This window comes from Narcine bancroftii, chromosome 1 (assembly GCF_036971445.1).
Source record: "Narcine bancroftii isolate sNarBan1 chromosome 1, sNarBan1.hap1, whole genome shotgun sequence".
NCBI classification, from domain to species: Eukaryota; Metazoa; Chordata; class Chondrichthyes; order Torpediniformes; family Narcinidae; genus Narcine; species Narcine bancroftii.
In genome coordinates this window covers 9,858,668-10,117,530 of record NC_091469.1, presented here as the reverse complement: position 1 = coordinate 10,117,530, position 258,863 = coordinate 9,858,668, and the positions used below count along the sequence as shown (strand labels likewise).

Here is a 258,863-nt window from a genome sequence, read left to right as displayed (position 1 = left end):
AGAGGACATGGGTTGAGGCTGAAAGGTGAAATGTTTCAGGGGAAATATCTTCACTCAGAGAGCAGTGGGAGTGGAATGAGCTGCCAGTGGAGTTTGACATTTAAGAGAAGTTTGAATAGATGTATGGGATGTGTATGGAGGTTATCATTTGGATGCAGGTCAATGGGAACAAGTGGATGGGCCAAAGGGTCCCATGGTTTTATTTCTTCTCATAGACAGTGCTAAAAATTTTAGAACTTCTCTCTCAAAAACAGGCTACTGAACAAATCTTTTACCTGAGTTCTCTCTGATAAACAAGTTAACGCATCACAGGGGTCTGGGAGTGGTCATAAAGTGCAACTTCCTGCTTGAAAGCTAGCTGGCAACTGATTGCAACAGCCTCTTATGAGCAGCCGGTTCCCTAGAATGAGGGGGGAAGCTCATTGAAACCTGTTTAATACTGAAAGGCCAGGATAGAAGGAGAGTATATTTCATATGGTGTGAGAGTCTGGGAGCAGAAGGCACAGCCTCTTGAATGAATATGAGGAAGAATTTTTTTTCCTAGAGGTGAATCTGTGGAATTCATTGCCATAGAGACCTATGGAGGTCAAGTTATTTGATATAATTAAGACAGAGGTAGATACGTTCTCGATTAGGAAGGCAATCAAGTGTTTTAAGGAAAGGCAGGAGAATAGAGTTGAAAAGGATAGTAACTCCTTTTACTAAATCTAGATTCATTATGGAATGGTTAACTCCTGGTGTGATATTGTAGACTCTATGGACAAATGGTCTAATTCGACTCCTATATCTTATAGTCGTGTAATCCCATTCCTTCCACAGTGAAACTGATAAACCCCTCCTCACCAGTCATGATTGACAGCTGATTAGGTGACAATCCCAAGCACACTAGTTATCAAAGCTGTCGTAAGGTCTGAATATTTGTGAAACTTTTAAAAATACTCCAGCTAAAAATAGGTAAAAGGTCAAACCATCTCAAACCCTCTTGACCATCTCTGTCATGGAGATTGTTGAAGGGCCAGGAATTTATCTTTAAAAAACTCAAAAACTAGAAAGAAATTAAAACCAATTCATTCATATTCATTCATATTCATTCAATCATCTGGGTCATATTTGAAATTATCCTTCCTCCTAGTTATTTCTTCTCATTTGAAATCAAAGGTTTTACACCTGTTCAACCCCAAACAGGTTTAGGGGGAGATACCCAGCAGTTGTTCACAGCCCCCTGCTGGACTTGACGAGGAATCCAGTGTCGAGCTCCTAAAAGTAGCGGTCAGTCATTGGTATATTTGAGGCCTTTGATCCAGTGCCCTGAACTTTCAGTTGGTTAAGTCAGTAAAAGCCCTGAGTTTTGAGCCAGACTTCCAGCATTTTAAGAGGAAAATACCAGTCATTGTATTCTTGCAGGGCAACGATCTCAGTGGATGGGTGAAATTAAAATAAGAATCAGACAAAATCAAATTAGATTCAACTAAACAATATTAAATTAAATAGGCATAATCCAGTCATTTACTGGCCGAGTGGAATGATTAAGAGCAGAGGATTTTAGACCAACTCCTTTTATTTACTTTACTGACTCATGACATGAAGGGCCAGCCCATCACCCCATGATCAGCCTCTAAAGACCTTTTTTCCCCTCTTGATCGTAGTGCCTAAATAATAATTGCCATGTTAGTTAATTCAAACAATTGAATTAAGTATTTTATAATGCAGCATTTGTTTCTGTGAAATTGGGGGAAAAGAATACCTTGAATTTCAGAGATGAAATCAAGGGGTTGATGTTATTGTACAGCTTATTTAGATTCACTGGGATGGAATGGTTTACCAGTCAAGTTTGTTGTGAAGTCGCTCTGGAGGAAGTCAACTTTAATGAATTCATATCAAAACACACTCGCCAGCTTTTAAATGGAAATGTGAACCCATTTATTCATTTGTATGTGTTGCTAAATTACTTCCTCCATACCAATGGTTGCTTTCAATATTCAACAAAGAGTATTTTCTAGTTCAGTGAGGTTATACACTCACTGTCAGTCAAATGAGAAAAAAAGATTATTCTGACAGATAGAATCAGAAATTAATGTGGCTCAAAGAACAAGTTGTCAAAATCAACTCTTCAGCTGGGAGATCTGCGGTGGGCCTTGGCTTTTACTGAAATGCATCATTTCCATAGAATAAATCTCAATTTAGTTGCTGGATTTCTATTGCTTTTCCACACGTTTGTGGTCTTCCACCTTTGACTTTTGGTTGGCAGTTTTTTTATATTGTTCTTGTACTTCCTCTCAAGGGAAGGTCAGGATTTAATTGCACAGTCAGATGCTGCCTTCATTATAAGGCTGTTACTCTCTGGAATTCAGCTCTTTCCCCAGTGCTTGCACCCAGGCTGTGAGGAGATTGGTGACTGCAAGGGGAAAGCCAAAGTTGAACACTGGGAGGAAAATCAATGGAGTGAAACTTCTGCTTGAATGCATTGGTGAATGTGCCTTCCATCATATTGCTGATAACAAGAATGGAGTAACGCAGCAGTAATTACAGTAGTACCTTCATATATCTTTTTCTTTGGCTTGGCTTCGCAGACGAAGATTTATGGAGGGGGTAAAAGTCCACGTCAGCTGCAGGCTCGTTTGTGGCTGACAAGTCCGATGCGGGACAGGCAGACACAGGCAGGGGAAATTTGGTTGGTTGGGGTTGGGTGTTGGGTTTTTCCTCCTTTGCCTTTGTCAGTGAGGTGGGCTCTGCGGTCTTCTTCAAAGGAGGTTGCTGCCCGCCAAACTGTGAGGCGCCAAGATGCACGGTTTGAGGCGATATCAGCCCACTGGTGGTGGTCAATGTGGCAAGTACCAAGAGATTTCTTTAGGCAGTCCTTGTACCTTTTCTTTGGTGCACTTCTGTCACGGTGGCCAGTGGAGAGCTCGCCATATAACACGACCTTCATATTATATATATATATATACTGCATTTTGTGGGCAAGGCATACCCGAGTAAATGTCCGTATTGTCAGGATGATGGTGTTGATGAAGGTGAGTTGATGGTTGTTTATTGCCATATGTATCCTTACTGCATACTGACGCACTGAAATTCTTACATGCTGCAGCTACACTAGTACGTAAAATACACCAATAATCAGTTAGTATAAATTCAATTACCACATGAGAAAATCAAATGACAATAAGTATGGAGTCACATGAGAGTCTTTGGCTCCTGCAATCTGGAACAAGACACAATCACCAGGAGAAAATCAGCAGGCTGTGCAGCATCAGTGGGAGAGAAAGAGTGCTTTAACATTTCAGGTTGGTTTCCTTCATCACAAGCCTTTAAGGCATGGTTAGCATAACTGGGCAGCATAGTTAGTGTACCAGTTAGTGCAATGCTATTATAGCGCCATCAATCCAGGTTCGAATCTGACTGTCTATAAGGAGTTTGTACCTTATCCCCGTGACTGCATGGGTTTCCACCAGGTGCTCTGGCTTCCTCCCACACTTCAAAAGTTGTACAGGGATTTTTTAGGTTAATTGGTGTAGTTGGGTTGTGCATGCTCTTGGACTGGAAGGTCTTGTTCCCCGTACTCCATGGCTAAATTATAGCCCTGATTTCCCACAATGTTGGCCACACCTTTTGTCCCACTCAAGTAAATCACAAAAATCTGTCGATACCCATGGCTGAAATAAAAACACAAAATGCTGAAGAAGTTCAACAGGTCAAGCAGTGTCCTTTATGTAGCAAAGGTGAAGATATATAACCGATGTTTGGGGCTTGAACCCTTCATCAAGCTATAAGAAAATGCCGGCAAGAGTCCAAACAAAAGCATGGGGGTGGGGGTGGGAAAGGTAGGAGATGATAGGTGGAGAAAGGAGGGAAGGGACAGCAGCAATGAGAGGGAGGTGGGATGGCTGTTTGGGTAGAAGAACTGGAAAGACAGGAAAGGTGAGCAGATTTAGTAAAGTCGATGTAATTCCATCTGCCTGGAAAGTGCCTAGATGGAAAATAAGGTGTCGTTCCTCCAATTTGCAGGTGGTCTATATGGGAGTGTGACTCGGAATTGAAATGGTTGGCCACAGCGGGAGGTCGCTGTTGTTGCACATGGAGTGGAGGTGGTGAGCAAAGTGATCTCCAAAGAATGCACCAGATGCAGTAAATCACTACTCTGGATGTACGAGTGAAGTGTCGCTTCACATGAAAGGCCTGTTTGGGGTCCTGGACCGTGGTGAGGGAGGAGGGGTGGGTGCAAGTGTTGCACCTCTTGTGGGCACAGGGGAAGGTGCCAGGGGTGCAATGGGTGGGGGAGGGATAAGTGCATGATGGAATTGTGGAAGGAGCGGTCCCTGCAGAAGGCCAAGAGGGGAAGAGAAGGAAAAATGCGTCTGGAGGTGGGATCCTGTAGTAAGTGCCAGAAATTCCTGACAATAATTTTTTGGATGTGGAGGCTGGTGAGGTGATAGGTGAGGATGTGGGGGATTCTGTTTATTATGTCTGGGGGCCAAGGGGGCCAGTAGATGAACTGGAAATGGAGGAGATGCAGGTGAGGGCTGGGTTGATGGTGGTGGAGGGGAAGCCATATATGTGGAAGAAAGCAGGCATTTAAGAAGCTCTGGACTAGAAGACTTCATCTTAGGAACAGATGTGGTGCAGATGGAGAAATTCAAAGAAGGGATGGAATCCTTGCAGGGGATAGGGTGTGAGGAAGTGTAGTCAAAGTTCTTGTGGGAGTTAGAGGTTTGTAGTATATGTCGGTGGAAAGCTTGTCTTCCAAGATGGAGACAAAAGGCATCCAGGAAGGGGAGAGTGTAATTGGAGATAGACCAGGTGAGTTTGAGATCGGATTGGAAGTTGGTTGTGAAGTGGATGAAGATGACAAGCTCATCATGGGTGCATAGGCAGCCCCGATGTAGTCATTGATATTCTGGAAGAAGAGTGGAGGGGTCTTACCTGTGTTGGTTTTCAGCATGGATTCCTCCACAAAGCCCACAAACAGGCAGGTGTAGCTGGGACCCATGTGGATACTCATGGCTTCTCCTTTAATTTTGAGGCAGTGGGATGTTAAAGGATGTTATTTAGAGTGAGGACAAGTTCTGTCAGGCAGAGGAATGTGGTGGTAAAGGGTGACTGGTTGGGTCATTGATCCAGGAAGAAGCTAACTGCTTTCAGACCTTCTGTGTGAGGGATAGAAGTATTAAGGGATTGGACATCCATCAAGAAGATGAGGCAGTCCAATTCAGGGAATCTAATGTTATTTAGGAGATGGAGGGCATGTGAGATGTTGGATGTTGGTGGGGAGGGATTGGACCAGGGGAGAAAAGATAGAGTCAAGGTACTATGAAACCAGTTCGGTGGGGCAGCAGGAGGCGGAAACAATAGGTCTGCCCAGATGGTTGGGTTTGTGTATCTTGGGTAGAAGATAGAAATAGGCAATGTGGAGGTGAGAGAGAATGAGGTTAGTGGCCATAGAGGGGAGGTGACCAAAGGTGATGAGGTTGGTGATGGTTTTGGAGACAGTGGCTTGATATGTAGTTGTGGGGTCCTATGGGAGGAGCCGATAGGAAGAGGTATCTGAGAGCTGTCAACTGGCCTCGACAAGGTGGAGGTCAGTGTGCCAGATCACAACTGCCCCACCCTTGTCTGCGGGCATGATGATGAGGTTGGGATTGTTGCAGAGAGATTGGAGGGCAGAATGTTCTGAGGAGGTGAGCATGGAATACGAGGGGGGAGGGGCGGTTAAGTTGAGATGGCTGATGTCTCAATGGCAGTTGGGAACATAAAGGTCCAGAGCAGGCAGCTGGTCAGGATGTGGAGGCCAGGAAGAGGAAGGATGTTTGAAGCGGGTGAAAGGGTCTTGTGTCACGGTAATGGAAGTGGCCCGGAGGCAGAGATGACAGAAGGTGGGGGCGGATGGGGACGAGGGTGAAGCCTTGGGCTTTTCTTCCACTGATGCAGCTCGACCTGTTGAGCTCCTCAAGCAGAATATTTGTTGCTTCAAATAATTATTAAAAAAAGATAAATAAATATTCACAGTTGCATAAAAATGTGATCAAAATCAGAATTTATTGTCAAGAACATGTCACAACATTTGTTGTTTGGCAGCAGCATCACAGAACAAAGATCATATAAACCATCTGACACAATAAATAAAAATAATGGAAGAAAGATAAAGTTAAAGTAAGGCAGAGTCTTTGGTTCATTATGCATACGGGAACCTGATGGCAGAGGGGAAGAAGGCGTCTTTGTGTGGCTGAGTGCTCTTCAGGCTCCTGGGCCTTTTCCCTGATGGTAGCACAATGAAGAGGGCATGACCTAGGTGGTGGGGTCCTGAAGGATAGAGGCTGCTTTCTTAAGGCACTGCCTCATGTAGATGCTCTTAATAGAGTGAGGTCTGGTGCCCATTATGTCGCAGGCTGAGTTAACAACCCTCGAGTTTTTTTCTTGTCCTGAGCATTGGCATCTCAATACCTCCTTCTGGATGCAACCAGCCAGAATGCTCTCCACCGTACACATGTCTTTGATGGCTTACTGAATATCCCCAAACTCCTCACTAGTGAGCCTCCTTTGTGATTGCATCAACATGGAGGCTCCAGGACAGATACTTGGAGATGTTGACACAAAGGAATTTGAAGTTCTTGACCCTCTCCACTGTTGAACACTGGTTTGTGTTCTCCTGATTTCTCCATGAAGTCCACAATCATCTCCTTGCTTTTCCTAACGTTGAATGTAAGGTTGTTGGTGTGACATCATTCAACGAGCTGATCTATCTCCCTCTTGTCCGCTTTGTCATTGTCATCTGCCAACAACCATGGTATCATAGGCAGATTTATGGATAGCATTTGAGTTGTGCCTAGCCACATAGTCGTGGATGCAGAATATGTAGAACAGAGGGTGAAGCATGTATCCTTGAAGTGGGTCTGTGTTGATCGCCAGTGAGGAGGATGTGTTGTTTCCAACTTGTACTGATTGTGGTTTTCTGTTGAGTAAGTTAAGGATTCAGTTTAAGAGAGGTGTATTGAGGCCCAGTGTTTGGAGCTTCTGGATCAGCACTAAGGAAATAATGGCATTGAATGTTGAGTTGTACTTGAGGAAAAGCAGCTGTTTACATGAGTTGCTGTTTTCGAGGTGATCTAGAGCTGAGTGGAGAGCTAGCGATATTGTTTCTGATGTGGAGTGATCGTAACGATAGGTGAATTGCAATGAGTCTAGTCCAGTGGTTCTCAACCTTTATCTTTCTACTCACATACCACTTTAAGTATTCCCTATACCATCGGTGCTCTGTGATTAGTAAGGGATTGCTTAAGGGGGTATGTGAGTGGGAAGGGAAGGTTGAGAATCACTGCCCTAGACCTAATTTTTACTGAAATATTTTGCATGAGAAAAATTGTGATTGGCCCATTTCCTTTGAAGTTCTGAAACCATGCACAAAATGAGTCAATTAGGTACAATTAAAACAGTGGTTTTCCAACATTTCTTTTCACCCATATACCACATAACACAATCCCTTACTAATCACAGAGCACCTATGGCATATGGAATATTTAAAGTAGTATGTGAGTGGAAAGAAAATGGTTGAGAACCACTGGTCTAGTCCTTTTCTTAAGTATTTATTAATTCTGGTCATGTGGCCTGCTGCAGGGGGCAACCTCTGTACCTGCAGGAGTGTAAGAGGACAGGAGAACACCTGACAGGCAGTCAATCAGTCGGCCTGAATGGATCAAGCCCCACCCGGTCGGGATATAAGCGTGAGCCGGCCTCCCGAGGCCTCACTCAGAGTTGCTGCAGTCACAGTCAGCCTGGCTCTGTGGAAGTCTTTGTGGATTGAAGCCTGTTGTACAGTCTTTATCTTTGTGTGTGTCTGATTCTGGCTAACAGTGCACCACAGGCCGTGACCAGCCTCTCAAAGCATTTCATCACAGTAGATGTTAGAGCCATTGAGGCAGCTGACTCTGCTCTTCTTGGACACCGGGATGATTGATGCCTTTCCGACTGCAGCAGCGAGAGATTGAACATATGAAAAGTGAACTCTCTGGCTAGTTGGTTGGCACAGATTTTCAGTGCCTTGCCAGGTACACTATCATGGCCTGATGCATTGTGAGGGTTCACCCTTGTGAATGATGCTCTGACATGGGCTTCAGAGACAGATATTACAGAGTCCTCACCTTTTGCAGGGATTCTCATAAGCACTGTTGAGTTCTCCTCCTCAAAGCGGACATGAAGGTGCTCAGCTCATCGGGTAATGAATTCCCCCAGAATGATTGGGAAGGCATCAAAGTGTGCAGTCCTTTGATGTTACAAAACTGCAGGGAGCTCTTTGGTGGTCTTGTGGCAGTGTTCTGAAGAGGGTGACGCAGGGAAAAGTAGAGTGTTGAGTTAGTCAGCCATTGGAAAATAAAATTTCTTGACCCTTGAGATATTGTAAGCTACGTTTCAGTAGCTTGATTAGAAATACTATCAGAATCAGAATCAGAATTTATTGTCACAAACAAGTCACAAAATTTGTTTTTTTGTGGCAACATTATTGTGAAAATATTGCAATAAATTACATTTCAAAAATAAATAAATTGTACAAGAAAATAGAATAAAGTGAAGTAGTGTCTTGTTCATTTCCATTCGGAAATCTGATGGCAGAGGTCACTGGTTGTTCGCCTTCAGGCTCCTTTTTCCTGATGGTTCTTGGCCAATGGTCAGGCCAGCATCCAGTAACTATTTAGTTTCTCTGATTGAACACCCCCAAGATTGTCATACTTCAATCTTGTGTTTAGTCTTCATGTGTTGGGATTTGCTATCATTGAGCTTCACAAGGCCTCTTCTTACCATTGTTTGTTTCATTTTCCTTCAAAGGATGTGGACTTCTCAGACAAGGCCAGCATTTAATCATCCATCCCCTGAGACGGTGGGGGGAGGGGGGGATGGTTAACTGTTTTCTTGAACCATTGCAGTTCTCTGAGGTGTGGATATACTGTTAGGGAGGGAAATATACCAAGCAATGCTGAAGGGGAAGCGATTTATTTCCAAGTCAGAATGGTGCGTGGCTTGGAGGGACCTTCCAGGTTGCTTTTGCTGCCTTTGGAATCTTGGTGATTAACTACCATGATTAATTACTGGAGGTGCAGGATTAAAGAGTTTTGAAATGATCTGTTATTTAGTTGTTTAAATTAATTTGTCACACTGTATCTAGAATATTTATTATACCCAATTCAGTGAGATGGGTTCTTCTGTCGTTAACATTTGTACAACCATAAGTAGAGCACAATTTAGAGATCATAGAATTACAATTAAAAGATGAATCAATTAGTTCCAATTCCAGTCAAGGGCAGCATGATACCACTGTTATGGGGTTCATTCAGGAACCTAATGGTTGCAGAGAAGGAATGGTCTTTAGTCCATAGGATCATGCTTTCACACTTTTGAGCCTTTCCCCTGATGGAAGTGAGTGTGTCCGGGGTGTGATGGGCTTTTCAGTATGTTGGCTACCTTTCCTGGGCAGCGGGAGATGTAGATGGTATCCATGGAGGGAGGAAAGTTTACATGATGCTGTGAGCTGCATTCATAACCTTTTCTATCTTCTTCTGATCTTGAGCAGAACAGCTTCCATCCCACTTTGTGATTCATCCAGCATGTCTGTTTTTCATGCAACTCAATCCTGATGATTTCTATCCTATATCAATCTATCTTCATCTTCCTGATCCTCTGAGTACAGAATCAAAATCCTTTGCAGTCTTTTGTAAATAACATGGTAGTCAATTTTCACTTCGTAACATTTCAGAAACAACAGTGAAATAAGTGTCAAAATAATCTGTTTTAGGGTAACAAGTGGTTTGGGTGGTGAAGAAGACATATGGCTTATTTGGCTCTTTAGGTTGGTGCTTAGATAATCAGAGTTGAGATATTATGCTGCAACTTTACAGAATATCGTTTCATTCATACTTGGAGCATTGTGTGTAGGTCTGGTCGCCTCACTGTAGCAAGGATGCAGTTGTGCTGGAGAGAGCGCAGACGAGATTCGCCAGGACATTGCCTGGTTTGGAGAACTTTAGCTATGGGGAGAGAATGGTCAGGTTAGGGTTGTTTCCTGTGGAGCGCAGGAGGCTGAGGGGTGTCCTGATAGATGTGTATAGGGTTACAAGAGGCATAGATAGGGTAGACAAAATCATTTTCCCATGGAAGGGGAGTCATAACAATAGGCCACAGGTTTATGGTGAAGTGAAGGAGATTTAAGTGGGACCTGAGGAGAATGAGCTTGGTGCATGGAACTCACTGCCAGATCTAATTATTATATTTAAAAAAGCATTTATACAGACACTTTATTACAAAATAAAACTGGAAATAATAAGATGTGTCAGAAGGACTCTGAGACGATAATTATAGGAGATTTTTAACATGAAAGTAGATTGTGAAAATCAGGTCAGTACGGGACCTCAGGAGAGAGAGTTTGTTGGATGTCTACAGGATGGCTTTTTGGAGCAGCTTGTTGATGAGCCCACCAGGGGAATTGGCTATTCTAGACTGGGTGATGTGTAATGAACTAGAGGTGATAAGAGAACTTAAAGTAAAGGAACCCTCAGGAGGCAGTGATAACAAAATGATTGAGTTCACTTTGAAATTTGAAAAAGAGAGGCTAAAGTTCAGTGTGCAAGTATCACAATGGAGTAAAGGAAATTGCATTCACTTGAGAGAAGAACTGGCCAAAGTCAATTGGAAAAGGGCACTCATGGGGAAGGCAGCAGATCAGCAATGGCTGGAGTTTCTGCGAGAAATGAGGAAAGTGCAGGACGTTTCGTTGGCTTGGCATCTTGGATGCAGATTAATGGAGGGGTAATGTCCATGTCAGCTGCAGGCTCATTTGTGGCTGACAAGTCCGATGAGGGACAGGCAGACACAGTTGCAGCGGTTGCAAGGGAAAATTGGTTGGTTGGGGTTGGGTGTTAGGTTTTTCCTCCTTGTCTTTTGTCAGTGAGGTGGGCTCTGTGGTCTTCTTCAAAGGAGGTTGCAGCCCGCCGAACTGTGAGGCACAAAGATGCACGGTTTGAGGCGATATCAGCCCACTGGCGTTGGTCAATGTGGCAGGCACCAAGAGCTTTCTTTAGGCAGTCCTTGTACCTCTTCTTTGGTGCACCTCTGTCTCGGTGGCCAGTGGAGAGCTCGCCATATAACACGATCTTGGGAAGGCGATGGTCCTCCATTCTGGAGACGTGACCTACCCAGCGTAGTTGGATCTTCAGCAGCATGGATTCGATGCTGTCGGCCTCTGCCATCATGAGTACTTCGATCTTGGTGATGAAGTCGCTCCAATGAATGTTGAGGATGGAGCAGAGACAACGCCGGTGGAAGCGTTCTAGGAGCCGTAGGTGATGCCGGTAGAGGACCCATGATTCGGAGCCGAACAGGAGTGTGGGTATGACAACAGCTCTGTATATGCTAATCTTTGTGAGGTTTTTCAGTTGGTTGTTTTTTCCAGACTCTTTTGTGTAGTCTTCCAAAGGTGCTATTTACCTTGGCGAGTCTGTTGTCTATTTCGTTGTCGAGATGGAAGAGGTACAAGGACTGCCTAAAGAAATCTCTTGGTGCCTGCCACATTGACCACCGCCAGTGGGCTGATATCGCCTCAAACCGTGCATCTTGGATCACTTGCAAGTGTGAAAGGGGCTTTAGTGAACTATTACAGTATAATCTTAGGGGAAAGGGGAAAAAAACATGTCTGTGTATATTTTAATTTGTACATAAGTGTGGCTGCCTGGTCCGGGCACAGGGAAGGTAGCGGCGGCCCCGGCCCCGGTCTGGGCAGAGGGTAGGTGGCGGAGGCCCCAGTCTGGGCAGAAGCGAAGGGGAGGCGGTGGCCCCGGCCCCGGCAGAGCGAAGCAGGCAGAGGCCACGGTCCGGGCAGAAAGAAGGAGGCGGCGGCCCTGGTCTGGATGTTGTACCAACCTATATATTTTTTAAGAGAAAGTGTAAAACCCACCCTACCCCATAAGCCTCTATTTTACTTTCATCCATGTGCCTATCTAAGAGTATCTTAAATGCCACCCTGGCAAGGAATTCCAGGCACCCACACTCCCTGCATAAAAACAAACTTACCCCTGATCTCACCCCTAAACTTCCATCCCTTAACTTTGTACAAATATCCTCTGGTGTTTGTTATTCCTGCCCTGGCAAAAAGGTGCTGATTGTGTACCCTATCTAATAATCTTGTAGACCTCTATTAAGTTTCCTCTCATCTTTGGTTTTACCAACCAAAGAAAAAAGTACCAGCTCTGCTAATCTTTTGTTTTCCAATCCAGGCAACATCCTGGTAAATCTCCTCTTCACCCTCTCCACAGCTTCCACATCCTTACTATAATGAGGTAACCAGAACTGAACACAATACTTTAAGTGTGGTCTTACCAGAGATTTGTAGAATTGTAACATGACCTCTCTGCTCCTGAACTTAATCCCTCATTAATGAAGCCCATCATCCCATAGGCCTTCTTAACTATCCTATCAACCTCTGCAGTGACCTTGAGGGATGTATGAGTTAGAAGCCCAAGGCCCATCTATATATCCAACCTCTTAAGTAACTGACCATTAACCCTGTACTCAGCCTTCTGGTTTGTCCTTCCAAAATGCATCACGTCACAGTTATCTGTATTGAACTCCATCTGCCACTTTTCTGCCCAACTCTGCATCCTTTCAATATCCTCTTGCAACCTTTGACAACCTTCAGGTCCATCCACAACTCCCCCTAGCTTCTGCAAACTTACTGACCCATCCTTCCGCCACTTCATCCAGGTCATTTATAAAAATCACAAAGAGCAGGGGTCTCAGTAAGAGATCCCTGCGGCACTCCACTAGTCTCCAACCTCCATGCAGAATACTTCTCTTCCACTACTACTCTCTGGTTTCTTTCATCAAGGCAATTTTGTATCTACATAGCCAAGGTTCCACGGATCCCATGCCTCTGACTCTCTGGATGAGTGTGTTGTGGGGTACCTTATCAAATACCTTGCTAAAATCCATGTAGACCACATCTATTACTCTACCCTCATCAATTTCTTTTGTTACTTCCTTAAAAAAAAATTAGGCTTGTGAGGCATGACCTTCCCTTCACAAAGTCATGCTGACAATCTTTGAGTAGAATGTACTTCTCCAAAAGCTCATAGATCCTATCCTTAAGAATCCTCTCCAATAGTTTGTCCATTACTGATGTAAGACCACCCATCTATAATTCTCAGGATTCATCCTATTGTCTTTTGTAAACAAGGGGACCGCATCTGCTATTCTCCAATCCTCTGGCACCTTCTCTGTGGCCAAATAGGATTCAAGGATCATAGTTGCTGCCCCAGCTATCTTTTCTCTCACTTCCCGCAGCAACCTGGGGTATATTGTGTCTGGCCATGGGGACTTATCAATCTTGATGCTTTTAAGAAGATCCAAGACTTCCTCTTCCTTAATCTTCTCATTTTATGTCGAATAAAGCCTGTTGAACAGATTTTATGTTTTGTGTGCTTGCTTCTGTTCGATAGCTCACCACAGGGTCCAAATCCATGAATCCCTCGAGGCTGCTGCACAAGTTAATAGTTTGGTTAAGAAAGTGCATAGTGTTCATTAGGGGATTGAGTTCAAGAGCTGTGAGGTAATGCTGCAGCTCTATAAAACTCTGATGAGACCAAACTTGCTCTATTGCGTTCAGTTCTGGTCACTTCATTGTAGGAAGGAAGTGGAAGTTTTGGAGAGGTTTCAGAGTAGATTTATCAGGATGTTGTCTGGATTGGAGAATATGCCATATGAAGCAAGGCTGACAGAGCTAGGGTTTACTTCTAGTAGCAATGAAGAATGAGAGGTGACTTAACAGATTATTAGTGCTGAGATAGGGCAGACAACCAGTACATTTTTTCTTGGGGAAACAATAGTAAATCTTAGTAATATCTGCATAAGTTGAAGGGAGGCAAGTTTAGGGGAGGTGTCAGGTAAGTTTTCTACATAGAAAGTGGTGGGTTCCTGGAATGCATTGCCAGGGGTGGTGGTGGTGGCTGCTACTCACTGGGCTAAGGGCTTGTTTCTGTGCTGTACGTTTCTGGTAACACAATGATGGAGAAAATAAACTTATTTTCATAAGAAATAGGAGCAAGAGGAGGCCATCCGGCCTATTGAGCCTGTTCCACCTTTCAATGAGATCATGGCTGTTCTAAGAATAGGCTCATCTCCATCGACCTGCCTTTCCCTCAGATCCATTAATTCCTCTGCTATGTAAAAATCTATCTAACCTTGTCTTAAATATATTCACTGAGGTCGCTTCCACTGCTTCAATGGGCAGTGAATTCCATAGATTCACCAGCCTCTGGATTTCTATCTTAAATCTACAACCCTGGATCTTAAAGCTATGTCCCCTAGTTCTATTCTTCCCCATCAATGGGAACAACTTACCTATCTCTATCTTGTATGTGCCTTTCATAATTTTATACATGGATGTAAGACAAAAATAGAGAGGTATGGGAAGGATTAGATTGATATGTAGTCAAATTTACATAGTTCAGCACAATATTCTGGATGAAAGGACTGTATTGTGTGGTAATGTTCTACAAATATGTGAATTCATAACAAATGGAAACAGAGAGCATTTAAAAAAAATGTTTTGTCAAGTCCCAGATCACCGAGGCCATTGATACTCTGTTTGGATATTGATCTTCTCATTGTTGGGCTTTAATTGATCATGACTGTAGTTTTCTTATCAAATTTTACCCTGTCTGCATCTGTGGGTCAGCAGTGAATACCTGCAGAAGCTCTCAGTGGAATGACTAGAAAGGTGAGCTCAAACCAATTGTCATGGGCTTCAAAATTATCACTAATCACCCATTGTCTACAGCAGCTTAGATTATTTTAGCACATGTTGCTACTGAATGCTTCAGATAATCAACAAATTACATATGGAGCTATGGATACACATGGTTCATATTTAATTTTGCAATAAATATTTTAAGCAGGTTATTTGAGATAGGAATTTGATTTTGCTTGTGATATAAATGACTGCACTTTTCTCCTCTGTTTATTTCTTTGGCTTGGCTTCGCGGACGAAGATTTATGGAGGGGGTAAAAAGTCCACGTCAGCTGCAGGCTCGTTTGTGGCTGACCAGTCCGATGCGGGACAGGCAGACACGATTGCAGCGGTTGCAAGGGAAAATTGGTTGGTTGGGGTTGGGTGTTGGGTTTTTCCTCCTTTGCCTTTTGTCAGTGAGGTGGGCTCTGCGGTCTTCTTCAAAGGAGGCTGCTGCCCGCCAAACTGTGAGGCGCCAAGATGCACGGTTTGAGGCGTTATCAGCCCACTGGCGGTGGTCAATGTGGCAGGCACCAAGAGATTTCTTTAGGCAGTCCTTGTACCTTTTCTTTGGTGCACCTCTGTCACGGTGGCCAGTGGAGAGCTCGCCATATAATACGATCTTGGGAAGGCGATGGTCCTCCATTCTGGAGACGTGACCCATCCAGCGCAGCTGGATCTTCAGCAGCGTGGACTCGATGCTGTCGACCTCTGCCATCTCGAGTACCTCGACGTTAGGGGTGTGAGCGCTCCAATGGATGTTGAGGATGGAGCGGAGACAACGCTGGTGGAAGCGTTCTAGGAGCCGTAGGTGGTGCCGGTAGAGGACCCATGATTCGGAGCCGAACAGGAGTGTGGGTATGACAACGGCTCTGTATACGCTTATCTTTGTGAGGTTTTTCAGTTGGTTGTTTTTCCAGACTCTTTTGTGTAGTCTTCCAAAGGCGCTATTTGCCTTGGCGAGTCTGTTGTCTATCTCATTGTCGATCCTTGCATCTGATGAAATGGTGCAGCCGAGATAGGTAAACTGGTTGACCGTTTTGAGTTTTGTGTGCCCGATGGAGATGTGGGGGGGCTGGTAGTCATGGTGGGGAGCTGGCTGATGGAGGACCTCAGTTTTAAATAACATTTCAGTGATAGAAAATGGCCATTCTTGGAAGATTTTATTTCACAAGGTACAAAGTGAAGAGAGGAAAGTTTAGGGGAGACATCAGGTGTAGTTTTTCCTCACAGAGAGTTGTGGGTGCCTGGAATGCATTGCCAGGGGTGGTGGTGGAGGCTGAAACATTAAGGGTATTTAAGAAACTCTTAGACAGGCAAATGGATGAAATAAAAAAAAGGAGGGTTACAAAGTAGCAAGGGTTCAGATATTTTTGTGGGAATATATGTCAATGCAACATTGAGGGCCGAAAGGACTGCACCATACTGTCATGTTCGATGTTCTCTGTCCTTACAGTTTTGTTTTCAAGCCTTTGGATTGTAATGGTATCAGTGGAATTTGCTTAATCTGGGCCTTGAATTCTTCATGCTTTCGATATCTTAGTCACACAGCTCAGGCTGTTAGTTTGAAAGCTTGGTGATAAGGATAGGAAGTAGTCAGTCTCCCTGGAAGCTATTCTGTCATTAAAAAGAACTCTCTTGACATATCACCCAATGACAAGTTAAATATAGAAGAGGATTACAGAGCCATTGTTTTCAGTCATGTCAAGTCAGATTATATACTTGAAATGGAATGTCACCTGACCTTTTGGTGAATTGTCCATCTCTGAGTCTATTTAAATGTTCGAGAATTGTTCTCTTATTGACAATCTGTTCTGCTTCGGGCAAGTTAAGTAGGTAGAAAATGCATGCAGTTTACAAAAGAAGAGGTGCATTTGAAGAGAAGGTGCCACCTGGCAAACAGTCAGTGCTGAAACCATTATTTTTCCTGCCTCAGTTTGCCTTGACCTCAGGCCAAATTGGACAGTGCGTGACACAGAAACACTCAAGGATTTCTTATGTTGAAGTGGAAATTCTTGATGCTCAGACAAAGAAGCAGATTTGTGTCCTAGAAAAGGTAAGCAATGATAAGGGCATTCCCTCACAGGTCTGTGAATGAGTCTGTGTGGTCAGGATTAATGTTTGTTAACGATGAATGATGTTCAATCAGAACAGCTGTGGGGGTGTAAAAGTCCAACAGGGGATGTCAGAGATCAGTTGACAAGTAGGAGAGATCATCTCAAGTTTGTTTATTATCACACATATTAAGATGCAGCGATAGATTTATTTTGTAAGCAGACCAGCAGACATCTCATACAGAGCACAATATTTAAGACACAGAACAAACCTGCAGTTACAGTGAGAGCAGTTGGTGCAGAGCAAAGATAGTGTAACTTTTATTGTTTTAGTGTTTATTCAGGTCTGGGGGAAAGAAATAGTTCTTGAGTTTGGTGGTGCATCATTTCACATGTAAACCTTCTTCCTGAGAGGAGAGTGGGTGAAGAGAGTGTGGCGATGGTGGGATGAAGTTTTTAGTATACCAGCTGCTTTTCCAAGGCAGTGGGAGTTATAGATGGAGTGGTTGGAGAGGAGGGGTTTGATGGCCAGAGCCACATTCACAACCATCTGCAATTTTTTTTTTGGGGGGGGGTCTCAGGTGGAGCAGGTCTAATCCCATGCAGTGAAGCATACAGACATGATGCTTTCAATGGTGCCCCTAAGGTCTTTGAAGGATGCAGGTGACATAGCAAATTTCCTCAGGCTTCTTTCACCATTGCATCAATGTGTTTGGACCATGACAAATCAATGGAGATGCCTACCCATCGGAGATTCATAGCCATTGGAACTTAAAGCTGGTTACTTTCTCCACCTCAGCACCATGGATGGGAATCTTCCCTATTATGGAAGTCTATGACTCATTCTTTGGTCTTGCTGACTCTGAGGGAGAGGTTGTCTTGGCACCAAGTCACAAGTCCGTTCTGTACTCTGTCTCGTTGTTGAAGATCCTGTCTGGAAATCATTTGATGAAGGAATGATGAATAGAATTTTGCTCTTTCTATTAAAAATTGCCTAAGTTTAAGAAAAAAAAGTATAATCACTTGGTACAATATTGACCAGCAGCAAACAATTTCATCATCAATGGATGGATGTGTAACTCCACTTCATATAACTTGTCACTTCGGTTTCATACCCCAATCTGCAGAGGAGTTGAACCTGATCTTCAATTATTCATCATCCTGTAGTATCTGGACTTCCCAAAGTGCATTCTTCCTCTGCAGACTCTGTTCACCCCTTTATGTTGCCTCATGGGGAGAAGAGGTCAGCGAGAAGAGAATGGAGGTTGTATGATTAATCACTCTATAGATGACACCATAATTGGAGGGACATGGGACAGTGAAGAAGGTTCTCTTAGGTTCAACCTCAACTAGGAAATGGCTGATGGAATTTTAACCAATACATGTACAAAGCAATATGTATAGCGCTGCATTGTAAATCCAGAAAAAGATTAATAGTCAGTGATAGTGAGGTACAAGATGAATAAGAGATAGGATTAAATAGATATGATTTGAGCATACATTCCTGTTAATGAGCTTGAGTTGGTTATGGAAAGCATGGTCTGAAAGTTCGCTGATGAGACAAAACTTAGAGTAACAAAGATTCTGGAGAATATCTACATAATTCAGGGAACCATTAACAAACTGACGAAATAGGTGGAGAGGGATGACAACACAACTTTAATATTAATGAGTACCCAATGACATTTGTGGGAGGAAAATAAAGAAAAGAGTCATGACAACTAAATAAAATAGCAACAGAACTGAAGAATTCGAGGTTAAAAACAGAAATCTTTGAAGGTGTTGGAACAGTTGATAATGTTAAAATTGTGCACAAGATTCACTTTCGAAAATATCCATTGAATGTAAAAAAGTGAAGACGTCAACTTTTTATAAAATGTCAATTATTCTAAAGATAATATATTGAGATATTTCTGAACTTGCACTACAAGAATGATGCCATGTTTTATTTGGAAATGGCACAAGGTATGAGATGTGTTACAATTGTGGACAGACTTAATAAGATTGGGTTTTAATTGAAGTGTTTAAAACTACAAGAGGACTGAACAGAAAAAATGGACTGTTTCCAGTGACATAAGGATTAATAATCAGAGAACATATTTTATGGGTGTTAGAAGTGATATGGGTGATGAGAAGGAAGCATGGGAGTGGAACTCTACTCCTTCTACACTCCAGTTTGGCACAACATCATCTATATATTCTGTGATGTTACCACCATTGTTGGTCGAATAACTGGAAACAATGTTTCATAATACAGGACGGAGATTGAGAAACTGATTGGGTGGTTCCACAACAAGTGTTAGCAAGACCAAAGAGCTGATTGTGAATTTTAGGAAAGAGAGGTTGAAGAATCATGAACCGGTCTTCATTGACAGGATGGCAGCTCAGAGGGTTAGTACTTTCAAGTTCTTGGGAGTCCACATATTGAAGGATCTCTCTTGAAGCTAGCACATCAAGGCAACTGTGAAGAATGCAGACCAATGCCTCCACCTTCTAAGAAATATGAAGAGAAATGGCATATCTTGCTTTCAGAAATGCACTGTGGGAAGTATACTGAATGGTTACATCATGAATTGGAAAGCAGAAGGTTGCAGAAAGTGGGAAACCTAACCATTCATTACAGGCACCAATCTCTGTCCATTGAAGATGTCTATAGGCACTTTCAAGCAGGGAAAGCACCAATCTGTAAAGGCTCTCAGCTAAAGATGTACCTTCCTGAATGTGCCATGGCCAGCTCAAGGCACCAATTCCAACCCTTCTTGGGGGAAGGATAATTGGCAGAGCTGACCTGAATCTACAGCTGCTGCAAGTGAGCTGATGATGGCAGGGGCTGCGGGCGGGAGCCGGCAGGGCAGCAGGATCTGTCAGCGGGGACCATCGGGACAGCAGCAACTCTCAGGGCAGTGGGAGCCATCAGCGGTGGTTGGCGGGGCTGTGGGGACCATCAGGGCAGCAAGAGCCATCAACAGGGGCCTGTTGGTTAGCGGGAACCATTGGGGCAGCAGAAGCCATTGGGGCAGCTGGGGTGGGCTGAGACAGCCAAATCAGGCTGCTTCAGCCTTCGAGACTGCTCTATGTGGTTCAAAATGTGGCAGAACAATGGCCATCTTCCCTACCCATAATCCCCCACGCAGCTGCAACTGTTCTGGGAACCACAGAGACGTTCCAACTGCATGCAGGATTATGGGTAGGGAAGATGGCCATTGTTCGGCTACGTTTTTATGATGGGTGAAGCTACAGCACTTGTCACCCCGCCTCCAGAGGGTGCCTCGAGGCACCTTTGGATATGAATGGGATGCTGGAGCAGCCTTTTGGGGCTGCTGTCTGAAAGGTAAGTTTTAAGTTTGCAATCCGCTCTTGTAGCCGGCCTCCAGGTGGAGGCCTGATATGAAATGGTCTTATGTGAGATGCTGCCTCAAGAAGATGGTCAACATCATAACCGATCCCCATCACCCTGGTCACAGCCTCTTCTCACTGCCTCCGACAGGCAGAAGGTGCAGAAACCTGAAGACCAGCACTTCTAGGTTCAAGAACAGCTATCAGGCTCCAGAGATTCTTCTTACTACCCTAACCCTAACCATACATTGTACCCTATCTTTAATCATAATCTACTCTGGGACCACCAAAAGATCATTCTGCATTACTGAGGTGTTACATTTTTCTTGCACTAACTGGAACCGTGAGTATTTATTTATCTATCATTATATGTTCAGTATTTCTTTTTTGGTAATGTAACTGTTACAATTATTTTGGTGTAACTTACATACCCAAGTGGCTGAAGTAAGTCTGTGACAATAAAATCACATTGACTTTGAACACAGTGAGATGTGGACAAATTGGTGCAAAAGGTAATATTTGCAGTGCTCTGGGAAAAGGTTGGAAAAGGAAGACTAATTGCAGAATTTGCTCCGATTTCTAGTTTTTCTTCATTGTATTCTGCTTTTAGCTGCTAGTTGTATAAGAAATGAAACACGGAAACATTGTAAGCATGTATTTTTCTTCTTTACATGATCAAGGTGACTACACTCCAAAAATGTTTATTTCGTTATTTCCACTTTGGGACGTGTTGAAATTTCTAAAGGCACTTTATAATCCAAGGCTTTTTTTTTAAATGATTTTTGACATCAACAATTAGCATGTGCCACAGAGATAAAACTTGAGAATGTTCCGAACCCTCATCAGGTCAGGCAGTATCTGTGGAAAGAGAAACACCCTCAAAGTTTCAGGTCAAAGGCCCTTGAGAAATAGGAGCAGACTTCCTACTGAGAAAGTGACTTCCTGAATCCGAAGGTTGGGGGCTAGTGTAATATAAGCATTTCTCAGGGATAGGATCCTGAGAGCTGTCCAGAATCAAATTTATTTGCAAGGTGGAAATGAGCAATTCCTCAGCCAAGAAAAGCAAAAGCAAGCCACAGAAATAACAAGAGAAGTTTATGCATTTGCAACCAGTCACCATAGATTTGGTTATAAAAGAGCGGAGTAACATGAGACACTTTGTTTCAACCAAATCACAGCGCAAACAATTGGATGTTTGCCTGTGAAATGTACAGAGGACACTACTTTGAGAAGGGGAACTATAAACTTCTTTTGAGTAACTGGCAAGGATCATGGGAACCAGGCGTTAGAAGCAGGATTCGAGAGGGTGCTGAGGGCGACAAAGTGCTTCTGAAGGGCCTTGGGTGCTGAAAGCTTCCTGGTTGTATTGGAGATTTTCACCTGGGGCTAAGGTGGCCTTTCACTTTTGAGGCTGCATTGGAGTTGAATCCATGGCTACATAAGTGTCCCTGAAGGAATTGTCTTTTGTTTCGCTTTCTCCTATTATTATGGGACTGGGCAATGCTGACGACAACTTTTTGCCTTATGGCTCACAGAAGTTGAAGCATATCATGTAAAATTATGTGACAATAAAAGGAATCTTATGCAGTAAGGGGAAGAGTGACCAGAAGATGTGGGAGCAGAATTAGGTAATTCAGCCTATTTGTCTGCCATCCAAATTGTGGCTCATTTGGAATCATTTTCCACAGGGTAGATAATAAAGATGGGATGCAGTTTGACTCTTGGAGCATGGCGTGAAATTGCTGGTCACTCCATTGACAGATGTGGAGGCTTTAGAATGAGAACAGATGTTGCCTGGATGAGAGGACATGAGCTACGAGGAGAGGTTGGACAAACTTGGATTCCACTTACTGAAGAGCGTGGGCTCAATATACTCCATTTGAAAACAAAATTTCACATCCATTGCTCTTTGATAATGGGATCAGCATTGAAAGGGCGACCAGAAAAAGTAGCTCAACGGAACATCCTAATTTTAATGATGTTTTACTCACCAGAGGTTTTAAAAAATGGTTATTGTACTGGCAATCACATATTGCCATATTCCTGAAACAGACGGTGGGATTAAACCACATCCCTGTGAAAACCTACATTCCAGATTTAGCTGTACCTTGAGTAAATAAATCTTCTGTAGCTTCTTAAATTGCTAAATCATCTTGCCGTCCTACTACAGTCACAAAGCTGATGTCCACACAACAGTGAGGAAAATTGATCAGCTATATACAATTCACCAAAAACCTGGAGAAATCCTGTCCAGTTTATAACTGCCCAAGTCACCAATAGTGCTGTCAAGAACCAATTACTCTCTAAGAACCAAATCACCAATGCTCAGGGAATTTTGCCAGCACCAATCCTATTACCATTGAAAAAGTTGGAAACCTTCCATTTTATTTCCTCCTCTGGTCACTGGTGGAGTCAAGAAGTGAAACCTTGGGTCACATCCCTTGCAGCTGAAACAGAAACCTTTATTCCAACTTTCTGTTTTCTGCATGGCAGCCGGTTCTCAATCCATGATTCATTACTGAATGTTTCCAGCGTTTTCTATTTTTACATTCTCATTCCCTGCCTACTTACATATTCATAAACCCAGGAGGAGCAGTTAAATGTATGAGATAAGAAAAAAAAGTAAGTTGGAACTGCAGTCTGATGCTGATAAGGCTTTGATGGGCTGGTGCCTTTGGCAACATGCAGTCAGATCAGTGCTCAGTGACAGACGAACAGCAAATCATTTCAAAGGAAATCCAGGAAGATATAAACTGAGTAATGAATTGCAGCTGACTATACTAAAAGGTTTTTGCAACTCCATTTTCCTAAAAAATAGTCACGGTTCATGTATCAATCTTTCATGCAAGTGGAAAATTTAATCAGCAAATGAATAGAATGAGCGAATAAAGCAGTCAATGTCTTGTCATGAGCTGTGTAACGTTCTAAATTTAGCATGAGTGTTGCAGAGATGTAGTCAAGGTCCTGAATGGAGATATTAATTGTATCACATCATTCGGTGTTCTATTAATATAATATGCTTTCTCTTGGCTGAATGAGGAATGGGAGGTTGCACACTGATATGTCCAGAGAACTAAGCAGAGGCAAGATATGGGCTAATGACATGGCTGCCTTGAAAGCAAGGAACAAGTAATTGAGCTGATTGGTCTGCTTGGGTCTCAGCAGCTCAGACGCAGGGCAGGAGCAGACCGCAAAGTAAAGGAGGAAGGACCCTGTCTGTAAAGTAAACCAAGAATTTCATTGCAACCACTGAAAATGTTGAAGCCTTTTCTTTTCTTTTAGTGCAACAGTTTTTCATTTTCTTTCGCTTGGCTTCGCGGACGAAGATTTATGGAGGGGTAATGTCCACGTCTGCTGCAGGCTCGTTGGTGGCTGACAAGTCCGATGTGGGACAGGCAGGCACAGTTGCAGCAGTTGCAAGGGAAAATTGGTGGGTTGGGGTTGGGTGTTGGGTTTTTCCCTCCTTTGTCATTTGTCAGTGAGGTGGGCTCTGCGATCTTCTTAAAAAGAGGTTGCTGCCCGCCGAACTGTGAGGCGCCAAGATGCACGGTTGGAGGTGATATTAGCCCACTGACGGTGGTCAATGTGGCAAGCACCAAGAGATTTCTTTAAGCAGTCCTTGTACCTCTTCTTTGGTGCACTTCTGTCTCAGTGGCCAGTGGAGAGCTCGCCATATAACATGATCTTGGGAAGGCATTGGTCCACCATTCTGGAGACGTGACCCCCCAGCGCAGTTGGGACTTCAGCAGCATGGATTCGATGCTTTCGGATTCTGCCAGCTCGAGTACTTCGATGTTGGTGATGAAGTCATTCCAATGAATGTTGAGGATGGAGCGGAGATAACGCCGGTGGAAGAGTTCTAGGAGCCGAAGATGATGTCGGTAGAGGACCCATGATTCGGAGCCGAACAGGAGTGTGGGTATGACAACGGCTCTGTATACGCTAATCTTTGTGAGGTTTTTCAGTTGGTTGTTTTTTCCAGACTCTTTTGTGTAGTCTTTCAAAGGCGCTATTTGCCTTGGCGAGTCTGTTGTCTATCTCGTTGTCGAGATGGAAGAGGTACAAGGACTGCCTAAAGAAAGCTCTTGGTGCCTGCCACATTGACCACCGCCAGTGGGCTGATATCGCCTCAAACCGTGCATCTTGGATCACTTGCAAGTGTGAAAGGGGCTTTAGTGAACTATTACAGTACAATCTTGGGTGGAAGGGAAAAAAAATGTCTGTGTATATTTTAATTTGTACATAAGTATGGCTGCCTGGTCCGGGCACAGGGAAGGCAGCGGCTGCCCCGGCCCCAGTCTGGGCAGAGGGTAGGCGGCGGAGGCCCCAGTCTGGGCAGAAGCAAGGGGGAGTCGGTGGCCCCGGCCCCGGCAGAGGGAAGCAGGCAGAGGCCCCGGTCCGGGCAGAGGGTAGGTGGCGGCAGACCCGATCTGTGCAAAAGTGAGGGGGAGGTGGCGGCCCCGGCCTCGGTAGAGTGAAGCAGGGGGAGTCCCCGGTCCGGGCAGAAGTGAGGGGGAGGCGGTGGCCCCAGCCTCGGCAGAGTGACACAGGCGGTAGCCCCGAGAAGCAGGCGGAGGCCAACAGGTTGGATTGCAGGACAAGTAGATACATAGCAAATAGAACCTGAAACACTACAGCGCAGTATAAGCACTTCGGCCCTCGATGTTGTACCAACCTATATATTCTTTAAGAGAATATAATCCTCTATTTTACTTTCATCCATGTGCCTATCTAAGAGTATCTTAAATGCCACTAATGTTTCAGCCTCCACAACCACCCTGGCAAGGAATTCCAGGCACCCACACTCCCTGCATATAAAAAAAAACACCCCTGATCTCACCCATCCCTTAACTATGTACAAATATCCTCTGGTGTTTGTTATTCCTGCCCTGGGAAAAAGGTGCTGACTGTGTACCCTATCTAATAATCTTGTAGACCTCTATTAAGTTTCCTCTCATCTTTGCATTCTAGGAGCCAATTGCAACAATTAGATGGTTTGCAAAGCACAGTGTTGGTAGGGAAGTCAGAGATGAAGGTAGTGTGACCGTGACACTCTCAATTGTTGGTGAGCAGTTTGAATCTCCTCCACAATCACACCAATGTCCATTTGGTCAGTCCTTAAATCAGCCAATGCCTTTTTATTTTGTATTCAGGGTTGTTTTTCTGCGGCCTTGTGGCAAGGTGTTAGTCAAAGTTGGAATGACTCAATGCTAAACATGCAAGGTACATTGAAGACTGAAAGGACTGATCCATTTTCACCCCCCCCACTCCGCCTCAGAAAAAACACATCTTCATCATTTTTGCAGCAGACATTTCCAATTCTCTTACGCTGATTGTGGCTCAGAGTTCACACTCTCTAGAGTCCCATTTCAGAACATTCTCTAGACCAGATATTCTCAAAGGAGGTCACAACACATATAAGGGGGCTGTGGACTGAAATCATGATTTTTATGTAGTCAGTAGGAGAGAACCCCGGAGCCGAACAGGAGTGTGGGTATGACAACGGCTCTGTATACGCTTATCTTTGTGAGGTTTTTCAGTTGGTTGTTTTTCCAGACTCTTTTGTGTAGTCTTCCAAAGGCGCTATTTGCCTTGGCGAGTCTGTTGTCTATCTCATTGTCGATCCTTGCATCTGATGAAATGGTGCAGCCGAGATAGGTAAACTGGTTGACCGTTTTGAGTTTTGTGTGCCCGATGGAGATGTGGGGGGGCTGGTAGTCATGGTGGGGAGCTGGCTGATGGAGGACCTCAGTTTTCTTCAGGCTGACTTCCAGGCCAAACATTTTGGCAGTTTCCGCAAAGCAGGACGTCAAGCGCTGAAGAGCTGGCTCTGATAAGCGTATACAGAGCCGTTGTCATACCCACACTCCTGTTCGGCTCCGAATCATGGGTCCTCTACCGGCACCACCTACGGCTCCTAGAACGCTTCCACCAGCGTTGTCTCCGCTCCATCCTCAACATCCATTGGAGCGCTCACACCCCTAACGTCGAGGTACTCGAGATGGCAGAGGTCGACAGCATCGAGTCCACGCTGCTGAAGATCCAGCTGCGCTGGATGGGTCACGTCTCCAGAATGGAGGACCATCGCCTTCCCAAGATCGTATTATATGGCGAGCTCTCCACTGGCCACCGTGACAGAGGTGCACCAAAGAAAAGGTACAAGGACTGCCTAAAGAAATCTCTTGGTGCCTGCCACATTGACCACCGCCAGTGGGCTGATAACGCCTCAAACCGTGCATCTTGGCGCCTCACAGTTTGGCGGGCAGCAGCCTCCTTTGAAGAAGACCGCAGAGCCCACCTCACTGACAAAAGGCAAAGGAGGAAAAACCCAACACCCAACCCCAACCAACCAATTTTCCCTTGCAACCGCTGCAATCGTGCCTGCCTGTCCCGCATCGGACTGGTCAGCCACAAACGAGCCTGCAGCTGACGTGGACTTTTTACCCCCTCCATAAATCTTCGTCCGCGAAGCCAAGCCAAAGAAAAAGGAGAGAACCCCAACCCCAACCAACCAATTTTCCCTTGCAACCGCTGCAATCGTGTCTGCCTGTCCCGCATCGGACTTGTCAGCCACAAACGAGCCTGCAGCTGACGTGGACTTCTTACCCCCTCCATAAATCTTCGTCCGCGAAGCCAAGCCAAAGAAAGAACAGGAGAGAAGTATGGAAGAAACTAATTAAACGGCTGCTTCTCAAGTGAGGGGACCCATAAACTTTGAGAAGAGTCATAAGGGGGCCATAGCCAATCACAAAGGTTGAGAATGGCTGCTTTGCGCTAACATGCCAGTGCTGAGGAATGGTTTTATGTCAGATGAGTAAACATTACAGGTGCATAAAAAAACATCCTAAAATATGATTTATATTCTCCCTGTAACTGGCTAACTTTTAACGCTCAAAATTAATGTTCAATCAACAACACTTTCATTTGTTTCAACCCTCGCTTGTCCAAACAATGGCTTCAACCAACACTTGAGAATCTTTCTTTATTGACATTTATTTTTTATATTTTTAAGTACTTTGGCAGAAGACAGTGTTGAGGTGAAAGTGCTGTAGAAGGACAATTTCACATCCATTGCATTTTGTTAATAGGACCAGCATTGAAAAGACATCAGAAGAAAGAGCTCATCCAAACATCCTAATGTTATTGATATTGCTTTACTCATCAGAGATTTTTAAAAATTGGTTTATTGCACCAGCAATCACATATTGCCACATTACTCTCAAAATCCTCACAATTAATAGACTGTGGGTTTAGACCACATCACCGTGAAAACTTCAACTCCAGATCTAAGTGTAACTTGAGTATGTAAATCTTTTGTGGCTCCTTAAATTGCTAAATCATCTTGCCGTCCCGCTACAGTCACAAAGATGGCATCCATGCAGCAGAGGAGGGAAATTGGCCAGCTCTCTACAATTTACCATAAAGATGGAGAAAATCTGTCCAGTTTATAACTCTCCAAGTCACCAGGAGTGCGAGAAAGAACCAATTACATTCAAGAACCAAATTCCCAATGGTCAGTGTGAGTTTTGCCAGGACCAATCGACTCCAGACCACAACATTGTCTTGACAAAGGAGCTGAACATCCCAGAGATGAGATGAGAGTGACTACTTTTCAAATGCAAGTTTACATTTATTTCAGCGTGTGCTGAGGTGCAGTGTAAAAAAAATGTTTATGTTCTATCCAGGAAGCCCATCAAGTACAGTGGAGTGGAGAGTAGAGCTTCTGCAGAGTAAGGGCAACATTATGGTACCATTGTGAGATTCCTCCAGTGGTCTGATCTGTCGGCTGCTTATCTGAGGCAGCTGGAGGTGTTGGTGTTGATTCAGGGGACAGAGGTTTGTGTGATGGTCTATCCAGACCGTGTTCACTCAGCAATCTCTTGACCAAAGTTTGCCTCCAGGAACCCCAGTGAATTTGAAGGGGTATATATTTCAAATCTATTCAGATCTCAAAGTAAGATGGTCCCAGAACATTATTTCAGGAATTTCTTTGGGGCAGCTACTGTGTTTCTATCAGATATTCAGAAGTGAATTCTGCACCCCACTCCCATACTCACACATTTGTCTATGGGCTCATGTACTATTCCACCAAGACCATTCATAAATTGGAGAAACAGCACTTGATTTTCCGTCTGGGCACTTTCCAAATGGATGGCTTTGACATCAACTTCTCAGGTTTCTGCTAACCTACTCTCCATTCTCCCTCCCTTTCCTTTCCTTAGCTCTCGACCCCTTCCCTCTCTATTCACTAAGCCTTCCTCCTCCTCATGCCTTCTGCTGGGCCCTCGCTCCTTTAGCCCCTATTACCTCCTGCCTTTGGAGCCATGCTCCTCCCCTGGCTCCCCCACCATCTTGTTTGGACGCCTGCCGACATTTTACATACCTTGACGAAGGGCTCAAGCCTCAGGAAATGGACTGGTCTGTGCCTGCTGGCAACAGCACAACATTCTAGCAATGGCTGATAAACGGCAGGGACCCCACTGAACCAAATTTCTCACGTGTTGCTGTCCACCAGGAGATGGCAATGTAGCACCATTTATGCTCCCTTCTCATTGGCGTGTGGGTGACATTCTTCTTCGTATTAATAAAATAAGGTAATTTTAAGAAGGTTATAAACATTACACTCTTTTCAGAATTATCTTCAATTAGGCCACATTTATTTACGTAAATAGTTTATAGCTCCTTAAATTGCCAAATCATTTGCTTGCTCAACTTTGACCACTAGAATTCTGACAACCTCATCGAAACCATATGTTGGTTTGCATAATGTAAAAGGCACTTTCTTGATGCCACACATTTAACTTCTTTGTTTTATTAATATCAGCAGAAACCATGAGGCTGAATTCTCCCTGGTTAAAGTAGTTTCCTTATTTCGCACCATTCTCCTTGAAGCATCAATTTATCAATGCTTATTCAAATCCATGGTTTTTGCATTTCTTTTTTCTATTGTTGCTCTCCGTGATAACTATTGCGTGAAAATCTTTAACAATGCCAAAACATTATAAAATACACAACCCTACCAGAAAATTAGAAGAGGTGTATAAAGGCAGATTTTACTGCTTTCAGTGTATTTGTTTCAACTCTATTTTTCCCTTCAGTGGAAGTGCTACCATGTTGCCGTCATGAGGGATGACTGTCCAGAATATCAAGCAACAGGTTTGCACTCATTTATCTGACTCAGGTAATGGTGCATCAAAGAAAGTGCACTGTCCATCCGAGGTTTACAGTGGAGCAGGGTTTGGGCAGGTGGCCATGAGTGTACAGGACTGGGCACAGCCTTGTGGGGCCCTAGTGTTGAAGCTGATCCTGGAGAAATGCTGTCACCAGTCCTCACTGATAGTGGCCTGTGGGATAGGAAGTCATGGATCCAACTTCAGATAGGATGCTGAGGCCAAGGCCATGGAATTGAGGTACGAGTTTATTTGGTACTATTGTGTTGATGTCTTGTTCAGATGTTCTGATTCTGAGCGTTGGGCCAGAAAGAAGGCCTGTTTTCTTGGTCTGTGAACTAGAGTGAGTCAAGGCTGGATTTAATGTGAGCCATGACAAACCTCTCAGAGCACTTAATGGTGGCTGCCAGAGCCACTGGTCAGTAACCTGTCAACCTCATTTCTCCCATTGAAATGGATGTGATAAGTAACATCAGTAAAAGTAGGAGAAATGGAAGTCTTATTCCGGGGGTGGGGGGGGGGGGGAAGGAGGAAAAAACACTGTTGAGAAGACATAATAAAATAACTGGAGGGAAAAACTGAAACAAATGTTGGGTCAACCTGGAGTTTTTCTGCAAACCACCTCGATGACAGAATATTACCGTGAAAATTTGTCAATTTACTTCCGATATCACATCAATGAATATTGAGGGCTCACTCAATCCCATTGAAATCAAGAAACTGAGAAATATTGACATTCTGTTTAAAAGATCTTGGATAATATCACAGGAGTTGTCTGCTCACAATGAGCTCAACTGCAGATCTAGATAAACCTGATGTTATTAAAAGTGGTAGAAGTCCCTCATACTGAAAACTGAGGGTATTAACACATTAAAAAGTATTGATAATGTCAGTCATCATAGAATTAATGTTAGAATACCAGACATTACAGGTCTTCAGCCCACGATGCTATGCCAATCTATGTCATCCTTCCCTACCTCATACCCATAATCCTCTATTTTTTCTTACATCTACGGTATATCTCTAAATGTCTTTTGAATGTCCCTATGGCACCAGGCTCCACTACCACCCCATCAATGCATTCCAGCCACCCACCACTCTCTGAGTAAAAAATTTACTTCTGACGCCTCCCCGAAACTTTCCTCCACTCACCTTAAATCGATATCCTCTAGCATTTGCTGTGGTTGCCCAAGTTATTCGTTGCTGTGATTATTTACCATGCTTCTAGGGCAATTATTCTCAATCTTCAGCAATGGTTGTGATTTCTATAACTTAGGGTGCAGAAAAGGTGCCAAACTTTACAAAAAGGTCTGAATCATTCTGATTAATTTGGTCTTTTCTCTGTGGTATAAACCAATGACCTATCCCTGCTCTGAAGAAATCTGTGAGAAAACAAATGATTAAGTTAATTGAAAAGATGTAGAAAAGCCATTTCTTGATTGAAGAGAGAGATTTAAGCATTTTTTTTAATGGAAATGGCTTGTCAAAATAGATTATACATATTTTGGATCAGTTTATTCCCATTAGCAGGATTAGGATGGTGCATTTTTCCCTCTGGCTGAAGAATAGATGTCATATTTCTCATAAGACTAGAGACCAGTCAGTTCATTGAGTTAATCCAGAGCAATCCCATCAATCCCATTCTTCCAAATATTTTCCAGTGATCTGTTCTCTCTCACACACTTGTCAACTCCCTTCAGATTCTTCAGCCACCACTTACAATCAGGAGCAAATTACAGGTTCTGATCTACCTCAGTTTCCCTAGCACCATATATCCCAAAGAATGAATGGAATTGTCATGAAAACCCATAACTCAAAATGGAAAAAAAAATAGTTTCATATATGTATGAATACAAAGGCACAAAAGAAAGAGTAAAAGCATAACAAAATAAATTCTGATCAGAAAGGGGGCTGAAAACAAAGATTCCCAGTCCTCCATACAGTTTAATGTTGCTGGAAATATTCTTTTCCTTTTAATGGAAGATGAGGAGGAGGGTTTTGATTTTGTAAACGCATTTCTTAAGCGTAGATCAATCGCATTATCGATGAGTCACAGCAGCATAGCTCAAAATCAAGCTATTTTAGAACCTTACTGCTATAACACAGTTTTGAAAATTGATGTCAAAGAGATGACAGCATTCCATATTGCATCTAAATCCAAGATTTTTTTTTAATAACCATAATCAGCTGGAACACTGATGACAGAAGCTGGAGTTTATTGATCTTGGTGTCACTACAAAATTGTTTAGACCATGAATTGATCCCTGGGTCAGAGTTATCAAGGATCAATAACTTATTATTGAATGCATTAAAATTTTAGTTGCCATTATTAGATGCAGCATTGAAAGTACTTCAGTAAATACTGGCTTTCTTTTTCTGAATGCTTTATTTTAAAATTTTAAAACTACAGTTACATCTAATTCTAATAAAATTCAAAAATATATGTGGCCAAACGAAAAAGATCATCAATTGTATATATAATGCAACTTTACAGTTGTGAAACCAAGAATCATCACCAGAATGGATTAAGAGCTCAGGTCTTCAAACCAACAATTTGCACGTATGGGCTCCACACTTTAAGAAAGAAATGATATTTATCCCCTAAATTATATGTTATCTTTTTCAAGAGGGATACAAGATTTCATTTCAGTATTCCATCTTTGCATTCCCAACACCAAATCAGATTTCCACGTAATGGCAGAACATTTCTTAGATACAACTAAATTTAAATGTAAAAATTCAACTTGATACATAATTAATTTTAATTTTAAACTAATCATTTTAATATCTCCTAATAAAAAAACAACATTGGGTCAAACAGGAGTTTAACTTTTAATATTTTTTCCAAGAATAATTCAACTTGTATCCAGAAGGTCTTAATTTTAGGACAAGTCAAATGAAGGAAAGAACCTATCTCTTTACCATGTCTAAAACATAAATCTGAAGATATTAAATTACATCATTTTAGTTTTTGAGAGTTTAAATATAATTGATGCAAAAAATTATATTGTATTAGTCCAAACCTTAAATTAATAACCTTAGTTATATTATCTTTACATAAATTCCTCCAATCATTTTCATCTATCTTTCTAATTAAATCAGTTTCCCATTTTAATCTTGATTTATGAATATTTGGTTTACACATTTTACTTTATAATAATTTATACATCTCATAAATAAACTTATATATAACTCCTTTATTAAGCAAATAATTCTAAAGCAGAGTGTCTAGGTAATTTTAAACTATAGCCCAACTTTTCAGTTAAAAAAGCGTTTTCTTGATGATAACAAAAAATGGTATTATTAGGAGTCTCATATTTTTCCTTAATTTGATTAAAAGAAATATATTTTGCCACTTCAAAACAATCCTCCATCTTTTTAATCCCCAATTGATTCCATATCTTTAAAAACTGATTTTTAATAATAAAAGGAAAAGTTTATTCTGATATAGTGGTGTTTTAGATAAAATCATACCTTTTCCACCTATCTCATAATCAATTTTATTCCATAATTCAATTAAATGTTTCAATATCGGTGGGTCTCTATCAACTAACAATTTTGAATTCCATTTATAAATAAATTCTTGCTCATGTATCTCATCAATTTTAACTAATTCTACATTTGCCCATATTGAAGACATATTTAAATTGAAATTCCACTAATAAATTTCAATTGAGCAGCTTTATAATAATTCTGAAAACGTGGAAGTTGTAGACCACCTAATTCAAATTTCCAGGTTAATTTTTCCAAAGATACTCTAACCATTTTACTTTCCCATAAAAATTTCCTAACAATTAAGTTAAGATCTTTTAAAAAAAAATTGAGGTATTTGACAAGGAATAGATTGAAAAAGATATTGAATAACATATTAATAACTCCAGATATTAAAGTTAAAAGTAAATCATTCCACCTATTTAAATCTTCTTTTATTTTATAACCCACTCATTGCCAGAATATTTTTCAAAACCTATTATAACAGTAACACCTTAAGAAAAATAAAGATTTATTAAAACCAGAATGTTATAGACCCATGACTTTATTGAATGTGGATTATAAAATTGCAGCTAAAGTTTTGGCGAATAGATTGAATGAGTATTTACCAGAGTTAGTTCATTTAGATCAATCTGGATTTGTTAAAAAGAGATAATCTGCTGATAACATTGCTAAATTAATGAGTTTAATCCATGCAATTCAGAAGAAATTAGATTTACCCTTAATTTTATCATTAGATGCTGAAAAGGCTTTTGACAGATTAGAATAAATTATTTAAAGTTTTAGAAAAATTTCAGTTTGAACCAACATTTATTAATTGGATTAAGACTTTATATAAATTCCTTTGGCTAGAGTAGTTACCAATGGACAAATTTCTTCTCCTTTTTCCTTAACCAAATCTGCTTGACAGGGTTGTTTTCTTTGTCACCAATATTATTTGTTTTGGCAATTGAACCATTGGGACAATCAATAAGACAAGATGTTAGTATTAAAGGAATTAGAGTTAATAGTGAGGAATTTAAGATCAGTATGTTTACTGATGATGTTTTAATTTACATAACAGATATCTTCATTATACAAGAAACTACAAGATTGTAGAAATATCTGGTTTTAAAATTAATTGGGGAAAAAAGTGAAGTTATGCCATGAGTTGAGAGGGATTATGATCGATGTAAACAAATTGCTCAATTTAAATGGACACAAAATCCAATTAAGTATTTTGGTATTAAAATTGGTAAACACTTTTTGTATAAATTAAATTATTAACCTTTACTTAAATACTGGCTGTCTGATTAAAAATGTGGCCAAGGTGTTGTGCTGTTCCTTGAGGAGATGAGAGAGATTGAATACAGGATAGATCTTTATGGTCCCTTAAAGTGGAGCTACAGATCTCAGTCTCCGAAGTCAGAAGATTGATTTGTAATTTATTTCATACCTGCAGGAACGATTAAGTGCAAAAATTGAAAAGCTTCTAATGCAAACATCCTCAGTGATATAAAAGTACCCCTTTATAAACCATCATTACAGAGAATGTATTAACAGAGTTAACTTAAATGGTATGGATCACAGTCATAAAGTTCACAGTTTTGACTTGTGGCATTGCAGCTCACATCACTGGGTGGGGGGTGGGGTGGGGGGGGGGAGACTGTCTTTATGAGATCTTCACATTCTCCCATGGAGACTCCGGTTTCCTCCTACATCCAAAACACATGCGGGTTGGATGTCTGATTGGCCGCTGTAAATTGTTCCAGTGTGTGACTGAATGGTTAAAGTTGATGGGAATGTAGAATTTATGCGGCATTAGTGTACGTGGGCGGTTGATGGTCAACAGCAGCTCTCTGGGCCGAAGTACCTGGCCTTGCCCTATATCGTGAGGGTGGCACGGTTGGTATAGCAGCTAATGCATTGCTCTTACATTGCCAGTGATTGGGACTGGGGTTCAAATCCTGCACTGCCTGTAAGGAGTTTTGCACGTTCTTCCTGCGTCTGCTTGTGTTTTCCCTGGGGGCTCCAGTTTCCTCCCACTGTTCAACACACACTGGGGATGTTAATTGGGTTCAGATTGAGCAACATGGACCTATGGACCAAAATGGTTGGTTACCATGCCTTATGTCTATAAAATCATGAGAAGAAAGTTTTTCCTCAGACCAGCAGAATCAGTAACCTAGGGTCAAAATTGGGGGTATGAGGGGGGTGTGGGGTGGGGGGGTTAAGAGATTTAACATGAACCTGAGGGTAATTTTTTTTCATATCAGCTGATGGACGAATGCAACAGGAGGTGGTTGAGACGAGTTATTGCCATGTTTAAAAAAAAATGGTTGGATGCATGGATAGGATGAATTTAGAAGGATACTCACCAAACACAGGCAGGTGAGACACATGTGGGTGGGACATTTTAGTTGGTGGAGGCAATTTGAGTTGAATTTCCATGTTCTATGACTCTCTCTTTCTATGATTGAAAAAAATGATATAGAATCCTTCATAATTCAGTCCTCTTTAGAAGTGGAAAACAAAGAATAAACTAATCTTACCTTACAGAGATAAGGATCAAATACTTTGAGAACAAAAATTATTTCAATTGAATATTTGGGAATAATTTGAAGGCAATAAAGATTCACTAATTAAGGTATAGTGCAAAAAAGGTGAAGATGTCTGTGAGACCAAATGATGAGAAGATGTGAGTCAAAATTTTTGGTTTGGTACAGGAAGAAAAATGGGTCTTTGATGAAGTGGGCTATTGAAAAGGTTGAAGATTTTGAGTGCCCTCATAGACTCAGGTATTTGAAGAAAGTGATAAGTAATTCTACTACCGTTCTGGTTATACAATTCCAAAACCAATTTATCCTGTCATGAACATGACAGTAACATTTGTATGAGGCTTGAAACCATGTCTTGCCAAGTTAAACACATTTTTTTGTCCTTTTAGCATTTTTTATTCTACATTCCGGTTACTGATAATTGTCTGAATATATTAAATGGACTCTTTTTGTTTTGTTCATTTGCCAGAAAAAGGCCATTGGTGACAAGTAAAACTTTTGTTACCAGAGAGTGTAGAAATATAGATTGGTTAAGTAAGTGTGCAAGAGTCTAGCAGATAGAGTACAAAATAAGGAAATGTGAGGTCATCTGCTTGGGAATGAAAACCTGTATATTGGACTACTATTTAGAAGATGAAAGATGGTAACAAATTTGTACAGAGAGTGTCGGGAGTGATTGTACAGGAATCACGAAAGGTTGGCCTGGAGATGCATCAAGTCAAAACGGTTAGCCCAATGCTATTATAGCACCAGCACCCCAGGTTCCAATCTGTCACTGCCTTTAAGGAGTTTGTCCATTCTTCCTATGTCTGCATGGGTTTCTTCTGGCGCTCTGGTTTCCTCTTATGATCCAAAGATGTATGAGGTTAGTAGGTTAATTGGGCACACGGGTGTATTTGGGTGGCATGGGCACGTGGGGTAGAAGGGCCCATTAACGTGCTGGATCTCTAAATTAAAAAAAAATGTAAGAAGTCAAATGGGATGTTCACCTTCATTGCTGGAATGATCGAATTTAAGAGGAAGAAGGCTCTACTGCACCTGTACAGGGTATTGATGAGGCCACACCTGGAGTACACCATGCAGTTCTGGTCTCCTTACTTGAGAAAGGATATACTGGCTCTGGAGGCCATGCTGAGGAGATTCACCAGGTCGATTCCAGAGATGAGGAGATATTGAATAGCCAGGGACTAACCTCATTTAAGTTTAGATGGATAAGAGGTGACCTTATAGAGAATTATATAAGAAATAGATAAGATAGAAAGAGGGTAGTTATTTCCACTGGCAGGTGAGACCAGAATTAGGGGACATAGTCCCAAGATTTGAGGGAGTAGATATATTTCAGAGATGAGAAGGAACTGCTTCTCCCAGATCACAGTAAATCTGTGGAGTTTGCTGCCCATTGAAGCAGTAGAGGCAGCCTCATTGAAGGTACTTAAGACACAGTTAGATAGATTTTGAATAGTAGGGGAATTGAGAGATACAGAGAAAAGGCAGGTAGGTGGAAATGAGTCAATACCTAGATCAGTGATGATCTTATTAAGTGGGAGAGCAGATTCAACAGGCCAGAGGACTGACTCCTGCTCCAAGTTCTTATGTTCTCTACTTACTCAAGAAGATATGGTGATCCACCATCTTAATTTGCTATTATCTTCAGGCAAAGGTGTCCTGTTTGTTGGGATTTCCAGGATTTTAACCCTGCATACATAAAAAAAAATATTTTTTGTAGCCAGAACAGAACTGGAGGGCACTTAGAGAAAATCCAGAAGATGACAGCATTCCCATGTACCAATTATTTCTGATCTTCATGGGATACAGTGGTTGTCAAGTACTTTGGGAGGGTAACTGCAGGACATATAGTAAATGGTGCACACCACAACATCTGTGCCCCAACTTTGGGGGCAATGTTTAGATTTCAATGGTGTCAAGCTTCTTGGATGCTATTGGAGTAGTTTTATATCTATGTATCTCCAATCCACACAACTGGAATATATTATACAGAGTTGTGCAAAAGACTTACAGGTGTGAAGATGTATCATTTGCTACAGTATACCCAGTCTCTGACTTGCTTTAGTAACCATATATTTTATGTGGTTGGCCCAGCTGAATTTCCAATCGATGATGTCAATGAAGATGTTAATTGTGGAAGACTCGGCCATAGAAAACCATCGATTATCAAGGCAATGTGGCATATTGTTACTTGCCCCTTGTTAGCAGTGGTCTGAATGTTGCCAGGTCACTCTACAGTTAGACATGGGCTGTCTTATTTGTTGGCAAGCATAATAGAGAATGAATATTGGAAAGGCACGTACCCTCATTGCATCCAAATCAAATATTCTACATATAAAAGTTATCACGGTGAAATTAATTTTGAACAGAAACACCCCCATGTTTATTGACTGAGGTCCAGACAGCATTTATAATGCAAAGTGGTGAATAATCTCTCATGCTGTGGTAATTACTTTGGTATTTTTTTAATGACTAAAATGATACATCTGGTATCAGTGCAGATTGATAAAGAAAAGCTCATCCGTTCATCGCTGATCATGAGTATTATTAAACAGTGCATTATTAATTAATGGTGCATGCAAAACAAGAACAACTCATAAATGTGATTAATTTTGATGGGTTTGGCTGAACTGGGCAGGACGATTAATGATAAATAGTCCACCGATCTTTGTGCACTTATTCTCACTAATGAGGCAACTGTTCAGTAAATTTCACAAGTAGAAATAAAAAGTCTCAAAGATAGCACTCAATTGTTTTGCATCCAAGGAGAATGTTTATTGCTTACTTTTTATGATCACCTATTACATCTTCCTAGAACAATGGGTATTGAAAGTTTCATTACAAATCTTTTGTTCAAGATTCTTAGGGATGGGATTGACGAGCATTTGGCAAACCAAAATCTGATTAAAAATAGTCAGCATGGCTCTTTGAGGGGTAAGTTGTGCCTCATGAGCCTAAATATGTAATTTGGGGAGGATCAAATGAAATTCATGAAGTTAGGGTGGTGGATGCTATGCATATTAATTTTAATGAGGTGTTTGATATCATTTCCCATAGCCAACGCATCCTGTGGGCAGGAGACCCATGGGTTCTGAATTGGCTTGCCCACAGAAGGAAGAGGGTGGTAGTAGATGGAGAATATTCTGCCTGAAGGTTGATGACCAGTGGTGTTCCACAGGGATCTATTCTGGGACCTCTGCTCTGTGATTTTTAACAATGATTTGAATGGAGGAGGGGGTGAGTAAGTATGCCTGCAGTGAAGTCCAGAGCTTCTGTAAGAAGTTTGTGCCTTCTCTTCATGTCTGCATGGGTTTCCTCCAGGTACTCCCGTTCCCTCCCACCATTCAAGTATGTGCAAGGTTTGTAGGTGAATTGGTGAATTTGGAGGGACATGGGCTTGTGGGCCCACAAGGGCCTGTTAAAGTAGTACATGTTTGGAAAAAAATTGGAACATTGAGTTTAATCTGGAAAAGTATGAAATTATACATTTGGGAAGGTTGAACTTGAAGATGGAGTACGTGGATAACGTCAGGATTCTTAGTGTGGAGGAACTTGGGGTATAATTCATATAAACCTGAAGCTTGCCATGCTCGCTGATAGGCTAGTTAAGATGGCGTATGGTGTGCTGGCCTTTGTTGGTTCAACAGCCATAAGGTAATGTCATAGTCCTATAAAACTCTGATTAGGCAACACTGAGAGTGTTGTGTTCAGTTCTGGTCATTGCATGAGAGGAAGGATATGGAAACTTGAGAAAGGGTGCAGAAGAGATTTGCCTGGATTAGGGAACATGCCTTTAGAAGCAAGATTTACTAAGTTGGGGCTTTTTTCTTTAGAACAACAGAGGGAGAGGAAACTTAATAGAAATATAGAAGATAATGAGAGGCATAGATGGAGTGAGGAGCTACCATCTTTTTTTACAGGATGACAATGTCCATTACCAGAGAACATCTGCTTAAGATTTGTAGTGGAACATTCTGAGGTGATATCAAAGGTAGGCCATTTTTGCAGAGGATGGTAGACACCTTGAGTGCATTGCTGGGGGTGGTGTTGGAGGCCGGTACAATGGAGACATTTAAAAACCCTTAGGCAAATGGATGTAAGAAAAATAATGAGTTTTTGGTGTGATTTCGGGAAGGAGAGGAATGTTGTGGAGCAGGATTATATTGATCAGCACAACATCATGTAGTGTGTTCTGGGTTCTATGTTGAATGTTCTAGGTTCTGTGTGTTTGTGTGTTGCTCATCAAAGTGATTTAATTCCCATACATCTTTTTAAAAAGATAACACAAAATTAGAGGTGCAGTGGACAGAGAGGAAAGCTTTCAATCCTTTCAGAGGGATCTTGACCAGGTGGACAAATGGGCTGCAAATGGCAACTGGAAATTAATGCAGACAAATGTGAGATGTTGCACTTTGGAAGGACAAATCAAGTTAGGACAAACACACTATATGGAAGGGCACTGAGGAGTGTGGTAGAACAGGGGGGATCTGGGAATACAGATATATAATTCCCTGAACGTCATCTCACAAGTAGAAAGGGTCATAAATGAGAGCTTTTGCCACTTTGGGCTTCATGAATCAAAGTGTGGAGTATGGTAGTTCAGATGTTATGGTGAAGTTGTTTCAGAGATTGGTGAGGCCAAATGTGCAATATTGTGTGCAGTTTTGGTCACTAACTACAGGAGAGATATCAATAAGATTGAAAGAGTGCAGAGAGGATTTGCAAGCTTGTTGCATGGACTTGAAGAACTGAGTTAAAGGGGAAGGTTAAACAAGTTAAGATTTTATTCCCTGGAGCTTCGGAGAACAAAGGGAGATTTGAAGAGCTATGCCAGATTATGATGGATATGGTAAATGCAAGCAGGCTTTTCTTAGATGAGATTAAAAATGGAGGAAATGGATTAAGGGTGTGTAGAGCGCATCGGAAGAATCGAAGGCTTGTTGATCCAAACCAAGGCTTTTATTAACTAGAAAAGTGGAGCGTATCACATGTAGGTCAACCAGTTCAGAATGACCTGGTCTGGCTAGGAGCAACCCTTTAAGACCTGCCAGTAGGTGTGGCTTTGCTCTCAGCCAATCACAATCATCCTACATTATATATGATACATACACATTGGTGATAGAATCTGTACTATCACATTAAACCCTTCTTTGAGAATTGACCCTGGGGTGGATGGAGGGCTGTAAAAAAAAAAGGGTCCAGTGGAGGTTAGGGGCTGTACTGGTCAGGGGGCCTGAACATCTGACGTGACCACCGTGGCACCGGGATTGGGGTTGCCGGAGTCATGTTGTCGGCAGGCCCAGAGGGTGCGGCCACTGCTTCGCTCAATTCTCCAACAGCGTTGTCGACGGTCTGGCCTGAGCTGATGGGATGGTGCTGGTCCCTCTGTTCGAGCACATGACCTGGGGGAGAAGGATTTGGGGGAGGTTGCGTTGGAAGCACTCCTGGGCCTGATCCGGCTTGGGCTGAGTCCCTTACCGAGACTGTGTTCTTCCGCCCATCTGGGTACTCAATGTAGGCATAATGCGGGTTCGCATGGAGCAGAGTCACTCGGTCAACCAAGGGATCATTCTTTGAGTACCGGATGTGGCATCGCAGGAAGACCAGCCCAGGAACTGTAAGCCACACCAGTATGGTTGTTCCCAAGTCAGATTTCCTCGGGAAAGAGAACATTCTTTTATGGGGTGTGGCATTGATCGCGATGCATAGGAGGGAGCAGATTGAGTGAAGGGCACAAGTGAGCACGTCCTGCCAGCGAGAGGAGGGGAGACCTTTGGACCACATGGCAAGCATAACCGCTTTCCAGACAGTGGCATTCTCTCTTTCGACCTGCCCATTACCACTTGGGTTATAGCTGGTTGTCCTGCTTAAAGCAATACCATGCTCCAGAAGGTAATGCCGCAGCTCCGCGCTCATAAATGAGGACCCCCTGTCACTGTGGATGTAATTGGGGTACCCGAAGATGGGGAAGATGCTGTGCAGGGCCTCTATGACTGAAGAGGCAGTCATGTCCGAGCAGGACACAGCGAACGGGAAGCGGGAGTACTCATTGATGTTCGTAAGGATGTAGGTATTATGGTTGGTCGACGGTAGGGGCCCCTTGAAGTCCAAGCTGAGACACTCAAAGGGCTGGATGACGTTGGTGTTCTCTGGACAGAAGAAGTGGGGCTTGCACTCAGCGCACAACGGGCAGGCTCGAGTCATGGAGCGAATCTCCTCAACAGTGTAGGGCAGGTTGCGAGCTTTGACAAAGTGCACGAACCTTGTGTCCCCTGGATGACAAAGCTCCTCATGGAGTCTCTGCAGCCTGTCCAGTTGTATGTTGGTGCAAGTCCTCCTGGAGAGCGCTTCTGGTGAGTCGTTGAGTTTACCTGCCGATACAGTACGTCATAATTAAAGGTGGAGAGTTCGATTCTCCACCTGGCGATTTTGTCATTCTTGATCTTATCTCGCTGGGTATTGCTAAACTTGAAGGAGACCGCGCGTTGGTCAGTCATTATTGTAAAGTGCCTGCCAGTGAGGTAGTGTCTCCAACGACGTACTGCTTCGACTATGGCCTGGGCCTCCTTCTCGACAGAGGAGTGTCGGCTTTCAGAACCCTGGAGGGTTCTGGAGAAGAAGGCTACTGGCTGGCCGGACTGGTTCAAAGTGGCTGCCAGTGCAAAGTCAGACCCGTCGCTCTTGACTTGTAATGGGATGGCCTCGTCAATGGCGTGCAACGTTGCAGCAGCGATGTCTGATTTGATGCGGTTGACAGGGGGACAGGGCTTCGGTTGACAGGGGGAAGGAGGCAGTCTTGATGAGTGGCCGTGCCTTGTCGGCATGGTGTGGAACCCATTGGGCATAGTAGGAGAAGAAGCCCAGGCAGTGTCTGAGTGTCTTCTGGGTGTGGGGGGAGGGGGATGTCTATGAGGGGACACATGCAGTCAGGGTCTGGCATTACCACCCCGTTCTCTAACACGCAACCTAGAATTGCGAGCCGCGTGGTCTGGAAGACACACTTGTCAAAATTTTAGGTCAAGTTCAGCAGAGTTGCAGTCTGAAAAAATTTCTCAAGGTTGGCATCATGATCCGCAGATGGTGACATTTTCCAGACATGGGAAAATAGCTGTTAGCCCATTCTGGTCCACCATCTGGTCCATTTCCTGCTGGAAGACTGCGACACCATTCATGACCCCAAAGTGTACCCTGAGTAATTGATACAGCCGCCCATTCACTTCAAAGGCCATGAAAGGTCGGTCTTCTCGGCGCAACGGGAGCTGGTGATAGGCCGAGCTAAGTCAATGGTGGAGAACACGCGGTATTGGGCGATCTGATTCACCACATCCATGATCTGTGGGAGGGGGTACACATCCAGAAGCGTGAAGCGGTTGATTGTCGGCTGTAGTCAATCACCATCCGTGGCTTCTCCCCGTTTTTAACAACCACCACCTGGGCCCTCCAGGGACTTGAGCTAGGTTCGATAATGCCCTTGTCCAGCAGTCTGCCACCTTGTTTTTGATGAATTTCCTGTCTTCATAACTATATTGCTGGCTTTTGGTGGCCACAGGCTTCCAGCCAGGGATGAGGTTTCAAAGAGCACTGGCGGAGCAACTTGGAGGGTGGAGAGGCTACAGGTGAGACCCTGGGGTGTGGGAGTGGATGGCTCAGGCTGTTGCTGGCAGGAGGCTTCCGGGGTGGAGTGGTTACAGACAGACCTACAGGCCCCTCAAAGTGTAGAAAAACGGTTCGTAACTGGCACAGAAAAATCAGTCCCAGCAATACAGGGGGGCACAATTGGGGAAGGACTAATAGTTTGAAGTCTGTGAACGTGATGCCCTGGACTTTCAGGGTCACCACGCCTTACCCCTTTACCCCGGTCGAGTGCGATCTGGTCGCCTATGAAATCCTCTGGGCAGTGGGGAGTAATGCCAGTCCGCAATGGCGGGCCAGATTTGGGTGGATAAAACTGTCAGTTGACCCTGAGTCAAATAAGCAATTGGTAAGGTGTCCATGCACTTTAATCAGTTCCATTGCTTTTGTGAGGGGATGGGGGCAGTCCTGATCTAGGGTTACTGATGCAGTGACTTGTAATATAGACACTGGAGTCCTGTGATGATGTCACGCAACGTGTAGGTGGTGACGTCACAGAAACAGTCGGGCCGGAGCAGTCAGCGTTGAGGAGTTGGTGCTGCTGCTTGCAGCCTGCTGGGGGTGTCAGCCAGCCAACAGTAAGTGCTGGGGGTCGCTGCTTGCTGTCGGCGGTGGGGCGGTCAGTTGGGAGGTCGTCGGCAGTCGCGGCAGTGGGTACCGGATTAGTAGCGTCAGTCACAGCAGCGTGTCCCTGGTCACCATCGTCAGTAGCAGCGGTGGGTACCAGGTTGGTAGCGTCGGTCACGGCAGCAGGTACCTGGTCAGCTGCCTCGGTGGTTGCGTGTCCTTGGTCGGCAGCGGCGGCGAGTCCCTGGTCGCCAGCATCAGTAGCGGTGGCGGTGGGCTCAGCGGTGAAGGCGGCAGCATGCTCAGCAGTGATGGTGGCGGTGGGCTAAGCGGTGATGGCGGCGGTGGTTCCCTGGTCAGCAGCGGTGGTGGTCGTTGAAGTCAGGGCTGGGGCCTGGTCGGATGTTGCTTCATGAGGGAGGGTGAAACAGGCCAAAATCATTGCAGTGAGGGTGGGTTGTACCTTCCGTTCTTGGCGTCTGCCCCGTGACGTCTGGCGCTGCCGTGCAGTGGAGCCCTCGGGGATGCCATAGTCATCAATATTAGTAGTCAATGGCTGTCTTCTATCACTGCAGGGTCAGAGAGTTGTAAGTATATTTCGAAGCACCTCACCCAGTGCTTAAAGTCATTCGAGGCTGTAGCTGACTGTGGGTTGATGTTGAGGCGTTCCAGCTGTAGCATACGCTCCATCTCTTTAAAACTCTCTAATTAATAAAATTGTAGAATGTGTTGGAAGAATCAAAGACTTGTTGTTCCAAACCAAGGCTTTTATTAACTGGAAGACTGGAGCGTATCACATGTAGGTCGACCAGTCCAGAATGACCTGGTCTGGCTAGGAGCAACCCTTTCAGCTCTGCCAGTAGGTGTGGCTATGCTGTCAGCCAATCACAATCATTCTACACTACAATCTACACATATACACATTGGTGATAGAATCTGTACTATCAGAGGGTTAAAGGGGAAAAGTTTAAAGGAAACATGTGTGGAAACTTCACACAGAGCATGGAACGAGCTGTTAATTTTGACATTTAAGAAAAATTTGGACAGGTACATGGATGGGAGATACATGGATGGGAGGGCTATGGAGGGATTTTGTGTAGGTTCAGGTCAGTGGGACGAGGCAGAATAACAGTTCAGCACAGACCAGATGGACTGGAGAGCCACTATCTTTGCTGTGTTGTTCTACGGTTCTTTTTTTCTTTGGCTTGGCTTCGCGGACGAAGATTTATGGAGGGGGTAAAAAAGTCCACGTCAGCTGCAGGCTCGTTTGTGGCTGACCAGTCCGATGCGGGACAGGCAGACACGATTGCAGCGGTTGCAAGGGAAAATTGGTTGGTTGGGGTTGGGTGTTGGGTTTTTCCTCCTTTGCCTTTTGTCAGTGAGGTGGGCTCTGCGGTCTTCTTCAAAGGAGGCTGCTGCCCGCCAAACTGTGAGGCGCCAAGATGCACGGTTTGAGGCGTTATCAGCCCACTGGCGGTGGTCAATGTGGTTCGGTTCTAATAGCTGTTCAAATATCGAAGCTCATGAAGAATCCATTTTTTATTTCATTTGATGAAAAATATTCTTTCACACATTTCCTTAAGAATTTTGTGAGATGTTTATTTGATGGAAATTAATCAGGATCCATAGAGAACTTAGAATTATCCTCTCCAACGGTTTTTAAATTGCTATGTGTTACTCACATTCAATGTGAAGGGAGAATTAATAGTCAATTAAAAAGAGCTATTAAAATTGACTAATTAATTATTTTGTTTCAGTTTGCAATTATAATATGTCATTTAACCTTTGCTTAGATCAGAAGGAAAGCCTTCCTTCCAAAGAGGAGAGTCCCATCACTCCTCTCCCTTTGGTTACATCTGGTCTCTCCTTATCCAATCAGATTCCAGCACTGACTACCTTTGTCTCTAACCACCCCTCCCCCCCTCCACATTTTTCATGTTTCTCCACCTGACCCATTAGTTTTTCTTATCCCTCTCTCCCTTTGTTCAGCATCTGTCAATGCTCTGCCTCTGTCTGCTATGTTTCACCTCTGTCTGGTTCATTAATCGTAAGAAGGACCACTGTCCATCCTTCTTTCCCCTGGCTCAATGGAGTGTTCCAGCTCAAAACATCAACCATTCTTTTTCTCCCACTGATTCTGCTCATCCCACTGAGTTCGTTCAGCAGATGGTATTTGGCTTCTGAGTTTGAAACCAGGAAGCTGCTGATACAGTGGCCAAGGGTGTTCTCATGCTATAAAGCCTCAAAAGTTAAATAAATGGGACCCAACAGTATCTGACAGATGTTTTCTCTGTAAGAAGGAAACGGGAACAACAGTACGTGCAATTTGGGCATGTGAAAGTGGAAAAGTTTTGGGAAGATCTAAATCAGGTATTAAATAAAATCACAAAAAGCAACATAGCAAAAAATCCAGAGATCTTTCTTCTAAGTAATATAAGAAGTAAAGAACTTGGGTTCGATTTGGATAGAGCACAAAAAAGATTTATTACGATAGCCTTAGCTGTAGCAAAAAAATGTATTATGTCAACCTGCAAATTAGAAGATAGCCTGAGAATACAGCAATGGTACATAGAATGAATCAATGTATTCCATTGGAAAAAATAACATATAATTTAAGAAATAACATCACAGTATTCGAACAAATTTGGGAACCGTACATGGAACACAACAGAGAAGTCCTACCGCAGACCTCCACCCTCTAAAATGACAGAAGGAAAAGAAGACGAAATGAACTGACCCAGTGTGTAAAAGTAGAAGACACAAATATCTTGTTTATTTTCATTGTGTGATGACATTGTTTAATGGGTTTAATGTATCATATATGTTGAACGTTGAGTGAGTGGGGAGGGGGGGGGGTAAAGGAGGAAGGGAAGGGAGGGGGAAGAAGGGGAGAAAATGACACTGTGTATATTTAAGAGGGAAATGTTCGTGTGTATTTTGGTCAGTATGGTTCATAGTGTGAAAAATAAAAAATAAATTTAAAAAATGCTGGAATCAAGATATTTTATTAAGGTTGGGGGGCAAGGAAAGAGGAGGAAAAGTTAAGAAATTTGAAGACATCAGATCATGAAAATATATAAATACAAATAGGAGTGTGCTTCAGACGTTGAGTCAGTATAGGTTGGAGGATGGAAAGGGCAGAAGCTTCAAGTTGAACTTTGTAGATGGTGAAGTTAAAAAATGATTGAACATGAAGTAAAATATGGGATAGATGCTTGCTGGTTGGGATGAACATTGTGCAAGAGGGAGATGAAGATTTAGCTGGGAGCATTGTTTCCTTACCTGAGGTAGATTTCTGAATTGTACAGTGGGTGACTGTACTTTATATAGGATCACCAACTAGTTGCTAGTCTCATGGGCAGGCTTGCTTTCAATTGTTGATCCTAAGGGTTCATTCTTACTGAGGAGCCACATGGAACAACCCGTGACTCCAATTACAATGAAGACCTGTTGTCTGACGGGACAGGGAGATCAGATGGGGGGGGGGGTGTGTTGATTGTGGAGGCAGAATGAGGGGGATAGACACCCCAGGGTTGTGCTCCTTCTACCGTGAAGGGACTAACCTCTCTGAGGCTTCCTCTATTTTCAGTTGCCAGCAGATTGCCTAAGTTCTGGGAAACACAGATCTTTGGAGAAAGACCTACAAATCATGGATTCCCAATCTGAGTTGCATATTCCTTGTTCAAACCTAGGAACCTTCCGTGAAAAATCTAGATGTCTGGAGATTGTGACTCAGGATTTGTCTTGGTCCACTTCGTCAAGCAAACCCACCTCATCCAGGCAACCCAGCATTTCAGTATTTTAAGGGGAAGGTGGTGAAAGCCATTCTAGTTAACTTGATTACTAGTGTTTATTTCCAGAGACATGGAGCATTGTGTTCAGTTCTGGTTCTCTCATTATTGGAAGGATATAAATGCTTTGGAAATGATGCAGAGGAGAATTACTAGGATCTTGGCTGGATTGGAAAACATAACATATGAAGCAATGTTGAAAGCTAGGGCTTTTCTCTTTGGAGTGACGAAGGATGAAATGTGACTTTATAGAGGTATACAAGATTATGAGAGGGTTAGATATGGTGGAAAGCCAGCACCTTTTTCCTGGGGCAACAATAGCAAATACCAGAGGATGTGATAGAGTAGACTGGATGGCCTGATGGGCCTACTTCTGCTCCCATATCTTGTGATCTATTTAAGGCAGGTTGAGGAAAGTTTAGGGGAGACATCAGAAGTAAGTTTTTTTCACACAGAGTGGTGAGTGCCTCGAATATATTGCCAGGGGTAGTGATGGAGGTTGATACAAGAGGGACTTTCAAAAGACTCTTAGACAGGCACATGGAATGTAAGAAAAATAAAGGGTTACTGGTGTGAGGAAGGGAAGTGTTCAATTGTTGTGAAGTGGGTTTACAACATTGTTGGCTAAAGGTCCTTTTCTATGCTATAATCTACATCTAAGACCAACATTCCAAACATTCAATGGAGTCTCAAGCCATCTCATTCATTGTTGCCTCTTTTTTTCCTATTTATATAAAGATGATTGAAAAGAAGTTTGAATCAATCAGCTTTCTCACAGTAAACTTGAGGGATGGTGCTAATCTTTCCAAATTAAGTTACAGTTGAGAGCTCAGAGGGAGGTGATGGCCTCAACTCCACTGAAGCTGCTCTTGGTCAGTCAACACTCAAGCTGCACAAGGCAATCAACCTTTTTGCAGCTCTGGTTTACAGGCTGAAACAAAGAGCGAACCCTTTACAGAAATACCAAACACTAACTCTCAACTTTGTGCTTTTCAGATGCTTCCTTCTTTTACCATTGCTGACGTGAAGCAGAAGTTTTATAAAAGATGTAAGTCACACTCAGAATTTTTGGATTATTCATAGTGATATAATGCATAAGTTTGGACATTCCCCTGGATAGTTTGATTCATAATCTAGCAGGTGCTCAATGATAAACTGTTAAGTTGACATCTGATTTCATAATAAGCCAATGTGACATTATTCCGGTGGAGAGATTGCAATAAAAAGAGAGCAGATTCAATGAATGTAGTTCCACTGTTCCACTTGTAGAAAGTGATAAGCTATCAATAGAAGATAGACCCCAAGGATTTGAAAGTGGCATCTTTACCCAAAGACTGCCAAGATTGTGAAACTAACTATTGCAGAAGGTTGTGGAGGTGCTATCAGTCAGGTAGGTCAGGATCAATCAACACCTGACTCCAGTCTACTAATGGTCTCTTGTGATGACATGTATTGCTCAGGAAACTGAAACAATCTTTAAATCAGAGAAAGTAAACAGGTCTCTACCTCTTCATAAAATATCTTTCAACACATATACAGATGTCTCTGCCAAAGAATGCAAGCCACATTCAAGACAACCAATCAACAATCAGCTCAAATGGCTCATTTCAAGTCATTTATCAAGTTCAAATTTATTATTACGTGACTGTTCTTATACAACTAGATCATGGTGCACAAACATTGCTCACACAGTGCATAATAATTACATACATACAGAAAAGTGTAATACAAAATAAGCATAAATATTCCAGAATAATTTACTCAATTTCATTAGAAAGCGTTCCAAGGTTACAGAATAACATGCAGAAAGAAGCTATTTCCCAGCCTGGCAGGGCTGATTTTGATACTCCTAAATCTCCTTCTTGATGGTAGAAGGACAAAGGTCCTTTGTGATGGTTTATTTACAAGAACCCACCATGCAATCTTTAAATAAGCATTAACCTCTTATTCAGATCCCTGAGAATGGATACAATATTGTACCTACTTTAAATACCTCACCAGAATGGTGAAATATCACTAATTGGAATACAGGCATGTAAAGCATATGTTATGTTGGTTATGGGGAACTTCAATATGAAGGTAGACTGGGAAAATCAAATTGCCAATAGATTTTTAAATGTATTGTTATGTGCCCAGAGAATCCCAAAACCCAGCAGCATTAGATATTCACCAAGACAAATTGTTACTTAAACAAAAGTGGCTTTTAATTATCTTTAAACATGAAAACAAAATCACACTTTAACTTATCACTATTGACTTAACTAATCTAACTTAACCCCCTTCTAATTCTAAGCGTACGTGTATGTAATGCAATGTAAGTTCAGAAAAGTTCTTTGATTCACAGTCCAATCTCACTTCTCATTCCTCCAAGTTCACTGGTTGCAGGCAATTATTATACTGTGCACAAAATTTAACATTTATAAAATTCTCTAGGCTTTGGTGCTTGAAAGGTAAATGCTTACTGCTTGTTGGTTTTCGGAGAGAGATTTGTTGTTCACTGGACACCCACAACTGATTACTTTTTAATCAGCCACTTCAGTGTCTTGCTGAAGAAAGTTTCCCCCTCAGGGTTCTCCAGATGATAACCACTTTCTTTCAGGTCACCACAGAGTTCCTTTTTGTTTCCCTTATTTTTTTAAACTTTATTTAAAACTTCTAAAAACAACATAAAATCAATACCAACAAAAAAAAGTTTTTATACAATACAAATAATAGTAAACCCCCCTCCCTCACCCCCCCCCCAGCCAGCCCCCTCAAGGGGAGCCAAAAAAAAACATAAAACATATACAATATTTTAAGATATTTCCAAACCCATATATTCTAAATAAGATGACCACATTTTAACAAAAAAATAATAATGATCGTGTATGTTATATGTTATTTTCTCCTTATAAATACAAGATCTCAATTCATTATACCAACGACCTATATTAATCTCTACATTGTCTTTCCAAGTAATTGCTATGCATTTTCATGCCACAGATAACGCCAAACGTATCTGAAACGTATTCAAACCCAAGCCAGTCAAAGAAACCATATAACCCAACAAAATAATCTCGGGATCTAATGGTAATTTAATTTTAAATAATTTCTCCAAAACCAGCCTAACTTTTTTCCCAAAATGATTGTACCCTGTTGCAGGACCAAAATGTTCCAGTATTTAACCCACATCTAAAACAAAGATCCGAATTACTAAATCCGTATTTTTTCAATTTCTCAGGAGTCAAATATAACTGATGCAAAAAATTATAATTAACCAAACCATATCTTACATTAGTCAATTTAGTTACCCCCTTCATGACACATAACCTCCCAATCCTCTTGAGGTATAACATAAGTTAAATCACTTTCCCATTTATTTCTAGATTCCTCCAAATTTGGTTTATCCATAGTTTCCTGTAACAATCGATAGATATCTGAAATAAAACCTCTCTTTGGTATAAAGGAAATCAAAGATTCAAATTTGGTTAACTCAGGTAAACTCATCTCTTTACCATAATTATCCCTTATCAAAGCTCTAAATTGGTAATACACAAATAAAAAATTTGACGGTATACCAAATTTCTCCATCAGTTGATTAAAAGAAAGAAACTGACCCTCTTCAAAACAATCCTGAATCACTTTTATACCCTGAGAATACCATTTCTTTAAATACCTATTAAACATTGAAAAAGGAATAAGCTTATTTTGATATAACAGAGTTCGAATTGATAATTTACCCTTTATTCCTTTAACATAATTTCTTTTAACCCATATCTCTAATAAATGTTTTAATACCAGCATATCATATCCCTGCAATAAATTCAAATTCCATTTATGTATAAACTGATGAACATCAAATTCAGAAATACAGGCTAACTCCACCTTGGCCCAACTTGGAGGCTGATTAATGTACATCATTTTATTAACAAACTTCAACTGCGCAGCTTCATAATAATTTTGAAAATGAGGAACTGAAGTCCACCTAATTCATATTTCCATGTTAATTTTTGTAAAGCTGCTCAAGCTAGTTTTCCCTTCCATAAAAATTTCCTCACCACCTTATTCAAATCCTGAAAAAAACCCTTTGAAAGTAAACATGGAATCTTGTTCAAGTGCGATAATTACAGTGATTTCAAAGAAAGATAGAGACCCATTGGATGTAGCTTCATACCAACCAATTTTTTAATTAAATGTGGATTATAAAATAGTGGCTAAAGTATTGGCAAATAGACTTGCTAAATATTTACCTCAGTTGGTACATACAGATCAAACGGGTTTTATTAAGAATAGATATGCATCTGACAATATTCTTTGATTGATAATGCTGATCAATGCATCGAGATAACATCCCAACCAACTAATGCTGGTTGCACTTGATGCGGAAAAAGCATTTGATAGGGTTGAATGAAATTTTTTGTTTAAGGTGCTGGAGAAGTTTAATTTCAGCCCTCTTTTTACTGGTTGGGTTAAGGCATTGTATAAAAATCCGATTGCTAGGGTGGTGACGAATGGTCAAACTTCTTTGCCATTTAAATTATTGCGATCAATTCATCAAGGTTGTCCATTATCACCAGCCTTGTTTGCATTGGTCATTGAACCATTAGCTCAGGCAATTTGACAGAATGACAAGATTAGGGATAAGAATTTCAGATGATGAATATAAGATTAATTTATTTGCTGATGATATATTGATTTATTTGACACATCCAGAACATTCTTTGAAATATTTACAAGAATGTTTATTTCAATTTGGGGAGTTATCTGGGTATAAGGTGAATTGGGATAAGAGTGAAATATTGCCAATTTTGGAGGGAGATTATGAAGAGTGTAAAAATATTATAAAATTAAGATAGTCTGATCAAATTAAATATTTAGGGGTAACGGTGAAGGCAAATTATCAATCTTTATATAAATTAAATTATGTTCCTTTTTTGTAAAAGATTAAAATGGATTTGATTAAATGGAAGGATCTTTTTTTTTGTTTCACTTATTTCAAGTGAAACATTAGATAGCCAGTCCTCTCCTCTTGCATAAACCACAAGGGATTTGACCAGACTGAACTAAGCACTCACAACCCATCTTCGAAATGCGGTTTTCCACAAGCTTGCCAGCTTGTCCTGTTCCGTCCCAGCTGCTGCTGCTGACTGTAAAACTGCAGAACTGATTTCTCTCTCTCTCTCTCTCTTTCTCTCTCTCTCTCTCTCTCTCTCTCTCTCACACACACACACACACACACACACACACACACACACACACACTTTCTTTCTCTCACTTTCTTTCTCTTTCCCTCTCTCAGAGAGAGAGTCTGTTTGACTCTCTCTGCTTGCCAAACCACATGACCTTCATAGAACAGCAAGTTCCACTGCAGACAGTTTGGGGCTCTGACAAGTTATTTCAACTGCTGCCTTTTTGAAAACAACAATCCATTAGTGAAGACTTTTGGGCACTCTCCAAATCTTTTGCAAAGGCTCCTGGCCCCAACATGTCTAGCATTAGCAGAGCTCCAGTATTTTAAATAAGATCTGTTTTAAAGTGTTTGTATGTGACCTACCCAAAAATCTACGCCAATTTATCTCCCAAAAACATATATATATATATATATATATATATACACAATACAAACAGAACATAATCTGTCACAGTACCAACTCCTTACAGACAGTGATGGATTTGAACCCATGTCCAGATTGCTGGCACGGTAACAGTGTTGCGCTAACCATTACACCAACCATGCTGCCCTAAGGAAGGAATTTGTAGAGCATCATGTGGAAAAGCCCAGAAGGGAAAAGGAAATATTGGATTTGGAGCTGTGAAATGAACCAAATTTGTTTGACAAGGAAAACAAACGCTTTGGAAGCAGTGATCTCAATGCACAATTTATTCTGCAGTTGGAAGGGCAGAGCTAAAATCAAGTGTGTCAATATCGTAGCTGAGTAAAATTAAATAAGGAGGCATGAGAAAAGAACTGGCTAAAGTTGACTGGAAGAAGAGTCGAGCAAGGAAGATGGTAGAGCAGCGATGGCAGGAGTTTCTGGGAGTAATTTGGAAGGCGTAGAATCATTTCAACCCAAAGAAGAAGAAGTATTGAGAAGGGAAATCCAAGACAAAATTTCTTTCAAAGTTATAAAGAGCAAATCAGGCAGCTGGAAAACAATTCAAGAAGTGATAATAGGGAAGAAAGTGAACAAAGCGCATAGATATTTGCATGTCTTCACTGTAGAAAGCAATAACATGCTAGAAGATCAAGAGAGACAGGTGGCAAAGAGTGGGTACTGGGATGCTGAAAGGTTTGAAGGTGAATAAGTCACCTAGACTAGACAAATTACACTTCAGAGTTCTGAAAGAGGGAACTGAATAGTTTGTGAATGCACTAGCCATGATCTTTCAGGAATTGCTAATCAAGAATGGTTCCAGAGGGCTTGAAAATTGTAAATTTCACTCCACACTTTAACAAGGGAGAGAGGCAAAAGTGAAGAAATTATAGACTGGTTGACCTGTTCAGTGGTGCCAAGAGCCTAGAGTCCATTATTAAGGACAAAGTTTTAGAGTACTTGAAAATACAGTATAAAATTGTTCAAAGTCAGCATGGTTTTTGAGGAGAAATCTCACCTGACAAATCTGTTGAAAGTTTTCATAACATGGAGCATAAAAATAGTACATACAGACCCCAACCCATGATGTTGTGCTGGCCAATATAGATCTACTCCACATCAATCCTTCTCAAAATCACAGCCCATAACTCCCATTTTTCTTACATCCATGTACCTCTCTCAAGGTCTTTTGAACATTCCCCATTGAACCAGCCTCCACCACCACCCCTGCCACCCCTTTGATTATACAAAGGCACTCACCTGCCTTTGTATAAAAACCTTATCTCTGATGTCTCCCCTCAAATGTCCTCCACTCACCTTAAACAGATGTCTTCTGATATTTGCTATTGTCACCCTGGGGAAAAGGTGCTGGCTGTCCACCCTATCTATGCCCTTCATAATCTTGTAAACCACAATTAAATCATCTCTCATCCTTCACTGCTCCAAAGAGTGAAAAGTCTGAGCTTGGTTAACCTTGATTCAAAGGCATTTTCTCCAATTCACCCATCTTCCTGGTAAATCTCTTCTCCACCCTCTCCTGTAATGAGGAGTCCAGAACTGAACACAATGCTCCAGGCATTGTCTCACTAGAGTTTAATAGAGCTGCAATATTACCTCATGGCTCTTGAACCCAGTTCCCCAGCCAATGAAGGCCAACTCACCATATGTCTTCTTAACCACCTGATAACTTGTGCAATACCAGGGACTTATCTATCTGGAAGTTTTTAAGAAGATCCAGTATTTCCCCTTTCTTAACTTCAATATGCTCCAGCACATTAGCCTGTACAAATATGGCCTCATATTCACTAAACTCCCTCTCCCAAATCAACACCAATATGGCCTCACATTCACTAAACTCCCTCTCCCAAATCAACAACAATATGGCCTCACATTCACTAAACTCCCTCTCTCAAATCAACATGAAGCAAAGTATTCCTCCAGGATATTTCCTATCTCCTCTGCCTCCAGGCACATGTTTTCTCTTTATCCCCAATCGGCCCTACCTCACTCTTGTTATTTTTCTGTTCTTTACATACTCATAAAATACCTCACAGTTTTCCTTAATCCTGCTTGCCAAGGCCTTCTTGTGACCCCCTTCTTAATTTCCTTCCTGGCTATCTTAGGATTTTGAGAAGTTCTTCCTGACTTTTACTTCCTAAACCTTGTGTATGTATCCTCACCATTTCTTACGTTCTTCAAGAAAGAGAGAAAGAAAATAAACATAATAACGTTAATATCCTCAGGGCCTTACACAGTGGCTCACATTTAATTAATAAAATTGGAAATGTTGTCACTCTTATTAAGTAGGCCAAATATAAATCATGCAAAAGAGATGCTGAATGACTAAAAAAAAATGGCTGAAATCAAGATGAATTAATTTCCAGATTCCTCAGTGGCTTGGAAGGTAAATATTGCCATGATGTTTATGCAGAAGGTGGAACAGTTTGGCTGTAGTTTCAGAGCATTAAATTAGATTGAGGAAAAGGGTGAATTTGTACTTATAAAGCAATTTTACCATCTTAATACACCCCAAAACACCACCTGCTCTCTCTCTAATGTTTCTTCCCAACCTCCCCCAATTATTCCTCCCTTCATTTGTCTCTCCCCCTCCCACCTTCTGCCCGATGGCTCCCTCACCCAGCTTCTTTCCTCCTTTATAGGAATAATTTCACCTAGTCTTGATAAAAGGTTCAGTCCCAAAATATTGACAGATCATATCTACCCATGAATGCTGCTTGACCTGCTAGGGTTTCTCGAGCAGTTCTTTGCCTGAATATTCCAGCATCTGCAGGATCCATATTTTTCTGCTTTCTTCATTGAATGGCATTGCCAATTAAGTAAGTTATTTGAAGATTGTGATTGACCATGAGACCTTATCTAGGGACAACAACACTTGGGGAACTGATGGAGCTCTGAAGCTTTTGAGGCTGACCACTGCTAAAGAATTAGGCCAGGACACAGCCACCAAGGACAGCAGCATGAGGGGGCTGGACTCGTGTATCCTAGTGCCCTAAGTGCACAAGAAGTAACATATGGTTAGAGGGAACCTAAAACAAAAGATTGGTCATTCAGCAGCATAGGTCGAAACTGTGGAGGGATGTTTTAACCAATGGATGGGGTGGGAAAGCTATGAGCCAATCAGGTTTGCATTCCAACCAGTCAGATGGTGGGTTAATAATGATGAAGTGTCAGCTTATTCTACCTTCTGGTGGGTACATATTTTCTGACAGAAGTTTTTATTTTATGAGAGCTTATTCTCAACACTGAACTTTTTCATGAAAGTATTAGGATTTGTGATGTATCTTCTGCTTGATTGCAAAGTACCCACCACCCAGGCCCCACCCTCTTCATTCTGCTACATTGGGAAAAAGGTACAGAAGCCTAAAGATGAGCCCTCAGGGGCACAAGGACAGCTTGCTCCCCACTGCCATTAGATTCCTGAACAATCAATGAACCAATGACCTAATTTGACTTTTTGTGGATTATTTTTATTTATTATTTTAAGATGGTTTATATGAATGTTTGCACTGTGATCCTGCTGCAAAATAACAAATTTTGTGACTTGTTCATGACAATAAATTCTGATTCAGATTCTGACATGGATAGAAGGGTTTGGGAGGATATGTACCAAATGTAGGCAAATGCGACAAAGGAGTGCACAAAAGTGCTGGAGAAACTCAGCAGGTCACACAGCGTCCTTAAAAAATAAAAGGGAGTCAATGTTTCAAGCTTGATTCCCTCTTGAGGAATTTAGGCAAATGGGCCTAGCTTGGAATGCCAACTTGGTCGGCATGGGTAAATTGGGCCAAAGGGTCTGTTCTGTGTTTTATAGCTATGTGACCTTTGTGCTTGCACTAATTAGATCTGGCACTGTCAGTGCATGAGTCTTGCATGAACAAGTCACAGAGTTTTCCTGTGAATACACAATTAACTTCAGTCATTCTGTGAACCAGTGGAGAATGATCTGTGTATGTACAAACCATGACAGCACCTCCCAATGATGAAGTGACCGTTGAAAACCTCCTCTGCTGGTGAGTAGTCTGAAGTTTGGGCAGTTGTGAGAATAACAAGCCAAGGGAGATGCTGTCCTGATTTACAGACTTTGGCCATAAGGTCCACATGTAATGGGGGATTTTGCAGGTAATGGGCTGTCATGAAGCAACAAGAGGAAGTAACCTGGGACATAAAGGTTCAGTGATGCCTCGGAGACACTAATCCCAATGCCCCCAAAATATAATGATGCTGCATTTGGTTAAAGTCAACAGAAACATCAACAACTCCCATTCACCAAAAAATAGACTGCTACACTTGTATAGTTCGCACAACCATCACACTCCATTCTCTGAACTCTTGTCTGGAAAAATTAGTACAATCTGCAGCACATGGATTAACGCTCTCTCTCCATCTTGCAGAAGATTATTTTATACAACTGGGGTGTACTCAGGCCTAATTATGTGGAGAAGAGGGATCAAGTGAGCATGGGGTTGGTTGCCACATAACCAGAATTTACTGCAACTTCTCACATCTTAATTTCCACTCATGTCTTGGTCTTTCTGCTTTATAGCGTGCAAATGTTTTTCATGGGTCCTTAAACCTTATGGCAGGTACTAGGCAATATCATGTAATATGACATGTTCTGTACCATTACATGACAATAAAGGAATCCAAAATCATGAATACTTTTCCTCCTTCCCTCAAAGTGTCCATAACTTGATTCTTTATTAACCAAGGTACTCAGGATTCAGCCGAACATAAAAACTGCATATCCTAGAATCTTGAGCAAACAATGAGAAGCTGGAGGAACACAACGGGTCAGGCAACATCTGTAGGTAGAAATGGCCATTCAACATTTCAGGTAGGGAAGAACAAAGGGGATGGTGAAGTTGACCAAAATGTTACGGGGGACTTCAGCGTGATCCCACCACATCTTCCGCTCCTCACTCCCTTCTGCTTTTCACAGGGATCAGTCTCTCAGAGGCTTCTGGTCCGCATTTCCCTCACTACCCACCCTTACCGCTGGAAATGCAGAAAGTGCAAATGTCCCTACATCTCCTCCCTCACTTCCATCCAGGGCCACAAAAAGATCTTCCATGTAAGGCAAAGCGTTACTTGCACATCATTCAATCTGATCTATTATGCTCAATGTACTTGGTGTGGCCACCTCTATAAGGGTGCAAACAATTGGGTGACCACTTTGTAGAACACTGATACAGTACTCTGTTCCTGAACTCCCTTTATCCAACCATTTCAACACCCTCAACCATTCCTGCAGTGGCATGTCATTTTTTAGCTTCATTCATTGTTAGGGAGAGGCTAAAAGTAAACTTGTGGAGCAGCACATCATATTTGTCCTGGTCAACCTTAAACATATTGATAATTGTATGAAGCATGATTTTTCTAACTTTAGATAACCTCTCTCCATCTAGTCCAACTGTTTCCATCTCTTCTTTCCCTAAACCTGCATTACTTTTTTGTCTAACATCCCTCTATCATTCCAATAGTCTCTTTCTCACCTGTCTCTCCACCTCTCAGATTTCAGATTTATTGTCAATGTACATACATAACATCACATAAAATCCTGAGATTCTTTCTCCTGTGGGCGAGACAGAATGACCTCTTATTGGATGTGCAAAAAAACTCTGTACCCAATGTACATGTGCAAACTAATAAGGAACTGTAAACTGATAATGAATATAAACAAACTACAATACAGAGTGAATTTAAAAAAATCAATAAAGTGCTCAAGTAAGAGTCCTGATTAAGTTTGTCATTGAAGAGTCTAATGGTGGAGAGGTAGCAGCTCTTTCTGAACCTATGGTACGAGTCTTGAGGCACCTGTACCTCTTTCCTGATGGCAGCAGCAAGAACCGAGCATGTACTGGGTGATGTAGATCCTTGATGGCAGCAGCAGTACCTGTAGATTTTCTCGATTGTGGGGAGGGTTTTGCATGTGATATCCTGGGCTGTGTCCACTAACTTTTGGAGGGCTTTACACTCAAAGGTGTGCACCAGAGAGCACACTTTCCACCACACATCTGCAGAAATTGGCCAGAGTTTCTGGCATCATACCAAACCTCCACAAACTCTTGAGGAAGAAGAGCTCTGACGTGCTTTCCTCACAATGTATTTAATGCACTGGGTTCAGGAAGGTCAGTCAAGATAGTGACTCCCAATAACTTAAATTTGCTCACCCTCTCCACTTCTGATCACCCAATGATCTCCCACCTTCTGTCAAATACTCTAGCGCCTCTTAGTTACTTGCCAACTCTTTTTCCTCTTAATTTAGATAAATTCACGTCCTTTTTAACTTAATATCTTGTCTCCAAATGTTGACTGACTATTTCTACCCATGAATGGTGCCTGACCCGTTAAGTTCCTGCAACACTTCATTGTTTACCCAGGACACAGCATCTAGCCAGAAACTGATAACAGAGACAGATTATCCTGAGAGGGAGGAGAGGGCACAATGTTATTATCCCGAGACTCACTGATAAGTGATGTCCTGTCTTGGGAAAGTACGAGGGATTCTGTGGTGCACAAACCAGCCATCCTCTATCAGGATGGGCAGATTTTCCATCACTTGCTTCATCTGTCATCAAGAGTGATCAGGATGGCAATGCTCTGGGAGCTCCCTGCCCTCAGGGTCATATAATTACACAGCATGGGAACAGCTCCTTTGACCAAACTTGACCTATGCCTGTCAAGCTGAACATAAAACATGTAGATAGCTGATGAATGCAAGGAGCTGTTCCAAAGATGGCCATCGGTCAATGCTCCCAGACCACCTGAAATGTGTTCATTCTCAGAGATCATGACCAGAATTCTCTCAGAATGGGTGTCCTGTACAATCTTTAAGAATGTGATTCCGAACATTAGGATTCACTGGAGGTTAGAGGATGAGGGGGATCTTAGAGACATAAAATTATGAAAGAATAGATAAGACAGAAGCAGGGAGTTTGTTTTCACTGCCAGGTGAGGCTTGCACTAAGGATCTGAGTATTACTATTTAGAGCAGGAAAATTAAGACAGATAGTAATAAATCTATGGAATTGTCTGCTTAAGGAAACAGTGGAGGCTGTCTTATTGAATGTATTTAACACAGATAGATACATTTTTAAAGGGTTATGGAGAATGGAGTTGAATCGATAGCCAGAACAACCAGTGTTATAGAATGATGGAGCAGGCTCAATGGGTGAGATGGCTGACTCCTGCTCCAGTTTCCCGTGTTATCAAAATCCAAGTTTGTTAGAGAAGCTTGGCATTATAAATAGGGATTTATATTTAATTTCCAAAATAGTAACAGATTAAGCAGATAGGTAAAACTGTTGCAAATAGATTGCAATGCAGGTAAAAGCATCATTTTCTATTTAGGGCTTGAAAAAGAAAAGAGAATTGTGTTTTTTAATTGATGGGAAGATAAAGGGGGGGAAAAAATTGGTGGTCCACACAAAAGTGCATTGCATTTGTGTACTGCAGTAAAGGAACATATCAGAATGGATTGCGGAGCCAAGCCTTTAGATCAAAAATGATGAACGACACATCCTGCACTTCCTACGGAGGCTGAGGAGGGCATGGCTGCTGGCCCCCATCTTGACAACATTTTACAGAAGCATAAATGAGAGTCTCCTATCTGGCTGCATCATTGTGCAAAGCATCAGACTGGAAGATCATTAAAATACAGATGATCATTAAAATAGCCAAAAAGATCACTGGGCCCTCCCTTTCTTCTATTGACAACATTAACAAGGAGAGTTGCTTAAATAGGGCTCAAAGAATTATTGAGGACCATCTATCACACAGTATCTTTGACCATCAAATGTCAGGATGGTGGTACAGGAGCATCAAAATCAGGACTTCCAGGCTGGGAAATAGATTCTTCCAGCATGCTGTGAGATTGATGAAGAGTATCCAATAAATGATTAAATAATCCCAAAATATTAATATATTTTTAAAAAAATTATATCTACATGCATATTTGTGATTGCTATTTGCTGCATTTTTGTGGGTGTATTATGCACCATGGTTTCAATAAACATTGTTTCATCCGGTTGTGTGTGCAGTCAGATGATAATAAACATGAGCTTGAACTTGATAGAGGATTTTTTTTTAGGTGTGCAAACCTTTGATAACTTTCTTATCAATGAAATAAACATTTTGGGGCACTGCACTTTTAAAAGGACGTATTGGAAAAAGTCAATGCAGATCTCCAATAATGATACCTGATTCTCTCAGGGTTTAACACATATGAAAGGAATAGATAAGACAAAAGCAGGGAGTTTGTTTCCACTGCCCCTTTATTCACTTAGAGAACAGTATCCTACTGACCATGACCATGGAGTGAGGTCTATCAGAGTCAAATAACCTCTTAAGGAGAGGTGGGAAGGAAATGGAATAGTAATCACCCACTTTTATGCCAGTAATCACTCCTTAATTACTCTGTCCTGTCATTCCTTGCATATGAATGTTGAAAGGTTATTTCCCATAGTAGGGGAGTCGAGAACAAGAAGGCACAACTTCAGAATAAAGGAGTGTCAATTTAAAACAGAGATGTGTAAAAATTTATTTAGCCAGAGGGTCGTGAGTCTATGGAACTTGTTGTGGAAATAGTGGCTGTGGAAACAAGGTTGATGGGTGCATTTAAGGCAGGATTTGATGGGTATTTGATTAGTCAGGGCATCAAGGGTTACGGGGATCTGGCAGGGGAGTGGAGCTGAAAAGGAGGGTGGATCAGCTCATGATAGTATAGCAAAGCAGAGTGAATGGCTGATTGGCCTACTTCTGCTCTTATATCTTATGATCTTGTGAATTATAGCACTATAAACAGAAACTTAAAATTACAAAGATAAACCAGCCTAAAGATTTTTGGTTTGTACATTAAAAGCAAATTGTAGTGTCATTCATATTTTGCTCAGGACATTGATGTAGGGAGGTTTGTACTTCTAATTTGACATGGAAATAATAAATGTTTAAATGTAGTATTACATGACAATAATAGAACCTTTAGCTTTACGTTTGTCTTTGTTCCAGGTCCACAGTGGTATCCTTCACGAGTTGGTTTACTGCTGGAATCTAGTAAGTTTTAATCAACAGTTTTTCTCTGATTCTATTGAATACTTTGCCGCATTTTCCAAGAGAAAATTTTTACAAATATTTCTGCCAGGATTTCATGTCAACCAAAAATAAAATGGCTAAAGCTGAGACTTAAATTTTGAAGAGTGACTCTGATTAGCTGAGACTAGATGCTTCTTGAGACTAGACAACATCTCATCTGGTTCACTGACGAATGTAATTCCCATTGTAATTAAAAAAAAACTAAATCAGAATGAATCATCTGGAGAGGAAATTCGTAAAATAATCTCTTTTTTGCTAAATTTGAGTAACGTTGATAATTTTTATCCTGATAACATTTGACAGGGATATGGCAAAAGGTAATTGAAGAAGAGGAAACAATGCACTGAACTTTGTATTTGTGAAGAAATACAAGAGGGACTCACTGCATCCGCGTTGACCATCAACAACCCATGCACACTGATCCCACAATAATCACATTTTATTCTCTCCACCCTCCCAGCAACTTCCTGCACCTTCTCCCACTCACCTGCCCACTCGGAACAATATGGAGAGACCAATTAATCCACTAACTCATATTGCTTTTGTGATGCAAGAGGAAATTAGATCACACAGGAGAAATCCACATTATAACATCCTGTCAGGGGGCATCACTGTGGGACAGGAACTGTTCTACGTGAGGCCACAAAAAACTAAATACAGGAGGTTTGAATGTGGCTCAGACCATCACTCACACCCTCTCCCTTTCCATCGACTCCATCTATAGCTCCCACCACCTTGGAAAAACAGCCAACATATTAAAAGACTAACCCACCATGCTCTCTTCACAACACTCCCATCTCAATCTGTCAAGAAGAAAATTCTTAGGTGGTGATCATGCACCACTAGATTCAAGGACATTTTCTTTCCTGCTGTTATCAGACTCCTGAATGAAGCCCAATTTAATAAAATTATGTTGCCTTTACTCAATATCAACATTTTTCCAGTAATCCTGTACTTTATACTTCTGTATTATGTCTTACGTGTTGTACTATGTAAGGGATGTCCAGTGGACGATCCATTCTCAAGGGAGGAAAAATGTGCACAATTTAATAAGACATACGTGCACAATTTATAAAAGAGCATGGGAAAATATACTGTACATTTGATCTATTTTGCTAGATTTCATACTTTTTCTTTTCACTCACATACCACCTTGAGTAATCCCTTACTAATCTCTGCTATTTTTTATTTGGGGTTGGTGGCGGGCAGGCTGCCGGGGGGAGTGGGGCGGTGTGGTTCAGACTATTCAAACTGAGGACAATCCTACAAATCAGCTTGCTCACAGCACAAGTTGACCAGAGACACCTGGAGATAGCTGAGAGTGGGGCGGTGGGATCAGTGCGGGGGCTGGTCTTTTAACACAATGCCACACCCTAACACTAATATCCTCTCCCTTAATATCTGAAGGTCTGTCAGTGACTCTCTTGAATACATTAGTTAACTGAGCATTCATGCCATCCTTCTGTCAAATTCCAGATTTAGTTCCCTTTCATACAAACTTTTTTATCTTATTCATGAATAATCAAGCCCTACTTCGAAAGAACTACAGCCACCAACTTCTGTCCTATCAAAACCTTGAATTATGTACTTATGAATTAAATCATCTCTCATTCTCCTCCCAGCAACACATCAATGCTTCACCCACCATATGAAACAATGAGTCTAGAGGATGCATCACTATTTCACCACCAGCTCATTTCATCTCCAGCTTCAGCCATTTCATCTACAGCTCATTTCAGACTTTTGCATTTATGGGGGCATGCATAGACATCTGAGTTGAGCTAAATCCCAAGAGCCTGCCAGTGAACTACTCACTGTCAGACAGATTGACTTTGCCTTTTACCTTTGCTGTATAATTGCAGCTCAATCTGACAGACCTAGTGTCAAATCAGTGATGTATTGGGAATGATAGCTTGCTGGGATGGTGCTGAATCTAGCCACACTTTGTGATTGCCCTCAACCCTCTCCATGAGTGGTCCACAGCAACAGAGAGCAGGCAACAAGCCGCTGGGAGAGAGTGGGATAGCGGGTCATTGGGATAGAGCAAGCAGTGGGCCGCCGGGTCAGAGCGGAACAGCAGTATTATTATTAAAAAGATTTTTCCTGTTGTCCTTGTATGTTTTGTCCAAGTTTTCAATGCTTACTCATGAATACACTAAAAAAAAATTACGGTACATATACACATCGTTACCCTAATTGAGCCCACAATGTCAGAAGCACCTTTTACACAGCCAGCGTTCTGAGACTATTACTAGGTCTGCTTCTGGAAAAAGTCCAGGACTGGAATGACCCACCCCCCCCCCCCCACCCCCCCACCCCACCTCCCATTCCATCTTGATGCTTTTTAGACAGTAGGCATTCCATTAAAAAGGAGCAAATGTCCCAGAACTAAAGGACAGTGCAAAAAGCGTGAAAGTCTCCCTTCCCTCTCTTTATTGCTTGCTCTGTGGTTCTTTGCTGTTTGTTGAAGTTTTACCATCTGTTTGGTTTCTTCCAAACTGAGAAGAAAAAACCAGAACATGACTGATTCCCAGGGAAGGGGTCCATAAACGTTTGAGTAGTGTCCTTCGGAAGACCTAGCCATAAAAGGTTGAGGATGGATGCTCAAGACTGCAGGCAAAGCCATTTCTTTAAGTGAATTTTCGATTATAAATTTGACCTTGAACTCCCCACAGGCATCACCAGAGGCCCAGAACCCTAATTTCTCAAATTGTGAAATACTGACATGTCATCTATAGTATTTAACATTCCCCCATCTTTGTGTCTAGTCACATCTGACCATTTAGGAGTGTGGACCCAGCAGCAGTAACAAATCTTTTTGGAGGGTACCTGCAGTGAGCTTTTACATCGGAGTCTCATCCATTGAGTTAATCAAATTGAGCAACCAATCAAATTAAAGAATTGTCACAGTCAGCAAAGCAGGATTTTTCTTTCAAAAAGAATGCTTTATTTAAATTTCTAAATATCTCACTGGAAATAGAAGGAAGATTGTGATGTACAAGACACAATTTGACAGGTGAATGCAGGGGATAGAGGGATGTGTATCATGTGCAAGCAGTTGAGTTTGAATTGGATTTTGACACATGCTCGACGCAAGCAGATGGGCTGAAAGGCCTCTTCCTGTGCAGCACTGATTGATATTCTAAATGAGGTAAAATCGGAATTACCATAAAATTACAAATCAATTTATGATGATGAACATTTGCCACATACAGATGAGTCAGATGCAATGAAATTCTTGCTTACTGCAGCTACACAAACAAATAATCAGTATAAAGATACATAGTGGCATGGGAGAAAAATAGAGAATGATATTGGTGCCTCACTTCAACCTTGCTGTGATACCCTGTTCCAGACCACCTGTGACCTGGGTGACTTACCTTAGGGTTTGGGCATGTTTTGCCCCAGCATTAATGTCTGTTCCATAGAATCAAAAATGCACAAACAAGAAATGACGGCATCATGATCTGGGGTGAACTACAAGGGTGCTGCGTTGCACAGTGCTTGCAATCAATTTGGGACTCAGCTGAACTGGAATTATGCCTCATTATTTTTTAAACCATCAGCCTCCAATTCATTCCATGTCAGTAGCATTAAGCACATTATATAATTGTGTCAGCAAGTTGTAATCTGCTTTGTAAAAGTCAGTTCCATTGACCTCAGAGGAATGAATTTCAAATGCAGTGTAAAGTGGTTTTGATATTATGTTGTCTATTTAACGCAACTTTTGAGGTATGAATTACTCGGCAATAGAACTGCAATCGATAGGCTAAGGTAATTCAAATTCATCTGTAAAATAATTTCCAGGGCCAGAACCGTAATTCAGTAAAACTCGCACTTAAATTTATTATTAAATTCTGTTACACTTTGTACAACAATACTTTGTATTTTTTAATTGTTTTTTCGAGTGAAAATGTATAATTCTTGGAAAATCAGTAACTGTGTTGATTCTTATTAACTATAGCGGCATTACTTTTGAATTGCGTTCTGTACTCAAGCCCAAATGCTGAAGTTCAAACCCATCAATCATCTTGGGAATATAAACCCTGTTAATTAAATTATGGGCATTGAAGTTTCCATGTTTGTAGATACCAGAGACAGCTGACAGTCTGACGAAGTTCTCATACCCAATCTATATTTTGATGCTTCAAATAATATGCAATTTATTTTAGACAGTCATTTTGATGTCACCCCCTCTGATGGTGTCACCTGGTATGGTCTGCACTCCCTGCACCGCTTTATTGATGCCAGTGGAGACACAAATAATATTTTAGATTCCTGGTTGTTGATTTAACAGAGTACTGATCTTCCCACTTCCCATCTCCAGTCTTTTACAAAGAGCTACTCCTGGCCCCTACACACCACATTCCTTCTTGTCCAACTCATCCATTCTGCTGTTCATGACTTGACTTCACACATTCTAACCATATAATGCACCTTGCATGCAGAACCTTCAAAGGCTTTTGGAAAGTCTTGAAGAAGTCGATTAAACATTATTCTTTCTGTTTCCTCTTCAAAGAATTCAATGATGTGAGTGAAGGAAGACTTTCTCTACTAAAATCTACACTAACTATTTAATATTATATATTTTTTTTGCTTTAAGCATTTTTTGTGCACCTCTGCTTAGAGAACTCACATTATTCTTTCTTCCACCCAAGAATTCTCCATAGTTCCTTCATTATGTGACATTTCCTTTTAAAAATCTGGATGTTATGGGCCCAGAGGACCCCAAAACCCAGCAGCAAAAAAATTCACCAAGGCAAATAGTAATTTAAATTAAAGTCATTTTTAGTTTTCTTTAAACATAAAAACAGGATCAAACTTTAACTTATTACTATTATGTAACCTAACTTCTAATTCAATAAGCATGTGTATGTAATGTGTATAAGTTCAGAAAAGCTTTTTGATTCACAGTCCAATCTCACTTCTCACTCCTCCAAGTTCACCGGTGTCGGGCAATTCTTATACATTGGACACACACAAAATGATTCCCTCCAATCAGCCACTTCACTGTCTTGCCGAAGAAACTTGCCCCATCAGGGTTTTTTCAAACAATAGCCTCTTCTTCTGCAGGTCACCACAGAGTTCCTTTATTTCAGGTGAAACACTCTAGCCAGCCATTTCCTCTTGTAAGGACCACAAATGTTTTCAACAGGCTGAACTCAGAACTCACAACCAGTCTTTAAAATGGGGTTTAAACAAGCTGCCAGCATGCCATGACTGCAGAAACCATCTCTCTCTCTCTCTCTCTCTCTCTCTCTCTCTCTCTCTCTCTCTTTCTCTCTCTCTCTCTCTCTCTCTCTCTCCCTTTCCCCTCACCCTCTCTTTCTCTCTCTTCCCCCCACCCTCTCTCTCCCCCTCTCTCTCCCTGTCCCTCTCCCTCTCCCTAACCACATGACCTTCTTAGAACAGCAAACTGCAACCAGACAGATTGCGGCACTGGATCCAAACTTCGGAGCCCTTTCATTTGTTGCATTCAAAACAATAATCCATTTACACCTGATTTTGAAGTTTCTTGAGCTTGGGTTCTTCTATTTGCACCTCCTTGTGAAAACCTTCAGCAAAGCAGTTTTCATTGTCTTTATAAAGGCCCTGGGCCCGGAGTGTCTGGTTTGAGCAGGGATCTTGGATGACTGTTTTTTGAAGTGTTTGTGTTTGTTTGTGACCTACACTCTAAACCCTCACAATCTATCTCCTTTAAAAACATATCTATATCTAATGTAAAATATGATATAATCCATCACACTAGGTTTAATGTTTGTTTACTGCCAAAATCAAGCACACAGAAATGCTGGAGGAACTCAGCAGGCCTCGCACCATCTATAGTGGGTGAAGAGAGGAAAAGAACTTGAGGTTAGGCAGTCTTTCTAGGTTCTCCATCTCTCTTTGTGCTGGGTAAACCCTCCTCCTCTCTGCACTGAGCAGGTTCTTCTCTCTTTGCGCTGAAGAAGTTCTCCTCTCTTCACGCTGAGGTTCTCTTCATGCTGAACAATTATCCTCCTTGCTTCACCTCCTATCGATGCTCCAAGACTGCTGAGCTCCTCCAACATTTTTAACGACAATCATCTGAGGTTTTTGTGTTTCACTTCATATTTCCAGCTGTTATTAAACTGTGTCACATTTCTTCTGTGATTTTCTCCCAAGTTCCCTTGCATTTCTAAAAAACTATTCAGCTTGACAATTTTATTCTACTTCACATGATCAATTATTTAATATTCTCACCATTTTATTTTAGGTAAAACACAGGATTCTGTTGAAACCATGGTTAAGTGAAAAAACACAAATGCTGAGAAACTCAGCAGGTCAAACAGTGCCTTTATGTAGCAAAGGTAAAGATACTTCCCCAATGTTTTGGGCTTGAGTCCTTCATCAAGGTTTGGGGGAACAGGAGAGATGTCCTAACAAAAGGGGGAAGGGGGAGTGGGTGTGGAGTGGGGGGGGGGTGGGGTGGGAAGAGTCTAGGCTAGGTAGAGAGAGAAAGGAAGTGGGAACTGGAATAACTAGTTGGGGGGGGGCAGAAAGCAAGCTGGTTAGTGGAATGGAGTGAACCCATGCCTTGGGTTGGAGAGTGCCCAGATGAAAAATTAAGTGCTGTTCCTCCAATCTGCGGGTGGCCAGGATGGGGTAGTGTGAATGGCCATGGATGGACATGTGAGCTTGAGAGTGTGACTCAGAATTGAAATGGTTGGCTATGGGGAGGTCACTTTTGTTGCAGACGGAGAGGAGATGCTGGGCAAAATGATCTCCTAATCTGCGACCGGTCTCTCCAATGTACAGAAGGCCACATAGGGTGTACTGGATGCAGTAAACAAGTTCTTTGGAGGTATAGGTGAAGTGCTGCTTCACTTGAAAGGTCTGTTTGGGACTTTGGACCGTGGTGAGGGAGGAGGACTGGGTGCAGTTACTATACATCCTGCGCCCACAGTGGAAGGTGCTGGGGTGGGGGGGGGGAGCGCGATGAATGGGGAGGGAACCGTGCACAAGGGAATCTGAGAGGGGGAGGGGCAGGAAAAATGTGTCTGATGGTGGGGTCCTTTACTAAGTCTCGGAAATTCCAGCGGAGGCTGATGGGTGATAGGTGAAGACGAGGGGGATTCTATGTTTATTGTATCTAGGGGCAGGGGGGCTAGGGCAGATGTGCAGGGAATGGAGGAGATGTGGGTGTGGGCTGAGTTAATAGTGATGGAAGGGAAGCCAAGTTTGTGGAAGAAGGCAGACATCGCAGATTGGAGGAATAACACCTCATTTTTCATCTGGGCACTCTCCAATCCCAGGGCCTGTACAATGAGTTAACTACATTCCACTAATCAGCTTGCGTTTTCCATCCTACCCCCACCTTTAACTAGTTATTCCAGTTCCTACTTCCTTTCTTTCTCCACCCAGCCTAGACTCCACCCCCCCCTCCCTGCTGTCCTTCCACCTATCATCTCCCACTCTCCCCACCCCTCCCCCCTATTGTTCAGACATCTCTCATGTTCCCCCACACCTTGATGAAGGGCTCAAACCTGAAAAGTTGGTGATGTATCTTTACCTTTTTTACATAAAGGCACTGTTTAACCTGCTAAGTTTCTCCAGCATTTGTGTGCTTTTTCACGATTTCCTTTAGTTCAGTTGTCATGTCCATTTCAACATTGTCCATCCCAAATTTCGAAGTCCATGATCTTAACCAAAATGTTCCTTTGTGGTCCAGTTCCAATCCCAACCTTTTATTTAAGTGAACCTGATATCTATTTTAATTTCAAATTCAAGTTTAAGTTGATTGTAACATGTACCAACTTGCAGTGACAGAGATTGTTTTGCATTTCATACATTGTACAACAGGTCCAGCACAGGACAAAGTGCAGAGTTACAGAGAGAGATCAGATAGGAGGGAGAAAAAGCCACATGATTTTACTGTTTTGGGGTAGGAGTCTGATAATGGTGGGAAAGAAACTGTCATTGATCTCAGAATCATGAAACTTCTTCCTGATGGGAAGGGTTGAAGTCAGTGTGATTGGGGCGGGATGAGGTTTTTAACAATTTGGATGCTTTTCCAAGACAGTGGGAGCTATAGATCAAGTGGATGGAAGGGAAGAATGCGTGTGATGGTCTGAGCCACGTTTTCAACTCTGCAGTTTCTTGCGGTCTTGGGTGAAGAAGTTCCTGTCCCATACAATAATCCATCCTGACAGGATACTTTCAAAGATGCACCTTTAGAAGTTATTGAGGGATGCAAGTGACATGTCAAATTTCCTCAGGCTTCTGGCGAGGTGACGGCACTGGTGCACTTTCTTGGTCATTGCATTGACATGGGTGGACCAGGACAAGTCACTGGAGATATTTACACCTGAGAACTTAAAAGTTTTAATGATTAATCTTTAATCTTACAGCTCTTGTTTATTTAATCTTGTGGTACCTTTGGTTTATCTTCTCTGGTAATCTTTCAGTGTTGTCTTACACCTTGGACTTCCCTAGCCCATTTAAAACACCTTTTTCATCTTTTTGTTGTCTTTTAACATTCTTTCATCTTACTTTCTGTGCTCTGTTGATCAACATTTTTTAATTTTCCCAATTAACATTCTGCTTGGTTGTCCCATTCACTTTACCAGTTTCTATTCTTCACAAATTCTTCATAACCTCGTCTTCCCTTCAATCTTTTACTCTGGTCTCTGCCATACATACACCATCTTCAAGCATTATCCTCAACAACATATCATTCTCCAGATTTTCCCTTGTGGGATATTTTGTAGCTGCTTCACTTTATTCTTCATTGTAGCATCCTGCAGATAATCCCCTCGACTCGGCGAAATACAGATTGTGTCAAAAGGAACTCTTGTATATACTCAGAAATAATTTCTGTTTTTCTCCTTCTTTTGACCAGCTGGATTTGAATCATTGAAGCCGTTCTATTATTATTCCATTCATCACTCATTTTTCTTTACAATGTATATATTTTTTCTTCAACCTCCTTGTTACTGATAATAAATTGCAAATGATCACACTAAATTTATCTGTGTTCTCCATTTCCCCATCTCTCTTTTGATCCCTGTGACATAGAAATGGATAGCAATCTTCTGTCAGTGTTAAAAAATATTGTGCTCAACCTAATGTAAAGATTTCACAAAGAATGTGATCCTCAATCATTAGGTTCATGGACTAACATCATTCTTTGACATTCCCACTGTGATAACTTCTACTTTGAAAAAGGACCACTTGAAAACTTCAAGCTCAAAAGAACAACTTTATGTGGGACAGCAAAACCATATATACAGAGGCTTGTTTTCTTCCTGTGTTTCTTTCCTCCTCCGACAATACAGCCTGATTTCAAAGCAATATACAAGGCACGCTGGAAGTAAAAGAAAACAGAAAGTAAAACCTTACTCTGGAACTAGCCTCACTTTCAAAACAGCTCCTTAAAATCCAACATGCCCCAAATATAAAAGGACAATGGTGCCATTAGCTTGTGTACTCCTAAAACTTATAATAAAGTCTCAGTAACAATGCAACAATGCAAAAACATCTGAAAAAATGTGGTAGATTCCACATTCAGGCTACTAAAAAAAAGTCCAATCAAAAATTTAGTCTGTCAGGAGGTTTGCGAGTGCGCTGTGATATGCGCACATCCCTCGATGGCCCAGCTGGCACCACTGGCGAAGGTATGGTGGGTGGATCTGGTGCTCGCAGCAGAAGAGGGGTCTGAGTGTCCATGGGAACTCCATCTTCTTCAGGGAACCCAGACCCCTCTATCGGTGTCTCTCTCTGGCAAAGTCACTAGGGAACACAGTTCCACAGTAGTCTGTCTCACCATTGGAAATTCCATGGAACTGTCCACCTCTGAGTATGGATCATGATACAAGCGTACATAGTCCTGATGTATGCGGGAAATACGTCCATCAGTCATCTTAACAACATAGGAGACAGGACCACTCTGCTTAAGAATAACCCTAGGTAGCCATTGCTGATTGTTTCCCACGTAGGCATTGTCATCTGGTTTAAACTGTCTTTCTCGCTCATGTTGATCATGTCCCTCCTTCTGTTTTTCCTGCCTTCTCTCCACTCTTGTCTTCATGTCTGGGTGGAGCAGGTCCGATCTTGACTTGGGCCTACGCCCCATCAGCATCTCTGCTGGAGTGCGTGCAGTTGTAGTCTGCAACATAAAGCAGTATTTAAACAAGATACGTGAAATCCTGATGCTAATAGGGTCAGCAGCTCACTGGTAAATGTCGGGCCATTATCAGTGACCAGAGTGTCAGGCAACCTCTGGACTGCAAACACTTGCCTGAGTTTGTCCATGGTTGAATGGGCTACAGCTTATGATGTGAGCTTCTATCCATTTGTAACGCGCATCCACTATTACTAGAAACATCTGCCTCATAAAAAGGCCAGAAAAGTCCAAATGTAGCCCAGACCAGGGGTGGTCTGGCCACTCCCATGGGTGCAGAGGAGCTGCTGGTGGCATTTTCTGATTGATCTGGCATTGTGTGCATGATCTTACCTTGTTCTCCAGATCCTGATCCATTCTTGGCCACCAGATGTAGACTCACCCCTGGATGAGTCTCATGAAGCTTCTCCACAATCTTTGAATGGCTGGGGGAGGCATGATGACCCTTGCCCCCACTGAAAATGCTGCCATCCTGTCGACTCAATCTGTCTTATATTTGGCATAAGGCTTTATTTCATCTCCTTCCATGATACTGGGCTATCCTTGTGAAAGGAAAGTTGTCTTGAGACAGGACTGGATCCCTCTCTGTTAACTGTTTTTTTCAGAATCACCTTTAAAGGTGTCTCTGACAGCCTCTCCAATGAAATTGCTGTCTCTGAAGGTATGTAGTACCCGATGTTTCAGGTAAAGATAAACGACTCAGTGCATCGGCATTTGCATTATGCCCACCTGCTCTGTACACAACAATATACTGGTAGGCTGACAATGTAATAGCCCAATGCTGTATCCTAGCTGAAGCTAGTGGTGGGACACCTGTGGACTCGCTGAGAAGGCTCAACAGTGGTTTATGATCTGTATAGATTGTGAATGCACGTCCATGGAGGTACTGATGAAAATGTTTGACCACAAAAACAATGGCCAGACCTTCTTTGTCTAGCTGTGAACATCCCTTCTCAGCAGCTGTTAGGGTACATGAAACAAAACCAATAAACTTCTGTGAGGGGTCCTCCATTACAGGTGAAAGAACTGCCCCTACTCCACAGGGCAAGGCATCACATGAAAGGTTGATCTTATCTGGCTCATAGTGACCCAGCAGCTCCGCAGAGTGGAAGAGTTCTTTCACGACCTTGAAAGCTTCCTCCTGCTCTTCAGTCCACTGCCACTTGGTGCTATTTTGCAATAGCTTATACAGTGGGACCAAAACCCTTGAGAGATCAGGAAGAAACCTGCCATAATAATTCATCATGCCCAAAAATAATCTAAGTTCCATGACACCCTTTAGGCTTGGCGCCTCCTCCTTGATAGCTCTCACTTTGTCCTCCACCTGACGGAGCCTCTCAGCTGTGATCTTCTGTTGCAGGTAAGTCACATGTCAAACTCAGTGTCAGGAGCACACATTTGCTGTGTTTCAATCCCAGTCTTGCATCTGAGAACCTCTTCAACTCGTGTTCCAAGTTAGCCAGATGGTCCACCTCCATGGCCTCTGTGATCAAAGTATCATCCAGATACACCACTACCTGCAGAATACCCTGCAGCAAGGTGTCCATTGTCCTTTGGAAAATGGTGGGGCTGGACCCCACTTCAAACACTAGACTGAAGAGTGACATTACCCATGTTTATAAATTTAAGGGAAGGGGAGTCAAAAACTAGTGGAAACAGGTTAAGTTGAGGGTGGAAAGAGTTAAGTGGGGTTCAAGGAGAGGGTGGGGATTCTGCAAAATGAGATCCCAGAGGAAATGATTAATGTGTATGATGTAATGTTAATGTAACATGCTGGAGGAATGGCTGACTTTCATGTTTCATAATGTAATGTTTAAAACTGTAACTGGCACATGAATGGGAAAGGTTTTGAGGGCTGTGGGCTTAATGTAGGCAAGTGGAATGATTAAAGAGAGGCATCTTGGTTAGCACAGACACATTGGACAGAAAGACCTGTTTTCCTTCTCTGAAACTGTGGTACTCAAGGAATTTAACATCAGACATTTGAATTTAAAATAAAAACACTGTCCCCTCTGAGTGAAGCTGTAACAGCCTCCATGATCAGCAGTCCAATTCCTTCATTGCTTTCACATCTCCCCTCCACCATCTCTGACACTTTAAAGCTCTGGAACATTGAGCTGCTAGTCCTGCCCCTCTCTCAACCAAGTTTCTATAACAGTCACAACATTGGAGTTCCGTGCATCAGCCTTACCCAAAATGCTCCTTGGGTTCAACTCTTCAGTCCCAATGTGTTCATTCACCTGGCCCAGCCTATCCTTCCTATAAGGCTCACTTGACCAGATACTACCTTGCTGCTCCTTCTCAACACGTTCAACTTGCACCAGCAATGCTTCCTGCAATGATACTCGTGCACCTTTAGTTGAGGTGAAACCCTTTCTTCTCGTGCAGGTCCCTCTTGCCCTGGAAGGTAACCCAGTGGTCCAGGTTCCTGAAGCAGTGAAAATCAAATTGCAAAACTCTGGTTTACCAAACTAATGGAAAACCATAAGATGTTTCAGGGCTGAATTGCCAGTACAAATATTGCTCAAAAGACAAAAATGCTGAAAGAACTCTGCAGGTCACACAGCATCCTTCGGAGGTAAAGATATATAACCAACATTTCAGGCCTGAGTCCTTCTTCAATGTATTTTCATGAGTTAATGTCAAGTCTTATTCCATACCTTGAAGAAGAGCTCAGGTCCAAAACATTGTTACCTCCTATGGACGCTGCGAGATCTGCGGAGTTCCTCCAGTATTTCGTCTTTTTTCTACAATCAAAGGATTTGCTTACTTTCCTGTTTCACAAGTACTGCTCAGTCCAGTAATCGAAGATTAAGTTGTACAGTTTATTCATACTGAGATTTTTTTTAAAAATCCTTGAATGGCAAAAGAGTTATTTGATAAATGTTGTCCATGAAACAGAAGAGCTTAATGATTTTCACCTGGCGTTATCTTAGAAAAAATGTTTCCATACAACCTAGATTAATGATTTCAGTTCACAAGCTTCTGAGCTTTCCATTTGATCATTTGTTTCTGAACAGAGCCACCTCATTCTCCAACCTGCAAAGTAGGGATCACTTTTAAAAAATCACTGAAAATTAACAGAGTTCTAAATCCAAGAACATATTGAGGTCAGAAACAATGGGAGCAGTAGACCTAATGATGAACAGTAAAATGCCATTAATGATAAGAATGAACATGTTGGCAGCTGAATTGGCATTGAAAACTTTTTAAGCAGAATTAAAAAATTAAAAATTTAAAATATAGACATTCAGCGCAGTAATATGCCATTTCAGTGCATGAGTTCGTGCTGCCCAATTTACACGCCATTAACCTACACCCCCAGGTCCATTTTGAGTGGTGGGAAAAACCCACACAGACACAGGGAGAACATACAAATTCCTTACAGACAACATGGGATTCGAGCACTGGTCTTGTGCCAATTGCTGGCGCCATAAAGGTGTTGCACTAACTGCTATACCAACCCTGCCGCCCTTTTGAGAATTGTTTGTGAGCTTGCTGAAGGAAGCTTAAGTTTATCAGAGCAGTCAGTGATGAGACGAGCTTGTAGCAAAGGTTGTAAAACAGGACGTCAAGCGCTGAAGAGTTGGCTCTGAATGGGCAACTAAAGCGGCATCGTCTGCAAAGAGTAGTTCACGGACAAGTTGCTCTTGTGTCTTGGTGTGAGCTTGCAGGCGCCTCAGATTGAAGAGACTGCCATCCGTGCGGTACCGGATGTAAACAGCGTCTTCATTGTTGAAGCCAAAATGTTTGGCCTGGAAGTCAGCCTGAAGAAAACTGAGGTCCTCCATCAGCCAGCTCCCCACCATGATTACCAGACCCCCAACATCTCCATCGGACACACAAAACTCAAAACAGTCAACCAGTTTACCTATCTCGGCTGCAGCATTTCATCGGATGCAAGGATCAACAACGAGATAGACAACAGACTCGCCAAGGCAAATAGCGCCTTTGGAAGACTACACAAAAGAGTCTGGAAAAACAACCAACTGAAAAACCTCACAAAGATTAGTGTATACAGAGCCATTGTCATACCCACACTCCTGTTCGGCTCTGAATCATGGGTCCTCTACCGGCATCAACTACGTCTCCTAGAACACTTCCACCAGTGTTGTCTCCGCTCCATCCTCAACATTCATTGGAGCGATTTCATCACCAACATCGAAGTACTCGAGGCTGACAGCATCGAATCCATGCTGCTGAAGATCCAACTGCGCTGGGTAGGTCATGTCTCCAGAATGGAGGACCATCGCTTTCCCAAGATCGTATTATATGGCGAGCTCTCCACTGGCCACCGAGACAGAGGTGCACCAAAGAAGAAGTACAAGGACTGACTAAAGAAATCTCTTGGTGCCTGCCACACTGACCACCGCGAGTGGGCTGATATCGCCTCAAACCGTGCATCTTGGCGCCTCACAGTTCGGCGGGCAGCAACCTCCTTTGAAGAAGACCACAGAGCCCACCTCACTGACAAAAGACAAAGGAGGAAAAACCCAACACCCAACCCCAACCCACCAATTTTCCCTTGCAACCGCTGCAACTGTGTCTGCCTGTCTCGCATCGGACTTGACAGCCACAAACGAGCCTGCAGCTGACGTGGACATTACCCCTCCATAAATCTTCATCCGTGAAGCCAAGCAAAAGAAAGAAAAAGCAAAGGTTGTAATGTCTGATATTGTTTGGAAAGCAGACTCAGTTCCGAAAGGTCTTGCATCTCTTGAGTGCGCTGGGGTTAATTTTCTGCAACATGCAGCCCACAAACTGCTTCTTTTTCCTCAGGGTGACTGGAAGGGATTGAACTCTGGGTGTTCATGAGCAAACAGCCTGACCTGTTCCAGAGAAGGTCATTGCTTAAGCAGCTCGAGTCACCACTCTCAGAAACTCTTGCTCCTTGTTGGGGCTGAGATGATCTATGTCTAATAACAACCATCTTCCTTGTATGCTTCACTTGTTCACCTGTCACTGTTTTCAGAGTTCCTGATGAACTAAAGTCTTCACTGGGTCAGGGGTGGTGGTGATGGAAAAGGATGGGATTTACTGGTATGTGTGAAAAAAAGGATTGGGTAAGTCCATAAGATGTCATGGATGTACAGCTTGAAGTTGCAAGCTTCGACCTGACTCATCTCACACAACCATTTAATGGGGAGGGTGCTCAAAAATAATGATAGAGAGTAGTCGCTTGGTCCAGAACCATCAAAGACAATTCACTTGTGAGAAATGAAGTAGTGATCTGTTCTCACCCATGTCTTTACAATCTCAGGTAAGTCAGTGTTTAGTGATGGATGGGGGAAACACCAGAAGGCCATTCATCAGACTTTAGTAGAAGGTGAGCATTTCTCCTCATCAGGTGGTAATCATTAACCACAAACCAGGTGATGTGAAAGAGTCGTGTGATGAGATCACCAGGGAATGTTCCTCCTGAATCTGCATCACTGTGCCTTCACTTCTGATGGATCCATCTGCTGTGAGACAATAGTGAGATGTTGACTGAACAGTACACATCCATGAGTGCGACTGACAGACTGTTAAATATCTCACTTGATGAGTCCAGGAGCAGGTCCCCCATCATGTTCCAAGAATGCAAGATCTATAGTGCTTTTCTTATGTTCAGATCTGAAACTGGTGTTCTCTTTGGCTTGCTTGTGTGATTGCTTTCTCAGTGGCAGATTGTCATCCCAGGTGGACAGCTAGACTACTTCAGAGAACATTCTGCAGCACAGAAGCAGGCACTCCTGACTAAATTGTCCATGCTGAACCATCTGGTCCTATTTGCTTTCAATTAACCCATTCCCTCTGAACCTTTCCTGCCCATGCAACTATCTAAATCAGCCATTCTCAACCTATTTTGGACTATTCTCCCCACCATTCCACCCCCCCCCCTCCCCAGCCCTTGTGACTACTCAAAATTTTATGGGGCCCCTTCCCTGTGAAACAGATGTTTTGGTTTCTTCCATACTTCTCTCCTATAGAAAATATATTTAAAAAATATTTATGTTGCGTGAGGTGAAAAGAAAACAAGAATTTAACTTAAATGTGCTGTGACCCCTGCCCCCATCCCCGCCCTGGGTGGAACAAAGGGCCCCCATTGAGAATGGTTAATCTAAATGTCTTTTAATTGTTACAGTGGTCCCATCCTCTACCACTTCCACTGGCAATTCCTTCTTTACACATATCACTCTCGCTGTGCAGGAGGTGCTCCTCAAAGTCCCTTTTAAGTCTTTCCTTTCTCACTTGATATTTATGATTTTTTTTCCTGGGACAGTGGAATCTATGACTACCTTATCTTTGGCTCTCATGATTTTATAATACTCTGTCAAGTTCCCCCTCAGAATCTCACTCCAGGGAGAGATGCCCTAGCCTTTTTCAGCATGCTCTCCAACTGAAGGATATCTTTCTTGTAGCAGGGTGTCCAGCCAAACAGGCAAGGTTCCAAGAATGGACTCACAATTATATTGTGCAGATGTAATGCCACATTCCAAACTATTGTGCTCAGTGACCAACACTTTCTTTACCAACCTGTCTGCCTGTGATGCCACTTTCAGGAAATTGAACTGAATCTCTTGGTCCCTGTGTTCTATGAAGCTCTTAAGGGTATTAGCAAAGCACAATGTCTCGCATTTGTCGAAGTCAAATTCCAACTACCACTCCTTTGCCCATTTCCCCAATTAATCTGGACTTTGTTGTAACTGAGATGACCTTCTTCACTCCACAATAACACCAGTGTTGGTGCCATCCACAAACTTACTACATTGTCAGGTAAACATGAAATCTGCAGATGCTGGGATGTAGTACACAACAGTGATGAAGAAACTCAGCAGGTCATGCAGCATCCATGAACCCCAATACAACCATAGAACAGTACAGAAACAGGTCCTTCAGTCCATGTTGTCTGTGTCAAACTATTGTCTGTCCCAATGGCCTGCACCCAGACCATAGTCCTCCATACCCCTGCCATCCACGTACCGATCCAGATTTTTAATAAATGTCAAAATGAAGCCTACATTCACCATTTCAGCTGCCAGCTTGTTCCACACTCTTATCATTCCTTGGATGAAGATGTTCCCCCTAATATTCCATTTAAACATTTCCTTTTCATGCTTAACCCATGTCCTCTTGTTCTTGTCTCATCTAACTTCAGTGTAAAAAGCCTGCTTGCATTTACTCCATCTATACCCCTCATAATTTTATATACCTCTTTTAAATCTCCCCTCATTCTCATTGCTCCAGGGAATAAAATATTCACTTTTCCCTCTAATTCAATTCCTCAAGGCCTGGAGGCATCCTTGTAAATCTTTTCTGTGCTCTTTCAATCTTATTGATATCTTTCCTGTAGTTAGGTGACCAAAACTGCCCACAGTACTCAAAGTTTTACCTCACCAATGTCTTATACAACTTCACCAGAACATCTCAAATTCTACTCTCAATATTGCTGATTGTTTTCCATGGATGTTGCATAACCAGCTGAGTTTCTCCAGCTCTTTTGTTCGTTAATTTTATTGTCATCCATGTTATTAATATAGATGATGAACTAACAGTGGACCCAGCTCCAATCCCTGTGTCACGCCTCTGGCCACAGGCTTCATCGTTAGATTTGAGATCTTGTTGCTCGATAACTTGTCCAGGCATCCAATCGGCTAGTCAGATAACAAAGTTGCAATGTTTTTGTCCTTTTCTCTTGTGCTGGTTTGATGATGCAGTTTGGAAAATTTATTCCCACACAGGTCTGTCAACAACAACAATAACCCCTCTGGCACCTCCATCATACTGACATACTTCATATTGATATTGAATCCTCATTTACTGAGAACCATCAGTACTTGTTATTGTGAGCACACAGCAGGGGATTGTGCATGGTTATTTGTAAGAAGAAAAGGTACTCTTAAAATCTCTACCAGGCAGAATTATACTACAAATTAACTATGACTGTATCAGCAGAAAATGTCCTTTTTAAATAAAGGTGCAACTTATTTAATGAGCATTTGGACCTAAATTATAATTCATTTTGTCTATAAATGAATTGCTTGGTCAATATATTCCTAGGCTTCTTTTGAACTTTATTAATGCAACAAAAAAAAATCTGTTTACAAGGTTCTAAATTTAATTACATAAAAAAATCCAAGTCGCACTTAACATTGAACAACTGATTTGTTGAATCACCCAGCACAAAGCACGCCATCTGTTATATGGACAGATTAAAAATGCATGAGCACTGCAGAAATTTCTGAAATTTCTCAGATATATTTTTTAAATAGTTTCAATTTTGCAGATTTTCTTTTTATTTATCAAATCTTTAAGCAATAACTTGAACAGATTTGTAATCCAGGGAAGAATAAAATACTGCCTGAATTTTGTAGGATAACATCAGTGTTTCCCTGAATAGATATTTAACAGTGTGATATTAGAATTGCTACATGGACACACACACACCCTGCATTCACAGACAACTCTTCCCCACTTATCTTGATGTTGAACAGTATCAGAACTTGAACATAAACATTAGGAGCAGGAGTCGGCCATCTGACCCATGGAGCTTGTCAGCCATTCAGCAAGCTCCACTTACTTACCTTTTCCCAATAACCCTTAATTCCCCTGTGCCAAAATCTATCTGACCATGTCTTAATGAGGCAGTCATCACTGCTTCCTTAGGAAGAGAATTCCACAAATTCACTGCTCTCTGTGAAAAGCAGTTCTTCCTTATCTCAATCCTAAATCTACTCCCTTGAATTTTGAGGCTATGTCCTCCAATTCTAGTTTCACCTACCAGTAGAAGCAACTTTCCTGCCTCTATCTTTTCTATCCATTTCATTATTTTGCATGTTTCTATCAGATACTCTTTTATTCCCTAGAATGAGACTCAAGCCCATTCAGGCAACTCAGTTTCTCCTCAATGGCCAACACCCCATCTCTGAATTCAACCTGGTGAACCTCCTCTGCCCCACCTCTAAAGCCAGTATACCCTTTCTCTAATAAGGAGCCCAGAACTGTTCACAGTGCTCCAGATGGAGCCTCACCAGTACTCTATGTAGAAGCAACTCAGTGCTCTTAAATTCATTTCTGTTCTCAGTGAAAACCACCATCCATTTTGGCTTCTTGATCACCTGCAAACCAAATTTTGCAGTTCATGCACAAGGACTCCCAAATCCCTCTGTGCAAGAGCATGCTACAATTTGTCAGCATTTAAATAAAAATCTGGTCCATTATTTTCCTTCCAGAATGGATGACTTCTCATTTACCAACATTGCCCTCCACCTGCCAACCTCACTCAACCCTCCTTATCTCTCTGCATCCTCTGCAAAGTTAGCTTTTAGTGAAATCAGCAAACCTTGCAACATATATGCCACACTTGGTCCCCTCTTCCAAACCTTGTGGAAACGCCCCAAATCTTCCAAGTAGGGGGTGGCTGTTTGATTGTGCTTAGGGACATGAGAGACTGCAGATATTGGAATGTGGAGCAAAACGCACATGGAGGAATATAGCATAGGGAGGTGGATGGTCATGTACTTTGGTAAAAGGAATAAAGATGATATCCTAACTGGGGAGAGAATTGAAAAAGTAGAGGTCCAAAGGGACTATGAAGCCCCAGTGCTCGATTTCATAAAGGTTCACTTGCAGGATGAATCAGTAGTAAGGATGGCAAATGTAACATTAGCATTAATTTTGAATAATAAAAGATATAATGCTGAGGCTTGATAAGGCATTGGTCAGACAACATTTGGAGTATTGTGAGCAGTTTTGGGCCAGGATGTGCTGATGTTGGAGAGAGTTGAAAGGAGGTGTATGAAGATGATCCCGTGAATGAGTGGGTTAATGGAGGAGGAGCATTTAATGGTATTGGGCTCGAGATTGGGAAGGATGAAGGCTGATCGCATTGAAACCTACAGAATATTGCAAAGCCTGGATGGAGTAGATGTGGAGAAGATGTTTCCAGTAGTGGGAGTGTTAGGGACACAAGAGACTGCAGATACTGGAATCTGGAGCAAAACACAATCTACTGGAGGAACTCAGCAGGTAGAGAGTGGGAGAAAAAAAGAATGGTTCATGTTTCACATTGGAAACCTTCATCAAGATTACACCTGTTTAATGAGCCTCCTGAACAAGGATCTTAGTCTAAAAGGATTTCACTTTAGGACAGAAATGAGGAAAATTTCTTCAGCCATAGGGCGAATCTATGGAATTAATTGCCACAGACATAGAGGCAGTCTTTGGGTAGATTTAAATCTAAGGTTGATAGGTTGACATGATGGGCCGAATGGCATTGTTCTATTCCTACGTCTTGTGATCTTATGCTGTGGACAATGAGGCTGATTTCAGGTCACTGTCTGGAAATAGTTGTGAGGAAAGTGGACAAGTTTTAATTTGTGACAATAATTGGTGTCCATTTTAGGTTTTCTTTCTGTTTGTTAATTTTCTACATTTATTCATTTTTAATTTGTGTATTTATTGCTTTCAATTATTTCTAAATATCAAAAACATATTTTAATGATCTGACAGAGTCAAAAAATATTTATGTTTGAAGGTTGTGGGCATGCTGGGTGCTGCAGAGAATTTGGACACATCAGCATTATCAGTCAGTGCCTGTCTCCTTGGTGTGGTGGGACTGTTTTTCTGGCCCAGCATTCCCAATGAGGTTGCACAGGGCTATGATCAGAGTGCTGACTGGACAGAACATTCCAGTTAAGAACAAACTTTATTTGGGCAGGGTGGAAAGTTTGACTGCTAATTTTGAAGTTTGCCCATTCATGACACAATTCATGAAAAATCATTTGAATACATGATTATTTTTTGTTATATGGCATTAGGAATTCATCATTTTCAAGATTTAACTGAAACAATACATTCTCCCAGCATCCATCCATTTACGTTCCTTAAGAATTATATATTTTTCAATGAGACCATCTCTCGTTTTTTTTTAATCTGCAAGAAACAGAGACCCAATGGTTTTAGGTAAACAAGAAAATCTAGAGATTCTGGAGTCTAGTGGGGCATGCAGAAGAACTCAGCAGGACACACAGTATCCATAAAAAGCAAAAAGCCCTTCATCAGGAGAGACCCTTGATTTTTAGCCAGTTTGGATTTAGGGGATGCTATTCTCTACTGCCCTGATCCTGTGTATTTATATTTTTATATTTAGGTATGCTGTATGGTTACAAGCTCCTTTGGCCCATGAACCGATGATGCCTAATTACATCCAATTAACCTACAACCCCAGTACATTTTTGAAGAGTCAAAAGAAACTGGAGCACCCAAAAGAAACCCATAGAGATAGGGGAGGAACTTATAAACTACTGACAGACAGCGACAAATTCAAAACCTGGTCACTGGCACTGTAACACCATTCAGATTTACATACATGCCATCACATACAACCTTGAGATTCTTTTTGAGTGTGGGCCAGGCAGGTCTACCACTAATTGGTAGTGCAAAAAAAACTGTACACAGCGTAAAGATGTAAACAAATAAAGAACTGTAAACTGATAATGAATGTAAACAAACAGACTGCAATAGAGAGAAGAAAAAAAATCAAAAAAGTTAAATGAGTCCCTGATTGAGAGTTTGTTGTTGAGGTATCTGATGGTGGAGGGGCAGCAGCTGTTCCTGAACCTGGTGGTGAGAGTCTTGTAGCACCTAAACCTCTTTCCTGATGGTAGCAGCGAGAACAGAATGTGTGCTTGGTTGTGTTGTTCTTTAATGCTACTCTTTGATGGTACTGTTCCCTGTAAATGTTTTCGAAATTGGGAAAGGTTCTATCTGTGATGTCCTGGGCTGTGTCCATTACCTTTTGCTGAGTTTTATGCTCCGTGGTATTGGTGTCCCCATTAGCAGACCATGAGGCAGCCGGTCAGCCCACTTTCCACCACACATCTGTAGAAATTTGCCAGGGTTTCTGGTGTCATACCAAACCTCCGCAAACTCCTGAGGAAGTAGAGGCACTGACGTGTTTTCTTCATTATGCCATTAGTGTGTTGGGTCCAGGAAACATTCTCTGTGATGGTGACTCCCAAGAAATTAGATTTGCTCCCTCTTGCCACCTCTCATCCCTTTATGATCACTGGATTGTATCTTCCTGGCTTTCCCTTCCTGAAGTCAACAATCAGCTCCTTGATTTGGTGACATTGAATGCAAGGTTGTTGTTGGTGCACCATTCAGCCAATTTTTCAATCTCCCTCCTGTATACTGACTCATCCCCTTCCTTTATACAACCCATTAATGTGGTATTGTCGGCAAATTTGTAGATGGTGTTATTGTTGGCATTGTTCTAACCACTACATTAACTGTGCCACCCTGTAGTTTTCATTGCTCATTATTCTAGTGGACCACAGGTTGCTGCCAAATATTTCTTTTTAATTATTGGAGCTTCATGTAGTTAAGTGTTGGTTGCTCCCAGTTCTGCCACTGAGTTGAAGTCATTGTCCAATAATGCCACAGCCTGGTACAGAGCAGACAGATGTTGAACAGTGTGGAGGGTTAGTGGCATGCTGGAAAAGGCATCACTGGTCTATGAAGAGAACCTTGTTCAACATGGATGCCCGCCAGAAAACTGAGCGAACTTGCACACAGGATCTTTGACTTACTACCATCAGGAAGCCTGTACAAGAGCTCAAAATTGAAATAGCCTTTTCCTGCAGGCAGTGAGATTATTGAACAGTATCTTGTAACCGAGGGAGTCATTCCAAAATATTTCACGTATTTATTTTTTATTATATATTTATGTATATATGTGATTATGTGTATTGTGTGTGCACTGTGGTCAGATGATAATAAACTTGAACTTGAGGTATTTGAGCAAACCTGGAGAAGGACAGGAGAACAATTTAATTCAAGATTATATCATGTTTATCAAAAGAGATCTCTCTCTTATAAACAAAAGGCCCTTTTATACAGTGAAAAAATGCAATTGTAAAGGCGGAGATTCTCCACCCTTACATCACAGAACTTACCATCATAAATGCTCCGTGAGTGATTACAAGGCGCCGACTCCAATCCCTCTTCAACCTAGTGTCAGCGGTGGAGCAGAGTGCTCCACCACGCATCATAAATGTACAGCCACTGCAAGTGGCCAGCTGGGGTGGGGGGCTGATGACATCGCGATGCAGCCTGCAACCCAAGACCTAGCAAAGCTGTTGAGTGAATCTGCGCTAAACAGTTCACATCAGGCAGAGCCTTGGGTAATTCCTGTAGACATTTGTCTAATGAGCCTCCCCCGAGGTCATTGCTCCTGCAGCTGTCTGTGCTAGTTCTTGCCCCTCGCGCTCCCCCCCCCACCGTACGCAAGGGGGAAGTTTGCCTCCTCTCAGGGATGCACAGCTGATATCGTCTTAGCTATCTGACATTACCTTCTGCTGAACTTAGAGAGTACAGAGCAGTGAGAAAATTAAACACCTTGGCTCAATGACCTCAGTTTCTGATTTCTCATGTCTGGGCACCTGGACAGTAATTAGAGAAAGAGTCATCATCTATCTTCAATATTAATGATCGAGTCATCATTTCAAAAGACTACCAGGAGAAATTAACAGTTCCATTAATGACTTGGTCGAAGTGTTTAACACTGAAAGTTAGCACAAGTAGCAGTGTGAGTAAAAATGTACAGAGGTATCACATGACAAGTACTAAACAGTTCCAAATAAATGTGAGGAGATTAAAAAAAAATAACATCCAAACCCAATAGTGTGTTACGCGTTCTCTCCAACTGCCATTAAAATTCTCAACAATTTTTAAGAGGGAATTCCTGAATGTCAATCAACTTCCAAAAATTCCTAAGTGCAGCAGAATTCTTTGCTTTAAGAGATAACAACTTTAGCATTGAGCAATAAATATAGCCCAGAGTCTCATGAATCTGTCAAGTCAGGAGTGGATTGAAAATGTGTTGCTGTCAAGTTTATTTCCTGGCATGAATCAATTGTGGGTATCTTTGGCCGCATCAGCACAGAGCTTGCACTAAGGTTATCCTGGTGAATGCAACCATCTCTCAGTTCATTTCCTGAGAAGACGTTTGGAAGATCAGCATGTGGTGATGTCATCTTGGTGCCTTTAAATCACTACAGAAGTAAACGGATGATTTTGAATCTTAAAAATCTTGGCTCCTGTGTGGTAAAGATGCTGATTCACAATTCAGAGAAACTGTGATTTCCAGTAATTCATGATGAATGAACAGAAAGGTGAGAGGATGTTCAGAACTTTTATTTGGTAAAAAAGATAGAATATGGTGGAAATACTCATCAGGATAGGCATTGTGGAGAGAAAAAGCTTTTCCACAGAACTGAAACATCCACACCTTCCATGTGTTTCTGTGAAACAACACCACTTTTTTCTCCATGGATACTGCCTGAGCTTATTTAACACTTTCTGTTTTTCTTTTATATTACCATATTCTGTAGTACTTTGCTGTTGGTTATGTTTATATTCTAAAGGGTGGCACTGCGAGCATAATGGTTACTGCAGTGCCAGTGGCCTGTGTTCAAATCCATCAATTTCTGTAAGGAGTTTGGAGCTTTGTGGGTTTCCCCTGGATGCTCCAATTTCTCCTCAACTTCTAAAAATGTAAGAGGGGTGTAGATTAATTGGTTTATTTGAGTGGCACAGGCTCCTCAGCCAGTATGTGCAAATTAAAATTAAAAAAATAAAATTAATGCCCCTTTCAACTCATATTAGGGCTGTTTCGGTAATAAATTTCATCAGCCTAAATGTGTCCTCTCTTATCTCTCCAAGAGTGCCGTCTGACCTACTGAAAATTTCCAGCATTGGGTCATATTGTCATACGGCACAGAAAAAGGCCCTTCAGCCCATCTGACTGTGCTAACATTTCGTGAGCAAAGAGGCAATTTAGATCCAAGACCAGAGTTGTAAACATGGTCCTAAATGAATACTCCTGTCTGTTCATCAAGGAAAAGGACATGGAGTTCAGGCAGGGCGCATGGATAATCTGCAGCAGGAGGTGTTATATGTCATAAAATGCATAAAGGATAAGATTTATCTCAGGGTGCTGTGAGAAGTAAGGGAAGAAATAGCTGTGATCCAGATGGAGGATTTTGGTTCTTTCACTAGAGGTAAGATGCCAAAATACTGGAAGATATACGAATATTGGTGGTGCTATTGAGGATAGCTACAAAGAGTCACTTTGGACACAGAAAGTGAAACAGACCATCGGCAAATGCAATTTAATTTTGACATGTGAGGTAATGCATTTGGGAAAGTCAAGTAGTGTGGGATAAGTAGAGTAAACAGTGGGGCTCTAAAAATGTTGACGTGTAGAGGGTTCTTGAGGTTCAAGTCCATAGCTCCTGGAAAATAGCTACACCTAGAGATATGGTGGTGAAAATAGTGGACAATCTTGCCTCCTTAAATGAAGGCTTTTTGGTGCTCATGTACATTGTAGAGTGAATATGACAATAAATCATTATTATTTCTAAAAGTTTGGAAGTTACATTGTAACTTAAAGAAAATTGGTTAGGCTGCTCTTGGAGAATTTTGTGCCATTCTAGTTACCACACGATAATAAATAGATGGTTGCATTGGAGGGAGTGTGCAAGAGAGGCATCTGGCTGTTGCTTGGATTGGAGGGATTTAGTATAGGGACAGATTTGACGGGGTGGGTTTGTTTTCCTTAGTGCAAAGGAAGCTGAGGGATGGCCTAAAAGAGGCTTATGATCTTAGAAGAGGCAGAGGTATAGTAAACAGTAAAAATCTTTTTTCATGCTATGGTTATCAAGTATGGTTTTTTTTAAAAAAACAACACAATCACTGCCTTCCAGGAAATTATTGCCATTTTCCCAGAATGCATGCTGTGTAAAAAGGTCAGAAAGGGAATGTGGGAGCCATTCCATTTCTGATATTTTACCTCCTAGACCCCTAGTAAATTTCCCGGGGCACCTACAGTCTAAAGTTATCTGCAGGCTTTCTGTGAACAACGGGGTAATGAATATCAATGATGCGCTTTGCAAGTCCTGGCTCTTTAATTATTGCCCTTCCGGTAGGCTGTCTAAACTCATGTAAGGAAACAGAGATTTAGAGTTTTGGTCATTTGTATGTGAACAAGCAATGCCAAGGCCTCCAACATACTTCAGATCAGTAACATCATGCAAAAAAAAAACAAGGGAGCATAAGTTTAAGGTGATCAGAGGAGCCAGCATTTTTTGTTTTAGACAGAGAAAGGCTGGTGTCTGTAACTTGCTGCCAGAAGAGGAGAGAGAATTAGGCAAAATCACTATATTTAGGCAGCCACTTAAATATTGTAGATAAGGCACCCAAGGACAAAGCCCCAATATAATTAGTGTGGATAGGTGTAATGAGTGATAAAAAAAACATGGGTCTCAAAAGCAACAACTCTGAACACAGTCTTGTAGTAAATTACTTTATTTACTAAAGACACGCATAGTAAAAGGATAATGGAAATAACACACAAATCTGCAGTTTATAGTGAGTGTGGAAAAATGGTAACGGGAATAAAACACATATGCGTACACTTTATAGATAAGCGTGGAAACGTCCACTGGGAATAAAATGTGCATGCACACACAATGAAGTGGGTACATAAAATCAAAGAAAAACCAACACGATACCCACCATCCCTTGACTTAGTGCAGACATGGCTCTGTTCTACTAGGAACACTAAAATACTCCCAGCCTTATAACAATGCAGACCTTATCAATGATTTCTCCAATGGTGTTCCACAGGTCTCGGCCTTGAGTGAAACAGGGTGGTCCCTCGAAGATGGCAAAGAGAAAGTAGCAAGCACATGTGGTGCCTTTTATAATTTTGCAAGGGCGGGGATTCTGGCCCACGTAATTTACAGGGAGAAAGTGGCTCGGTGCCAGCAAGGTTAAGTTCATTACAACAGCGTACAGCCCAAGGCCAAGTACAGAAGGGCTGGAGGGTCCAGCCCAGGTAACTTACAGGAAGTAAATGGCTCAGTGCCACCAAGGTTAAGTCAATTACAACTGCCTATGGCCCAAGGCCAAGCATGAAGGTTAGCCAATGGAAGTGTGTGCACTAATGGGTGGGGTGTGGCCAAACATTGAGCATCAGGTGGTGTGTCTTCCGACCAGGTAGTGAGCAGCATTATCATAACCCTTCACAATACAATAGGAGAAAAGATTAGATCTGTCAAATGAGCTGAAAGACCTTTTTCTGCGCTATATGGACAGTATGACCCTATGCTGTAAATAATCAATAGGTTGGACAGCACTTGTTTCATTAGGGACTCCTCTCAAACGCATCACTGCATCCATTAGGGGCTCTTCTTAAATTCATTGCTACTGTCTTTCAAACTTTCCTCGAGACAACCAGCTCTCCAAATGTGGAAAGACTTCTTGGTCTTTGGTAAAATATTTGAGGAAAATATGTTAACTTATTTTACTAGGTCGTCTGTTGTTGGAGTTACTCTGTGTTTGCTGAAGTGATGACAGTATAATATTGCCCCTGATCTTGCCTGTTCACAGATGGTCCTCTGTTGAACGAAACCAAAGTCATTAAGAACCTTGCAGCCTCCTCCATTATTACATTGTACTTCAGAGACCTGGGAATACAAATAAACTGGACCACGGTAAGCCTTAAATTTGCTGGGGTATGGTGTTACTAAATGATAACTCTTGGAGAGAGGGGGGGGGGGTCTTCACTGACCACAAGTGTTAAAGGAAGTGGTATCTTCTGCTCTGTAATCCTGTTTTCTTTAAAAAAAATTGTTTCAGTCTCATTTAATTTATGCAAATGTTCAAGTGATATTTTGGAATTTCAACGTTCAACAGGAAATGAAATTCCTCATGTGTGCATCACATGCATGTGTAAAACAATGAATGAGTTGCTGACTCAGCTGGTCTGATGTGCACAGAATATTGGACATGTACTGGTTCAGGGGTTGCTGACTGCTAGAGCTGTGTCATGTCCCAACGGAGGTAAGATATCAGCTCTGAAAAATCAAGCCCTAACAGGAGAAATACGGCAGGGAAAATATCCTATGATAACTCTGACACATTCAAGCAGAATTTGGATCACCATTGACTGTGGATCAATAATCTTATCACAATGTCACAGGAAGGATTTGATTGTGTGAAGGATGTTGCCAGCATGGAAAATTGGAACTGTGAGCAAAGATTTGATTAAGATGTGTAAATCTATGCAGACATAGAATAGTTGGGGAAGAATTTGTCTTCTTAGCCAAGGAGTCAAAAAATCCCTTTCTGGATTTCAAGTAATTGGTAAAAGGATTAGAGGGAGGATGAAGAAAACTATTCTCACCTTGAGGATGGCAGGACTGTGGAACTCACTGTCCCAAATAATGGTAGGCCCACTGATCATAATCATACTCCAAACATACTTGGGTGTGTGTCTGAAGCCTGGGTGAACTTTGAACCTTGGAGGTGACATGAGCAGGGCCATAGACCTAATACTGGAAGGTGGATCAGGTTGGAAAGCATATTGTTTGACTGGATCAGTTATAATGGAGCAATTTTTTTTCCTTTCTCATTTAAAGTTAGGTTTGCTTGTCATAAAATATCTACTACAGTGAGTAGGGTTCTTCTACATAAAGACCAACAGGATATCTCTGTCTGTTGATTGTTCAGGCAAAGTGCCCCCAGAAAACATCAAGGGGTGGAGACACTTGGGTTATTTCTCTGGAATGTGGGAAGGTGAGGGGCTGAAATGGAAGTGAACAAAATCAGGAAAGGCATTGATAGGGTGGACAGTCAGAATCTTTCCCCAGGGTCAAAGTGTCACACACCAGAGGACATGCATTTAAGGTAAGGGTGGGAAAGTGTGTGGGGAAAATATTTTACAGAGTGGTGTGTGCCTGGAAAGGGCTGCAAGGAGCAGTGCTGGAAGCAGATAAATAGTAGTGTTTGAGTGCCTTCTATGGAGACACTTGAATATTAAGAAGATGGAGGGATATCCATCAGGTACAAGCAGCAAATTTTTGGTTTGATTTGGGCATCATTTTCAACACAGCTTCCTGAGCTATCCGGTTGTGATAGGACAGGATATTATCATCAATTAATTTTATTTGTCTATATTTACATATAGTAATAGTGATTGGCTGAGAGCCGTAGCCATGCCGACTGGCAGGTCATAAAGGGCTACTCCTAACCAGACCCAGGTCAGTCTGGACTGGTTGACCTCGATGTAATACGCTCCAGTCTTTTGTTAATAAAAGCCTTGGTTTGAGTCAACAAGTCTTTGAGTCATTTGACACTCTACACTGGTATTAGATATAGCCATGTAAAGAGCACAATTTGTAAAGAATAGGATTACAATGAAAAGGAATATCAATTGGCAAAAGGTCGGGGCCAATATGACCACACTGTGTAGCAGACAAAAGTGCTGGAGTTCATCAGGAGGTTATGCAGCATCCATGGAAAGTGCAACCTGCTGAGTTTCTCCAGCACTTTTGTGTGCTGCACTAGATCCCCAGCATCTGCAGATTTTTTTTTTGTTTACCTCCATGATAATATTGTCATGAAGTTCATTCAGGAGCCTGAATGGGGTTATATACGCTTCAACATCCTCTTTGTAGGAATGTCCTTTTGTAACATCACTTCAGGAAGCTTATAGAGCAATCATGTACAACTTGCAATGTACAATATATCCCCAGAAATTCTTCTATCCAGGTATTGCAAAATGATGGGGATAGACAGGGAAATATTGCAGGAATACAATAGATGATGTTTTTTCATTGCATTGTCTGTCATTGAATTTTCAGTGGATGAATGGGAAAATATGCCAGTGCTGCAAGATGCCAGAGGTTTATTCCTCAGGCTCATGAATGTGTGTCAGTGTCAGCCTGTCCTTGTCGTCTCTGGTCAATCTACAGAAGTGTCATCAATCATATCTGCATGGTGTGGTTCCTCCCTCCCAGCAGCATAGATTCTAATTCAGAAATGTTAGGTGATCATCAGTGAATTAAATGTTCTTGGTCAGCAAGCAATTCCAAAATAATGGGGTTCCTCCAGTGCAAGTGTGTGGGAGGATCATTTAGTTTGTTAAAGTGAACCCTTGTTGGTGTGGTTGAAATGTCACATCCTACAGGATCTCTGAAAGCAAGTAGATTTGGTCTTGGTTAAGACGTGGAGACGAAACAGAGCAGTTAGCATAGGGCAGTACAATTAGCATAGCAGTTAATGCAGTGCTATTACAGAGCCCACCTCACTGACAAAAGACAAAGGAGGAAAAACCCAACACTCAACCCCAGCCAACCAATTTTCCCTTGCAATCGCTGCAACTGTGCCTGCCTATCAGTCACCAACGAGCCTGCAGCAGACGTGGACATACCCCTCCATAGATCTTCGTCCGCGAAGCCAAACCAAAGGAAGGAAAGGAAAGGACAGTGCCATTGTCCTGGGTTTGAATCTGGCACTGTGTAAAGAGTTTGTACATTCTCTCTACCCATGGGTGTTCTGCTTTCCTCTCACATTTCAACGACACCTGGGGTAAATCAGTTAACTGATCGTATTGGTGTATTCGAGTTGGGCAGGTTCGTGGGCTGAAAGGATCTGCTACCATGTGGTGACTCCAAATTAAACTATTTAATATTCAGTTTCTGCAATGGGAGCAAATGTTATTGACTCAGTAATCCTAGCAGGTCTGATTTAATCACATCTAATGGTGTCCTGCAGCTGGTGAATGTTTGGTCATAGGGAAGCTCAGTAAGTAGTCTCAATATATTGTTCCCGCTGCCCTATGTTCAGTGGCCATTCCTAACTCTCCTTCCACATATCCCATCAATGCCCTGGAACTTCAATGATAAGGGAAAGAATCAGCCAGTCCAGTTGACCCAAATTCCTGTCCTACAGACAACAGGTGGCTGATCTGATAGAGCAACTTTATTTGTAATTTCTATTCCCAGTGGGGACCACAGGCGGTGAATTTATTTTGAGCTTACATTTGTGCCATCCCTGCTGGCAGTAGTGCATTTCTAACTCAGAAGCATGAGAATGAATTCCCAACCACAGAGCACTACAGCACAGAAACAAGCCATCCGACCCATCTAGTCTCTCCCAAATTATTATTCTGCTAATCTCATTGATCTGCACTTGAACCACATATATGCATCCATTCATGTACCTGTCCAATTTTTTTTTAACTATCAAAAAGAATCAAGCCCATATTCATTACTTCAGCTGACAGCTCATTACACTTTTTCCATTCTCTGCATGCAGATGCTCCCCTAAACATCTCACCTTTCATCCTTAACATGTCCTTTTGTTCTAGTCTTACCAAACCTCAGTGGAAAAAACCTGTTTGCATTTAATCCAGTGGTTTTTTCTTCCCACTTACATACCACTTTAAGTATTCTCTATGTCATTGGTGCTCTATGATTAGTAAAGGATTGCTTATGGTGGTATGTGAGTGGGAAGAGAAGGTTGAGAACCATTGCTCTAGACCCAATTGTTACCAAAATATTTTGCTTGAGAAAAATTGTCATTGGCCCATTTCCTTTGGAGTGATGAAACCGTGCACATAAAGAGTCAATTAGATATGATTAAAACAGTGGTTTTCAAATTTCTTTCTTTCTACCCACATCCCACCTTAAGCAATCCCTTCCTAATAACAAAGCGTCTATGGCATAGAGAATACTTAAAGTGGTATGAGAGTTGGAAGAAAAAGGTTGGGGACCACTGATTTAATCTATACTCCTCAATTTTGTTTACCTCTATTAAATATCCCTGCATTCTTCCATGCTCCAGGGAATAAAGTCCTCAGTGAAACACAAAAGACTGTAGATGCTGTGATTGCAGTGAAACAAAAATGCCTCATAGCATCCATAGGAGAGAAAGATATATATTTAACATTTCAAGCTTGTGCCCTTCAAAATTTCAGCACAAAGCAGACAGGTGCCTGAATAAAAAGGTTGGGGATGGGAGAAATAAAGGACAGGGGGAGGAGCACAGGCCAACCAAAAAGAAAGACATGGCTAGAAGAACAGAAGATAATATATCAGGGAAGGGAGTTGGCTCTGTGAATAAGCCAGAAGAAGGGAGAGAGGGAGAGAGGGAGAGGGGGAGAGAGGGAGAGATATCAGTTAGGTTTATGGTGGAGGGGCCAATAAAAATCAGAGAAGTTGATATAAATGCCATTTGGTTGGATGGTGCCCAGATGGAATTGGAGGTGCTGTTCCTTCAATTTGCAGGTGGTCTCAGTCTGGCATAGCATTAGATGCCAGAATAAAATTCTCACTAGTTTAACCTTTCCCTGCAACACAACTCCAAGTCACAGCAACATACATCTCCTCTGCACTCTTCGAAATTATTGATACCTTTCTTGTATCACAAAACTCCAAAATTTGACCTCACCACAACATCACAACTCTCATACTCAATACTTTGATTTAGAGAAGGCCAACATGCCAAAAGCTCATTTGCGCAGTTTCAATCAAAACATGCTCCTTTAACTGCAGCACAATCCCTCTAAACATCTGGATAAAGACCATTGCCTTGGAGAGGCATTTGGCAGATTCACCAACTATTAAACATTTTTGCACAAACTTCCACTTGATAAGTAAAGGGAGACTTGTGCATTGAGCTGATACTGAGTGTTGCTATTCCTTTAACACTTTAAGTACAACCATTTAGCAATATTGCCAGGTCTTTTCTATCAATATTCTCTAAAGGAGAAGTTCACCAAGCATGCGGTTAAAAAAAGATTGAAAATCTGCAGGACTCCATTGGAAAGAATATGGCAGACAAAATTGAAGCAAAGGTACTGCAATGACTATTGTGCAGAGCGAGTTTTTTAAATTAAATAGCAACTTTTAAGTTGAATATCATTTTAATACTGGCAGCAATTATTCAGTGACAAGGATGATGTGAAAACACATTCCAATAACTGAAGAAAATCAAGGTGGAAAGTGAGGGGTGGAATTTCAAACAATTCTTGTTAATTAAAAGTTAGTAGTTGCCAAACTTGTGATCTTCCAACGTTCCTTCACAGATGAGAGATCGGAGTGGACTTAAAATATGGAAAAATCTAGCTCCAGAAAGGAATGAGACAAATCTGAATCAGAATTTATCATCATGAACATGTCACAAGATTCATTGTTTAGTGGCAATGTCACAGTGCAAACATTTCTATCAACTACATTTCAAACAAAATAGTGCAAGAAAAAGAAAATGAGATAGTGACTGTGGTTCATTGTTCATTCAGGAATCTGCTGGCAAAGTTGTCCATGTGTCAATGAGTGCTCGACTTCAGGCTCCTGTACTTTTATCCCCCCTCAATGGTAGCATGGCCTGGGAGGTCAGGTTCTTGTGGATACAATCTGGTGTCTGTGATGTCACAGGCTGAGTTAGCCACCCTCTGGAGTTTACTCCTGTCATAAGCATTGGTATCTCCATACAAGACAGTGATGTAACCAGCCAGAATGCTCTCCATGGTATACCTGTAGAAGTTTGAGATTTTGGTATCATAGCAAATCTTCTCAAACTCCTCACAAAATAGAGCTGCTGTCCAACCATCTCCATGATTGCATCGACATGGAGGCTCCAGGACAGATACTCAGTGATGTTGACACCCAGGAATTTGAACTTCTTGATCCTCTCCACTGTTGACCCCCAATGAGGGCTGGTTTGTGTCCTCCTGACTTGAGGAGGGTGTTGCTGGGACTTGAACGGATTTCAGGGAAAGCTTAAACGGGTTAAGACTTTATTTTCTGGAGATTCAGAGAAGGAGAGATTTTATTGATGTACGCAAAATTATGAGAGCTATAGATAGAGTCAATGCAAGCAGGCTTATTCCATTGATGTTGGGTGAGACAAAAACTGAACATGGATTGATAGTGGGAACTCAAATATTTAAAGGTAATATTGGGGAGAGTTTCCTCAGAGTGGTGAGAGTGTGGATCAAGCTGCCAGCTGAAGTGGGGAATGAAGGCTCAATTTTTGAATCTGAAACATTTGGACAAGTACATGGATAAGAGGGGTGTGGAGGAGTCTGGTCTGGGTGCAGGTCGATAGGTCTAGGCTTTGATGGGATGAAGGGCCTGTAGCTGTGTTGTAGTGTTCTATGGTTCTGAAACAGGAAGCTTCTGACCACATTCTACTGAGAAAATGAAATACATAATTAAGAAAGTAATAATGTAGCATTCAGAATATTATATTATCAGAGTCCACACAATTTTATGGAAAGGAAATAGTTTTTGGTATGGAGGATAAGAACAGAAATGTGTAATACTGAAGGGGACCATTTCACTGGGATGTGTCCAACTGACCCCTTGATGCAGGGCAGAAGCTTTCTAGAGGCTGACAGACTGCAGAGAGAAAAAAAAAAATCACTGGAACTTCTGCAAGATTTAGGTTGGCAGTGGATAGCATCCATGGTTTTATAGATTGGACAGATGCCTTGATCCTGACTGGTGGGTTGGAGTTTGTCCCATGACCATATGGGTTTCCTCCAGTTTCCAAAGATGTGCTTTAGGTTCGCTAACTGGCAGGAGTTGGAAGTTAATGAGTGAGTGTGAGAGAATACAAGAGGTGAGGGAATAGGATTACTTCAAGATCTGGTACAGGAGCAAACCACGGCCAATAATCTATACTTTTTTTGTATGCATTTCTTTTGTCAGTAAAATTTGTTTTTTTCGTTTCATCACTGGGCATCCTCTAATAACTTAGTGATCGAATGATGGGTTGAAAAAAAAGGAACCAATAGTTGTACAGGATGTGGACCCTTTGGTTCACCTTATTGGATGCAATGAGATACTTGCTCTGGAGTTGTGACACTCTGGAATTATCTAACCCAGGCAGAGATGTATATTGAATAGCTTCAATGTTGAGATTCACACTTGGTTTTCATAGCTACAATACTTTCAAAGCAGAGGGAGCTGGGGATGGGGGTAGGTGGTGCAGGAACATAATTCTATTAAAGTGGAAACATAGGTAGACAGGTGGTGAAGAAGACTTTTGGCACGCTTGATTTCATCGGTGCGGACACAGATTACAGGAGCACAGGGACATCAATTTCTGTACAAGGCATTGGTGAGACTACTCCAAGTATTGTGCACAGTTTTGGTTATCCAACTATAGGAAATATATTTAGCTGGAAATAATGCAAAAAAATTAGGAAAATGTGTTCCCAGGACTGAATTATAAGGAGAAAAAGGATAGGTTGGGAATTTTCTCACAGGAAGCTGATGGCAGATCTTAGAGACATTTATAAAATCATAAAGGGCATAAAAAGTCAAACTAGAGAATAGATTTAAGGTGAGGGAGAAATATGTAAAAGGGATCCAAGGGACCCTTTCCCACCCCCCCTTTCCCCACACAGAGGGTAATGAGCATATGGACTGAGCTGCCAGAAGCAGTGATAGATAGACAAGGGCACAACTGAACTTATGAGATATTTAGAAATTTGTATGGATAGGAAATTCTTTTTAGAAATTTAGATTGAATGGACGCAAATAGGACCTGCTTGGCTGGCATGGACAAGTTCGGGAGAAGGGCATTTTCCATGCTGTGGATACAGTATTTCTAACTATGACCCTATCAAAGTCTCCCAAATTTATACACTTCTACAAGGTCACTCCTCATCCTCTTTCACTCGAGGGAAAACAAGCCCAGCCTATCCAATCTATTCCCATAATAAAGTCCTCCAATCCTGGTACCATCTTGGTGAATTTCCTCTGCACTCTAACCAATGCAACCATATCCTTCTGATAGGGTGGCAATGAGAATTGTGCATTTAAGTTTATGACTTACAATGATCACAGTGCACACACATAAAACACAGCTCCTGGTAATCACATATATACATAAAATAATTTAAAATTAAAATTAAAATTTTAGGATCTAGCTATCGATCAATCTATTTATTTATTTATTTATTTTTAAAGTGCACCTCTTGGTGTCTATTGCTTCCTTTCTACCTGAATACAAGATCCTTGATACAGTTATTTACTCAAGCAAATAGTTTCTCAGGACCACGCCAGTACAACTGAAACCCTCTCTTTTTTTTCCAGGTATTTCTAACAGAATACTCTGGGCCTCTCTTAATATACCTGTTGTTTTATTTTCGCTTACCAAATCTGTATGATATGGAGGATACAAGGGATTGTAGCCGCCCAGCTGTGGTGCAGTAAGTAGTGTCTGCTTCTTTTCTTTCTTCACTGTGGTTTTATCAGTCCATTTATATAAACAGGCCTACTGTAAATTCTTTGAATCTCTTCACATGTCAGTAACCTTGTTTTTATCTCATAGCGACACAGAAATCAACCAAAGGCATGCAGACGTCTTAAGCAGAGCATTTTGTAACCCACTTATTCAGGCATGCCAAGATACCAACTACAAATTCTGGCACAGATTCATTCTGAGAATAATGAACATCTCACATTCTGAACACTTTAGCGTCTCAATCAAGGTTCAATTTTTCATTCATCTCTCGAAGGGGAGTTGTAGAGAATTACTTCTTCTAATGTTTTGTCTTTTATTCACCTCGCTATAAGGAGTAAAACAAAGCCAATAATGGATTCTTGGGCAGTATCCTGACCAACATGTGCAAGTTTTGCAAAGGGAATAGTATGAGATCTTCTGGAATAAATTAAATGAACACCAGGAACTGGTTGCTGGATATACAAATCACTTCTGCTTATCACTTCCTTTGGAAAAGAAGAACCAGACCAAGCCATCTAATTTTCATGTTAGATCTTCCATTCAATAAGGCAGGAGTTGAACCAAGATGCAAGTTCACAGCACAATACATAAAGATGTCAGCAAAACTCAGCAGGTCACGCAGCACCCATAGAAAGCAGAAGGTAGACAATGTTCTGGGCTGGAGCTTCAGGCCCAAAAATATCGACTGCCTCGTACATCCCATGGTTGCTACATGACCTGCTGAATTTCTCTAGCATTTGCAGATATTCTTGTTCACCTAATGGAAGTTCACATCCATTTTCCAAACCCCCCCTCCCCCATTTTCTTGGGATCTTTGGTGAAAAATAATCCATCGATTACTGCTTTAAACTCAATTTACAATTATTGATTCAGTAGAAATTCCTAATGGGTTTCAAATTTCAGCCATATCTTATGCAATGTTGTTTACTAACTTCACCTGAAAATGCAGTTTATCAATTACTAACTCTTTTCAATTAAATCCATCAATCTGCATTGCGAGATGTACTGCTTATCCTTGTGCCATCAGCAAACTTGGATTATGTTGTTTTCTCTTCATTATCGAAGTCAATTTACAATGTAAAGATTAGTAGTGGCCTCAATGTAGACCCTCGGAGGACATCGCTTACCTTGCAAATTTGATTACTTGGCCATTATTCCCAATCTGTCTTCTGCTGCTCAGCCAATTTCCTAAAAGATGTCAGTAAGTGGCCTTCAATTTCACGAACTTTAACTTCTTGCAGGACTAAACAGAAGGCCTTCAGGAACTCCCTTTATATTATTGCACAACATTATTCACTGCCCACCACTATTGTCAAGTCATTGAAGAAATTGATCAGCTTTATTGACATGTCTTGCCCTTCGTGAAGCCACACCAGCTGTCAGTGATCATTTGGAAATGTTCAAGGTGTTCAGACACTCGATTTGTAATTACAGACTCCATTTAATCCCAACAACAGATGTGAGGGCATCTGGTTCTGCAATTCCCTAGTTTCCCCTTTTCACCTCTCAAATAACATGCAGAATGTTTCAATGTAAATGAGCAGTTGGCAAATGCAGAGAACTTTGGAAAATCGTTCAACATCTCTAATGGCCTCATTCACTTCATGAAGAACTTTGGGATGAAGAGAATTTGGCTGTGGGGAAGGAGGAAACCTCTAACTCTTGAGCACCTGCATTTAATTCCATGTTGCATTAACCTCCGATTCCCCCATCCACACAAAACATCAACAGCAGTTTTAATGAGGAAACTGACGCACCATCACATTGTCCTCTCTCGTGAATAAGTTGCAAAATAATCATGCTACATTTCCTGCTTTTCATCGACACCATCACATTCAGTTTATCACAGGTTGAATGGAGAAAGGTTGGAACCTTGAGCAAACAATGAGAAGCTGGAGGGACTCAGCAGGTCAGGCCCCATCTCGGGTAAATGTTTTCAGTCCACATTTTCAGTCAGAACCCTTTATCAAGACTAAAGTAGGATGGGGTGGTATCAAGTAGGTCAAGTAAGAGAAAATGGAGGGAGGAAAACAAGGTGAAAATATAATGCTACATGTTGTTCCCAACTCCATATGCATTATAATAGAGCAATAATACACCGTTCCCTCAAAATGAATTTATGCCTGGTGTTTGTGTTTTAAAATTGAAATTAATGCTTACCCAAGGCTGCGCACTCTAACTGGCATTAATGTGTTAATCTCACACGTCTTGTATCCACGGTATCACAAAGACGACTCACCAGCAGCTATATTTTTGTGACGAGTCTGAGTAGATTCAGGATGTCTCCAAAGACTCAAAAGCATCTACAGGTATACCATAGAGAGCATTCTGCCTGGTATGGACGTACCAACCATCAGGACAAGAATAGATTCTAGGGTTGTTAACTTAGCTTGCAAATCACAGGCACCAGACTTCACTCCATCAAGGGCATCTACACAAGGTGGTGTCTTAAGAAAGCAGCCTCTATCCTTAAAACCCCCCACCACCCAGCCATGCACTCTTCACTCTGCTACCATCAGAAAAAAGGTACTGGAGCCTAAAGGTGAGCAATCAACGACACAAGGACAGCTTTTTTCCCGCCGCCATCAGATTCCTGAATGAACTACAGATACTGCCTCACTTTGACTTTTTCTTGTGCTACTTATATTTATTTTGTTATGTGGTTTAGATAAATATTTACACAGTGATGTTGCCACCAAACAATAAAATTTAATGACATATTCATGACAATAATTCTGATTCTGGTATAACGTGAAACAAGAAATTCAGCAGACGCTGCAAACTGCTGGAGACTCTCTAGTCACAGTGTCCATAGGAGGCAAAGATATATAACCTACATTTGGATCTGTGCCCTTCAACAGTCAATGCAGCACAAGTATCAGAGATCCTTCTGAAGTCAATCTGGGTGGTCTGGAAATGGAATGGGAATCTAGAATCTGTGGCACAAGATGACGGCAGATGCATGTAGGCAGGAAGGACAAGTGACTGAAGTGTGTCTGGGTACATGATGGTAGAGTTTGAGAGCAGCAAGGAGTGAAGATGGGGAGCAATGAATTAGACTCACAGAATTCCCTTTGACAAGAGGAGAACCTCTTCAGGGTAGGCATCCCTCAGAGACTTTGCAGTAGACTAGCCAAATGGAGTGAAACAAGCCTGCAGTCTTCAGCTCACTGTTTATTATTATCATTCCACAGAGGCTAGTGGAGAAGTTGTCCTTCCTGCGACTCAACACCTTTCTCTGTAAGTGGATCCTGGACTTCCTAACAGAAAGGCCATAGTCTGTCTGTGTCAGTGACCGAATGTCAAGCACCATTGCACAGAGCACTGGAACATCTCTGAGCTGTGCTCAACACAGTCCTGTTCATGATTCTGACCCACAACTGCATTGCCAGATCCAACTCCCACAGCATCATCCAATTTGCAGATGGCAAGAGTCGTTGGCCTCATCAGCAACAATGCTGAGTCACACTAGAGGAGAGATGGAAAATCTCAAATGGTGCAAGAGTAACAACCCTAGTCTCAATATCATCAGGATGAAGGAGCTGATTGTGGACTTCAGGATGACTAGGAATGGCCTCCTTCCTTTACACATCAAAAACTCTGTAATTGAGAAAGTGGAGAGCACCAGGTTCCTTGGCATTCACTTAACTAGTGACCCAATGTGGACACTTAACATCTCACTTGTCAGGAATGTGAAGTAGAGACTGCACTTCCTGAGAAGACTGAAATAGGCAAGGCTACCAGCCACCATTATGTCAACCTTCTATAGGAGTTCTATTGAGAGCATCCTGACCGGCTGCATCAGTGTCTGGTACTGTTGCTGCAGAGAAATGGATTGGAGGTCAATCCACTGGACCACAAGAATGACAGAGAAGATCAGTGGAGTCTCCCTCCTAACCATCAACATAATCCACCTGGATGATTGTCTGAAGAGTGTACGCAAAATCACTGAGGACCTTTTCCACCCTGCTCCCAGCATCTTTCAGCTGTTCCCATTGGGGAAGAGACAACTCCAGAGTCAGCGACACCCGGCTGATGGATAGAGCTTCTTTCCACAGACAGTGAGAATGCTGAATAACAGAAAGACCTGCTCACACTAACCATCCAAGACTCTCATATGCACTAAGCAACATTTATTAATTTATTAGTATTGATGAAACACTGGTCCTGCTAATGTATTGCTTGACCGTATGTGCGTTATGTCTGGTTGCTTGTCTCCATATTTTGCATTGAAGACCGGAGAATGCTATTTCATACAAGATGACAATAAACTTTACTTGATTTGATATGTGTGATTATTGTTAATACACAAAAGAGCTGGAGAAACTCCAGCATTCATAGGAGGAAAATATATCTAATTAATATTTCTGCCCAGAGTTTGAAGTGTTGATTCTACATCTTTGCCTTCGATGAAAGCCATGGGACCTGCTGAGTTTCTCCAACACTTGTGATTTCCTTGGCTTAATGGTCTACTTTGTTACATTTAGGTCCTTGCCTACAAAGTTCAAAACATATCAGAGATTGTTTTCTTTGAACCATAGAACACTGCAGCACAGAAAATAGGCCATTTGTCAGCTAGTCTGTGCTGACCTCTGTTCAGCTAGTCCCAATAACCTTCCCCCATTCCATCACCCTTCAGCCCTCTCCCATCCATGTATCTATCCAATTTATTCTTAAAACTCAAGGTAGAGTCCACACCTAACCCATCAGATGGCAGCTCATTCCACACTCCCACCACACTACCCCCTAATGTTCTCCCTAAACTTTTCCCAACAGGATATTTCCACCCAAGCCATATCCCAATATGTTAGCTAAAACTTTGTAAAAATCCAATATATTCCCTCCTCTCAGTTCAAACCAAACTTGTTTCAATGGTAAAAGTCTTTCCACTCCAGAAACTGGTGGCTGGGTTCCATGAAACTAAAAACAAAGTCAGAAAATGCTGGAAATACTCAGTCAGGGTATATCCATGGGAAGAGGAAAATCAGTCAGTGTTGCAGGATGGAGAATCTTTGCAGCATTCCAATCCAATATTATACCCCATCTCTCTCCCCACAGAAACTACCTGATCTGTTGCGTGTTTCCAGCATTTTATGATTTTGCTCATGATCTCCAACATCAGCAGATATTTGGATCTTCAATGAGATAGAAGATTTTTCTTCTCTGCACACTAAGCGACTTGCTTCTGTCTGACATTTACTGAAGTCAATTATAATTAACTCACAGAACAAACCTTATATTGTGGTTTTGGTCATGACATTTTAGGCACTCTGCTCTTTTGCTTCAGCTTTGACTATGAATTGAGCTTGCAGTTTTAGTTTGTGCGTTGGTCAGCAAGTACAAGGTGGAGTCATTTATGTATCTTGACCAATCAGCTGTGACCTTCTTTGATGAACTGATTTGATGCCAGATTGGCCTGCAATCCAATTAAATTTGCAAGAAACATGCTATTTATTCAGCAGGATTAAATAGAACCTCTGCTAAAGGGATCTTCAATGGCTTCCTTATGATTAAGAATAGAGTTGGTTGAGGATAGTGTGACATTTTGAAATATTTGATTGGAGCTGGGGATAACTGGGGATATGGATTTTGACCAGGATAAAGAGTTAAACTCAAGTATGCAAAGAGCAGAGGTCATGACTCCTCTTTTCTGAGGATCATGGGTGATCAAAAACAAGTTTTCCAGGGAGGGGGCTGGAGGGATCTGTCACCTGAGAAGCCTGGAAAACGTAGATACCTGGATCTTTAATTATTATTTCATCTTCCAGCCAGCAGTTGCCAATACTGGACATCAATTGATATTAAATTCAACAAAATTGATTATGCTTTTCACCATCTTCAAGTGCAAATCACATCCAACTATGCACAGAAATTGCTATCAGTGGGAAATCCATCTTTTTGTTGAACTGCTACAAGGAAACAAGACAGCACATTAGTGTAGCAGTTAGCCCCAGCAACTTGGGTTCAAATCTCCAGCAATGAGTAAGGGGCTTGTACTTTCACCCTGTGAGTGCACAGTGCTCAAGGTTTCCTCTCACCCTTCAAAAACATACAGGTGTTTTGGGTTAATCGGGCAGTACCGGCTCTTGCGCCAGAAGGGCTTGATATGCTACTCTATGCCTAAATTTAAATGATAAAAGGCAACACCGTTAGCACAATGGTTTACAGTGTCAGCCACCTGGGTTCTAATTCAGTGCTGTTTGTACATTCAACCCGTAACTATGTGGGTTTCCTCCAGGTGCTCTGGTTACCTCCACACATTCCAAAGGCATATGGGGTCATTGGTCACATGGGTTTAATTGGCAGCACAAGGTCATGGATCAGAAGGGCCTACTAATGTGCTATAGGTCAAAAAATTTAAAACCAGAAAGATGAACAAATGAAGGAGCCAGTAACACAGTATTTGGAGACCATGTAGGATCAAATCAGTCAATGCTAGTTAAATTGAACAAGATTGAGGTGTAGATAAAGTAACCGAGAATGAATAGGTTTATAGAATATCTCTGAAGAGAGTTTGTCTCCCAAGGTGGAGACAGATCAAGAAAGAAGAGGGTCTTGTCAGAAATGGACCAAGTGAATTTGAGGTCAGGGTGAAAGCTGGCAGCAAAGTGAATTAAGATAACAAGCTCATGGATGCAGAAGTCAGCACCAGAATAACAGAAGTGTTGAGCCTTGCCTGTATAGGCCTCTGGCATGGATTGCTCCACATAGCCAACAATAAGAGGGCTCAGACTCAAACCACTGATTACTTTTTATTTCCTGCTGCATGTTCTGCTGTGTTTCTCCAGCAGGTTTTATGCATTGCACTTAATTCCAGTTAACTGGTCTTCCTTAAAATACTCAATCAGTAACTTGTCTGTATGTACGTTATGTCTGGTTGCTTGTCTGCATATTTTGCATTGAAGACCGGAGAACAGCTTAGAGTGCATTCCCATTGGCAGGAAAAGCCCATCATCTTAAATTTTTGGCAGCAGCTCAGTTTTGAAATTCCAAAGGAAAATCACCAATAATTGGGAAATTCTTGGACCAGCCAAGGTATTTCAGTGAGCAATAAGAATTGTTTTTAAAAATGTTTCCGGAGGAATCAAATGGTTGTCAGCTCTTCTGCAGTGTTGTCTGATGCCCCCAATTTGTTTGGATCCACAGGCAATCTTCCTTCCTTTAACCTGCCAACTTGGACAAAGTGGAACTCAGCTAGAGGAGGCACCACCTCCCACTTGACCCTGACCTTTGGTACAGAGGTCAGCATGTTCACCCTGTGACTTCGTGGGTCTGCCTCAGCTTTTCCAGTTTCACAATTATACATCTGAAAATAGTCATTGTTGAATTATTAAATGGAGGACAGAAAGTAAAGAGCTTTATAATCTGACAGTATATACAGAAAATAGTCTTTGTACATCTGTGCATGAGCTTGATAAATCAATTATCATGAATTGAAATTTAACAAAAAATATTGTTGCTGTTCAGTAGAAAAAAAAACTGGTGATAAATCGGAATACTGCTGAGGAAAAGGACTTTGCCTCCAGTTCCCAACCCCTGAAACAATCAGGAAGATATCAGCACCCAAGGCCCTTCAGGGCCTTCCTTGCCATCGAAACTTCATAGATCCCAGTCCTGATACCTGGTTTCCCAGCAACCCATGGCTTGATATGAGGCCTTCTACCACTGAACCCCTCGCAGTGCCCTCTCATGTTGTTGGGTCCTCTCCCCACCTTCTCCTGCTCTGGATCCATGTGCTGATCCACTGCTTTCCTGGAGCCCACAACCCATTGTAGTCTGGGCACCATCTTGGGCATGGATCTCTATGGGTTCTCTGATGTTTAACAAAAGACACTGCAGCCACTTTTACCTTAAGAGTTTCCCCATCCCCTGCACAGAGATGGGGGAAATAATCAGCCAAGCAGTAGAATTCCATGGAGGAGTACAAAGGCTGGGACCTGACTCCCCATGCACCCAAGTCCTCACCAGTACACCATCTTGACAATCAACATAGCAACATAGCCCATCTGCAAACTTGATAAGAATTTGATCAGAGACCACACTTCCCATGTAGAACAACATGATATGCCAGGGTTCATAGATTAATTAGCTAGCATTCAATTGAATCTCAGCTGCTCTTTCCAAGGCCCTTATCATTGCATGCCATCAGAGAATCTTCAAGTCAGCCAAACCTGGCCTTAGCCTCATGCATGAGTGACAATTGGTGCAAGGTTTTCATTGGCTCCCATTGCCCAAAGAATGTAGGGCAATAACTGGTCCAGTTTCTGGCATCAATCCATAGTTGGGAGAATACAGGCAAGAGTCACCTGGAGAGATGTTTGAAATGCTGAACTCATTTGGCAAACTGCATCTTCAAAGAGGTCTTCACAGCATAGATAATAACTACACATTAGACTAACAGTGTTGAAAAGGATTGAATTTGGATGATTAGGCCATTTTCCAGACCTTGAAATTTGCTTCCCTAAAGATCTCCTCTTGGGAAAATTACATTGCCACTTGTGTTACTCATGACCAATGCTTTAGACATGATTCTCCAGTTTGTTGGTCTGCCAATCCAAAATATTTTCTTGAATTCAATGAATCATCTTGAGTAAAGAAAAAAGGTGAAATTGTTGAATTTTAAAAATTGCAATCTTATATAAGAAATGCAAAAACTCAAAATGGCTTTCCAATGACCTTTGCCTTTTGTTTCCTTTTACTCTTCCATCAGCTTGGCTTGCCTCTGTCATTCTCTTCACTATGTCAAGCAAATCCTTGAAACACTCTTCCTGCACAGCTTCTCCAGTAAGAACTCTACTCTGAAGAATATGCTGTGGGTGAGCAAGTGATACAAAGCACAAACAGGTTGTTGCTGCTTCACAGTTCCTTTTACTCCACCACCTCTCCCCCCCCCCCCCCCTCCCCCAACCTGACCTCCTCTTCATCATCACCTGCAGTTTTATTGTGTATTGTCCAACATAATTTATTTCTTTAATGTTTCATCACCAAGGCTATGTCAAAAATATAACAACATCAGCAGGTAGCTTCAATAAATCTTTACTTAAAGCTTTAGTTTTTGTTTTACAGGGTACTATTATAATGTCACAAAGGATAGCACTGATGGTGAAGAAAGCAGAGAGCTGAGGTAGACTGAAACAAGAGCTGGGAACAAAATGCAATCTGCCTTTTATTTCCCTTGGGACTTAACCAGTTTATCTTTTGAAAAACTGAGAAGCAGATTACTATGCATACCACTTTGTTTGTTTCATTTTAATAAAATAAGAAACCAGTTCAGAGTTTGTTTTTAAAACCTCAGCTTTTTTTTAAAAAAATGAAAAAATGAATTAAGAGTGCATATTTATTGGAAAAAGTGGTGCTTCATTGTTAGTTAAATTATGCTTTATTTTGACTGAACTAACATAGCAATTTATAGGGAATAAAGGCAGCATGGTCTGCAATATTAGATTACTGCAGCGAGCAGACTCAGTCAACAGGAAGCCATTCAGCAATAATAGTTGAGCCTGGAAATTTGACTGCACAAGTTGTGCTTTTAAGATCAGTACTGAATTGATCACCAATGTCAAAATGTTTTCACAGTCACACACCCACCCCCTCACACACACCCCCACCCCACACACACCCCCATCCACACACCCCCACCCCCCCACACACACCCCCACCCCACACACACCCCCATCCCACACACCCCCACCCACACCACACACACACACCCCCACCCCACACACACCCCCATCCCACACACCCCCACCCACCCCACACATCCCCAACCACCCGACACACCCCCACCCACCCCACACACACACACACCCACATGTTACTTGCAGACTTTTTATTCTGTCCACTGTAACAAGTCCATTTGGACTGCTAATGCCACAATTAGCAGTAATGTAGGATCAGTTTCAGGGCAGAGGACAGCAATATGAGGAGACCCATACACCAGGTACCAGCTGGCTCCCCTTCCAGGCATTGCTCCCTTCTCCTTTGGCAGCTTTTATCACAGCTGGTCATTCACTATCACAGGGAACAGACCTTCATGGTCTGGTGACCTTTCACACAGACAAGGGCATGCCAATGGGTTCAAGCATTAACTCTTCAATACGAGGGAATCAGCATCCCCTCAACTGCATCTGATAAAATAGTGCAGGAATTGAAAAACAACTGAAGATTTTCAATGCTTACAAGAGGATAGAGACAGGCCGCAGAATTGGGCAGAGAAGTGGAAGATGGATTTCAATCTGGATAAGTGTGAGGTGATGCATTTTGGAAGGACTAACCAGAAGGCTGAGAACTAGGTTAATGGTCAGTTCATTAAGAGTGTGGATGAACAGAAGGACCTTGGGGTGAAAATCAAAACATCCCTCAAGGTCACTGCACAGGTTAATAGGATGGTTAAGAAGGCCTATGGGATCCATTAATAGGGGGAATAGAGAGGATATATTACTCTACTTTCTGCCCGGACCGGGGCCTCCGCTGGAATAAAGGGATCCTATTCGGCTTGGAAAGTAGGAGGTGGCGGCCCTGGTCCGGGCACAGGGAAAGCAGCGGCAGCCCCGGACCGGGTCCGGGCAGAGGGTAGGCGGCAGCAGCCCCGATCCGGGCAAGAGCTAAGGGGAGGCGGCGGCCCTGGCCTCGGTCCAGTGAGGCAGGTGGAGGGCCCGGTCTGGGCAGAAAGTAGGAGGCGGCGGCCCCAGTCCGGGCACAGGTAAAGCAGCGGCGGCCTCGGCCCTGGTCCGGGCAGTATGGACCGACCTAGGAGGGGAGGCAGATCCCTCCAGCCCGGGTAAGAAACCTGCATAGGAGAAGGCCACTCCAATATAAAACCTACGACCCAAGGACCTCGCTGCCACGTCCCAGCTTGCTTGGCCATGGCACACGAACCATGGGTGTAAAGGGTGGGGCCAGTACTGCGCGCACTGCACTCCACCTAAAAGCTCCTTTGCGCAGGCCCGAGGACAGGTCCACGTCCTCCCCCTCCACGTCCTCCCCCTCCACGTCCTCCCCCTCCACGTCCTCCCCCTCCACGTCCTCCCCCTCAAAAGATGCTCACAAACTCAAGCTAGCATGCTGGAACATCAGAACCATGCTAGACAAGGCTGACAGCCATCGACCTGAATGTCAGTCTGCCCTCATTGCACATGAACTCCTCAGACTTGACATCGACATAGCCACTCTCAGTGAAGTGTGCCTTGCAGATGTAGGCAGCCTCCAAGAACGCGGCGCAGGCTACACACTCTACTGGTCTGGCAAGCCTATGGATGAATGACGCCTATCTGGTGTAGGCTTCATGGTCAAGAACTCCATTGCCTCCAAACTCGAAAACCTCCCGACAGGCCACTCGGACCGGATCATGTCCATGCGACTCCCCCTTCAAAACAAGCGTCGCATCACCCTCATCAGTGTCTATGCTCCAACCCTCCAGGCGGAACCAGCAGAAAAGGACAAGTTCTACACTGACCTGCGCAACCTCATTCAACGCACCCCTACAGCCGACAAGGTTGTCATCCTTGGCAACTTCAACACTCGCGTCGGCAAAGACTCAGAAACCTGGCCAGGAATCCTGGGCAAGCATGGTGTCGGCAAGTGCAACGACAATGGGCGCCTCCTGTTGGAGCTCTGCGCATAACAGCGGCTTGTCATTACAAACACCCTTTTTCAGCAGAGAGACAGCCTGAGGACTACCTGGATGCATCCCCAATCCAAACACTGGCACCTCCTGGACTACGTCCTGGTGCAAGAAAGAGACACCATGGTCATGCCCAGCGCGGAATGCCACACTGACCACCGGCTGGTTCACTGCAAGCTCAACCTTCACTTCAAGCCAAAGCCCAGGAAGAGTAAATCCCCCAGAAAGAGGTTCAATGTTGGAAACCTGCAGTCAGACGAAGTGAAAGGAAACTTCCAGGCAAACCTCAAAGCAAAGCTCGAGGATGGAATCCACCTCACGGACTCGTCCCCTGAAACCCTCTGGGATCAGCTGAAGACTACCATACTGCAATCCACTGAAGAGGTACTGGGCTTCTCCTCCAGGAAAAACAAGGACTGGTTCGACGAAAACAGCCAGGAAATCCAGGAGCTGCTGGCAAAGAAGCGAGCTGCCCACCAGGCTCACCTTACAAAGACGTCCAGGCCAGAGAAGAAACAGGCCTTCCGTCGCGCATGCAGCCATCTTCAGCGCAAACTCCGGGAGATCCAAAATGAGTGGTGGACTAGCCTCGCCAAGCGAACCCAGCTCAGCGCGGACATTGGCGACTTCAAGGGTTTTTACGAGGCTCTAAAGGCTGTGTACGGCCCCTCACCCCAAGTCCAAAGCCCGCTGCGCAGCTCAGATGGCAAAGTCCTCCTCAGCGACAAGATCTCCATCCTCAATCGATGGTCAGAACACTTCCAATCTCTTTTCAGTGCCAACCGCTCAGTCCAAGATTCCACCCTGCTCCATCTCGCTCAACAGCCCCTAAGGCTAGAGCTGGATGAGGTCCTCACCCAGGAAGAGACATATAAAGCAAATGAACAACTGAAAAGTGGCAAAGCAGCAGGTATGAATGGAATCCCCCCAGAGGGGTGGAAGGCTGGCGGCAAAACTCTGCATGTCAAACTGCATGAGTTTTTCAAGCTTTGTTGGGACTAAGGAAAACTGCCTCAGGACCTTCGTGATGCCATCATCATCACCCTGCACAAAAACAAAGGCGAGAAATCAGACTGCTCAAACTACAGGGGAATCACGCTGCTCTCCATTGCAGGCAAAATCTTCGCTAGGATTCTCCTAAATAGAATAATACCTAGTGTCGCCGAGAATGTTCTCCCAGAATCACAGTGCGGCTTTCGCGCAAACATAGGAACTACTGACATGGTCTTTGCCCTCAGACAGCTCCAAGAAAAGTGCAGAGAACAAAACAAAGGACTCTACATCACCTTTGTTGACCTCACCAAAGCCTTCGACACCGTGAGCAGGAAAGGGCTTTGGCAAATACTAGAGCGCATCGGATGCCCCCCAAAGTTCCTCAACATGATTATCCAACTGCACGAAAACCAACAAGGTTAGGTCAGATACAGCAATTAGCTCTCTGAGCCCTTCTCCATTAACAATGGCATGAAGCAAGGCTGCGTCCTCGCACCAACCCTCTTTACTATCTTCTTCAGCATGATGCTGAACCAAGCCATGAAAGACCTCAACAATGAAGACGCTGTTTACATCCGGTACCACACGGATGGCAGTCTCTTCAATCTGAGGCGCCTGCAAGCTCACACCAAGACACAAGAGCAACTTGTCCGTGAACTACTCTTTGCAGACGATGCCACTTTAGTTGCCCATTCAGAGCCAGCTCTTCAGCGATTGATGTCCTGTTTTGCGGAAATTGCCAAAATGTTTGGCCTGGAAGTCAGCCTGAAGACAACTGAGGTCCTCCATCAGACAGCTCCCCACCATGACTACCAGCCCCCCCCACATCTCCATCGGGCACATAAAACTCATAACGGTCAACCAGTTTATCTATCTCGGCTGCACCATTTCATCAGATGCAAGGATCGACAACGAGATAGACAACAGACACGCCAAGGCAAATAGCGCCTTTGTAAGACTACACAAAAGAGTCTGGAAAAACAACCAACTGAAAAACCTGACAAAGATTAGCGTATACAGAGCCGTTGTCATACCCACACTCCTGTTCGACTCCGAATCATGGGTCCTCTACCGGCATCACCTACGGCTCCTAGAACGCTTCCACCAACGTTGTCTCCACTCCATCCTCAACATTCATTGGAGCGACTTCATCCCTAACATCGAAGTACTCGAGATGACAGAGGCCGACAGCATCGAATCCACGCTGCTGAAGATCCAACTGCGCTGGGTAGGTCACATCTCCAGAATGGAGGATCATCGCCTTCCCAAGATCGTGTTATATGGCGAGCTCTCCACTGGCCACCATGATGGAGGTGCACCAAAGAAGAGGTACAAGGACTGCCTAAAGAAATTTCTTGGTGCCTGCCACATTGACCACTGCCAGTGGGCTGATATCGCCTCAAATCGTGCATCTTGGCGCCTCACAGTTTGGCGGGCAGCAACCTCCTTTGAAGAAGACTGCAGAGCTCACTTCACTGACAAAAGACAAAGGAGGAAAAACCCAGCACCCAACTCCAAACAACCAATTTTCCCCTGCAACCGCTGCAACCGTGTCTGCCTGTCCCGCATCGGACTTGTCAGCCACCAACGAGCCTGCAGCTGACATGGACATTTACCCCCTCCATAAATCTTCGTCCGTGAAGCCAAGCCAAAGAAGAAGAAAGAAAAAGAATTACTCTACAAATCTTTGTTAAGACCACACTTAGAATATTGCATTCAGATCTGGTCACCTCATTACAGGAAGGTTGTGGAAATATGGAGAGGGTGCAGAGGAGATTTACCAACATGTTCCCTGAATTGGGAAACAAATCTTATGAGGCAAGATTAGCAGAGATGGGACTTTTCACTTTAGAGAACAGGAGACTTGATAGAGGTCCATAAGAGGTAGACAGCCAGCTCCTGTTTCCTAAGGCAGGATCAACAAAAACCAGAGAACATATGTACAATGTTTAGGGGAGACATCGAGGGAAGGTTTTTTTTGTCCCCCATAAACAGTTGTGGGTACCTGGAATGCCTTGCCAGAAATTGTGGTGGAAGTGAAACATTAGGGACATTTTCGAGACTCTTAGACAGACATGGATGAATGAAAAATAAAGGGATATGGGGTCAGGAGGGTTTAGTACATTTTTTAGGAAGGAAAAGTGGGCTGAAGGGCCTGTACTGTGCTGTATTGTTTTATGTTCTTACTGTAAATTACAAAACATTTTGGTCAAATTTTTCAATATTTTAAGAATTTCATGTTTTATGCCTGCTAAAAAATAGGGACACAATCCAGATTAAGGACGAGCATGTGAAATTAGAAAGAAAACAAAGAACAATTTTAATTCCAGTTTTACTGGCCAAGAAGTTTCTTCAAACAACTCCAAGAAACAGTTCCGGAGCATTGTTATTTTTCGGCAGGAAGCCCTTTAAATTAATCTCAGGTGTGATTTTTACGAAGGCCGGAAATGTCATTGACAGCTACAACAGTCAAAATTAATTTTCCCTGAAAACATTCAAACTGCATGTTTTGTTCTTATTGACCTGTGGAAATCTCCAGTTTGGCCTCACTCATATGTTGACTGCTATACCCATGGAGATCAGGAGCACATTCAGTTTCCCCACACTCAATTCAGGATCTGCACCTCATGGTGTAAATACAAAAAACAACTAAATCATGAGATGCAGCTCAGTAACAGGCCAATCTGGCTAATGAGCCAGTTCTGCCCAAATAACACTAATTAACCTGCAAGTTCAATACTTTTTGGAGGGTGGGAAGAACCAAAGCACCTGAAGGAAACTCCTGCAGGTCAGGAAGGATGATCAATTTTATTTTTTAAATAAAAAATGAAAGTTAAAAATCAAATGCACATTCACCACTGCAGCTGGCAGCTTGTTCCAAACCCATTACACCCTGAAAAAGTTCTCCTGAAACATTTCACCTTTTGCCCTCATCCCATAACCTCTAGTTCTTGTGTCACTTAAGAGGTTGCAATTATTGCATCTAGACCCCTCAATTTTGTACACGTCTATCAATTGTCTTTTTTTCTGTTGATTCACAAAATAAATTCCTAACTTATTCAACCTTTCCCAACAACTCAATGAGCCTCAGGAATATCCTTGCATATTTTCTCTGTATTCTTTCCATTTAGTGATACTTTAATGTACTTAGGTGACCAAAACGGCTTACAATACTCTAAATTTGGCCTCACCAATGTCTTATGCAACTTTAACATAACACTCTTCCTAAAGTTCAACAACCTCACATTTGTCAACATGAAATTCCATCTGTCATTTGTTAGTTCATTTTTCCAACAGATCCAAATCCTACTGAAGACTTTAAAAGCTGTCCACTGCACTTCCAAACTTAGCATCATTTACAAATTTGCTGATCCAAATTAGCATGTTGTCATCTATATCAAAGATTTAAATGATAATGGACACAGCTCTGATCCTTGTGGCACACCACTAGTCACAGGCCTCCAGTCAACCAAGTATCACTAACGGCCACAATGCCATATGCTGATCTATGCTTCACCTTGCCTACAATACTTCCAAAATTGGCAACTCAGAACATTATTCCGACCACACATCACCTTCTGATTCCTACCTTTGTTTACAGGAATAAGATGTTTTCCCATGACCTCTCCACTATCTGCTTTTGTCCTCATCCTTCTATAAATCTAGTTGAAACCTCCCAAAGAAGTACCAGCCAACCTTCTCACAAGGATATTTGTCCTCTTCCAGTTCAACTTGCCAGTAGGGGGGAACTCAACTTCCCTGGAAGGAAGGCCAATAATCCAAAATTCCAAAGCCATCCCTCCACCACTACACATTTAGCCATATTTTAAGATGTATTAGCCTCCTTTTTCAGGCGTTAATTGAACATAGCAACCCTGCTGTTCCTTTATTGTGGCACCCAACTTCCTGACAGTCCCTTTGCAGAACCTCTTCAACTTTCCTACTCATTTTATTGGTCCAAATGTGGACTACAAGATCTGGCAGTCACCCTCTCACTTAAGAATGCCATGGACTCAATTCAAGACATCACAAACCCTGCCCCCTGGAGGCAAAATAGGATATCATCCACAGACCCTCCAATCTGTTCCCCATACTATTGAATCTACTGTCACTACACCTCACTTCTTCTCCCTTTCCTTTCTGAATCAAAGGAATAGGTTCCATGGCAGTGACCTGACCACTGTGGATTGTCTTTGGTAGATCATCCCCTCAGAATTATCTAAAGCAGTGAATTTGTTGAGGAAAACAGCTATCAGGTTACCCTATACTGACTGCCTTTTCACTTTCCTTCTCCTGACAGTCACTATGCTACATGCCTCCCTGCTACCCCGTCTATCATTCCACTGCCTCCCAAATTAGCCAGAGGTCACCCTGTTTCTGCTCCCTACCACAGTCTGCAGTTGAATTCACTTTCCACCTATAAAGGCATTAGGGACACAAGTGGCTTCCTGACTTGCCATATCCTTCAAGAGGAGTATACCACTGCCATTCCCACCGTGCAATAAGAAAATGCCTCTTCTGACCAAAGTAGGTTCTCCTCTAGTGGTGCTATCACCAAAACCTTTATCTCCCACTTTTACACTGGACCACTCCTACAATGGATGCATCACTTATGATATCCTCTCTTTCATTGCCTAGAATTAATTAGTTAATTACAGCCACCTTTTAACAGGTTGTTTTAAAGTATTCCTCTCTTACTCACTTTTACACCAACACCTGTCACTGTGGGCAACATGGTTAGTGTAGTGGTTAGCATAACAATGTCACATCGCCAGCGATCGAGACTAGGGTTCGAATCTTGCGCTATCTGTAAGGAGTTTGTACATTCTCACTGTGTCTGTGTGGGTTTTTCCTGAGGGTTCTGGTTTCCTCCCACCATTCAAAAATAAAATGTACTGGGGGTACAGGTTAATTGGGCAGTAAGGACTCGTGGGCCAAAATGGCCTGTTACTGTGCTGTATGTCTAAATTTAAATTAAAAGAAGTATCTGCCCTATATAGGTCTGCAAGACCTCAGATTTCTCACCTAGGGAGTGCAGTCATGGTCTCCTCAATCTCTACTTGTATGGCAAAGCTGCCATCACAGGAATTGCCTAATGAATCTGTGTTGCATCCCCTCAAGAGTAACTGTAAACTTTGAAAACTTATTTAAAAGAAAAGTTTGGAACTAGTCTATGATTACCTGAGAGTAGCTGCTATGAAGACTTAATTACAGACACTGCAAATAGTAAAAAAATTACAACCATGTACAGCAAATTGCAATACAAGGAAAATGATGAAGCAATATATTAACCCAAACAAAGTTGGGTAAAAAGATTTAAATATACAAATAAAGAATGAAACATGGAAAGAACTATGTGCAGGTACAATGATTAATAGAATAAATACTTGGTTTCGTATGATATGATACAATTGGCTACATAGACTATATGTTACACTTCAAAAGTTAAAAGAATGAAATCCAAAACTATTGGACAAATACTTCCATTGTAAACAAAAAATTGGAACAACAATACACACAATTTGGACATGTATAAAAGTGAAAACTTTTTGGGAGGATTTAATCCCAATATTAAATAGAATTACAAAAATTAGGATACCAAAAGACCCCAAAATCTTCCTGTTAAACAACATAAAAGATAAAGAATTAGGTCTAAAATTAGACAGACTTCAAAAGAGATTTATTAAGATTGCGTTTGCAGCAGCATAAAGTGCATAATGATAACTTGGAAAACGGAAACAACCTTAAAAATACAACAATGGTACATAGAGATGAACAAGTGTATTCCATATAAAACAAAATTACTTGCAATTTATTTGAACAAATTTGGGAACCATACATAGAGTATATTAGAAACCATCAATTTCAGACCTCCATCTCTTGAAATGATAAGATACAATTACAAAAATAATTAAATTTAAAATATTGGATGACATGATTTCTTTTTCTTCTCTTTTGTTTATTTATTCCTTCTTTTCCTTCTTTCATTTCTTGCTTTAAGTTGTGGGGCGGGGGGGGGAAGGGGGGAAATGAAAATGTCACTGTGTATATTTAAATGCTGAATACTTTTATATATTGTTACTAATGTGGTTTTTGGTGAAGTACTAAATAAAAAAAAATTAAAAATAGTAACTGGAGGAGTCACGTGATGGAGTAGTGGCTGGTTGGAGAATATCAGCCCTCTCCAGAAAAGAAGAAAAAAAATGAAGGAAACACAAAGCTCAAGAAAAACAAAACACAACAAATAAAAGATAAAGGTGTGGAGAAAAGAAAGAAAATGGCATCTAAGAAAGAAAAACCAAAAACAATGAGAAAAAAAGAAAGAAAGACACTGGAAGAGAAAGGAGAAGGCCTTACCTGCATGAAGATGCAAGGACCCGCTGTGGACAGAGGAGCCCGCTCCCTGATGTTAGTGGAGACCCCGCAGGGTCATGACCTCCCGACCGCGGGACTGAGGAGAAGAAGAAGAAGAAGAAGAGGAAGAAAAAGGAAAAGAAAAAGAAGAAGAAGAAGAAGAAGAAGAAGAAGAAGAAGAAGAAGAAGAAGAAGAAGAAGAAGAAGAAGAAGAAGAAGAAGAAGCTCTGCAAATAGAAGGTAAAATGAATGGACAGAACATAGATTAAAAAAAAAATTCAAGAACAAATGAAAGCATTAAAAGAATGGTTGACACTAGAATTTAGTGAAATGAAAAGAAAAATGAAAAGTACAGAAAAAAAGTGAGTAGAATAGAGCTGGTCATGACAGAAATAGAGAAGAGATTAGAAAATGAGGAAGAACAAGTAATGGCTGAAGAAATGGAAGTGAACGACTTAAAAAGAAAATTGGAAGAAAGTGACAAAAAAAGTTAAAGAAACATAGGAGTTGTTAGCTCAGAAGATGCATATAATAGAAACCTATAGTAGGCAAAACAATATAAAGATAGAGGGCCTAAAGGAAGATGAAGAAGGCAAAGGTATGAAAGAATTTATAAAAGAATTGATCCCAAATGTCCTGGGAATGCCAGAAATGCAGGAAGGAATGGGAATAGAAAGGGCACACATTAGCCCCGAAACCACAGTCACAACAAAAACCAAGATCCATTTTAGTAAAATTTCTGAGACACATGGCAAGAGAAAACATATTGGAGAAGGCAATGAATAAAATTAGAGGAGACAAAAATCCATTCGAGTACAAGGGTCAAATTTTTTTTTTTACCCAGACATAAGTTTTGAACTCCTAAAGAAGATGAAGGAGTTTAACACAGCAAAATCGATCCTATGGAAAAAAGGCTATAAACTTATGTTAAGATATCCAGCAATGCTTAAAATAGTTATCCCGAGGGAGCAAAACAGACTGTTCTCGGATCCGGAGAAAGCACGAGAATTTGCAGAATGCCTGCAGGACAGAAGGAGAGATGAAGAGATGTAACAAGAACAAAGAACGAAGACAAACTACATATAAAGATGTAAAAATAATGTACAAGTAAGAACTAAAGAAGGAAAGAAAAGGGAAGTAAGGGAGAAGGGGGGAAAAAGAGGAGGGAAAAAAAAGAAGAAAAGAAGGGGAGGTTTGTTTTAATGTGAAGATAAAAATCTTTTGTGGAGGGGGTTGGGTGAGAGAGAATAACAGTCACTGTGAAATCAGTTGACATTTGTGAGTGGGTTGGCAATCCAAATGGAGAGGGGAGTTGTGGTTGCACAGCCAGGGACAAGGGGCAACTCAGAGAGGGGGGGTGACACTTGGGGTTAAGGGAATTTTAGATGTGGGAGTGGTTGAAGTAATTTATGTTTTAGAAGTGTTCTCAGACATTGAGTTCAAAAACGGAAAACTGAGAGATGAAAATGGGGAAAAGGGCAAAGGTGGTGGTGAGGAAGTGGAAATGAGGTGTAAACAGATTATGAGATGGCCATGTTGAACTATATGACTATAAATATTAATGGAATACATAACCAAATCAAAAGGAAGAGGCTATTAAATTTACTGAAAAAAAAAATAGATATAGCATTCATGCAGGAAACATATCTAACTAAAGTGCAACATAATAAATGAAGGAGCGACTGGGTAGGGTACATAACAACAGCATCATATAATTCAAAAGCCAGAGGTGTAGCTATATTAATCAATAAAAATGTACCAATCAAAATTCAGCAGGGAGATATGTAATGATAAAGTGTCAGATGTATTCAGAATTCTGGAATTTGGTCATTATATATGCAACTAATGAAGAGGATCAAAAGTTTATGCAAGATGTTTTTTTGAAGATTGCAGATACGCAGGGGAGTATATTGATAGGAGGGGTCTTTAACCTTAACTTGGACCCAAAGATGGATAAAACTGGACAAAAGACTAGCAGAAAGAACAAAGTGGCCAAATTTATGGTTAAATCGATGCAGGAAATGCAACTTCTGGATATATGGAGGAGGCAGCACCCAAAGGAGAAGGAATATCATTATTATTCAAGTAGACATAAAACATACTCAAGGATTGACCTGTTCCTGTTGTCAGCCCATATCTAAGGGAGAGTTAGGAAAATGGAATATAAAGCTAGATTGTTATCTGATCACTCACCCCTGTTATTAGCAAAAGAACTGGAGGACATCCCACCAAGAACATATAGATGGAAATTAAACTCCATGCTACTTAAAAGATAGGAATTTAGAGAATTGATCGAGTGCCAAATTAAAATCTACTTTGAAATAAATACGGAATCAGTGAAAGACAAATTTATATTATGGGATGCAATGAAAGCCTTCATTAGAGGGCAGACAATAAGTTATGTAACTAAGATGAAAAAGGTCTACAATCAGAAAATAGCTGGAAAGGGAAATAGTAAGTACAGAAAAAGAACTAGCAACAAGGGAAGATACAACAAAAATAAGAAAATTGATGGACAAAAAAATAAAATACAAAACATTACAAACGTATCAGGTAGAGAAGAACATAATGAAAATAAAGCAAAAGTATTACGAGCTAGGAGAAAAATACTAGCCTGGCACCTTAAAATAGAACAAGCTAAAAGAACTGTATTGGCATCAAGGAAAAAGGAAAAACAAATTGCATACAACCCAACAGAGATCAATGAAAACTTCAAGGAATTCTATGAGCAATTATATTGAACTGAGAATGAAGTGAAAGAAGACAAAATAGATGAGTTTATAGCTAAAATTGAACTACCAAAATTGCAAGAAGAGGAGCAAAACAAATTGATAAAATCATTTGAAATAGAGGAAATACAGGATATATTAAAAAAGCTACCGAAAAATAAAATGCCTGGAGAGGACGGACTCCCAATAGAATTCTATAAAACATTTAAAGAGTTTTTAATTCCTCCTCTCCTGGAAGTAATGAATTAGATAGAAGAAACACAAATCTTGCCAGATTCATGTAAAACAGCAATAATTACAGTAATACCAAAGACAGGGAAAGATCAACTAACACCAGCATCATATAGACCAATGTCTCTACTTAATTCAGATTATACGAAAATAGCAAAACTATTAGCAAAAAGATTGGCCGACTGTGTACCAAAAATAGTAAAACTAGATCAAACTGGATTTATTAAGAAAAGACAAACAATGGACAATGTCTGTAAGTTCATTAACTTAATCCATGCAGTACAAGGAAATAAGATACCAACAGTGGCTGTTGCTTTAGATGTAGAGAAAGCCTCTGACAGGGTAGAATGGAATTATTTATTCAAAGTATTATAGAGATTCAACCTACCAGAGAAATATATTAATTGGATTAAAGCATTATATAAGGGACCATTGGTGAAGGTGACAGTAAATGGATATATATCGAACCAATTTAAATTAAGCAGGTCAACTAGGCAGGGATGTCCACTATCTCCCTTACTGTTCGCTTTAGCAATAGAACCATTGTTAGAACTGATAAGAACAGAAAATAAAATAAAAGGGATAAAAATAAAAGAGAAAGAATATAAAATCAGTTTATTTGCAGATGACATCATAGTATACTTAGCAAAACCAGAAATATCAATAAAAGAATTACATTAAAAAATTGAAGGAATATGGAGAAATATTGGGGTACAAGATCAATGCAAATAAAAATGAAGCAATGCCATTGAATAATGCGGATTACACAGAATTAGAAAAGAATCACCATTTAAATGGCAAACACAAGCAATCTGATACCTAGGTATTAGATTAGATAATAATTTAGGCCACCAAAACAAATTAAATTATCAGCCATTAATGAAGAAATTACAGAATGACTTAAAACATTGGAATGAATTACCATTAACACTGATAGGAAGGGTAAATTGCATTAAAAAGAATATCTTCCCAAGGATACAATACCTATTTCAATCGTTACCTATTCCCTTAACAGAGAAATTCTTCCATGAACTAAAGAGAATAATAAGGACATTCTTATGGAAAGGGGAGGGAAACCGAGGATAGCATTAGATAAAGTAACTGAGTGGTACAAACAAGGTGGTTTACCGCTACCAAACTTTAAAAAGTATTATAGAGCAGCACAATTAAGGTATCTATCAGATTTTTATCAGACAAAGGAAAAACCAAATTGGACTAAGATAGAGCTAGATAAAATAGGGGAGAAGGTACCAGAACATATACTTTATAAGTGGGATGAAAAACTGCTGCAACATTTGGAAGAAGATTCATGTAGAAAGGAAAAAAAAGCAAATTACCAACTACCAAAATTATTATTGACGCAAAATCAACTAATCCCTTTCACAATAGATAACCTTTCCTTTAGAGAATGGGAGAGAAAAGGAATTAAAAGAATAGAAAATTGTTTTTTGGGTAATAATTTATAATCATTTGAACAAATGAAGTACAAATATGGAATAACTCATGGTACAATCTTTGCATACCACCAACTGAAAACCGACTTAAAGGACAAAATGGGAAGCAGACTGAGGTTACCAGAAGGAAGCAGCTTTGAATATATGATTACAGACACAATGATAATTAAAAGATTTATAAAAAACATGTACATCAAGCTGCAAGAGAAGGAAAATTATGAAATAAGCTATAAACCCAAACAAAAGTGGGAAAAAGATCTAAACATAAAGATAAAAAATGAAATATGGGAAAAGTTATGCTCCGGATCTATCAGAAATATAATAAATACAAGGTTATGCATGATACAATATAATTGATTACACAGGCTATATATCACGCCCCATAAGTTAAATAAATGGGATCCAACATTATCAGATAGATGTTTTCGCTGTAAGAAAGAAACGGGAACAACAGTACATGCAATTTGTGCATGTGAGAAAGTGAAAAAGTTTTGGGAAGATTTAAATCAAATATTAAATAAAATCACAAAAAGCAACATACCAAAAAATCCAGAGATCTTTCTTCTAAGTAATATTAGAAGTAAAGAATTAGGCCTCAAACTGGATGAAGCATAAAAAAGATTAATTATGATAGCCTTAGCTGTAGCAAAAAAATGTATAATGTCAACTTGGAAATCAGAAGAAAGCCTGAGAGTACAGCAATGGTACATATAAATGAATAAATGTATTCCATTGGAAAAAATAACATATAATTTAAAAAGTAAAGTCACATTATTTGAACAAATTTGGGAACCCTACATGGAACACAACAGAGAGGGCCTACCGTGGACCTCCACCCCCTAAAATGATAGAATGAGAAGAAGATGAAATGAACTGACCCAGTGTGTAAAAGTAGATGACACAATTTTCTTGTTTATTTTCATTGTGTGATGACATTGTTTAATGGGTTTATTGTATTGTTCATGTTGAACATTTAATGGGTTTGGAGGAGGGAGGGAAGGGAGGGGGAAAAAAGGGGAGAAAATGCCACTGTGTATATTCAAGAGGGAAATGTTTGTGTGTACTTTGATTAATATGGTTCATAGTGAGAAAAATTAAAATTTTTTTAAAAAGTAACTGTAAACTTCTTGAATAAGGAGAGCAAAACTCTTCACAGTAATTAAGGTAGGGATTCACCATGGCCTCATGCAATTGCAGCAGGACATAATTACTCCTTTTATCCACTCTTTTTGTAATAAAGACTAACTTAAACTGACGCTCCAGACATGCTTAGAGGAATGAAGATTGATCCAATCCAATTAACCATCTTTCAAATATTAAAACTTATATTTCATGTAAAACAACAACTGTAATGCATTTTACATGTTATCTAAGGTTAATTGTGCAACCACACATTCCTGGTAGATGTTCTCTTTTTTACAATTGGATCAAGGGGTCAAGGGGCTGGGCAGCATGAGCTTCTGTGAGAATGTACGTCATATTCTCACCACTTTTCACTTGCAGTTTTTGGTGTCTCAGCTGTTCAGGCAGTTTACTTCACAAACCTCACTTCTTGGAGAAATGTCGACTAACTTGCTCATGGAATGGGTTGTAGTTTAAGCTTCTCGAATGTGGTCACTATATCCTGATTCTGCTGAGTTCCATTCAGCTGGAGGCACAACGATCTTTACAACTATCAGGTTTTAGTATAGCCCAATGGTCAGTGAGGTGGAGAGAGATCTATCTGATGGATCTAGAAGAGCTGACTGTAGGCCATTCACTAGAGGCAAGGTTTTTCTGCATTGGAAACTGCCCCTTAAATTCCCCAAATCTTGCAGTATCTTTTCCTTTGAGGATTGGCCTTTCAACTTTCTCTTCTGAGCCTTGAAGAAACAATCTCAGGCCAGCTGTGGTGAAAGGCTGCCCCAAGGAGGGGAGATAGCTGCTCCCATGGTTGTTGAAGAAGACCAGAAGTTGGTCCAAGATGACTGCAGAGTGTGGGATGATCAGTGCCAGGTTATGCTGGCTCAGTCCTTGCACCTCAGTGATGTTACACACATGATGCCCCAACATGAACTTTCATACCTTGGGCTCAGGCCCAAAATGCTGGATATCTTTTAGCTGGATGCTGCATGACCTGCTGAGTCTCTCTAGCACCTTTTTGTATTGCACAGGAAAGAATAGCTCTCTTGCATCTGGCTATATTTCCATTGTTAGCAGCCACACTGAAAGACTCAAAGGTTTAAATATCAATGCAATAACAACATTTGCAGAAGCAACACAGCCATTGGTTTTGTTCTAAGACAGATTTTCCATACTTTTATGGAAGAGTGAGCATTTAAAAATTAAGTGCAATTCATGGAAAATGAAACTTGGCCTTAAGAATACAGATATTCCAAAGAAGGAGGTGATACAAAATCATATATGTTATCCTGCCACAATTTTCAGGCATTAAGATATTCAATTGTTTACAGATTGTAAATGTTGAAGTTAATATATAATTATTCTATTATTTAAATGGAAAATTGTACAGTTACATTTTGTTTGAAAGATGAAGGATAAACAAAATTCCAACTGCATGTTGGAAGAGAAACTTTAATCTTGTTTCCTCTTAAAATATATTGACCTACAATTTCATTTATAATGCTAATTGCAAAGAAGCATTTGATCAACCAATGAAAGTGTTTACTTCTGAGTTGCAACAATCAATCTTGATACTTTGAAATATCTGAAATAATATTTATTGAAAGGTTAATTGTATTTAAGACATTTTAAAGCCACAAAAAGGAATTTAATATGGATTGGTTTTTTTTCCAGGCCTGTGCATTTTACTGGGGATTTACCATTTGGATGGCTTATTACATCAATCACCCTTTGTATACACCTCCCAGTAGGTACAACACTTATTGTATGGTTATAATTCAGCTGTCGTGAACTCTCTTGCTCTTTTATATTTCATCTTAGAGTGTTTAACAGTTTATGTGATAAACAGTTCAGAATATAACAAGATTAATTTCCCTCTTGTATCCATCATGCTTGCAGTGTGACTATATTTGAGACAGTTTAGTCAAGATTAACATAGCATAAGAACATAAGACATAAGAAATAGGAGCAGGAGTAGGCCATCTGGCCCATCGAACCTGCTCTGCTATTCAATGAGATTATGGCTGATCTGACAATAGACTCATCTCTACCCACCTGACATCCCCATATTCCCTTAATTCCCTTACTATGTAAAAATATATACAACCTTGTCTTAAATATATTTACTGAGGTAGCCTTCACTGCTTCAATAGACAGTGAATTCCACATATTCACCTCCCTCTGTGAAAAGCAGTTCCTCTTCATCTCCATTCTAAATCTACTACCCTGAATCTTGAAGCTATGTCCCCTAGTTCTGGTCACCCTCAACATTGGAAACAACTTGCTGACCTCTTATCTCTGCCTTTCCTAATTTTATATTTTCTATAAGATCCCTTCTTTCTAAATTCTAGCAACTACAGTCCCAGACAACTCAATCACTTCTCAAAGGTTAACTCCTTCATCTCTGAAATAAACCTGGTGATTCTCCTCTGCACTGCCTCCAAAGCTAGTACATCTTTCCTCAAGGAAGGAGACTAGAACTGCACATGAGATGTGGCCTCACCAGTACCTTGCAGCATATTCCCTGCTCTTAAAATCCATCCCTCTACCAATGAAGACGAACTTTATACTTACCAGCTTGATAGCCTGCTGCACCTGCAAGCCAACCTTTTACAATTCATACAAAGCTCTCCAACGTCCTTCTGCTTGGCAGCAATCACTTGTCATTTAAATAGTATTCTGATCTTCCATTTTTTCTTCCAAGGTGGATAACCAATATTGTACTCCATCTGCCAGACCCTTGACTACTCACTTAACCTATCTATATCTCTCTGCAGACTCTCCATATCCTCTGCCCAATTTGCCTTTCCATTCAGTTTAGTGTCATCAGCAAACCTAGGTACACTACCCTCTATTCCCTCTTCCGGATAGTTTATGTCTATCTTGAATAGATGTGGGCCCAGCACTGACCCGTGTGGAACAGCACTTATCACTGATTGCCAACCAGGAAAACACCCCACGTAGGCCAACTTTCTGCTTTCTATTGTTTAACCAATCCTATAACAATGATAATACATCACCTCCAATTCTATACATCTTTATCTTCTACATAATTCTTTTATGCACCACCTTATTGAATGCCTTCTGGAAATCCAGGTGAACCACGTCCATCTGCTCCCCTCTATCTACCACACTCATTATATCCTCAAAGAACTCCAGTAAATTTGTCAAACAGAAACTGCTTCTGCTGAATCCATGCTGTGTCTGGCTGATGAATCCATTCCAATGCCTCGCTATATCTTATTTAATGATAGCTTCAAGCATTTCCCAACTAGATATTAGATATTAATTAGATATTAAACTAACTGGCCTATCATTCCCTGCCTTTTGCCTACATGCTTTTTATGAATAGTGGTATGACATTCTCATTTTCCCATCCACTAGGACCTGCCAAGAGTCCAGAAAATTTTGATAAATTACCACCAAAGCCTCAGCTTTAACTTCTGCTATTTCTTTTTGTGCCCTGGGATGAAATCCATCAGGACCAGGGGACTTAATCTCTCTTTAGATTTCAAACTTTCTGAGTACTATCTCTCTTGTGTTAGCTATTATATCCAAGTCCTCATCTTCCATCACATCCATAATATCTGTCTTTGGCATTTTCAACATGTCCTCCATTGTGAATGACAAAATAGTCATTCAAAACCTCAACCATTTTCTCAATACCCAGTATCATTTCTCCATTCTTATCTTCCAAGGGACCACCTTCACTTTAGCCACCCTTTTGCACTTTATATAATTATCAAAACATTTACTTTTTTTAAAAACTTAAACTTTTACTAAACAAATCAAGAAATCTAGAAAATTTTACAGAACAGAGACAACATTTCAAAAGTATTTCATAGCTTTTGAAATATCTTGAGATGTCGGGTGATGCATTATTTTCCATTATTTTTCCTTATCTATTTATTGCTGCCCTAGTGGTTATATATCATTGGATGATTTTTGATGAGTTTGGGGCTGAATCATCCACCAGTGAATTAATTACACCTTCCTCAATTGGAATATATTTTGGTCTGTTGTAGGCTTGTCAACATTCTAGTCAGGTTATCTGTGGGTGATAATATGTTGAAGGCATGTCATGTGCAGAGAATGGGAAGTAGAATTAGACATAAATAAACTACCCATTTGTGCTGTTTGGCTGGAGATGAAAATGCTTTGGCTGGTACAAAGGAGGCTGAAGGGTGAACAGGTAGAGGTACACAAGATAGAGAAGCAGAGGACAGATAGCCAAAATCCTTTTCTCATCTCAAGGGTGTCTAAAACAGAAGGATGTGAGAGGAATTTAAAGGAGATTTTCGATTGTAATTTTCACACAAAGTGGATGACATCTGGAACTCACTGCCATAAGAGGTGGTGGAATCAGATACAATCATTGCATTTAGACACATAAATGGTCAATGATACAGTCCTTGTAAGGGCAATTCGGACAAGTGCGGATGGGCAAAAAGTTTGGGATGAACAACCTTTCCTGGGTCCCACACTGAGCTGTGCAGGTCTGACTCTTAGACCTTTCATACTGCAGTTAGGGTTAGGGTTGAGTGACCATAACCTTCTGCCAGTTGATGTAGGCCTCATCCTCTTAGCATGGCTGACAGGTCTTTGGCTAATCTGTGGTAGTCATATGCCTGTCTTTGTGTTTTCTCCTGTATAGCATTGTTGGGCATCTCCTTACACGTCTGAGAACCCATTTTCATGATCTCGCCAATAAAATCCATATTTTAGCTCTTTAGTTCTTTAGGTTCAACAACTCGAATGAACATTTATCACTCTGCTAGGTTCAGTGTGGTCTTCTTATGCTTCAATGAGGGATTAGTGCTTTCCTTAGCAAGGTATTATGCATAGCTTCTGGGAGAAGATGGTTGTGGTTTGGCATAGATAGACCTTGTGATGCTTTCTGCTACTGCATTGATTTTGATAGGCTTTGGTGACTCTGGTTCCATCTGCTAGTCTGAACCTGGAGATAAGCACCATCCCAAATTTAACACTTTCATTGCTGCATCAAAATCCTGGATTGTTCCATTCCTCGTGACACAATGGGAGTACCTTCCCACATTTGTACAGCAGATCAAGAGGCATCTATCATTCCCATCTCAAGAACAGCTGTTGACAGACAATAAAAATAAAGCAGCCTTGCTATTATCATTCAAAATGGATTAAAAATAATGCCTATGGGAAGACACTGTGGTAACAAAGGTTCACCTCACCTCTGTACTCAATTTAGCACTGTACACACCAAGTCAGAACTTGTTTGGCTATTTGATAATTCTTGACAATTATATATATACAAGCCACAGATTTAAAGATGGGCTGATGTACCAACGTAGTTGATGCACAGTGGAAACAGTTTAAATCCATGTACAAAACTTATGTAGGAGATAGCTGTTGTGAGAATCTGTTCTCTGAAGAAAGAAAATCAATGGCATGGTGGTAGTAAAGGGACAAAAGGAACATTATATGAATGACAGTCTCACACAACAGGATGTGTAAGAATCCAGTACATTATCAGAGGTAACAACAATGAATGTGGGAAGATATTTGTACAAATGAAAAAGTTCGAGAAAGAAAGACTGTCAGTAACAAGTCCAGATATCGTGATTATCTCTCACAAAACATCTTTTTTCAGATTTTGAGAAGTCGTTTCACTGACTTAAAATAAGCATTGATCCTGAGGCGACAGTAAATTTTAATTAAAAGCAAAACACAGCTGCAGATGGGAAACATGTTGAACGTGCATGCAGCTACATTGAGACTAATCTTTAATGTGTTCTCAAACCTAACTGTTATCACATCTCTCTCCTAAGGCCAGAATGGAAGGTGAATAAATCCTGTCACAAATGCAGCACAAGTGGATGGGCACACAGCAACACTACCCTAGTTTGGATAGTTTTTTTTTCATTCAATCCAATCCCATGAAACACATACCCAGTAATTTTCTACCCCAGCACAGAAATGTACTGCATGTACTGATCTCTTTTTTTCTTTGGCTTGGCTTCGCGGACGAAGATTTATGGAGGGGGTAAAAAGTCCACGTCAGCTGCAGGCTCGTTTGTGACTGACCAGTCCGATGCGGGACAGGCAGACACGATTGCAGCGGTTGCAAGGGAAAATTGGTTGGTTGGGGTTGGGTGTTGGGTTTTTCCTCCTTTGCCTTTTGTCAGTGAGGTGGGCTCTGCGGTCTTCTTCAAAGGAGGCTGCTGCCCGCCAAACTGTGAGGCGCCAAGATGCACGGTTAGAGGCGTTATCAGCCCACTGGCGGTGGTCAATGTGGCAGGCACCAAGAGATTTCTTTAGGCAGTCCTTGTACCTTTTCTTTGGTGCACCTCTGTCACGGTGGCCAGTGGAGAGCTCGCCATATAATACGATCTTGGGAAGGCGATGGTCCTCCATTCTGGAGACGTGACCCATCCAGCGCAGCTGGATCTTCAGCAGCGTGGACTCGATGCTGTCGACCTCTGCCATCTCGAGTACCTCGACGTTAGGGGTGTGAGCGCTCCAATGGATGTTGAGGATGGAGCGGAGACAATGCTGGTGGAAGCGTTCTAGGAGCCGTAGGTGGTGCCGGTAGAGGACCCATGATTCGGAGCCGAACAGGAGTGTGGGTATGACAACGGCTCTGTATACGCTTATCTTTGTGAGGTTTTTCAGTTGGTTGTTTTTCCAGACTCTTTTGTGTAGTCTTCCAAAGGCGCTATTTGCCTTGGCGAGTCTGTTGTCTATCTCATTGTCGATCCTTGCATCTGATGAAATGGTGCAGCCGAGATAGGTAAACTGGTTGACCGTTTTGAGTTTTGTGTGCCCGATGGAGATGTGGGGGGGCTGGTAGTCATGGTGGGGAGCTGGCTGATGGAGGACCTCAGTTTTCTTCAGGCTGACTTCCAGGCCAAACATTTTGGCAGTTTCCGCAAAGCAGGACGTCAAGCGCTGAAGAGCTGGCTCTGAATGGGCAACTAAAGCGGCATCATCTGCAAAGAGTAGTTCACGGACAAGTTTCTCTTGTGTCTTGGTGTGAGCTTGCAGGCGCCTCAGATTGAAGAGACTGCCATCCGTGCGGTACCGGATGTAAACAGCGTCTTCATTGTTGGGGTCTTTCATGGCTTGGTTCAGCATCATGCTGAAGAAGATTGAAAAGAGGGTTGGTGCGAGAACACAGCCTTGCTTCACGCCATTGTTAATGGAGAAGGGTTCAGAGAGCTCATTGCTGTATCTGACCCGACCTTGTTGGTTTTCGTGCAGTTGGATAATCATGTTGAGGAACTTTGGGGGACATCCGATGCGCTCTAGTATTTGCCAAAGCCCTTTCCTGCTCACGGTGTCGAAGGCTTTGGTGAGGTCAACAAAGGTGATGTAGAGTCCTTTGTTTTGTTCTCTGCACTTTTCTTGGAGCTGTCTGAGGGCAAAGACCATGTCAGTGGTTCCTCTGTTTGCACGAAAGCCGCACTGTGTCTATGCTCCAACCCTCATGCAGGAAACATATCTAACTAAAGTGCAACATAATAAATGAAGGAGCGACTGGGTAGGGTACATAACAACAGCATCATATAATTCAAAAGCCAGAGGGGTAGCTATATTAATCAATAAAAATGTACCAATCAAAATTCAGCAGGGAGATATGTAATGATAAAGTGTCAGATGTATTCAGAATTCTGGAATTTGGTCATTATATATGCATTATATTGCCCAGGAATCCTGGGCAAGCATGCATGGCGTCGGCAAGTGCAACGACAATGGGCGCCTCCTGTTGGAGCTCTGCGCAGAACAGCGGCTTGTCATTACAAACACCCTTTTTCAGCAGAGGGACAGCCTTAAGACCACCTGGATGCATCCCCGATCCAAACACTGGCACCTCCTGGACTACATCCTGGTGCGAGAAAGTGACAAACAAGATGTGCTCCACACCAGGGTCATGCCTAGCGCGGAATGCCACACTGACCACCGGCTGGTTCGCTGCAAGCTCAACCTTCACTTCAAGCCAAAGCCCAGGAACAATAAAGCCCCCAGAAAGAGGTTCAATGTTGGAAAACTGCAGTCAGACGAAGCGAGAGGAAACTTCCAGGCAAACCTCAAAGCAAAGCTCGACGTTGCAACCCGCCTCACGGACCCGTCCCCTGAAACCCTCTGGGATCAGTTGAAGACTACCATACTGCAATCCACTGAAGAGGTACTGGGCTTCTCCTCCAGGAAAAACAAGGACTGGTTTGACGAAAACAGCCAGGAAATCCAGGAGCTGCTGGCAAAGAAGCGAGCTGCCCACCAGGCTCACCTTACAAAGCCGTCCTGTCCAGAGAAGAAACAAGCCTTCCGTCGCGCATGCAGCCATCTTCAGCGCAAACTCCGGGAGATCCAAAATGAGTGGTGGACTAGCCTCGCCAAACGAACACAGCTCAGCGCGGACATTGGCGACTTCAGGGGTTTCTACGAGGCTCTAAAGGCTGTGTACGGCATGTACTGATACACACCACTCAAATCCACAAAACCAAAAAAGGTGCATTTCACATAACAGGAATTAAATATAAGGGAAAGGATGTGTCCTGCCTCAATGACTACTGGCCTGTCGCACACACATCCATTATCATGAAGACCTTTGAGAGGCTCTTCATGGGCCACCTCAAGCTCCTGCTGCCCCCATCACTGGACCCCTTGCAGTTCGCATACAGATCCAACTGTTCTATGGACGACGTGATTGCCAACACCCTCCATCTAGACCAGGGGTGTCAAACTCAAATTCACGGAGGGCCAAAATTAAAAACTTGGACTAAGTCGAGGGCCGAACTAAATATTTATTGAAAATTTTCATCAACATCTGCATGTTTTCTCTTCTTTCAATATATGTAATGTTAAACTTTAGGATATAACTTTAGGAGGATAATGTTACAGGTCAGGAGTAGGTAACTCAAGTTCACCCTTTGCTTGACCTGAGGGAAACATATTTGGTCCCTGTGGAGATGTAGTCAGCATTCACAGGCTGTGTCCATTTTGGCCTGCATCAGGACTCAGCATTTCCTGCTCACTCCTCAGGCTCTAGGCCTCTATTCACCCTCGACCCACCATCCCTCTACCTGACCAGTCCTTTACCCAACCTCTACTCACCCCTCACTCCACTCGCTCTGCCTCTACCCACCCCATCCTATACACGCCCCTCTACTGCCTCTCCCCTCAACCTGTTCCTCCCTCTACCCATCTCTCACCCTCTAATCACCCCTCCCCTACTCGCCCTGCCCCTCCCCTTTTACCTCTTCCCTATCCACCCCTCCTTCTACTCATCCCTCCCTCTAACTGCCCCTCACACCACCATAACTTCCCCTGCCCATTACTCCTCACCTACACCCTCTGCCCACCCCTGCTTACCCACCAACTCAGGCCCAGCGCGCTGCCGATCAGCCTTTGCGGACAGCCACCATCTCTCTCTTCATGTGCAGGGCCGAACCAGCTGTCCCTGGGGTCCGTGCGGGTGCAAGCGCTGAAGGCCGTGGCGCCCGGGAGAAGTGCGCTCACGCTGTGGAAGGGCCATCCGGTGCCAGTCGCGCGGGGCTCACGCTGCCCGGGGGCTGTGCGCAGCCTGCCATGCCCGTCGCGCCGACAGGAAATCACAGGCGCTCGCCCATCCGCCGCACCGCTCGACAGGTGGGAGAAGTGACTGGTTGTGCGGGGTGCCTTCCAACCGGCTTGCCGGCTGATGACATCGACAGACTTCTCGTGTTACAATTTCTCGTGTTACAATGGGGAAGGATGTGCAATGAAGGGGGAGGATGGTGGGGGTGACATTACCAAAAAACAGCATCGGCTCTCGCTGCAGGGCGGGCCACCTCTAATACATTTTTGAAATGATCTTGCGGGCCAAATATAATTATATCGCGGGCCAAATTTGACATGTGTGATCTAGACCTCACCCACCAGGAAAATAAGGATTCGTACATTCAAGTGCTGTTTATTGACTTCAATTCGGCATTCAACACAATCATACCTCAATACCTGATTAGGAAGTTGAGCCTGCTGGGTCAAAACATCTCCCTCTGCATTTGGATTCTTGACTTCCTGTCAGGGAGACCTCAAGCAGTCTGGATCTGTAACATTACTTCAAAGACCATCACATTGACCACGGAGCCCCCCAGGACTGCGTGCTTAGTCCACTGCTGTTCACATTGCTGACCCACGACTGTGCAGCTAAACACAGCCTGAGCCCATCATCAAGTTCACTGATGACATGACTGTGGTGGGCCTTATTAAGAATGAGGAGTCCATGTACAGAGATGAGGTGCAATCGCTAATGGACTGGTGCAGAGCCAACAACCTGTAACTGAACATTAAAAAAGCAAAAGAAATGGTTGTCGACTTCAGGAGGGTCTGGGGGGACCATGCTCCACTGACCATTAAGGTCATCAAGAGTATAAAGTTTCTTGGAGTGCACTTGGCGGAGAATCTCACTTAACATCAGCTCCATAGCCAAGAAAGCCCAGCAATGCTTCTACTTTTTGCGAAAGCTGAGGAAAGTTAATCTCCTACCCTCCATCCTCACTACATTCTACAGAGGATGTATTGAGAGCATCCTGTGCAACTGCATCACTGCCTGGTTTGGAAACTGTACCACCTTGGGCCACAAGACCCTGCAGAGGATAGTGAACTCAGTGGAAAAGATCATTGAGGGATCTCTCCTACCATGAAGGACGTCTACAACATTCAATGCAGGCAAAAGGCAATAAACATTGTGAAGGACTCCACACACCCCTCATGTAAACTGTTCTCCCTTCTGCCATCTCATAGGAGGTACCATAGCACTTGTGCTCTTATGTCCAAATTGGGCAATAGATTTTTCTCCTAAGCCATCAGAATCCTGAATTCCCAGAATTTATGTGGATAGTCTACTGTGGACTTTTACTGTGTATTTTAATATTTCAATTATTCTAACTTATATTTATGTAAAAATACTCCAGGTTCCTGGAGAAACACTACCTTGTCTTTACTGTATAAGCATGATATGAACAATAAGTGAAGGTGACGACTTGACTTGTCATGCTACAGTTGTACACAACAGGCTGGATTCGGAACCTTGTGCAACACAAAAGCTTGCAGAGGTTGTGATTGGAGTAAAAGTACAAAAGTGCTGGAGGACCCCAGCATGACACATAGGGTCCATGGAAGGTAATGTTTTGGGTGTGAGCCCTTCACTTGGAGTCTTGTGTTCAGTTCTGGTTAACCCACAAAAGGAAGGACATGTTTAATCTTCCTAAGGCAATCAATTGAAACTTGTGCAGAAAAGAAGTTTGTTTGTGGGAGAGGATTAAGAGTTTTGAAATGCATTAATAAGGCCGAACAGTGCCAGAGCCCAACAAGGAAGTCATATGGATACTGGAGTGAATGGAAAGCAGGCTTTTCCGGGGAGGAAGAACGGAATTGCATGAGAGTTTGCAGAAGCTATGTCGGTTCTCCATAAAGCAAAAAGGGTTAGGGAGAAATTAATTAAAGCCATTTATTATTGAGTGGATATTTTGCAGAATCGTAGGCACATCATGAACCAAGTGACACAAATTTACATTAAGTGGAAATATTTATTTTTGAGTTATTTTGACCTGGTGGAAAGTTCTGGAGAAATAGAGAGTGAATGAGATTACAGAGATCTATGTCTGTACAGTTATAATGGGCCAAGTGCCCATCTATAATCTCCAATGGTATGCATCTTTTAAAAGGCAAGAGAATATATTCAGTGCTTGGCAGGTTTACAGAGACAGTTTCCACAGTAAATGTAAATAAAGAAATAATTTATGGAAACATCAAGTTGTCAGATAAATTAAAAAAAAACACACACACAGCAACAACAGGAAAGCTTTGGGCATCCAGGCAGAAATTTGATTATTGGATTAATGCCAGTTTTAACATTCAGATGTATAAGTTTATTACAGAGCCAATGCAAGACTGGGAATGATTTTACGTTTTAATTTGCCCAATTGTTTTTTTGGGAATTCCATTTCAGATTTTTTAAAAATTTAAAACAGAATGCATCATTAAAGTCATAATTAGACTAGGATTTGCTCCTGCTCTGTATTATTCAAAATTCCTTTCAACTGGCTCAAATAATTTTTAATAGTAATCTCTGTTTTATTATTACAATAATGGGAACCAAAATGAGTATGAATATCCCAAACTTAGTTATTTTAAATTTTAGAGCTACAGCACAGTAACAGGTCCTTCCAGCCAATGAGTTCACACCATCCAAATACACCCATTTGACCAATTAACCTAATTCACCCCCCCCCCCCTCATGTCTATAGAAAATGGGAGTAAATCTACATAAGCAAGAAAGTACAAACTTTGGTGAATTGGGACCTGGATCACTGGTGCTGTCATAGCATCGCCTTAACCAGCACGCTAAACTTGTTGCGTACAGCAGATATTCAATGAAACAAATGACACTCCTTACTAATTACTGGATTCCAGATTGGTTAGAAGTAAATGCTAAATTACCTGAGTAAGTTGCAAATTTCCTGTATTGTTAATTCGCCATTTCTGAGTGAAATTTATTTTCAACTCTTTCCTTGCTTTCTTTTTTATACAGTGCTTCAGAATAAGTCACATTTGTTTTATGATTGAGAAGCCAGATATCTTAAACAATATTTTGAACATGTGTACTCTTCACTCCCAAATGTATAGAGGTATAAAGGCTCTGTGCTTTAATTTGCAGTCCTTTCTGGTTTATCAATATGATGTGTTTTTGAATTGAAACCTAAAGTGGTATTATTTTTTTTTCCCCCAGGCTTCGGTAACAGGCAAATCATTCCTGCCTTGGTCTGTTTTCTGGTATGTAAAAACTCATCTTATGACACATCTACTTGCAATGCTTGGTGTGGTCTACATTTTCACCTCAATCACTTTAATGAAACATTACCGTATACAGAGGGTTGATGGTGCGAAAGGTTAATTCTTTCTCATGATGCAGCTGTTGTCTTTTCTGAGTGTTTCCAGAATATTTAATTTTAATTTAGAAATACAGCACGGCAACAGACCCTTCTGGCCCATGCTGTCCAGGTACACTCATGTGACGAATTAACCCATTAACCCTGTACATCTTTGGAATGTGGGAGGATATTGGAGCACCTGGAGGAAACCCATGCAGACACAGGATAGAACCTACAAACTACTTAGAGACAGCTGAAGATCCAAAATCATGTCATTGGCGCTATAAAAAGCTAATGCTAACTACTACACTAATAACGATAATTGGGACATTTGTAGTTTCCTCTTACAGTTGAAGTAAGTCATTTATCAAAGTTTCTAAAATTGATAATGATGATGAGTTTATTGTCATACATATAAGTACAATATACACATGTTGCAAACTATTGCAGCAAAACAGAAACTTGGTTAAAAAAAAAGAACCACAGTGTTAATCATTAAATTACCCCTGTACGGAAATACCAGTAGATAATAATTTTTAATGAAGATAAGTGATAAATATTCATAGTTACAGTTGTGTAAGAAAAATAAATTGGGTAAAAGTGCAGGCATGTCTTTTTGTGGTGCCGGCTTTGATGGGGTAGGCAGTCTTTTACCCAGGGGTAAAATATGACACACACGAGAGAACATGTGTTTAAGGTGAAACAGGAATGATTGTGCAGAACAAGCTTTTTAAATGGAAAGTAGTGGGTGCCTGGAATGGCCTGCCAGGAGTAGAGGTGAAAACAAATTCAGTAGGAGCATTTGATAGCTTCCTAGATGGACAATGCGAATGAAATAGAGCAGTCTGCATTAGGTTCAAGCAGCAGAGATTTACCACAGTTTTAAGCTGAAGGGCCAGTTCCTCTGCTGTACTGTTCTCTGTTCCAGGACCTAGATCACATCTTTGCTGTGCTTGTAATGTGATTGTGGTGTAGGTAAAAGCTCACACTCGACTGGAGGGAGAATAAATGCTTTTAGTAGCTTAAAACACAGGTAGGGATCATGAATAGGCTTCAGAGGGTTTCTGGGTTTAGGCAGGAAACCACGGTTATATACAGGCCCCAGGGTGAGGAGCCAGGAGGTGGAACCAGACGTCAGTACAGGACACTAGAGAATCCCAATTCACTACATTCAGCACTTCCTTCAGAATTAAGGGTCTGTGGATGAAGAGAACAAGGATCAGAACCCGATAATTGACACAGAAGAGAAATATTTACAATACTATTTACAGATTCAGGTGGTCCGGTGCTATAATAGGGTAGTTCTGGAGATCCTGGTGGAGCACCTTAGCACTGGGGGGCCTTGGGCTCCTTGAGTCTCCTGGTCCACCTGTGTTGGAAGGGTAGTGGGCTGGGGCTCTGGCTCGACGATAGAGGGGGGGCTCACTCTCCTCCTGAACCGGGTCCCGTGAGGCCCTGAACGGGGGTGGGGAGAAAAAATTCAGTAGCACGTGGGGTACCTGGGGCAATGGATCCTCTGTTCCGGTGGTGCCAGGTCCCTGATGGAGATGGTGTCCTCCCTGCCATCAGGATACTTCATGTAGGTGTATGTGGGGTTGGCATGGAGCAATTTCACCCTTTCCACCAGGGAGTCTGACTTGCTTCTCCTCATGTACTTCTTGAGAAGGACCAGACCAGGACTAGTGAGCCAGGCTGGGAGTGTGTCCCTGATGCCGACCTTCTATTGAATGTAAACATGAGCTCCTGACGAGTAGCATTGGTCGCAGTTCAGAGTAGCAACCAAATTGAGTGGAGCGCGATGGGGAGGACATCCTACTAGCGCAAGTCTTGAAGGCTTTTTTGCTTCAGGGCAAGTTTGACAGCCTTTCAGATCATGGCATTCTCTTTGTCAACCTGCCCGTTCACCTTGGGGTTGTAACTGGTAGTTCTGCTAGACAGAATGCCCCTCACCAGCAGGTGAGGACAAAGCTCGTCACTCATGAAGGCTGAACCCTGGTCGTTATGAATACAGCTGGGATATCCAAACAGGGTGAAAATAGAGACTAGGGCCTTCAAAATGGACAAAGCGGATGTGCCAGGGCATGGGATGGCTAATAGGAAGCGAAAGTACTTATCAATGACCAAGAGAAAGTAGATGTTCCCGTTTGTTGAGGGAAGAGGTCCCCTAAAATTGATGCAGAAGTGTATGAAGGGCCTGGATGACTTAATTGGGTGCATTTTCACGGGACATAAAATGTGCGGCTTGTACTCATCACAGACCTAGCATGACCTGGTCATTTCCCTGATATTTGCTATCGGGTAGGGAAAGTTGCAGTACTTGACAAAATGAGCCATGCAGGTGACCCCTGGATGGCAGAGCTCATTGTGTATTGTCCACAATTGACCACTGTGTGCGGAGGCATAGCATCCCCTGGACAAGGCATCTGGAGGGCTGTTAAGGGCCCCTGGCTGGTAGGCGATGTCAGAATTGTAGGTGGAATGTTCAATCCTCCATGTAGCACTTTTGTCATTTTTGATCTTTCCCCTCTTGGCATTGCTGAACATGAATGCGACAGAGCACTGGTCCGTGAGGAGCATAAATTTTCTACCATCCAGGTAATGCCTCCAGTGCCTTATGGATTCTACAATGGCCTGAGCCTCTTTTTCCACAGACAGGTTCTGGAGCTCATGGCCTTGAAGCGTCCGTGAGAAAAAGACAATTGGTCTGCCCACCTGATTGAGAGAAGCAGCCAGGGCACTTTCCACTTGGAAATGTATATTCTCAACCAATACATGGCGGCTTTCATAATGTAACTTTAGAAGTAAGTCTAGGCTTCAGCTGAAAGGGGAAAAGTGGTGGCCTTTAAGAGGGGATGAACTTCGTCAGTGTATTGGGACACACTCGGCGTAATACGAGAAAAACCCCGGGCATCTCCTCAAAGCCTTTGTGGTCCCGGGGAGGGGAAGCTCTAATAGGGTGCGCATCCTATCAGGGTTGGGGCCAATATGCCATTCTCCACCATGTAGCCAAGGATAGCTAGTCGTGTAGTCTTAAATAGACACTTGTCAGAATTGTAGGTGAGATTCAGGGCTCTCGACTGGTTGAGAAATCTCTGGAGATTGGCATCATGGTCTTCCATGGTGTGGCCACAGATGGTGACATTGTCGAGATAGGGGAAGGTAACTTTCAACCCGTACTCATCCACCATCGTGTCCATCTGCCTCTGCCTTCATCAGTAATACTGAAAAGGACCCTCCGGAACTGATAGAGTTGACTGTTAGCCTCAAATGCCATGTATGGGCGGTCCTCGCAACGGATTGGCACCTGGTGATGGGCAGCTTTCAGGTCAATGGTCGAATAGACTTGATACTGCGCGATATGGTTCACCAGATCAAAAATGTAAGGGAGGGGCTATGCGTCCAGGAGTGTGTAACTGTTAATTATTTGGCTATAGTCAATCACTAACCTGGACTTGTTTTCCCCCTTTATTGCCACCACTTGCACTCTCCATGGGCTGGTGCTGGGTTCAATGATCCCCTTCTCCAGCAGGCGCTGTGTCTCCATCTTTATAAACTCCCTGTCTGCCGCACTTTACCTCCTGCTCTTGGTGGCAATGGACTAACAATCAGCAGATGGGATTGGGAACAGGTTGGGGTGGGGTGGGGGGGGGGTCGATGGTCAGTGTGGAGAGGCTGCAAGTGGGTCCTGGTTTTGAGGGCCCTCGTTCCAAACCGTTACCGGGGGAAGGGGATCAGAAAACTCCAAGATCACATTTTAAAGGTGACAAAGGAAGTCCAGACCCAACAATAATGGAGCACAAAATTCATCTAAAATGTACATGCGAAATTTACAAAATTTCCCCCCCACCCCCCCCCCCCCCATGACAGAAGAACTATACAACGTTTCTGTACATGCACCGAATGGGACTGAGACGCTAGGAAGATTTGTAGTTAGAGGGGTACATTTTTAAGTTATATTTTTGAACATTCTATGAGTCTATGAAACTTTCCGTGGAGACTGTGACAATCAGGTGCTTGGTCGAATGTTTGTTTACCTTCACCGTCACCATCAAGTTGCTGAGCTGGTGAGGCCTATTCTGGTCAAGGGCCAGCGATGCCAAGTTGCCGGAGATGCCGTGTTCTTCCCTCGAGTGGCCCGTTCCATCCTGAGTTGACCTGTGCAGGTAAGATGGTGCCGACCTCATGGTGTGGCAAAATGGCCACCCTCCTTGCTCCTCTGATGATGATGGTGGCGGATTTGAAATTGGGCTGCTGCAAGATGGCCGCTGAATCTTTTCACGTCATTTTGTAGGCAGCTGGTTGCACAGCAGGCGATCTTGGGTGAATCTGGGGCAGATGGATTGGGGTTAGAATTGGATCCAGGAGCGGTACAGGCCGTGGACTTCCTCAGGCCTCCTTTTGCACAACATGCCCTCGCCCAATGTCCCTTCCTGTAGTTGTAGCATGCTAGTCTTTGGCCAGGCAGTCGGCACAGGGGTGCTGTCCCTTGCCACAGAAAAACTCACGGGCTCGGGAAGGGGCAGCCTTTATAGCGGGGGCCGCCATAGTGGGGGCAGCCGGTCCTTGGAGGTGCTCACCCAAGACTGCGAGCTTGTTGGCCTCAAGGTCCTTTTTCTCGAGACTGGCCTGTTCCAGTAATTTGGCCAGCTTGACACGGCTAGTGAAGTCCTTCCTTCCTGACTCAATCAGTAGCTGCCTCATGTGCCTCGCGCAGACCCCCATAACTAGAATGTCCTGGATCTGTTCATCTTCCTGGATGTAGCTCGAAGTGGCCTCATACCTGCACTTCTTAGCTAGTATCCACAGATCCAGCAGGTAGTCAACAATCGACTATTCAGGCCATTGGTGACGTAGGGCGAGCCGGTGCCTCGCTAGGACCTCATTCCGGGCCTTCATGTAGCAGGCCTTCAGCGCCTCAATGGAGGCCTCATACTTCGGCCAGTCTTGGATAACTCAATGCCCCTTTGTCCCTACCCTTGAGATGAGCGCTGATCTCCCAAGCTCGTCTGTATGGAAGACGTCCCTGGTCGTGTTTAGGTAGGCCTCGAGGCAATCTAGCCATTATGCAAACTCCTAAACCGTGTCAGGCAACTGGGAGTTTATTAGCACCATACTGGGCTTGAGCAACACCTCCATTCTTATTTATAAGCTAATAAAATTGTAGCGTAGATAAAAGCTCACACTTGACCGGAGGGAGAACAAATGCTTTTATTAGCGTCCAACACAGGTAGAATTCATGAATAGGCTTCAGAGGGTTTCTGGGTTTAGGCGGGAAACCAGGGTTATATACAAGCCTCCAGGGGAGAAACCAAGAGATGGGACCAGTCGTCAGTGCAGCATACTTCTTGTGAATCCCATTTCACTTCAGTGATCTACACCTTTTTAATGAAAATGAAATCAATGCACCTTTCTGGCCACTCCATAGGGATTGAGTTAGGTGCTGAATAACAAAGGAAATCTTGAGCTGGCATATTTTAAACATAACTTTGAATCATAATTTTGCATGCTATGCTGGGAAAAGACCCATCCTGGGTTACACAGATGCCTAATCATGGTTGGATTATTTTGTAGATCATTAAAGAGTTATATAAGAGAGATCCGCACATACTTGTAAGAACAGAGGGATCTTGGGTTTCAAATCCACAGAACTCATGCAGGTTGATAGGGTAGTTGAGACTAATAGAATGATGGCTTTCATTAATTAGGTGATTGAGTTCAAGATCATGAGGTAAAGTTACAGCTCCATAAAACTCTGATTAGATCACATTAGAATATTGTGTTTAGTTCTGGTCGCCTCATCACAGGAAGGACGTGGAAGTTTTGAAGAGGGTGCAGAGGAGATTTACCAGGATGCTGTCTGGATCGGAGACCATCTCTTATGAGACAAGGTGAACAGAGCTTGAAGTGAAGAAGTGCGAGAGGTGACTTAGTAGAGGTCTACAAAATTATGATAGGGTTAAATAGGATGGACAATCAACAGTTTTTATTTCCCTGGGACAGTAGTAGGATACCAGAGGACATCTGTTTAAAATGTGCAGAGGAAAGTTCAGGTGAGACATCGGGGGTAGGTTTTAACACAAAAAGTGGTGAAGAACTGAAATGCATGTGGTGGAGGCTGGTACATTTAAAAGACTCTTAGACAGATTGCAATAAAAATAGAGGGTTATTGGTGTGAGGTAGGAAAGATTTAGATTGTTGAGTAGGTTTATATAGTAGGCACTACACCATGGGCTGAAGGGCCTGAACTGTGCTGTAATGTTCTATATTTTGTACTTGGTGGAAAGCACACACTAATTCTGTGAGAAAAGATAAAGGAATGAATGTAGTATAAGTTGTAACAGACATCTGATGCACCAAGATTGACTGGAACCTTAATGTTATCATTTCTTTTTATAACGTACGGGTTGAATTTTGTAAGTTTTATTCTGTTTTGGATCCAGCCTGGGCTTCTCCATTCCATTGATCTGATGGCTGGGATCATCCAAAGGGTTGACAAGTGCAAGCTTTATTTGAAATGTAATGAGCTTTGGAATATGTCATTTAGTTCTCTAACAGGAATGCATCTGATCTCCTTACTTTAATGACCTCTCTATTATTTTGACATAAATTTGCAAGAATTCCACTCCCAAGGTTCTTTTGAATCGTAAATTAAAATTAAGCCAGTTTAAAACAGATGCCCAACTCCTGTCCAATAGCAGATGTTACACCAGCATCGGCTCCTCTCCTCCTCCTCCATGTTCCCCCTCCCTTTGTCCCTAATTCCTTTTATTTAGTTACCTGCCTGCTCGTTCTTATACCTGACGAAGGGCCCAGGCTTGAAAGGTTACCCTTTAGTTCCCATAATGGTGTACCCTGCTGAGTTTCTCCAGTATGTTTGATTATTGCATGACCTCAGCATCTGCAGACTTTCCTGTCTAAATTCATCTTTTTCCTGCTTTTCTCTCCTCTTTTGAAATAGGACAGTTGGTCACAACTGCAGAGACCTTACTTTTAATTTTAACTATATAATGCGGTTGAAAACCCTTTCTGTCCAAGAAACCTGTGCCACCCAATTACACCCAATTAGCAAACCAACCCTGTACGATTTTGAAGGGTAGGAGGGAACCAGAGAAAACCCATTCAGGTCACAGGGAGAAAATGCACACACCTTGCAGACAGCAATGGATTCAAACCTGGGTCACTGGTGCTGTAATAGCGTTGTGCTAACTATACCAATATAGTTTTTCTTAATGAACAAGGTTTAAAGAAGGTTATACACTCATAAGGGCCTTGGATCTGATGGATCGTTACAATCTTCTTTCCCCCACTCCACTGTGATGTTTCCTCCCCCTCCCCACCTATCATCTCCCACCCTCACCACCCCCCTCCCCCCTTCCCCCTTATGTTCAGACATCTCTCATGTTTCCCTACACCTTGATGAAGGGCTCCAGCCTGAAACATTGGTGATGTATCTTCACCTTTGCTACATAAAGGCACTGTTTAACCTACAGAGTTTCTCCAGGTTTTTTTCACTTAACCAGGGTGTCAGCAGAATCCTGTGTTTTACCTTCTTCCCAGGGTAGGGGGTTCTAAAGCTACAGATTTAAAGTGAGATGGAAAATAATTAAAGTGATCTGAGGGGAAATTTCTTCACTCAGAGGGTGATTGGTATATAGAAGGGACTGCCAGAGGAAGTAGTTGAAGCAAGTATAATTGCAATTTTTAAATGACATTTGGACAGATACTTGGACAGGAAAGGCTTAGAATAATATTGGCCAAATGCAGGCAAATGCGATTGATTAAAATTGGCATCTTGATCCACATGAACAAGTTGGGCAAAAAGGCCTGTTTCTGTGCTGATTAACTTTATTATACTACAACTGAGTGATGGAAGTTAACAGAAGGTTTAGTCATTAGAAGGGATTGGGTCCAATGGCCATATGTTCTGTGGAATTTAAGAATGATCAGAATTAAACAAATATATTCTCAGAGATCTGACAATGGAAGTGGTGGTATTTCCCTTGTTGGAAAGTCCAGAACCAGTGATTTCGATGTTGGACCAAGATGAGGAGAAATATCCTCATTCAAAGAGATGTGAAGTTTTAATTAAGCAAGAAAATGTGCAGATGCTGGGGTTGGGTGTAATACACAAAAGTGCTGGAGAAATTCAGGAGATCATGCAGCATCCATAGGAAGTAATGGGTAACCAATGTTTCAGAACTGAGAACTCTTTATCCCTGAGGGTTGGAAGCAATTGGTAGTGAATGAAATACATAAAAACCTGCAGATGTTAGAAATCTGAAATAAAATCAGAAAATGCTGGAAATTTTTGTGTGGGCTAAAACCAACGTCTACCATCGTTCCCTGTTCAGAAGAGGGATCTTTGACCTGAAACATTACCCATGTTTAATAAACTTAATAAGTCCCATAGCATCCATAGAGGCAAAGATATATCATCAATGTTGCAGGGCTGAGCCAAGATATGAGGAAAAGACAGGCAAGCATCTGAATAAAGGGAGGAGGATGGGTTAGGGTGTGGGTAAAGTTCAACAGCCAAGTGGCCATAAGATGACATGGATAGGAGGACAGGAATTAAATGCTGAGAATTCATCAGTGAGGGGGGGGGGGGAGGATGTGGATAAGGAGTCGCTGTGGGACCTACTGAGTTTCTCCACCACTTCTGTGTATTATCTACAATCACAGCATCTCAGGCTATCTTGTTTCACATTACCTGTGTTTCTGTTTTCACCTGCCTGATCTCTGAGTGTTTCCTACAATATCTGGTTTTGTTTCTGAATAACAGATTATGGCTAAAATATCAAAAGATTGAAAGAGTGCAGAGAAGATTTATAATGACGTTGGCAGGACTTGATGAACTGAGTTACAGGGAAGGATTAATCGAGTTAGGAATTTATTCCCTGGAGTGTAGCAGAATGCGGGGAGATTTGATAGATGTGGACAAAATTATGACAGGTATAGAAAGAATAAATGGGGGCAGGCATTTTCCACTGAGGTTGGATGAGACAGGAGTTAGAGGACATGGGTTAAGGGTGAAATGTGAGATGTTTAAAGGGAACATCTTCGAGAGAGTGAGAGTGAGGAACGAGCCGCAAACTGAAGTCATGAATGTAGGCTTGATTTTGACATTTAAGAAGAATTTGGAAAGGTACATGAATGGGAGGGGTATGAAGGGTTATCATCAGTGCAGATCCATGGGGTGAGGCAGAATAACAGTTCAGCACAGACTGAAATGGGCTGAAGGGCCTGCTTCTGTGCTGGAGTGTTCTATGGAATGGAAGACTTATTTCTGATCCTTATTTTTGTTCTGATGTTCAATGATTAGGTCTGAATTTGTCATGGAAAGTAAAAGGTTAACTTCTACAGATCTATAAATTTTCTGCTTTTATGAACTCGGCATTTGATGTGTCCCAAAGGCAATCATTCTTTGACAGATGGTGCTGTCTCTCAGTCTTGTGTTAAATTAGTTTGTTGCTTCCGGGGAAAACATTCATGCACCAAATTCAGAAAAATATATTTATTTTAAAAATGCATTCATACAAGGTATGCACAGTTTTGTGAAAAGGAAGTTCCACTGCAGTGCACAATTTTGATGTTTGTTAATGTATAATGTATTTGTGAACAAATGCTTATTTATGACTCAATTACTATCTGTACTTATGGCAAGGACACAGGGAAATGTGGCAAAATTGTATCCTTGTGACTGACAGCATCTTTAGGGTATCTGTTCTGGTTCGATTAAAAGCAGAAGGCCCGAAGCTGTGACCAGATGTTCAGAAGTTCACTACTAGAGAGCTACTTATGCTGTAACCACACACAAAATTCTGGAGGTACTCACTGGGTCAGGCAGCATCCATGGAGAGAGTAATGGATAGTTCATGTCTTGGGCTGTAACTCTCCATCAGGAAATTCCTGATGGAGGGTTAGAGTTCAAAACAGTGTCTCTTTTTTTACCTGCACAGATCTCCTTGGACCTACTGAGTTCCTCCAGCATTTTTAGTGCAGCTCCAGTTTTCTCGCATATGCAGTCTTTCTTTTTTACCCCTGATTATGCTGCAGCCTAAGTATCTTCATGGGATTCAGCATTGGACATTCTGTTGTGCCAATAGATGGGCAGAGGAGGTATGAAAGGTTTTTCCCCACTCAGTTATGGCAAATGTGGATGGAATCAGTTAAAGTATTTCTTAGAATGTAGCAAGTTCTAGATGTGCCCAAGTAAAGACAAATGCGACTTCCAACCTTTGCACAAAAAAAAATAGAGCTCAGGCAAGAAACGTGTTTATATATCTTTGCCTCATATGGACACTGTGGAACCCACTGAGGTTCTCCAGAACATTTGTGTATTGCACTAGACCTCTCACAAAGAAAATAATTTCTCACCCTGGATGCTGGTTGACCTGCCGAGTCCCTCTAGCTTTTCATTATGCGCTTTCATAATTGCCGATCCTGCAGTTCATATGTTTTTCCTGATCCTTAGTGTCTACTAATGTCTAATTGCAGCATAACCTCTGCTCACAGAACTCATTCCATCAGAAAGTTTTTATGCCTAATGTGTGTTCCTGTATTGACCTAGGATGATATTGCTGCCTTGCTCAATATACAAAAACACCACAACATATATTTATTGTGCGAAATCCAAACAGCTTTCTGAATCGAATGGTGCACATTACAGCAATGATTTTAACAGATGACACTCAATTAGTTGACAATGCTTTCTCTGAAGCCTTATGTTGGGAAGGGAAGGGAAACTGGGGAGGGGGGATACAAAATTCAAAAGAAAAGATCTTGCATCTAAGCAAAATGTCAGTCAGGATATCTGAAACCAGCCATTTTCAACCTTTTAATGGCACTATTCAAAGTTTATGGGTTCCCTTCACTGTAAAGTTCAGTTGGTTTCTTCCGTACTTCTCTCCTACAGACAACACAAAAAATATTTCATGATTTCAGTTCCTGGCCCCTCTTAAATATACTTTGACTACCTCCCCTCCCCATCCCCCATGGGTGCTGTACAGCTCCCATTGAGAATGGCTGTCCTAAACCTTGTTTACAACCAATAAAGTACTTTTGAACCATAGTCATTGTTACAATCTCAGAATGAGGTGTCGTGTCTGTTGTGCTGTTGTAGTTTAGGATGGAAGAGTAGTGTCTGTTGTGGTCTGAGATGGAGGTGTGGTATCTGTTGTAGTCTAGGATAAAGGAGTAATTTCTGTTGTGGTCTGAGATGGAGGTGTGGTATCTGTTATAGTCTAGGATAGAGGAGTAGTGTCTGTTGTGGTCTGAGATGGAGGTGTGGTATCTGTTATAGTCTAGGATAGAGGAGTAATTTCTGTTGTGGTCTGAGATGGAGGTGTGGTATCTATTGTAGTCTAGGATAGAGGAATAGTGTCTGTTGTGGTCTGAGATGGAGGTGTAGTATCTGTTGTAGTCTAGGATAGAGGAGTAGTGTCTGTTGTGGTCTGAGATGGAGGTGTGGTATCTGTTGTAGTCTAGGATAGAGGAGTAGTGTCTGTTGTGGTCTGAGATGGAGGTGTGGTATCTGTTGTAGTCTAGGATAGAGGAGTAATGTCTGTTTTGGTCTGAGATGGAGGTGTAGTATCTGTTGTAGTCTAGGATAGAGGAGTAATGTCTGTTGTGGTCTGAGATGGAGGTGTGGTATCTATTGTAGTCTAGGATAGAGGAATAGTGTCTGTTGTGGTCTGAGATAGAGGTGTAGTATCTGTTGTAGTCTAGGATAGAGGAGTAGTGTCTGTTGTGGTCTGAGATAGAGGTGTAGTATCTGTTGTAGTCTAGGATAGAGGAGTAGTGTCTGTTGTGGTCTGAGATGGAGGTGTGGTATCTGTTATAGTCTAGGATAGAGGAGTAATGTCTGTTGTGGTCTGAGATGGAGGTGTGGTATCTGTTGTAGTCTAGGATAGAGGAGTAATGTCTGTTGTGGTCTGAGATGGAAGTGTAGTATCCGTTGTAGTCTAGGATAGAGGAGTAATGTCTGTTGTGGTCTGAGATGGAGGTGTGGTATCTGTTGTAGTCTAGGATAGAGGAGTAATGTCTGTTGTGGTCTGAGATGGAGGTGTAGTATCTGTTGTAGTCTAGGATAGAGGAGTAGTATCTGTTGTGGTCTGAGATGGAGGTGTGGTATCTGTTGTAGTCTAGGAAGAAAGCCAGAAGATTTGTGAACAGAAACTGCAGCGCAATACACATCAGACTATTGGCTTGATTCTGATGGAGTTTTGATAGAATAAATATTGACAAGTACAATGGCAACAGCCCTCTTGCTTCTTCCTTAATGGAATCATTCATGTCTAAAGATCAGCCAGGACAATTTTAACATCTCTTCCAACAGTGTGAAATACATTTATTATTGCATGCATTGTCAGTCTATGATCTTTGTGCACATCTCTGGAAGAGGACTTAAACCTGTCACTTTCTGATTCAGGAGCAGGGTTCTGTCCAAACATCACACAGCTGATACATTAAGCACAGTTTGGCATGCACTGTTGAGTTATCAATCACTACTTTGAACACTGGATAAAGTTTTCCTTTTAAGTATCATTTTTAGCCCCCCGCATGTAAAGTTCACACCAAAACCTGATTGGTCAGTCAGCACACCATCAGGAAGTTGCCCTGTTGATGCAGAGACTTCACAGTGTTCATTTTGCCGTGTGTTAACATCCCAGGAAGAGTTGATCTGTTTGCAGAAATAGCCAGTAGTAGGCTTAAGAATTTAATGGCAAAACACTTTGTTCAAATTCAACCTTCTGACTATACATATACAACCAGACAAAACAGCATTTCTCTGGACCTCAGTATGCACATACCGTATACATAGCGCACAGTAAACATATGTATGTATAATTAAAATATAATATAAAATTAATATATATATAAATATTTTGGAATTGTCTATGTTTCATTTATAAGAGTCTCAAGGTTACAGCAAACCTTTGATCAATCTCACAGCCATTGGGAAAACACTCCAATATTGATCAAGAAAAAAACATGTATAAATCAAGTAAGAATAATGTTTGGAGGCTGAGAAATTTTGCAAATCACAAATATGCTGGAAAAACTCAGTAAGTCTGACAGCAACATAGGAAAAGGTAACCAACGTTTTGGTCCTGAGCCCTTCATCAGGAATCTGGAAACATAGGTAGAGAACTGAATAAAAAGTTGGAGTGGGGAGGTGGAAGAAGAGAGGAGGAAGGAAGGGGCATGGGAGGAGCGAGAGCTAACAGATAAGAAGTCATAGATGGATACAGGTGGGAGGGTAGAAGAGAAAAAAGCTGATGTGATAAGCGAAGGGGTCAGAGAACTAAGAAAGTGCACAGCTCTCTGAGAGGAGAAGGAAGGTAAGGGGGACCCTGTATCCACCTGCTGAATTTCTCCAGCATGGCTTGTGATTGCACTTGACCTGAGCTTCTGTAGATTTTCTCATTTAACTCCAGGACTACTTTTGTTGGAACAGCCGAAACAAAGTGGTCCTGGTATTTAGCACTTCTCTTCCAAACAATGATTCTCCTTGGTGTTAACTTAATTTTGAATGCTTACTGTAGCTTCACTAATAAATATTTTCATACAAATCCATCATTACGATGCAATGCTGTTAAAGCATCAGTCGCTCAGGTTTGAATCCAGCACTGTCTGTAAGGAGTTTGTATGTTCCTCCAGATGCTCTGATTTCCTACCACTATTCAATATGTACCAGGGGTTTTCGGTCATTTGGGTTGTCAATATGTGGGCAGCGGGATAATTAACCCCCTTGTGTTCACTCGTTTCCCTTCTCTGGGGGTTTTGTGTCGCTCTAAACTGCCACTTTGTGCTAGCCCATATTTTCTTACACTGTGTCTGTTTCTAGCCTCTGCTGGCCTCGTTTCTTCTCCAGTGGGTTTCTGTATCATTCATTAATTGACTGGGTCCGCTGTGGGGTTGTGTGGTGTTAGAGTTAGGGTTATTGGGGGTGTTTCTTGGTAAGGTTGGGTCTATGTTAGGGTGTCCCTGTAATTTGTCATGAGTGTGCTGGCCCAGGGAGTCTGTTGTGGGGATTGGCGTTGTTGTGGGGCTTCTATTTGGGTTGTTTTTGAATGGGGTTGAGTCTGGGTAAGGGTGCTTCTGTGATCCCTCATTGTGTGTTGTCCGGGGGAGTCTACCATGATCAGTGCCTGGCGGAGTTAGCTGGATGGACTTAAGGCCCATGTGGGATTAATTCTGGGTTATTTTGGGGGCGGGGGGTTAATTTAAAGGTTAAGTGTGGGTAAGGGTGCCTCTATGCTCTCTGGTTATGTCCTGGCCTAGAGAGTCTTTATCAGGCAGTGCCTGTTGAAGTTTGCTGTCAGGCCACAAGGACCTTGTGGGAACAGCCAAAATGAAGTGGTCCTGGAATTTAGCACTTCTCTTCCAAACAATGATTCTCCTTGGTGTTAACTTAATTTTGTATGCTTACTGTAGCTTTACTAATAAATATTTTCATACAAATCCATCTTTACGATGCAATGCTGTTAAAGCATCAGTGGCTCAGGTTTGAATCCAGCACTGTCTGTAAGGAGTTTGTATGTACCTCCAGATGCTCTGATTTCCTCCTACTGTTCAATACGTACTGAGGGTTTTTGGTCATTTGGGTGGGTCAGACTCCTGGGCCAGAAGGGCCTGTTGATGTGCTGTATGTCAAAATTTAAATTGTATTTCCATTGTCAATATAACCACTGTCTGCACAATCCTCTAGGTCGAGAGGCTGCTTTGTAAGTAGATCAAACACTGGCTATTTAGTAAGCTACTTGCACCTTGATCATCTTCTGTAGTTAATGATTCAAGAAGCTCTGCTGATTTCAAGCAGCTTTTTTCTCCTCAGTAAACGGTAAGAAGGAGCAGGGTACTGTCGTGGAATTTAGCAACTGCAAGCTCTGTGCTCCATGTGAATCTATTTTAAAAAAAAATTAAGCAGGTTACTTTTAATTTTTTACCACAAAAGACTGAAGTTGTGAAACTGATAGGTTTTTATTCACTATAGACTGGAACACCAACCAACCAACCTCATCAAATGATCATGGCAGGAAGTGTGGGGAGCATGCAAGGGGTTATGGGTAGGATCAGTCTCGGGAGGTGTGTCCAGCCAATCATGGTATGACAGTGGTTTACCACACCTTTACTCAGAGAGTGGTAGCCGTGTGGAATGATCTTCCGGGAGAAATAGTGGCGGCGGAGTCAATTGTATTATTTAAGAAAAGGTTGGACAGGTATATGGATGAGAAGAAGATGGAGGGTTATGGGCATTGTGCAGGGAGGTGGGACTAGAAAGGGGTGTTTGGTTCGGTGCGGACTAGAAGGGCCTAATGGCCTGTTTCCGTGCTGTAATTGTTATGTTATGTTATGTTTTCACTGTTTTCCATTGCAATGGGCAATTGCTAATAACATCAGTTAATAGTAGGAGGTGATATGTATTCCTTCTGCTTTTTAGAAAACCTCTTAATAACTCCAAGCTGTTGTTTGGTTTTAATGTTTCCAGTTTCTTTCCTTCCTGTTGCTAGATGCAAATCATCCCAACGAAAGGATGGGTTTCCTTTTTACTGACAATTTTGTCTTTAAGATAAAAAAAACAAAAAAAAACACTTGACTTGATGACCATTCTTCTATAGGGTGGTAGTGAATGGCATTAAAAAAAACACATCAGACTGATAGTAAGGAGAATGACCATAGAGAAGGGAAGGGAGAGGGAGGGAGAGGGAGGGAGAGGGAGGGAGAGGGAGGGAGAGGGAGGGGGAGGGAGGGAGAGTGTGGGAGAGAGGGAGGGAGGGAGAGGGAGGGAGAGGGAGGGAGAGGGAGGGAGAGGGAGGGAGGGAGAGGGAGGGAGAGAGAGGGAGGGAGAGGGAGGGAGGGGAGGGAGAGGGAGGGAGAGGGAGGGAGGGAGAGGGAGGGAGGGAGAGGGAGGGAGAGGGAGGGAGAGGGAGGGAGAGGGAGGGAGGGGGAGGGAGGGAGAGGGAGGGAGAGGGAGGGAGAGGGAGGGAGAGGGAGGGGGAGGGGAGGGAGGGAGGGGGAGGGAGGGGGAGGGAGGGAGGGGGAGGGAGGGGGACGGAGGGGGGAGGGGGAGGGAGGGAGGGGGAGGGAGAGGGAGGGGGAGGGAGGGAGGGGGAGGGGGATGGAGGGGGAGGGAGGGGGAGGGGGAGGGAGGGAGAGGGAGGGAGTACATGCAGTTAGGAGCAGTGCATTGGTTCATATGCAGAATTGCTTCAAGGGAAGGCAGAAGGCATTACTGCTGGTGTCCACCAGATATTTGTACTGGATTTTTATATTTGTCAGCCGATTAGGTGAAGTAATAAAGGGATTAAAATATATATTCATTTATGTTTATTTCTTAAATTTGTAATGTAGAATGAAGTTGGAGGAAGAAAGTTGGGCAAATTAAATGGACAGGCAAAACAGTGGTAGATAAAACACTGAGCAATGAAGCAGCAGCAATCATGTAGGACATGCTCTGTTCTTGCTGCTGCCATCAGGAAAGAGGTCTAGGTGCCATCAGACTCACACCACTATATTCAGGAACAGTTTGGGGCTGAGATCTTACCTTTGCTTATTCTCAATATGCTGGAATATGTGAATAGTCAGGGTATCAAGGTTTATGGGGAGAGGACAGGGGACTGGGGATGAGTTGAAGAATGATTAGCTCATGATGGAATAGTAGAAAGGACTTGATTGTCCCAATGGCCTACTTCTGCTTCTATATCTTCTGGAATATAATTAAGGAAGGAAGTTGTTTATGTAATTTTCTATGTTCTGATTGCAACTATTGAAGTGTAGAAAGCAGTCAACATTTTCATTTAAATACAAGACAAAGTGATTTGTACCAATGCATTCACATATTAGTAATAAGACCCCACATGCTAACTGACAAAGTTCCAAAAATAAATAAGATTTATGCAATCATTCTTGAGAAGGAACTCTTTAAAACTGATCATTAATTAGAGGGCTGCGGCTCTTACTGAGATCTTTAATTTTGTTTTAAATTAAATAAGTAAACTGAGGTTAAGTTTAATATGTAGATCACTTCCAGCATTGAAGCTTGCAAATGGTTGATTTGAAGTTATTTGACTCACTGCTCTGATGAGTTTCTTGAACGGTGAGTCCATTGAAATTCTCCATGTAGTCCAACGCTGACATTTTAGCTCTGATTGATGATTGCTCTCATTGAAGAAGGGAATGTTTCAATTTGTGAAAGGAAAGAATGATTAAAATCAACCCCCCCCACCCCCCCACAACAATATTGTGAAAAGAAAGAATGATTGAAATCAACCCCTGCCCCCGCAAGGGTGATAACTCTTGTGAACCAGGCAATTTAGCAACCTTTTTCTCTGCAAATATTCCTTGGGTGCAAATTTCTCCTAATAAAAGGAATGTAATATCAAGGTCCACATGATGGTTCAAACACTCTGAGTTCTACAGTATGAAAACAGGCTTTCAGTCCCACTTGTCCATGTCAACCAAGTGAGTCCAATTTGCCTGCATTTGGCACATATCTTTCTAAACCTTTCTATCCATGTACCTGTCTAAATGTCTTATGAATTTGCAATCATCCCTGTTTCTATTGCTTCCTCTGGCAGCTTGTTCTGTGTACCCACCACCCTCTGTGTAAAGAAGGTTCAGCTCTGGTCCCTTTTAAATCTCCCCTCACATTTTAAACTCATGTCCTCTGATTTTGGATTCCCCAACCTTGGGTAAAAAGACCATTACTACTTACCTTTTCTATACACTCATGATTTTATAAACCTCTGTAGAACCCCCCTAAATCTCCCATGCCTATCCAGCTTCTCCTTATCATTCAAGCCTGCCAGTCCTGACAACATTCTCATGAAACTTCTGTTTGCCCTTTTCAACTTAATTCTATCTTTCATCTAGCTGGGTGACCAAAATGAAAGTGCGGTCTCAACAACAACTTGCACAGTGGTAACATGATGTTCTGCTCCAGTGCCCAATGTCCTGACTGATATAGGCACACTAAACACCATCTTCACCACCCAGATTCTTTTACTTCCACCCCCCAAGTCTCTGTATCCTCAAGTCTCTTTGATCTAAATCACTCCCCACTGCCCTGATTTAACCTACCAAAGTGCCACACCTCACACTTGCTCAGGTTAAATTCCATCTGCTATTCCCTGGTCTATGTTCCAGAGATCATCTAGATCCTGTTGTAATCTTAGAAAACATCCTCACTGTCTATTAAGTGACCAAATTTGGTGTCATTTCCCAACTTACTAACAAAATAAAAATATAAGGAGCCTTCTCAGGAAATAACAAAAAAAAAATCAAAAATAAAAATGAAATTAATTTTGCAAAATTGATAACCCCAATCTGTGCTTCTTTATATTGAAAAACAGATTAATGATGAATGTTAAATAGATTTTTTTTCATGCAAAATCTCAGGCACTTCAACTGACTCTTTCAAGTTTTGTTTTGAAGTTTAAAATGCCAAAAAAAAACCAAGTTGAGTGGAAAGGGTTCTTCTGAGAATAGAGGAACTTGGAATCAGACTAGCATTGGCTTATTGGCAGTAGGCAAAGCTTGGGAATAAAGAGGGCCATTTTCTGGCTGGCTGCTGTTAGCTGGTGGGGTGCCGCAGAGGGCAGTGTTGGCTCTGCTAGTTTGCATGTTACACGTTAATGATTTAGATGATCTAATTGTTGGCTTTGAAGCAGAATTTGTGGATAATAGGAAGGTAGGTGGAGCAACAGGTTCTATTCAGGAAGCAGAGGGACTTGGACAGGTTGGGAGAATGGGCAAAGAAGTGGCAGATAGAATACACCATAGGGAATTTTATGGTCATGCATTTTGGTAGAAAGAATAAAGAAATAAACTATTTTCTAAATGTAGACTGAATTCAGAAAGCAGAGCCTGAGATTATGAGTAGGTAAGTTATTGGAAGGCTTTCTAAGAAATTTGATATACAATTATTTGGATAGCCAGAGACTAATTAGGTGCATTGTTTTGTGCATGGTAGGTCATGTTTAACTAATCTTATAAAGTTTTTTGAGGCAGTTACCAGGAAAGTTAACAAAGGAAAGGCTGTGGATGCTGTCTACATGGACTTTAGTAACACCTTTGAACAAAGTCCCACATGGAAGGTTAGTCAGGAAGATTCAGGCACTAAGTATTCATGGTGAAGTAGTGAACTGGATTTAGCAGTGGCAAGTTGGGAGAAGTCAGGTGGAAGGTTGCTTCTCAGATTGCAATACTGTGATTAATGTTGTGACTCAGGGATCGGTACTGAGACCAATGCTGTTTGTCATGTGTATCATTGATTTGGATGATAATGTGGTAAATTGCATCACCAAGTTTACAGATGACACAAAGATTGGAGGTGCTGTGGACAATGAAGATGGTCTTCAAAGCTTGTAGAGGGATCTGGACCAGCTGGTAAAATGCACTGAAAAATGGCAGATGGATTTTAATGCAGACAAGTGTGAAGTGTTGCATTTTACAAGGACAAACCAGGAAAGGACATACTCAGACATTGGTAGGGCACTGAGGAGTGATAGAACAGAGGGATCTGGGAATACAGATACATAGTTCCCTGTAAGTGTCATCACCATCACAGGTAGATATAGTTGTAAAGAGAGCTTTTGGCATATTGGCATTCATAAATCAAAGTATTGAGTATAGGAGTTGGGATGCTATGGTAAAGTTGTATAAGACATTGGTAAGGTCAAATTAGGAGTATTGTGTGCAGTTTTGGTCACCTAATCACAGCAAAGATATCAATAAGATAGAAAGAGTACAGAGAAGATTTATTAGGATGTTGTGTGGACTTCTGGAACTGAGATACATGGAACCGTTAAACAGGTTCTGACTTTATTCCCTGGAGCATAGAAGAATGAGGGGAGATCTAATAGAGGTATTTAAAATTATGAGGGTAATAGACAAAGTAAATATAGATAGGCTTTTTCAATTGAGGGTAGGTGAGATACAAACCAAAGGACATTGGTTCAGGGTGAAAGGGGAGAAGTTTAGGGGGAACATGAGGGGAAACTTCTTCACACACAGAGTGGTAGGAGTTTGGAATAAGTTGCCAGCTGAAGTGGTAAATGTGAGCTCAGTTTTAACATTTAAGAAGAATTTGGACAGGTACATGGATGGGAAAGGTATGGAGGGCTATTGACTGCTGCAGGTCAGTGGGACTAGGCAAAAAAAAAATGTTCAGCATGGACTAGAGGTGCCAATGTAGCCTGTTTCTGTGGTGTAATTGTTCTATGGTACTAAGAGACTTTGGAGTCCTAGAACAGGATTCCCTACAGGTTATCTTGCAGGTTGAGTCAGTAGTTATGATGACAAATGCAATTTGGCTTTCATTTCAATAAAAGTAGAATTTTAAAGCAAGGATGTAATGCTGAAGATCAGACTGTGAGCAGTTTTGGGTTCCATACTAAGGAAGGATGTGCTGGTGTTCAAGAGAATCCAGAGGAGATTCACAAGAATGATCCCAGGGATGAAGAACATTTAACGTCTCTGGGTGTGTACTCACTGAAGTTTGGAAGGATAAAGGAAGATTTCTTTGAAATTTAACTAAAATGCTGAATAGTGTGGATGTGCAGAAGATGTTTCCAGTAGTGGGAGAATCTAGAACCAGAGGGCACAGCCTCAGATTGAAGAATATCCCTTTGGAACAGAGATAATGAGAAATATCTTCAGCCACTGGTTGGTGAATTTGTTGCCACAAATGGCTCTGGAAGCCAAGTCACTGGGTATATTTAAAGTGGAGGTTGCCAGGTTGTTGATTAGTAAGGGTGTCAAAGGTTATAAAGAAAAGGCAGGAGAGGGGATTGAGGGGAAAAATACATCAGGAAGGTTTAGAATGATGGAGCAGAATTGATGGGCTGAATGACCTAAATTTACTCCTATGACTGATGCCCTTGTAGAATGGATTAGGTTTGTACCAGAATTTGAGCAATTGCATAGGAGTGCCAGGTGCTCTGCAAAAGTGTCTCTTCTGTGACGTGATTATTTATTTTTATGTATAAATTCATAAAGAAAGCAGTTGTGTGGCTTTTATGCATGAGATGTATTGAAGAGGCAAATGAACATTTATATTTTGGCTTTTGACACAAATTCCAGAAAAGACATATCAAGGCAAGTAGGGTGTGTTAAAAGCACAGTATTAAATCATTAATTTATTTCACTCTGAGCTTCCTTAGTCATGATGTAAAATGCATAAAATACAGATTTGAAAACTGTCTTCAAATTGCTTTTTGTTTTAGATTCAGCAGTTGTTCAAAAACCACAATGACAAATAGCAAATATCTTTTTTTCAAAAAACTCAAGACAAAATTTAATTCCATCCATCGGGCTAATTAAATGTTGTGCAAATATTCAAGATGGTTAATTCGATAAATGCATTGCATGCAGATTTATTCATTAGCTGATGACTTTTTCCAATCAAATATTAATTATGTTCTTGCTTTGAGGTGTGTGGAGCTGGAAACTATTTTACAAATGCTGCCATAATCCAGGAGCACAAAGTCGGTAGGTGCCATTGTATATCAGTGCCTTGCCATAATTTGTTAGCTGCAGCAAACTGCCTTTTCTTTTTTTTTTGTTGTAACACTGAGCACGATCAATTTGATGTGAAATGAGGGATTGTGAAATGACTTTAAGTTTCATCTGATAGCAGTCTTGCCTCTGAGTCCAAAGGTTGAGAGTTTCAAACACAAGGGGAAATAATTCATGCTGTAATTCCAATGGAGTATCTTTTGCTGCATTTATGATGTCTACATATTTCAAATGAGACATTAAACCATTGGCCCTCTCCTTTGGACTGTAACAGATCCCATTGACAGGATTCTAAAGCAGAGTCGGGAAACTGCCTAGTTTCCAGACTGATGTCAATTACTAAGCCAACATCCCTCACAGACACACTTTGGTTAGTATTGCATTTTGCGTGTGTATATCTATTACAGTGGTGTCGTACAATGCAAATGAAGATGCCTTTACTATCAAACACATTTAACCTTCAAATGCAAGCTATTTGGTGTGAAATTCAATGATAAATTTATTTTATTTCTCTTGAGGTGCAAAGAATAATATCATCAGACCAACGTACAATCCCTTCACATGGCTTTTCAAACTGGTCTCCTGCCCTAACTATACATATGAGGTAATGACACTTTTTTTTTTTAACTTCACTGTATCAAATCATCCATCTTGCTACAATTGACAGATCAGTGAATAATAGAACTTTACTCTGCAGAAGGAAGTCTTTGAACTGCTGTGACAGTGAAGAAAACTGACTTTCATGTTCTTGGTCCAGGCCTCAGGATATTACAGCTTTTCAAACACATGTGAAATCATTTGTTGGTGACACCAAGTCCTTCAGGCATTGACCACAGACCTCTCACTCTCTGGAGCAAAGAAGCTATTCAGCACCCTTGACTGACTAATCTTATAAGCAATCATGTCTGGTCTCATAGTTCAGTTGAGTTCTCAGACCACAACTCAATTATTGGTCATTGACTTCATCTTTGTAAGGGGAAAGAGGTCCTTTCTCCCCATTTCACTTTGGCCTATGATACAGTAGACATTTTACAAATATCCTTATGTATTTTTTTCATATTGGGAGAAATAATCTATATGCATCTTTAATAACCATAAAATTGTGTCCCCAATGGCAAAAGTCTGTAGATATTCATTCTGTTTTTATATAAAGTTCCTATCATTTTTTGCCTGCTTCCTCCTTTTTACTTCCCAAATATCACACACATGCTCTACTTTGCTCTTCAAAGCATGACTGATATTATTCTGCCATACACAACTTTCTTCCTTACTTAATACATACAATTGCTGTAGAAACTCAGCAGGTCTTGAAGTATTCCAAAGGAGGCAAAGATACAAAACCTACATTTTGGGGCTGAGCCCTTCGTCAAGGTAAGAGCAAAAGCTGTTTGGCAGTGCAGGAGACTATGGACAAACATGTCAGCATGGGAATGGGTTGAGGAGTGGAAATGGGTTTCCTTACTTAGTATCACTTGTAAACTTTTTCATTATTTTATTTAAACCTGAGTTACAGTTAAAGCTTCTAATGCAGAGCTGATCAAATCCTTGTGGATCCTATGGTAAACTGCACAGAGCCCAACAGGACTAGGGATAGATACACCATGAACAGCCTTACTTCCAGTTTGATCTGTTAAAGTATAAAACATTAAAGGCAGCAAGGATGGCTTTCAAAGCATGTAGAGGGATCTGGAGCAGTTGGAAAAATGGCAGATGAAATTAAGGTACACAGGTGTGAGGTGTTGCATTTTGGAAGAACAAACTAAAGTCAGTCATACATGGTAAATGGCAAGGCAATGAAGAGTGTGGTACAACAGAGGGATCTGGGAATACAGATACACGAGTCCCTCAAAGTGACATTACAGATAGATATGATCATAAAGAAACCTTTTGGCACATTGCCTTCATAAATCATAGTATTGCATATAAGTGTTGGGACATTATCGTAAAGTTGTACAAAGTATTGGTGAAGGCAAATATGGAGTATTATGTGCAGTTTTGGCAACCAAGTACAGGAAAGATATCAATAAAATTGAAAGAGTGCAGAGAAAATACACTAGGATGTTGCCAGGAATTGAGGAACTGATTACAAGGAAAGGTTAAATGGCTTAGATATTTATTTCCTGGAATGTAGAAGAATGAGGGAAGATTTGATAAAGATATACAAAATTAGGATGGGTATTGATAGAGAAAATGCAAGTAGGTTTTTTCCATTGAGGGTAGGTGAGACACAAACCAGAGGACATGGATTAAGGATGAAGGGGGAGAAATTTAGGGGGAATATTAGAGGGGATTTCTTTATAAAGAGAGTGGTGGGAGTGTGGAATGAACTGCCAGCTGAAGTGGTGAATGTGGTCTAAATTTTAACATTTTGGAAAAGTTTGAACAGGTAAATAGATGGGAGAGGTTTGGAGGGATATGGTCTAGGTGCATGCCAGTGGGACTAGGCAAAATAATAGTTTGGCACAGACTAGAAGGGCCGAGGGACCTGTATTATGTTTCTATGAAGTACAGTAATTGGACACAAAATATACGATCAATTCGATGGTCTCTTTCCCTTTGAACTCCTGATCCTTCCTCTGTCTCATTTGGGTCCAAGTCAGAACCGTTCAGTTCACATGCCAATTATATCAGGCAGGGCTGACAAAAAGATAGTGACTGCTCGAGCAAAAAATCAGCCTTTGTAAATACTCTGGAGGAAGGAATGGTGGGGATGCCATCATTTAATGGCTTTCTGCCTGTAGTGAACTGGGATTCACTAGAAGTGTCATGTACTGGTGGCTGGCCCCATCTCCCGGCTCCTCCCCCGGGAGCTCGTATATAACCATGGTTTCCCACCTGAACCTTGAACCCCTCTGACGCTTGTTCATGAACCCTAAATGTGTTTTGAGCTAATAAAAGTGTTAGTTTTCTGTCCAGGGCATGTGTGAGCTTTTATCTATGCTACACTGCCCATTTCAACCAAAATCCAGTGAGGTTTGATGGAAGCAGAATGTTGAGAACTAAGTTACTTTTTCTAATTATTCAGTCGAGAGGGAGATGTAGCTAGCATTTATTTTCCCTGAAATGAGAAGCAGGTTAAGAATTCAGCACTTTGATCCCAAATTAATAGGAGGATGAGAAGGTCAATTGGCCCATCAAGCCTACTCCATCATTCAATGTAATCATTACTAATCTTACCAAGACCTCAAATCCTCCTCTGCAACTATTCCACAGCCTTCTATTAATAAACGATCGAACATTAACCCACCTCCACTTTTAGATACTTCTGAAGATCTGTTCTCCAAACCTGTAGGCCAGAGAATTATCATACAGTCATGTTAGCCAGTCTAGGGTAAGATTGGGAAATGTCCTCATGAGGGCTTTAGTGCAGTTGTTTAGTTTTATTGACTATCCTGATGTCGGCTTCAGAATAATATTTCAGATTTCTTCCATTCCCTTCATTTCTGCTGTTGCACGCTGGTGGACCTTATGGATCAGAGCAAAGTGGATAATAATGGAAATCTAATTAATCTAGTTTCCTGATTTGTTGCAGATGGGAGCCTGGATTAGCTTCACCATTATGACCCAAACATTTCCAGGTACAGCATCAATAATGTTTATATTGCACTGAAGCACAGTTTCCTGCAGGAAGGTCATGCACGTGTCGCTAATGAGAACTTTATTTTCTTTAATTTTCAGTTGCTGTTTTTGCTCTGATGGTTTCGCTCCAGCTGATATTGTGGGCTCAGAGAAAACATCACAAATATCAGAAAGATTTAAAACATTACCCCAGCAACAGAACAGCTTTGATCCCATTCGTGCTCTGAGCTCCTGACATCAGGAACCCCTGAAGGTCGACTGTGGTGTCTCTTGTTATTGTGTAAGGGGGGAGTGGGATGGAATTGAGATTGTCTGTGAAACCATGGTGATGTAGACATCTGCAAAGACAAATGAAATAAAGTGCCAGAGATTGCTGAAAAGGTGATGAAAGTTAATGGTATTTGTCCTGATTAGTTCATAGGCACAGGTCTGGCCAGAAATCTGATTGTCCACCATTTCAAATAATCCATTATTAATCCTGTGTGAATGCCACAATATTATTGGCAACCTTCGATGGCATATTGTTAATTTGCTTGATTATCACTGTTAATAATATTTAATCTTGCCACATTTTTTGAGGCTGGTAATTAAAGGAATAATGGTGTTCCACTTGTCTTGATACAACCTCGATCAGACTGAGCTGCAAATGTCTCTGAGCAACAAGTAGCAAGTGTCCCTGTACGATTGTTTAAACCAGGGGTGGTTGAACAGCAGCTCATGAGCCATATGCGGCTCGCAACAGTAGTGTATATGCCGTTGTATAGGACAAACAGCAGAACTTCAAATTTTCACCTTAAATTTAGGGTAGTCCTATACAAATAGTCTAAAATTCTTACCTTGACAATGAAGTTGCAACTCCGCTGCATCTTCCTTCTGGCTCCAACGTAAACTTGCAAGTGCCCTGTTAGTTATTTGTGAAGTCTCCGCACTCCTCCACGGGATCCATCCGCCCGATCTCAGTGCTGTCGGCTCTGTACTGGCTTTAAATGGCCTGTCACAAGCCGACTGAGGTTTAATTTACAATATTCAAATAAAATTTACACCTTTAAATAATATTTTTTATTAAAATATTGTGATTTGCATTTAACAGCATCCACTGGCCAGCAGTAAGTGCCAGATTTTTTTTGGGGGGGGTGAATGCCTTTTTGTAAGGCATAACCAACATTTTAGGTGGAAATTCCAGGGTTGTCCTGTACATCATCGTCCTATACAACTGCATGTATTATTATAATAATTATTATATCTTCTTCCCCAGGGAGAGAAATAAAGTTTAAATTATCCTTCAGGAACTCTACACTACTTGTTGCTTGGAGCCAATGCAGCTCAATCTGATCAGGTTGTAACAGTACCAGGGTAACACTATTACTCCTTGAATTGCCAGCCTCAAAGAATGAAGCAAGATTAAATATTATTAGGGATAGGGATAGGGTTAGGAATTACCAGAGACAGATCATGGGTTGAGAGAGGAGAGAATGGGCCAGAGGATGATGTCATCAGCTCCCACGTAGAAGCTAACAAGAAGTTGGATGGTATCTCTGTGGCTCATGTGCAGATGAGAAAAAGATGAAGGGATTTGAAGTTGATGACTGGAGAATTTCAGAGGAAGTTTTCTGGTCACAGGAAGAGACCTATAGCATGTGAACCTCTGGTTAAAATTGAATGGTAATGAATGCAATTTTTCATCTGGTTAGTGGAAGAGAAAGTAGACAAGGATTGAGCAGTCAACTCAATCCAGAAACTGGTCATTTTTGGTACGACAAGGAATAGATTTACCATTGTTGCTGTCACATCGGACACTGATTTAGTCACCGGAAGTGGTGAAAATTTCTTAGGAGAGGTTCAAAAACACTCGGCACAAATTTGGAAAGCAGCAAAAGCTTCAAATAGCACAAATTGGCAATGAAGGGGCAGATTACAAATGTTTTTTTTTAAAGCAAGTGGGGTTTGTGTATGAGCCATGTACATAGAGATCTCTGTCTGAGCAACAAGAAATCAGACATTCCTCCATTTTTGATCTGAGCACAGAATTCCAAGCTGACAGCTATATAAATTATTGATGCAGTACTGCATTGTTGGAGTGGCAGTTTTTGGGTGAAACATTACACCGAGGCCTTGTCTATTTTCTCAGGTCGACGAGAAAGATTTCACATCATTATTTCAAAGGAGAAGTGTCTGAGGTGATAGTTATCTGTAAATCATCAATGCAAAAACTTCAAAAGTGATAGGCACATACAGCTGCGGTTTGTGACAAGATAAATTGACATTGATAATTATTGCAGTAATAACTTGTGACTTTGGGCAACAAATGTCTCAAAGTATTTTTTTCAGATGATGTAAAAGATGCGACACAAAAGCATCTTGTCATCTTCTTATCCTTCTCTCAGACAATCCAGCTCCTTGACACATTTGTGATCAAAAAATCCTGTCATTTTCTGAGATTCATCTGTGAACAGACTACAGACTATTACTACGTATATTCCAGTATCAATTTATTATGTCCATCACCTAGTGCCAATTCAGGAAGAGCTAATAAGCGGGTTAGAGCAGCTAAGGAATGAACACTTGTTTGGGTCAGTGAAAGATCAGTTACCATGACTCAAGGCAACACGCTGAAACAGTAATGTCTGAAAGGTTTCTTGGAGATGCCTATTTTTGCACCAGATTTGGTCACAATTTGGACAACGTCCAACGTCTGTGTCAAATGAGCTGAACCACAGAATAGCTGCACTTGAATGTAATGCTGTCAACTAACTGGTATAACTCAAAACCATCTGACAATAAAACATGAGAGCAAGAATTCATTCAGTTACTGCTGTGGGCCAACACACAAAATGTACATCAGGACTAGAACAGAAAAAAGCTGCAGATGCTCGCATTCTGGCAAAATACTTCACCAGCCAAGCAGCATCTAAGAGCAGAGGATATGAGTTAATATTTCAAAGTTCAAGGTTGAGATTTGTTGTCAGAGAACATACATGACATCACATACAACCCAGAGATTCTTTTTCCTGCGGGTCAGGCAGAATTTCTAATTATTTGTAACTGTAAACTGTACTCAAGAAAAAGATATGTGTACAAAAGAGAGAAATGTAAATAAAGAAGAAAATGTTATCAAACTGAATGTTCAATACAGAAAAAAATTGAATAATAAATATTGTGCAAAGTAAGAGTCCTTAAATGAGTCTCTGATTGAGTGTTATTTAGGAATCTGATAGCAACCTCCTTTGAAGAAGACCGCAGAGCCCACCTCACTGACAAAAGACAAAGGAGGAAAAACCCAACACCCAACCCCAACCAACCAATTTTCCCCTGCAACCGCTGCAACCGTGTCTGCCTGTCCCGCATCAGACTTGTCAGCCACAAACGAGCCTGCAGCTGACGTGGACATTTACCCCTCCATAAATCTTCATCCGCGAAGCCAAGCCAAAGAGAAAGAGTGGAGGGGTATCAACTGTTCCTGAACTTGGTTGTATGAGTCTTGTGGTATCTGTACCTCTTTCCTGATGGCAGCAGTGATAACCTGGGGTGGTGGTGATCCTTGATGATTCCTCCTGCTCTTCGATGGCAAAGTTTCATGTAGATTTTCTCAATGGTGGGGAGAGTTTTGCCTGTGATGTATTGGGCTGTATCCATTATCTTTTCTGGGGCTTCCCACTCAGTTCACATACCAAGCTATTAGGCCTTGAAGCAGCTGGTCAGCACAATTTCCACTATACATCTGTGGAAGTTTGGCAAGGTTTCTGATGTCATGCCAAACTTCCGCAAAGTCCTGAGAAAGTAGAGTTGATGATGTGTTTTCTTCATGATGACATTGGTGTTATGGGTGTAGGACAGTTACTCTACAATAGAGACTTCCAGGAATTTAAATTTGCTCACACTCTCCCAATGATCACAAGATCGTAGACCTCTGGTTTTCCCTTCCTAAAGTCCATAATCAACTCCTTGGTTTTGATGACGTTAAGTCCAAGGTTGTTGTTGGTGCACCGTTCAGCCAAGTTTTCAATCTCCATCCTGTATGCTGGATCATCTCCTTCCTTTATACAACCCACTACCATGACATTGTCAGCAAATTTGTAAATGGTGTTGTTGCCCAATTGACGATCTTTCATGATTCTTGGTAGGAAATTATTGACCTGAAATGTTTTACATCTCTCAGCACAGGTATTTCCAGTCCTACTGTGTATTGCAAGTATTACCAGGTTTTAGTTCTACCTTAAAATATAATGGGTGTGAAACAGGCTAACTTTTCTGCTTGTGTACAGTAATGTGGGATTTGATAATCTGTTGAAGTGTCTGGTATCTTGTAATGGATCCAGGATCTCCTGTGGAGTGTGTGACAAGGGGCTGGAGGAGATTAAATAAAAATATTCTGTGAGAGGGTAGCTGTAGAGTAACACAGTGTGGAAGCAGGCACTTTGGCCCAACATGCCCATGCTGCCCAAAATTTCCTACCCACATTAATCATATCTACCTGTGTTTGGCCATATCCCTCTAAACCCCTCCTTTCCGTGTATCCATCAAAATCTTTTCTTAAACATTGCAATACGACCTGCCTCAACCACCTCCTTCAGTTGCCCATTCCATACACCTTCTGGGAAAAACAAGTTACCCCTTGGGTTCCTGTTAAATCTCTCTCCCTCACCTTAAACCCATGTCCTCTGGTTACCGGTTTCCTATTCTGGGTAAAAGGCTCTCTGCTTTGATCTGACTTATTCCTTTCATGATTTTGTACACCTCTATGGGATCACCCCTCATTGTCCAGCAGTTCAAAGAACAAAGCCCAAGCCTGTTCAACCTCTCTTCCTAGCTCAAGGTGCATCATCCATGCACATCTTCTCTGCAGCCTCTCTAGCTTGACATCATGGACCAAAACTAAGCATAATATTCCAAGTCAGGCCTCATCAACATCTCATGTAACTGCAACATGACCTCCAAAGTGTGATACTCAATATGGTTCTCTGGCATTTCTCTCAAAACATTTCACTGGTACCCAGCAAATGGAATTAATGTCATTAATATGATAGTCACTTCTCCTGGTGTGTTTACTGAATGTAGTTTCTGACATGGCTGTAGATGCTATAGAGCCATATGTTCTCATCTTAGTCTCCACATACTGACACATAACACTCATGAACCTACATACCATACATTCTATCATTCTTCATGTATTTTTTTTACAATGTACTATTGAATGCCATGTTTCTTGATGAAAAAAAAAATTGATTGTCCTTCACATGTCAGATAAGCTCTTTGCAAAATGGAGTGAATAAAAAAAAACAACCTTATGCGTGACTGGGAAGAATTCATGGTGGAGTTGGACAAGATTGAAATTGTGTGATTATAGATATGTTGGGTGGTCGGGTTTCCTCCCCAAAGAATGACATTTTGGTGTCACACCACAATTAATGTTCTTACAAATATTGTGACTGATTGAGTCTGTTTTGCATCAAAACAATTAGCAAAATAGAATCAATGATTGCATAACCAGGCAGAGTTAAATTAGCCCCACAAGAGCTGATCCTCATCTGTTTTTATTCTCTACTGGAGTTGGTACTTTCACTGACCACTAGGACCTTGCTGCAAATATATCCAATACAGTGTCATTATGTTATGCTACGTTTATAATTTCCATTTATCAGCCATCCACATCCCAATGGAACAAGAATTCAGCTCCTGAAACAGTAGAGTACATGTCAGGCAAAGAGAAGAAGGGGATCGATGAGGAAGGAGCCTGAAGGAATAGTTCCAACTCATCAGGTTGAACGCAGGTCCAACAGCACTCAGGTTTCCCTAAAGACTACAAGACCAAGCACCCTGGATTCTTCCATGATATTTCTTCCATCCTCCAGCCACAGACTGCAGCTAGTGTGGCATCATCTGCAAAAAAAATTCTCTGTAACAACTGCCCTTCCAATGCTGGGGTATTTTCAGAGGTAAAAGGGTCAGAAGTACTATGGAAATCTTCCTATCACCTGAAAAGCTCCCCTCTGAGACATACATACACTCCTGCCTTGGAGATGTATCCTACTTTCTTAGAAGACATGTTCCTCCAACCCTCAACATCTACAACAGCACCACTGTAAACAGCCTTGCTGAATACATCATAGTGTGGTACAGGATTTGCTCTGCTCAGTACCAGAAGAAGTTAAAGAAGGTGTGAATGCAGTTCAGAAGATCATATACAGCACAGTAACAGGTCATTTTGGGCAATGAGTCATGTGCCCAATTTACAACCCATTAACCTACAGCACCGGTATGTTTCTGAACATCATGTAAACTATTCCGCCCTCCATGGAGTACATTTCCATCTCCCTCTGCCTTGGAAACACATTGAATATACCGAGGACTCATCTCACCCCAGGCACACTCTTCTCCCATCTCCCAAAGAAGGGAATGTTCAGCAGATTTAAAGAACTCTCCCACAGGCTTAAAGATATTTTCTTCTCCACAGCCATCAGACTCCTGAATGAACCCCCCCCCCCCACAGTGTTATCATGCTGCTTGCGCTTAGCGCTAATTAATCTTGGTATTCTACTCTATGTAAATTATGCCCTGTTCTATATTATATGGGGTATGCATGTTAGAGTGGGCCTGTTTGACTGTTTGTGAAAGAACCCTTTTCACTGTACCAGACACAAAATGATTAATAAACTTTAATGTCCTCAGTTACTCTCCTCCCCGATCGGGCTTCAACACACAATATGCATTGGTTCCTGCTCCCATTCTCAAGGACTATGTGAATTGGCCAATGAGTCCTCGCACAATTCTTGAAAGCTGCTAATTGATTCAAGATTAATAAAGATGATAAGAAAAATAAAATGATTTCATGGTATTTTTGCTCCCAAGATAATCATTTTCCAACCCTTGTCTCATGCTTTGCAACATACTTGAAATGTTAGCTAAAAATTGTATTTGATACTTCCTGGTTTCCTGGATGTAATAATGTTTCAGTGTGGGTTGGTGTCCATCCTATTTGATGACTCCACTGATCACATGAGGCAGAATTGGTGCTTGATGGCACAATCATTGTTGAGAGAGAGCAGCTTTCTTCAAGGTCAATATGGAGTCCCAATACTTTACTGACATCATATATCATTACACACTACAGAAACAAACAGTCTACAAAGGCATCAATGTATCACCTCATGTGATTCCACCTACAATAGGGTAATTGCAGTAAGTCTCTTTGAAAATTATGATTGAATGAAGATATCCATAGAATAAGCTTTGACGCTCAGCTTGATTCAATTGGCAAAATACTCCAAATTGTAAATCAGACTTACAAAATGGACAATTTAAAATTCTTCACAGATAAAAGTCAGCAACATTCTTCATATTATTTGGAAATCAACAATTGCAAGAATCTTCCTTTTTTGTATAACTCATTGCAATACAAATTTCTTCCAATCTACCCAAGATCAGCCTTTTCTCAGTTGCTTTACATAAAACTTTATGTATGACTTTGTAGTTGGCTATTGATATGATAGTTAATATTCTGTGACATACACTGTGGTTTTGGGACTGTCACTGTGAGAGGAGGATTGAAGGAGTCAAGAGAATGGAGAGTGTTGGTATCCGGCTTTGGGTCAGTGTATTTAGAAAGTTAGTGGAGGACAATTTAAGTGTTAAACAGAATGGTGAGTTACAGATAAGGGGCAGTAACAAATAAAAAGAAGGAAACTCAAGTGGAGCAGCCAGTGAAGAGCGAGTGAGTGAGTGGTTCAGGGTAGGAATGGCACTTTGAGACTTTGACCCATGATGCTTCCATGAGAAGGAAGAAATGGAGGCATTGGTTAGGGCAGTCCAGTGCTCCAATTGTAGGATGTGGGAAGTCAGGGACAGCATGTTTGTTCCTGATGACTACACCTGAAGAAGTGCATCCAGCTGGAGCTCCTGACAAACTGAGTTAGGGTACTGGAACTGGATGAACTTCAGATCTTAAGGGAGTCAGAAGTAGTGATAGACAGAAGTTTCAAGGAGACTGTCATCCCTAAAAGTCATGTGACTGTCAGGAGAGGGAAGGAGAAGAGACAGAAAGAGCAGAGCACCCTGTGGACGTTCCCCTCAACAAGTATCCTGTTTTAGATACTGTTGGAGAGGGAGATTTACCAGGGATGTCGAGAGAGTTACCTCTCCAGCTTGATAGAGTTCTAAAAAGATTATGAGAGACATAGATAGGGTGGACAGCCAACACCTGAAGGGAGAGAAGTTTAGGGAAGATTGTGTGCGGTTCTTCTACAGGAAGGATTTCAATAAGATTGAGAGAGTGCAGAGAAGATTTATTAGCATGTTTCCATGCTAGTGGAAATAGTGGTCAGTTGAGTTACAGAGAAAGATTAAACAGGTTATGACTTTATTTCTTGGAGCGAAGATGAATGAGGGCAGATTTGATAGAGGTTTAAAAGATGAAAGTATAGACAGAATGGATGTGAGTAGGCTTTTTCCAGTTGGACAGTGGGAAATAAATACAAGAGGTCATAGTTATAAGCTGAAAGGGGAAAGGTTTAGGAGGAACATTAGGGAAAAATTCTTTACTCAGAGAATGGTGGGAATGTGGTATGGGCTGCCATTTGACGTGATGAATGCAGGCTTGATTGTGTGTTTTAAAAATAGATTGGATAGATACATGAATGGGAGTGGTCTGGAGGGTTATGGAGTGGGAGCAGGGAAGTGGGACTAGTGAAATAGTGGTCAGTACAGACTAGAAGGGCTGAATGGCCTGTTTTCTGTGTTGTGGTATTCTATGGTTCTTTTGGAGACATCAGGGGTAAGTTTTTTTTTTACGTAGAGCATTGTGGTGCCTGGAATGCTTTGATGGGGATGGTGGTGGAGGCAAAAATATTGGGGGCATTTAAGAGGTTTTAGTCAGGCACATGGATGAAAGAAAAATAGAGGGCTATAGGGTAGAGAGGGCTTAGTACTCTTTTTTAAAGGAAGGAATATATTGGTCGACACAATATCAAGGGCCGAATGGGCTGTACTGTGCTGTGTTGTTCTATGAGAAGAGGCTGAGGATGAGCTTCTTTCAGGTAAGCTAAGGTCAGGTAAGATCTTTGCATTTAAACAAAGAATAGTTAGTTGAGATGACAGCTTGGGGAGTGGAATGATCTGAAGGCAGGATGTGGGGAATCTGGAGCAGCACAATTGTCCCTGATGAACTGCTCCTGCAAAACATGCATCCAGCTGCAGCTCCTGGAAGACTGAGTTAGGGAACTGGAGCTGGAGCTGGATGATCTCCAGATCATTTGCAAGGCAGAAGCAGTGACAAACAGGAGCCTCAGGGAGTCATTCCCCCAAAATTCAGGAGATAGATAGCTGGGTGATTTTTAGATGAGGGAAGGGAAATAAGCAAAAAGAGCAGAGCTCTCCTGAGGCTGATCACCTCAACAAAAAGGATACTGTTTGGGGGGAGGGGGATGATCAAAAGGGACATTTCATGGTGGTCATGTCTTTGGCACAGAGTTTGTCCTTTCAGCTCAAAAGGAAAGTTGGAGGGGTGGAGAGGAGGAGAGTTATGGTGACTGGAGATTCATTGTTAGGTGAACAGATAGGAGGTTCTGTGAATGAGTTTGAGGCTCCTGGATAGTACGTTGCCTCTCAGGTGTCATGGTCAGGGATGTCTCTGGCTGAGCCAATGGCATTATTAAAAAGGATGGTGAAAATCCAGAGGACATGGTCCACATGAGGACTAATGACAGATAAGAATAAGGATGAGGTCCTGAGGAGGGACATAGGGAGTTAGAAAGAGTTGAAAAGCAGGACTTCAAGGGTGGTATAATCTCGGGATTGCTGCCTGTGCCATGCACCAGTGAGAGTAGGAATAGGAAGTTGTGGTGGATGAATGCATGGCTGGAGAGTTGGTGCAGGGGGCAAGGGTTCAGATTTTTGGATCGTTGGGATCACTTCTGGGGAAGGTGTGACCTGTATAAAAAGTATGTGCTGCACCTGAATTGGAAAGGGGCATCCACCTTGACGGGCAAGTTTCCTCAAGCTCTTGGGGAAGGTTTAAACCAGTTTAGCCAGGGGGTGAGAGTCTGAATGTGAGTGCAGTGAATAGGGCAGAATGCCATGTGTTCCGAGTTTGTGAGGAAGTACAGGCAGGGGAGGAAACATAAACGTAGTCAGTTATGATCCATGATTCTGTTTATGATCTATGATCCTGCTTGACACCCTGCAGGATGAAAAAGAAGACCTGTGAAAGGGTGGATGTACCCTCTTGTAGGGTTAATGGCTATTTACCAAATGCATGCCGTGAAGCGTGGAAATAACATTCCATACATCGAAGCTCTGTCTGGCCAGTCACTGCAACAGAACTTCCTCCAGCCGTTTTAGACCTTACCATTCCACTGGATCTGGGAGGAGAGATCAAGAGGGTGGGTCTGGACTTGTGCAACCCTTACTTACCTAAATCCATTCATGCACACACTGTTCCTTTGAGGAATGGGGTATCCTCATACCAAATCCCACAAACTGACTGAATGGAACCATCATCATCCTAGGGGATGGAGAGCCAGAAGAAGATGAGGATTTGGAGAAGTACAGTCTACTTAGGGATAGTCAGCATGGCTTCGTGAAGGGAAGGCTTCATGACCCTAATTTAATTATTGGAGGAGGTAACAAAATAAATTGATGAAGGTGGGGCAGTCATTGCGGTCTATGTGGATTTTAGGAAGGAACTTAATAAGGTCCTCCATGAGAGACTCGTCTGAAAGTAACAAGGCATGGAATCCACAGAGCCTTGGGTGTGTGGATTAAGAAAAAATGGCTTGCTTTAAAAAACAGAGAGTAGTAGTGGGCCATAATATTCTGACTGGACATCAGGGATCTGTTCTGGCACCCTGCTCTTTGTGATTTTTATAAATGACCTGGATGAAGAAATGGAAAGATTGGTCAGTAGGTTTGTGGATGATTTTAAGGTTATAGGAGTTGTGGATGGAGCTGAAGGTTGTAGGATATAAAAGGTTACAGACAGAGTTGGGTGGAAAAGTGGCAGATGGAGTTCAATCTAAATAATTGTGAGGTGTTGCATTTTAGAAGGTCAGACCAGAGCGTGAGTTAATAGTCAGGTTGTTGACAGTGTGGAGGAACAGAGGAACCTGGTTGTCCAAATCCATGCATCCCTCAAGGTTATCAAGCAGTTTGATAGGATAGTTAAGAAGGTCTATGGGATGCTGGGCTTCATTAATAGGGGGATTGAGTTCAAGAATTGAGAGGTCATGTTGCAACTCTATAAATCTCTGGTGAGACCACACTTAGAGTATTGTGTTCAGTTCTTGTCACTTCATTATAGGAAGGATATGGAAGCTATTGAGAGGGTGTACTGGAGATTTACTTTCATGTTGCCTGGATTGGAAAATAAGTTTTATGAGGCAAGGTTTTCACATCTGGATCTTTTCTCTTTAGAGCGCTAAAGAATGAGTGGAAACTTAATTGATGACTGCATAGTTAAAGTAGACAGCCAGTGCCTTTATCCCAGGGCAGGTATAGCAAACACCGGGGATATCTCTGCAAAATGAATGGAGGCATAGTGGACAGTGAGAAAGGTTTTCAAAGCTTGCAGAGGGATCTGGACCAACTTGGAGAATGGGTCAATAAATGGATGATGGAGTTTAAGGCAGACAAGCGTGAGGCATTGCATTTTGGAAAAGCAAATCAAGGAAGGATGTCCACTGTAAATGGTAGGGCACTGAATAGTGTGGATGAGCAAAGAGACCTAACGATACAGGTACATTGTTCCCTGAAGGTGGCGTTGCAGGTAGACAGGATTGTAAAGGAAGCTTTTGGCATCTTAGCCTTTACAAATCAAAGTATTGAGTATAGGAGTTGGGATGTTATGTTGAAGTTATTTAAGACATTGGTGAGGCCAAATTTGGAATATTGTATCCAGTCTGGTCACCTAGCTACAAGAAGGATATCAATAAGATTGAAAGAGTGCAGAGATTTATTAATATATTGTCAGGTCTTCAAGAATTAAGTTACAGAGAAAGATTAAACAGATTGGGACTTGATTCCTTGGAATGTAGAAGAATAAGGGGAGATTTGATAGGGGTTTTCAAAATTATGAGGGGTATAGACAGAGTAAATGCAAATAGGCTCTTTCAACTTAGATTGGAAGAGATAAATACAAGAGGACATGGCTTTAGGGTCAAGGAGGAAAGGTTTGGGGGAACTTCTTCACTCAAAGAGTAGTGGGAGTGCAGAATGAGCTGCCATCTGATGTGGTGGGTGCAGATGCAATCTTGTGTTTTAAGAATACATTGGATATATACATGGATGGAGGGTTATGGAATGGGAGCCAGTTATTGGGACGACCTGAACAATTGTCACCACAGACTAGAAAGGTCCAATGACCTGTTTTCTGTACTGTAGCATTCTATGGTTCTATGGAAAGTTTAGCAGAGACATCAGGGATGTTTTTTTACACAAAGAATTGTGGGTGCCTTTTCAGGGGTGGTGGTGGATGCTGAATAATTTAAGAGAGTTTTAGACAGAATGATAGAAAAAAAGAGGGTTAAGAGGCAGGAAAGGTTTAGTACATTTTTCTTGGTAGGTCTATGTAGATCAGCTTAACATCGAGTGCCGATGGTCCTGTTCTGTGCTGTAATGTTCTATGTTCTATTTCTAATCATCCAAGTTTAATAGGCAATAAATTATCAAATTGCTCTTTTAATGAAACCCCAACACTGTTCTCTCACTATCTCCTCCCATTCTGTGGCATATTAATGCCATTCAATATAACCAAGTAACAAAACATTTACATTTTGGTGAATTCTTATTCAGAATTATTGTCTAACACATTGGATAAAACACAACATACTAGATAAAGGACAGAAAATAAAACATGAAACTATCTAAACTAATGGTGCACGGATATCAGCATTTTGTTTGTCAGACATTAGTATTTTGTAGATTGTGAGTTAAGGATTAGACTCTGTAGTTTTGCACATATTCATGCCCCATAAAAAGAGCAACAAGAAATTCTCCAGAGATTGTCATTGTAGTAAAAATACTTCAACTGGCAGAATTGGTCCTCACCCTGAATAACTTTTCCTTTGACTCATCCTACTTCCTCTAATTCAACGGTGTAGCAGGATTTACTTCAGCTCTACCTGACTTTCTATTGGCTTCTTGAAGCAAACCATGCCAGAAGCCAATGCAGGATTAGTTCCTCAACTCTTTCTCAGCTTTGTTGATGCCTACATCGGTGAGCTCATCAACTTTATCCTCTTTGCAGCCAACTTCCACACTGACCACAAATTCACTTGGTCATCTCAAGCAAAACTCTCCCTTTTCAGGAGGCAAATTCTCAACAGACATTTTCATCAAACCCCCCAAATACCACAGCTACCTTGTCCCCTGTAAGGATTTCATTCCTTTCTTCAAATTCCTCCATTTCCATTGTCTCTGCTCCCAGAACAAGGCCTTCCATGAAAGATCATCTGAGATGTACTCCTTCTTCAAAAATCATGGCTTCCCGTCTACTATCATCCATTCAGTTCTCACCTGTATATTATCCATATCCCCTACCCTTTCATCCCTCCTCCCCTTGCCTTTTAATTCAGAAGCCGACCTCCTTTCCATCCATACCTTGACATAGGCTCAGACTTGATAATGATTATGTCACTTTACCTCTTATGGATGCTGTACCTTCTGCCCAATGTACCAGTGATAAGAGGTTGTGATCAGGACAATGTGGGTCTTTTATGAGGCACATCTCTCATAGATGGCTTCAATAGGTGTCTTCAATAGATGTCTTCAATAAATGTCTTCAATAGATGTCTTTAATAGATGTCTTTAATAGATGTCTTCTATGGATGTCTTCAATAGATGTCTTCAATGGATGTCTTCAATAGATGTCTTCAATGGATGTCTTCAATAGATGTCTTCAATGGATGTCTTCAATGGATGTCTTCAATAGATGTCTTCAATGGATGTCTTCAATAGATGTCTTCAATAGATGTCTTCAATAGATGTCTTCAATAGATGTCTCCAATAGATGTCCTCAATGAATAAAATCTGAACTTAAAAGTAAAAACACAATGCTGGAGAAACTTAGCAGGTCAAACAGCGTACTTTATATATCAAAGGTAAAGATACTTTTTGGGCTTGAACTCTTCATCAAGGTATGGATAATTGTCAGCTGGTGTCTCAATAAAATGGTCGCAAAATCTGAACTTGTCAAAGAGAACCAAATCCTGAGAATATATATTTTTTTTACGAAGTTGACTTTGATACAATTTTGAAAGAATTGCAAGAAGGCGATTACATAAATAAATAAATAAACATTACAAGGTAACCTGTCCTCTTTATCCATGCCTAAAATATTAATTTTGAATTAATATGGTACTAGAATCACCTGGCACATCTAATGCTCAACCACATATCTTTGCTCAGACATTTACATGGATCTTCATGCAGTGACAGCTAAAAGGTTCAGTATTAAATGGTAAAATGCTGTCTTGCTGCCTCTCTCTTTTTGTATACACATTTTCTGTGTTGCAATGCATTGTGAAGACATGATAAAGAGCACCAATTACTGGAGAGTCCAGATAAATCTCCCTTTGTTAAGTGAAGATTTATTGGAGGCACTCATAACCATGACGGATTTCAGTGAAGAATAAATTTTAAAGTGCAAAAAAAAATCAAGAGCCAAAATTCAGAGGTGAGGCAAGGACAATTCTTTTAATTCTCTCATTATGACCTGATATAAAAATGGAAACATTATCAGTAACAAAACAAATGGGATAAACATTAGGAGACTAATCAATGAAATGCCAAGTAAAGACAACAAAATTGGACTTTCACGGAGCTGTTGTTCAATGGATTTAATGAAATGTGATAAATTGTTGATCATTCGATGTAAAATCCTTTCACCTTAGATTTGTCAGTTAGGCTAAACAATAATATTCCTGCCTTTCAGCACATAATTAATCAGTAAAATATGCTGGCTAAGTCATTGACAAGAAGCCACTTTGTACTTCTGTATGGATGGGAATATAAATGTTTGGGAAACTATCCATCAAGCATTAAGTATTAATGAGATATTCAAATATGAACATTAACACAACTTACTTCCAAATGTGACATCTGTGTTAATTTCTCATCAGGCAATTGCTGGGACTTTTCTGTGAAAGAACAGACTATTTTTTTAAAACTTGTGTAAGAGGAGATATTTAAATGATCTGCCAAAAACTGTTGTTGACTCTCACAGGACTATTTGATTTCAAACAAAAGAGATCACTGAACTCCTACACTTTGTGTGTGGGTCTAAACCTCAGCTGCCTGTGGCCAATCATTTCAACTCCCCCCAAACATTACTACAAGGACATGCCTATCCTTGGTCTCATCCATTGTCAGGAGTAGGTCAAACATAAACAACGGACAACACATCGCATTCCTCCTGGACAATCTTAAACCTAATCTATTTTTTTCTAATTTTAGGTTATCCCTACTCTCATTGTTTACATCTCTTCTTTATCTAATCCTGTACTTCATTTTTTCTCTCTCCCTCTCTTTATAACTCATAAATTTTAATTTAATTTTGAGATACATCACAGTAACAAGCTATTCCAGCCCACGAGCCCATGCCCCCTAAATGCACCTAATTATCCTAATAACCCTGTACAGCTTTGAAAGGCATCCTAATGGTTTCTCCCTCTACCTCCATCTGCACCTCCCACACTTTCTGCCGTATATCATTCCTAGGCCCCTCCCTCAACTTCTTTCCCTCTTGACATATGTAATTTAATCTATTTTTGTTTTACAATTCAGACCCATGTATATTGTCTCAGAAAAAAAAAATGTGCTGCAGGAACTCAGTGTGTGGGAGAAAGAGCATAGTTAATATTTCGGGTCTGAACCCCTCACAACAGAGGTCTTCATCAAGCCTGAGCCAGTTCATGATGAGTAGTTCTAACCCGAAATACCGACCATTCTTTTTCGCCAACAGATACTGCTCAATCGGCTGAGTTCCTCATGAGAAGTGACTCAAGGTCTACAAGATTATGAGAGGCATAGATTGGGTGGAAAGCCAGCATTTTCCTTGCGCAAGAGTAGCCAACACCAGAGGACAGTTGTACAAGGTGAGGAAAGTTCAAGGGAAATTTCAGTGATAAGATTATTTTACACAGAGTAGTGGGTTTCTTAATTGCATTGCCATGGTGGTGGTGAATGCTGGTACAATAGATACATTCAAAAATCTCTTAGACAGGCCCATGGATGCAAGAAAAAATTGAGGGTATGAGATAGGGAAAGTTTAGATGGTTGACTGGGTTTTAAAATAAAGGTAAGCACATCATCATGGGTCAAAGGGCCTGTACTGTGCTGTAATGTTCCATGCTCTATGTTACTCCAGCAGATCGTATGTTGCCCCAGATTCCAGCATCTGCAGTCTCCCATAATTCTTTTGCTCATTTGCTTATGACACAGAAATACATGAGAGAGCAAGTTATGAAGGGAAGATAAAGCATTGGCAGAGATATTTAAATTAGTTAATCGCATGCAGAAAGTTGTAGGTGGATTTAAATACAGGGAAATATGAAGTTATTCATTTGGCAAAGAAAAATAATAAAGTAGAATGTCATCCAATTGAAGATAGATGACAATATTCCATGGCATAAAAGGGGATCTCGTTCATGAAGCAGAGAATATTAGTCTAATTGGTATGAAAGATGGAATTTTAGCTTTTTTTCAAAGGAAAATGTATATACTGGGTATTGATGAGATGATACATGAAGAACTGCAAGCAATTTTTCTGATTTAAGGAGGGGTATATCAGATTGAAGGCAGTTCAGAGAAGGTTAACCATATTAGACATGTGAGATGTTGAGAATGTTGGCCTTTATTTTCCGGTTGATGGAGTTTAGAAAATGAGAAGTACTTTTGCAAATGTACAATGTGCGAATGGGGCCACAACTGGAATCCTGTGTAGAGTTTTGGCCCACATCTTTAAGAATGGATTTGCTAGCATTGGTGGCTGTCTGGAAAAGATATATTGGGCTGGCTTCTGGAATGAGGTTATCCTGTCACAAAAAAAGCTGAAAAGACAATACAAAAACACAAAAGCTGCAGAATCTTGAGCATAAAATAAAACAACTGCTGAAGGAACTCCACAGGACTGTCAGGATCCATGGGTAGAAATAGGCAGTCAACATTTTGAGTTAAACCCCTTTATCAAGACTAAGATAGAATAGATGAAATGGCATATATAAATGGGGAAAGAAGCTGGAGTGAGGGTCCAGTGGTGAGAGAGTAGAGGACAAAGGTGTGGGAAGTGGAGAGACAGGTAGAGGGAGAAAAATTAAGTGTAGTGCTTTTATAGTACCAGTGATCTGGATTTAAGTCTAGTGGTGTTGGTAAGCACATCAGTCTGTAACCTGCATTGGTTTTCTCCTGGTGCTCTGGCTTACTCCCGCATTCCAAAGATGTACAGGGTTAGTAGGTAACTTGCATGTAATTAGCCGGTGCAGTCTTTAATGGCCTGAATGGACTTCATCCATGGTCTATTGTTAAAAATAAATAGGAGTAGGGTGGGAAATGTCATAGGGTGAAGATAAGGGGAGAGACATTTAACAGGAGTTTGAGGTATAATGATTTTACAGACAGGGTAGTCGATGTATGGAACAGCCTGCAGAAAGAGGTTGTTGAAGCAGGTAAGATGCCTCATACACCAGGCTGTTGCATATTTATGCACAGTGATCGACACAATCATGGCCTCAGAGACTCATTACCCCTCTATCCATCTGGATTCTGGACTTCTTGATTCTTTGGGCTGACAGCAAATCCTCAAGCCGCATCACACTGAGCACTGGAGCAATACAGAGCTGCCTTCTTAGCCCTCTACTCTACTAACTTTGTACCTATGACTGTGTGGCTCGGTACGACATCAGCACCAACTACAAATTCACTGATGATACTAAGGTTGTGGGTTGTATAAAAAGGAGCGACGAGTCAGCATACAGGAGGGAGATTGAAAACATGGCTGAATGGTGCACCAATAGCAACCTCACACCCAATTGTTGACTTCTGGAAGGGAAAACCAGAGGTGTATGATCCAGTGATCCATTGGAGGATCAGAGGTGCAGAGGGTGAGCAAATTTAAGCACTTAGGAGTCACTATCTGGGAGGATCTTTCCTGGAACCAACCCACTAATGGCACAGCGAAGAAAGCATGTCAGCACCTCTACTTCCTCAGGAGGTTGCGAAGATTAGTATGACATCAGAAACACTGGCAAATCTCTACAGAGGTGTGATGGAAAGTGTGTTGGCCAGCTGCATCATTATCTGGTAGAGGAACACCAATACCCCTGAGCTTAAAGCCCCACAAAAGGTAATGGACACAGCCCAGGACATCACAGGCAAATCCCTCCCCACCACTGAGAACATCTGCAGGGAACGGTGCTGACAGAGAGCAGCAGCAATCATCCAGGATACCTGTTCTGTTCTCGCTGCTGTCATCAGAAAAGAAGTTTAGGTGACACAGGTGGACTGTGGGAAATATGCTGACTGATAGCATCACAGCCTGGTTTGTTGATTTGAGTGCCCAGGAAGACAGAAGTATGCAGAGGGCAGCAAACATTGCCAGGACTATCACAGGCTCCGCCCTCCCATCCATTGCTGACATCTCTGTGAGGCGTTGCCTCAGGAAGGCATAAAGGACCCCCATCACCCTGATCACAACCTCTTCTCACCTTTACTTGTGGGCAGAAGGTATAGAAGCCTGAAGTCCAGCACCTCTGGGTTCAACAACAGTTCCTTCCCTACAACTTTCAAACTCTTGAACCTCCCCTTGTTATACTAATCATGGACTGCTCGGAAACCATAAAAGGACTCCCTGCATTACTTCTAAGTCATATTTTGCATGCAAATTACTGTGGATATTTATCATCTATCTAATGTCTTTGTAGTCTTTTTTTTAATTTAAATCATTCAGTTTACAATTATAGTTTTTATTTACAATAGCTTTGCAACTGCAGCAACCAAGATTTTATCGCAAATATACATTGTACAATGTGTTGGACAATAAACTCAGAATTATTATGGAACCAAGAAGTCCATCTGCATTAATTCCATTTGCCTACATTTGTTCAACATATCTCTGCACAATCCCTATCCAAGGACCTGTTTAAACATTGTCACGTTGTATAAAGTGAAGGCAGAGTAGCTTAGGGGAGACATCAGGGTACGTTTTTGACACAGAGTTGTGGGAGCCCGGTATGCCTTGCCAGGGATATTGGTGGAAGATGAAATATTAGGGGCAACTAAGAAATTCTTAGACAGGCATATGGATGGGAGAAAAATAGAGGGTTACGAGGCAGGAAGGGTTTAGCACATTTTTTTTTGGAAGGAATATATGAATCAACAAAGCATCAAGATTCTATTTTCTAACTGCACCCACATCTACCCTGTTCCTCAGCTGCTCATTCCATATATCTATTCCTTTTTATGTGAAAAGGATTCAAGATTCTTTTATTGTCATGCAACTAATATAGAAAGCTTGTAGACTTCTGTCTGCCATAAAGTCATACAAAGAGGTGGCACTACCCCAGCACTCTCACTATTAGGAGAAAGAGTCCCTTCAGAGAAATTGCATGTCCAAGGAATCCAGTGCTCCCACAATCTCAGCAGCCACATGGATCCTGCCTGGTCCAGCGGTGAATCGGTGTTCCAGGTGTCTGAATCACACTCATCTGTCACTGGTTCCCAAACCCCCTCATCAAGAAGCTAACAGCATCTGAGGGGCTTCAGGAGCCCTGCTTTCCATTGGCACCCTCACAGATCTTAGTCCTGTGGTCTTCAAAACCCTCACCGGCCTTCCACTTTCTAGGGTCCTCTCCCAGGCTGCTCCTTCTCAGGGGTGGGGAAGTGTCCTCCCAATCTGGTGCCATGCATTAGTTTGCTGAATCCCCCCCAAAGCCTGTTTCACTTGTGGTCTGTGCTGTCTTGGGTCTCCTGGGTATGAGGTATAACGATTGAGTAGAAGGACCCTGTGGAGAGTGCTCTGTCTCTGCTCCTCTGGGTACAGGGCATCAGAGTGTACTGACCAGGTACTAGGACCTTGCAGAGAAATGCTGTGCCAGCCATTTTTGCTTTGGTTGTCTCTCAGGTGCCTTTCAAATTTTCTCCTTCTCATTTTTAACCTATGCTCCCCCTCCACTAGTTTTAGACTCCCCTATACCTGAGGAAGACAAATCCTTGACCGTGTTATGTTCACTGCTCCTGAAGGCAGGTGGGTTGGCAGAGTTATTGCTCTTTACTGAGAGCTCCAGTGCTGTGCAGCAACACTCTCCAGACTATGAGATGTTGCCGATATATCCAGCAGCAGATTGAAGAGAGTGAGAGCATGAAATTGGATGTAAACTGCAAATTGAAGCGCTTGGTTCATTAAAACAAGCAAATGGAAGCGGGGCAAATAAATATATATTTTAATAAAGGTGAGCATTGAGGCACACACCTTCACTGATTAACCAAAATGTGTCTTGCAGCATTCTGACAGTTGTAGATACACTGTCTACTCCCAATGGACCCAAACACTATCAATGAGAGCATCAGTTAACAAGTCATTTCTCTGACAGATCATCCAATTAGGTTCATTGTGCTATCTTATTTCAACACTGCACCGTCTGTTCTAATGCAATGAATTCACTTGTTGTCTTTTAGGCATTTCAAATTCAGATTACATCACATGAATCAACCGTAAATTCTGTCGTATTTAGAGGTTTCGTCCTGTCAGATCCATCCATCAATTAATAGGTACAAGAAAATATGAGTGCAGGCAGCAGGGAATGGTGAAACCCTCATTTCTGCACCAATTTAGATTATCGATCAATAGTGCACTTGTGTAACCAATGAATCTAAAAATCTAATTTGTATGTTTTAAGTTTTACAAATAAATACTGTGAAAATATATAAGGCATCAACTATGTAAATTGGGACATAGAGATGCATATTTAAAATTTAAACATACAGCATTGTAACAGGTCTTTCTTGCCTACAACCCCATGGCTCCCAAATATCCCAATTAATCTACAGCCTCGACATTTTTGAAAGGTGGCAGGAAACCAGAACCCCTGGAGGAAACTCAAGCAGACATGGGGAGAATGCACAAGCTCCTTACTGATAGGGCTGGATTCGAGTGAGAGTCACTGGAGTTGTAACAGTGCTGTGCTAACCATGACTTTAACCAGGGTGCCCAAAATTTACTGAATGGAAACATCCCCCTTGACCCAACTTTTCCACGCTAACCAAGTTGTTTACCTAAGCTAGGTTAACTTCCCGCTAAACATTTCCTATCCATGTATTTAACTAAATGCACTTTAAATATTGTAATTGTCTCTGCCTCCTACCACTTCCTCTGGCAGCTCATTCCATAAACACACCAACCTCTGTGTGAAAAAACCTGCTCCTCAGATCACTTATAAATCTTTTCTTTCTCACTTTAAATATTTAAGTCTCATCGTATTTAGCCTCTCCTTATCAATCCCTCCAGCTGTGGCAACATACTCATGAATTTTTTCAGACAACTTAGAATAAATTCAAACATCGGCAGCAGACTGCTCCTATCAGATGACCTCCCATAATTAGTCTACCTAGTTTCTTTCTGGTTTTATTTAAAGTTTTTACTATTGACATTATTTTACTATGGATGATACCACAGTAGTAGGTTGTATAAAAAGGGGCAATGAGTCAGCTTACAGGAGGAAGATTGATAAGTGGTCTGAAATATACCCCACTGTGTAATTGGATCCTTGATTTCCTCAACTCCAGTGAACATCTTCTCCACAATCTCCATCAGTACTGGAGAACCAGAGGCAGGGGCATAACTCGGGAGGCATGGAACATACCCTGGGTGTCCCTTGAATGGGCAGGCGCAACATGAAGGGGCGGCAACAGCAGTGGCCCTCTAGCCCCTGAGTGCCGCCACCACCACGCTGGACTTACAAGGAATGCTCACCGCACTCAGTACACTCATCCTCCTTCCTTGTCCTACTGTTTGCTCTTAATTATATAACGCCAAATACAACATGGCGGGTACCAAAGCCAGGTCTCGTGAGACCTCCTTGTCACCGTTTATTTTGACGTATTGGCAATCCCTGATATAAGAGCTATTTTGTGTAGATACCCCCCTGAACACAGGGCTGCATTCTTAGCTCCCTGCTCCAATCACTTTACACCTATGACTGTGTGTCTCAGTACGACAACAACACCATCTACAAATTCACTGATGAAACCACGGTAATGGGTTGTATAAAAAGGGGCTCACTGCTACTATCAGGAAAGTGACAATACTCGCACCACCAGGTTCAGGGTCAGCTGCTACCCCGCCATCATCAAACTCCTCAGCAGCAAACTCAATCAAAGACTCGTTTAAGGGCTGTTACTTTTGGATTTTATTATATTTTTCTTCTTCTCTGCATTGCACAGTCAGCTTGTTTATAGTTCTTTATTTGTTTGCATGTGTACATTATTTACATTTTTTTTGCAGTCAGTAAGTGGTAATTCTGCCTCACCCACAGGGGAAAAAACTCAGGGTTGTATGTAATGTCATGTATGTACATGGACTATAAATCTAAAACCTGAATCTGATGTCATGTATGTACTCTTACAATAAATTTGAACTTTAATATTTTTTTAATTTTTAAAAAAATGTTTCACACTATGAACCATACTGACCAAAATACACACAAACATTTCCCTCTTGAATATACACAGTGTCATTTTCTCCCATTTCCCTCCCCCCATCCCTCCCTCCTTCACCCCCCTCCCCACCCACTCAATGTTCAACATATATGAAACATTAAACCCATTAAACAATATCATCACACAATGAAAATAAACAAGAAATGTGTGTCTTCTACTTTTACATACTAGATCAGTTCATTTCGTCTTCTTCTTCTGTCATTTTAGGCGGTTGTGGTCCGCGGTAGGACTTCTCTGTTGTGTTCCATGTACAGTTCCGTAATTTGTTCGAATACTGTGATGTTATTTCTTAAATTATATGTTATTTTTTCCAATGGAATACATTGATTCATTTCTATGTACCATTGTTGTATTCTCAGACTATCTTCTAATTTCCAGGTTGACATAATACATTTTTTTGCTACAGCTAAGTCAGGAGCAAAAATATTTTTTAAAGTTTTTATGAAAATTTTTTTAATGCTTTTTTAGTCTTCCACAAATAATGGTCCTCTCTTATATCTATTTCTTTCAAAATGTGTGATTTAATTGGACACTTTAGCCACAGACTAACAAACACTTGCTTCTCCATGACTTAGTTAATAAAGCGCTGATTGCGATAGTTTCCGTAATATCTGAAGAATATTTCCACATAATGTAACCTTTGGCAGCTGTTACTGTAGAATTTCCATGGTTGCACTTTCCCCAATTTATGTCATATCTATTTCATTTGTTCTATTCCTGCCAGATTTAATATTTGTTAAGCAGTTTTAATTGCTACATTTTTACTAATCATACTGGTGCTGCAATGTTTAAGTTTATTTTTTTCTAATTCTTAAGGTGATTTGATTTCCCCATCTGCTCAGGTTTGTATTTACATTTAAATGCTAAATTATTAATATTAATTAATTTTTTTCAAGTTTCTAATCTCTGGTTAGTTATGCCACTTATATTGGAGTTAACTATTCCTGTATTAAAAGATGAACTGATATTTCCAAATAAATCTGACCTTGAAGGACACCAATCTATCTGAATCTACTGTCTAACTGAGAAGACTTACAATTAAATCCATGGTAGCTGCTGTTTAACAGGCAAAAGGCAAACTTCAAAGGGACAGATTTAATGTTTAATCATTTAATGTTTAATAAAAGTTATAAATCTGTTAAATCATTCATTACCAGGGCCGCTAAATAAAGAAGGGTTGAAGTGGATAATGAACATTTATGCTGTTTACGTCACTAATGACATTTAACTTTTTAACCAACATGGTCAACATCAATGTTGGGTCTGAAATTATTAACAGTGATTATCAAAGATATTAAGGTGAATGTTAAGGTCTTTAAAATTACCAAATGTATTCAAGTCAGTGCATTCATTAATTCATACCCCTAGAAGTTAATGGTGAATGGGTGACTAATATTAGTAAAATTTAAATCATAAATGAGAAATTGCACAGGTGTTGGCTCTGTTAAATATTATATAACACAGACCATCACCTTCCTTATCCCGAGCCCCCCTAGCTGACTGTTTCTGATCAACTCTCGTCATCCTTATCCCAACTGACACAGGATGAGATGGGGGTACCTTAGCTATGTGTGAAGCCATACCTGTGTGCTTTAATGTCAGGTGGGAAATAAGGCAGGGATTTAGTTCACCCATCACCACTCCACCTTTATTTAAATATGTCATGGTGGAGGCACTTTTAAAAAAACCTTCTGGAGAACAAGAATACAACTGTTGCCCCAATCATTTCCAAAGAACAGTTCATGTAGCTACAAGAAGTGGAATTCTGGGAACTGGACTTATCCAAGTCTTATATAAAGATCCTTTGACTGATAGTAATCCAAATGATCTCTTGGTGTGTTGAGACCAGAAATGATTGTACTCTATGTGGCAATGTGGGAGACACCTACTAGCAAACCCCCCCCCCCTCCCCCATACCATTCTTCATGAAGATGTTGCAAGTTCTGTGAATCTTTGGGATTTTCCCGAGAGTTAATAATTTCCACTTACTCAGCATATCAAGTCAGATATCAATGGATTTTTGTGTAGGAAGAAATTAAGTTGCAGTTGAGATGAAAGATCAACCATTATTGAACTAAACGGCACAATTGTCACTTTTTTTCCCTCCTGTTTATTTCCTGGATAAAAAGCAAATTAAAGACTTCTAAATCAAGTTTTCACCCTTAATGTGTCCTCTGCATCAGCTATCACCTTTGGAGCAGGTGCATGGGGTCATTTCTTTTGTTCGGACTCGGTCAATATACCTGCCATTTCAGGGCAGGCTTCTTCAGATAGGATTCAATCTGTTGCACACAATGGTTTCCTAGTATCAAATGGTCACACATTGACATGCTTGAAGATTTTCTGTAATAGTTTGGTTGCTCAAACAAGATGACTTTAGGTTAGTAGTCACATGAAAACCAAGGAACACGGCCTGCAGAGTTTTACATCGAACTCTTTTCAAAGGGGCACTTCACAAGACAACTCCAAAGCCATCCATGTTCTCTTCATACTCTCTCCAGCTTCTCTATCCTTCACATAGTGTGTGCTTCAGCCTTCTGAATCCCATAATTAATGAAGAGTTGATATCCTTCTCCCGTCGCTGCTCAGTATGAAGGAGTCCTAGGGTTGGACATTTGGTGGATGTGTTTGTGTGAGGAGTAAGTGGTAGAAAGCTCCCATCTAGGAAATTATGGCTGGATGACATTGCTCATGTCAGGATTCCTGCTGGTCACAACTTTAAACTGCTTGCTTCAAGAGCAAAACTGCGCTCCTCTTGCTGTACATTTATTTGGAACCTATTTTTCCACTCTTTTTGAGGGGATATGATTTATCTCCCACATTAGATTCAATCAGGTTTCAGCACCACCAAAATAAAATTTAATCCACTTTCAACCTGTGAACACAATCACATGCATGAAGAGAGAGAGAGAGAGAGAGAGAGAGAGAGAGAGAGAGAGAGAGAGAGAGAGAGAGAGAGAGAGAGAGAGAGAGAGAGAGAGAGAGACAGAGACACACACACACACACACACACACACACACACACACACACACACACACACACACACACACACATTCAGTCAGGCATGTGGCAGTAGCTGAGAAGCACATCAATATTCTGCAAATCTAGGTGTGCATATTCCTGGCATCATTTAACAATGTTGAAAAATCATATCAAAGCCTTTGACATGTGTATCCATTGACTCAGATTCCCTGCTACAATGAAAGAAGCCTTATATATTAGCCCTCTCTATGTAATGATCTACCAATTCAAATCGTTTTTATTAAGACCAGTTTGAAACATATTAATGATATGATGAGAATGAAGGTGGGACCGCTAAAAAATAAAGGAGGCAACCATGTGCCTGGAGGCGGAGGATGTTGGGGAGGTCCTAAATGAATCCTTTGTGTCAGTATTCACAAGAGAAAAGGATCTTAATCATGGTGAGGTCGAAATTGAACAGGCCTGTGTGCTGGACAATGTGGAGATTAAGAAAGCGGAAGGGTTGGATCTTCTTAAAATCATCAAGACTGATAAGTTGCTAGGGACGCAATATAGCCAGGCTGCTGTGGGAAGTGAGAGAAGAGATAGCTGTGGCAGTAGTTATGATCCTTGAATCCTCTTCAGCTGCAGGGGAGATACTGGAGGATTGGAGAAACTGGAGGACTGGAGAATAGCAAATGTAGTCCCTTTGTTTAAAAAGTTAATGGGGAGATTCCTGGGAATTACAGACCAGAGAGGTGGTGTGCAAACTAATGGAAATGATTCATAAGGATAGGATCTATGAGCATTTGGAGAAGGACAGTCTACTCAAGGATAGTCAGCAGGTTTTTTGAAGGGAAGATCATGCCTCACGAGCCCAGTTGAGCTTTTTGAGCAGGTAACAAATGAAAGTGATGAGGGTATGGCAAATTCCTGGGTGTCAATATTTCTGAGGTGCTTGAGGAGATTTGATAATTCACCAAAGACCCTTGTAAACCTCTACAGGTGTACTATGGAGAGCATTCTAGCTGGTTGCATCACTGCCTGCCTGGTATGGTGGCACCAACTCTCAGGACAAGAATAAACTCCAGAAGGTTGTTAATTCAGCCTGCGACATTTCAGGCACCAGACTTCACTCCATCATGGACATCTACATGAGGCGGTGTCTTAAAAAAGCAGCTCTATCCTCAAACCCTCACAATCTAGGACATGTCCTCTTCACTCTGCTACCATTGGGGGAAAAGGCACAGGAGCCTAAAGACAATCACTCAGCTGCACAAGGACAGGTTCTTCCCCGCCGCCATCAGATTCCTGAATAATCAATGAAGCAAAGACACTGCCTTATGTTTCATGCATTATTTTTTTTTATATATATAGATAGTAATGTTATAAGATGGTTATAATATGAATGGTTGCACCATGATGCTGCCTCGTAACACTGAATTTCATGACTTGTTCATGACAATAAATCATAATTCTAATCTAATGTGGTCTATGTGGATTTTAGCAAGGCATTTGACATGGTCCCCATGAGAGACTCATCCAGAAAGTCATGAGGCACGGGATCAGTGGAACCTTGGCTGTGCAGATAAAAAATTTGCTTGTAGGAAGAAAGCAGAGAGTAGCAATGGACAGAAAGCATTCTGTCTGGAGGTTAGAGACTAGTGGAGTGCCGAAAGGATTTGTTCTGGGAACTGTTCTTTGTGAGTTTTATAAATTCCTGGATTAAGATGCAGAAGGACCTGATAGGTTTGAAGTGATGCATTTTGGAAGGATAAACTAGAAGGCTGAGTACAGGGTTAATGGTCAATTACTTAAGAGTGTGGATGAATAAAGGTTTCAAATCCATGCATCCCACCAATTCACCGCACAGGTTGATAAAATAGTTAAGAAGATTTATGGGATGCTGGGCTTCATTAATAGGGAGATTGTGTTCAGGAGTAGAGAGGCCATGTTACAACTCTACAAATCTCTGCTGAGACCACACTCGTCACCTCATTACTGGAAGAATGTGGAAGTTATGGAGGTGGTGCAGAGGAGATTTATCAGGATGTTGCCTGAATTGGAAAACTAATCTAATGAAGCAAGATTAGCAGAGCTGAGACTTTTCTCTTTGGTGCATAGAAGGATGAGATGAGACTTGATAGTGATCGACAAAAATATGAGAGGCATAGATAGGGTGAACAGTCAGCACCTCTTTCCCAGGGCAAGTTTATGGGAGACATCAGGGGTAAGGGAGTTGTGGGCATCTGGAATGTCTTTCCTGGGATGGTGGTGGAGGGTTTGCCATTGGGAGCATTTAAGAGACTCTTAGACAGGCACATAGATGAAAGAAAAGTAGACAGTTACAGGGTAGAGAAGATTTAGTAGTGTTTTTTTGGAAGGAATATATGGATCAGCACAACATCAAGGGCTGAAGGGTCTGTACTGTGCAGTATTGTTCTATGTTCTATATAAAATATAATTGAATGATTTTTTTCATTGTAGAGCATGGTAAGTGGCTCCTCTGCCCCACGTACATATGCGGCCAAATATCGCAATTAACCCACAACCCCCATATGTTTTGAAGGGTGGGAGGAAACCAGAACACTTGGAGGAAACCCACACAGACACGGGGAGAATGTACAAACTCCTTAGAAATAGTGCCAGATTCAAACCCGTGTCCCTGGGGATGTAATAGCTTTGCGCTCAACGTTTTGCTAACCGTGTCACGTTCTGAGCTCAATATTCCGTCTATTTAATAAAATTTTACAAATTTCATTCAAAACTTAAACACAGGCAAGAATTCAATTTCCCTCAAGATGCATTTCGGACTAAAACTTTAGCATCCAAGCCATTTAAACACTAAGTTTGATCAGAGGGGAAAAAAAAAGAGATGATGCTCATCTTATTGCTTGGAAATAAGCACTGACCTGCTTAATGCACTGTGGCTATAGGTAGGAAGCAAATATTTTGATCGTTATGCAGGTATAATACAGCAAATAGACACTGATGCATGGGATGTGCACACTAGTTATACTCTTGGGGTTTATGAGCGATTACTCTTGGCACAAAGCTTTATTTAATGGGACGACGTGTCAGGAGCAGAATATTTTAATAATGAAGTGCTTCGAATGGACAGGGAAATGAACCAGCATGCCCAAAGTGTGCTATTGTGGCAGAAACCTCTGAGTGAATTTTATTGGTATTTTAGATGATAGTTGAAGGGAGAGCATGAGAGGACCTGCCTTTCTCAATTCCACTTTTCTGAATCAGGGTGATTCTAAGTATGCCCTAATGCTCTGACAACAGGAAGAAAAAGCAGCTGTCAAGGTAGGAGTGGAAAATCTCTGCAGTCGGAACACCAGTCCAATGCCTAGCAAAGCTCAATGGCAAAAGATGGAGGTTCATATCATAAAAATCTCAGCTAAGACTAGGTTATGGCTGGAAGGAGAAGAGTTCAGACAAACCCCTTTCTCATTCCCTTTCCTGTGGGAATGCACACACATGGAATGAAGTGAGACAGAAAGGAGGAAAATCCCACAGGGTTTGGGATCCCATTCCTGTGTCATACTTGGAAGTCATGGGGGAACAAAATTGCCATCAGTGGTTCTGGATAACACAAATAATGATAAGGTCAAGGATCTCTCCAATCAACTGGTGAACTTTGCAAAACTTCCAGATGTAGATGATCGTTGATCCTATTTCCTTGTCTTTCAATATCTGACTTCTTTCTCAAGGGAAACTACAAGGGGATGAAAGAGGAGTTGGCCAGGGTAAATTGGGAACACAGGCTGGATGGAGGGATGGTTGAAGAACAGTGGAAGTCTTTCAAAGAGATTTTTCACAGTGCTCAACAAAAATATATTCCAGTTAAAAGCAAGGACAGCAAGGGCAGAGACAGCCAGCCTTGGATAACTAAGGAAATTAAGAAAGGCATCCAACTAAAAGGTCATGTGTACAAAGAACAGTGGGAATCTAGAAGGTTGGGAAAACATTAAATAGCAACAAAGAACCATGAAGCAAGTACAAAAGAGAAGGAAGGTAGATTATGAAAAATTATTAGCACAGAATATTAAAGCAGACAGTAAAAGATTGTATAATTATATAAATTATAATGTTTGCTAAAGTGAAAGTTTAGATGATGAGAAATGGGAATTGATATTGGGTAATGAAATGGCTGAGGTTTTGAATTACTACTTTGTGTCAGTCTTCACACTGGAGGATACATACACCATATAAAGACAGACAGATGTGATGGGAGGTGAGAACCTGGATGCAATAGTCATCACTAAAGAGGTAGTAATAAGAAAATTTGTAGGTCTAATCCCTTGTTCCTGATGGAATGTATCCCAGGGTATTGAAATAAATGGCAAAAGTTATAGGAGAGGCTTTGGTGATAATTTTCTAAAATTCTCCTGAACTCTGGGCAGTTCACAGTAGAATAGAAGATGGCGAACGCCATGTCACTATTTAGGCAAATACTATAGACTAGTTTGTTTATCATCTGCAGTTGGAAAAATGCTTGAAACTATCATTAAAGAAGAAATAGCAAAGCACCTGGAGAGATATGGATCCATCAGGCAGATGCAGCAAAGGCAGGTCCTGTTTGAAAACCACTGGAGTTTTTTAAGGATCTAATGAATGTGGTGGATAGAGGGGACCAGATGGATGTTGTTCTCTGGATTTCCAGAAGGCATTTGGTGAGATGCTGCATTAAAGAGTTATACAGAGATAAGGATGCATAGAGTTGGGGGTGAAGTATTAGCATGGATAGAGGACTGTTTAACCATTAAGCAATAGAAAACAGAAAGTTAGGATAGACAGTTGTTTCCCTGGTTGGCAGTCGATGATGAGCGAGGTGCTGCAGGGATCGGTGCAGAGCCCGCAACTGTTCACAAAATACATGAACAATCTGGAACGGGGGTAGGGGTGTTGCTGATAACACTGAGATGATTGGAAAAGAAATTTGTGCAGAGGATATAGAGAGTCTGCAGAGAGATAAAATAGGTTGTGAGTGGGCAAGGGTCTGGCAAATTGAGTGCAATGTTAGTAAATGTGAGGTTATCCATTTTGGAATGGAAAATGGAAGATCAGAGTATTATTTAAACGGTGAAAAACTGCAGCATCCTGTTGTGCAGAAGGACTTGGGGGTGCTTGTGCATGAATCACAAAAGGTTGGCAAATGGAATTTTGACCTTCATTGCTAGAGGGATCGAATTTCAGAGCATGGAGATCATGCTGAAACTGTACAAGTTACTGGTGAGGCCTCGTCTGGAGTACTGCATATAGTTCTGGCGTCCTGACTTGAGGAAGTGTGTACTGGCTTTGGAGTCAGTGCAGAGGAGGTTCACCAAGTATCATTCCTGAGATGAGGGGGTTAGCCTAAAGGTAGAGGTTGAGTCGTCTGGGACTTGCTGGGATTTAGACGAATGAGAGTGGTTCTTATAGAAGCATATAAAATTATGAAAGGCCTAGATAAGATAAAGGTAGGTAAGATGTCTCCATTGGTAGGGGAAACCAGAACTATGAGACATAGCCTCAAAATCCAAGGTAGTGACAAGGTTGGATAAATTTTTACATACCAGTGTAAATTAATGGATATGGGGGAAAGGCAGACAGGTGGAGATAAGCCTATTGTCAGATCAGCCGTGATCTCATTCAATGGTGGAACAGACTCAATGCCATTTGACCTGCTTCTGTTCTTGCTCCTATTTCCTATGTTCTTATGACAACATAAGGTAGGGATTATGAGGTGATACTGCATAGAAGTCATTTGGTGCACCACATCAACACCAACTGGTGGGTACCCATCCATCCTAATCCTCTCTTCCAGACTTAGCCATTTGCCTTCTATGCCTCAACAAATCAAGAGCCACACCAAACACTTCTCATGTGCTGTCAATAGCCACTTTCAAATCTTCCCACGTAGATCATGCGCCAGCAGTTGCGGCTGGGGGAACGCAGCTGGCACGTTCAGGTGGCCACAAGTGGACGCCTTTCTGTCACTTGAATGTACCAGCTGATGGATAGCTGTCTACCAGCGAACGCCGGTTCCTTGGGACTGTGGCCTAGTCCTGCCTAAGCTGCCTTGACATCATTACAGTGTGTCAGGCTGAAGCGGAACACAGAATCAGGAGCATGGAGGACAGAAGAGAAATGCTTATGGGGATGTTGTCAGCCTGTGTCAGCATCCAGAACGAGATACGCAAAATCCTTGGTGAGATCATGACATATGTTGCGGTTTTTATCAGCTCCATGCGATCTGAACAGTGCATAAGTGAGATCAGAGGACGGTTCCTGCAAAGGTTGTTGGCCAGCAGGCAGCAGATGGAGGTGGAAAGGCTTTCAAGAGCGTAGGCGCCGCAGACGGATGTGGATGCGAATGCTACTTTTCAGTCGACTGGCCATGATCACAAATCGGTCTCTATGGCGGTTGAATAGATCCCAGAGGGTTTGCATTCTGGAGTAATGTCCTCACCAAATTTGATGATGGCAAGTGGAGGAGACACTTCTGTATGATGCGGGGTATCTTCAACTTTGTGCTGGAACTCATTGAACCTCACCTGCGGCCACAAAAGTGCAGAGATGCCGTTAGTTCACCAACCAGATTCTTCTCATAGACCAGATTTGCAGCATCCATTGGTGCCGAGAACTTGACTGGCTGTGGGCCTGTGGTAGTATGCAACCCCATGTGAGTATCGATCCATCAGTGCCATCTTCGAGATAGGCGTCAGTACTGTATGTATGGTGGTGTGGCAGGTGACAGGAGCCTTGAAGGGCATCTCTGTAATGGTTTCATCTCCCTGCCAAGTGGACCATGCCTCCAGGATTCAATTGATGGCTTTGCGGAAAGGGGCTACCCAATGTGTGCTGGCGCCATCGATGGGTAACATATTCCCATTATCACCCCCAGAATGGACCAAGCGGCCTACTACAATCGCAAAGGGTGGCACTCTGTGGTTCTGCAGGAGGTTGTTGACCACAATTTCTGGTGAATTAGAGCCCTGACTTTTTGTTTTTTAGCATCTCGCTTGCCCATGTTCACAGGTACAGGCTACTTTATTCATTATGTTGCAGCTTCTCGGATGTGTTTGTGAGTTGGCTTGGCTGCACACATGATGCATGCATGCTTGCCACTCCCCTCTGTACAGAAAGGCGGAGGAGCAGGCTGGATACCTCTTTACACATGATGTGAGTGATAACCCTTACACAATCTTCGAGGTGACGTTGTTCATCCCTCATGAGTAAACGGGCTGGTTGGTGAACTAACGGCATCTCTGCACTTTTGTGCCCACAGGTGTCCAAAAATGTTGATGGAGTGGAGGTCCCAGCTCATCTTGTGGGTGATGTGGCATATCCCCTTTGATCCTGGCTGATGAAGGGCTTCACACAGCATCGGGTACTATATGCAGACCAGCAAAAATTTAACAAGGTGCTGAATTCTGCAAGGATAGTGGTGGAGCATGCCTTTGGCAGTCTAAAAGGCCGCTAGTGATGTTTGTCCAAGCGTCTTGATGTTGTGACTGTCTTTGTCCCAGATGTTGTATTTTCCTGCTGCATGCTGAACAATATATGTGAGCTCAACAAGGAGAACTTTTTGCTCGAGTGGGCATTGGTTCAAGCAGATCCCCCTGCACCCTAGACCCAGGACTGTAACAATCCCCAACCCCCTGGAGTCCAGGACATTTACTCGTCGATTAAGTCCATCCAGTAGTGGGGTGGATCTCAGAGCTTTCCCATGTGATGCGGGTATGTCCCTCAAACCCACCAACCCACCGCCCTCCCCCCCAAACCCTCTCCCAAAGGCTATGACAGGAGCCAGCGCTCTGGCCCCAGATTACAGATTGGAACAGTGACAAAGTAGATGACACTTGTATGCTTTTTGAAACTTTAATAAAAAGATTGTTCAATAACACTTGTACGGTTTCATATATACCTGAGGTAGATAACGCGACGTAAACATTTAACTTATTTCAACAGACTTGCTTTGTTGAATGGAATGGAGAAACGAGTGCAAATCCACCCCATACAGCGAGTCAACAGATTGGACACAAAAAGAACGCAAAATGTTTAAAGAACTACAACCTCCACCACCCGGCACCCACTAATGCATGTTTCAATCCTTCAGATTACGCATAGAGATTTGCACATTTCATGGGTTTCAGTAGCATCGAAAGTGGCAGTGACTTGGGGCAGCATCAACAAGATTCCAGGCAGACACACAAATCATTCCAAAAATGAGATGAACGAGGAGGGGGGAGGAGGAGTGGGGTGGGGAAACACTGCTGGACCCCAGCATCTCCAAACTCTCCAAGTGACCACCACCGGTACGCGTTGGCATTGAACGATATCGTAGGCCAGCATGAGGGGGAAGGTACATGGACGGTGATCCATAGGGGTGTGGGAACTGGAATGGACAGGCCGCCATTTGGGCAAAGAATCGTTGGAATGTGGAGGACTGCCTGTCCAATGCAGCACTGAGATGCTCAAGTGCAGATGACAAGCATGTCACCACCTGCATGTGCCTGTCACCCTCGGAATGGTGGACAGCATTCTCGTGTGTCCTTAAATCTGCCATCAGCTGTCTCTGCTGCTCCAGAGCCTACTCTGTACACTGGCGGTCCCTCTCCGCTTCCTCCTGATCCATTGTGGACATCATGTTCTGCAGCTCCTTGGCAATAACCTGAACCTTTGTTGGCCTCCTTCACTTGCAATTGGGACTGGGCACTGAGGGTCAAATCATGAAAAGTGCATCAGTATTAAACAAAACCTCTTAATGCTACTATACCTGTGTCCCCTAGTGTGAGTTACGCCTCGCTACTTCTACGGTCAGCGAGTGGTGCATTGCTGTCTGGGGGCCCATCCAGGGCTGTGCCAGTTGAGCCATCCACGGTATCCTGCACTTCCTGGGTCTGCACCTCTGGTCCTTCTGCAATGCTGTTTTCAGCCTGAGATGCCTCAGGGATGAAATCTTGTGAATAAGGGCTCTCCATGCACTGGCAATGCTTAATGGTTCAGCTGAGCAGCTGGATCCCCTAGAGAGTGTGGCATCACTGGAAGTACTGCCATTCCATTCTACCACTGCCACTCCTGCGGTTGTGATCAAGTACGGCATGAAATTTTTTTCTGAGGTTCTTCAGCTTGGTCACAACCTGCGTTTTTGTGCGGACATGGCCATTGGCTGAGTGTGCAGTGGCTGTTCTTTCACATGTGGGACCCATCCCTCACAGTCCCCGTCAGCTCCCTCTCCTGTGCTTCCTGAGATAAATTGTCCAGAAGCAGTCTAACCTCTGCATCTGACTAGTTGGATGCCATACCTGGATATTATGATGCAATTTGATGATAATATTAAACTGCACCGGTAAGCACAAGTCTGTACACCAACTGGATTTTCAAAAAATCACGGCAAGAGTCGATGGCTGATGACATCATCAGCTCACCCACGGGCAGCCCATGCTGCTTTCAACTGCAATGGGGATACTTGGAGCAGGATATTACACCTACTGGAGAAGGGTTAGGTAAGTAGACTTCCTGGCCAGGTACTCCAGTTTCAGGTGGCCACCCGACAGCCGCACAGGAGTACAATATGCGGCTTTACAGTCGGGTATTGTGGCCACCTAAAAGTGGTTAATGACTCTGCTTCCACCAATGTCTCTGGCAGTGTGCTCCAGCTGCTCACCATTGGTGAAGGTCCTCTCAGATCACCTCCAAGACTCTTACTCCTTATCTTTAATTTGGCTCTGATAAGGAGAAAAGTTTCCTTCTACTTTATCTATGCACCTCATTATTTTTGTATGCTTTCACCATATTCCTTCTATCTTAAGGGGAAATTGATGTAACCTCTCAAATCATTCCTTTAAACTGAAACGCTCCCTGTGAAAATGATTTCTGAAGCATGAAACTATCCCAGGATCACTTTGATCTTGTCTCTATTTCAACTATTTCTTTCCCTGACGATCTTGATTGATTTTCATGATTTTTCTTTTTGTTTGACAGTTCTGAGATTAATGTTATCACAACATAGAGTGGGCTAAGAAAAGATATCAATGATTGAAAACATAACTTTTGCTCAAAATTCATGTCAATCATTGTTACCTCAAATCATAACAAGTTATTTCTTTTGCAAATGCAATATTGAGCAGAAAATCGACAGCCTTTCAGTTGTGTGTTGTAGGTTTTGATTGATGTAGATATAAACAATGTAACATCAGCACCTAATCACAGAGAAGGCAATTAGAAATCTTCATTGTCATACATCTGAAATGAACTAATTGCAGCTTTTTTTATTTTTGAAACAATTCAATTACTAAAATAATGAGTTGATACGACATATCAGCAACTGCAGAATTCTACAAAGTTTACGCTTTGACAAGAATTTCTGGAATTAGCAGTTTTTCATTTCAATTCTGATTGCAGCACAATTATCCGGGCATTACATTTGTGTTTGTTGAAATTTAACTATGCACACGTTTGCATAAAAATATCTAGAGCACACATGTCAAACTCAGGCCTGTGGGCCAAATTTGGCCCGTGATATAATTATATTTGGCCCGCAAGATCATATTAAATATGTATTAGAGCTGGCCCGCTGGCCGCCCCGCCAGTATAGCGCATGCACAGCTAATACTACAAATCCCAGAATGCTTTGCAAATGCGTTGGCACCGGCCCGTCAGCCCACTAATCGACCCCACCTCCTCTGTTTACTTCCATTAGCATCTGCGACCTGTGGCTGAACTCACATGTAATAAACCCCTTACGAAAAATGGCCAAACGAAAGACAGAAAACAGGACCTTTCAAGACAGGTGGGAGGCAAACCCTGACCCCAGAGTTTGATGAACTTGCATCTAAGAAGAGATGCCAAGTATCTGGTTTAGACCCAGATGCATTAGAGTAAATCACAGTGTAGCAAGCTAAGCTTGGATTAATATTTTCTTTGGTTAACTTTGGACTGTTCATAGTTGAAAGATTGGATTTTCATTGAAGCAAGTTGTTATTTTTTTGACTTGTTGGCTTGTGAAAAAAAAATATTTAAAAGGAGCTTAAAGGCTATAGAGAAATATTATTTATTGAATATTTTATTTCTCATTTGTTAATGCTTCTTCTGGAAAAAGTTTAACCAAAACTATTATTAAACATTTATTTTAAGAAGAAAAAGTTTAACATTACATATGTTGAAAGAAGAGAAAACATGCAGATGTTGTTGAAAATTTTCAATAAATATTTAGTTTGGCCCACGACTTAGTCAAAGTTTTTAATTTTGGCCCTCTGTGAATTTGAGTTTGACACCCCTGGTGGAGAGGATGGTTTAAAACCAAAGGTAAAAGAAAAGTTTTCATCTTGAAAATGTAATGCTTTGTATCGAGATGCAATGTGACAATCTGAGTTAGGCATCATATAAATGGAAATAGTGAACATTACTTTGTTTACTTGACATTGTCCATGGATCAGAATAACACTTAAATCAAACAAATGTTTCAGAGATAGAGTAAATTAATGATTTTATTTCAATGCCATGGTCATTGTTGAAGATGATGTGTATACCGTTGCAAATTTATTCATCAACCACATTTTGACTCAAACAATAGTAAGGGAATTACTTTTAAGCAATGTGTTACATGTATCAAGGGTCACACTTTCGTATCTGCCCAAATCAGGATGGAAGGTAAGTTTTGTTGCAGCCTTGAACACCATGAGTTTATTGTGTGTCAAATCCTTGATGCTCAAATCCTTTTGGTATTAAGTTGACAACACTGGGTGGGAGCCTATTCATTCAAACACTTTGGTACAGACTAGAATTGTATCCCGCAGTTTGAACCATCATCTGACTTGGCAGGATGTTGTGAAATTATCAGCGGGGAGCTATTCAAAATTTTAGGTTAGGCTCATTCAGAAGTATGTATTGTACATAAGGAAAGGAAGTATGCCCTGGGTTAGAATGAGAGTTCGACTTGTTTTATGCTTGTAAACCATTTTTTCCATCTGTCTGCACTTAATCATGATCTTTTACTCTTTATTGTAGAAATTTTAATTTTGATCTCACATATTCATATTTTGTAACAAGACAGTTCCACCTTCTAATGCAGCTATTTCTGGAATAATATGCATTGGAGTACTTACATATCCATTGAACTCAGAAACCTGAGGCTTGCCTTCTAAACTGTCTGTTGATAATTCTGACACCTATCAAAGTGATCTGCTGTCCCCCAATGTCATTTATAGTTTAGTTTGGAGGACAGGACTTCAATAAGTAATGCAAGTCATGTTTATTTGCAGCTGGTGTTAGACCTAAAGTCAAAGAAAACTTTGATTATCAACTCATGTACAGCTATGATCTATGTACATACCTACTATTGTTCCAAGAACCATGGCAAGAGTTTCTGCAGGTTATTTCTAGGAAAGCTGTACACAACATGATGTGCAGATCACAAAAGAGCTGGAGAAGCACAGAAGGTCATATAGGATTTGCAAAAGCTGAAAGGTATTTTGCTGCATTTTCCCCACTCCTGATGAAGGACTCAATCTCAAATCATTAACTTCAGTATATACCTTCAATGGATGCTGCAAGATGTAGTAACATCGCATATAATTTACACAGTTTAAAAAAAAACATTAATAGTTGAAAGTCATTATGCTTCAAGGTTCTTGTGCCACCACTGTTTTCATCTTTGGTGTTGTCATTTCTGTTGATTTCCACCAGACTGTAATTGCAGACAAAGAACGTTGCTGCCCAGTACAGGTGCTTCAGCCCACAAGGTTGCGCCAACTTATGTAAACCTGCTCAACATTAATCTAACCCAGTGGTTCTCAACCTTTTTCTTTCCACTCACATCCCACTTTAAGTAATCCCTATGCCATCGGTGCTCTGTGATTAGTAAGGGATTGCTTAAGGTGGGATGTGAGCGGGAAGGGAAGGTTGAGAATCACTGCTCTAGACCCAATTGTTACTGAAATATTTTGCTTGAGAAAAATTGTCATTGGCTCATTTTCTTTGGAGTTCAGAAACAATGCACATAACAAGTCAATTAGATACGATTACAACAGTGGTTTTCAAACATTTTCTTTTCACCCACATATCATCTTAAGCAACCCTTTACTAATCACAGAGCACTGATGGCATAGGGAATACTTAAAGTGGTATGTTAGTGGAAAGAAAAAGGTTGAGAACCACTGATCTAACCCTTCCCTCCCTTACACCCATAACCCTCTATCTTTCATTCCAGACACACACCAGTCTCTGAGTAAGAAAACCTACCTGTGATATTGCACTTAAACATTCCTCCACGGACCTGAAGCAGATTTTCTCTGATATTTGCAAATCTTGCCTCAGGAAAAGGGGCTGGCTGTCTATCATACCTCTTCCCCTCACCATCCTTAAAAAGAGTAACTCAAGTTTTATTTTGCTGCAAGACAACTTCCTTACTCTTATACTCAATGAGATTTGACATTCTGAATTTCCTCATTTGACAACCATCATTAAATTATATCACAGTAATTATATTTTAAAATTTCTTAATTTTTTCTATTTCAGCACTGAATAATATTCAGAAGGTCTCAGCGCTATCACTGGTGTGGACCTGGTGGAGCATGGAATGGAGACATAGCACTTCTCTGCAGGGTCTTCCTGCCCAGTTGTTATCCCAATGGCCCTGTCCCTCAAAGAGTGGGGACACAGCGCTCCTTTGCAGGGGCCTACTGCCCAGTCGTTACTCCTATGGCCCTCTTCCTGGGGGAGTGAGAGCTTGCAGGGTCTTACTGCCCATTTGTTACCCCTGATAGCCCTGTCCCTGGGAGAGTGGGGACACAACGCTCCTTTGAAGGCTCCTACTGCCCATGTGTTACCCCGATGGCCCTGTCACCAGGGGAGTGGGGACACAGGGCTCCTTTGCAGAGTCCAATTGCCCATTTGTTACCTCAATGGCCCCATATCTGGGGGAGTGGGGACACAGCACTGCTCCACAGGGTCCTCCTGCCCTCTGTAACCCCAACATCCTGTCCCTGTGGGAGTGGGGGGGAGGGTCAATGCTCCTCTGTAGGGTCCTACTGCCTGGTGATGATGACTATGCCTCCATAAGAAAGTTTTTAAAATGGAGCCCATAGAGGTCAGGGACCAACATGCAGTCCCTGAGCTCAAAAGCCCAGCCCTTCAGGGGTATAGCTCCAGGGGAGTAGCGGGCAAGCGCAGGGCACCAGAATGGGAGAACACCCACCCCCCCCCCCCCCCCACCCTTTACTGTGAAGGAGAAGCCTGGGAAAGGATCCTACAGAGTGGGAATCCACCACAGCACACCAGCGAGGGGGGTCAGAGGCAGGGGAACTCACACCTGCTGAAGACTGGTTCAAGGGAACCAAGTATTGAGACCTGGATCCGTGGGGGTGCCAAAGGAGAGCAGGGGTCCCAAAGTATCAAGAGCACTGACAGCTTCCTAATTCTATCAGGGGTTTGGAACCAAGGCCCGAGAAGGGTGACTCAGAAACTTGGAACTTGGGTTCACCACCAGACCAGACAGAAGCCCGTGCAGAATTTATTGGACCACAGAAGGTGGCAGTACCAGATATGGTGGGATTCATGGACACTCAATATCTCTGAAATAACTCTCTTTTGCTTCTCATCTTGACAGGGGCACTGATTTGATAGTTCCGCTTGCTGTATCTTTGCCAGACAACCGTGGGAAAGACTTTTAGGTATTTTTTTTATCTATAAATGTAATCTTGGATCTAATTTTCTTCTGCTGTTTCACTCAGTCAAGAGACTCTGAACTGCCTGGTTTTTCAGTCCTCAGAAAAGATATGAAGAGTGATGTGTTGAACCGATCAGATAATTGAGAACTTTCCTTCACATGAGGAGATGATGTTCCACTAAGCCAAGCCCATCTGTAACTAAAGGACAGGGCACCTCAATTTAACATCCACTCCTCTTTCCTTTTCCTGCTGAAACTTCACTGTCAGTGAACTGAACGTTATATTTTTTTATTTAGACATACAACACTGCAACAGGTTAATTTAGCCCAACGAACCGGTGCCACCCAATTTACACCCTGTTACCAACACCCGTTAAAGTTTGAAAGGGTGGGAGGAAACCAGGGCCCCCAGAGAAGTAGGGCACCATTCATTATCGATCGACTCTTCTGACTTGATAGTGTGTCACCCTGATCCCTGTTCTTCTTTCCAGAGACAATCCAACTTCCACAGTTTTTAGTAGTACTTCACAAGGAGGCTCAGTCATTACCTTGATAAAATAGGCACCTTTTGATTGTTTCAAGTGCCTTTTGAGGATGCAAGACTGTTCTTAGTTTAGCGTTTTATTCTCTTTGCCATGCTGTTTTCATCAGCCCAGATAAAATTGTGTATTTAAGATATTTACTTCAACTTCATTCATAGCTTACAGGGCAGGTAGGTCATCACAACAATTCTCACATCCTCCAAGCAATCTCCGGTCTATTTTTAACGACCAATATACAGTTTTGCTGTATTGGCACTGTAGTGCTTTCTGATTTATGTCAGTTACGAAGAGAAAATTGCGGTTCATCATTTTTCCAACACTGCTGGGTGTGATATATTTAACCTTTAGAAGCTGAGCTTCTTGAAAATCATGTCCATTTCCTGTGTTCCTAATATCATCTCTTAAACTCATTCCGAGGTATCGCTGCTGGGAGTAGAAATTAGTGCCAGTTATGTTTCTCTCTGATTTGTGTAAACTTGCACTCAGAGTAATTTTTTTAACAGTTCCATGCATATCAAAATAGTTTCCTTCCACAGAAATGAGGATTTTTGCTCTGCTTTTTCTGTGCATTTTCTTTCCAATGTCAGTTCAAACCGAACTACAGGTGGCTTGGTAAATACTTTTAATCTATCGTGGAATGGTTGTGTCAGTGGGCCTACTCAAGATTGAAAATAAATCAGATTGGGGAAGCTGCGAGTGGGTCAGAAGGTCACAATATCACTGTGGTGACCTTATCATCTTGCTTCCAAAACATTCCTCAGAGTAGCAATTAAATCTGAAGGCTGAGCTCCTCCGATTTTATTTGACAGGTAGGCAGGAACACGATCAGCAGTTGACATTTAGCTGATGCCAAAAGCAAATCTCCCCGAGTAGCCTTTAATCCATAGGACCTGACGATGAGCTTGGGCCTGAGATGCCAACTGAATTTTACTCTCTGTGGGTGCTGTGTGACCTGCTGAATTTCTTCCACATTTTTGTGTGCTGCACCTATGCCAAATATGCTTGATTGCTTATAATGGTGGCAATGGAATTGTTTGTAAGCAGGTTCAGGCCGCGCATCTCTTATACAGAAAGCGATGCCAGAGATGGCCATTTCTGCAGCAAAGATCACTTGCTTGAAAGCTGCACTGTCCTTTCAGTACACCACAATGGACATTTATAGTAGATTAAAAGACAGAGTAAATAAAGTAGATAAAGCCACAAAACTTCCCAAAAGCTCCATCAATATGTTTTCATCCACGACATGCTGATCCTTGTATATTATGTTTGAGACAAGTGATTTGCTTTAAGTTAAATTACACTTGATGAAAAGGGAACCAATGCTTCAAATATCGCAGCCAAGATTCTCATTCATAAAATTATTTTTCAATTCATTTTATTAGTGGCTGCTCCTGGCAAAAAAAATTGCAAAGTACATATTAGTAATCCAACAATTCAAGACAAAAAGAAAAATAAATGTTAAAACAAATTGTTTAAATTCCATGGCAGAAGGCTGAATATGAATTCAGAGACTAAGATTTTCCTTTGATACCATTACAAGGAATTTTGTATCTTATGTATATTTAGTTTGAAAAGTTTTCCTTTTCTCTATCACTGGTATCTTGAATCAATACTGTGATGTGGCAAATTTTAATACTTAATTTGTGTGAAACATGAATCTACAACTGTAAGAGCTAAAGATATGAATAACATTTAAACCGACAAATTGGATGTAAGTCTCCCCCAATGTACTCACATCATCGAACCCGTGGAACAATTTGTGTCTGCAATTCACCAAGTCTACCGTGGGCACCAGAACACATGCAAACTATTACTACCACTTTTGACTCAGTTATTTTCTTTAATCTTTCCCTGATCATGCAGCTGTTTATTGCTGGATGTCCGCTGATCTCTGTCTGCATGCTGCATGCTGTCACATGCCAAGAACCTTCAACATCATCTATGGGGCTAATTGACCTTTGTGTGATGAATAACCTCTAGATATGTCATCACTGAGTAGTTAGGGGTCACAGCATCTTGCACTAAGGCACATATTATTGAACCTTAATGTTATAAAACGTTCATGTACAGAAGTGGAGTGTGGAGAAATATCCTCAGCAGAGGTTGCTTTCAAAGCAATGTTTGCCCTTCCTTGAGCCTCAGGAAGGCAGTCAACATCATACAGGACTCCCCATGATGCTGGTGACAATCTCTTCTCACAGCTATCTTCAAGCAGAAGGCGAAATCTAGGACCAAAGGATTCAAATACAGTTTTTTTTATTCCCCAATGGCTACAAGACTTTTGAACCTCCCCATACCATATTAACCATTAAGCAGGAGATCTTTCTGCACTATTGAAACACCATCTTTTTTTTTCCTTGGACTAACTGTAACTGTGAATATTCATTATCTATTTATCTTTCATATGTATTATTTCTTTCCATGCCGGGGAACTTTACTACTGAAGTTAGTAAACTTTAGGCACCTGTTTGGCTGTAGCAAGTAGAATCTCAGGGCATCAATACATTGTACTTATGTGTATAACAATGGACTTATCATCTTTCTACCAAATTAAGTTGTGGGGTCCGACTGAATAACACAGAGAACCGATAGTTCCTTACTCAAACTCTGCTTGTTGGATGGATCATTAAATGAGAATCTCGTGCTGGCTAAACATTAGGTCCACAAGGGAGTGGTGGACCAATTTCCAAAGTGGGATATTCAATACATATGTGATTTCACCTGCAATCTAACTTTTCAAAGTGGCCATCATGTGCAAATCATTTACTAAAAATGAATGCACATAGATGCCTAATTCCAAAATAATACAACCGAGTAAGTTAAACAAAAATATCCAGTTGCTTTATATACCAGGAGGAAGTTTGCACGGTCTTTATACCATGAGTCAGCAAATGTCCCTCATCAAAGAGTTGAAAGTCAGACAAGGGACATAGCTTCATTCAGGGTGAGCTTTGCATTTGGGATGTCTGTTGACTGACTGTGAGGAAGAGAGAAGACCAGACAGATTGACTCATGCTTCAGTATCCCCTTCTGTCCTACTGAAGCTGAATATTTGAAATCTGCCACCTGTCCATCGACAGAGAGATGTGACGAATAAAAGAGGGTGGGAGCATTAACTCGCACTTTCTCACTTTATTAAACAGCTAGATCTCAATATCAACTTTCACAAAATGTCCCGGTTCAGAAGCTGAAAAGTTGAAGTTCATGGTTAGCGTGGGGTTAGCACAATGATGTTACAGTGTGAAAGATTAGGGCAGGGGTTGCAATCCTGTGCTGTCTAAGGAGATTATATGCTCTCCCCGTGTCTGTACAGGATTTCTCCCGAGGCTCCAGTTTCCCCCCACTGGTCAAAATGTATCGGGGGTTGCAGGTCAATTGAGTGTAATTGGGTAGCACGGCCTTGTGGCCAAAAAAAAACCTGTTAACATGATGTATGTCTAAACTAAAATTAAAAATAGATTTATCATCGCATGAAATGCCTGGATGGAGGTTGTTTTGTGAGCAGACCAGTAGACATCGCACACATAGCACATAAGAAAGACAGAGTACAAAGGTACAGAGAGAGAGAACAGTGGATGTGGAGAAAAGGCAGCATCAATTTACTATTCTGGGGTTCCTTCAGGAGTTTGATAGTGGCAGGAAAGAACTGTCCTTCAATCGGTGGTATACGATGACACCCTCGTGAACCTTCTTCCTGACCAGGAGAGGAGTGAAGAGAGCATGGCAGGATGGAATAAGTATTTTAATATGTCGGCTGCTTTTCCAAGGCAGCAGGAGATGTAGTTGGAGTTGATGAAGGGGGCAACATTTGTGTGTGATAGACTGAGTCATGCTCACAGCCCTCTGCAGTTTCAGGTGATTTTGGATGGAGCAATTTCCATCCCATACAGTGATGTTTTCAATGGAGCTGTTTACTCCAGGAACTTAAAGCTGTTGACTATCTCTATGTCACCATTATTGATGTGATGGGGGAATCATCTCTGCTCATTTTCTGGAAGTAGATATGGAAGGAGAGGTTGTTGACCAGGCACCGAACTGGTGGTGCTTCTGGAGTTGCTGTAGCAGCGTGCGGACCTACGGGGAGTGAGGGAGCAGAGATGCAGCACTCCAATCTTTTTCTCAACTTGTTCTGATCCCAAATGTAAGTATGTCACAATTACGTGAATATAGAACTTCGGAACTGCACTATATTTGGTGAATGGCAGCAGAAGAAATTACATGATGGGAACACTGCTGTGTGAAGAATACAGACACACAAATGAGGTTGTGCATTTTTAAATCTCAATTGCCAATTTGTGAGAAGTTGACAGGTTAGTAGGGAGTTATCAATTGGTGGGCTCTTTATTATTAGAGCATCTTGTGCATTAATATATTTTATGTTTCATGTCTGCATAATATACTTATGATAACCTGTATTCAATTCATTTGGAGATAAATATTGTGGTTATTTAAGGAATATTCCACCTTTAGCCATTGCAAAAGTCCTGAAGGATATGAAGAAATGAGTGATACAACAGTAATATGTTTTATACAATAGTGTAATACAACAGTGATAGAATAATGGTGAAACAATCATGATAATATTAATAAAATAGTGGTTGTAATGGCTGCTACTGCTGGAGAGATTATGCTCAAAGAAGAGACACGCACTATGCGAGTGAATTCAACATTGGTTTATCGTGTTGGCAACTCTGCTTATAAAGGGCTTAGAAGCCCATCTCTGATGTCATCATGCCACTTGAATGGTGGTATTACAATCCGCTTCCTGGGATTGGTTGTTTAGTGCTATCCGGGGAGTGGCCTATCAGCCTGTCTCATCCCCAGGTGTGGCTGCTTCCCTAGCTCCACTTGATTGACTGCCGCTGGCCAGCCCATCAGGGTGTGGCGGTGCGGCTGCATGCTGCTGAGTCGGGCACTGACTTTGAAGAGCACAGACTGTCTCGGTCGGCTGTGTAGGCCGCAGGCTCCTGGTGTCGGGTCACTGCTTCGGACGTGGTGCATTCGGCATCCCACTGCACAAACCCGCCTCCACCCCCCACCCCAGAATCGGCACTAGGTGAGCCCTTGTGCTTGGGAGACCAGCCCCTTTGGCATGGGGGTGGTCAAAGTCAAGGAATGCTGGCTTGAGCTGGTCCAGGGTGAAAGTCTCGTTTTACTCTCCATATCCAAAAGACATGTTGCCCTTTGTGTAGTATAACTTTGTATGGTAAGGTCTCTGTACTGGGGGGTCTCTGTGCCCTGGGTCTGACATTAGGAATGAATGTTGCCCGTGAGCCATGCTGCTTTGGCTGTATTGGGGAGAGTGTGCCCAAGCGGCCCCATAGGTGGGACAAGGCGGCCTCAGGAAAATCATCCCCAGTGTCTGTCGGCCAGGAATTTCCCCAGAATAACTAATGGCACACCATCTACCATTTTGGCCACAGAAACCTTTAGGTCCTCTTTAGGAGCAAACCCAGATTTCCAGCAGTACCCGCAGGAGTTCATCCACCCAGCGAGGACCATTGAGTCTGGCCATGAGAGCTGCTTTAAGCTGTCGATCAAATTGCTCCACCAAACCATTGGCCTGAGGGTGGGTGCCGACTTTGAAAAGCCTAGCCTGTCTCAGCCGGCTGCATAGGCCGTGGGCTCCCGGTGTCGGGTTGCCGCTTCGGGCGTGGCGCGTTTGACGATCGGCTAATGGTAATATAATAGTTATAAAATGATTGTGAAACAATTGTGAACCAATTGTAATAGTGATACAATAGTGGTAAAAGTGACGCAATGATGATAATAGTGAAACTGTAGCCTGCCAGACATGAGCGAGTGAACATACTGGAGACACAGACTGTGAGCTCTGAGGTCACAGCGGGAATCTTTATTTGTACTTCATGCACTTAATTTTCAGTGATGCAGTCGGACCGTGTGTACGTTTTGCTCCTTGCATCACGCAAGCGCGCACGCCAACTTCCATTGCCAAGCGGAAGAGATAGGAACACATTGCCAGCTCTGCCATGACTGCCCCATCAATCACACGTAACAATCAGGGCCGGTTGGTCGTGGCAGATTTGTGTGTCACCACATAACCCCCCCCCAATGATCCAGCATCAGTCATAACTTGGCATGCGGGAGGCCTGCCTCTGCATGCTGGCCACTGCACAGGGACTGGTTGCCACAGGTCCAGATGTGCTGGCTTCAGGCGGTCCACAGTGAAAAATCTCCTCCCTGTCGCCAACCTGCAAAGTGAAAGTCGAGGTGGTGCGGTGGAGCATTTTGAACGGTCTCTCGTAGGGATGCTGGAGTGGTGCTCTGTGGCCGCCCCTGCACACAGACACAAAATCGCAAGACATTAAATCTGTGGGTACATGAGTTGGAGGGCTGCTGTGTCTGGATGAGGCTGGGGGGGGGGGGTCAGGGTACCGAGTTTCAGATGGAGGCACTGGAAGTTCACACAGGGGTCCAGGGTCTGCTGTGAGGACAGAGGTAAGAACTGATATGGCACTGAGGGTCTCACCATAGAGCAGTTCAGTGGGGAAGGCCCATAGGTCCTCTTTGAGGGCCATGCGGATGCCCAGGAGGACCCAGGGCAGCTTGTCTACCCTGCTGGGACCATCAATGATTTCTATCAAGGAAGTTTTGAGGTGGCGATGGAACCACTCAGCCAAACCATTGGATTGAGGGTGGTATGCAGTGGTGTGGTGTAGGTCAGTGCCCAGGAGTTTGGCCGGGTCAGACCACAGGGACAAAGTGAATTGGGCTCCACGGTTCATGGTGATGTGTGATGGAATGCCGAAACAGGTGATCCAGGAGGAGAGGAATGCCCTGGCACAGGTGTCTGCAGCTATGTCAGGAAGGGGTACTGCCTCTGGCAAACTGGTCTGCCTGTCCACCATTGTGAGAGGGTATTGCTGCCCCCTAGAGACAGGGAGTGGCCCAACAATGTCCACATGGACATGCTGGAAATGGCATGTAGTGGGTTCGAACTCCTGTACTGGTGGCTGGGTGTGGGTCTGGTCCTTTGCCAATTGGCAGACGGGGCATCCAAATGCTGACTCTGTGACACATTTGCATAGCCTATGCCAGACGAACCTCATGGATATTATTTGGACTCTGGTGTGGATGGAGGAGTGAGACAAACCATGCATTAGGTGGAACGCCTCCTTTCTCCATTTCGCTGGGACCACTGGCCGAGTGATCTCAGTGGAGACATTTAAGAGGATAGTGGTCTTGCCATCATCGAGGGGCAGGTCCACCTGCTGAAGGCCCATCAGTGCTGTGCGGAAACAGGTTGTGTCTGGGTCCGTCTTTCGTGTGCAGGCCAACACGAGGTAATCTACACCCTGCGACAAGGGTCAGACGGCCAGCCTGGAGAGGGCATCCATAACAATGTTGTCTTTGCCTGAAAGATGATGTATGTCGGTGGTGAATTCGGAGATATACGACAGGTGTCACTGCTGACGGGCCGACTAGGGATTGGAGACTTTGGTGAAGGCAAAGGTCCACGGCTTGTGGTCAATGAAGTCCATGAAGTTTCTGCCCTCAAGGAAATAATGGCCAGGTACAGAGCCAGAAGTTCCCATCGAAGGCGCAGTACTTGCGCTCGAGCGGGAGCAAATGGCAACTAAAAAAGGCAAGTGGCTTCCATGTTTGGTCTATGAACTGTTGGAGGTCTGCTCCTATTGCAACTGCAGACGCATCGACCTAAGGGCGATAGGGGTCTCCATGTATGGGTGTGCGAGCATTTTGTCTTCTCAAAAGCCGCCGTCGCCTTGGTGGTCCAATGAAGTTCGTTCATGGAGGTGGAGATGAGGTTGAAGAGAGGTCGTGCAATAGCAGCAGCTTGGAGAATAAACCTGTTGTAGAAATTGACCATTCCTACAAATTCCTGCAGGCCTTTAGGTGTGATAGGCTGTGGAAACTGGCGAATGGCCTCTATTTTGTTCAGGAGGGGCACTGCACCATTCTTGGTTCAACAGTGGCCCAGGAAATCTATCTATTAGCAGCTAAATTCACATTTGGCTGGGTTGATGGTGAGGTCGAACTGGTGTAGGCGGGAAAATAGTTGGCAGAGGTGGGCGACGTATTCCTCAGGCATAGCGTTTGCCACCAGTACGTCGTCCAGGTAAATGAAGAGGTAGGGCATGTCACACTCTACAGCATCCATTAGCTGCTGGAAGATTTTGGCTGCGTTTTTAAGGCCAAAGGGCATCTGTAGAAATTCGAAAAGGCCAAAAGGGGTGATAATGGCCATTTTTTTGTACATCGTCTGTGTGGACCGATATTTGGTGGTAGTCCCTGATGAGGTCAACCTTGGAGAAAATACAGGCACCTTTGAGGTTGGCCATGAAGTCCTGTGTGTGTAGGACTGGATACCGGTCGAGAATAATGGTGCCATTTAATCTCCTGTAGTCGCCGCAGGGTCTTCAGCTGCTGTTGGCCTTCATTACCATAGACTGTCTGACTTCCGGACAATGTCCAGCTCTTCCATCTGAGCGAACTCCTCCTTGGCGAGCTTGAGCTTGTCGGGTGCCAGCCAACGGGTCCAAGAGTGAATGGGCGGACCCTTGGTCGAAATGTGATGCTGCACTTCATGGGATGGCTGAGTGGTTGAAAACTGTGGGAGCAGCATGGCTGGAAACTCGGCGAGGAGGTGTGAGTAGCAGTTTGTAGCTGTCTCCACTGTGGCGAGGTGAGAGGCTTTCTCGTCCAAAGTTCCCGGGGGACAGTTTGAAATGTTTCCGTGTGGACCAGGCATCTGCCCTGCAGGTCAACGAGGAAAGAGTGTGCCTGGAGAAAGTCTGCTCCCAGCATAGGCTTGTCAACTCTGGCCAAGGTAAAATGCCAGTGGAAATCTGTATCTCCAAAATGCAGGGGAATGCATTTGCACCCAAAGGTGGAGATGGTGGAGTTGTTGGCTGCTTGAAGTGTGGGGCCGGGTGGTCTCATGTGCATCTCAAGGGAAGATGGTGGAATGATGCTGACCTTGGCTCCTGTGTTGACGAGGAACCTGCGGCCTGAGATGTTGTCCAACACATGGAGTAGGTTGTTCTTTAGGCCAGCTGCCATGGCCACTAATGGTGGCTGGCCTGCTCGTTTGCCTAAAACAAGCAGGGTTGATGGCATTTATGAGCCTTTGCTCCCCTGCACTAGTGATAGAAGCACAGACACTATTCTGTGGGGTTCTGAGTCTGGCAGGTGGGGCGCTTCTCTGTTGGCGGGCTTGGTTTGCTGGGCGGTTGTTGTAGCGGTGTTATTAGTCAGTGAAAGGCTTCTGGATTTTCACATTTCATGCGGTAGGCGATGTCGGCCCTAGTAGCCACCTTCCTAGGGTCCCTGAAATCGGCATCGGCAAGCAGGAGGCAAATGTCCTCGGGCATTTGCTCCAGGAATGCCTGTTCGAACATCGGCAGGGCTTATGTCCTACCGCCAGTTCGAGCATCTCGTCCATCAAGGCAGGCGGCATGTGGTCCCCTAAACTGTCGAGATGCAAGAGCCTGGCTGCCCTGACATGAGAGACCGAAGGTGGTTAAGAGGATGGTTTTTAAGGATAGGGCATTTACCTTCCTCCAGAGGTACTTGGATGAGGTTGTCTACGCAGGTTATCTCTTGGTTGAGTGAACTGACGATGTCGAAATACCTTGCGGAGCCCAAGAAAATTTGCTTGATTTGAAACTGGACTTCAGCCTTGCTGAACCAAGTGCGGGGCTGGTTGGTCCAAAACGTGGGTAGCTTGAGCACTACGGCACTGACTGCTCCAGGATCCATGTAGTAAGAGTCTTCAGGATGTGAAGACTCGTCGGGGGGGGGGGGGGTCACCGTATGTAGCGTGCTGGATGTGAGCGAGTAAACAAACTGGAGGCACAGACAGTGAACTCTGTCTATTTAAACTTCATGCGCTTGCTTTTCAGCTGTGCGGTCGGACTGCACTTACGCCTTGCTGCTTGCGTCACGCTGATGCAAGCACGCATGCCAACTTCTGTCGTGGAGTGAAAGAGATGGGAACACATTGCCATCTCTGCCGTGACTGCCCACCGACCGCACGTAACAAGCGGGGCTGGTTCATCACAGCAGATTTGTGTATCGCCACAATACGAGGGTGATAATAGTGATTCAAGGGTGGTAATGGTGACACAGTAGTGGTAATACTGATGTAATGGTATAATAGTGAAACAATGGTGGTAATACTGCTGTTTCTTCCATAGGGATGATTTCTTAAACGAAAAAGTGTTCAGTATAACATTATGATAAATCATAAAACAATAACATTAAAACATGTTTTTTTTGATAAATAAAATCCTTTTCATATTTTATTTTCAGTTCTTTTGTCATGTCAATTTTACTAAACTCCAGAGTTACTGTGCAGTGACTTGTTGTTCATGCATGCTACACCAAGTAATTCAGGAACTACATAGTTAAACTTCAGCTAACAGTCAGGCTTTTATTGTTTAATGCCTTAGGCATAATGTGGTGCAGTAAAAGGCTGTCACAGTTGTGAATGACTGACAGTCACCAGCAGGAAGTTTTGCATTATTGTCAGTAACTTCTCATTTTCATATCAGAATGGAATCACTGTTAGGACAACTGATGAAAGACACAGAATTATAATAGCAAACATTTTTTTCTCTCTTGGCCAAATAAAAGGAATGCCAACTCTGATTTAGATTAATCAATAATACCAAATTATATTAATTGCTAAATTTGTTCAGAAAGCTGATTAAGAGAATGATCAATGCAAAGGGAGCAAAAGTTGCTGTAAACAAAATTTTGACAATTAAAAAAAAACTTTCTGATATTGCTCCCGTGCAAACAGGATCGACAGCTATCAGCAATATATTTTATATTTTATTAAATTCTGTGAGAATCATTGATTAGTAAAGGAAATAGATTATTCTTACCAAAAGATGAATTTAACATGACACAAGGGAATTCAAGTATGTTGTTGAAATGGAATGTAAACTGTTTGATGGTTTTATTTCTTCTGAATATTATGTTGAAAGAGAAATTGCACGTCATCTAATATTGATAGGAAATCAAAGATAGAGATTAAAAGGGCTGTCAGAGAAGAAAACTTTCCTGCCAATCATTGGTGATAATACTTTAAAAAGCAAAGAATAGTAAGTCAAGATTTGAGAGACCTCTTTCATAGACTCATAGAACTATCCTGTCAGTTTACCTCTCCACGTTATAGTAATGACAGTTTATTGTCATGCACATCAGTACAATGTTCAAATGCACAATAATTCTTGGCTGCTGAACACAAGATCAAAGATAATCTTTTTGAATAATCTGCTAAACTATATATTGTTGACATCAACCTGAGCTGAACATGATACTGAATCCTTGACGTCTCAGTTCTGATTCAATCACCGAGAACAATACACAACACAATTTGTCCGCAATCGTCAAGTTTCCAGAATCTCTGACCTAATTAGTGCCAAGCCATCCATTCCAGTCATTCTGGGCTTGTGGTCATCCAGGGCGATTACTTGCACTGGATATTATTTAATTTTTCCCCAGTTTATTCAATATTATCAAAAACCAACAGGGAAATTTATAGGGAAGGGAATCAAGTAAGTTGTTTAAGCTCGACTCCTTTGCAATCTTCACCAAATGTCTCAAGAGCTGCAAAGGTAGACCCTCAAGAGTATGTCCAGCATTTGGTCTTTGTACTCAGAATGCAATCATGTTTTTTTTTATCTTCAAACTACATGGAAGAAAAAAGGAAAACTTATAATGCAATGCAGAAAGAATTATCCTCAATACAAAAATCAGATAATCATTTTATTGTCATGCTCCTTGTACAATGTACATATATATGCAGTGAATTTCTTGCTTGCTGCAGTTGAACAGGCTGTTGCAAAATAAAACAACAACTAATTAAATAACACATATTAAATTCTTAATTGCGTCAAATAAACAATGAACACTCAAAAATAAAGATATCCCAGTGCAAAAAAAAAGAGAAAAAAATGGCCTTATAGTAGAGCAGACAGTCCTTTTGTGGTGTTGGAGCAGTCTCTGATGAGTGTAAAAAGGGGAGTTTCAAGAGCCTGATAGGAAAGAAACTCTTCTTGAAACTAGAGGTGCTGGTATTCAGGCTTCTGTTCCTCCTACCCAAAGGTAGAAGTGAGAAGTGGTTGCGCCCAGGGTGATCGGGGTCCTTTATGATGTTGGCTGCCTTCTTGAGAAAATGCCTCACAAGAAATACAAGTGAAATCAGATTCCAAGGAATGGGAACTCATGATCTAAATATCACTCATTTATCCTTTGAACTGTGTATCATTTTATAAGTATGAAGGTTGGAAGAGCTTGGTGGAAATTGTAAACAACCCATTGAAATTTTGCACCAAATAAATTCTTAATCTGCTTCCAAAAAGAGTGGAAGATGTAAATATGTATTTTGTGAAAATGGAGGTTAAAAGTGAAATTGTTTCATGGCTGTTGCAACATTTGAGGGTTCATATATGAAGAAGAATACTCCCACAAATTGTCAACACAGGAAAATTTAATGTGTTTTCAGGTCTGGCCATTTTCGTGTCCTTGGCATTTCACAAAGATCAAATTCAAAAATACTCAATAGTTCCTTTTGGGAAATTACAGTTAATTGTTTATGTTTAGAGTGGGATGAGTGTTGAAATCTATTAGTAAGGAGTTAAACAAGAAAGTATGCATATGCTGGGTCAAGTGCAATATGCAGATGTGCTGGCAAAACTCAGCAGGTCCAAAGGCAGTAAAGGGTCCAGGCCCGAAACATTGGTTGCCCTTTACTTCCTTTGAATCCTGCCTGATATGCTGAGCACATTTATGCATTCCATAAGTAAAGAACAAATTCAAGCAGATTTAGCAGAAACTAGACATTAATTACTGTTTAAATTTGTATGCTATCAATCAACCACATTAGACAAGGATCTGTGATTAATAGGCTTTAATCACCTTTAGATGTCAGCACATCTTACTTGTTGCTGGCCCAGTTCCAAGGCAGGTACTGAGGGAGGGGTTTTGGCATAACAGCTTTTATGGGGATATCCAGGAGGGAAGAGTCATAGGTTCAGGGGTGGGCCAGCCCATAAGCACGTACATACAGTAAACATAGTGGTAGCACACAATGGCAGCACCACAATTTGCAAAACTTTTTTTCTGGAAAGGCTGCAAATAAAATGTGGAAGCAAAATACTGGGAATAGCTCAGAGTTTAAGTGATATCTAGGATGAGAGACATCCGACCAATAGATAGTTTGATTTCTGTGAAAAATAAAAACCTGACTGTAATTCTGTGGCTGATGATGTTATTTAGCAAAGGCTGAGATTTTCCTTCTGGGTTTGTCCAGAAGGACCTCATGTATACAGAGTGGACCCAATGTCTAGGTAACTCTTCCCGGATGACCCATACCAACCCTAGGCCATTTCCAAAGAATCAGGCATTCACAACATCTATGAGTCTTGCCTCTGTGGCATTTCAATAGGAATAGTGTTCTCTGGTTCTAAGTTTAAAGAAATGGCCATATACTTTCATAATTTTCCAATAAAGAAAAACATACAAATTCTGTGGACTCAAGAGCAGATTGGAGGCTGCTTATCTCAAGACATGTGCCTAACTTCCTGATATCCCAAAGACTTTTGATTGTCAGCACGTATTCTGTGGCTTTCATCTTCTATCCCGAGACACACACATGAATTAATGACTGCACAGGAATGACTTTCAGTCACGATCCAAAGTTAGGGATTAGACTCCGATGATAAATGCTCATTCGCTGTTGATTTACCGTTGGTGTTAGTTTCTCCCAAACAATTAGGATGAGATTATTCTCTTGAAATCATTCTCTGTTACTAGTTTTTTTCTTTTTTTCTTTGTGCATCCAATTTCTTACAACTGCAAACTTAATAATCAATTTAATTTTTACACATTAGTGGCACAAGATAAAAAGTAAACAGAAATGTCTTTTAATCTAATGAAAAATTATGTTAAAGACCACGTTAATGCATATTTCAAATCCTCTTTGCTTTCGCTTTGTCAGTGTGATTCAGTGTGGGAGGTACTTGATGTGGAAACTGAGAGTGTAAATACTTCCCCAGTAAGTAATTTATCTTTATTATTCTGAGTATGAATAATTATAACATATTCCACAAAAAATGATAGCTCTGCAAGTATTTAGTTACAGTGCAATAATGTGCTTCAGCAGGAATGATGAAAATATATAGGCCTATTAGACACTCAGGCTGACCAATTTCTTTTTTATTTTAACTCAAAGATTGAACTGCACAGCTACAAACAAATACAGTTATTTATTTTGGATCAACAATTAGCCAAACTGTGAAGTGACATATTTAAAATTAATTGCTTTGTGCTGCAAGTCAGAAATCATTTGACTGGCTTGGCCATAGATGTGTTTTTCCTAATATAATGTAAAACCATCATTTGAAGGCCGTAAAATGTAATCAAAATGTAATACAAGTGACAGATAGTTAAGCAGACTCTTATACAGCCAAGCAGTTGCATATTATATGGGTAACATATTGACTAAAAAATAACGAATGTTGAAATAATCAATACATCAGCATTGGAGAATGCAATCTGATATGGAAAGACAGCTTTCAGTCTGGTCACCTGTCTTTTGGAGACAGGAAATCATTATTGCTGTAACAGTAAAAGAGATTATTTCCACAGAAATATTTACAGAAATTATTGACTTGTCATTAATATTTTTTTGATAGGATTTCCCATTTTCTAAGTATTAAAACATTGCAGGTGGTACAGAGAATCCAACAGTTAATTCAGAGAATGTCAGATGGTCTCTTCAAGATGGTGGTCTTGGGGTTCCCCCTGTGAGCTGCAGTCCGAACCTGTTACAGCTCTGGTCTGTCGGCTTATTATGTGCTACGACAGCTCAGCTATGTGACAGGAGGATAGGAGTTTGGTGTGAAGACCTGCTGGGAGCTAATGAACAGAATGTGACCAGTAACAGTGCTCAGATCTGCATGAGATGGAGCCATATTATGGAGCTCAGAGAATTAATGTATAGTCTCTTTTTTAAGGGGTGGGGGATACTCTTCTGCTTCAGTGTAACCAATCAGAATATGTGTACACATGTTCAAGAGGGCCAACATTGAATTACTGCTGACTTTGTGCAGGTCCTGGTGAGAATGATCCCAGGGTTGAGTGGGTTAACATACAAAGAGAGTTTGATGACTCTGGCCCTGTACACCAAGGATGAGGATGGATCTCATCGACATATTGTCAATATTGAAGGGACTGGATAAAGTGGAGTGAAGATGTTTCCCATCATGGGAGAGTCAAGGACCAGAGAGCACTGCCTCAGAATAAAGGAGCATTCCTTTAGAACAGAGAAAAGAAGAACTTTTTTTCAGCCTGAGGGTGATGTATCTGTGGAACTCATTACCACAGACAGCTGTGGGGGCCAAGTCATTGAATATATTTAAAGCGGAGGTTGATTGGTTCATGGGTGTCAAAGGTTATGTGGAGAAGGCATGAAAGCGTGGTGAAAGGAAGAATTCATCAGCCATGATATGAAGAACGGAGCCTACTAACGGGCTTAAGGGCCCAATTATCCTTAAAAAAAAGGAAGTCCTGCTAAAACATTGACAAGTTTGCCAACATTAATCTCTGTACAACATCTGCTTGGCAGATGATTTTTTAAAAAAATCCTTTGTTATTTATATGAACAATTTAATTCAAACAATAGCTATGAGTCAATAGCTTTAAAATTATATATAAATATATAAAGTGAAGATTTATTAGCTATCTTTCATTTGTATTTGTTATCTCTTTTTAAATTTAATATATACCCTTGTAGTTACTTTTTCCTCTTCAGGAAAACAGTGGCACAGTTAGCGTAGCAGTTAGCGCAACACTATTACTGAGGTCCTCCATCAGCCAGCTCCCCACCATGACTACCAGCCCCCCCACATCTCCATCGGGCACACAAAACTCAAAACGATCAACCAGTTTACCTATCTCGGCTGCACCATTTCATCAGATGCAAGGATCGACAATGAGATAGACAACAGACTCGCCAAGGCAAATAGCGCCTTTGGAAGACTACACAAAAGAGTCTGGAAAAACAACCAACTGAAAAACCTCACAAAGATAAGCGTATACAGAGCCGTTGTCATACCCACACTCCTGTTCGGCTCCGAATCATGGGTCCTCTACCGGCATCACCTACGGCTCCTAGAACGCTTCCACCAGCGTTGTCTCCGCTCCATCCTCAACATCCATTGGAGCGCTTTCATCCCTAACGTCGAAGTACTCGAGATGGCAAAGGTCGACAGCATCGAGTCCACGCTGCTAAAGATCCAGCTGCGCTGGATGGGTCACGTCTCCAGAATGGAGGACCATCGCCTTCCCAAGATCGTGTTATATGACGAGCTCTCCACTGGCCACCGTGACAGAGGTGCACCAAAGAAAAGGTACAAGGACTGCCTAAAGAAATCTCTTGGTGCCTGCCACATTGACCACCGCCAGTGGGCTGATAACGCCTCAAACCGTGCATCTTGGCGCCTCACAGTTTGGCGGGCAGCAACCTCCTTTGAAGAAGACCGCAGAGCCCACCTCACTGACAAAAGGCAAAGGAGGAAAAACCCAACACCCAACCCCAACCAACCAATTTTCCCCTGCAGCCGCTGCAACCGTGTCTGCCTGTCCCGCATCGGACTTGTCAGCCACAAACGAGCCTGCAGCTGACGTGGACTTTTACCCCCTCCATAAATCTTCGTCCGCGAAGCCAAGCCAAAGAAAGATTACTGTGCCAGCGACTGGTTTCGAATCCAGGCACTGTCTGCCACGAGTTTGTACGTTCTCCCAAAGTCTGCATGGGTTTCCTTCAGATGCTTTGGTTTCCTCCCACCATTCAAAATGTACCGGGGGTTGTAGGTTCATTGGGGGTAATTGGGTGGCATGGGCTCTTGATTCGGAAGGGCCTATTATTGTGGTGTATGTCTAAATTTAAAATAAAAACTAAAATCAAGAGCTGTTTGGCTGCAAAAAGTAAGAATGTTGGTGTCTCTGCACATTGTACAATGTATATGATAATAAACTCATCTTTGTCATTTTCACTCAGGAGCATGGAAGGGAGAGTACTATGAAGGAAAAAGGTATACTTTAAAGCATTTTAAAATAGTCAATTTATCCTGGATAGGCTTTTAAAATTCAACTTTAAGCCTATTTTATATATTTGTTGACAGAAAAGTATTAACGATTTGACTTTAGGTGGCAGGTTGGCGTAGCGGTTAGAGCAACGCCTTTACAGCGCCAGCAATTGGGACTGGATCTGGGTTTGAATCCCACGTTGTCTGTAAGGAATTTGTATGTTCTCCCTGTGTCTGTGTAGTTTTTTATCCAGTGGCTCCAGTTTCATCCCATTGTTCAAAATGTACCGAGAGTGTAGGTTAATGGGGTATAAATTGGGCAGCATGGACTCGTGTATGTCTAAATTCAAGGTTTTCCTTTTCTTACAATCATCAGCTTTTGTGGACACTGAATTAAATTTTACTTTGCAGATGAGGTTCAAATTAACATAATACATCAATATTCCAATTTTAGAACAATAAGGCAGCTAGTTACAAAGTGCAACAATAATCCTGAACAAATCTGAAGCAATAAAGAAAGGAGTCCTGTTCTTTGTAACTGTGTCACCTCTTTGAAAGAGTTTTTAATTAGCTATTTCAAATGTTCTTACTCAATGGTCTGCACACGCAGGTTTTTGAATATTTAAACAATCTGTTTGAGCACCATTATGCTAATTAGCATGAAAGAACAAGGAGCAAGGACCAACACAGGTATCTGTGGATTTCACCTGCTCAATTTCCACACCCTGCCCACCTTCTAGTAGGCTTGGTGCTTGTTCACTATGGACTCAGTAGCCTTCTGAGTCCATATCATATAGGAGCAGAAGTGTGCTATTTGGTCCATCAAATCCACTCCACTTTTCCATCATGAGCTGATCCAAACTCCCACACAGCCCCGCTGCCATCATCTCCCCATAATCTTTGATACCCTGACTGTTCAGATACCTATCAATGTCTGCCTTAAATACACCCAATTGCCCTCCACAGCCCCCCATGGTAGCAAATTGGGCTCCACAGCCATCCATGGTAACCAATTCCAGAAATAAATTCCTCAACTTCTCTGTTTTAAATGTGCATTCTTCAATTATGAAGTTGTGCCTCGTGTCAGATCAATTATGTCCAGGCCTTTCAACATTCAAAATGTTTCCATGAGTTTCTTCTGAACTCCAAGGTGTAGAGTCCAAGGACCATCAAACATTCCTCATTTGCTAATCCTTTCATTCCAGGAATTATTCTTCTGAATCATCTCTGAACTCCCTCCAAAGCCAGCACATCCTTTCTTCAAAAAAATCAGCCCAAAATTGCACGCTGTACCCCAAGTGAGGTCTCACCATTACTTTATAATGCCTCAAACCACATCCTTGCTCCTATATCCTGTTCCTCTATATATGAATGCCAACATTGGATTTGCCTTCTTCACCACTGGCTCAACCTGGAGGATAACAATTAGGGTATCCTGCATGAGGACTCCAAATCCCTCTGCACCTCCAAATTTTCAATTTTCTCCCCAACCAAAATAAAAGTCTGCCCATCTATTTCTTCTACCAAAGTACATGACCGTCCACTTTCCAATATTGTATTTCATTTTCTGTCTCTTTGCCAATTTTCCTTATCTATCTAAGTCTCTCTGCAGCCTTTCCATTTTGTCATCATTAGCTGTCCATCCACTATCTTTGTATGAACTGCAAACTTAGCCACAAGGTCACAATCCAAATCATTAACATACAATGTAAAATGAAGTGGCCCCATTATTGACACCTCCGGAATACCACTGCTAACAAGTAGCCAACCAGAAGAGGATCCCTTTAGTCCCACTCTCTGTTCCCTGCCAATCAGCCAATGCTCTACCCATGCTCGTATCTTCCTGTAATTCCATGGGGCACTCATATGATTAAGCAACCTCATGTCTTTGCAACCTTGTCAAAGGCCTTTTGAAAGTCGAAATGTACAGATTCCACTGCATGTCCTTTGTCTCACCGGAGATCGCAGTACATTTTTCAGGTAAGATTTTCCTGCTGACTTTGGCCTATCTTGTTGTACACTTCAAGGTAATCTGTAACCTCATCCTTGACAATTAATTCCAACAACTTACTTTCCTACCACTGATGTTAGGCTACAGATCTATAATTTCCTTTCTGCTGCCTCTCTCCCTTTTTAAATAGTGGAGTGACCTTTGTGATTTTCTAGTCCTCCAGGATCATTTGATTCTTGGAAGATCATTACCCATGTTTCCATAATCTCCATAGCTACTTCTTTCAAAACCCAAGAGTGCATTCCAACTGGTTCAAGAGATTAATGTACCCAGAAACCATTTTCAGCTTCCCAAGCACCTTCTCTCTGGACAATGTGACTGCAATCACCTCTCATCCCTGATATCCTTGATAGGATCCACTCCGTTTCCACCGAGAACACTGATGCAAAACATTCATTCGGTTCCTCTGCCATCTCACCTCCATTGCAAATTTTCCATGATCATTTTCCATCAGTCTTATATCTTAATTTTAATTGACATTAAAAAAAACTTTTAGTATCCTTTTTGAGATTGAGATTTTGATTTTTAGTGTTGTGCCTCGACAATCCATTTACACAAATTCCATTTTTTATTCTCTCCACATTCCCAGCAATTCTCATCATCACCCAAACACTTGAGACAATTTATGGTGGCCAATTGAGCTACCAACCCACGCGGCTCTGGAATGTGGGAGGAAGCCCATGCAGTCAGAGAGTGAATGTGCAAACTCCATACGGACAGCACCAGAGTTCAGGATTGAAACCAGGTGTGTGGCACTGTGAGGTTGCAGTTGAGGACAAGAAAAATATCCAAAGATAATTCTGAGTTATTGAGCAGATGATCTGTTTGAGTGACATTGGTTGAGAGAGAAAAAAATTCTTATTCAACATCATCTTTAAATGTCTGAAGCTAGTTTGGCACCAGATTGTAAGGAAAGAGAACCATAACTGTCATACCACAGGGAGAAACTCTTTAATGTGAGCCTCTCTTTGGAAAATGTCCTTGAGTGATCAGGTCTTTGCATGGGGAGGAAGGATGGACCCAAGACCAGATAATAATGCCAGAGAACCTTCTGAAGGCACCAGGAGAACAGACAGGATTAAACAAGAAGGTCTTCAAATGCTGGGGTCAAGTGCAATAAACAAATGGGCCGGAGAAAATCAGCAGGATCACACAACATTCATAGGTAATAAAGGGCCCAGGTCCAAAGCAATGCTGACCATTTACTTCCGTGGATGCCATGTCACCTGCTGAGTTGCTCCAGCTTAATTGAGTCTTGAGCAGATGGGATCTCCGTGTGGAAGATGCAATGTCTCACAAGAAAATGCTCCCTCAGGAGACTGCGGGTACTGGAATCTTGAGCTATAAACGATCTGGTGGACGAACTCATTAAGGCATTAAACTGTCTTGAAGCTTGTGGGTGAGCAATTACACACATTTAATCTCTCCTCCCAATGGAATAAATGAGTTTCAATTCTTTATATTTAGCTCCTTTTTCAAAACTAGACTCATTGATAACAATTAATCCATGCCCACATCTGTTATTTTCACTGATCAGTAATCCTCTACACTCCTGCCCTGAAATGTTTATTTCCTTTCAGAACTCTGAAATTTAGCAGATCTTTTTTTATCCCATAATCCTCTTGTCTCTTATTTTCCAATGACATGCTAATATAGCTTGATTTTAATTAATTCATACATCAATATATGGTGTCCTTAATTTATGTGGTTATGTTTATTTTCATTGCATACCATATGTAGCCCTGAACATAAACTAAATTATTATTTTAAGGAGTAACCATTATACTCTAGAAGGATAGTCAACATTTGGCCTTTTAAATAACCCCAAGATTGTACCTATTCTCATGGTAGTCAGCAGGGTGATAAACAAAACTGCTGTCAGGATTACCATTGCAGATAGAGGAAAAGTTGCTCATAATCCACCCGCATGGATTTTTTTTAACCATCATTATTTAATTTAATGATGTAACCTTCAACAATTAAAGCGATATAGAATTTAGTTCTGCATCTATGAGAAGTTCTCAGCACAAAATATGCGACAAGACAACTTAAACAGAGAAAGTTTCCATCATTATCTGTCTAGATTGAACATAAGAACATAGGACATAAGATCATAAGGGCGGCATGGTTAGCGCAATGCTGTGGCAGCTCCAGCAACCCTGGTTCGAATCCGGCGCTAAGGAATTTGCATGCTCTCCCGTGTCTACATGAATTTCCTCCAGGTGCTCTGGTTTCCCCACACCCTTCAAAACGTACGGGCATGGTAGGTTAATTGGGTGTAATTGGGCTGATGGGCCAAATGGGCCTATTGCCATGCTGACTGTCTAAATTAAAAATTTAAATTTAAAAATAGAAATTGGAACAGGAGTTGATCATTTGGCCCATTGAGCCTGCTCAGCTATTTAAGGAGATTGTGGCTGATCAGGATGTGGACTCGGCTCCACTTATGCGGCTGTCCCCATAACTCATAACTCACATATTCTTCAAAAATCAGCCATCTTTATCTTAAATAGACTTAGTCAGGCTGCATCCTTGGGCTGAGAATTCCAGGGAGAAGCAATTCCAACTTACATTGTCTTAAATCTATTCTCCCAAATGTCCCCTAATTATATGAGGAGAATTATAATAAAGAAAATATTACTGTTGCATAAAAAAACCTGAGTATCATCCATGTTGTGTTTTAAATAATGCAAATGAAAGAACTGAAAATTTCTGAAAAACATTGAGAGAATTTGTTCTCTGTAAATTGCTTGCTACAAGTTTTTTAGATTGCAACAATGGCAGCTGAATCTCTAATTGTTTGTGGAAGAATTTGAGGTTAGGAAATATACCATAAGGAACAAGTTTTTTACTTCAAACTAAAACGTAATACAGTAGACAAAATAGTGACTTTCTAGATGTGCAATTGAGGGGCTTATATTTTTCTCAAGATTTAAAGATCAGGGTATCTTTAGTAGTCTGTGTTGTAGTATCTTTATTTAATCAGATTAGAAGAAAAGAAGCTAAAATTATGCTGAATTTCTATTACTAATACTATTCAATTCTTTGTGTGTTTTCATTCATTTTACCATGTTTTAAAATTTGCATGTTCAATTTGTCTTTCCCTCTGTCACTCTCTCTCTCTGATTTTGTATTTCTTTTTTTTAATTAGCTTGAAACAATCCCCAGACAGCAAAGAGCAGTTTTAATCAATGCTGGGGCCTACCAGAGCTTTCAAACATGCTGACAATGGATATTAACACTAGCAATCTACTCTGGTGTTCCTGCTGAAGCAAAGGATTGTCTTTTTCTTTGACTTGGCTTCGCGGACGAAGATTTATGGAGAGGTAATGTCCACGTCAGCTGCAGGCTCATTTGTGGCTGACAAGTCCGATGCGGGACAGGCAGACACGGTTGCAGCGGTTGCAAGGGAAAATTGGTTGGTTGGAGTTGGGTGTTGGGTTTTTCCTCCTTTGTTTTTTGTCAGTGAGGTGGGCTCTGCGGTCTTCTTCAAAGGAGGTTGCTGCCCGCCGAACTGTGAGGCGCCAAGATGCACAGTTTGAGGCGATATCAGCCCACTGGCAGTGGTCAATGTGGCAGGCACCAAGAGATTTCTTTAGGCAGTCCTTGTACCTCTTCTTTGGTGCACCTCTGTCTCAGTGGCCAGTGGAGAGCTCGCCATATAACACGATCTTGGGAAGGCGATAGTCCTCTATTCTGAAGACGTGACCTACCCAGCGCAGTTGGATCTTCAGTAGCGTGGATTCGATGCTTTCGGCCTCTGCCATCTCAAGTACTTCGATGTTGGGGATGAAGTCGCTCCAATGAATGCTGAGGATGGAGCGGAGACAATGCCGGTGGAAGCGTTATAGGAGCCATAGGTGATGCCGGTAGAGAACCCATGATTCGGAGCCAAACAGGAGTGTGGGTATGACAACGGCTCTGTATACGCTAATCTTTGTGAGGTTTTTCAGTTGGTTGTTTTTCCAGACTCTTTTGTGTAGTCTTCCAAAAGCGCTATTTGCCTTGGTGAGTCTGTTGTCTATCTCGTTGTCGATCCTTGCATCCGATGAAATGGTGCAGCCGAGATAGGTAAACTGGTTGACCGTTTTGAGTTTTGTGTGCCCGATGGAGATGTGGGGGGGGGGGGGGGAGACTGGTAGTCATGGTGGGGAGCTGGCTGATGGAGGACCTCAGTTTTCTTCAGGCTGACTTCCAGGCCAAACATTTTGGCAGTTTCCACAAAACAGGACGTCAAGCGCTGAAGAGCTGGCTCTGAATGGGCCACTAAAGCGGCATCGTCTGCAAAGAGTAGTTCATGGACAAGTTGCTCTTGTGTCTTGGTGTGAGCTTGCAGGCGCCTCAGATTGAAGAGACTGCCATACGTGCAGTACTAAAGCAGCCAAAAATTACAAACCAATAAAAAAAATGAATCAATTGTTTGTTTTCCTCTAAAAGAACAAATGTCCTTTGACCAACAAGTCTTATTTTGATAGAGCCAATTGCAACTACAAAAAAATTCAGTTCTATATCTCTGAGATTCTTCCAGTATCAGACATTTATGATAATTACCACAATAATAAAGAGCAGTGATTGGAAGTAAAATCACAAAGCTGGGGAAACTCAGTAGGTCAAAGTATGTTTAATACAGCAGAGATAAAGAAAAACAACCAACATTTTGGGCTTGAGCCCTCCATCAAGTATGAGCAAAATGCAGGCAGGTCCCCAAACAAAATGGTGTGGGGGAGGAGGGGTGGAGCAGAGTCCCACAGGCAGGAGGTAATAAGTGGACAAGGGAGGGAGGGCACACCAGCAAGCAAGGGGTTGGGGGATGTCTCTATGAATGGAGAGGGAAGGGGGTGGAGAGCTGGAGAAAATAAGACAAAGGGATGGGGAAGAGAGAGAATGGTGAACTGATTGACCTGTTGAATTTCCCCAGCTTTATGTTTTTACTTCAGTCATGGTGTCTGCAGAGCACTGTGCTCCGCCGCCAGCTGCAAGTGCCTGGCTAGGGGTGGGCTGATGACGGCGCAATTATGTCATCAGCCTGAGATACAGGAATAGGATTTTAAAAGTGCCAATAGCTCTGCATATATGAATGACATCAACTTAGCGAGCAGCTCTATGATGCCACTCTACCCACCTCCATCAGCTCCAGAGGGCGCTACAAGGCACCTCTCAACATGAATGTGACACAAGAGCAGCCTTTTAGGGCTGCTCCATGAAAGGTAAGTTTATACTTTTCCCTCCAGCTTATAGCCAGCCTCCAGGCTGAGGCCTGGCGTGAATGGGCCTACATTCTCCCTTTGGTTTGACATGTCTGCCTAATTAATCTTTGCTGCTATATTGCTCTGTTCCTGAGTTGGAACTGAGACACAAAATGAAGAGACCACATTGCCTCAACTGTTCTTGTTTAGTGATCAATTAGGGTTTGTGTTTGAAAGTTCAGTCCCAGGGATGAGAAGATCTGTGGGTGGTAGTGGGGTTTGGATTGGATGCTGGAGATGATTCTCTGAAGTATGACCATTAGTGAGCATCCAGGGGAAGAAACGACCCTTCCACAGCTTTTCACAGTAATATTTCAAGATATTTGCTTCAATTAGTAGCAGGAGAAAAGAAAGGAAACATACCAAATGATCAGGAATGGAGCGCCAAATCTGTGTCTATATTTCCTCTCATCCAAAGACTTGATCATTCGAGGTTATTTTCCAAAGAGAAGTCCATATTTAAGAACTTTTCACTGCAATCTGTTCCCAGTACAGGGCTACATTCATGGTTTCTTGACCTGACAATGTGGTGTCAAATTAGTTTCGGTCTTTTAATGATGAGGTTAGAAGATTTAATAATATATAGAAACATATTTTTACAAATTCACTCCCATGAACATTTAGGAATTGGTTATTAAAATTATTTGAATAACTAGTCCATGAAAATTTTTGTGTGAAGTTTCCTGGAAACAAATTATACCAGTTCTAGTGATACCCTGCTGGGAATATCTGGTATCTGTGCTTGAGTTATACAGCTGTCATCTCAAGTCCGGGTGCTCTCCAACACTCACCCCACAGCTGTAGCAATCGGTAACAGCTACAGCTTCAGAAAGCACGTCGCATGATTGACAAGAGGCCAATTAGGTACACACTGACATTCCACCTGATTCTCTGCTTTGTCCAATAGTGGCTTCCCTCCTGCTGTGTTTCTTTCCACGTTAAGGACTGAACTGTTCCATATAAAAAGGTAAAGTCGTCAACTTTAGATTTTTTTTTAATTAGGCTGTTTAACTGCTTTCTCTACTCCTTCAGAAACAACGATTCATGCTGAGCTAGTTTACACGTATGACTTGAATCAGTTTTATCCATTTGTGGTTCGAACCTCCAGTTTCAACAGTTCAAGAGTCTGGACAAATAACCCTTGAAAATTAACTAATCAAAAAATTGATACCTCGTGTAAAAAATTGAAATTATTTGCTCTCATTTTATATAACCATGTTACAGCCAGCTTAATATGGTCGAGGCGGTGGGAGGACGGGGGTGGGGGGCGGTGGTGGGAATACTATCTATTCAAATATATCCTTTTGGCAAGGAAACATCATTATGTCTTTTATGTGATGCCTATCCAGAAGTAATCTGGAAGACTTTTAACTTCTATCTCAAGTAGCTGGGTAAGATCTGTTCCATTTATAGAAAGTAACACTACTCTCAACAGTAAGATCCAACACTCCCTCTCTGAGAGGTTTGGAATCGATAACAAGTCCCATAACAGCTATTCAGACCAATTATGATGAATAATTAAATTAATTAATCAAGGGAGTCTTTATTTTACTCTCAATGCCAACATCTGCAGCCTATATAATGTGGGCATCACTGACTCAATCTCCAATTTGTGACACTAAATGATGACACAGGAAGGGAAATGTCTACCTCAGGTACATTGAAGCCAATTACAACATCTCCCTCACCAGCAAACAGATTCTTCTTTTTTTTTCATTTGTTTACATGTACAATTTTGTTAATGTTAATTTATTTTTATTAAATGGCTGTTGCCACAGAATATAAATTGTTTGCTTTATGGTTCCAACTTTAGCATAGGTGCTGGAGGAAGGATGAAAAGCCATGTCTGAGCACCTCAAAGCATAAAAAGCACAGACTATATTAAAGTAGAGGGAAAAAAGAATATAATAAGATGATTGATAGGGAGACAATTTAGATTAAAAAAACAAGATTGATCAAAATTTGTGTTTCAATTCTGCATTTTATAGGTGTCATTGCAATTAGCAAATATTTTGCAGAAAGAACCTCCAAATCTTAACCTATTACCACTAATTATAAACTGCTGGTTGTTTATATGGCTTGTGCATGAGTGAAAGCACACAAGAGTCTTACCGCACTACCACTCTACATTTACACACCATTATGACTTAAAAGATTTTAATAGTTGGCTTCTGTTGGGTTAATGGATGTTATTAGTTATCTCATTTTCAGTTAATAGATTTTATTGCTTGCCTCATTTTGGTTAAATAGATGTTATTAGTAAGTTATGTTGCAGGAGGTGTTTTTTTTAGGATTCAAGGTGACAATAGTAGATAAGAATCAAAATCCTCCAGCGTCTGAGGATTTATTATAATGGGTTTATAATCATGACTGCAGACATTTTAAAAGGTCAAATTTTAGGATTTCAGTCCATCACAATTTGGCAAATGCACTGCAAAAACTGACAAGATCAAGCTCTGAGGTTGTTAACAATCCTGAGACATTCCCTTGCCCTTTGGTATTATTTTCCTGCAAGATCGTTGCATTTTATTCACCAATATAAAGTCAGAATATTTCATCTTGCTGATTTATTTTTCAACTTAGTGACCTACTTTTTAATTTGTGTGCAATTTTGCATGTATCACAATATCTATGACTAAATTTTGGCAGAATATGTAAATTCAATATACTTGACATATATTTCCCTTCTAGTTTCGATTAACATTGCTCAATTGCCATGTTTATTATTATTATATTCAAATTGTTTCCTGGATCTGAGTATATATTGGTCATCCTTTGGTTTGAAGAAGACATGTTGAGGTGCAGTTCATCTATGATTTTGTGGTCCCAGTCTGTAAGTGCAAAGTCTAGCACAATGGGGGCACTGGAAATCCGTTGATGTAATAAAAGTGGCTGCTGCTTTCTGACGCCGTTTGCGGTTTTTATCACTTTTTGGCAACACCTGCCTTTGAGAATGGTGTAAACTTCATCGCACAGGGCTCGCCAATGGGACCTGTCAGCAGCCGCAGCTTCTGGTTCTCTTGGCTGGATGTCACAGTAGCATAGAGTTTCCTTCACAGCATCTTTATAGCGCATGCATGGAAAACCTTGAGGGCTCCTTCTGGTCTTCAGCTGGCGAGGCATATGGTGATTGTCCATTCTGATGACAAGTCTCACCCACCACATCTGGGCTCTGATGATCAGGGACTCAATGCTGGTGGACTTGGTGCAACCTAAGACCTCCACGTTGGAGACATGGTCTTGCCAATAAATGCCAAGGATGGAAAGGATAGCGCGCATGAGGATTTTCTCCAGTTGTTCAATGAGACATCGGTACAGAGTCCAGGTCTCACATCTATATAGGAGAGAAGGGATGACCACAGCTCTGTCGACTTTCAGCTTTGTGGAGATGCAGACTTTGTGTTGATTGAGCACTCTGGTACGCAGCCTCCCCAGAGCCAGGCTGGCCTTGCTGAACCTGAAGTCAATTTCTTTGTCCAAAGACCCGTCACTTGAGATGATGCTCCCCAAGTATTTGAAGCTATTTGCATTTGTCAGCTGGGTGTCATCAACAGTGATTTTTATTTCTATGGTGTTGGTATTTGCCACGGACAGATGAAGTACCTCAGTCTTGTTCGGGTTGATGGTCAGACCAAAGAGGTAGCAGCATCTGAGAATTTGTTCATTATCTTTGTGCGCCAAGAGTGCACAGTCATCAGCAAAAAAGGTTTCTTGAATGACTGTGTAGAGGCACTTTGTCAGTGCGTTCAAGTGGCAAAGGTCAAAGAAAGAGCCATTCAATCGGTTCCTGATGTACACCCCCTCCTCCAAGCCTTGGACAGCATGAGACAATACGCAGGTGAAGAATAGTTTGAACAAGACTGGGGCTAGTACACAACCACGCTTCACCCCATTAGAAATGCAGCTGATGTTTCACCACTGCATAGGACCTGTCCCGTCAATCCGTCATGGAGCATCTGAATAATTTTTATGAATTTCCTTGGGCATCCGTAACATCTCAGGATGATCCAGAGAGCCTTCCTGTTTACAGTGTCAAATACCTTTGTCAGGTCAATGAAGACAGAGTAAAGAGGATTGTTCGGTTCGATGCACTTCTCCTGAACTTGACTCACGGCAAATATCATGTCCATTGTACTCCATTCTGGCTGAAAGCCACACTGCAACTCCGGGAGATTCCTTTACGAGTCAGTGACAAGTCAAGAGGATGCAGGCGAAAATCATGTCTGCGATGGACAGCCGTGAAATACCCCTGTAGTTTCTGTAGTTTGATTTGTTTCCCTTATTTTTGTAGAGAGGGCATCGTGGAAGTCGTCAGGCACCAAATCTCAGCTTGATCCCACAGTTCATTGAACAGAATTTTCACCAAACTTATTGTTGTTGGATCATAAAAAGCACGGTGCATTAGGGAAAAAAGAAGCAGTCGGTATAAGTAACAGAGGGAGACGATGCTATAATAAGAAAAGAGAGAAAAAATAAATTGAGGGTAGTCTTGTTACTATAAACAGTGATCTGAGTTCAGCAAAATTCAACAAAAGAAGGGTACCCTGTAACCTTGGGCCTCTTATAAATTGAAAAAAGTAAAGTATTCATACATATTTGTTTTATATCATTTTTATGCTTAAATTGGGCTCAGAATTATTGAAGACTCTTTCCATCCATCACACAATATCTTTGACCCTCTACCATCAGGAAAAAGGTACAGGAGCATCAAAATCAGGACTGCTAGTCTGGGGAATAGTTCCTTCCAGCAGGCTATGAGAATGATGAACGATATCCTATCACCTTGGGTCCCTTATAAATGAAATGAGTAAATTATTTCAAAATATGTTATATTTTTACTTTATATTGAATCTTGATGTACATATGTGATTACTGTATGTTGTGTATTGTGTGTCCACCGTGGTCCACAGAAACGCTGTTGCATTGCGTTGCCTAAGTGTAGATAATAAACTTGAATAGAATTAAATAATCCACCAATTCTATTGTTTTTTTGTGTTTACTGGAAACGTAATGTTAAAAAAATACAATAGGTTACATAGAATGTTCTCACTATAAAAGAGATGCCTTCATAAAATGTAAGTGTTCGAATAAGTCATTTTAATTGTCTCATGTATTTAGTCAAGCCTCTGCTATTTGACATATGTATAATAAGCATAAAAAATCTAATACATAAAGAAGAACATTTATTTTGTTTTATTAGAATATATTCTGTGGTAAATTGAAGGAAGGCTCCAATCCTATGCTTCAGGAGACAGTTATAAATTAACTTAATTTTACAATTGCCATTTCTAGCATCTTAAATTTTCAAATATAATGTTTGACATTTACTCCTAATTATAATTAATTTTTCACATAGATAAATAAAGCAAGTCAATGCTATTTCTTTGAGAGCTTTGGAAATTAGATATTTTATTATTGTTATGTTATTGTTTATTTTAGAGAATCCCCACCCAACCTTCTACCCCCCCCACTTCCCCCCCCCCCCTTCCCTACCCACGGACACTTCATGTTGTACCACAGAAAGCACAAAACTTGTCCCTACATCCCCCACTTCCAGGGCCACAAACAAATCTTCTAGATGAGGCTGAGCTTTATCTGCACCTAATCCAACCTGATCCACTACATTCATTATACCTGGTGTGGTCTCCTCGACATCAGTGAGATCAAACACTTACCCTCTGTGAATGGGTCTGAATTTGAGCTTCCTGTAGACAACCAGTTGAACTCCCCAAAGAGTCCTACAATGACATTCTTGTCCTTGGCCTCATCCTTTGACAGGATGAGGCAAAATGTAAACTTGAGGAAAAACACATCATATTCCTCCCAGACAGTTTTAAACCCAACAGCATGAACACTTATTTTTCTAATTTTAGGTAACCCCCATCTTATCTGATTCCAGTTTCTATCTCATCTTGACCAACTCCTAGATATTTTTTTTCTGTCTCTAATTTCCTCCCAACCTGCCACAAATGGTATCTCCCTTGACCTGTTTCTTCACTACCTATTCCATAGTCTATCAGACCTGAGTCCCTTCACCAACTTTTTTCCCCCTTCCCTCTTGATAAAGGGCCACAACCCAAAACATAGACTGACATTTTTTCCCATGGATGCTGTCTAACCTGCAGAGTTTTTCCTGCAGTTCTTTGCCTGCTTATTGTCTGAGCAAAGCTCACGATTAATAAAAACTCATGTGTGCTGACAAATTTCAAATGCATTTAGTATTGGCTGTCAAACGGACACATTTAGCATAGCACAACACTATTACCGCATCAATGACCTGGGTTCAAATGAGCACTGTCTACAAGGAGTTTGTACCTTCTCCCCATGACCTGTGTGGGTTTCTTTCAGGTGCTCTGGTTTCCTCCCGCGTTCCAAAGACATACAGGGTTAGTAGGTTAATTGGTCACAGGCGTGTCTTTGACTAGTGCAGGGTCATGGCCTGGAAGGGCCTGTATCTGTGTTGTTTCTCTAAATTAAATTAAAATTAAGTGAAATAAATGCCATGGATTTCTTTCATCACATTATTCAGTTAATGTGTCCTGCATATTGAACATTTCACCATATGCCTTTGCAGATAGAATAGATGCCAGCCATGATAGGACTGAGGGCAAAACTCCTTTTCCTCCATTATCTGGTCAGATCTTCCTGTCTAATTCAAGGGCTTAGTTGTGCCAAAGTCCCAGCTAAGTAAACATACAGACACATTGTAAGTCAATGGCATCCTGATGACATTCTGCAATGCAAGTTGAGTCCTTCATGAGAGGCCAGTCACCCCAGACCAGAGGTAGGAGGGCCCTGTGAATTGCAAAGGTGCACCCTGCTTGTATGTTTTTTGTTCAGTCACTTAATTAAAAGTTTGAAAAAATATTTAACTTTTAACTGATTTTTAAAAAAATTTAGTGTTATAGCATAGTTACAGGCCCTTCCAGCCCATGAGCCGATGCTTCCAAAATACACCCATTAATTTACAATACCCTGATGAATGGGTCAGGACCGAAACATTACTTATATGTCTTTGCTTCTGTGTGACTTGTTGAGTTTCTTCGGAACTTTTCTGTATTAAGCTAAAAATCACATAGTTTGCAGACTTTCTTGTATAACGACTTATAACCCCTGTATGTTTTCTGATGGGTGAGATGAAATCTGAGTACCTGGAGAATACTCATGCAGACAAGGAGAGAATGTACAGACAGTGCTAGATTCGAACCCATGTCCCTGGCACAATAATAGGATTGTGCTAACCGCTACACTAACTGTGTCGCCTGGTTAAAAAAAAAGAATGCTGAACATTGGGCTTGAACCCATGATCCTTGTATTAAGAGTACCATGCTCTACCAGCTAAGGTAGCCAAGCTCTTTTATTAATATTATTTTATAATGTTTGAAGCATTCATTTATTTATATGCTTATTTATTTAACAAAATTAGCCTTAATAGTTTAAGTTTTGCTGACGAATCGAGATGTTTTACAGACTGTTGTGTGGCATCTTGCCTCCTGTGAAAAGATGACAGGGTTTGCACACTGTATACATCATGGGACAACTCATAGGCACTGCTTATCTGCTCAATCAATCTTCAGTTAGTGGTCGGAGCACAGGATGAGCCCAAGTGATTTTGATGAAAGGTGTAACGAATGGAACCTCACTGAGATGATCAGCTTTGGGCAAAATCAGTGACATCTGGTTAAACACAAAAATTCAGAAGTTGTATCCCCATGGTCTCCATTCCCCTGGTATCAGCTTCAGGAATGAACAAGGCATCTTGCTGTAAATGACTCTGTGCATAATTATGTTCTTGTAATTGTGCCAAAGATATAATCTTACCTGCACTGTTTCAGTTGAGTTATTTCAAATTATTTCACTTATTTCAAGTCAAGATTCCTTCATTGTCATGTACTGATACACAAAATGTAATGAGGCCTTAACTTTTATTTGCTGAAAGGTCACACAAAGTACCACTAGACAGGCACCCCCACCAATAGAAGAAAAGAGAGTCCCTCTAAAGACACCGAGTGTCCACAGATTCACCTCCTACACAACCTCAACCTCTGCAGTCAGGTGGCATCCTGTCCGTTCCAGCAGTGAACCTGAGCTTCAAGTTCCCAACTTCCATTATAATCATGAAACTGTCAGCCTTCAAGGCCCTTCAGGAGCCCTACTCACCATCAGCACTTTCACGGATCCCATTCCCAATACCTAGTTCCCAAGAGTTGGCCTCCAGCAGTCCAAAGCTTGGTATGAGTCCTTCAGCCTCCGCTGCTATGGACTCCATGCTGGAGCGTCCTCTCCCAGGCTTCTCTTTATTGGGGGTGAAGGAGTGTTCTCCCAATATGGTGCCCTGCACTGGTCTTTGGCTCTTCCAGAGCCCGCACCCCTTGTGGCTTGGGATGGTGAGTGTGCATCTTGGGCATGGACCATTGTGAGGCTTGACGATGTTAAATAAACACTGCCACATCCTTTTACCAGTTTCTTAATTCCTGAACAATGCCATTGGGATAACAGAAGGACAGTAGGACCCTGCAGAGAAGTGCTGTGTCTCTTCTCCCCATTATTCTGGGACCGTGTCAGCAGTGGCAGGGCTAACGTTACCGCAGCTACAGCAGCACCGACATTTACCTGCAAGAGACACCATTGACCATATATGGTGGAATATTGAGCAAAAATCAAGCTGCTGGAGGAACTCTGCGGGTCAGCCAGCATCTGAGGAAGAACAGTCGACGTTCTTGGACAAAACATTGTATCTGAACTAAGAAAGGAGAGGGAAGATATACAATTGGTTGCTGACAGGTCCAAGGTCAGGATATATATGTAAAATCTCTCTCTCTATATATATAGGATGCGAGGGGGTGCCAAAGGCACTGAACGGTTCCTAGGGGATTGTGGCTTTTAGTTGCTGGCCATCCACCATTTGGCCAATGGCCCTCTGCAGGACTGAAACTCTGTTTGTGACTCCCAAGGAGACTTGGAGGAAATGGCAGAGACAGCCGTCCTCCTTAAACATTGTGTATGGGCTGTCCTCCAGGAGGATCGGGAGCTGGTGATAGGCCGACTTGCGGTCAGTGGTGGAGAAAACTCAGGTTGCAAATGGTTTGGACTGGGCTCTGTGTTGGCTGCTGAAGTACTGGAGAAATATCTATGGACCCTTGGTGACTGGGGGGACTCACTTTTGGTTCTCTTTCTCCGACTGTAAGAAAGAGGTGCTTCAACCAATTTCTGCCGATGGCAAATCTGTCTGCCTTACAGCAGGCAAAAGCAATTTCATGTAATAAGACACTGTTTTATTACAATGACAATAAATTGAATCTTGAATCTCGAGAGAAAGAGAGAGCTACAAACACCCTCTCTGATGCTGATGAGGTATTAATATATGTGTGTGTGTGTGTGTGTGTGTGTGTGTGTGTGTGTGTGTGTGTGTGTGTGTGTGTGTGTGTGTGTGTGTGTGTGTGTGTGTGTGTGTGTGTGTGTGTGTGTGTGTGCACGCACGCGCGCGCGTGTGCATCCTGAAACTTCCAGACTTAATTAATTTTGAAGATTTAAGAACACAAAATTTTAAAATAAATTCCATTCTTTTCTTTTCTCTGTTCTAATTTTCCCTTCCTTGCATTGTTCCTTTTCAGTGCCTGATTTGATATTAAATGCACTGTACCTATTTGCACTTATTTCACAATACATCAGTGTGATTGTTTGACGAGCTCCACGCTGACCCAGGTCACAGATACTGTGATTACTGACATGTTTGGATTGGAGTTTTGTTTTACTAATATATTGGAGAGAAGTGAAATAGTCTTCTCAGCTCTAGATGGCAGTACGGTATCAAGTCAATTGATATTGGTTTGCAAGTTTGCGTGTTAATTATTTTCAATTTTGTAACTGCACTCACACTGGCAGTCAGTTGCTCTTTTGTCAGATTCAGGAGGTCACTGTGATTTCTGTGCATTGGTACCCTCTACCATTGTACAAAACCATGGATCTGTGTTTACTCTCAAGCAGCCTTGTTAACTCAGTGGACAGAATGGCCTTGGTCAGCACCATTAACTTTTGGAGTAAATCCAACAAACTGAGAACAAAAATAAAGGTAGAATGAAAGAGAAAACAGACTGCAGAGATGAGCAGTCAAGGTCCTTTCAGAGGTGAAAAAGTCTAGGATCTTGCAGCAACAAAGGTGATGCCCCAGATTCTGGGGTCGGTGTTGTTGATCCTACTTGTTCTCCTTTGGAGCCATTTTTTTGGAGACAGGCATCATTCGAAACCAATGGTCTTCAACCATTTTCTTTCCACTCACATACCCCTTCAAGTAATCCCTATGCCACCTGTGGCATAGGGATAACTTGAAGGGGTATGTGAGTGGAAATTAAAAACAAATTAAAACCACTGTTCTAAACCAACCATTCTCAATGGGGGCCACAGCACATTTAAGGGGGGCCATAGACTGAAATCACAATTTTATTTTAATGCTTTCCATAATCTGCAGAAGTATAGAAGACACCAACTAATCTTGGCTGCTTCACAGGGAAAGGCACCCATTATCCTTGATCAGAGTCATAAGGGGGCCATTAACCAAAACAAACATCATCCTGGATATCTAACAATGGACATGCCATCAAATTCAACAAACGTTGAACCATTGTGAAGATTTCCAAACAAACCGAGAAACTGGTCTCCGGTAGGCAAATGTTGTTGAAATAATCCTTTAGCGAAGCTTCCTTCGGCAAAACAGACACAAAGAGTAGCAGTTTTGCATCTGCATATGCACAGCATTGTAGAGCTAAAGGAGGACGTTAGTGAATCATATGAGGTTAAGTTAAGAGAGACATGGAACAAAGTGGAGATCATAGAAGTTGGATTGGGGCTGCAAAATGGATTCCAATTGTGATCAGTTGTGAGGCTTAGGCCCCGTGATGAGTGAGTTAACAGGGACCTTTAGTAAAGAGAAAGTAGGAAATTTGAAAGCAAGTTCCTTCTGGGTTATTTCAAGTAGGTCTGGAATTTGATTTTTACTGAGCCTGGATGATACATAGTGGGAAATACTGCTTCTGTGTGACTGCCAGGGACCATCAGATATGCATGTCTGGGCACATCCATGCATAAGTGTTCACAGAGGGACTGAATGCATTAGACATCCAATGCAAACTGTGCAGTAGGCTCTATTAGTCTCTTGATAAAATATATCTTTGCATAGCCCATGCAGATGATCTACTAGACCAGGTTCTCAAACTTTTTCTTTCCACTCACATACTATTTTAAGTATTCCCTATGCCATGATTAGTAGGGGGGTTGCTTAAGGTGGTATGTGGGTGAAAGAAAAAGGTTTGAAAACCACTGTTTTAATTGTTCCTAATTGACTTGTTATGTGCACAGTTTCATAACTCCAAAGGAAATGGGCCAATGACAATTTTTCTCAAACGAATTATTTCAGTAACAATTGGTCTCAAGGAATGATTCTCAACCTTCCCTTCCCACTCACATACCAACTTAAGCAATCCCTTATTAATCACAGAGCATCGATGGCATAGGGGATTTTGTGAGTGGAAAGGAAAAAGTTGAGAACCACTGCACTAGACCGAAGACGTTCTTAGCCATAACTTCTAATCAAACTTCTAATTTTTACTCAGAAAGCATAATAAATTTCAGGAAGCACATCTTCCTTAATCTATTGCACAGAGATTTGTTAATTTTCCAAACTGTTTGTAATGCTATCAATTAGATCCGACAGACAAGAAGTCGAAATGAATAGGCTTCAATCACTATAAACTTACAGTCATATCTTACATGTTGTTGGCCCATTCCAAGGCAGTGTTGAGGGAGGGGATTGGGCAATATGGCCCGTAGAGCTCGTCGAAAAAACCAAAGACTTGTTGATCAAACCAAGGCTTTTATTAGCAAAAGACAGGAGCACTTCACAGGTGGCCGACCAGTCCGGAATGATCTGACCTGGCTAGGGACACAACCCTTTAAGGCCCAGACAGTAGGTGTGGCTAAGCTCTCAGCCAATCGCTGTAAGCACAGTCTAGATACTGTAACTATATACACTATATACATAGGTGATAGATCTGTACTATCACACGGCCTTTATTAGGAATCCTGGAGGGGGAGGAGGTACAGTATCGCAGGTGGGCCAACCAGTACAATGACTACAACATAGTGTTCCACCACATTCACCCCTTCTTTTGAAAAAAATTCCAGTGGGGTGAAGTGTCAAAGTCCAATCAGGGTCCACTCAGAGTCTATTTACAGGTTCAGCCTATCCGGTGTTTTAATCCGTTGAACTGACCAACGCAGTTCCAGCTGTGGTGTTGCTGTAGACTCCTGGGCAGTGCTCTGTGTGATGGGTTAGGATTTGGATGCCTGAATAGAATCAATTGGGGCTAGTTCGGGGTGGGGTGGTGTGGGTTGGGGTTGGGGAGGTGCAGCAGGTGCCGATGGTGGGGTTGGATCCTTGACCATGTTTCTGCTAGTCGGGAGGAAGTGGGGGGGTGGTGCATGTCAATTGACCATGATCAGTTCAGTGAGTGCCTCAGTTACAGGTGGCCCCTGCATAAGCCAGGTCCAGGACAGAGACAGTGTCTCTCTGGCCTTTCTGGTACTGTATATAGGCATATCGGGGGTTCACATGGAGGAGTTGGACCTTCTGAACCTTCTTGTGGGTTCTGATATGTCTCTGGAGTAGCTCAGGTCCCAGGGTCATCAGCCAGACTGGTAGCATTGTTCCCAACGCTGACTCCCTGGGAAAGGAGAATGATTTTAAATGCAGGGTTACATTTGTCACTGTACAGAAGAGGGACCTGGTGACATGGACCACCTCTGGTAGGACCTTTTGCTGGTTAGCGTTGTGGTCCTGTAAGTCATGGCTACAGTTGGTCACGTTGTCCAGGTAGAGGATTGTGGCTTTTAGTTGCTGGCCATCCACCATTTGGCCCATGGCGCTCTGCAGGACTGAAACTCTGCTTGTGACTCCCAAGGAGACCCTGAGGAAATGGCAGAGGCAGCCATCCTCCTCAAACATTGTGTATGGGCTGTCCTCCAGGTGGATCGGGAGCTGGTGATAGGGTGACTTGCGGTCAGTGGTGGAGAAGACCCAGCATTGGGCAATCTCATTCACCGTGTCAGCAATGCAGGGGATGGGATAGGCATCCAATAAGGTGAACCTGTTGATGGTCTGGCTGTAATCTATGACATCCTGTGCTTTTTTTTCTGCTCTTCATCACCACTACCTGCGCTCTCCAGAGCTGTGCTGGGTTCTATAATACCCTCTGTCAGGAGTCGTTTAACTTCAGTCTTGATAAAGGCTCTGTTCCCAGGACTGTATCAACTGTTCTTAGTTGCCACCAGATAGAATCGGGAGTGAGGTTTTTGAACGAGGAGGCAGTGGGTCCTGAAGGGTGGACAGACCACAGGTCGTGAGCGGTGGGTGATGTTTGGGTCGCTGATTATCTGTGTCGGAGAGAAGGACAGGTGCATTTAAAAGTTGGTTATTATGGACAGTGAAGGGGTGGGTATTCCATCAGAACACTTTTAAGTTGGCACTGGAAGTCAAGCCCCAGTATGACTGGTGCATAGAGTTGTGGCATCATGAGCAATTTAAAATTTTTGGACTTGGTGCCACCCACAGTTTGCATTACTGTGCAGCTCCCTTGGATTTCAGTTGAATGGGACTTGGAGGCCAACGAGATTTTACACTGGATTGGGGTCACTATGAGGGAGCAGCATTGTACATTACCCAGGTGTATGAAGCTTTTGGTGTTTACTGTGTCAAACAAGCAGTTCGTAAAGCAGCCATTTCCCTCAATGTCCATGGTAGACTTCGCTAATTGGTGTGGCAGCTCTGATCCAGAACGATGGATGGAGCGTCAGTTCGTTACCTGACTTGCTGCTACTGTATGTGTGGATCAGTGGCCTCCAAGATGAGATCTAAAGATGGCTGTCCCCATGGTTAGTTGCCGCCGGAAGAGAAGCCAGAAGTGACATCGACTCTGGCTATCGTGCTTGGGCCCCCATCGTGTTGTTTTCCACAACCAAAAGTGAAGCCGGAAGTGATACAGTCGAAGATAGCAGCAATCACTTTTCTGGACTTACATACCTGTGCTTAGTGTCCTCTTCTTCCTCAGCTGGGACAGGTCGCACTTCTAGCAAGGCAGTTCTTCTGTGGGTGCTTTGTCTGGCCGCAGTTACAGCACGTCAGGTTCTCGGCAATTTGTGAGATTGGCCACATCCTGCAGGGTCTGATTGTCCTTCTCCAGGAGCCTTTGATTGATATGATCAGACCACATGGGCTTCCCTGATCAGTTCCTCCTGGTAGACAGCTGTCATAATGCCATAAGCTCTCCCCAGCTCCCACAAGGCTGGAATGTACTCATCAATGGAACCACAGGTGCTTGTCAATGGCTGCCCAGGAGGTATCTGGCATAGATCATGTTCTTCAGGTCCAGGTACTACTTCTGCAGGAGCCCCATAGCGGCTGAGTAAGTCTCACAGTCTCTAATCATCTTGAAGATGTGGTGGTTGACAGTAGGTCTCTCTTATCGATTTTTTCCCAGATGTCGTGTCATCTCATGAAGACGTTCAGGCAGTGCAGCCACTGATTGAGTTTTATGGAGGCATCTGGATCCTTGGAGTCAGTGTCCAGTTTCTCTGCTTGAAAGCCTTGTCCATGGTATGTTGGTAGAGTGATTAAATTGTAGCACTATCAATTAGACCGACAGGCCAGAAGTTGAAATTAATAGGCTTTAATCACTATAAACTCACAGTCATATCTTACATGCTGTTGGCCCAATTCCAAGACAGTACTGAGGGAGGGAATTAGGCAATTCCACCTTTATTAGGGATCCTGGAGGGGAAAGAGTTACAGTATTGGGGCAGGCCAACCAGTACAATGACTCCAATACTGTGTTCCACCACATTGTTGACTTGGCAAATTGATGATGGAGTCCTCCCAAGACTGAGTGAGGATTACCAAGTGCAGATATATCAGTCACTGATTAGACAAGCTCCCCTCACCCCCCCCCCCACCCCATACTCTGTCTAGTTTGCTAACTTCAATGAAATGAAGTGCATTGGTAGAATGCCACATACTGGCACCATTGTCCAGGGTGTTGATCACTCTCTCTCATCCTTTCTCAATGATGATCCTGTCCACTTGTGATCTCTCGTTTCCTTATTTTTTAGACATACAGCATGGTACAGGCCTCTCTGGTCCATGAGCCTCTGTCTACCAAATTTAGCAGGCTCAGGCCTGGTCAGTACTTGGAGGGGAGAGTGCCTAAGAACACCAGGTGCTCTAGGTTTCTGTGAGGGGCTTTATGGAAGACAAAAGTTGAAGAGTTCCATGTCTGTTACATTCTAAATGTAGTATTACGTGACAATAATGGAACCTTTACCTTTCTTTTACACCAATTGGCCTACAAACCCTGTATGATTTAAAGAGGGGGAAGAAACTGAAGCACCACCGGGATAAGGTACAAAATCCTTACAGACAGCATTGGATTCAAACCTGCAGTGATAGAGTGCTACCACAAGGAGGAGTAAGAGACAGAGTGTGTAGCTTCTGGCGAATGTTGCATCTTGGGATTGCTGTTGCGTCTTGGGTAGATTCAAGATGGATGCCTTCATATGAGGCATGTGTCTGCTCTTACCTTCGTGCTGTTTACTTAGTTAATAAATTTAGTTTTTTTTTAAATGACCCACAATTCTTTATTGTAATAGAAGAAAGATCACATGGTGCTAGAAATCGAAGAAATAACCGGGGATGAAATTACAAGTGAGATGACCGGTGCAAAGATTTTCACTACATTGGATGCATCCCAGGGCTTCTGGCAAATAAAAGTGCATGATATTAGCACAAAATACTGTACATTTAATACACTGTATGGGCAATACTCCTGTCTAAGTAGCGAAAGGAATTCACATAGTTAAACAGTTACTCAATAAAGCACGAGACATTGGCTCAGATCCTTATCTAGCTCTATTGAGTTACAGAGCTTCGCCACTCGAACATGGCATGTTACCAGCTAAATTTCTGATGGGTTGTAGTCTATGCACCACACTTCCCACTCTGCAAACCCAAATAAGAACAGAGATGTCGAATGGATCAAAAGTGTCTGCAAGAGAGACAAAGGCAAACTATGACAAGTCAGCAAGAAGCTTAGGGCCACTGGCACAGCACAACACAGTGAGACTCAGAGATTCCAACACTTGGGACAAAAAGGGCTACTGTTCTGGGAGAGGTAAATCCAAGTTCCTACATTGACAGAACAAAGGAGGCTCAAATACTGAGGAGGAATTGAAGGAGCCTGCTGAAAACACCAGAGACTCTGCAGGTAAAGATAAATGCAGAGGATTCAGCCTGCACAAAAACAGAGGAAACACCACCAGTGCTATACAGTAGTGGATCAGCAGAGCCGACACAAGCACCTGTGTTAAGAAGATCCATGTGAGTTGTCAAAGCACATGACAAACTGAATCTATAAAAGAAAAAGAACTGCACATTTAAAAGTCTGTGCTGGTGATGATCATATTACGTTTCTACCGAACTTTGAATTGAAAGAATACTATATTAATGTATCATGTTTGATTAGACATCTCAAGGAAAGGGGATGTACTGATAGAGTACTACAGCCAAGGGGAGTCAGAGGCAGAGTGTGTAGCATCTGGGGAATGTTGCATCTTGGGAATGCTGTTGCATTTTGGGTAGATTCAAGATGGATGCCTTCACATGAAGTCTGGCTTGTGAATGTTCTGTCCTTTGTGCTGTTTGCTTAGTTAATAAATCTAGTTGTTTCAAAAAGAACCCCAGTTTCTTTATTGTAATAGAAGAAACATCACAAAACCCAGGTAGTTGTTGATGTAATAATGTTTTAATTTCATTGCAACTGAACTGAGTTTGGTTCCAAGAAAAAAAATCGCAGCAATGTTGTTTTCAATTTTTCGTCCAATTCGTGAAAATTAAGTACGTCTACATATACTTTAATTAAGTGCTTTGGTTAACACAAATGACACCCAGGATAGATTAAGTGACATGGTTAAACTGCAGTTAACCTTGGCCTATTTCTAAAACTTAAATGTTAGGTAATTTGTACAAATGTTGAGGAGGCTTTAATGATCAGTTAAATTAACCTGTCTGCGATATTTTAAAATAAAATCATATGTTGATACCATTTATAAAAATTCAACCTCGCTGTCTCACCACTGCATGCATAGTTAATCACAAGACATCGCATTGTAATAAGAACAGAAAATGAGGGAGTAGAATTTGGTCATTTGGCCCTTTGAATCATAGCTGATTTATTTTTCCTCTCAACCCCATTCATTGCTTCTCCCCATAACCTTTGACAATCTAACAGATAAAATCTGTTTCCACCTCCACTTTAAATGAACCCAATGAGGATTGTTTCTCCTTCATTGCAAAATGTGAATGTTGCAGTGCATGAAAATACCATGTGCCATCTCTGAGAGACTATCCCCTTCTGCTCTGCTTCACTGTCTCCAAGACCTCAGCGATTATTTTACATTTTTACTGCTTTAAATACACAAGCGCTTACTTTTCTTTTAATAGCTATTTGTTCTGTTACAAGATGTCCAATGTTTTGGGGGCAAAAATAATGTAATCCCCTCAGAAAAATTAACAATTGGATAGATGACAAATGTGAACACAAGCACAATTATCTTAATAGGAAAAGACATGCAATTCTGTGGTATTGTTGTTCTAAATTTATCCAGTGATTTTTATGCCTTGCAGAGAGGCCTTGGGGAAAGTAAGATATCAAATTAATTTCTTAAATCAATTGATTAGCTTGTGTTCCTGTCATGATGATATTCTAAATAGAATTTCAAGGTCAGTGATCATAGGAGGTCATTGTTCCTGAAACGAAACACTCTGCTTTCCATTGTTTTCTTGTAACAGAAATTACATGTCCATTCACCATTGATTTCTTCCAAATGTGGGGTACATATTTTTTTCATTTTGGAGGCTGAAGGTATCCACACTTCAGACATAGAAACAGGCCCTTTGGCCCAACTAATTCATGTCATCTGAATTGTTTACCAGAACAAGTCCGATTTGCCTGTGTTTTGCCCACATCCCTTTAAAACTTTCCCATCCCTATACCTGTCTAAATGGGTTTTAGAACATAGAACATTAAAACACACTATAGATCAATATCGATGTTGTGTCAACTGATATAAACCTACTTAACAAGCTAAACCAGTGGTTCCCAGCCTTTTTCCATCCACTCACATATCACTTTAAACTTTATTTAAAATTTTATGACATGAATAAAATAAAAATTACACTTAAAGAAATAATAAAAAATAAGATAATAAAAATTAGAATACTACATCATTATTATCATATCACTTTAAGAAATCCTTATGCCACAAGTGCTTTGTGATTAGTAAGGGATTGCTTAATGGGGTACATGAGTGGGAAGGGATGGTTGAAAACCACTGGTCTAGCCCAATTGTTACTGAAATATTTTGCTTGAGAAAAATTCTCATTGGCCCATTTCCTTTGGAGTTATGAAACTGTGCACATAACGAGTCAATTAGGTACAATTAAAACCGCGGTTTTCAAATTTTTTCTTTCAACCCACATCCACCTTAAGCAATCCTTTGCTAATCACAGAGCACTTTTGGCATAAGGAATACTTAAAGTCATATGTGAGTGGAAAGAAAAAGTTTGAGAACCACTGAGATAAACCTTCACATCCTCTCACCCATAACAATCTTTTTCTTGTATCCATGTGCCTGAGTCTTTTAAATGTCTGTATTGTACCAGCCTCCTCCACCACCCCTGGCAATGCATTCCAGGCACCATTTATTCTCTGCGTTAAAAAAAACTTTCTTCTGACGTCTCACCTAAACTTTCCTCCCCTCAACTTGTATAGGTATCTAAGGTGTTTGCTACTCTTACCCAGGGAAAAGGTGCTGGCTGTCTACCCTATCTATGTTTCTCATAATTTTGTAGACCTCTATTAAGTCCCCTCTCATTCTTCTTCATTCTAAATGAAAAGTCCTTGATTTGTACCAAAATCTACCTCTTTCTCTTCATTCCACATACCCACTGTTCCTCTCAGGACCCTTTTAACTTTTTTCCTCTATAACCTTTAATCAGCACCATCCTGTTTTAAATTCTGCTACTCTGGGGAAAAAAGATTATCACCATTTTGGTTTCCTCCCACCATTTGAAACATAGCAGAGATAAAGTTTAATCAGGTGTAAATTAGGTAGCATGGACTCGTGGACCAAAATGGCCTATTATTATACTGTATATCTAAATCTAAAATCTATCTACCTCATAGTTTTATAAACCTTCTTAAGGTCCTCCCTCAACTTCCTATGAATAAAAAAGTCCAACTTTTTCCAGCCTCTCCTTACAACTCAAGCCTTGCAAGGCAAAAAAACATTCTCGAAAACCTTTGCTGCACCCTTTTCAACTTAATCATATCTTTCCTAGAGATGGGTGACCAGAACTGTGTACAATGCACCAAGTGTGGTCTCACCAATGTTTTGTACAGCTCTTTCAACTCTTGTACTCAATGCCCTGACCCATGAAGCTAAGTGCTTTCTTCACCACCTTGAGCGTCTGTGTCAACACTTACAGGTAACTATGTGCCTGTTTGTCAAGGTCTCTCTCTGTCCTACAGCACTCTCCAAGTGCTGTAACCTACCAAAATGCAATTTGCTTGTATTTGTCAGAGTTAAATTCCATCTGCCACTTCTTAGCCCATATCTTCAGCCCATCTAGATCCGATTGTAATTTTTAATAACCTTCTCCACAGTCTACTATACTGCTCATATCCCTCCAGGAAACTGAATGAATCTCTCTGAGTAGTAATGGGACATAAGAGCGGAGTTTAGACATACGAAGGCTGATATTGAGACATCTTTGTAGGCTTAACAAAGCCTCTGCTGATTGGTTGTTTACTTTAGCAAAGGTATCCAGAATGGAAACCTTAATTTCAGGTAAGTATTCAACAATTTTGATCGAGACGGGGAGGTATTTCTTAACTCAGAGGTTTGTGCATCTTTGGAGTTAAACAGTAAAGTCTACAGATGTTAGGATCGCGTGCTATGAATCCCCACCTGATGGTGCTCAAAATCTCCACAAGATAAGCAATCCCAAAGATTCACTGTGCAATACACAAATGTGCTGGAGAAACTCAGCAGGTCATGCAGCATCTATAGGAAGTAAGGCATAACCAATGGTTCAAGCATAATGGCTTCGTCAATGTATCTTCAAGATCTTTAATCATCAAGCTACCTTGACGAAGGGCTCAGGCCTGAAATGGTAGTTATAGTTTACTTCCTATAGATGCTGCATGACCTGCTGAGTTTTTCCAGCACATTTGTGTATTGCACAGTGAATCTTTGGGATTGCCTACCTTGTGGAGATTTTGAGCACCATCAGGTGGGGATTCATAGGTTTCAAAGAGCAGCTGAACGGCGGCATGTGTGAAGAACACAAGAAGGTGATGAAGGGCAGAGGACTGGGTCTGGTTTCACAGAACATTGGAGGAAGGTTCTTATGGGCTTCTCTTTTATTTTTCTGACTCTCATTTAACAATTCATCATTTGGTTTGTCATGTGATTGTGCAGAGGTGAGGGACAGCCTGTGAAATTAATTAAATTTTGTAACTGATGCTACATATTAAATAAAATGGTGTAATCCTTACCTGATGTACATGTAATAAATATTTCAAACTCTGTTCATATTTATTCATCTAAATCAAATGAGACATTGCATTGTAAGTCAATAAGATATATATATATATATATATATATATATAAACCATAACTGTCTAATCAGTCATATAGTTATAGAGCCAATCTTTCACTGTCATCCACCAATTACCTATCTGTACTAATTCCATTTACCTGCACTTGTAATAGTAATGAGAGTTATTAAATACCTGCTGCAGCCTCACAGCTATGTAAAATACACCAATTTCAGTAATATACCACAATATGCCATGACAAAAAAAGGTCATAAATATAAAAGGATATTATACATATATTGTATATTGGTCGTCCTTCGGTTCAAAAAAGAAACATTGTTGTGCAGTTCATCTGTGGACACGAAGGTGATTTTGCAGTCCAGTCTAGAAGCGCAAGGTCTAGCACAATGGGGGCACTGGAAATCCGTTGATGTAATAACAGTGGCTGCTGCTTTCTGACGCCGTTTGCGGTTTTCATCACTTTTTGGCAACACCTGCCTTTGAGAATGGTGTAAACTTCATCGCACAGGGCTCGCTAATGGGACCTGTCAGCAGCCGCAGCTTCTGGTTCTCTTGGCTGGATGTCACAGTAGCATAGGGTTTCCTTCACAGCATCTTTATAGCGCATGCATGGACAACCTTGAGGTCTCCTTCCGGTCTTCAGTTTACTTTGGAATAGCTGGCGAGGCATATGGTGATCGTCCATTCTGATAAAAAGTCCCATCCACCACATCTGGGCTCTGATAATCAGGGACTAAATGCTGGTGGACTTTGCCTGACCTAAGACCTCCAGGTTGGAGACATGGTCTTGCCAATAAATGCCAAGGGTGGAACAGATGGCGCGCATGTGGAATTTCTCCGGTTATTTGATGTGATGTCGGTACAGAGTCCAGGTTTCACATCCATATAGGAGAGAAGGGATGACCACAACTCTATAGACTTTCAACGTTGTGTTGATTGAGCACTCTGGTACGCAGCCTCCCCAGAGCCAGGCTGGCCTTGTTGATTCTGGAGTCAATTTCTTTGTCCAAAGACCCATCGCTCAAGATGATGCTCCCCAAGTATTTGAAGCTATTTACATTTGTCAGCTGGTGTCATCTGTGTTCTGTGGAGTTGGGAGTACTTCAGTCTTGTTCAGGTTGATGATCAGGCCAAAGAGGTAGCAGCATTGGAGAATTTGTTCACCATTAACTGTAGATCACTACCTTTGTGTGTCAAGAGTGCACAGTCATCAGCAAAAAGGGTTTATTGAATGACTGTGTAAAGCCACTTCGTCCATGCGCTCAAGCGCGAAGGTCAAAGAGAGAGCCGTCCAATTGGTTCCTGATGTACACTCACTCCTCCAGATCTTGGAAAGCCATGTGACAACATGCAGGTGAAGAAGAGATTGAACAATACTGGGGCTAGTGCACACCCCTCCTTCACCCCATTAGAAATGGCAAATGCAGCTGATGTGTCACCACTGCAGAGGACCTATCCTATCAAAATCAAAATTCTTCCCTGCTGCAGCCACACAGTTATGTAAGATACCAAAATTTCAATAATATACCACAATATGTCATTATAAAAAAAGAGATCATAAATATAAAAGGAGAGTGAAACAGTTAAATTTAATGAAATAAGAAAAGTGACATTTCAATAATGCAGACAGATCATTTGGTGGTCTTAGAGTAGTTTATGGTTAGAGGTAGGGAAGTATGGGGAGGTTCATGAGCCTGATGGCTGTTGGATGAAAAACTGTTCAAGAATGTTCTGGACTTCAGGCTGCTCTTCCTTCTGCCTGAATGTAGCAGTGTGAAGACCTTATGAGCATTGTGAGCAGGGTGATGGGGATGAAGGCATTGTCTGTTGCCGTGATAATTTTATAGTTAATCATGATTGGTGTTTTGAGAGTATTTGCTTCCCCCACCTACTCAGGAAGTACATTCTAAATTCCACCACCTTCTTGGTGAAAGTTTTCCCTTGTAACCCCATTGACCCATATGGTCCTTTGCTTAAACATACATGCTCGATTGGTAGCTGCTGGGGATTACAATTTCTAACTATCTACGCTACCCAGGCTTCTCATTACTTTATCTACCTTTACCAGGAACCCCTCTTCCATTCCTAGGAATACAATATGGCCTATTCATAACAAATTACTTCATCCCAGGCAACTTACAGGCGAATCTCCTCTGTACTCTCTCCAGTACATTCATATCTTTTCCACAGGGTGGCAACCAGAACTGTACACAGCACTCTATCTGTGCATCTGTGGCCTATCCCATATCCTATAAAGTTGCACCATAACCTCCCTACCGCAATTCTCCTCTACCCCACCTAATAAATGTAATGTCTTTTTTTCTGTCTTCCTCATCCCCTTATTACCAGTGATGCTAACTGCAGGGATCCTTCAAAATGCTTAGATGTCATCAAGTTCCACAATACGCTCTGGGGACCAGCCATTCATTATGATTGTGGATTTCAGTTTCAAGACAGCCATATGATTAACTTCCTGTGCATGAGATTTTAGGTAGGAAATATGCAACATATGAATGAACACAGGAGAAGAAATATTGCAATTATCTTTGTAAAATACAAGTTTTGGCTTTGAGATTTGGGCTTTGTTTCCAGTGCAGGTACTTATTGAAAATATTTCTAAAATAGTTCCCATTTTAGTGATTTTAGGATTATTTTATGTCTAGAACAGGGTTCCAAGTAAATATCTGAGGATCTTGATAATAATTTACGTCACATTTTCTAAGTATATGAGCAAAGATTTTCCGAACAATATTTCTGAAATATGGTTGTTAAATAATTGATGGTTTTCTTATTTTCTTTTAAAGATTCCCCTATTAGTTAAATTTTGAAAAGTGTTCTAGGTTTCCAGATAATACTAATTCAATTATTACAAATCCAACAAATCTTTAAATATCATCCTGTTATATTTGGGGCAAATAATATGACGCAAGTGAACATTTGAAGTTTATGGTTTGTGTATTTGATTTAATTTTATTTTAGTTTCTAAATTAAAGGATGGCATTTGATGCCTTCTCCTGTGATATGAAAAAAACCCAAGATAAAATTGAACTGTGCAATTTTGAGTGCAAATCTAATTTTGGATAGATCACAACACTCACCTTATTTTCTTCATGCCTCATAATGTGAAGATAAATTGGTAATCTATGCCCTAAATTATGGGATTTCTTATGGAATGAGGTAACCAAGCAAGAAAAATATGGCAATGCTGCCAGAGCTGATGTAATGTCAGCACTGCTGGTCATGTGGACCCAGATAGAGTGGGGAGAAGAAACACAGCACTACCCCAAAGCATCCAAATGCCCTGTCCTACAGCCGAAGGCTCTGTACAGGCTTTAGCCCGTTAAAGGTGCCAATGGTGTTTTATTTTAAATCCTGCGAACACAGGGTTTGGGCCCAAGATGGTGGTGCATGTGTTTGGCAGTGGCCCCAAGGGGTGGCAGACTTTGGGGGAGCAGTGCACCAGTAACAGGAAGAACATCCTCCCCCCCCCAACCCCATTGAGAAGGAGCAGAAGAGATAACCCTAACTAGGCTGCTGAAGACTGAGTCATGAAAACCAGGTATCGGAACTGGGATTTGAGAGGGTGCTGAGGGCAAGAAGGGGTCCCGAAGGGCCATGGGCATGAAGGCTTTCTCATCATGTCAAAGGTTTGGATCTGGGTTCATGTTACCAATGGTTTGGACTGAACCCAAGTCTTGTGCAGCTGTAAAGGCCACATAAGCACTGGAGGCAAATCCACAGACACTTAATGGTTTTGAGGGGACTCTCTTTTGCTTCTCTTTATCTGACTGTAAAGGGCATCAGGCAATGCTAATTCCGAACCTTTGTTTATCTCATTTATGTAACATTGCATTTCTGTTTTATTGAATGACAATAAATAGTATCTGATCTGATCTGAAAAGTTATTTTTAATTTATAAATCCCACACAGTAACAGGCCATTCTGGCCCAAAAACCAGTGCTGGCCAATTACAGCCTTGTGACCGATTAACCTTCTAAACTCATGCCTCTCTAGAACGTGGTACACCCAGAGGAAACCCATGAAGATCAGGGGGAGAATGTACAAACTTCTTACAGACAGCAGCGGATTTGAACCCAGGTCACTGACACTTTATTTGTGTTGCGCTAACTGAGATGATAACCGTGCTCTACATAATTTGCTCTAAAAATTGTGTCATTATGGAATCACCGACTAAAAGTATGGGGTCTTGGGAGAGACTATTTTTGGATGCAACGAATACCATTAGGGTTCTAAAATGGTGTCTGCCTCTCACATAATGTCCATTGTAAAGTGCATAATGACCAAAGAGTCAGCATTGACCTTGGCCAGAAATACCTGTAGCAGGCATATCCTGTTGTCTGTCAGTGTTCAACACTCAATAGACATCCCCAGTCCAATTTCGCTCTTAAATCTGAACACATGAGGAGCACCACACAGGATTAGAAACCAACACTAATAAAAGGGATCAGGTCAGCCAGAAAAGAAATTTGGAGAGCAGCCACTGTTGGTAGGGTTGTTTTCCAAGGACCCACAGATAGCCCAACACTGCCCTAAGTGGTTCTTCAGCAATTCATTTCACCTTCATGGAGGACAGATTACAACAAGCTGAGATGGTGTGCAAATGCAGATATCCACAGCGTTGATGATGTGGGCATAATTGAACTTGCATCAACGGTAAGTACAATAGGTGACTTCTGCATCTGCTGGATTCAAAGAAGCACAAATATTGGCCATCACCTGGGATCCCAGTTATTCCACCCAATTCCAAGCCATAAAGAATGAACACCAAGTTCTTCTTGTGCAAATTTAGTGCTAGATTCTTCTATCTTGGAACCATTGCACAATGGAACATTACAGCACAGAAACAAGCCTTTCAATCCTTCTAGTCTGTGACAAACTAATATTATGCCTCATTCCACTGATCTTCCATATCCCTCCAAATCCCTCCTATCCATGTATCTGTCCAAATTTTTCTTAAACATCAAAATTAAGTCTCTGTTTACCAATTCAGTTGGCAGTTCATTCTATACTCCCACCACTCTTGCTCAGCTTTGTGTGAAGGCATTTTGGTGGATTTTCAATGGTTATCATGGTCCTTTCCTTAGGGTCCAGACTATTGAAGTTTTCCAAAACATCATGTGTGTGGATTGGACTCCAGAGAGTATTGTTGACCCATAACTTTGCTGAAAAACACTTGTCCTACCAAGGTGGTCCCAGCTCTCACCTAAGCCATAAAACATGTACATCAGAAAATATGCTCATTGCTGTAAGTTGGTGCTGCTTTCTCCTACATCCACCTCTCCCCAATTCTACAATCATCAATTTCCCTCCCTCTGCCCCCCCCACCCCCCAACCTGACAGCTTATATTTCACAGGCATCTGAAAGGTATTTTGATTTTCAGAAGGTCTTGGACAAGGTGCTGGACATGAGGCTATTTAGCAAGATAAGAGCCCATGGAATAACAGGAAATACACAAGCATGGGTTAGAGGAGTGGTTGATTGGCAGGAAGCAGGGTGTCAGAATACAGGGGTCATATTCTGGTTAGCAGCCAATTGCTCGTGGTGTTCCACTGGGGCGGTGTTGGGGTCATTTCTTTTTATGTTTTTTATTAATGATTTAGATCATGGATTTGTGGCCATGTTTGCAGATGATACGAAGATGGATAGAGGAGGAGAAACTGTTGAGGAAACAAGAAGGCTACAGTAGATCTTAGACAAATAAGGAGAATGGGGAGAGAGGTAATAATTGAAATATAATGTTGGAAAGTTTACAGACATCCACCTTGGTATAAAGAAATAAACAGGCAGACTATTTTCTAAATGGGGGACAAAAAGCAGATGTAAAAGGATTTGGGAATTGTCATGCAGGAGAGCCAAGATAAACTTGCATGTTGAGTCTGTGGTGAAGAACGAAAGTGAAATTCTGGCATTCATTTCAGGAGGAATAGAATACAAGAGCAGGGATGTGATGTAAAGGCTCTATAAGGCACTGGTGAGACCTTACTTAGAGTATTGTGAGCAGTTTTGAGTTTCTTGCTTAAAAAAGGATGGGTTGACTTTGGAGACGGTTCAGAGGAGGTTCACAAAGATGATTCCAGGAATGAAAGGGTTATCATCTGAGGAGCTTTTGATAGACTTGGCCTGTGCTTGTTGGAATTTAGGAGAATGAAGGGGAATTTCATTGAAACATGTTGAATGTTGAAAGGTATGGACAGAGTGGGAGAGTCTAGGACTGTGGTGATTGAGTGAAAATGATACTCTTGACCACTAGTGGGAGTCAGAGTTGAATGTTGAACCTCGGGTTTGATATAAAAAGTGGCTGAATCACGATGTCATGAGTTGTTAATAAAATATAATTAATATGAAAGGACCCAAGTTTCTTTATTATTTAAAAGAAACATCACATGGTACCATGAGTATGTATCAGTTTGTATCAGCAGGAAATATGGGGAGTATGAAGATTCCTGATGCTTTGAATTGGACAGGGAATGTCGACCATGAGTGGCAGTTGTTCAAACAACAATTCACCTGTATCTGCATGCTATTTGGCTTGATATACTTAGTGTGGTGGGACCTCAACACATTCATTTTTTTTTCTGAGGCAGATCAGGGCAAGATTAACAAGGTTATTGAGATGTTTGATGAACACAGCTCACCAAAGAAAAATTCCACTTTCAAGAGGTTCTTGTTTCATGCACATACACAGCTATAGCTTTGATACTTTCTTAATGGACTTGAAACTAAAAGCAAGAACATGCAGTTTTGGATCACTTCAAGATTCAGTTATCCTTGATCATATTGTGCTCGGAATTATTGATAAGAAAGCGAGAGAGGGGTTGCTATGAGAAACAGACATTACCTTAGCTGGAGCTGTAAAGATATACCATGCCAGTGAATTAGCTCTGAGGCACATGAAAAAGTTTGGTGAGAGTGTTTGGTGGAGCACATCATAGAAGGCATAAATGGGGTACGTGTACATGGATGACATGATTCTATGGGGATCCATACAGGAACAACACAACAAGAAGCTCATTAAAATGCTACGATGCATTCAGAAATGTGGATTAAAGCTAAAGAGAGAAAATAGTCAGTTTGGTGTGAAGGAAAACACCTTTCCTGGAGATAAACTGTCAGAGGCAGGTATGGAGCCAGACAAGAGCAAGACCAAAGCAATTTTTGAGATGCCCAGACCCACTGACAAAAAAGGCATAATGAGAGTACTGGAAATGATCGTTTTCATTGGTAAATTCATACCAAACCTGTCTTCCAAAACACTGTACCCGAGGAAGATGTTATAGGACAAATGTGAATTCAAGTGGGCAGACAATCACGAGGAAGAATAGGGATGACTGAAGACCATTCTAACTACCGAACTGGTGCTTTTGACTTCCTTGATGCATCCAAAGGACAAAAATATCTATGGACGCTTCAAAAGATAGAATAGGTGCCAAAATACTTCAGGCTGTGGGAGAAGATTGGAGGCCAGATGCATGTGCATCAAGGACAACGACCACATCTGAATATCATTGGGCACAGACCGAGGAAGAGTATCTAGGTCTGGTCTATGGACTCGAGAAATTCCACATTTATGTGTATGGTCATGGCAGAAACAGTCTATAAGCCATTAATAGGCATAATCATGAAAAATCTCAGTGAAATGTCACCGCGAATCCAAAGACTGATGATGAAGCTACAACATTATGACTTTGAATTGATGTGATCATCAGGGAACCTTATTGTGTTGACAGATGCATTGTGCAGGGCAATGATGCAGAGTGAAGTACACACTGAGAGTTCCACAGAAACAGATATGAGTCTCTACATGAACCTGATCACTGTGAAATCCAAGAAGATCACAGCTGAAACAGAAAAGTACACATGTCTACAGAAGGTAATCAAGAATCTAAATGAAGGATGGGCTAGAGGTGAATGTCAGCCATACTACAACATCAGAGCTGGGCTAAGTGTTGTCAGTGGGCTTCTACTCAGACAGAGCATAATTATCAGTCCTCAATTATTACGTCAAGGTATGCTGTAAATGTGGCACGAGGGGCACCTTCGAATGAAAAAATGCAAGAAGAGGACCAGAACTGTTGTTTATTGGCCAGGGATTAATGCTGACATTGACAGGGTGGTTTCAAGCTGTGAGAACTGTATGAAACTGCGCAAAGCTGTTAAAGGATCCCATGATCATAAATGACTTACCAACAGAACCATGCCATAAAGTTGGGACCGATCTGTTCCACCTGAATGGAAAATATTATTTACTAGTTATTGACTATCTATCAAACTATCTGGAGATTGAGCTGCTTCCCAACATGTATGCTACCTGCATGAAATTGATCTTTGCAAGACATGGAATTACTCAAATTGTCTAACGTTACAATGAACCATGCTACATTTGTAGATAATTCCATAACTTTGCAGAAGGGTGTGGTTTTTGACATATGACTTCAAGTCCTCACTCCTCAGTCAAATGATAAAGCAGAGAAAGGAGTTTGCGTAGTTGAGCAGCTGCTCAAGAAAGCACAAGACAGTGGCTCAGATCCCTATCTAGCTCAGCTGAGTTACTGAGCTTCATCACTTGAACATAGCATGGCACCCGCTGAGCTCCTGAAAAGATATAGATTACACACACTTCCCTACTCTGCATTCCCAAACAAGAATAGAGATGTCAAATGGACAAAAAGCAAACTATGACAAGTCAGCAAGAAGTTTAGGGCCACTGGCACAACATGACACAGTGAGATTTCAACACCTGAGATAAGAAGGTCACTGTTCTCGAGGAAGTAGAGGATGGTCAAATATTGAGGAGGAACTGAAAGAGCCTACTGAAAATGCAAGTGACATTGCAGGAATAGACAAATGCAGAGGATCCAGCCTGCACAGCAACAGAAGAAGAACCACCAGTGCTAGTCAATAATGGACCAGTAAAGCCAACACATGCACCAGTGTTGAGAAGATCCACAGGTATTATCAAAACACCTGACAGTCTGAATCTTTAAAAGAAAAAGGACTGCACATTTAAATAGTTTGTGCTGTTTGATATTTGTGTTTATGTGGTGTTTTACTTTAAATTGTAATGAATTCTGTATTATTGTGTAATGTTGCTAGATTGAACATCTTAAGGAAAGGGGATGTGGTTATAGAGTGCTAGTGGTACTCTTGAACACAAGAGGGAGTTGGAGATGAATGCTGAACCTTAGATTAGATACAAAAAAAATGAGGTCATAAGTTGTTAATAAAATATTGTTAATATAAAAGAACCCAAGTTTCTTTATTACTTAAAAGAAACATCACATAGGTCAAAGCAACTTCAGGATTGAAGGTTGTCCACTTAAAACAGAGATGTATATGATTTTCTTCAGCCAGAGAGTAGGAAATCTAAGGAATTTGTGGCCACAGGTGTTTGAGAAAGGCAGGTCATTCCGTGTATCTAAGGCAGAAACAGATAGTTTCTTGATTAGTCAGGGCATCAAAAATTATGGGAAAAAGGCTGGGCAGCCGGGCTAAATAGGAACATGGATTAGCTCATGATTAAATGATGGCACAGACTCAATGGGCTAAATAGCCTATTCTGTTCCTATGTTTTACAGTCTTAAAAGGAAAAGTGTTTGAAGAGGATTGGGAACAAGCAAAGAAATGCAGGTTTCTGCTATTTGGAGTCAGAATTTCTGTGTGCGTGTGTGTGTGGTTAAATGTCAGGTGGGGCATTGTATCTACAATATATGGATTCAAGATGCCAACAATTCCTTAATCCCCTTACCCTTTTGTCCCCTACAGCTGTTGCTCAATACATTGATTTGCTCCAGAGTTGTATCTTGTTCCATATTCCACCATCTGTAGTCTCTTGGGTCTGCATGTTGCAGAGCGTGGCATTTGAAAATGCAGTCACTGCATTCACTATGTCCTGTTCCATGGCACTAAAACTTCCAGCATTTATTCTGCTCTTTGCTCACACTGGCCCCCCCCCCCCACAGGTACAGGACACGTGTCCCAGGCCTCATTCAGCTCTTCCTTCACACTTTTGCTACTCATTCACCACAGCTGTATATTCTGCTGAAGCACAGGATATCAAATCCAAGACTCTCTCCTGGGAATTTTTTGAATTGTAAATGTTTCCCCATCATAATTAAAATACCAATACATCTACATTTAAAAAAAAAATAACTGCCTTGAAAGTCATCACTGGTCTGTTACTTTACTGTGCAGTGGCAATATGTTCCTCTCTTGTGGGGGTGTTAAAAATTGACAATGAAAATGCTGTATTAGTTATATGACATAGACTAGGGTAATTGGTCACTCGTATCAGCCAGAGAATTAATCACTAGCCTTCTTCTGAGACCAATTAAATCAGGACGAACGTCAGACAGCATGCTTGAACTGGAGATCAGATTTCACGAATTGACAGGTTGAAAGCTGACCTTCAAAGGTTTACTGAGAGGAAAAAATTGAATCCGACTGGAAAAGTCTTGACAGAATTCTGATGTTTGATAAACATGTACCCACCCAATCTTGGTTGTAATGTGCTACCAAGGCTGTTCATTACACTGGCTCAAATCATCTGGGTGTATTCTCCAGGGTAAACAGCAAATGCTGAATTAAGTTAGTGTTGATTAAACTCCAGACTTAAAAGGGTAGTCGTCATTATCTGTAATCATTTTGGGAAGTTATTTAAAGGATTCAATTTTGGCATTTAAGAGAAGATTGGATAGGTATACTGATGGGAGGGATATTGAGAACTACGATCCAGGTGCAGGTCAAAGCAAGCAGGTGGAATAAATAGTTTCATAGACTGGATAGGCCAAAAGTCTGGTTTGGATGTAGCTTTATGGTTAGCAAAATCTGTTTTGGAGTCATCGTGAAATGAAAGACAGCAGATTTTAACACATAAACTACAAGAATATTTGACAGCTTGGTGTGAAAGACAACCTGGATGTCTCATTGTTCCAGTGTGACTCCACCCCTTAAACTTTCAGGTGAAGGATATAATGAATCATTCAGGCACATGTTGGGAAGGTGTTACAGTGTGTTGGAGTGGAAGATGCACACAGTGGCAAGGTGGGTGTGCAATGAATGTTTAAACCTATTAAAGCAAGCATTTCTTTGCTTCCAACAGACTTATTAATCTCAGCCTTGACTAACTATCCATATCTCTCTTCAGCCAGATAATTTATGTAGCCTCATAATAACCTTCATGAGAGATATTACTCATCATGAGTTTGAAATTGTGGCTCCATAAGATTCTTTTTGCCTCCTTTCAGAGGAAAATACTCTCTGATCCTTGACTTCTTCAATGGATACTGAAAAGTAATAGTAAACCTTATTCCATTTAATCCATGATGCACACATCTGCACTAAGAGTGCAATTTAAAAAAAAAACATATTATAGCGCCCATGTAGTGGGTCGAGGGGGCACACAGCGTGGTAACGCGAACAGTCACCGACGCGGTTCTGCCGGGTGTGTGGAACCATAATACGGACGGCTGCATACTCATCTAATGGACAGCACGCAAGAGATGCCGAGTGCCGAGGAATGGCACATTGAGTTGCTGAGTCTCCTGCCAGAAGGCGCGGGACACCCACAAGGCCAAATTTAAACCTGCCAGTCCCGTGTATCGGCAGCAATCACATAGTGTCGTCCCACCTTATTCCACGCAGCTCTCGACATGCAGTATATAAAAGAAGCTTGTAAACTCTGAATAAATCAGTCTTGAGTTGACTAATCTGGCGTGTTTTTTTTTGTATTCTTCAGTAGCTCTACCACAGTAACCGCTACAATATAGTTAATAGAGGCTATTACATTGCGCAGAAGATCTGCCTGATTCCTAAGACTGCTTGCATAGATATCAACAAGCGCTCTTACCTGCTCTTTTGGTCACCATTTTTGAGTATAGGCTGTTTCCCTTCTTGGCGCGCAAGTTTGACATCATGGTATTCCACCATTCACCCTTCCTCCTTCAGCTCTGGAAGCCAGATCTCAATACAGCTCTGCAAGAAGGCATTGCGGGATCTGCATTATAGCTCATCACCGTAAAAGGTAAATTCACCTTTTTTTTTTGAACTTGAGCTGGCTATAATGTGGGGTTTTAGCATAAAAATGGCTAGAGGCGGGTTTGGATCTGCTGTAGTTATAATGTTCCACTTGATACTTTTATATACACACACACACACACAC

At 41.8% G+C, this 258,863-nt stretch overlaps 1 protein-coding gene across 1 annotated transcript; it reads left to right on the top strand.

Annotated features, from left to right (window-relative positions):
- The first annotated feature begins 16,572 nt into the window (after window positions 1-16,572).
- LOC138763194 (trans-2,3-enoyl-CoA reductase-like) lies at window positions 16,573-161,202 on the top strand. The gene is made up of 12 exons (XM_069936978.1): window positions 16,573-16,817; window positions 48,343-48,394; window positions 61,947-61,991; window positions 89,608-89,711; window positions 98,109-98,224; window positions 106,970-107,075; window positions 124,440-124,512; window positions 135,514-135,557; window positions 157,093-157,150; window positions 157,696-157,781; window positions 160,710-160,755; window positions 160,856-161,202. The coding sequence occupies exons 1-12, from the start codon at window positions 16,605-16,607 to the stop codon at window positions 160,981-160,983; spliced, it is 1,071 nt and encodes a 356-aa protein (XP_069793079.1). The 5' UTR covers window positions 16,573-16,604; the 3' UTR covers window positions 160,984-161,202.
- Window positions 161,203-258,863: the final 97,661 nt, after the last annotated feature.

Coding starts and splice junctions, on each gene's coding strand:
- LOC138763194 (XM_069936978.1), top strand. CDS start 16,605: ATGCATGCAGTTTACAAAAGAAGAGGTGCATTTGAAGAGAAGGTGCCA. Junction 16,818..48,342: donor AGATTTGTGTCCTAGAAAAG/GTAAGCAATGAT, acceptor TGTGCTTTTCAG/ATGCTTCCTTCTTTTACCAT. Junction 61,992..89,607: donor TGGTTTACTGCTGGAATCTA/GTAAGTTTTAAT, acceptor GCCTGTTCACAG/ATGGTCCTCTGTTGAACGAA.